Source organism: Acromyrmex echinatior, chromosome 2 (genome assembly GCF_024713525.1).
Source record: "Acromyrmex echinatior isolate Ae372 chromosome 2, ASM2471352v2, whole genome shotgun sequence".
NCBI lineage: Eukaryota > Metazoa > Arthropoda > Insecta > Hymenoptera > Formicidae > Acromyrmex > Acromyrmex echinatior.
In genome coordinates, this window is record NC_141853.1 from 15,414,319 (window position 1) to 15,702,676 (window position 288,358).

The following is a 288,358-nucleotide window of genomic DNA, read 5'->3' on the forward strand; positions in this document are numbered from 1 at the left end:
AAAATGGATTCTTGGGTTCGGTAATTTCTGAACACGCCATTGCGACGGCAAATTTTCGTATATAACATGTAATCAGCACAACAGTTTCGGACCAATTTTTTTTATGTTTACCTCGAGGCAATGTGGCCCTTCGCACCTTCCCATTTTTTCTCATCACTCAAAGGTAATTTTATGACTCGCGTCCACGAAGCGATGGGCAACGCCCTACAGAAAATCTAAAGCACAAGCTAATCTAGATACATAAACTATACGGGGTACACTATTGTTCTCATTGCCATCAAATTATATTATGCACAAATCATTTGTTAGTAATATCACTAATATTCATTGATATGATGCAACTCTACTTACCATCACATTGCAAAAAGATTTAAAGGTTGCGCGCGGACAATTTTTCATGCCGCACCATCATACTACAATAATGCTCCGATAATAAAAGAGATAAGGAAACCGACTTTCCAGGCAAGCCCCAAGCGCGTATCTAATTTATTACAAATTCGATCGATCTTCTTCGATCCGCAATGCACGTTGTCCAGGCGCTAACGAGACAGCTCTGGAGCCATTAAGATCCCGGTCTTATCACGATCGGGATGCAGCACGCGAAAAGACTCCTTTTCCAAATTGAAAACGCCGATATCGCGATGGACAATCGACGAGGCGTGTATCTGCTTGCCCTCTAATCGCCAGTTAGTCCCGAACGCCGCGATCTGCCGATTTATCGATCCTCAGAATTAGCATTCGAGGCGTGCATCTCGATCTTTCGGGGCCGCAGCCACGTAAATTTTAGGGCTGCGCTCTCACAACTCGGGGATAGATCTCACCTGTGATCTATGCGTAAATCATCGACTAGCTGCTCCGATGAATAGATCACGCACAATACGTTTCATGCGGTGAAGCATCTATAGCCAGAACATAATAAATCAAGAAATATTAATATCACGGTATAATGATGGTTTTTACGTCAAAGTTTGGCTCGTCGCGCTTCAATAGACCCCGATTACTTCGGAGCGAAGTAAACCGAATGTAAAACGCAACAGAAACTTACGTGCATCGCGTCGCCTGGAGAGAAAGAAAGTTCTAATCCTACGGCCTCCATGAAAACAGACGAGGCGCGTGGCCATATTTTACGGGCGGGGGCGTGAAACGGATAATTTTCGAAGGAAGCAATATCGGATCGTATATCAGGCTGCAGGAACGGCCGCCGTTTGGCTTCAAATTATCGGAAACGAGGGCCAAAACTAATGGGCCCTCGTTAGACCATTTGGCTCCTGCAGGGCACGCCGATGCTGATTCACACCAATCCGCTCGCTATTTTCGCGCCACTGAAGCTAGTCGCTTCTTCTTATATTATCAGACACATCCGAAAAGCTACACGCTTAGAAAGAAGATTGTACAGATATGGAAGGGAGTACGTTTAAATATTTATGTGATTGTTACCTTTTTACAGTTTACTAAAAATTATATTTTCAAACGCGTAAAGATCCAATGTAGCTGACGATTTTATACTGTAAATCAAGTGTGGAAATCTATACATAGTGAAAGAAATGTGAATACTACCAAATGTGATTCTTAGTAAATCTCCACAGGATGTTGTCGCAGACCGTCCCGGCGATTGCTGTTTGAACCGGCATGGTAAGTATTCTGAAGTTCACATCCGTATAATTCAGGGATGACAGCAAGAAGATCGGCATTCGATCAGACATGATCCAGAGTAAACCGCGTTTTACCTATGACAAGAATAAGCGAGAGTAAATGAAGATGATGGGACTTTATAGTAGATAGTTAGTCTTAATTACAGAGTACTGAGCACCTTGATATCTGCTGGAAATATCAAAGCCTCGTCGTGTCTGGCTACGATAGCCTGATTGATCGGCGCATAAGGTAACATAGAATTCCAACAGCCGATTGCATTCTGATCAATCAAGTTGAAGAACTGAAGTCCGTTCTCATCCATTACGGATGCTGTGCAATGAGAGAGCGGACCTCTCGACGACAACACCTACATCAAACAAAAATAAATAATAAGACACGATAACTATATTTAATTTGTGATCACATTACAGATGACAGATCAAATTCAGAAAAGGAAGTCAAATAAATTATAGGATATTGCTATAAAAATGTGATAAGACTAATAACAGACTAAAAAAGGAAATAGATAAAGAAAAAACAAAAACATAATAAGGAATTTATTAAACAATAGCTTGCAATTATCAAATCTCAAAATATCTAAAATAATTTCTTTTTATTTTGTAAAAGAATGTAATGTCGATATACAATATAATCAAAATCAGACGCAGATTTTATTATGACAATTCTAAGAAGTCTAAATTCCAACTAAAATAAAAAATAAAACTTTTTCAAAATACAATCGTAATAAAGATATAAAAAAGATAAAAAAAAAATACCTGAAACTCGTGATAACTGTTTTGAGACAACTGCTGGTCTCTTAGAATCCTCGTGGATACCGCGAATTCTCGATAGCTGCTAAGGGGATGAAAAAAAAGTGTCCGATAGCCGTCTGCTAATATTGGCGACAGACTCATTCCAAAAATACCTTCAGTTCCCCATTGAAAATTCAAGCCTCCTATATTGTAATCACCCGCCAGAGGATCCGGCATAAAATAACTATGCGTTATTCGCCAGGATGTATTTTGCTGCCACGAATACACGATCAGACCGTAGCCAAGTTCGTCGGACATATAAGCGAAGGCGTCGTTGCAACCGCCTTTTCCCAAATCGATCGCGATGTTGGCGATAAAAGTGTTCTATGTAATAAAAATTGCAAAGTTGAAAATTGAATCAACTGAAAATTTTAAAGATCACGTAAAATACAAGTCCAATGTGAAAGGAACTATACTTGATTAATGTCTTCCGATCTGAGCCTGTATTGTCTCAGCAACTTATCTGTGGTCAAATCAAACACGTTCAAAGTATAAGGACAGACTTGTATAGTTGTTTCATCAATTCCTATTGTTCCAGTATCTAACACCCACAGTCTATCACATATATCTACGTGAATCCTGGAAAAAAATACTTAACAAATTTATAAATTTATTAACATTAAATAGAAAAAAATTAAGAAATTTTAGATACTTTTAGTATATATTTCGATTAAGATTGATTAAATTTTCTTTCTCGTCACCTGTAAACAGTGGTCAACCCATTACCACAATCACCCGCCTTATTTTGGGCCCAATTTGGATAAGGTATAAGCTTCGGCGATCTACCTTGATTAGCATCCAACGGTATATAATTCAACGTAGACGGTATTCCTGTATACAAAACGTTATTCAGAATCTATTGTTATATTATCATCTTATCTACGAATTTAAATTATTAGGTGTTGGAATTAATTCGTAGCGTTTTTTAATGAAAGAATGTTATTTATTTCACATGAGCATTAAAAAATACATTAATGAAAGTACTTCCCATCACTTGTAAAACGCTACGAATTAATTCCAACACCTAATAATTAATTTTGGAATCAATAATTAGTATATAAAGTATTAAAAAAGTGCAAGACAAAACGAACATTGATTCGCAACTAGATGGTGTAAAAAGAAAGCTGCAAGAGAAACTAAGAAATGCGTGAAAGGAAGGAATTGCGAAGAGTCTGTGAGGTTCTCCGAAGGAAGTGAAGGGGAAACGAAAGGGTAGAACATTAAAGATCTTACACAGCGTGCCGCCGTCATTGTCCGGTCTTTGTGCGACACAAAAAACGGTGGCGCGCGCCAACGTATATAATAAACATAGAGCGTGCAAAAAGATGGAGTGAATAAAGGACAGCGAGAGCTTGAATAAACCCGTTCGTCGCCGTGTTTCCCTTCTCCAGTGAAGCAGAGGAGAGGGAGAGAGTGTCGGAGGAACTATGAAGGTGGAGGCGGAGGTCGACAAAGACAGAAACGCTCCCATTGAGCGCACACTCGCGGTTTTCGGCGCTTTTTGTCGCGGGCCGGAAGTCGTTCAGACGGGAATCGAGGCGTGTACCTCCTATGGCGATCTTCCGCGTATTATGCCGGCGTCTGCTTCCGGTTCATGACTTTGAAGCATCGCGCCTCGTTTTTTGGCAAAGGACCCATTTGTCTGTCGCGTCATAAGATGTTAATCGAGACAATAGCGAAACCATAATTAATGACTAATATTTCGGACATTCACCATCGCGCCATCGTGGTATCGTGATAAATAGCTTATTCCTCCAGATTTCGATGCCGACTGGCAGAGAATTCTCCGGCACGTATTCACCGCTTGCTATCGCTAACTGTCGGCTGCGCTCATCGGGATAAGCGAAATCCATTTTCTTCCAGATGAATTTCTCCAAAAGCGGAGCACGTCCAAATTGCATACCCCATATTTGAATTCCATCGACGTTTCCAATTCGTAGTAATAGAAAGCTCGAAACAAGGATGCAATTCCAGATGCAATAATTTCTCATTTTTGTTATTCAATCTCTCCCTTTCTGTATACAGAAATATATTTGTCTATTATCTTAAAAATATCATTACATAATAATTCTTGGGAAAATAACAAATAAATATTACATAGTCATAAATATTATATAAACATTCCGTATAGACACTGTAAACATACATCAAACTAATTGTAAGACTACTAATTAAAATTGTGTCTGTGATACATAAAAACAATAATTTGTCTAAAAACTCTGTCTGCAAACAAAAATGTTTATTATACATATATGTACATATATAATATCCAATATCTTACCTGTACATATATAATATCCAATTTCTTAACAGATACGCACATCATTTAATACATTTTTACACAAAGATTGGACATATATTAGCACTTAACATTTTTAATACGCGTGCATATATATTTGTAAGTTTGGAATCAAGAAAAATTATCAATTTTATATATTCATTATTAAAAAAAAATCCCTCAGTAAAAGGAATAAAGTATTATGACATATATTTACTAATGCCAATTACTTATCATTTCTCTAATCAGTTTTGATATTATATGTATTATAGAAATAGAACATATATCTCATTTCATTTCGAATATAAAATATATTAATATTGTAAAGATAAATTTAATTAAATAGTGATGTCAAAATTTATTTAAAGTTGACAAATCAAATGTATCTTATCCAGTGACGACTAAATTTACATGATAAATATATTGAATGTTAATAAATCGAATTTTATGTATTTACTGCGTTTACTCAACGATTGAATGCGGCATCAGTCTGGATCTTCTATCGCAGGAATGAACTAGATGTCAGTCAATAAAGTTCTGAGAAAAACGTGACGGAACTAACGGAAGATCGAGTTTCAATCTCCTAGAAACTTGCCATCACTCTTTCAATCCTAAACTGCGTGTTCTGCAAAATGCTCGCCATATATATGACCCAACCCTGTGCGAAATGCCATGCCCCATATCATGTGGAAACTTATGCCTCGTACGGAGAGAAATGCATCTTGGTATCAGTGAGTACACCTATGCTCGCATACTTTCCAAACCAACCAGTACGGATATCGTATGTACCTGCACTTATGCGTTTCGACGCGTCAATTTAATCGGTTGTGGAAGAGGGATTTCACACGTGCCTTAACACTTTAATATCAAATCAAATAATGCTTTTAGATAATCATAATTTGTTGTAAAACGTTCATATGTGAAATGTCTCATTTTTATTAAATTATATCTGAGTCACAAATTTGGGGTTGATTATTGAATTGTTTTACTTAGAAATAAGATTATTGCCATCTCAAAATGTTTAATACAAGTTATAAGAATTCACAAAACAATTAAAATGAATATATAAATATAAAATATAAATAAGGACACTCAATCTTAAACAATAAAATATAAATAAGAATTAGATAAGGCTAATAAGAGTCATACGTAGTTGTAAGAGAGATAGGCGAAGCAGATAAATCTCAGGTGTTATCTTCAATTTATTTCGAACGTTTCAGTTTCTTTTGAAGTCATCCTCAGCAAATACAAAATCAAAAAATTTCCATTGAGAGCAAGTCACTTGCAGATTGTCAGAAATGCAGCATACATTCCACTTAATAGAAAACGATAAAAAACGAAGCTCAGAAATAACGATTTCGTTTCCCATTGTTTTTTGATCCAGCACTCCTGAGATTTATCTGTTTCACCTATCTCTTCGTTTTTACAACTACGTATGATTCTCATTAGCTTTATCTAATTCTTATTTATATTGTATAAGAATTCACGTTCTTTTTTGTGTTTTTGTAATTGTCTCACTTGTAAATTTATGGATCCGATACAGTCGTAAATTAAAGAAAGAAATAATTTCTTAGCTATTAAGTAAGAAGTGATATATTTAATCTTTAAAAGGATCTATTCGAGATACTTTCGTATCTAACGTAACTATAATTAGCACACAACACGTTACAGTATGATTAAATAGGCACAACAAAAATGGCTAACAAGCCAACTAGTCGGTCATGATTTCTCTCGTTTTTCTCTACATTATAACTACTTTACAAGTAAGCTGCAAGCTTGTGGACTAATTAACTGTGTGCCAAGTGTGACCATAATTAAATACAGTCCGCTGTCAGACTCGCTGTTCGCAATGGCAGCAAAATGCAAACAAGATTTCTACAAATCATAAATTATATCGATACATTTACGATCGATGGCCGATTATTTCGACATTAGCCACGCAAATGATGAAATTGAATCTGAGCGATTTAATTAAAATTTATAAATCTCCGAAACGTCTATCGAAGAATCGTCGCGGACGCGCGATGAAAGTGGAAATACGGGCGGGCATTGCGGTTTCGGGGAGGCAGGAAAGTCATTCGTTAGCCATAACGAGGTGACGACAAAAAGCCGCCGTCTGTCTCACGGATGATCGGCTCCCGAGAATAAATTCCCGAGGGCACTCCGTTATCTTCTCGCGCGAACTGACGGCTGAAATTGCGTTCAGCCCTCTCCTCCTTACTCGCCCCTTTCACCTCTCTTCTTTCCTATCCCCTTCGTCCGCTTCGCCGTGTTTCATTAATCAGCGCGCCCTTCCTGAAGGGCGCAATCAGAATTTACGAAAATGAATAATTGCCGGCGGGCGAAAAATATTATTCCGGCTTAATTATCGATGACGCGCGACATTAACGGTAAACCGAATTGCAATGTACGGTCAAATTAATGTGGTGCATTGTGGTGGAATATACGAGTCTGTGCAAGTAATTCAGCGTGAATCCAATATCGTGTCTTTGAGAAGTTTTCACTTTAGCTCAATTTGGTTGTAGTTAGGAAGTTATATTCGTTTTTTTTTTTTGCTTTTTTCAAAGTTATTACGATGATTATAAGTTGTTAATGATTGGAGAAAAATCATCGAGAACGAGATACATCGTAATTTAGTATTTCCACTTTCTATTTTCGTGGTAATCAAAAATCCAGGCGGCTTCTGATCTATCATCGTCAGAAGCGTAAATAACTTGCAGCACAAATAAAAATTGTACGTCAATTTTGCGTTCAAGATTACCAATAAGCTTTACATTAATGTTAAAGATATTAAAATTGCGCGCGTGACAGAGTGACACGACATGTACAACATGTAGTCGCGCCAAGCTAATGCTTTTAATTTCTTCTTGCCTACGTTGAACTACGTTCACTTTTTATCGTTGTCAAAACAATCTCTAAAACAGATCATTCGAAATTGAACGAAATTGAACAATACTTTTTTAATGTATAGGAATTTGCCTAGATTTAATATCTTTTTACGACCTAGATCCATGAATTTTGCATAATTTAATTGATTAACAGTCATGCAACGGTGAATAAATGAAAGTTCACGATGTGGTCGGTGCATGGCATGTTCTTATCAATCATCGTTAACTCCATTGGTAGTTCGTATAATCTGCTTACGACTTCCGTTACAGTCGTGAAGTTAATAAGGATTGACTTCGTCAAGTCACTTTCTTGTGATTATAGATCGCCCTATCAAGGCTGCCTAGATTTCCGGATCACCCGGAGATTTTCTAGTTGACATGATAATTTAAAAGCAGCCACGCGCCGCTTGAATCTCAGTGTCTCGCCATTCTCATCATTCTTTCATCAAACGCGTTTTGCGTGCTATTAAAATTTCGAGACTTTCAATATTTTCATCCGTTCAGTTGAGTGCATTCGTAATTTGCGACGGTGAAAGATTAACGAATTTAATATTCGCATCAATATTTACATCAAGACAAATTTTCGGAAAAATGTTATTACTATTGGAAGCTTTTTCGAGGAGAACATATTATGAGATATTTAAGTTAAGTAGAAAATGGAGTGAATGGTAATCAGACGGTAGTATCGCGGGAAAATATTGTGGATACTCCTGGGTATTATATGTACACTGCCATAATGTATCCGCTAATTCAACCACGCGGCTAATTGTACGGTTTGCGTTCCATGGTAATTATTGGGGAACGTATACGAATACATAACACTGATGTATTGTATATGTAATTACTACGTACATCCTACATCAATGTAGCGTAAGCTTTTTTTAAAGTGTAATTGTGATCATCGCTGATGCTTAGCAGGATTTTATGTTTAATTATTTTACCTATCGCGGAGTATAATTAAATTTACTTTCCTTCTCTTCGGATAACATCAACGGTGAATCATAATTAAATTGGTAACAATAATAATATACATAATGTTAGTATCTCAATAAAGGTAAATAAAAATTTAACGTAACCTTCGTAAATATTATTTCATACTTCCATTTAACAATTTTTGTGGTTCATTGCGACACATGAATGAGCCACATTTGCAGTACTCGTTAATTTCATTTGCGCCACGCGCTTGAGAATAAATCTCTGCCCCCGAGCTCGGAATTTTACATACGAATCGACGTATTTGGCGAACGGTACCTCTGAAGGTCTCAGACAAATTGCAATCATTAGTCTCCGGGATCTGATTATAATGAAATAATTGCTATACACAGTCTTCCTATGAGTTTTATATGAGTCGCAGCTGCAAATTGAAGGGAAATAACAGTGAAGTCTGCAAATAAAATCATAATAACACGAACGATGTAAGGAAAGTTCGTCATTTGTGGATCCAATTGTGCAACAAGAAATTAGTGGTTCGGCTTCAGAAGATCGACCTCGTTTTCATTAAATGGACGATTGCGGATATGCAAGTAAAACAAAGTAGTTACTTCGACTTTTAATAAATGTCTTTATAAAAAATGTGAAACGCGTGGATGATATATGTATATATGTGTATGTGTGTGCGTGTATGTGTGTGTATACAAACTGTTTTTTATATTAAAGCCAAGAACCACAATGCAACACTTGAAGCAACTTCATTCCTGCGATACTAAAATTTAAAGGTATTATTTGATTACATATGAGACATTTTTCTCAGGAAGATGAATTAGTGGCAACGCCTGAACTTTCAGCAACCACCTTGACATCAGACAAAACGGGTTGCCAACAAGTCCGTATCAAGCTGATTTAATGGCTAAGTAGATTGGTTTCTCCTTTTACAGAGATCATGTTATAACGGGAGCAAACTGGATGAAGTAATGGAAAGTGGAATTGGAATAGGAAGTGGATTTCGTCACATAGTGCAATGTAAATTTACGGATCGTCAAACAGTGCCAAAAACAATATATATGTACATAACAATGTACATATGTATCTCATAATTATAAAAAAACCTCTTGTGAGTGACAAAAATAAAATAAAATTTTCAAAAAAGAATAAAATTTTCGAAAATTTTATATTTTAATCCTAGTTTTGAAAAAGAAATTATGTCGATTGATAATTTAAACATTCTCTTCTTTAAAAAAAAAAACTTAAAAATATGCATATACGATCATTCAATCAGAAATTCATCAGATCATATCAATCAACTTTTATTAAAGTTTTCGTTGTCAAAAACAATTATTTTCGATTAAACATAATGTAAGATGTCGGCTAAATCAATTTTTTAAATTCCTCATAGGAATTATATAATAAAAGAAAGTAGGAAGAAATGAAAAGTGGTACTGTCTTAAAAGAAAAACAGACATTCATGAAATAAAAAGATAAAGAAGATCTACAACTCGTGGCACGTGTTTTTGTATGGCTCACACTTTCTGGCACGCGCATCAGCTTTCCATCAGTGGGGAGGAAACGCCCACAAGATTGATCGCGAGGGGCCCACAGGGTTGCAAGGCCAGTGGGACTCACCGTTGCCGTTCGGAAGGCATGAGAAGTGTACATACTAATACATCAGCAGGTTCTCGATTATATTTTAGTCGCTTAGAAATAAGATAAGAGGAAGCAGAGAAGTAGAGAAGTAGTCCAATACCTGTTGCACATGACACGTATATTCATTCAAATGATTAATAGCGGTAACGGTAGTTGTAGTAACAGCAATAGCGTCAACATGATGAACAATATATACTCGTTTTAAATTGTCCACTTAAAATCAATTGACAATAAATAAATAAAAAAACATTACTAAAAAATCTTACTCGTCTAAATCCAAATTATAAATAATTTTAACATATTTTAGATCAAATTGTTACAACATGAGTTGCAGCAATTTAATAGAGATCCATTATGTCAGAACTTTTTCATACAAAACTGCATTTACGCCTAATCTCTCGTATTGTTGTAAATTTGCTATGTTGTTTATAATATATTTAATGTAGTTCTCTGGCTTCCACAAATATTATGTTACTACGAACGAGAAAAGAGGCAGAGAACTTGGCAGAACGAGGCAGGTGCACAAGTTTCATTTCGTGTCCAGGCGAACAGCCTCGGTTTCGTCCAAAAGCCACGCCGAGCTTCAAGTTGCCGTTAAACCTGGATCATTTCTCGCACCTTGCATGGAAATCTTTATAAATGACAAAAACAATTTCATATAAGTGAGATGAAAAGAATTGATGATCAGGCATTAATTACAATAACCGATAAAATTTGTTGCGTGCAATCTTTATGTTTCTATTTAAAAACGAGTAAAAAACATTGTATATATATATATATATATATATATATGTATATATATATATATATATGTATATATATATATAAAATAGATGATAATATTTAATTTAATATCTCAATTAATTAACAATAATTAAGAACAATATGATATAGAATTGTAATAATTATTTTCTTATAAAAGATCGATTATATACATAGAACAATAAAGTGGAATGTCCTTTTTGTGATTATGAACAAATCAAGAAGGAAGAATCTGTGTTGGTCGCGAAGTGTACAGGTGCACGACCTAACGAACATAGACTCTTCAGAATAAGAAAGGAGAAGAGACAAACGGGAATAGAAGAAGAGAATGAAGATGGAGAAACAAAGATCAAAGATATAAGTAGCCAGAAAAGTGAAGATAAAGATAAAATGGAGACAGAAAAGAGAAAACAATTACGCGCGTGAAAGAACTCAAAGGGAGATTATTATCAAACATCGAATTTCGCTGATACGAGCAAAAAATGATGAGATACAAAACAAAAATGAGCGTCTATTAAGTCGGGAAGAAGCTATGAGAAGCTGCGAATGTCATAAACATTTATGACATTACAAATATCGAAGGCATTTTCACGATTAAATGTAAGTCTCTCGAAAGAATGTCAATGATGTCATAATAAATAAAACGATTACGGTTTTCTTATAGGAAATCTCGAGATCAACATAAAATCTAAATGCATTTTGGATACTTTGAAAACTCGTCTAGCTAAACATTAATGATAAAATGATCGTCCTAAACCATTAATCATTCTAAATACTTTTTATTCCTTCTAAATGGTTTGTGGCAATCGTTAGGCTATTAGTATCCAAATATTCAAAGGAGATCAATGAATAGTGATTGCTCTGACGGTATAAAAGGTAGACGAAGTGAGCTGCCTGACCGCAGATTCGGCTCTGATGAAATACGGTTTGTCCAATTAAGTCACGATAAGATCGCCGCGGTTCTGGGTGGCGAGTTTAAAACGACTTCATTAGACTTCCCATAAAATTCATCGGTATGTCGTGAAACGGCACCAAAGGGCACCGTTCAGTTTCGGAGCACTTTAAGGGCGTCCAGTACGGAGTAGTTTAAGGGAACAGGTGCCTGCGTGTCATACATCACTCCGGAAGATATACCAAAGTATCATCTCAGGGGAATGTCTCGATTTCTATACAAAAAGAAACGATTAGAGCTTATTAGCGGCGACTCTGAAGAATCTTGATGGAAGCAAAGCGGCGGGATTCTTGCGCGTGTGCCGCGGCACGCGGCCAACTTAGACCTCTTAGCCTCTTATTGTTTTCTTCAAAGATAAAAGAACGCGACATGAAAGAAAAAATTCACAGTAATATCGAGCAATAATGTAAATTAAAAAATACTATATTTAATAATGTAATTTATGCTGAAAATGATGGTACCGTATGTTACTATAATATCGGAAAAATTTCCTCTTCGCTTCCTTTTAGATTCCATCTTCGATTGAAAAGACTAAAATGCTCTTCAATGAGAAGAGTAAGTGTTAAATACATAAAATATTTAAATATATATGTAAACAGTAAATAATGCACATATACATCTTATTTAAATATTTCGAGTACAAAATTATAGTATGGACAAAAGTGGAGGAAAAAAAAGAAGTAACAGGTTATTTCTAAGTCGCGCATATACATCTTATTTAAATATTTCGAGTACAAAATTATAGTATGGACAAAAGTGGAGGAAAAAAAAGAAGTAACAGGTTATTTCTAAGTCGCGCGGCTATTCCTACGCGATTATGCAGTTGCGTGTGTGGGCACGAGATTTTGTTTTTTCTTCGCTTACTTAGGAAATGAGAACGCGTCTGCAAGTATGGATAGAGACGTTTCAGCAAAGAAGTAATGATACAGGCGACTGGACACGCGCGCTCGCGAAGCTTCCGCAATGCTGTTTATATCCAACCGGTCTCTCAGCGGCACCGACGAGTTCTCTCGGCTTCTGTTGCTTTATTTCGTTGAAATGAGATCAAACGGCCGACCATCGGCAACAAAATTCGTTGCCGCCTCGGCAAAAATTCGACGCGCGCGATATACACTGCCTTTATCCAATAAGTTTCCAAAAAGGCCGTTGTTTTATGTATCCGGAAGAGAGACGGCCGTGACAGATCGTAAAAAGTGCATCAATGAATAATAAGGGTAGCCGCGCAAAAGTAATATTGAGGAGAGAGAGAGAGAGAGAGAGAAAGAGAAAGAGAGGGACGGATCTCCGCTCATCGAAAAGCTGCATACGCAAAAGGAAGTCTCTTAAACAGTGGTTTTTAACGATCTCACTGATAATTAATATACCCGTATATGTAATTATGTCCAGGAAGGAAACATGTTATCTCGAAATTCCAAATTTTTAGTGTTTTTCCCCTTCTCTCCAATTTCGTTATATTTCATTTTCACGATCAGCTCTCAATTTATAACATAATTAAACAGATTTACGAGCAAGAAATATGTAGGGCGGAAGATTAAATTCTTATCAATCATGATCTCTATTTTAATAATCTTTATAGAAATTAAGAGCTACATTGTTACAAATATTATTTATGTGCATCAATGAATATGTTCGTTAGAAGAAAAATTGTCAATTATTTTCATGTACTGCAGAAAATTAAAGTGTATTATTACACATGTTTGTGCTTAGCGTTCTTGTTTATACCATGTTACTGTGCTTATCGAATCATGTTTCCAAACAAAAATAAGAAATACAATGATATATGTACGATAGTTAGTGTATTAGAAAGAACGAAAGGGTCGACCGATTATTAGACGACCGAGCAGCAAGTGGTACGATGAACCTCACATTTACCTTCATTATTCCCACGTAACTCGTTGAAAATCTCACGTGAAACTCTAATGAATACTAATTTCGAACCGGATTCATCCAACCAAATTTCAGGCCTTTTACCAGGCAAGGCGATAAAACTTGAGTTGGAAGGCGTTGCGTGGATTCTCCAGACTTCTCCGCGAAGAGAGCCTTGAGGAAGAAATGCCATCTCACTTACGCCCTTCGCATTCCACGAAATTCTTTATGCATTCGTCCAATTTTCGCAGTGTCAAAATTCATCTGTGTAATACTCGTTTTGAATATTTATGATGTTCCAAATTCAAATTTGCAACGTTAAAAAATATTCGAAATATAGAATTCACTGTAATAAAAAGTCAAATGTTATATATATCGCTGTGATCCTAAAGATAATTCAAAAATTTATGACGTAATATGTAATTACCATTCATCGTTTCAAATGGCAGCCCTTAAACTCTTAACTTTACGTTGTCTCTTTAACATCTCAAAAGAAACAGAGTGAAATATAAATGAAATATTCAGCAAAGTCAAAAGAACTGAACTTGATTGCGTGGTATGATTGGTTTGCATCAACATATGTGTTATCCCAATTACTTCCGACTCCAAATCATACTTTCGACTCCTTGGTACGCAACGTTCTACTTTGAGGTGAGACATCAATGCGTTACCTGAAATGGGTGTGGGCAATTACGGAAATTGCAAAGATAACGAAGAAAGAAAATGGACTTCCTTCGGCAAATAATATTATGTCTTGAATATACCTGCACAGTCACACAAATATATCGTAATGATCAGAAATGCGGTGTCGTGTTATAAGAATGTATGCAAATGATGTTAAATTGCGAAACGTCGCAGGACAATGTTTGCGTCCAGCAGAAAAAAATAGCTTTGCGACTGTCGTAAAATTCTTTAACGTGATTGGCTTTGCATTTAGATTCGTTTAAGAACTGTAAAGGTAAGGATTATCATCAATCATATTGAAAGCTCTTACAACAGTTATTTTTTCTGCTAAGCACAATTAACATTCGGAATAAAGAAAACCAGAATGTAGAGATAAATCAAAGTTACAAATTACAAATATTTTTTATCAGTCTTATAAACAATTTTCTCAATAAAACTTCTTTCAAGAAAAAAAGAAAACCTATGTAAATATTAAGATAGTGATACCTCTTTTTCATAAATTACATTAAATAAAAAATTTATAAAAAATCATTATATACATTTTATCTGAGAAAATCTTTCTTTAAATTGTATAAAGTCTTTATTACGCTTACTATCCAAATAAGAATTAAAAAGTCCTCGTTAAAAAGTTTCTCAGCATAGCGCGAGGATTATGCGCTGTTAACAGGATGGTCTAATTAATTCATACAAAGTGGGAAGAGATTTCGCCAAATCATAAGGAATCGCGCCGCGGCAGGTCCTGAGAAAGGAGAAAGAAAGAAGTCCAGCTGTAAAACCTGCCGGCCTCCGCGGTTACCCTGGGCAATGCAGCGCTAATTATGCAAAATAAATAAAGGCACGTGCACCGCACATTCTTACGCCCCCTCTCACGTCTCCTTGTCCAGACTCGATCGTCACTCGCACGCGATTTCAACGACCAGGCAATTACCGATCCCCGTAGAGAGCATGAGAATACCAAAGCTCTCTCGAGATCTTGCCCATCCTCCTTCCTTTCTCCTCCTCCGACAGCCCCAATTTGGTTCATTTCTTTGCGGCTGGCGCGCGTACTGACTTCCACGCTCGATTTTCGTATTTATTTCCCTTCTACCTCCACCTTCATTCTCTGTTTCGCAAATTCAACCAATCGTGAAGCTATCTGACAGCCTAAACTCTCAACATTTTCTTAAACTGCGCTCGAAGTGCAGCGTGCACGTCAGATTCCAAGAATTAAAAGCGAAATATTCCGTAATTGAAGCGTTGATGTGCAAGCAAGTCATACTTGTTGATTGTCGGATCATCTGCATACTGTATCTTGAATTACACTTAATATGCATAAAGATGATAAATCAATATGACAAATACATAAATCGTTAATCGCAAACGAGCTAATATGAAATTCAATTACATCGTTGCAACGTTGTTGTACGTATCACAGTAATTCTGATTTATTCTACCGATAATATTTATGTGATATATAACGTACTCTGATATAAAAAGAGTTATCGTTACTTCACGCCTATATTTTTACATTTTATAAAAATTGGATAATTTATTTATAGCGATAATGATACATTTACTTCACACCGGCAATCACGCGATGTTTTTTTTATATTCGCAACCTTTTCTCTAATTACATAATTCTTTTAAAGAACAGATACTTTTTTCTGATTCCTTTGGTTCCGCTTTCCAGCACATACTTTCCGTTTCTACCTTACGGCGTCTCTTCGTAGTTTTCTTGCATAAGCTGAGAAGAATACAGTGAATCTACAAAAGCTATGTTCGAGATAGATTACATGTTTGTGAATGAGACGCAAGAATTAATAAAATGGTAGGCAGGCAGTTCAAGCGCGTATAATTATGCGAATGATACATGTAGAGAACGTGTTTCCGAAAACGAATAACCTGGCGGTGATGAAAGAGGAACGATGTTTACGTAGAAACGTCGAATCTTTTCGGCGTCGCGATAGATTCCTTGGAAAGAGTTGAAAAACTCCGTGGAGCCAAATTAATTCTCTAATTATAGTACCATCAAACCTATGATTGAGAAGAACACGGCGAAATAATATGTCATTTCGGCAAAAACTTGCGCTAAGGTTTGACTAACACATAGCTGTAACTTAAACCTATCTTCAGTGTTTCGTAACACGAGGTAAACACTAGTCTATATTTCCGGATAGAAGAACATCGTTTAAATGAAACTTTGGAGAACTTCAAACCGAAGAAATCTATAAATATTATAATTCGTCACAAATTTATATAATATTATATTTATATTATATTAAAAAAATTTTAATTTAATACATTTTCTTCAAGTATATATAAAATTCTTACAAAACATTTGAGCAAGTATATTTTTCCTTTGTCAATAGTCGCTTGAAAATTAGATATCTACAAAATATATTAGGTGTTGGAATTAATTCGTAGCGTTTTTTAATGAAAGAATGTTATTTATTTCACATGAGCATTAAAAAATACATTAATGAAAGTACTTCCCATCACTTGTAAAACGCTACGAATTAATTCCAACACCTAATACATTAAACTTCTTAATTCCATGTGTTAAAAAAACTCAACTTTCCTAAAATGCATCCAAACATTTTTATGTACTATTCTATATATGTCAAATAAATATACGACTTTCTAATCGAGAGAAAGTACTTGCATGACGTCGCGTTGCGAAATGATTAAATTATTTCGGGCAGTAACAGACCCAGGCGCTTTGTTTTATTAAGAATAACACGCTTGTCGAAGTATAAGAAATCGATAACCCAGCACGCGAGTCGAATTTACACACCGAGTTAATCCACGACACCTAGAAGCGTAATTTGCATAAGCCCTTATCCGATCGAATGCATGCCGTTACCTTGGCCGGATACGCTTATCCACTGGGTCGTGCGCCGAATAACACGACCCGAGACAATTATTTCTTCGCCTCGTTCCCGCTTTCGTTCTCGCTGCGCTCATGTTCGATGATCCTATCTGTTTCTCTCCAGCCGCCTGTTCCCGTTCACGTACATTCGCACCACATAATTCGCGTGTCGCATTCCGTACGACGCGACGCGTAGAATACCCGTCCGATATCCTTCCAACCGAATTACCTCTGGCGAGTTGCATGCGATGAAGCTAATGAAAACCGATCATAATACCGTATGTAAAGAGTCGATCTCGATAAAAAGAAAAATCGATCTTAATAAGAAGAGCGTGAGTGTCGTGAATCAGATTCTAATGATAATCTCGGATGGATTATTTGCATAAGACGGAAAAAATGTCTTGAATATTGCTACGATTGTAAACCGTGTAATGGAAGCGAATGAATTTAATAATGATTTAATAATCAGCCGTCGGATTATATATATATATATTACGAAGATAAAGTTAAGTATTAAAGAGCAGAATATATTTGCATGGTCCACTACATGAATAATAACATCTTAATCATAACACCCGTTATTACAGGTATTACAAGCATTTAATTTATGTGTGTCCTATTACGTGCAATTTGCGGCACGTTAGAACCAATTATTCTATCATTAGCTTGATAAAGCTTTCCTTAATCGCTAAATCAATTAGCCATGTATTAGAAGATCCTTGTAATAACATTGAAATATCGCTTTACAATCTTTTTAGAATCTATATCTTTTTTCAAGGATGCAAAATTGTCTTTTTAACTCTATTACAATTTCGATGAATTTATTTATTTTTGTAAGTCTATTTATGCAAGATCATAACAAAAAGCTTTGAAAAATTGTCTCTAATCGTAATTAAATTGTCTTATTTATGAGGGGGAAGAAGGAATTCACGAGATCATTAATCCTTCGTTGACATACTGTGTGAATCACCCACAAAATTATTTTAACTCTCTGAAACTCAATTTTTTTTCATTTTGTAGAACAAAAATATAATGTTTATAAAAAAAAAATCTTTATTTTTTTAAATTTCCAAAATAGCCTACATTCAATATGCAAAATAAATATCCTTTATCTAAAACCAACTTATAAACTAATTTTTTTTTCAAAGTATCACATCTGAATGACAATCCTGTAAATTTTTAACTTTTAATGTTGAATTTTTTAAAAGTTACCATTTTTCAAAAATTTTACTCGTTTTTTTCTCTATTCATTGAACTTAAAAATTTTTTTTCATTCTAATGAAATTTCAATTAAAAACTTTTTTGAATGTATTCTACAGACCTCAAAATTGACCATAATTTTTTTCATATTGGATTATTTAAATAAAAATGCCAGTTGTTTAAAGTTTAAACATTGTTCTGGGTGTAAGCCATCCAGCGCGTCAAAAAGCAAACAGAAAAGAGAGGTGTGTCAACGAAGGGTTAAATCTGAATTTTAAATTTAATAAATTCAATAAACAATTTTAAAAAATGTTTGACATCATAATTGCTAAATATTTAACAACATATATATGTAAATTTGTTGAATTTTTCAATAATTAATTAACTTGCTTTGAATACGTTTGATACCATTTTTTCTTTCTTCTTATTTTCATGTATATTCTTTTTTTCGTTTACGCATTTTTTTTCTATTATTTTTTTATTATCTTGTAACATCTTTTCGCATTCTTGAACAACGTATTAATTATATAATATATATTTTCGTAAGAACAAAATAAAATCTTGCTACTATTGCTATTACTTTCGTCTGTGCACCATCGCCCAGCATTGTCGATTGTTCGAATTACGCGGATCTGTGCCACCCACGTGCACTCATATGATCGTCCGAGGTCGACGAACGCAGGGTCCACCTTCCTCGAGAAGGTGAAAGAGCGCAGCGAAGGGACGAAGTGCGGAGTGGAGTGCACCCAATGCACCGCCGTTGCTGCCGCTGCCGCTGGTGCAGGCAGACGGTACAAAGAGCATTATGTACAAAGACGTAAAACGAAATGGGAGCGAGATGCCCGACGGTGTCCGGATGAATGGGGAAGGTGGGGGTGGACTGGCAGGAGGCCGTGGAGAAGAGGAACAATGGGCACGCGGGACGGTGAAGGAAGGACCAGAAAGGAGGTGGAAGGCTGAGGCAGAAACGTACGAGAAGCTACGAGGAAGGGCCGACGCCTCCGGTCGACGGGAGAAATGAACCCTGCGAGAATTGTACCTGCGCCCTACAATGTGCAAAGTAGCCGCGCGGGTTTTAGCCGGCGTGGCGTGCGATGCGATACGATGCGATACGATGTTACAGCACGCCGGTGCATTCCTATCGGCAAATAAATCCGCTTTATTGCGTCGAGTAAGGTTTCCTTGTATATTATACGCGAGGGAAGTAAAATATGTGCCGCCAGAAATATATTAAAGCATTGAATCCTCTCTTTTAAAAAAAATCAAAATTCATTAAAATTTTATAAAAATATTACGTCGAATGTTATAATATGCAATATATATAATATCGATGTGTCTATACATCTATGTTGTGTGATTATGCAACAATATAACAATTTGTGTGCTACGTTTTGTATGTTAGGTATGTGTTTGTAATGGTAGATACATCATAATTTATTAATAATAAAAATAATAATTTTCGATAATTATTAATTATTTTAATTCTGAATATTAAACCCTTATTACAATTTCTAATGCAATTGTGCTCTGTAAAACTTTTAGAGTGAGTTTTTCTCATTCTGAGAAATGAAATCTCACTCTTAAAGATTGAAAATTGAGCGACTCTTTTTCAAGACTGGCTCAATTTTCTTTAGAATAAAATTTCATTCTAAGAATTTAAAGAGTGAGAAAATGATACTGTATTTCATTTTTCATTCAACGTTTCTGGCTATTCGCACTTTAATCACCTTCAATGCCATCACACATTTAAATAGCCTGTGCAAGTAACTTCCAAGGATGTACGAGAAACAAGGAGTAATTTGATTTAGTGCCTCGGAGAAGTCTAGTCGAACTAGAAAAGGTTGAGAGCTCGAGAATCTTCGGTAAGTGCATTTCCGATATATATATTCTCTGTACGGCTCGCTCATTTCGAATAACATCTACCATATATTCGTCTTTCTTCTACCTCCTATCGCTTCTCTATTTCCTGCCACAGTCGCGGAAATGTCATGTATTCGTTATAACAAATCACGATCGCCAAGCGTGATTTTGCTGTCGATCATTTTCTTACGTTACATCTTATTTCGCTGCACTTTTAAGATCAGTCAAAAATTTATTTTACAATTTTCTCCCACTTGTATCGCATTTATTTTTTCAGCTTTTTCTAAGCGTAAGCAAAATTTAAAAAAATGCAAGAATACTTTCCACAAAGTGTTTAGGATTTAAAAAAGTCACAGATTACTTCAAACTTCCTCTTCTTCAAAATAATGGCTCTCACCTCCAAAGCTGATGGCGCAGGTCGCGGCTTGCAGCATCGAATGCAATCATCGCGAGGCAAAGAAATCAAGAAACAAACTGAGGAGTCGTTGTTTTCGGCCGCAAATGGCGAAGTGAGCAGTTCCCTTGTTCCCAGGCTCGGTCCGCGCCGCGTCCGATCGTATCTTCGCGAGGATTTATTGTTTGGTAAATCATTTAGTCGCTGCCAACCTGCTGCAGGGAGAACCGAACTGACGGCGCGCACTCCGCAATTCCTCTTTCCTCTTCCTCTTCCTTCTTCCACCTCCGGCCTCCGCCTTGTACCTCGTTTATTTGCCGTCTCTTACCCTTTTGCTTGCAAACACTCTTCATTCGAGTTCGATTCGGCTGGCCTGCATTCTGCTCTCCGCAACTCAGAGTTACGGAGAAACTTCTCGGAAGATGGCCACTACCATTGTACATAAATTTGTCATAACATTGCGGTTCGATTGTTATAGTTATAGTTTAGACAATGCAAATTGGACAATAGCGCCCGTTACCATTAATTCGAGATGCAACTTCATAGATATACAAAGATATAGATATACAAATAATAGACTATAAACCGTAAAACGTTTCCAGCGATGAACCTGATTTATCATGGAACTTACTGTTAGTAATATTTCATCATTTACAGAATAACCTAGGGGGCTGTATAGTACAATTGCAGAGTATCAGTCGATGTCTAATACTAATAGAGTTCCCCTTGCGATACGGAACTCTTAACTCTGAAGTTACAAGATGTTGCGTTAGCCGCAGTTGATTACATCTCTAAAACAAATGAAAATGTAAATGTAAACTTCCATATATCATAAAGTCAATGGAATTTGTTTCGCTACTGGGCAAATATATCCAATCCTCTTTGTGTTTAGCGGAATTATTATATCCGTTGACATTGGAGTGATTTCTTTTTGACGACAAGATTGTTTTCGAGCAAACCAGTATGTGGACCGTATAAAATAATATATAAAATCATTAATTTACATACTGCATTATCTCAGAAAAACGCGAAAAGATATCAAAATGTCCTTTTACTCTAATAACCAGTTAAAACTTAATCGATACTCCACTGCAGAGAGTCAAAGCCATAAACCGGTCTTGCATCCGACCGTAACACTCTAACAAAGTAACGTCCTTATCACCTATGCGTATCGAAAACCGAGAATGCATTTCTGCCGGATGTACCTGATCTTTTTCGGTTGCGTGGAGCTCTGTCGAGAGTAAAGAAGAGTGGGGAAAAGAAGCGCACGACAGGCACGCGTCTCCTTCGGTAAGAACGTGCTTCTTCTTCTCCTTCTTCTTCTTCTTCTTCTTCATCTTCCTCCTCCTCCTCCTCCTCCTCTTGCTTCTCCTCCTCTTCGGTGTTCGAAGGTCCATGGAGCGATTTCGTGGCGCGGGAGAGAACAGAAGAGACGGGACGGACGAAGAAGAAGAACCTGATATAAGACGGGAGCGCAGAAGAGGACGCGAAAGAGAGAAAGAGGGCCAAGGGGGGGGGGAGAGAACTGACGTGCAACAGAGGCGGGCAATGCAGAACCTAACCGTGCAAGGTACAGGTGCATCGGACGATGGCTCTCGGGAATTCGTGCTCGTTCCACCCTCGAGGAATTTTGTCCCTTACTCCTTTTTTTTCTCTCGCCGCTACGTTCCCGTTCGCTCACTCGCCCGCCTCTAGTTGCGTAAAATAATGAAAGGTATTACGCTGTGTAAATACAGCCTTAACGACAGCAGTCTGCAGTAATTACTGTGAGTAATTATTACGAGTAATTAATTCATCGTTAAAAGAATAAATTATTTATGAGTTACACAATTCATCGATTCTAGATACGTACAACAGTTTTTCGAAATTACTTCTTCTTTAACGCTGATGTTATATTATGTTTCTTTAATAAAATCAATTATGTATTACCATTTATATAAAGTGCTACATCATATTTTTGCGTTAAAAGAACTGAAGAGATAAAAAAAATAAGAAAAAAAAAATATAACTTTTCTTAAGAAGAAATTTAATAATATTGTATATAATCATATGCAAAATTCTAAAAGAAAGATTCAAAATTTACAATTAAACAGCACATAACACTCATTAGACTAAAATGCGAATGTACATACAAAGTTATAATATTTTAATATTAAAATTATATCATTATCAATTTTTTCTTAATAAAAATTAAGTTAAAGCAAATAAATGTATAATAAATAAATAAATGTAATAAATAAATAAATAAATAAATAAATGTTGGGAAATACAATTTAAATATAGAAAGAGTATGATCAAAGTACCACCTGCACATATATTTGCATTGAAAGCTCGAAATTGCTGTGTTAAATCTATCATTTAATCCAATGGACAATCTATACGAAAGCAACACGCGAAAGCAACAATTGGCATGTTATAAATGTAAAACCCCATACAGACGGTGTTAAATTAACTCGAGATTGCTCACACAAAGTGACATCGAAAAGCCGCGAATTGGCGAAAAAGAGTCGCAGCAACGACACCAAGTGGCGAGCAAAGGGCGCATCTTAATTCGAGCTTAGACTTCGTTAGCGCCCGACAAACATTGTAATGCCATTCGTTCCATAAAGCCGGATTAAATCGAGATTAGAGCCGTCCGAAGGCGAGCGGTAATCTAGGTTTAATAGCTAATAATCCCAGGAGATTTTCCAGGAAGCGGTTCGTCGAGTATACAACCTGCCTCGAATTTTTGCCCCCGTCACTGTGAACGTGCTTACGGAGCATTGTCCGGAAGTATCGCTGCGCGAAATAATCAGAAAATATTAATTTCTCGGTCGTGTCAGTCATTCTGTTTGACATTAAATAGACAGCGATTGTATTGTACTTTTGCAGCGATTTCGACGACGCGTGCCTCGACTATTGAACGACTTCTCTGTGATGTTAAGATTTTCGATCGAACGAATCGCCAGGTGCTACTGGAAACATCGAAGTTAGACAAAATAATACATAGTATGCTGAATTTGCAGAATAGCGTGCGCAATGATTTACAACCAGCAAAATATTAGCTTGCTTCGAATGGAAATTATAAGAGAAGAATATCTTTATTTTTATTTTTTAAACTCTGTATTAATATATCTTCTTATTTTCTATGTCATTGTTAAATATTCTAATTTTATAAACACAATAAGAAGAGTATAAATATGAACGCATCCTAGTTTATCTTTGTATTTTAAATGTCCTGATTTTTATTTTTAATTTAATTTTAATCGCATATAAAAAGATCATCATCTGAGAAAATGAGAGCATGGGAAATCTAGAGAAGGAAAGTCATTAAGACCGGTTGCAGTGTTGAAAGAAAAGGGACTGACCATTTTTCAAATCAAAAAATTTTAGTGCAACCTCAGAATATTAGTACCACACCCGTCTTCCGGCACCTGAATACATCGGAGTGCTCTAGATTTTCAGGGATATTTGAAACTCCCAACCGCTTCTTTTCTTCATTCTGTTTTCTTCATCGTCCACCCGAAAGTCCCAATAAGCTTCCTTAACGATTCCTCGCCACACCCTACACAAAATTAGAGCACCTTTCCCATTTTGCAAGATTTCTCGGTTCATCAGCATCAATCTCATGTTTTCAAGATAGAAAAAAGCCAAACCAATCAAACTCTTACCTGTCTTTTCAGAGTTGAAATGAATTTTTGAAAGTCCATAGGTTACTAAGTTATACTTATTGTGTCCTGAAAATTACGGGCTATTATGTGAACAAATATTTGTTTCTATATTGTATCCCTTCTTTCTCGTAAAATATCTTCTCATCGTGAGTTGCGCTATAAATACTTCTAATTTCATTTGAAATATTATCCTATCATTATTTTTTTATGCTATTTTATTTTATACTATTTATTAAAAAATTGTTTTCCAATATTTTTCCAATACTCTATTAATATTATTATAATCTTCAAATATATATGGGGCGTATATAGTTACAATATACGATACCAATGTCTCGCTGCCCCTAGTCCTTAGCAACCAGACTAACGGCGTTGTATAGATGTTACAAGTTGAACGCGGCTATATTGGAATGAATTCCAGATATTGGACTTTATCACCTACATGAATTGTAAATCAGTCATTACCATGGCAGAAATGTACTTCGCGTGCCTTAATGAGGCAATTAACACTCATGTCATTTTATCTCGTGTCAAACCTAAATTATACCAGTATCATTGGCAGCTATCCCAACTAATTAATATATAAATAGCGACACTTCTCACCTTCTATACATAGTAAAGATTTTAACGTAATCGCACAAACTCTGAATATTCAGCAAAATTGGACTTTGGATTAATTTATTAGCCATTATAATTATATACAAACGCATCGTTATAAGCGACAGAATTAGAAATTGTTGCTAAAGAATTACGATAATAATTTTGAAACAATTTTGATACATTTCCTTATCGTAATACTACGTATCGCTTTGCGTCGAAAGGAAGACTTATCTGTTGAAGACAAACAAATAGGGAGAAATCGCTTCGATCATGAAGACTGCCGTATCTCAAGTTACTAATTAAGACGCCGATGGATTCGTGATTGTCTCGGATCTACCAAATCTTTTCCCTCGTCTACTCTCTTTCTCTTTCTTATTCCGTCGTGCTTGAGTGTTCGCGATTAAATCAGTGCATCCGATCGAGCGAATTAAGTTCTCGGCGTGGGTGGACTCGACCTGAAAGGAAGATCGAAGGAATCTCCTGATTATCATCCGACTTCTGCATGTGGCATAAGCGCCGGACACGAAACCGTTATACAATTCTTTCTTACAATGAAAGAAATTTACAATTACTTAAAAAAAGAAATTTTTGACCCACTTTCATTTTATATACGTATGTTTCATGTATAACGTTTGAATCTTTAATTCCTAAATTTCTGATTAGCTCGAATAACTCAGCTTTTAGCTTGTAGCACCTCACTTCTACTATCTAATTTGTAACTAGTAATTTTCTAAAATTATTAATAAAAGAATGACGTTTGTTTGCCATGATTCAGAATAGTGCTGACTGATTTAAAGGAAATCGACGCCTATGAACTCACACGCATCCGTCCACTCTTCCTTCAAGGAGGTTGTCTTTCTTGGAGTCTTCCCGGCAGCGACCGCATGGCGTAGCTTTGTCTTGTAAATGAAGCCTCACTGATTCGTATCCGGACATTGATAAATTCACCCGCGGAGTTGAGCGGCTCTTCGCGGAGATTCACTTCGCTTATCCTACCTATTCAGGACAGAAGGACGAATGGACCTGGCTCTCCCCCGCGACGGTGTATCCACCGACAATTCCTCCCCGTCGAGGACAGAAGAAGAGAGAGGAAGATGCCTTCGTGGGAAAACGATGGCCAAGCCGTCTACGCTACCGATCTTCATTCACAAGCACTGCTTAAAGTTAGCGAGACGAAGTGCAGCAAGATATATCGTAAACATATACAGAAGTATTGCATTTAATTATTAATTGCAGTATTAGCACAAATACTAACATTAGCTTTGACATAAATATATTTTAAAATATTAATATATTTAAAAAAATTTATTGTAAAGTTATTGTATACATTTTATATTTATAGAAATATAAAAGCTAAAAAAGAGAAAGAGAAACTTATAGCTATTATTTCCACTAATAATTTATGAGATAGATTATTATTATTTGTAATAATTATTTTTCTTTGACCACAAATTTCTCAATTATAATTAAAGTGGTCATACGAATAATGTATGAACCAAAAATGTAAAAATGTGAAATTTTTACGTTATCGTACAAAATTTGCTACAAGCAATTAATTACAATATAATAATAATCATATAATAATTAATTACAAACTAATGAATTTGTTTTTGTTTCCAAGTATTCTGCAGAAAAAAATAGAGGTTTAAATTTTTAATTTTAAATTCATCTTGATTTTCTCTTTTTTTTTATAAATTTAACAAGTTGCGTATAAGCTGTTTTTCTAGCGTCCATTTGAATTCATAATAAGCGTAGCTTAAAATCTAGCTTATGAGGGCAGTAATTTTCATAAAATCCTAGTAAAATAGTAAATGTCCTCCGAAAAACAAATAATAGCGAGAAAACATCACTAGAAATCGTGTTTGACGCGAAGTTTGGACCTAAAGTTTGTGGAATTGCGCAGCATGAAGCTGCTTCACTCCATTGTGAGGTATGCAAAACATCTTGGAACATACTCCATGGAATTTGCAGAACTTTGTCTTCTTTGCATAAATTGCGTTATCAACGAAGATCTACTTTGTTAAAGTCGTAGGGCAACGAGTTCGAAAGTGTCGCAGAGATCAGCGAGAGACTGCTTTTGCAAGGTAGATACCTCGTCGATCTTGTCTATAGATACGTGTCTGTTGTCGGGCATTAATCTAAGAAACGTCTACAAGAAATGGCTCTTACTCCGAAAAGCAGGCTCTCTAACTTATTTCGACTTTCCCTGAGGCTCGAGTTTAACAAGGCTTGGAAGATAACGTGAAATGAAAGAAAAAGAAAGAAAGAAGAAAAGGAAGAAAACTTCATTAAAGCTAAGATCAAATCAGGATAAGTCACAAAATGTGTTAAAATTACTGTAGTGTGAAGTAACAGAAGTAACATTACACCGAGTAATTAATTTTTCTAAATCTCAAGTTTTTTTTCTATCACACACATGATAATATGTCATAAGACAAAGATGATAAAGTAATAATATAATAAGGCATAACTTCCATCGAAATCAATGTATAAAACAATATATTCATTATAATGTAATACACATTTAAGAATGAAGTTTTTGTTGAACTCATATTTTCATTATTGATTTTGATGCAATTACATAAATAGCAGGCAAACTTAAATTACATTATGACGTGATATTTGCTTAAAAAAGATTAACTAAAGTACATATCTAAAGTACTAGAAGAAGGTAAACCCAACATTAATGAAAGATCAATGCGATAAAATATATTACAGTCTGTTGCACGTTGTAATTTACTTGTTGGAATTTACATAACGCAGTTTCCAGAAATTGATTTAAATTTAACGAATTATCTCATTCTCTTAATTTTTGTATATTTAACATTTACATGGTTTTAAAAGTTTCCTGAAACTTTTATCATTAAATAATAAATTCTCCGCCCTTATTAATGCCAAGCTTGATAAACATGTGATCGATCATCAATGATTTTTTACTGTATCTCGCTTTTATCAGAAGTATGTGCAAATCGTTTTCGATAATTTATTCGCACCCGTTTCATTTATTTGATTCATTCCGTCGGTATTTGTCGATATTTTCGCCCATATTTTCGCATTAATTAAATTCAAGTAAAACCAATACCAAAGCAGAACGATAGAAATGATATCATGTGATAAAATAACATATGGTTACGGCACGTTTTATGCAACAGCCGGTTGTTTCACAACAACGTACTAACCGTACGTGACTTAAATTTAAAAAGGAGCGGCAACATTTTACGAGAAGTACCACGTATACCACGATTTTTTAACCCTTTTACCGCAAAAGACATGTATTCACGCATCAATAAGCAGATAATTTTAACATCTCGTCAAATAAAAGATAAAACTAATTTTGAATCATTATAAAGATAAATGTTTATATTTTACATAAAAAGATAATAAAATACTTAAAGAGTCTCGATAATCTCTCATTAATCCGAAAAATATTTTAAAGACAATTTTATTCTATTTAACAGGCTATTATATACAATCTTTGACGAAACATAGAAGAAATCGAGAAGAATCTGAAGGTGAAGCAAAGCAAATATCAGAAATTGACATAACTAAAATATACAGCTGCTACATTCGCAATAATATAATCCACCAACATAAATAGTAAAAATAAATAAGATAAAATTGTATGTAATTATTGGTTGTATCGGCTGTACTTGATGATGGGTGAAATATAATCGATCCCGCAATTTCTGCATGTTTCCGAGAATTTTCTCTAGACTATCTTATTTTGTTAGATTCTGACCGCAAAGAGCCTCGCGCGCAAATTCTCCCTCTGTATAACATATATATGATTATCCGGCGGTAGAGGCGGCGCGAACGGAAGTATCGACGGACATTACAATCCATCAAAGCGAGGGGAAGAAAAAAAAGCGGCAGAACAGAGAAATAAAGGGAGAGGTAGAGAGGAGAATCGGCGAAAATATTTCATCAGGGCGTGCGCGGCTGATATCTTCGGCGGTATTCTCTTAACGGGTCGACCAATCAGCTTGCACCGGGCACGCGTCCCATAACCGACTTCTTCCTCACCGAATGTATGTATCCCCACGGCGAGAAGAAATGCCGAAACTATACCAGAAAGACACTCAAGCCGATGGGAGCAGGTGTATATGAAAAACTACAGGTGCCCCCTCACATACACGCACGCACTTCCACGCGCGAGCTCGTCGACGGAGACGATGGACGACGGACGGTGGCATCGGAGGGCAGAGAGGACGAGAGGGGTGGGTAACGCCGATCGGCTAGTACGGGATACCCTCTCTTGGAATTCTCGAACAAAAAGCTGCATGAATAAAAAATCACTTATATAAATACGAACGCGGCAGCGCGAGCCTCCGGCGCGGGCTGCTCGAACTGCGTCGGGGCCCAAAGCTTGGACCCGGGCCGGCCAACTTTGGTCATTGACGCAACCGGAGCGAGCCGGATCCTCGTAATTTTCGGCGGATGGTGGAGAGAGACAGAGAGCAAGGAGGGGAGAAAGAGGCATGGGTGTTATCGATCGACTCTTTCGTTCCTGTGGATCCTTTTTTCGGAGTGGCGTTGATCCGAAGGCATCGCGGATCCTTGGATATTTTATGCAAGATGAGCCATGTCGCATCTTGATTTCGGAATTCACCGTCAAAAACATGTTTTCTTAGTGAGACATATTTTTTTTTATTGGCGATTATTTCATCGATATAGAAAACGGCTAAACGATATTCTTCCTGTATGCCTTACGGCCATTGTAAATAAAGTCGTAATCGTAAGACCTGTGCCAAATCTCAAAGCCGTGATCATAATCGTAAGTTTTCCCATCGAAAGATTACGATTAACGCCTTATCCTTATAACCAATCAACGGGAAGATAGTCATGTGACTTATCGCTTGCCTCGTTGCCAGTCAATTTATCGCTTTTTAGAAAACTTAGGTTACAACTAAAATTTTTACGTGCAATGGCCTTTATAAAACATAATCTCGAATAATACACACAATCTTAGTTCGTCATGTGAATAAAATGCAACAAATGTCTTATATACTTTGTTTCAAAGCAAAATTTCAAAAAATATTCAAAGATATTAGATATTTTGCTTATATTTAATCTAGTAGATTCTTATTTATACGAGTAGATTGTTATTTATATAAAATATATTTATCTCACTTTGTAATTTTACTTCACGCTTTTATTTTAAAGCAGATCCTCTTATGCATTATTATTCGTAGAACTAAATAATTCGATATTCCGTAATGTATAAAAAACTTTTTTTTATTTAGCAACGTTATTTTTCAAATTTTAGGAAAGAAGGCAAAGATTCGCCTTAATGAGATAGTAACCACCAATAAAAAGAAAATTTCATTACGGGGATATTTAAGAAGCCTTTCTACATAATAGTTTCTTTTATCTATTATCATCAACTATCGTCACCTATTTCACCTTTTTTTATAAGACGTAAATACTGACAAGCGAGAGTTCTTATTAATCATTTTCATTTTTTAATATTTTTTTATTATGCATCAGGTATTATGCATAAATATCGAGTGATCTTGAAACATTCAATAGTTTTGAACATATCGATGTGTGTGCATGAAGAAATGTATTATATTAAAATATTTTTTTAAATCACCACAAAGAAAATTATTTGTCCTTCTATTATCCATCTGCAATCTAATTGCTAAACTTAATGTCATAGCATAATGCGCGATATAGGCTTGCGGTGCAGCCGCCTAATAATTTTTGATATCTTTAAGCATCTTCACGGCTATTTGACACACATTAATGACGCGATAATTTTTTAATTGCTTATTATCTATCTTCGTTCTGCGCGAACTACTTTCCTCGAGATCTAAAGGGGTGATTAAATGATAGGATCTTAGGATCTTATGGTCAATTTTAGAGTTCGCTGCTACGAAAGATAAAGTAATGTTTTTAAGAGATATAAATATACACATGTATTATAAATTTTATATGTACATACACATATCAATATATTCTCGCCAACAGAAGCATTCTGTGTTTTAAACAAAGACTTGGATATTTATTAAACTGTTAATTCACACAGCATATCCTACATTTCCGCCGAATATTGCCTCGGATTCTGCGATTTTCCTAGATGATATTAATACGACACGACACGTTAAATTTATCATTTTCTCCAGTGATTCGCTAACCCATTTCGTGTATGTCTCCTCACTCTCGATGACGCGAAAAAGTGGACCAACGAGAAAAGGAATTTTTCTCCTCTTCTCGAAGCCGTGTTTTCTCTCTCGACTTGCGCGAATACTCTTACTTTCGACCGAATACACGTCGAATCAATCGATCAACACGAATATGCGGCTGTGCTTCTGTCAACGAGGATATTACATTCGATATTTATGGCTACCATTATATGTGCGCATCGTGAAAATAACAGGCATTAATTATTTTATATATATATATCAGATGTATACACGTTGCGCTGGATACCATATCGATGTTATCCCAAAACGAATCGCCCAATTTATTCACACTTCAAAAACTCTGATTTATTTTGCATGCAAATAATACGTCTAATTAAATTCACGTTACCCAAAGTAATTATGTATTATATAGGCTTGTAAAAATCGATCTCTAACATAGATATGTCAAATTACCAGATAATTTATCGAGATCATTATAATAAAATAAATCTGTAAAATTAATAGAATAATTAAATCGTACATATGAATTTTAATTTTCTTGTTCATTAATTTTTTTAAAATTAATCGATGAATATACCCGACAGGACAATGTAGCGTGAGAGCTGAGAAGAGAATCGCGTGACGTGCGATTTGCGGAGGCGTGAATTTTCATGTATGTAGATGTGCGAGGACGAAGGATAAAAATCGAAAGATATCGGATACCTGAGCCCTGCAGAAAGAAAGTTTCAATGCCTATATGAAGGCCACAATCGATGGATCGCTGTTTGCCGTTGGAACGTCTCCACCAAGCGATGCTCGAGCCGCATAAAAGTATTTACTTTATTCAATGAAGGAAAAAAAGGGTTGAAGGGTGGGTGGATCGAGTTGCTCCCCGAAAAAGGGCCTCTTTAAAAGAGACTCTTTTTCGACCCTTCCTTCCTACGACTTCCGTTGAACCGCGTATGGATACGTTTATTGAGTAGTCCGTCACTCCAACTGCCAAATTCAATTGTCGGTGTGTTAAGTTGTTCACTAACAATCTAAGTTGTTTGCGAATATTTAATTATGTTATATATACGTAATATATACGTTTTTTAAATTAATAATCCTACCAAAAAAAGAACAATTTGACTGAAGTATCTAAAAATTTAAGTAGATACGCGCGGGAAATCCACAAAAATAATTTTGTTAAACCATCAAAATAATTATGTAAAAAATTCAAGCATGATGAGGAATGCCGCAAACAATTTCAACATTGCAGCAATCAGTTTGAGCATTCTAAATAATCATTTTAATAGCTCAACAAAATTATTTTCAGATCTATATGTATCTACTTAACAAAGGTACTTCAACGAAACTGTATTTCTTAACTTCTTTCCGTATACACAAATAGTGTATCTTAATGCAGATATATAACAATATTATAGTTTCGAGATTAATGTTGTCTGAGTAAATATTAATCGAAATAGGAGACATGTTGATAGTCATTATTATATTCACTGCATTTTTCTCATTAAATATCAGCAAATATATATATATATATATCGCTTATTTTTAGTAACAATATTACAAGCATCAGCAAAGTTGCTTTTAGAATTAAGACTTCAAGTAAAAACGAATTTTTAGTTAAAACAAAAATGTATTTAAAACAAAACCTAATGTTTAAACTATCGGAAACTAACCTTTGTAATCCAGGTAAGACATATGTAATTTTTTTACGAACGTTTCACAAAACGCAGCTGATACTTGCTATTGCGCAAATGCAACTTGGTGGTAGTCGGCGAGGAAAAGTTTCTCACTCATCAGATAACGTAGCTGGCGTGTCCTCTTAGTTCCAGCACAAAAGCATACAAATTGCCATCTCGCACGGGACAATGCGACAAGGCTGGCACCCTTGGTTCCTCCGGGTGCCCCGCTGTCTCCCGCACGAACGCATAATCCGCGATTCAAGAACATCCATGTGGAATGCGTAGTGATTCAACGATACCCGCGCGTACCTGAAAATACAACGAAAACTAATGTTACGTGAAAAGAAACTTGAATTTTGGCGAAATAGGAATTTGGCTTATGTATTTCGTTAGAAATTAGAATTATTTTTCCTTTGCAAAAAAATATTAAAATATAACTAATTATGCAAGTGTCGCAATTAAAAAAAGAATTGTTGCATTTCGGGGATGCAAATAAATCGTATAACATTCTTTTTTGTAATTAAAGCTAAGCTTTTTGTAATTAAGCTTCTACAGTTAATTTATTCATTAAGATGTATCCACAGAACGTTATGTAAGTATATCCTATAATATTTTGCGATAATGATCCAAAGATTTTAATATCGACAGTTGGTTCTTTCTACAAAACCAATGTACAATTTATTCCGTTTTTACCCATATATATTTTTCCTCCTATGAAAATGAACGTTTCATATATCGTAAGACATATGACTCTGCTCGCGCCACGAAAGAACAGCTGGACGGCTTCTCTTTCGTCCTGAAATCCCATTAATGTCCATAAAGATTCGCCGGATGACCAACAGCGACGGTAATACGTGAAAATCGGCTCTCTATCGGCACAGATGTCACCGTGTCGCCGGTCAAGCGAGCAAATCGCAAAACCCGATCGGTCCGTGAATCGATTTCACGGTCCTACGATTCTCCACTTTTTCCTAACTCCTCGCTGCCGTCCATACAGTATCATGGAAGCCGTCCTTGGGAGGTACCATGAATACCGCAGAAGGATTTTGTGGTTACCGAATTCAACGCAACCATTATGAACGCCCTTTAACCAATAATGTGTACTTTGTGATCGAGATAGACGGAAATCTTGTCGAAAATCGTACCGTTCGGATAATCTGTAAATGGACTTTCCGCAAATCTGATCAACGATAGTCGGACTTTGCGCTTAATGAAATATTCTTTCCAATAATATAAAGCTTAAGAGCTCAGAGATAAGATAGTGGATTTCTACAAGTATTTGTAAAAATCTATTTAATTTAAGAATTAATATAATATTAATTTTATATAGATGTATTGAGTTGAAGGAAAAGTTCTGAGATATTTTGTTAGCTCAAAATTATATATACACAATATCTTCGTTAAAAATGATCAAAATTTAAATTTAACGAAAGGGTTTTAAAGTTTGAAATCTTTATTTTCAAATGATTATTATATTTTTTGAATTGGGAGTTTTGTAATTTTTATACATAGAAAACTATGAGCTGAAAAAAAGAGAAATTTTTCTTTTTACTTTGTGGATCTGTCGCGTGCCAAAAAAAAAATTGCGAAAATATATTATATGAAAGTTTGGAGTTTTCCTTACAAAATAGTTTTTTTCAAAATGTTCTTAAAATGATTTTTTGTTTTTGAGTTATTCGCGAGTTAAGTAAAAATTATGACTTTGATTGCTCATAACTCCATTAAAAAGTCATCGTACTGCAATTAAAAAAAAAACAGATTCTTAAAGCTAAAATGTTGCTCTACGAATAATACCATGTTAATTTTTTAAATGTAAAATATATAGAAATTTGAGTTTAAAATGTGATATTACTATTCTTATAATCATTGCGCAATGAAAAAAAAGAGTGGTATCATATTTTAGCTCAAATGTACATATATTCTATTAATACATACATTACATACATTATATACAATAACATATACTTTATAATTTTTTCAAAATTGGCAATTACACCACTTGATAGAGCCACGTACCAACTTTAAGAATCTGTTTTATTAATTACGATACAATAATTTTTAACGGAGTTATGAGCAATCAGAATGCTCCTTTATTTAATCCGCGTGTAACTTGATAACAAAAAGAATCATAGAATTAAAAAACATTTTTTAAAAACGAATTTTTAAGAGAAACTTTAAGTTTTCATGTCAGATAGTCGAAAATTTCGCAACAAATATATTCTATATAATTTTGATCTAATAGAATTCCACAGAACTTTTTCTCGAATCCAATATATTATATGTTTATAAATATTAAATAATATTAATATTACTTAATATTATTAAATTAGAACGCAATTGCTTAATAGTTTCTGAATACAAAAAATAATTTTTATTAGATTCGAATAAAAAGCTTAATAATTTTATTGCATTATTTATCGTAATAATATTTATAAGACAACTACTCCTGAACATTGAATTAACGATTAACTCTAACTATCGATTCTGTTAAGTTTTTCTGCCTTTCGACATTCCGACTTTTTATAGAAAGTATGGTATTCCCAGTAGATCATCCCATATTATGTCGAAGTAATGAATCAACAAATCGCTCGTGACAGCAAGTAACCGGTATCTTTGCGAATGTGTCAATAAATATAAAATCGTTAATGTTATTGTTATAGCTATGAAAACATACCACGAGGGAATTTGCAAACGGAACTTTCACGCCAACGGGATTGCAGGGCTTTTTTGAGCGAACCTCTTATTTGTTCGAGTCTCGTTTACAAAGTTCTCCCTTCAGATTTCTCGAATGAAAGTCGAGAGCCGCACATTGTTGACGCAACCCTTTGCCCGTCCGGTACCGACACTCAGAATGGGCGGAGTATTTTCGATCGTGACCATACGAAAGGGCCATTCGCCGACGATGACTCGCCGATTTTGCTGTAGCCCTTTTTTTCGACGCCGCCACGTAGCTGCGCACGATCCAAATTAGCCTGCATTTTTGATTCCAAAAAGTTGCGAGTAACGAAAATCAATACAATATAGTAATTTCATAGCATATACCCTTCAGCATAACTCTGAATGTTGGCGGGAAACAAATTTAAAATATAATTGTCAGAAAAATTTATCAATTCTCATGAAATTTTAACGTTTAATACATAAAAAATTAAGCCTCAACTTAATAAAATAAAATCACTTCAAGTAGTAACAAATAATTTTTTACTATTTACTTGCGCTTTCAAATATTAATTTTATTTTACTCACTTATAATTTAAGAATTAACGTATCGGTATATATTTGTTAATAAAATTAATTCCAAACTTTACAAAAAATAGGTTCATATATCGTTCATGGCTGCTCAGTTTTTAATAGAGCTTATATAACATCATTAGGAATTTTTTTCAGAAAAAATGAACTCCATATTCGTGAAAGAAATTGATCAGTAAAATTAAGATCGAATTTCTTAATTGTCTTTTACCATTTTTTTTTTTAGACAAATAAATCAATTTTTTAACTTAAAACATTTTTGTTTCTTTTATGTTTTTACATTTTTTGTTATCATGTTTATTTTATATAACAATTTTTGGCTCGTAGCCAAAAATTTTTTTTCTTTGTTTTATAAAATTTATAAGCCTTATTACTAATTAGACACATACAAATAAATCAGTTAGTCTTAATTACTCTTTATTTCTAAAAGATTCAAGGAGCACAGCCTTTCAATACGACTGCGTATCCTCAGAGCCGACTGCATGGGAACAACTCGGCATGATTAAAAAGTTCAACGAGGGCTACCTAATTGGAGTGTATCGTTACACATTATATCCGTTAAACGGATCACGCACGCACATTTTATTTCCTGCTCCGACTGTGATTATTACCGATAGCCAGGAGGGCCAGATGTTCCGCCAACATCGCCGTCGCCGTGATCGACGCTGTCGTCGCCATCGAATCGCTGCTATTGCCCCTCGATGACGGCTCCGAAGGATCCTCAATCAGTTTTTATTATGTTTCCGTTGTGGGTCGCGTGGCACTTTCATGATTCGTTCTTTTTCGCCGTTCACCCGTTCCTAATCTCGCCGCCACCGACGCCTGTCTCTCTCTCTCTTTCTCTCTCTCTCTCTCTCTCCGCCCAGCACTCCGACCCCCCACTTTGGGGGCCCAATCTTTATCCGTCGACGTATCTTCATATTTCTTGCCGTCTTCTTTTCTCTCGCGCGGGAGAGCCTTCGATCCTTATCCCGGTATCTTTTGGGGGGCCCTACGGAGGATGAACGACTGGACGTGGAAACGAAATGGACAATCGTACAGCTGTTCGCTCTCGGGGGCGCATCTGCCTCGCATCCAACGCGTGCAGTTTAAAAAAAAAGAAAGTTACGGAAAGGGGGGCCCGATTTCATGTTTTCGAGTCGCTCCGATTAAACACTCGGGAGGCATGTTTGTTATTCGGCATCGAAGCAGAAGAGAGAGATTAGTTGACCCACGAATACTGAAATCGACTTTTTATTGGAATTAATTCCAAATTAGCCAGATAACAGGGCATACATATTAACGCGGATATAATAGCTTTTTTGAATTTAATTAGGTTAATTGGAACAAGAAATGTAGTAAGTGATATCATTAATTTTTTAATGAATGATACAGTAAAGCCTAAAATTCACTACGTCGCCACTTCTAAAACTTTTTTCAATATAAAACGGATTGTCCCATAAAATTTTATCGAAATAAAGAATTTTGTCGAAAAGATTTTAAGGATAAAATCGCAAACTGTTGCCAAATTCTTTCAGAATGTATTAGGTGTTGGAATTAATTCGTAGCGTTTTTTAATGAAAGAATGTTATTTATTTCACATGAGCATTAAAAAATACATTAATGAAAGTACTTCCCATCACTTGTAAAACGCTACGAATTAATTCCAACACCTAATACGTAACATTGGCTACAATCGTTCATAGAATTATTTCTTATTATGGAAATAAACCAAGATTAATTTACTTGTTTTTATAAAGCTTCTTAATTTCTTTAATTTATAGTTCTGTTTTTATAGTATTTATACAATGAAATGTTATATTCATTAATATATTATTAATGTATATTATTAATGTTTAAAATATAAGGATAAGGCTAACATAGTATATAATTTTATAATAAAAAAGAATCATTTAATTATTATATTTAATTACTAAAATCTCTATTTAAAACACATACGCCTACATATATATAATATAATAAAGAAAAATTCTTTCTGAACATAGCGCCATGTTTTAGGATACAAACAAAGAGGGAAAGAGAGAGAGAAAGAAAGAAAAAAAGATGTGATTGCTGAGTACCGTTGGGACAATGGCTTTAATTGATGCGACAATATTTGTGTCGACCAAGGTTACTAAAAGTCGCTCGATTTATTTAGGATGAAGTGGGTCGTATGTACATACATATCTACTTTGTCCCCCGGTAGTACGTACACGTGAAACGAACATCCGTTTTTCGGGTAGCTCAAAAGTCTTTACTTTTAGGGAGCAAGAATGTCTGCGGGAAATTTTACTTTATTATGCAAACGTAATACACACTTTTACGGTTGAATCAAAATTCTATCAAACAAATCAGAATAACTGTGTTTCTAAAAATATCGAACACGATTTATAAATATATTCATTAGAATATCTTTTATTTATAATAATTTCACATATGTATGTATAATATATAAGAAATTTATCTGAAGAGAAAAATTAAATAGATAAATAGTACTAAAAAATCAATTGCTTATTTTATATCTTTTAACTTGATTGCAAAATATTGCTAAATATGTCACAAGCATTAAAATAATTATTTTATTCAATGCCATCGTGAAATTTTTTATTTCTAATGTTTCCTCGAAATGATGTTTGAAAAATATCATTTAGTTGATTTCTTTCTACGTAATTACGACTAGTAATTTAAAAAGTTACAAGCTACTTCTATACAAGTTATACTTCCCATAAGTCGCATCCTCACATTGAAGGGAATCACTTCTCCTCTCAAAATATTCAACCAAAATAGATACTTGAAGCCCATCAAGTTAAACCTTTGTAGTAGCCGACCATCCGATCATCCATTAATACAATTAACTCCTAATTAACGTCGGCCGTTGGAAGAAAAACGAAAGCCAAACGGCTACCTGTTTTTGAACAAAAGGATCATAATCGGCTTCTTAATTCGTGCTAAACATCGATCATCAATGCGATTCATCAAGGAACTCCAGTGTAAAGCGAATCTTTTATAGCTATAACTATACATCGAAATATAAGAAGTTTGATCAATTAAAATCAGTTAGATTAAAACAAATCATTCGCTACGCCATGCTACGCTTAAAAGCATCATTTGAACTTTTGATGCGACATCAGAGTAGTTTCGTTTAAATTATCTCTAACTTGAATATAAAAGAACGTATTTTATTGGATGATGTTATATCAACTTTCATTTAACTTCTGTTCAAAGTAAATTTTTATTTTCCAGGACAAAAGATTTTTATAAATAAAATTATTTTGTGATATTACAAGATAAAAAATTATATAAATTATTATATTGACACTATATAAATCCATATATTTATTTGATATTAACAATATTAAAAAAAATATTAATGTATTTTTTTATTAATATTATTGATATATTTAACAAATATATAAATTTATTAATATATTTATATATTAATAATTTATTAATATATTATACGATATAAATTAATATATTTCTTGAATGTAAAAAATTGTATGTAAAAAAAGAATGTGAATTATGTGTATTAATTAATGTAGTTTATTTGCATTGTTAATTATTTGTACAAATAATGAAAAATAATAGATATATTTGATAACATATGTAAATAAAATTAGCATTTTGAATAAATAGTAGAAAGAATGTATGTTTTATTTCCATAAACAGCTTATAAAAGAATTACGTAATACGTAGTACGTTTCAGATATTTCCCTAGTTCAAAGAATTTGAAAGAAAAAATTCAACGAATCAGTTGCACAAGCAAAGCGTTTATTTTCGTATCGGCTTTAGAGAAATATCATGTTACGCCTAAACATCGATGCATATAAAATACAAAGCGCGTAATGTTTCTGCTTTCAGTATTTAAAAAATCTGTCAAAAGATAACTGTTTTAATAGGATTAGTTGAAAAATGTATTCATAACATAATTCCAACGTTTCGAAATTCATGTTTATATTTCGCAGAAATGTGAGATTTTCTAACATTCTTTTTTATTGCCTTTTTTTTATTGCGTAAAATACCATTTGTCACTTTTATAAACAGTGCATTCATGACTTTGCACAAGCAAAGGACGTAACTTCATAAAATGTCAACGACATTCTCTTTTTCTCATCAGGGGAAACGTGTCGACAGACTCAATCTTCTGCCGACGACTCTCCTCGAGACGCCTTCAGCATTCGGAAGTGTACTCGAGGCTTTGAAAGTGGCTGCTTAAAAAAAGATTAAAGGAGAGGCACGATCTCAGAGCTCTCTCACGACTCTCCCTCGAGAGAGGAACCATTAAAATCAACGGGAGTGTCCTTTCTGTCGGAAGTCCTGGAAAATGGACACTTCGTGTGCACAGGACGCAGAAAGGAACGACGTGTACCACAACGAAATTTGAACCGCGGACCCGCGGGGACGAAAAACAGATTTCATGCTCTCTCCCAAGAAAGCAGACGTCGTGCTCTCGCGCTTCTTTGCTCATCCACGCGCGAGTACAATACACGCACGGGTGCACAATACGCGTCACGCATGATAGATCGTTATGGATATTAAAGATTGAGATATACCTTCCTTTGCGCGTGCGTGCATCTTGATCAGATGGTTCATTTCTTGGTAGATATATTCTTTCAGTATGAAGCAATCTTTTTTCTTTCTTTCTTTCTCTCTGTGTAATAATTGCAATAATACAAAAATTACACAGTAAAATACATTTTGTATTTATGTTAAAGCAAATTCTTCAAAAAATTAAAATAATTTTTTCAAAAAAAATTGTTTTCCAAAAAAAAAAATTTTTTGTGTTGAATTTTTGACATATTTGAATTTTAACATAATATGATTGTGTTATTTGAATATTTTGTGTTAAATTAAAATTTAACATTTCTCAGTGCTCAAATAACACAATTTATAGATAAGTATAAATAAATAACTTAATGTAGTTTTAAAACGTAAATTCTAAGAATAAATGAATAAAATGTATGTTCATTTAATATATTATAAATATTAATTTTACTAAAGAAATATGTTCTGTACAACTAATTACATATTTTATATGTAAACAGATATTTTTTGTTATTTTCTCTTTGTAAGAGTAAATATCTGTTAAATCTATATGCATATGTTAAATAATTAATGTCACAGAGACTAAACTAAATCGGCTAAACTAAAAATGTAAAAATAGCATCTAATTTCAGTAAAATTTAACATTATAAATATGTCAATTTAATATAAAATTTGTTTTTGTCAAATGGTCAAAGTATTACGCTTCTTGTGTTAATTTAACACAAGTTTTTTCTTGTTTTAATTTTTTACATAATATTTGTATTACTTTCTAACATATTCATCTTATGCTAAATTAAGACAAAAATTTGGCTGGACCGTTTGGAACATGTAAAATGTGTTAAATTTAACACAAAATTTTTTACCATGTACTAAATATTGTATAAAAAAATTATCAAAATGTTGAAACAAAAATGTGATGCCTGATAAACTATTTTAGATAAAAGTATTTTTAAAAAATAAGAGTTTATTAAAGTTTCATAACACAAAAATAAAAGTCAGGTATTTATATAATATGAAGTGTTATTGTATCGAAAATTTCTCACTATTTCTCGCTATTAAAAAAGCTATCGAAAGACATAACGGCAATACCATCTATCAAAGAATTATAGAAATGTCTATTAAACGCGGACGCACGCTTTCGTGCCTTAAATCTTTCGGAAATAGTCAAAAGGTACCGCTCATTTACAAAACTTTAATTTGACCACTTCAAGCGTCGAAGAAAACTGTTTTATTCTCGTTTGGAAATCTTCATTCTAAATTATTGCGTTATTTTTCTCTTTCTAGAGGCGATTAATAAAGAAATAGGTTTCAATACTATATTAGGGTTCAAAGAGCTCCGTGTGCTGGGTGGTAAAGAATCCAACGAGGAGAAGAGTCGCCACGCGACTCCTTCCTCTGAATACTGCTCGTAAATTCAAGGGTCTCGTGGATCAGTACCCTGCTGTATGCTACTTGCCTTCGGGGTTGAATTTAGAGATCACGACTATCTCAAAATCCCTGCGTCTCCCTTTGGGTCCAGACAGAACAAAATATGGGCCGGCCTGGTAGCCCCTGATCTTCGTCGATCTTCGTATCTCACGTCCTTAATTAAGACACTAGAAACGTGTTTAAGTATCATTGATTTTCACATTATCTTGATTTTCAGGCATAAATATATCCCGACTGTTTACAGAGAAACAAGAAAATGTGAGAATACAGGTATATATAAAATGTTCTTTGATGAGCTTTTGCTATACATTTGTTTGCATCGTCGGAAAATATTAGTATATGCTTCATATGTGGAATGTTGCTTTAAAGTTGAAATATCCGAATAATCATATGGTTCTAATAATCTGATATAACGAGATCGAAAGATGCCGATCATAAATCCGAAGGCAGTTTCGTGAACTACTACCCCGCTCGTTACTTGCCCTCAGGCTCGAATTTAGAGATCATGGATACCCCGAGAAGCCATCATTATTGGTTCCCATCGAAAAAGTAGCAGAGGGTCCAAACCTGCGAGATCGTTGTGCGTAGAATTTTATTTTAATGCGTGCGTGTACATGTAAGTAAACCTTTCTTTTCATTTACTAAATGCCAATCATTATTTATAAATACAATTATTCGAACGTCGTCCATAGAGAGGTACATACTTATGATTTACGTGTCTCTCATATATATCGGATTTATTTTGTGTTGCATACATTGATGCAATCTCGATCTGATGTAATAAAACCGCAATACCGATCATAAATTCGAGGGGACGGTATTGGAGACTGCTACTCCACTCCCAACTTGCCTTTGGGTTCAAATTTGAAGATCACCGATATCCCGTGGAAGCCATCATTACCGGTTGTGATCAAAACAATATGGTCCATATCTACTACTGTAACACGACTTCACTGTGCTTCTCTTAACACGCTTTTACTTCGTAGAACTTTGATACAACCCTACTCACGTTTCTCGATCGTGAAAAAAGTTTGTAATTTATAAAATTCTTTGTATTCTGCTCCGAATATATTTTTATCAAAGCTCATGAAGGAAAGACGTGTTTCAAATCTCTCTTCGCTTTTTTTTTGAAAATTTGATCTCTTCGCAAAATTTGATCTCTTTTTCCCTTTTTTTTTTTGACCGAATGATAGACGATACTAGTCAGGATTTATGCTCCAAAAATGTCTCCTAAACCAGCACTAAAACACCGACGGTGAGCTGGTTGCCGCGAAGAATAACGGTTTTACCTGCATAGAGTATTCGTCGTCTCAATTTAGCCCGCTCGTCGATCACGGATATTTAGGGCAGGACTCTTTTTCTACGCGATATCATTCAACGACTTTTCTACCTGCATACGTACCGCTCGTCTCTTATTCTATGATGAGCACATGAAAAGCCCCGATCTAAATATAACGGGTGACTCAAAAGTATCGATTTATACATTACTGAATTTAAGAAAAAATAATTATTTCTAGAGTAAAAATGTTATTAATAAATTATATATATATATATACTGTGTACATACATAATGTATACACTGAGAAAAAAAATATATATAGCCCAAATTTCAATAAATATTTATTTATAGTAAATGTTTAGTTGGCAATATTCAAATAAAATTTATTTAAATTTGGAATACTTTTTTTCAGCATATGTAGTGTTATAAATTTTATAAAAATAATACGTATAACATTAAATACGATAAAGAAAATCAAGATCAGTCAAATTTCGGCTCGCAATTATATTTAGAATAAATTGATTTAATAAAAAGAATATATAATGTGTTATTTGTAATATCTAAAATTTGACCGATCTTGGCTTCCTTTATCGTATTTGATGTGTTCACATATACGGTCGTGCTTAAAATTCTTAATTAAACTCTATATGTTAATACATATAACATCTTAAATATTTCATATTTAATTCACAAAACTTATAAAATATAGATAATTCATTACAAATTAATTTCTAGGCATCAATTTTCTATTATAACTATTTTCTCGTAAAAATATAAGTCGATTTATCTCTTTATTCAGAGTGCGAGCAAAACGATCACCTTGTGTAGAAGATTCCCGACGGGATCACCAGGGTAACTCACATTTCGAAGGTAGTAGGCCTGTCTTTTTGACAACTCAGCGAAGTACCGAGAGCCCAAAAGAGAGAGATAAAAAAATCGAGAAAATGAGTGCGCGACACACGACAGACTCCCTTTTCATTCTGGAATCATACCGGGAGTTAGAATCAAGGTTTAATACCATTTCAGACGCGGCTCTCTCGCGTATGTGAACAATGCACGACGACAATGATCGTTCTCCCTTTCGACCTGGATCCCAATCCCGAATCTTCACCACGAAACGCCTACCTGCAAACTCAATATTTCGTGATCCTTATTTTTAAAGGGAGACGAAAAAAGTAGAAGTAGACGTTGTCTCTCATTGAACGCACGATTCTAATAAATGTTGAACACGACACGTGAACATGTGATTTGTACGATTCATGACTGATCGGCTAAAATTTACACTCAGCTATCATTATAAACTTTATTTTTAACATATCATTTATTTCGACAATACTAAAATGGAAATACATCTAAATCTCGTGCGAGCATCTCATACCTTACGTATTAAAAAATTGATCTGTAATGTTAAAATATAAAAGAAAAATACACATTTAAATAGAATGCACAATGCGATGATACCGAAAGAACTGAAATAAAAAAATATTCAAGACGCGCTCTTTCGCATAGCAATAAGAACGAGAGCAACGGAAAGATTAATAACAATGCACAATTTAGAAATCATGAATGGTAAAGCAACCCCTTTTCGATCTGATTTTCTCCAGGTAACCGTTTCAGAATTCCGCGACCCTTAGATCCTTCAGAAGAAGTTGAAGAAGCGAAAGAGGGGCGCATCCGATCGTGGAATGCATAATTATTCGGCAATCAGTTTTTTCGTCGCTCCTTACTTCTTGGTAAGGGAACGAGCGATGCATTTACATACATCAAGCAACATGGGCGTAGCATAAATAAATATAAAAGTGCACATACATTCTTAGACGACTGCAATTTTATGTTTTATTGTTAGCATATAAAAATTAAAAGGACAAAAAATATATATAAATGTAATTAAATATTATTATTTCGTATACCGCAATGCGTATAAAAAATATTATTATTTTATATACAGAACATACATAAATTTTATCCAATAATAAATACTTGTACTCGTATTCATTACATTGACAAAATACAATTTTATATCTGCATCCCAAAAATTAATTCCTAGCTACGTCCCTGTCTCGCGATACTAAAGAGAATCCTGCAGCGGAATCTTGAAAACTTGTCGCGTAATTTGTCCGCCCCATTAATTCCACCCGATTATCCCTCGTTGCCGCGCGCTGAATAATTTTCTGTCGTGAGAATTTTCGCGCGAGAACATTTTTTCATTCGAACATTACGTAGTCAGGAGGGATGACGCTACGGTTTCCGCTACCGATTTCGAGATGAGGATCACTCAAAAAAGTAAGGTAAAAATATTTAGAAAGAGAGTTAGATGAAAGACGATGTAAACAAGAATAAAAGTGACAGATATAATTCAACCCTTTGTCTGTTTGATTCAACTTCAGGTGGGTCGCTTTGTCTGCTGCCTGATATATGAAACAGCCTTTTGTTCGGTGAGCTACCCCTTTGCACAAGTCCTGCTTATTTGCAGAAGAAATCTCTTGAAAAGTCGGCATGCTTGTGAAGAATCCCGGAAATTGAGAATTTGTAGAATTGTCCTGTCTATTGGTTCTTTAGAAGCGTCTTTCCGGTAATCAAGGGTTCAGCGAAGAAGTTGAGATGGAGGAGAGCTTAATTTTCCTGTCAAGATCTTCAGGATAATTACCACCAATTCCGTGAGAGACACTTGAGCGATGGGTATTACGTGAAAATCCGAAGAAGTTCGGCGTTCTTTGAGTTCACTTCTTGTCGATCCGACCTATTTCCGGTGCACTCGACTTCTATTTAATGAAACATTCAAGTAGTCTCGCCATGCGTCTACCATATTTTATCCACACGTCTTTATTATAAAATTCGCTTAACTTGAATTTTTCGAAAAGATTTTCTTAATTAACATCCCTTTTTGTAAAGAACATAAAAAAGATGATTTTATGTGCAAATTTAGAAATTTAATTTTAGAGGACTCAAGTAAATGTATGTGTTACATAATATTAGCTCGTGATGTATAATCGATACCTCGTTTTCTGTAGTCGTTATGGCTTCTATTATAGGTAGAAGATTGGTATCACATTACTAACATGAATGCATATCGATACTAAGACGGCTATATTCGTGGATTAGGTAAATTAAGGGAGCGGAAGAGAATCTCTTGCTCATTGAATCGTCAAAGCCGAAATGGACGGTTCTTTGCTCACATGAAACAACCTGGCGTAAACCACAAGAATAAATAACATCCAACGATATAATACGAGAAATCGATACCCTGGCAGCGTCGGCCTCTTTTGAAAATTAAAAACCCATTTGGAAAATTCGCTCGGTGAATGCGTTAGAATTTCACCGTATTCGTGCATTATTTCTTCTTTTGAAAGTATCAAATTTAAAGCAAATAATTTTAAATTAATTAATTTAACTTTAACATGATTATGTCAATAATTTCGTTCTGTGTGATAATTAAAAATATAAAATTTAATTATATTGCGTATCTTAGTGTAAAGTAACATGAATGATCAAATTGTAAATGGTAAATTCAGATAGCCATTAAGTCGATCGTTACAAATTTTTTTATCAGCTCTGATTTTCCGAAATTTAATACGGCCTCCGCAGCGAACTACATTTGCATATTTCTGATAATACGATATTTCATACAACAAAAAAAAAGAGAAGAGGGCCAATTTTTTATCAACTATTCGACAAACGGCCAATTCGGTGAAAGCAGGACGAAGTTAAGAATATATATATATATATATATATATATATATATATATATATGTATATATATGCAAAGATCTTTATTGCTTCCAGAAAGTAAAAGCAAAACTTGTTACGATTCGGTTTGCCAATATTACATTTATTATTCGCACATTTATTATATCGATCGGAAAATCATTTCTGACATATATAACAAGATAAGATCTCATTTTTCGTACCGCTTTCTTTTTTAACACGTTGAATGTCATATCGGTGATCAGCTTGAACTTTTAGTGGCGCCGCGCCATTCCAATCACCGATGATACCGCTAATCAAACTCAAAAAATGTCGAACTCGTGAAACATTTTTAATTCTGTAAACATAATTTAAATATAATTAATACTGAATTATTGATATAAAGTAATAAATGTACTACGCAAAATCATTTTACAATAGTTTCAATCATTTTATATTATTTATAATATCTCTAGACGATGGATCTAACAGTAAAAATTTAATTCTAGCATCACCGGAAAGACAAGCAAAGACATTTAACGTATTAACGATAGAGTACCTATATTAAATCGATTTGTTTTCACTTCACGATGACAATCCAATCATCATTTTGCATCGCAGAGAAATCCAGGATTTCGAAACTTTAAGATCGTTTCTAAAAACGGAAATCAATTCTTTTTTCAATTAAATACTAGTACAAAAAAATTAAGAGATAAAGTTTCGCCGATTAAATCGGGAAACCATCGAATCTTTCCGATCTTCCTACAACGATACACGGCGAGTTTACAAGGGAAAATATTCGAGCTGACGCAGTTTAACGCAAAGCCCTCGTCATCGTCTCACTTAACAAACCGACTAACGCAAAGAGGAAGGGGCCAGTTCTTGAATATTTTACGCGTAAGGCAGGCAGCTGCCCCGAGAAGATCGGATCGCTTTCAAATTATCCGGGCGACTTGCTTCGTGTTTCGCATACACGCGTACACGCGCCTTCACGCGAGCGAGCGGCTTGGCGGCTCGAGAGACGCGCAACTCAGCTACTTTTCATTATTTTTAACCGACTGCAAGAAGTATATGTACGTATAAATATGTTACCAGTATCGTAACACAGGTCTTCTTGCCCAACTTCTTTTGTATCTCGGAACTTCAGTCATGAAACTTCCAACGAAATTCCGTCTATATGTTACGGCAAATTCAAGCATCTTACGTTATGTAACGATGCTCGATCATTTTGATTACCTCAGAAAATGAGTGTATGTTTCGCGCCGGGTATCGATGTAGCTGTCCTATGAACTTGAAATTATGGAAGGTGATACTAGGATTCATTAATCTACAATATTAGCATAATTAAGAGGAGAAAAATAAAATGGATTTGGACGCTTAACAATATTTTTGTGTAAATTTTTACAATTTCCAGTTCAAGCAATATTATAAAATAATTTTTTATATTAAATTTATATGTTATTTTGATAATAACAATAAGTACTCTTTGTGATAATTAATTTAAAAGAACTTAGAGTGATAACAAATATTGTAGTTTCGTATTTATATTATTACTCTAATAACAATTTCGCATAACAATGTGCATATTTTACCGTTTCATTAATACTAAATAAAAGTAAAGTAAATTTATTTATTTTTTCTTTTTTTTTTTTTTAATTGATCGCTGTAACCGAAAGTAATTTTCGAAAGGTACCTTTATCGACGGTATTATAGTAAGCACGATGCATCAAAGTTTTTGCGGAACTTAATCTACATCGAGAACCGCAGGGGAGTGGAGATAATTACTCAGATGAAAAACGCGGGATCGAGAAAGTTGTCGTGCAACGGGCCACGTGCCTGGCATGAGATAATGAAAGGTGCTATTTTTTTATTCGTTTTTGTCTTCGAGGAGAACTCTTTGGCCCGCCGGGAGGATAAAAATTTCGCCCGACACCGAAACTGGGAGAGCACGAAACGCGCAATTAATTGCGCGCGACAGTTCATTATTAGTAACCGCTGCATACAAGTTATTTTGTAAATTAAAGGTGAGTTTTCAAAGGAACCAAACGTAGATTACCGATTAAGAAAAAGCTGAGATCGTGTTCCTAATTATGAAGAAGTGAATTTCATCTTAAAGTACATATATGAAACATAAATGTCTCTTATACCAAAAGAAGAAGCAGATTGTGAAAATTTTTTCTCATTTACATTGTAAGTTTCAGAGCATTACTTTAAAAAATGAGTATACGTATATTATGATGAACACGAATGCAATTCATGTTTAATATTCTTTGTAATTAATAAAGGTGTGGGGAAACTTTCACGAATAAAAATTTTCTCTTTGTCTCATTTTTCAATATAATTGAATTATTCTAATTAAATAAATAGATAAATAAAATAAAAACTGAAATAAATTTTATACTGTATCTAGAGCGTTTCGAATAAATAATTACATAAGAGTAATTGTCGGTTGCATCCGCTGGGTAATCATCAATTGATTTCACTACAGTTCTCTCTTCGCCGCCTTAATATTTCTTTTTATCACGGTCGATCACGGAAGGTATGCTTGAACCTCTCATCCTCCGTCTTCGTAATTGTACTCGTGTTTCCACGGTCGAATATTCGGGATCGAGGCCGACTTTCATTCCTGAAATTCGATCGAGAAACGTCCAAAACGGTAACCAGCAAAAAGAACCTTGCCTGATGTCGCCGATTTCTTAGGTCAGCTAACGTGTTTGCAATTTGTTGCTCTTAATTACTGTTAGGCTGCTCAATACCGTGACGATAATATTTAGAATATACGAAATGGTAATAATATGCCTTATCTGCGCTCTGTTAATTAATATTTTGTCTGCTATATAAGATCATATAGCATAAGATTATATATGTAACCATATATATATATATATAAATAATTTGTAACTACATGTAACTATAAGTATCATTTATTAATTCAATATTTTCAAAATTATACATAACTATACCTATATTAAATATAAGTATAAATATACCTATATTAAAAAATGTCATTACTTATTGATAAAAAAATGAAATAAATAAAAAATTAACATTTTTCATTATTCACTTTTCTATGAACGCCAGCAGTATATATATACATACATTGATATTTTATATACCTCAATAATCGTAATAAAATTTCCCAGAAATAATAATCTTCTTTTATCTATCTTTATCGATTAAAATAAATAAAATATTCTTATTCATTACAAAAAAATTGCTGACAGGTACACGTATACTGATGTGGTGATTCAGTGATCAGGGTTAATTTGTTATTCAAAAGTATTTCACATGCTTCCTCGATAAAATAGTTTGTTAACGACACCCATTGATACACGTACAATTCTCACGACTTTGGAAATTCAAACCGAAAAAAGAGCAGTTCGGCCAGCAGTGCATTCACGTTTCCAAATAGACTCGTTTGACAAAAAGATTTTCGATTTCTTCATCGTAGAATGATCGACGATGACTAGGACATTTTTATATGCTTTCGATCATTTTTTCCGCTTCATCTTACTAATACATCGTTCCAATAGTCGATAGACAGCATCAAAATTTTACATAAAAGTATTAATTATAAAAATCGCTCATAATTTAGTAATTGTTATGCAAAGATGTTATAACTGACATAGAATAATTATAAATATTACTATTTCAAAAAAATTTTATTTTCTTAATGATCGTTTTAACGATATTTTCTTTTATACAAACATAAAAATTGTCTGTATTAAATTATCTATATTAAAAAATTAATAATTGTAAAAAATTAATAATTAAATTAAAACGATTTTTTTTCACAACATGAAGAAATCAATTATCAAAACCTATTAATTCTGAGATAGTAACAAAGAATGGGAACGAGGTAACTAGGAAAGAAATAATACAATCTATTGTTGATCATTTAATCGGCTACAATCGACTCGGATACAATCATCGGCTATTTCAAAACAAGGCGTTGCGGCGGACGCAATTAATAATGGGTCGTTATTTAACGGCAGAAAAACTCAAGACGCGCCGTTCCAGCAGCCTATTAAATCATCTAAGAATGGGTCCATCCGCGGACGACCATAAAGATCCCTTCGATCATCTCAGGATCTGGCACGGCCGGGGGTGAACGGGTCTAATTATTCACCCGATGAATCGGTCCCTGCCGAAAAGTGGATTACCACGTCTTCCCTGGTGAGGAGCGAATAAGATGCGACCATTAGTTAGTATCCATTACACCCTCCCCGCCAAGTTTGTATACATATTGCGGCTATCATAAGTTAACGAGGCGCATTAATTATTTTCACTCGCTGACCAAAAGACACCCCGTTGAGAGAGCCCCCTACACGATTGCGGTTCCCTCAGATCGGGGCCTCATGCTCGTTTGCCCTTTGAGTAGCACATGGAGATTACAGTTACCTGAAGAAAACACGACTATATTCGTGGTTATAATTAGTAACTAACATGTGCATATAAGATACTGATAAGATAAATGATAATTTTTTCACGATTATGATTATAATCGCAATAAATCATGATAATGAAAAATAATTATCGTTAACCTTCCTATTTATAAAAATATTAGTCGAAAGATCTAAAGGGAAGAAAACTATAAAGGGAGAAGGTTCTAGACGTCAATAAAATTGGATCGCTAATGGGCAGATTTTCTAAAAGATTACGAATCAATTCTCGTACACTCAACCGCTAACGGAAGCACCTATATCACCCTTCCTGTCTCGATCCCTGAAACTACTGAATCGTTATGTCATGGTCGCATCGAAGTTTCATCTTCGTAGCTGATCTTATGAGATCTTTCGATCGCGCGATGCGTGTGAGGGACTTACAAAACTTTCGAAATTTTTTGCTTTTTTCCACATACACATAGGTACATGCACACACACATGCACGCACACACATATATAGATACATATCTCTTTTTAAAATCATATATCATCTCGATGTATCACAAAGGCAGCTCTGATCTCTCTACCACATCACCCTTTCCGTTCAATTTTCTTTCAAAATTTTTTGTGCATAAAATCTTTTTCACAACAGATTTATCGTAGATACGAAATAAACCGCTAAAATTGAACAGTAATAGAAAATGCTTGATATATCTTGACATAAAAAAATTGTAAATGTAAAAATATCTCATTTTTTGATGTTTTGAAAGTTTAACTATTAAAAACTTTTTCTGGCATTTTACGACATTTATCAATAATTCTTATTTATCATATAATAATTCCGTATGTACAAATAGCAAAAGCACTGGACAAAGCTTTAAAATTTTGACGGAAGGCAGCGTGAAAAGTATTTCGAAACGCATTTCATTCTCACATGACACGCGGACACAGGTCCATTTTCAGATTTTCCCACGCATGTGAAGGCGGTCTTTTCTGCCACAGGGTGAACCACGGCTTCAAAACATTTGCCGTCGAGAAAGGGTATACGACTTCTGGACCACCGTGAATGTACACGGCAGAAGTCCATTTAGTACGAATTTCACACTAACATCAAATACTTATCGCTCAGGTGCACAAGACGGCATTAATAAACAAATATTTAACCGGCTGCATCGCCGCCGACCATCGTAAATGTCAAGCTCACTTTGTGGCTCAAAGTAGCGCGGTATAAAAAAAATGTCGCTTCCCGAAATGGCGTTAATACGTCGCGGCGACAAGATGTTTATTCGCGTCTGGATGAAGAAACATTGACATAGGGAGATAAGAGGAAAAAGTCTGGCGCGTGGCAAGGTGTCTCCAGCTAGACGAGCGAAGGGCGCAAGCGGGAAGATAAGAAAGGAGGAGGGACCGACGACGGCACAGCGCATTTATTATTCTCGTTGCATCCACTAGAAAGGATAGACGCACGGGGTGTCGATGGAGGCGCAGCCTGCGCGAGCTGCGTGGACGATTTACTAATTTCTGGAAGGACGAAAATGGCACACGGGGCCTCTATCGACGGTCTAGTCACGCGAGCACGATGGAATCCCGATAGCTTCTATTTTCCCGCGCACGTGCTACTGCATCAAACGTCTCGGTGCACCGGATTGGTGCCACTCGCACGTCTGAGAATACCAACAATCGTCTGTCGGTTGAACGAAATCTGTAATTCAGTAAGCCGGAATTCAGTTTTCAATAAACTCAGAATTTAGCACACCTTGCTCTCAACCTAAATTAATGTCCATAAAAAGATCAACATGAAGCATGTTTTACTTATTTTAATCTTATCATTCGCCTAATAATAGATTTATTTATTTATGTTATTTGGAGAGCTTACGGAAATCCGGGAGATATATTTTATTAATTATAATCGTGTAACGTTTCAAACATTTAAAGAGCTATACGCAAAATTTCACATATATTGGGATAAGATCATGAAAAGATAAAAGTGAAGTTGCATAGTATTTCCGTATAAAAACAAATCAAACTTATTGATAAGCATAACTTCATATTTGTAATTCTTGTTATCAGTAATATATGCATCAGAAATAAAGTTTGTTCCTCGTATTACTGGAATTTAATTTCGCCGTGCAAGTTACAACGCATGATTTACAAAACGTCGGTATGTCATAGGTCTGTCTCCGGTATCGGTAAGAATGCGCGCTTAAAATGCTGATGCGGCAGTCTGCGCGCGGAGAACTTGGTAATTTCTGGAAGGACAGGAATCGGCACGAGACCTCCATTGAAGATTCAGTCACGAATGTCTGATGGCATCTCGGTAGTGGCGTCTGACGATAGTGCGCACTGAAAGCTGAAAAATGCAAATCCAAGAGAGTAGGAAAAAAGGACGCGAGATATACGTTATAATGTACGTATGAATATTTATGCTCATGAACTTTGTAAACTTCGTAAACGGGCCACAACAGACATTTCCATTGTTCGCGATACCACACGAGGCGTCCATACATGATACACAGCAAAAATCACTGTTATTAACGTCAACTTACGGCATTCAGAAACCGCATTCTTGTGAAATACAATATGATATACCTATTCCCGATTTAACAGTTTGCGACTCGACGAGTTTCTTCTTCGGGCGAATCTCTCTACAATACCATGATTTAGCATGAAACTCCCAGATTGGATTTGCATAAACTGTAAGTAGCCCCCAGCGACGTGAGCACGCGTGCACGATTATGTGTCAATATTTTTGGAACTAAAATTACACATAATTTTAGGAAATTAGCAACACTAATGCCGGAACCCTATAGATAACTACCCTACTGAGACTAGCAACATACACATAGCTAATTCACATTGTGATATTATTCATACAAAATTTATTAAGAAAATAGAGGCTTTTAAACAGTTAAGTCAATTATGTTCAATTACACAAAACTGTACGTAAATACAACAAAATATTTTGATTCATAATAATTCGATGAATTAAAATTATGTCACGACATAATAAAAATTTGGACTTTCTATTATGCTTTGACATATAATTTTAATTCATGGAAATATTATTATGTTACGATATAATTTTAATTCATTATCAAAAATCATAATTTTTTAAAAATAATTATGTTTTAAGAATTTAACATTAGGTTAAAGTTCTTTTATATTATTGAAAAGTAAAACGACTTGCCATACTTTTGTTTGAATTTTTAGCGGCTAGAAATAGTAGAAATTCAGATAAAAGTGTTTAAATGTTCAGATATTAAAATTAGAAATATTCAGACAACTATAGCTAGAAATTCAGAGAAATACAACTATTGCTAAAAATTCAAACAATATTCTGAATATTGAAAATTCAGACAATGTGACTGAAAGAAAATTTCAGCTTTTATCTGAATTTGTACAATGTCTATATCTATATAATATTGTACAATATCTACATATATAAGCAGAGGACCATAATAAAAGTTCATAAATAACGTAGATATTTCTCAGTTCAATTTCTATGTACAAAAAATGTCTACATTATTTTGAAGTACTTATCATATTAAATTATTAAAATGCTGTCTTTATCATTGGTTAGAAGTTTTTTTTTATTATTTATAATATTAAAAAAAATTCTGTTTATAGATTTTTTTTTAAACTATCTTCAACTGGCAAAATTTTTCAATTTTTGAAAAAATGTGTATCTTATATTCACAAGCTTGACAATCATTTATTCCAAATGTTTGCACAATTTTTGTAATATTTTTCTTTTCTAGATTAGTATTAAAATGTTGACATTTCTTATTTTTTATTTGTTGAAATTTCATTATATAGAAGTGTTTTTTTGATATTTGAAAAATTTATCGCTATAATATTTTTACAATTTATTTATAATTAATTTTATTTGAATATGTAATTAAATAATGATTTAACGTAAACTAAATTTTACATGAAAAATATATCAAATAATCAATTTTATTTAAAAAAAAACTCTTGATAAACCCAAAAAAACCCCAATAAAATCCAATAAAACCCAATAAAACTCCCATAAAACCTAGTGAGTTGAGTTTTTTTTTAAATATTTTTCTACGTATAATAATAATATAATAATTTATTTATTAATTTTTCTTGCGCCATGAAATAATCTTAATTTAAAAAAGCTAATTTAAAAAAGCAAACTGCTGACGCGCATTCAACGCACAAAAGAAGTGTGCTTCTAGAAAATTAAGGTGACCAAGATGATTATTGTTTACGTTATTATTATGCCAATCATTTAAAATACAGACCGTATATGGCATGATATGGATACATGTTTGCATTTAAATATACGTGCTAGAGAAAAGGTCGAAGGGGATTCTTGACTCTCTTTCATTCTTGTTCGGGCTCATTTTTCTGGAGTGAAATGCATAGCCACGAGTTATGATTTGCATGAAGCACGGTCACGGTCAAGAGAATTTCACTAAGGCACCAACTATGAGCTGACAGGCCGCGCCTGTAAAAGTATCTTATTAACGTAAAACCTCGAATGAAGAAATTACTTGTGGCGAGTAAAAAGCGGCGAGACCGTGTATACATATAATAGAGTATAAATGGCGGCGTCTTGGTAGTGTAGCTTCGGGGTGAGACTTGTAAAATACGTTAAGCAATAGAAGCGAGGGCAACGGTGAGCTCAACAGGACTTCTGACGCAGAAGCGACGGGCCGTTTACCGATGTAATTAGTACAAGGAAGCAATTTTAAACTGTGCGCGCTGTAATACACGAGATGAGGATCCGATAACAGCAAAATTTTATACCGGCACGTCGGTTAGTTATATGGTACACGCTTCTTTTGATGTGACGTTCAACGGTCTCTTCTTCGCGCCAGTGAAGCTCGCGATTGGTTGAAAAGAAGCATGTAAACGATGTATCTCACATGACAACGCAACGGTCCGTATCATTCGCATTTCGCGATAAAACGTAATCTGACGTTAGGTTCCGTTTAATAAGATAGTGATGTGCGTTATGTATCCGTCTCCCTTTGCCTTCATTGAAGATAAGTTATTTTTTGTAAACTAAACGATAACTAGCAAGTTAGAATCCTTTCGGGCTATGCTCTTCATCACTCTTAAATTTCTTGCAGTGAAATCTCACTCCAAGAAAGTGAAAATGCAACTTCGAAAAAAGTGAAAATATTTCACTTCTTGAAAAAAAAAAACTCCAAAAGATCGTCACTTTTTTTCAAGTGAAATATCACTTTTTTCAAGATGGTTGCATTTTCACTCTCTTGGAGTGAGATTTTACTGTAAGAAATTTAGAATGATGCGACCGCTCCGATTCCTCTCATCACTACTAGACATATTATTTTCCTATTTTTGTTTTATGCGAGTTGTTATTGCGCTGCCCTTCAATTGTTTTAGATTACGCATCGGTATTACATGAAGCTATAGCATGTATTTATTTAACGTGTAAATCAGAACCGATATTCTGTATCTCTTATCAAGCAATGTGTCAGTATCGTTGCATTTATCGTTTACACAGCTTCTTTTTTTATAAAAATACGCAACGATAAATGTAACGTTACTGACACGTCGTTAAGAGGTACAGAATATGGGTCCAGGCGCTTATGTCGTACAAGCAAGCGAAGAAATACTTTTGCTGTTATGTGGCATGCTAATAACATGCATCGCACATTCCGCATACGCATGTTCTACATTCAAACAATCTAAAAAGACACTAATTTTTAAATCGAATGATAGAATTTATTTTGTCGTAAAATTTATCGCTAACAGTTTTCTTAATTGCATCTTACATAGTATGCTATAAAATTCTTGCTTATAACTTATAAATTTAAGCCATCTCTTAACATATACATGGCACATGATATTTACCGATCTATCTTTCAGATTAATAATAAATAAAATAAATAGATTAAATAAAAAACGGAATTTTATATGAACAAAAGCAGAAGTGCTTTTGTAATTTTGATAAAAATATATGCGTACGATTTATTTCGTTCTCCGTCAAATTAAAAATTGTATTTTTTATGATTAAACAATTTATTTCTGAAATTTAATCTTAATGAACGATAGTGCCTCTCGTCTAAAAGGTATATAAAAAAGAGAACGAAAAGGATATCGCGCAGATCCCGGCTTGGCGTCGAACTGAAAATCGCTTTCCGTATGTTTGACGCGCGATGTGTACTCTTCTCTTCACGAGATAACCAGTGAGATAGCCGACGTTTCCTGCGAGGCAAAACGTTTAAACGTTGGAGGAAGAGAGATACGTAACAGGGCTCGATAAAGAAAACAGGGAGAAAGAGAAAGAGAGGGAGAGAGAGAGAGAGAGAGAGAGAAAAATGTATGCATGAACAGATAAAAGTGCGGCAAAAAGGGGCGGTTGAAGGGTGGTAGTGGCCAACAACGAGACGATTCAGCCGACTCTTTTACTACGTCCTTCCACCGTTCCCTCTCGCAGCTCTTCTTTTTTCCTTCTTTCGGCGAACAAATATCGCACCGTATCTACACCCGCACCAACATGGCGACAAGTTGTGCGCACGAAAGCACGTGCCGATACACCGGTGTTACGTTGCACTTAGCTCGAGCTATGCTCGGTTACACTGGGAAGTTATTTAGAAAAAGCAATGCTATAAATAAAGTTTTCGTGCAGTTTAATTTTTCTTCTTATTTTCTTCTTAAGTATACTTATTCATTCCTATTTCCCTCATGAAGAAGAGAGAAAAGAGAAGAATAATTCTAAATAATTATTGCTATCCTATTGAAATAATTGTAATAGTAATTGTTCGTTCTGTATTCTGAAAGTATTCTTTTCTAAAAGAATAAAAGTATAAAAACATTGCAAAAAATATTACATTGAATATTTAATATATAGTAATATATGGAAATGTATGTATACAAGATGTTCTGAAAAATTCAAGGACAATATTACTACAGCGTGAAACTTCGTGAAAAATTAAGACGAAAAGTCTATCATTTTGCAATTCTCTCAATAATTTACGAGATATTAATTATTAAGAATCGTCGAATATTGGTTTCAATAATTTTTTACTGTATTATCAACAACAAGAGACAAAAATTGTTTATTTTCTTCTCATAGAAATCTTCTCCAGAATTTTTTATTAACTTTTCAGTACTGCATTTTCTAATTGAAAAATTGCGAAAATTGCAAAATAATAGAGGACTTTTCAACTTAATTTTTCACAAAATTTCACGTTGTAATAATATTGTCCTCGAATTTCGGAACACCCCGTATACGTAGAGAAAGAAAAAAGAAATTTAGAGAAAAAAAGCAAAGAAACCGCGAGCGTAAAAATAAATAATACTGACGATAATTGGAAAAATATCGGTTCAATCGCATCTGCCAGCACCTTTTGTTGCGCGTAACACGCGCGGTGAAACGATTTGAAAAGTGAAAGAAGGATCTGCGTGGCATTAACTCTCGCGTTCCACGTCGAAACGATCGGTTTCTCGCTTGAACTGATATTTACGGTTCTCCGATGGTGTCGACGCTAAAATGCATTACGCCGTGGCACGGTGCGTGAGTGCAAGCCATAACCCATCCGCGTGCGATGCTGGTACGGTACCTACGTGAGAGTAATTGAAGGGTGTCAGGGTACGCGCCTGTACGCGGGTCAGCCGGTGTTAACGCCTAATATTACAGGCGTCTCTCTCTCTCTCTCTCTCTCTCTCTCTCTCTCTCTCTCTCTCTCTCCCCCCCCCCCACTTCCTTGAGACACGAAATTGCAGATTCTTTTGGCCTTGACACATTAGCGCACTCTGCAACCCCGTATTTTAAAGTCAATTTCTGCAATGGTAATTGTTTACAATAGGGCCTTTCTCTGTTAAATTAAAAATCTCTGCTTTAAAGACACGAATTCTCTGCTTTAAAAACACAAATTATTTTCTTATATAATTTGTGGGGTCTTTAAAGCAGAAAATTTTTATTTTCAAAGCAAAGAATTTGTGTTTTAAAGCAGAGAATTTGTGTAATTAAAGCAGAGAGTAATAAATATATTCAGTACACGCTGTACTTTATATTAGGGTCTGTCTAATCTTTTCAGTTTCCATCATTTTTAGTATATCGTAGATTCATCCATTTAATAAGATAAAGGTTTAATAATTTCGATAGTAAATTAAATCATAATAATGCAGTGAAATAAACATAATAAATTACTAAAGTCATATTTAGAACTGAAATCGACTCTTTTAAAGGCCATAATATCGGAAGATGCGAAAAGTTATACTAGAAATAAATAGTTTTTAAAAAAAGTAGATTACACATTTTTCAATATCCCCGGTTAATTATATTTATCACTGTTACATTATAGCTGGTTAAAAACGACGATTTTGCGTTGTCTGAATCACGAGATTCTTAATTTTTTAAAAATATATCTATATATACACATATATTTTTTATTAATAAATATTTGATAAAAGAATACTAAAGCTTAAATTTCAAATATTTCTATCACATATCTGATATATCAGAAGAAAACAAGTATAAAAAATAAAATAACGTGATAAAAGATGGATGCTTCGTGATGCTCGAACGATCCTCGGTGTCGTTACACACCGATGATTTTCATCGACACATTTTTTTCTCATTCGGCATCTTTTACACAATACATCTCGATACGTTTGAACGATCCCAAGAGCGATCTCGAGATCCGAAGATGTACGTGGGGTAAATTCCGGACCTCCACTGGACGATGATTTTACGGTCGAAGGACGGTACGATACCCGTCTCGCTTGACTCGACCTTTCCCGAGGATAATAATGTGGACAAGGAAAAAAAACGACGAATCTCTCTCTCTCTCTCTCTCTCTCTCTCTCTCTCTCTCTCTCTCTCTCTCTCTCTCTCTCTCTCTCTTTCTTCTGATCGACAGAAGCCACTCGTTGTTAAACATTGACTTTTTGTGATCCTGCCGCTTCATCTCAAATAAATCTTTATCGAAAAATCACTTGCTCTCTTCGACATTTTTTTCACAATTGCTGTTTTTTAAATATACAAGGCTCTAATAATCTATAATGTCCCTGACGAAAATGTGGAACTTGCACAATCTCCAATCGACTATTGGACAAACCGTTCGTCCTGCGCGAGATCGTAAAGAGAAATACAACGTCACTCCAGCATGAAAGTAAATACACTGTAAATATATACGCAAAAATATAAAACTTTATACCCTGCAAGTATAACAAACGTTTGGCACGCGAGGGCGCATGTAACGCATGAAATTTCCATATTATCGTATACCCCCCAGACACATCAATATGTTCCGATCGAGGGTGTAAAGTTGGGTGGAATTACTATTATCCAGAATGTCGGAGTCCCTTTTTTATTCCCTCGACGAGGTCGTGTTCATAACTCGTGCAAGCGCTTAAGTAGCGCTCGAGCGGCACGGTCACCTGCCTTTCATGCTGGAGTGACTTGTAAATCACTCCACCGAAACTGGGGTACGTGCCGCCACGGGAGACAAAAGGGGACCAGTCAAGCCGACGAGGAAAAAGAGCCCGGTCTTAATCGAGGCAAAACAACCACGTCCGCGTCCAGAACGAGATGGTACTCTTTCGCGCATTTCCACCGATCTCGCGCGATTCATTTCTCGGACTTTTTTCGCACGTTAAGAGATCGACTCTTCGGTTTTATGTCTGCGGGAAGCGAAAACGTTGCGCTGCGCTTGTATATGATCATCCTTATATACACATACGCTACGTGTAAGATTTGACGTGTAAATTTGAAAGTTTCATAATTTGATATAAAAGAGAGAAAGATACACATCTTTAACGTGTATTTGTGGGTGTCTTAGAATAGACCCTCTAATGCTCATTTCCACCAATGTAGATTAACTTTAATCTCGGTTCAACTTACTCTTCGTCTTTTTCTAATCTTTAGAACTATAAAAAGACGAAGCGTAAGCTAAACCGAGAATAAAATTAATCTACATTGGAAACGAGCATAAGAACATCAAAAAAGAGAGAGAGAGAGAGAGAGAGAGAGAGAAAGAACGCATGATTAGAAAATTATAATATATGTATATAAATCTTATTACTATGATTAGAATATTACTATGATAGCCGTTATTATTTTATCTAAAATAATTTCTAATTAGTAAAGATAATATTATTTTTTCAGGTAATGCAGTTTCAAGATATAATTCATACAGCGACGCGAGGCGACCGCAGGGGGCAACTGGAGGGTGATCAGGGTGACCGAGTCTAATGAAGGGAAGCACATAAAACCCAAGTCCCTTTTTTTCAGACGGCGCAACGAATACACATCGAAAGTTAAATGAGATTTTTAGGTCATACTCGCGGCTCGCGCGACGTCGCAATTTCAGGCGCCGAACCGGCCGCGGCTGGACGGCGTTGTTTTTCAGGGCGCAACCGGGGCAAAATAAGACGGTTAACGCAATATAAGGCACAATGCCGGCCGAGTCACGTCCGCAATGGGGCACGTGCAGCACGCGTGCTTCGGCTTCGCGCACCGACAAAAGAATCCCGAGGGAATAACCGGCACCGGCTCTCTACGCGATCGGAGCGCACCAACGCGGACGGTATTGCAAAAATATACATTTGTTTAGGTATTTACAATAATTTCAATACACAGGATATTCGGTCATAAGCGTTTCGTATACGTGAGAATATTTCTTCTTTCAAACAGAAATCATTTTCCCATTGAAAGAAATAATATCAAGCGTAAGTTCTTGAATCGCAGGCGAAAAGAAAAACGTTTATTCGAAATGATGTAAATAAATAATAAAATGTCACATTTGTTAATTAATATTAGATAGATTTCATGTTAACAATATTATTTGAGATAAAATTATCTGGATATTTAGATTTAAGTTTCAAGGACTGTAAAAATATCATTTGAAATAAGAATAGTAAAAGACGACAGACTCAAATAATTTATAAAATTAAAAATAAAACAAGGGCTACGAGCCAAGGTAGAATCGAAACGTTTGTTTTAATAAACTTATGTTTTTATTGTTAATCCGGCATTTATTTTATTTTGAATTTAAAATAAGATTGTAATAATAAAAAATAGTTATTTCTGTTTCCAATAGAAAATATGTTGAAATTTTGTCCGTTTTTCTTTTAAATAAATTACAAATGTGATTAAAATAATTCATATAGATTTAAACAGATTTCTTGCTCCTCTTAGATGTGATGGATCATCTTGTACAATCTTGTCTTCCTGTTGTTACTTATCTCTAGAGTCTTAAAACCAAAGTATCAGGTTTTAGTCTTTTTTCGTACGCTCATTCGGATACTTGCCGTATGCTACGATGGATCACCAGATGGTCCACGATCGTCTGGTTCGCCAGCTCTACCATCTGATGCCAAACTTTCGCATTCTTTCTCTTAGGGATCCAAATCCGTCGCAAAAAAACAGCAATAATATACAAATTTATCCCATTATCCCAAATCTCGAGTAAACTACGCATGTCTGCTGCAAATAGTCATAAAAACGACAAAATTGATGAATAACATGAAAGAATTCTAGCAAAAATCTAACGAAACTGAAAAAAAAAATCTTTTTTTCTATGTACGCATGTGTATAAGTCGAGGAATCTTAACCGCAATCAGTATTTTACGAATCAGGTGAATTGAATCAAATGTGGAATATCTCACGAGTGAGATTAATCTAATTATCGTATGAAAAAAAAAAAAAAAAAAAAGATACAGAAATGAGTGTTATAAATTTCGTGACGAAAATTGATGAAAATTTTGGATCGTGATACTTCATTAAACGTGTTAAAAATACTATAACCAAAGTGCACAGCACGGTGCAGCACAGTGGCGTGTGCTAATTCCATTCGTATCCCGCGTAAAAGTGGGCGCGATATGAAGCGCACAGCGCCTTTCAAGATTCCCGGACTCAGGGTATCATTAAGGGCTCGCGCGAGAGGTAGATACCTATTAAAAGGCAGCCAATTTTCATTGCCAAGATAGATAATAATAGCACCGTGGTCCCTCTGTGGGTTACGCCATAAAATCTTGTGAACCGCAACAGTTTTACTTTCGTGTGCTCTCTTCTTCTTGGCCTCTCTCGTCTTCCTCGCGTCGTCCTCGTTGCTCCTCGTCTATTGCTTGCTCCGGCAAGCTCGTAAACGGTATAAATATTACCCGTGAGGTGCTCACCTTCTCCTCCCTTTTCAGTCTTCCTCTTCTCTTAAGTCTCCTTCATCCTCCTCTTTATTCTCTGCTTTCTCTTCATCTCTTTCTTCTCCGTTCGACGCATTTCGTTTCCCCTCGAGCGCTTTCACGCGACTTCTTTGCCAGCAAAGAACACTCGCACTCTCGGTTTCGTCGGCCTTCTATTATTTCTTGGTCTCGCGTAGACACCGCGTATACACTTTGCAATTTCTCACCGAATGAACAGACACGATGACATGTGGTCGGCGACCGTGAAATTATGTCTTTTGTTTCAGTGAGCTTGAGGGAAATTCCATTATCAGTTAGACGTATTTCTTTTAATTCAACTCTAGAGTCAGTTAATAACATAAGTACTACTTTGCTAAATTTCATAATAAAGTATTTTAATTTTTTTTTTGTTAATAAAAAATTTGTTTCTTCTTCATGAGATTCAATTATGTCCTCATAAAATATTTCTTGTAAACACTTTTCTATAAAATTCGCAAAAATATATACAGAAATAAATTTTTGATATAAAAATTATATCAAAGTATATTTAATTACAATGTGTCTGTACAATATGTTAAAAGTTTACAGTCGTCTCTGTCGACTATCAATTTCATGAGGCAATTCACAGTGTTTTATGCGTACGCCCAGTCCGATAACATGTGGTTGATGATCCAGACACCATTTATAGACACGACCCGATTCACTGTAATTCTTCACGCGTCTAGACTGGATTTTCTTGAATGCAGAAATCTCATCATTCTTTTAATTCTACTCAAAATTATTATGGCAGAAAAAATTAAATAAAAATTTGCGAGTTTTAATACTTTGTCAAATACAAATATTTAAAGTACATCCCAAAAACTTTTAGTCTGAAATGAGGACAAATTTTTCTTTTTTATGTTTTGAGATGTTTTCTAAAATGTAGTTTGATATATAAATGTAGATTAATATATAATAACAGCACAAAAATGAGAGTAAACTTTATAATTTTATCAAAACGAACGATTTTCAGTATATACAATAAACCAACTCTACTGAATGCAAAAATTAAACGCAATCACGTCTATATATTATTTTCATAATAAAGTATTTTTCTCATTATTATACAAAATATATCGATTTTAAAACATTTACGATCTCTTCCTGAGAGATTATAAGGGACTTTTACGAGGAAAACGAGATAGTAACTACGTTTGGTTTCGGAAAATGCGAAAGATACATTCGGTAGGCACAACGCAACCAATCGCCAAATAATCTCAACGTAATGTTTTGTTCGTGGGAGCAGTAGGTGTCATAGTAAAACCGTTGGGCCCTTTCAAGAGGAAGCGCCATATGGCATTGGCGGCGAAATCGCTCCATCCACGTAGTTTGCTGTTATTACCCGGTTTCGCTCTTCAGCGTTTCGAACCGACACGACGACGTGGCCCCCACGCAAAGTCCGATCCCTGAGACCCTTTTTCACATCGGGAGGGCGAGCTTGTTGTGGTCAGTGACCGAGGGTGGAATTTCGTGCGTGCCAGGCCGCGCCAACGCAATACAAATTGCGTGGGAATAGGGAGGATTGCACGTTGTATTATCATTACATCATCCAATGTGTGGTTCGTTGAAAAAAGGAGTAATCACGCGCATATATAGATACGTTCGCACGACACGTAGTAACGATAGCGGCTTAATGACAAATTACATTTTTCGTTTCCGCACCACGTGAGAATTTACGTTATCGTCGAACAAGCTGTGCTCTTTACCGTTTGTGTAAGTAATTTCGTATTTTATCGTGATGTACAAATCACGTAATTAAAAGTACCACCCGGTCTTTAAATAAAATATTACATGTTATGAATAATATTATGCCATTACGTAACAGTATATTAAATATTTTAACGCGCCTCATCTCATTACTGTCCTCTACATCAAATTGCTACCACAAAGTTCCTTATTAAAAGATAGAGTTAAAAAAAACTTGATACAACAGATAAGCGTGTCCACGTCGCAAAAATTCGCATGAGAGAGCAACAATGAGAGTAAAAAAAGAATTAACTCTGTTTTGACACGCACGCAGTCGGTGGTACCGCATCCCCAGGCGGCAAAGCCAAAATTCGGCATCTGCCCCTTAGCTCTCCCACGCTTCGCCGGAGGATCTGGATCCTCGTAATTCACAGTGGCCACTTCTCGAAAGGGTTCCCTGCGGGCACTGAAAAGGCCAACAACAGGACCGAGAACAGAAGAAAGCGTATGCATGTGGAAGGTCGCGTGCCCGCATCACCTGCGGTACGCAAAAATCTGGAAAAACTACGGAAGGCCGTAACGCACAGTTCTGACAGCTGCACCCCATCGTCTGGACATCTTATTCAAACAGGAGCCGGGTGTTTCCGCGAGGAGTGACGAACAATCAACGAAAGGGATGATTCCACATTTTGAAGGGATATTTTCCGAGATTGAAGAAGGGTTGAAGTCCTAAATCATTTCACGATTGATCTATCGCAACGACAATAGCCAGTGAAACTTGCACGAGAAGAGATTTGATATTACTATCAAAAATATTATTGCATAATTTTAATTTTAATAATATAAGATGCTAACTATATTTTGTTTTTTATATACCATGTATTAAATTTTGAAATTGTATATGTTTAATATATAAAGACGTGCAAAAAAAATTTCTAAACATATAAATTTAAAAATACTAAGAGTTGACTAAAATTAATGAGAATATATTAGAGTTGATAAAATTCAAAGAAATAATTTTTTAACACAATTTGTATAATATCAATTTCATGCATTTAATCAGTTTTGCTACTTCTGGTATATGACGAGATGAGACATTTTATTTTCAATCATTATGACAAAAAGAAAATCTTCATAGAGCAAGAAATAAGGAAGTAAAACAAAAAATTTTCAATTATTTAATTAAATATTACATTCTCTAATATAAATTTCAAAATATTTATTGCAAAAATCGTGCCGAGAGAGAGAGAGAGAGAGAGAGAGAGAGAGAGATATTAAAAGCAATGACATATGATAGTGCATATAGGGATACTAAAGAGGGATTGAGTATTGAATTCTACAAAAAATCGATCAACCGTCAACCATCTAGCAAAACCCTAAAATTCAAAAAAGGGAGGAATATATCATTCATATAAAATTCACCGCTTCCACAGGATGAGAGGGATGCATTCGCGGTATCATCTGGCTGTTTTTCGCTTTTTCGCGGTAGACCCGGTGAGCAAGGGTTGAATATACACCTTCGCTACATCTATTATTGACGATTATGCGTCGGTCGAAAGAAACGACGGTGTGCGTATGCACGTATGGATGCTCGCCCATCTGCCACGATCGTTACCTCGGATTTTTCTCCTTTGGAAATGGCAATTGTGGTCGCACGGCGTACCAGCATGCATGCAGACGAGTATCAGGGCTTCGGTAGGATGCCCCGTGGTTTGTTTGCCGATGACTTCTGGCCTCGGCTGTCAGTTGCCGGGCTCTCAGCAGCTTCGCTCGACAGCTCCTCGTTTCCTTCGATTTCGCTGCAATTGTCCGCGAAATGATCTGCCGATGGCTCTCGATAGCACCCAGCTATCGTTATTTATTAACTGGCTATTGACGCGTTAATTGGACAAGAAACTGATAATTGGAAGAAAAGATGTGGGCGGATCGCACATACTTACTCACATATAACAATGAATTTCTGTAGCTATTATTTGCGTATCACTTTTATAAAACATATCATAATATATCATATTTTACGCAGTATTAATGCAGTTTATAACAATATACAGTATATTTTACAATACATTAGAAAACATTATATATATATATATATATATATGTATTTTTGTCAAAATAAAATTAGAAAAAATCATGTAAAGATTAAAATACTTCAAATATTTCAACATTATATTATTAAGTGTAAACATTAAAAATGTATTACTGAATATACATTGCCAAATATCTATACCTAAAGAGTTAAACGAAATAAATAAGTTATGTACATCTCTTTAAGCCTTGACCATACAGCTTTAAGGGAGCAACACATTTGTGGAAGGAAAGCATATGCCATGCCGGATTACGTGCACAAGTATGCACACGTGTGCAAGTATGCATAGATCCCGGCAAGGTGGTCAAAAAGGATAAGAACGTGTGCGGGGGTGGCCAGGTGACTACTCCCGCATAAGTGATTGCCGGGAAAGCGAGGGTGAGTAAAGGGGAAAAATGTGTATATCGGCGTGCGGACCGTTGCATCGATATAACCGTGGTCAGTGATAAAAGTAAATCAAACAAACTGAAAAAGATATCTTCCTAGAATTCAAAATATTGACACTGGTGTATACACGTTCCCTTTTTTCGGTCAGCGATATTTCGAAACAATGTTACTATCGTTTGAATATATTATAAACGTGTAAAAAAAAAAATAAATTATTATTTTAGTAAACGATAGAAAATTTCTATAAAATGTAATGTTCTTAATTATTATTTGTCTTTATTCATCGAAATATACTTTTAAAAAATACTGTTAAAAAAGTATATTAAGAAAATTATAAACTGGCTGAATTATTACGAAATTATGTATATTTCACCTACTTTTGATTTATCATAAGGACAAAGTATGATACTCTGAAATTAATTCTATACTTTAACTGTGCAAATGAAAGTAATGAAATTGCTGCCGGTGATTGTGTTTTATGAAGTGTGATTATGGGTTGGACGTACTCAAGTAATACTATCGGAGCATGATTATTGACCAGTTGCTCGCTAGTTGTCTACCGATCACGAACAGGAATATAAATTTCCTCGTATCATGCGACAACCGGCCACCTGCGGGGGGGCAGGTGGTGTCACACGTAATCAGAACAGGCGCCACTACCCTTCTTCAGCACCCTCATCGAATCTCCGATACTCATTTGTCTTCTACCGCGTCGCAATGCAAGACTTATGGAACGTAAAACGCGTGCACATGTTTTTTTTTTTAAGAGTATTAATTCGATTTAATATCTTTAAAAAATTAACTTTTTTTTATTACAAAAATATCTTTAATAAATTAACATTTTTTTATTAAAAAAAGAGCAATTTGAGTAATTAATTAGTTTTTGAACTGAAATTATATGAAATTTAAATTTAAATTTAAATTTTATTAAAATAAGAAATAAAAATTACCTCAGAAAATATATGGTATCTTATTCCAAACGCATTTATTATCATCTTTAATCATGTACAATAAAAATTTAATTAAAAATTAATAAATCCATCATTTAAATGGTGAAAAAATTCAAAATCGAAAGGATACTTCATATCAGATACTTCAATAAAAAAAATACTTCATATCAGATACTTTGTATCTGATACTGTCGTAGTTGCAATTAACGGACTAAGCATTCCTCCACGTACAACACATTTCGTTCGGCGAGAAGAAGGGGAACTCTCCTCGAGACAGCAGACTACAGCTAGATGCCACTAGACCGGTCGTGAAAAAAAATTCTACTAGTCTCCAGCTCATACAGCCGGACATCGCGTTCAGTGGGTTAGTACTGCCTATGTGCAGTCGTGCCTCATCGCCGACTTCACATATCCTCCCTCCCCTTTCTTGTTTTCTATTCAGTTCGATCATGCGGGCATCATCGATTCATACCCACTAACCTACACAGAATTACTGGTCTGGTCTCACTCTCTCCTTCTTTTTCTTTCCTCTCTTTTTATAGACTTGTCTAAACTTGATAATGTTCATGCCCTAGACGTGGTTCTAATAATAAGAGAAATATCGATCTTTCTTAATTTTTTTATTATATGTACAAGACGCAACGGTTCAAAAAATGATAACGACTGAATGCAATTTTCAAGTTACTAACGATGATATATGTGTCAGGTGTATCGGCAGACTCGAAAGATCATAATGTATTTTCCGTCACTTGAAACATGCAATCGTAACATGTTTCATCTCGTCTGGGCAATGAGATTTTATCTATTCTTATTTTTGGGAAATACTTTCACAAAAAAAAGAAGAGATAAAACCACATTGCCCATACGAGATGAAATACGTTACGATCGCATGTTTGTTAGACCAGGTGAAATACATTCACTGGTATCGTTTAGTCATCTATCATATAATGCAAATTAATTAAATAACCTTCGCTTGCTAAGTGAGAATATGTCATCTTCGATGTCGTCTTTGATGGCGCAATTCCTTCGCGACCGTTACCGCTGCCCGAGAAAACACGACGGGATGATGGTGACGGTGATCAGGATAGGTGAGGAGCGGGGCTCTTGAAAGGCAAGGGAGACTAGTTAATGACGCGACTACTTTATGCGACAGGTACATGTGTGTCGCGCTCTTTTCTTTCTCTAGCCGATGATTTTTCGTGGTGGGCAGAGATGTGGGCATAGGGGCCCAACCAGGCAGACGGCCGGGACCGACCAGGCGCTATGAGCGATCGCGGTCCGACACCGTGTGCCCGCGGCAGGTGCTTGCCTCTTATACAGCCTTTCTCGCTGGTGCCGGCGCTCCTCTCTCGTGCCTTCAATGCCGCCTTGGGTAAGAGGCAGACCCGAAAGAAGCACTACGGCATCTGCCTCCCTCTCGTTGTCTCTCTCTCCCTATCACTCTCTCTCTCTCTCTCTCTCTCTCTCTCTCTCTCTCTTTCCCTCTATCTGTCTCTCTATCTATCTCCTTCCGAACAGTCGCGCGAGTCGGCGATCGACGGACGGAGTCAAGGGATCAGGGGGGACGATCGGAGCCACGCGCCAACAATCCCCTCTACTCATACTGGCGCTCTGTTCATGTTGCTGCTCCTTTCGCTCTTCTTCATGTATATCTACGTTCTACTTAAGCCGATCGCATACTTAACCGCGCTTGGGAATCTTACAGTCAAAGTAAGTAACATACACTCAATTGAAATGTATAAATGTACCCTTTACTAATCTAATCTTTACTAATCGGAGTGTAATTCTTTAAAACGCTAACGACATAATGATGACTAATGTAGCAAGTATAGCATACATAAAGCATATTACAATCATTTCGGCAAACACTCATGGCGAGTATATCGAATAAAAAGTCGAATTTATGAAAGTGCTTCTGCGAAATAACAGTTGACATCCGAAGGATATTTAGACATTTTTTTCTCATCTGGCTTAACGAAAGAATATTGTAAAGACGATGTTCTTACGGAAGGTAAAAGATCCTTTGTGAGTAAAAGCCGCGAGATGATTTCATTCCTTTAATTCTTCAATGGTTATTCCCTAATATACGGCGACTTTACCCGCTACAGAAACAATCTTACCAGTGTCTTCGAGCAGATTCGGGCGGATTCCTGGTCTACGGGTTGCCGCTGGAAATATATTGCGCGCGATGTTGTTGACACAAGAACACTTCGGAACAACTTCGCACGCTACTTTGCATAAGCGAGAAAATCGTTACGACGCCCGCGACCAATTCTACATAATAAAATTACTTTCGCCTGCTCTCAGATAAAAATACATGTTAATACAAATCCCACGATCTGCAGACCATATTAGCTCCTGCCGACGTTTTTACAACAAGCGAAAGCGCTACGTTCCTTAATATATGAAGGGCTTGAACGGTGCATGGGTTTCGGCGTAGACGGATCTACCTTTGTAGTCTTGTTGGGAGAAAGAAGCAAGGGAAGGCTTAAACTTGTAAAAAAAATAGTGAGGCGATAAAGTTTTCTTATATGATGAGTAATATTTGTGCAGGAATTTAATTCCTTTAATCTTCTTCTTAGATCCAATTGCAAAATTATATAAAACTATTAAATTATGATTTCTCTGATATCTTTCCCTCCTTTCTTTATGTTTCCAATACAATCTGAATATAAAGAAGAAAAAAAATCTTCAAAATGAAATCTCTAAAATTTACAGAGCATCAATAATTAAATAAATACTCTTTTTTTAACGTGATGTACACTTAATTTCCGTTAGGGTCAGACGATCATCCATTCAAGTGATTCCTTCTCGAGTTTGACCGAGGACTCGGCATAGTGCTCGGTCACGTCAGAAATACGGGGGAGGTTCGCAAAGAAGCATGAACGCTCCGAAGATGCACAATACCCACCCCGCTATTATTTTCAATTCCTCGCCATTGAGCTTCAGCCATTGAGCCAGCGAGACTGGATCGTTATTGCCACGGCTAACGCCGACTTTATTACCAGACACTTGTGTGCACGAACGCGAAACTCCCGTCATCATTATTCGTATTGATAAACGATCGTCGCCGCGTCAGGAGAAATAATGTCGTAAAAAGTGTTCTGCTCACCAATCACAATCAACTGAATGCGAGGCAAAAGGTGACTCGCGGCTGATGAAGTCTACGTCTTGTGAAATCGCAATCGCCCCCGCTCTTGACTTACTTTTCAATCACGCCTTATAAAATAATATATTTATATATATTTACAAGATAAATAGTATTTGGGGCAAAATGTATTTGGTATAGTTATAACTGAATAAAAACATGCAGTGGAGAACGTATAAGGTACGTTATTTGAACGTATATTGTACAAGATATTGCGTCTTTTAATTTTATAAATTATTCTTGAATTGTGTACTATATTTTGTGAAAACTGGCAACATAATGACAATATAATGACAGCAGCTTCTTGCTTATTATAATAATAGATATTATTTAGATTTTTAGATAGACAGATATCGCATTTTAACATATTCCTAATAATAAAACTCGTGCGGCAAGCAATGACGGACCGAAAGCTCTTAATCAATCATAATTAATATCAATCTCACTATTATTCGTGTATTGACAAATACAAAAAATATCTTATCACAGATATTATGATTTCAATAATAAAACGAAAATAATTATCGGGAACTACGTGTATATGCGATCATTATATTATAAAAAAATAGGCTTCTCTCCTTGTCGACCGAGATATGACTCACGGTCAGCATCGATGACTCACGTTAGTTTTATCAATATATCCAACCGGTAGAGACTAGGGTTAAAAGTTCCCCAACAGCATTCTAATTGGCAATGGTAGACTATTCGATATATGCGATTTAGTAGACGGTTCATTCATATTTCCTACGAAATTGAAGATCGAACCAGCCAGGATCAACAAGGATTCGTTTCTGATTCGCCAGGGCTTGCGTCAGCTTGTCGAGAACCTTCGATCTTTCGAAGTATAAGATCTTTTATTTACAACCGTGATCTACACGCGCGAGTGATGCACGTAATGTTCGTGAAAAGCAAAAGACCGCCAAATTCCGGCTGCGGCGAAGCCAAGTTTCTCTACTAATTTAACCAAGGAAAACAGAAGATTACGAGCGCTTTGATAGGATGTTAACATTGCACACCACTAATTTGCCAGTTAACTTCTCGTCCTCTCAGCGTGAGCGGCGGATGAAAGCCGCCAGAAGCTGTCCACTCTTATCTCGAGAAGCACGGCGTGTACCGTCTGTGCTGAAATTAATGCAACAGTCTATAACTTTCATACTATATTACATTTTGATGCGATGTTGTCGTTATACTCTTCGTAGATATCTAGTTAATACTATTCTGTCCTAATATGCATATCTTGCGGTGAGCCGACACGATCGTGAATTTTTTTCGTTACGGAAATGTAAATGCTTCCCTCTTAGACATCTATTTTTGTGTCAACGGTACCATTCAACGAAAAAGTTATAGATCCGGCGGAATACATTTGAAAGAAGTTTTTGCCTCGTACAAATTCGGGAATGCCAGTTCGGCAAAGCTAACACATGTAATGACGACCAAGCATGAGAATGCATGCTATATGTGAATCGGCATGACGCGACGTTACAAATGAAAGCACATAATCGTGTACGCACCATATCGGATCAAATAATTACATGAAAAGATTTAAAACCTCCTTATATAAGGCTCCGCATGATTAAGATTACACGTACAGACATATACATCTCTACTGCTTCGTTTTAATTAAGATGTCTTCATGAAAAGTTTCTTTGTCGGATTCAACACATCAATGTCATGTTTCCATGGGGAAAGTACAATTCCATGCAAGTTTTCGAGTTAATTTACATTCCATAATGTTCAACTTTGTCGATATATCTATAATATCTCTAGAAATAGTGTCTAGTATAGTTTCTAAAAAAGGGAGACGCCGTCTGGAATTGATCAAAATGATATCTCTTTACAATATTTCACTTTTAATTAGTGAGCCAGGTGAGCGTCTTAACATGTTATAATTTTATGAAGTATTGCCGATATCTTGAAAATTACTACATTTCATAATGTAATGCAATCATGGGATTAAGAAAATATCAGTCAAAATCTGTCTTGTGTGAAAATGATTGGTAAAAAAGTAATTAATATCAATTAATTGATGTATTATCAAAAGTTAGGTAATATAATATAATTCTTTAATTAATATTTTAAGATATTATTATTTGTAAACGATGGGGAAAATACAATTCCATGCAAGTTTTCAAGTTAATTTACATTCCGTAAACTAACTGTAACTTCGTCGATATATCTATAATATGATATATCTTAAAAATAGTATAATATCTCTAGAAAAGAGAGACGGAATTGATCAATGATTAGTATTAGAAGATGTAGTATTTTCAAGCCGGGGAAAAGTGAAATATTGTAAAGAGATACCATCAAAATACCGGACTCTTACCTGGCGTAATTATTGCCCAATACTTTCGGATTATTACAAAATTCATCAAGCAACATATCAAGATGGTTTGCCTTAATTAAATAACCGTTATAAAAGATAATTATCGATCATCGAAAAGCAAGAAAATCAGATCAGCTCAGGAATCTTATTATATTCAAATAATCATAAATTTATTTGTCGTTCAAAATGTACTCGACGTTAGTTCCACACCGCGGAATTAACAATTTAATACCGAACGAACACACGAAGCATACGCGTCACATAATTATCGCGATTCATTAATTCCTTTTTTTTTTGTATTTACCGAAACTCATAATTCAGCGATTATATGATCGCTCATTAAGACGTCGTATTAAGTCATCCGATTTTTACCATTTGCAAATTAATACCGTATATTAATTCAAAGTCGATGAAGAATGGGTGAGGTGAGAAGCGAAAGGCGAGCGTCTCCGTCGCGCGATACCCGCGCGAAAGTACGCGCGCCGCGTCGCCGCGCTGTAGCAGTTTCGCGTTAATGAGTGTTGGCGCGCGCCACGGCACCGGCGGCGTACGGACGAGCACGCGCGCGTAAGACCCGGTCGGAAAGGAGAGACTGAGAGAGAGAGAGAGAGAGAGAGAGAGAGAAAGGGATCGAGCAAGAAGGAGAGGGAGAGAAAGAGAACGCCCAACATCAGGCCCCGCGCGCGCACATGCGAAGTGCGGACGACGAAAACGGCAGCTGCAGCTGGGCTGAGCTGGGCGCTGCCACGCGTCCTCCACCTCGGCTCTCTTCATACACCATTTTACAGGTTCGCTTCCACGGCGCTCGTTCCTGTTCGACGTTCCCTGGTCCTTGCCTCCCCCCGTCTCTCCCCCCCGTCTTTCGTGTATCCTTTACCTTTCTCACTCTGTCGCGTATATCCGAATATTACTTCTCTCCTGCCCATCTTGCTCTCTTTCTCCCTCGTATCGACAAGCCAGGTACCCTGTACCATCCTTCTTCATGTACGGTGACACGCATGCACGCACGCACACCGAACCGGGGTCGTGCGCCAAAGAGGACCACCGGACTCGTCACCTGCAGCTTTGCAGACTCCCAACGTTCCTACGGCCACCGTCGACACCTTGCCTAACTTCTCGAGCTCAGTGGCGAAAAGAGGAGGAGAAGAAGGCAAGGGGACAGTGAAATTCACAATTGTTCTTAGAGTAAAATTTTCTAGACAGATTTTTAGCACAACTATCCGTTACATCGATAGTTTATATTAACATGCAAAATGTTGAATACTGTATACATGTTGGAGAACACAGACCAATTACCTTGAAACACTAGAGAACGAAAATTAATTTGACGCAGGTGTATAACGTAATTGAAATCGATCATTTTCATATTTAATTAGTTGATTCTACAATAATTATTTTGTATCTTGGGCTTGCACACTCAAATATTGATATCCTCTTTTAAAAAAGTAATCAACGCTAATTGTACGAAGAAAGAAATTCTATATATAGAAAAATATTTAAAAAAATATTAATTATATAATATTAATTATATGTAAATATTTCTTACAATTAGACACATCATGCGTTTTATCCGGCTTATGTCGCTATTAATATCGACGGGATTAAAGATGGTTTGCGATTTTTAGTTACCAATTGATAAAGAGAGTAAACCATTTACACATGTCGGTCTTTTCTTAAGTGAGGACCCCGCTTAAAGTCTCGCTCTGACGTAACGTGCGACATTAAACGAGCTCCTGGGCCGTAGGCAGGTGCAGGTGCATCGCGCAAAGGTGAATCCTGATGCACGAAGTTTCTTTCGCGTGCGTGCGTGCATGCGTGATCTTGATGAAGCACGCGCTCGCGCGCGCGCGCGCGCGGAATCTTGTGTCGCGAGAGTGCGTGTCGTCAATATATATTCGAATTTTGCGTGTGACAATTTTTATTTGTTCATGTTACATTAAATTGCATTAAAACAGGTGTCGCGGATATAAAAGTTGTACATCGGGTTAAGCGAACGATATTTAACAAAAAGAAATTATAAAATATAAATACCTTTTTCATTTGTAAATATTTGTGCATACTCAAACGTACATATTTGCAGATTAACATTTGAAATCAGGTAGTAACTAGTTTTATTAGCATAAATAATTTTCTTATCCCGTTATGATGTAAGGATTTGTACCTCAATGTGATACTTTGCAATGTAATAAAATGCACATATTTTATAACAATAAAATGAATCTTACACGTTGATAAAAACGAAATTACCTAATTAAAAAAAAATCGAAAAACTGTAAACACTATCCGAATTTAAAACGGTATAAAAATCACTCAGACATAGTTTTCGAAAGTGTTAATAAGTGAATAAACCTTATTGCTTCACATTCTGTTTAATTTGTCTATACTAAAGAGATACCTGTTAACAAAATGGGATACCGACTTATAATTTTATTTATTAATTATCTCACCGTTAAATGCAATTTAACGTTCAAGAATGCAGATATGTATGTGTGTATTTTCGTAGATGTTTCTTCAGTTTTTTTTTAATTAAATGTGTTCAAATATAAAATATTGTTAAGAAATTGGATCGAACCGATTGGATCGTAGTCAAATATCGATATATCTTGCAAACCGAATAGCATTATCGGGATATATTCGAGACGGCAGCTGCCATCGTAATTGGCAGCCTCGGAAGCCCGCATCTTCAATGTGTCGTCTCATATCTCTCATCGTAATCGATGTAAAAGTTCCATGATCGAAAAACGACGAAGAATATGCGGCACGCGTCTTATGGCGTCGTCCATACGCTGCTTAAAGAAGGTAGAATTCTGATCATGACGTCACCGTTAATTTTCTGTATTGCACGCGAGCTTTTTTTCGAAGAGAAACGTATGGTATTTATCTTAATATCTGTATCTGCTTTTATGACTTTGTCGTCCAAACGATCTTGAATATTGGCGGATTAACGTCTTCGTGATTTCAAGAATTATAACGACAAAAGGTGCAATAACGCTACAATCTGTTATTCGCGCGAACGTATAAAACAGGTTTCGAGATATATGTAAATCCATGGTATGCATGCACTTTTTTTGTAAAAAAGCTCCACAAAATACAAACAATGTAAAAAATTACTAGTTGGCGTCCTTGCATGTCGGAGAAGAACTCTCGTCTCTCGCGACGTTGGTTAATATCGGAATTCGCATATAAATATCAATCGAATTGCTGCCAAAGCTATTAAAACTAAAAAATTTTATTATTATACGCAATTCGATTGCTATAAAAAATGTATCTGAATTAGTCACCTTCTTCTTTTCACTGTATCGCACTGTATGCCTTTCATGAAATACGTCGCGCAGCCGATTACGAGTAAATTTCGTGCGAATTCCACCTGTCGTTTCGTTTCCAGTCCGACTTCTTGCTTTCTCGAGTCCCCCTTTCTTACTGTATCTTCTCTCATCTTCTATTCTTACCGAAAATGTCGAAAATACATTGTACATGTACACACTGTCCGTGTATAAAATTATTGTTTCGTCGAAAAGTCATGCTATAATTTTTGCCAAAACAAAGCGCTTTGTAAACTTTCGAAAAATGCTCTAAATGAACAGCGATAGAGATTTCTCTATCACTAAAATCCATTTAGAGCAGTATAGATTAATTTCAATTTCGATTCAACTTACTCTTCATCTTATTCTAGTTCTACAGCTAGAAAAAGATAAAGAGTACGAAAAAGAAATAGAGTAGTTGAATCGAGATTAAAGATAATCAACATTGATAGAAATGGTATTAATCAGTTCTCAAAAATGTACAGAATGAACGTTTCTCTTTTTTTATAATGGCTCGGTAATTATTTTTGATAGTCAAAAATGTATAGATAGAAAATTTCACGGAATAACAATAACGTACTTTGCCTAAAAATTTTATCTGAAAACCAATTGGTTTTTCGTTCAATACCATCTTGATAATCGATTCATTATCTTGCTCGAGATAATTATAATTAAGTGATATATAATTAACAGAGTATTGGCGCTAAGAGAAACGAAAGAAGAAAGAGCCATACTCGTTATCTTCAAAATCTTTCTAGTCTCTTTCTCTTGTCCTTCCCCAAGTTCTCTTCTGTCTTCCCCCTTACGGGACTTGTACTTATCCTTTTTCCCTCTCGAGTTCTGTCCCGCATTTGGTATCTTTTTTGGCACGCCCCCTTTCGGGGATCCTTTTTGAGGTTTGTCCTTCGTTATTACTCGCTGAGATTATCGAGGTTTTTAGCACCTCAGAACAGTGGGCACCCTTTTCGGGTCCACTTTTTTGCGTGTGACTCGTGGATCGATCGTACCTTCTACACGAATGAGCATCGCAACATTTCAGGGTGACGCAGCAAATAAAGTTAATTACATTGGAACACAAACTTTATAAGTAGTCTCTGAATTTTTGCCGTAATCTAAAATATCGTTTTAGGTAATTATCATTTAGGAGAAAAAAAATGCTATGCCAGTTATTTAAGACATTAAAATTACGCTAGCAAGATAAAGAAATTTTCAAAAAAAATCATTTTATACTCAATTCTGTGAGAAATATTATTGATTAAAATTTTATGTTTAATTCAATTTTTTATTTAATTGTGACGATTTAATTGTAAAACAACTACGACGTTGTAAATCTGCTTTTACTGAAAAGAATCCAGAGAATTCATAGTATATTATAATAAATTATTATACAGCTAACAATGAGAGTATTATGACAAATCTTTAAACTCAGAATTTCCGAAAGATGAAATCGCTCCTTCACTTCTAAATATTGATACAACCCAAAAAATGAAATTTCCTAGAAAAGAAATATCTGTTATTTCTCAACATGATAGAAAATGGACTAATTAAATTGAAAAAAAATATAACATGATGAAATGTCATTTTCGTCATAAAGCGATGTCATTACTAATATTACTTGCGCGCAAATAAATTTATAATCGGTGAAGAAAATTGCAATATTATAACACCGTGTGAAAATCAAATTATTTCATCTCCTATACAATTCACGTCACAGCGTTAATAGTTAATTAGCTTAGTTAATTAGCGGTTGTTAAAATTCATCTCGACGACGCGAGATATGATTATCTATCGATCGTGATTATAAGAGAAGCCTCCAGAAAAGCAAGATTCCTGCGTATTTTTCTACGCGCATTTACCAGGTGTTGCCGCCGTGCGGGAGTACGAGAAGCCGGTGCACACATGCATCCGAGCATTTTTATAATTAACCACAATTGCTGATAATTCGCACGGGAAGCGGCGGTGGCGGCGGCGGCGGCGGCGGCGGCAGCAAGAGAGAAAAGAGATTTAAGTGTTTTTATCCCTCCTCCCCCTATCACCTCTCTTCGCTTCACCGATGATGCTCCAAGTCGTGGCAGACCGGCACGACGGGGTCTCGAGGTTCGAGAACTCCGAAGCTCCGGACCTTTGCAGGTCACAGGTACAACGAGCGGGCTCTCGCGTGAGCGCGTCCTTGACCGCGAGACCTTGACATCCAAGCGATTGCATTCGACCTCTCAGGGTAGACCACGTCATTTCGTGAAAGTGGAAACGCGCCGCGCCGCGCCGCGCGCGCGCGACACCGTCACACGCACATATAAACGATACGCATGTATATCTTGTTGCATCCCTCGCACCCGACTGCGAAAATCGCCATGGTCGTCATCAGCTGCCTGATATTTGCATGTCAACGAGGTACGCGTGGAATCGCGTGCCAAGAGCTCACAATAGGCGCCAGACGGAAAATTGTAGGTGGCATGGGCAGCGCGCGTGTTCGCCTTGCTTGTTCCAAGAATTACTATACACTGCAATTTGCTTATGCCATAAATCTTTCCCTTGTACAAATCTCAACATTGCAATTGACAGTTTAAGGCTAAGTATATTTAAGCGGCTATCTCACGAAGAGTGTAATATAATTTTACCGATTTGCGACAATGGAAATAAGAATGATTTTATTCAATTAATTATTGACATTGAAATTTCAATTTTAATTTCCATTTTTATTTCAAATTACATTATTTATCTACGTAGCTATGTAGCTACGTAAAAAATATATTAGTTTTAACCAGATTCTTTACGTTATACCGTTTGTTTAATAGTAGATCAGTGATGAATTTAATATTGAATAAAAAGACGAATATTTAGATAAAAAAGTAAATTCATTCGTTTTCCGATACCACCGGCTACATGGATAGTATAAATGAAGCTTCAATCGGTGAATGCATGATATTTCATTACCGTTACCGGTATCTGACACGGTTCAAGGAGAAAGGTCTACCGTCGTTTCTTATTTCTCGCGCGGCATCTTGTTCTCCGGCTAATGTATTCAAGGCCCTTTAAGATTTAATCGATTAATGTATAAAGACACGATTTGATCCTTGGCCTACCACCATACAGAGAAAAGGTTTTCACGATGAAAGTAAACGTACGATCTCTCTGTTTAATCCCCTGATTAATCGATCCCGTAATTAAGGTGTAATTAAGGTACTATCTCGAAATATCTGATATCCATCGGCGTCCGGTTGTCACACAGTGACAATTTAGATAACATCGTCAAAAAAAATCACCACGTCGGCGGTATATACGGTAGCAGGATAGGTGTATCGCGGAAGAAGAAATTGTTCTCTCGCAGCAAGAGAGCACACCCTTAGACACCTGAAAAATCTGAGAAGTCATAAAGCGACCAAACGAGTTTGGTCATTGTTTGCAAAAGAATCTTTGCGAAGAAATCAACGAAAGAAGAAGAAATATATTGTCTTCGTCGAAAAGCTTGAGGGTTTTGAAAACTGCAAGCGATATGCGAATTTGCGTTTCAAATTTGATGTTCGACCTTAGTTTCCTCTCTCTTCCTAATCTTGTATATATAACAGTGTGCAAACTGAATTTAATATTAGCCGGCGATAAAATGTGACGCGATAGAAAGCTGAATGGAATCATTGTCGAATGGCAACCATGAAGGTACAGGATGTAGTATTATGACGCAACATCGTAGAGCAATTCCCAAAAGAAACACCTACTATCAGTATTTAAGTATCCTTTTCATCCATAAAAAAAGTGCTACTAAGAATCGAAATTAAACGATGTATTCATTATTTAATATTCTTGACATAAGTACTGTCGGTCAATCAAGCTTCCCTTATAAAAGGACCATCGACTCGTAGTAGCATTTGGAAGCCGGTCCTCATATTTTCTCCCACAGATATCGCCATTTCGAATCATCGGTGACGATCAACGGTAGCTCTCGATTGAGCTCGGCCTTTCAGCGACCAGGCCGAGCTCGTGGAGGATCATGATTCCGCCTTTTGTCGGGCACGAAAAATTCCTGCGAGACATCCGTCGGTGTACAGATAGTCTAACCAGATAGTTCTGCAAGCGTGCGTCTTTCTGTCTCCTCCCCCGGATGGCGTTCCCTTTGTGCGTTCACGTGAAAAATGACTCGTCGAATGATCCGCCGCAGAAGGACGCAGGTCCACCTCGGGATTATATCAAGGTACACAGGACCGCTCGCACGATAAATCTTCACTGAGAAGAATCGTCGTGCTGATTGTCGATCCACGATCTTGGATCTTGTAACAATGCCTTTTTTATGCGTAAAATCAACGGTGAGAAACCGCGATTATGTTGGACTGAAGTGTGCCAGCGAATTTGATATGCCAACATTCAATAAGACAACAAATTGCTACTTCTTGCATTATTTTGTATGTATTGATTATGATGTCACGTGTTCAATTAAGTTTACTTTATGTATCTACCAATATACGTAAATAATATAGGCATCATTAATGGATTCAAACTATGAAATTGTAAAATATGTTACAAATGAATTATATTGTATTTATCGATAAATATAATATAGTTTGTAATTTAATAGATCTATTAGTTGTATTAGTAAATTGAAGAATGTTTTAATCATATATTTATAACAGACAAATTAAGATCTAAATTAAGATCTAATTAATATTAGTGCAATTTTAGTGTATTATTTTCTAACTATTATATTGACATTATATTGATACTGCGATGACAAGGCTAACTAATTGTAAGAACATCTTTGATCCGAATAGATTGAATAATTTCATCGTAGATTAAAGATAAATCTTTATTATGAATATAAAAAGATAAAAAAATATTTAAAACCAGTTTAATGGGGATAATCCATAAATGATTATCACCAATTCATAAATGATTATCATTTCAAGAAAAATTAGTAAGACAAAAATAAAGAAAATTCAATATGCGCGTAAAAATACTTGAGTGGGAGAGAGAGAGAGAGAGAGATTCGATATGGTATAAAATCATAAAAAATTGTAATTGTCTATGCGGGTAGTTGATTGCAGCTGTAAACGACATTGTTGATGCAAAGTTTACCATATCAGGTTTTCATATGTATAAGTGTATGATTTTTTACGTCGACTGGTTATCTCACTTTCCATCGAGAAAGGCGGCAAGTTTCAAAAATATCTTATAATTAAAGCAATATCTCGCAAAGGATTGAAATCGCAACCTATCAAAAAGACAACTTGCGTTACGCTTCATCCTTGTACGTCGCGATATATGCCGGTTTCATTGCGAAAAAAAACGTTCTCAGTGGAACCGGCAAGGTTGCTCGCGTGAGGCATGGAAAACCGCAACCGGGCGGTTCGCGTGGAACGTGTCGTGGATCATTAATCAGCATGGCGATGCGCTCGCGGCGGCCGATGGAGCCGTAAAGCCTTTGTCGTTTTATGCTTAAACGAGGGGATTATGCGCCGATCGTCACGGCAATTGCATTCGTTCGCGTGGGTATCCGTCGCGTCGCGCCGGCGTAATTGCAACGTTACATGCATATGCAATTCACCGGGTTCTTATACAAATAACGTATTTACTTCGATGATGACAAAATCCTGAATATCCTGGAGATTTTTTAATCCCACCCTTCGATCGACAAGAGTGATGAGACAACTCTCGGTTGACCTCGGGGACCTCCCGTAGAGCGCGAAAATCCGGAATCAAGGCTGGCAAACGAAGGAACAAAATGAAAAGTAAATCAAAACTGAATTTTTCTCCATCGTATACGTATGTATTATACATGTATGTATGAATATGCAGATGTAATAACTGTGTTCATGCATCAATTATATACCATGTCTTTCCATCTTAAAAATTAATTTCATAACATTAACATGATAATAATATATATCATATCGCTGAAGAAAAAATAATTTTTTTTAATAAACTTATTAAGATATGTTTATTTATTTATTGGTCGTATATCTTGTTAAAAATGTACACATACACTCATGTGCGGGTGGCATTTTATCTTACGAATTAATTCGTCGCAACGAAACTCGCTACAGTCGCCGCGCGTTTTTTTTTTCTTTTCTTCTTCTTCTCTCGAGATAGGATTCAGGAAGGATGAGTTGGAAAGATAAATTCTGATAAGTACCGCCTTGTCGAAAATTTTTATGCATCTTTGTTTAAAGTGCTTGGCCGTCCATTAATGTACGCGCGTGCTTGGATGCAAAGAACAGTTCAATTATGGTATGATAAGTGCATATGCTTTTCTCGATAGTAATTGGCGCCATCTTAATAACGCACACCGTTTATTCAAGCATTTAATATCTCGATATGATTATATAGCTTCTTTATACACTAATCAATTCCTCTTTTCATATATTTCTTATAAATTATTTATTTTTATTACCTACTCATCAAAGTATTTGCCAAATAAATTAATAATTAAACATTACGGTCTTTTTTCACACAACGCTCATTTATAACTGATTAATTGTTAATACCTCATAAAAATAACTCGTTACCGTCACTCAAAATGTAACGAATTACATTCTCGTTACTTTCTCGTTACTTGTTTTCTTGATACTACAGAATTATATAGTATTTTTTATTGGTAGAAACTTGTGCGCACTCAGTACACATTAAAGCCGTTATACACAACTTTTCAATCTAAATGTAAATATGAGATATCTGAGAGACTAAAATACCTAAAATTTGTCTTATCAAATAACATAATAATAAAATGTATTGAGAATTTCGCGGTTTAACTCGTTTCTATATTTTTATTAACCTTACGTCAATTGTACAGCTGCTTTAAAGTACACTGAATGTGCATTCTGCCAATGAAAAACGCTATTATATGCAGTTTCTTACGATAACTATATACAAATACATATTTATTAGTCATATATTTAGTTTTTTAAACAAACGTGTATATGTATATAATTATCGCAAGAATCTGCATATAAGCATTTTTATATGCATATACACACGCACACACGCACGCACACATATATATACGCTCTAGTTATGATTAAAACTTTTACGTAAATAAAAATAAAGTAACGATACAAGTAATTAGTAAAATCGTTATCATTATCCCAAAAATTTAACTGCGTTACCATAAATGTTTTTCAGAAGAAAATGTAACGTCGTTATTCAAACGTTACTAAAAAAAAGTAACTTGTAACGGTAACGACGTTACAAATAACGCGTTATTTGCCAACCCTACGTATAACTGATTCGATGATCAATTTAGTAATTTTCTATACTTATTGCACAATCTTTCGTATAAAATGTTCTAATCTCTATTCTTCTTTGTTAAAGGCTTAAAAAAAATCTTTGAAATATTTAATACGAATGAATTAATCAAGAATGTCGGTATCCGGCCAACCTGCTGCGACATATGTTAGGTACGTTGCTCATGCACCAATACGCACCACCAACATTCGTTTGCGCGCCATATGTGTCGCCGATTATATTCTGTTCAGCAACCCCACATGACCCTTCACGAAATAGACGCATGCATGAGTAAATTCTCTCCCTCGAACTACCCTTCTTGGCTGAAGGCTTCCCTGCCCATTCCAGAACATTGAAGTATTTGTACATTACATATGCGAGCCGGTGTCGACCTGTCGACGTGTAAAAACACGTATTTTCGTGGCAAACCTATGTCGTACGTGTCAAATCTAATTTTGTACAAATTCAATTAGGTACGACGATATTATATTTACTGTTATAACAAAAAATGCGACATTTTCATTAAATAATTAATCTTCCTTATAAAATTATTAAAGTCATAAACTTATTCAAAATTAATTAAGTTATTAATTAATCTATCGTTGCAAAATTAACTGTATGCTTATATTCAGTATATTTGTACATTTATATATAGCACTTGAAATTTGTAAAAAAAAAAAGCACAGGCTGTCATATAACCATGAGATTCGTTATTCGATGTCTTTATTATTATAAATGATCTTTGTGACGATGCGTTTTGCTTGATGAACGTAAGTTTTCGAAGACAATTATTTTCGACCTTGTTGTCGTTATAAAGCGTAGTTAATTAGAGATCTAGAAAAATTCTCTTTGTATATGACGTATTGAATACAGCGTTTTACAAAAGTGATTTAATTTCACAATATCCAAAAGTAAACGGAGCTATATATGTGTATATAATATATGTACCTGTATTTATATATATATATATATATACACCTGACACGCAAAAAGTATTTCACATGAAAGAGTTCCTTGAAAATATAGGAACAAACTACAATTATTATTATCATTTGTATACTTAGATACTTGTTAAACTGTTTATGGTAAGGTGTAATCGACACAAATCAGGACCGGTATATTATTACAACAACGTATTATAGAACTAAACTGCTTTAAACGCCTCCGTCGTGAAAATGATGGAGAACAAAAGGGCTGAGAGAAATTGTAACAACTGCATAGTGCATCCACCATCCATACTTCATCCGACCAATCAGAAAGCCCCCTAATCTCTATGATCGCGCGGGACAATGATCTGAACGATCTAACATCTAAGGCCGTGCCTAAGGCGCCTGCAATGCGCATTTCGGATCGCTGTTGCATTGGAGTCGACGTATACTGCAAGGATTGACTTGGAGAACACAAACGTGGCATCGTTCATCTCGCTACTCGACACGGTAATTAATTCCACAGTAATTAACTAGCGAAGTGTTTGGTAAGAGAGAATCGAGAAAGAGGCTCCAAGGAATATAATTACGGAATAAATTCTAATTCAGAGATTTAAGGCTATCACGAATTTATTTTGGTTCTCTCTTTCTCTCTCTTTTTCATACAAAAAAAAATCATCGCCCCATTCTTTACATATGCTATCACTTAAATTCTTTGACACCGCCATGCTTACAAATTCCTTTCTCTTTTTCATATTAAATGATATTTGTAGTTTCTGTTTTCAATCAATCAAATAATTAAATAATAATGTATAATTGAATACATAGTTAACCTTTTAAGGATGGGAATCTACTTTTTAAATTTTACAGCTTTTCCTTAAGATTTGTTATAATTGATTTTTTCATTATGCAATATTTCTTGCCTCAAAATATATATTATATATATATATATACACTATTTTTAGCGCCATTATAGCGGCTTTTCTATCCTATAAAGATTAAATACATAGCAATTATTTATTATGCCAATTATATGTAACAAATACTTATACAAATATTCATATAATTTAACATAATGCTAATGCCATTCATATCATTAGTATTACGAAAGAAATGAAAGAATATTATACCTTTGATATTAATTAATTCAAATTTAGTAAAGACAGAGTAAAATGTGAAATTTATATTAACAGTAAGTTGTAAAATTTACATTGCATATTAAAACTTGTGAGCTTTTTGTTAACAGTTTACTCATTTCTGAAACATCCGTATTTTCAATGCTTCTCGAGACGTGCTATTTCTTTTGCGTTCCTATACATTTCCTTATCAAAAGTTTCAAAGCGCACATCTATTATCTATCTAAACCGTCGAGCGTCCGCCTAACGTTTATTTATTCACATAGGAATGTCCAGCGAAAACCTTACCGCCCTACAACGCTCCCTCACGCGTCGCCTTTTCGACAAGGAGAAAGACAGACCGACGAAGAGAGAAAAGAACCGCCAGAATCGAAAGGGAGAAAAAAAAGAAGAAACGAGGAGAGCATATACCTGTTCCACGCGCGAGCACGCACACGCAACGCGTATGCGTACAGAAACGCGACTCCTCACGCGTGTACACACGCACGCACGCACGCACGCACGCACGCACGCACGCACGCACGCACGCACGCACGTACGCACGCACGCACGCACGCACGCACGCACGCACGCACGCATGTACGCACGCACGCACGCACATCCCCCACACAAACGCCCTTAAGCACGAGGCCCGAGCAAGAACGCGTGCGCCCTCGTACATGTATGCATGCACGCATGCAGACGCACGCTCCGTTCGGTGAGGATAAAACCGGACGAATGGAGGATTGGAGGAAGGGAGAGCCGGTGGATGGGAGTAGGCGCGCGCCACGAATGTGAGGAAGGGAGGACGGCTCGCGTCTCTTCCCCTTCCCCTTTGTCGTCATACATGTCTTCTTTACTAGTGACGGCAGTGAGCGCGATATCGTTGGTTCCATTTCTTTCAGACTCACTCAGTTATCGGTATATGCCAAAAATGGAAAATTTTCTTAGTACTATTTACATTTCCACCCTATGCGTCATCTGTTATCTCTTTCACAGTTCTTAACGTTTCGTGAAGGAAGTGAACTTTTCTCTATTGGCAAATTATTGAAGTGAAGCTTATTTTTATATATATTTTCAAATCAATAATGAATTAACGATACATTGACTGTTAAAATTGTCAGAGAATTCTAAATTTTTTTCCAATGTTTTGCAATGCATTTTTTAAACTGTGTGCTATATAAGATGAAGACACGTGCCGCAGTCGTGCCCATCGCTATACTCTTCTGCCGCTACTCTCCCCACTGTTGCAGTTGTCTCGGGTACTCGTATGTTCCGTGCCACCGGGCTCCCTTATCCTCCTCTGATACCTCTTCGTCTTCTGCACAGCTTCTATACAGCTACAGCCGCAGACCTCTCCATCTCCTCCCACTCCTTGTTCCTCATCATTCTTCTTCTTCTTCTTCTTCTTCTACGGCTTCTGTCTTCGTCATGTATTCTACACTTCGCTTTCTCGCCATCTCGCTCAGTCGACTTGCCCGGGCCTCCGGACCAGCTTTTCTTTCTCCCGGTAACTGTTCAAATTTCGATTCCCGAGACACCACGAGACCGGTGGGGATGTGGACCCTTCGTATGCATGCGCCAGTGTCTCTCACGCGAAACAGGATTAGATATATGAATATTGGGCCTTATTTACTATTTAGTACTATTTAGTACTATTTATATATTTACTATTTAGTAAAATTACTATTTAGTAAAAAATTAATTTCTTCATAAACAGATTTTGCACAGCCTGCGAATTAATTCTTATTTGTTACTTGCCAAAACGTTCTTTAAAATAATGAACTGCGGTATCAAAATTTTTTTAATGTTCTGTCTCATACTTTTTTCCTAATATTATTTTAATTGTATCAAAATATAAATTATTGTATTTCTTAAGATATATTAACATTTTATTTTCATATAAAGAGGAACTTAGATAAAAGGGATATAAAAGAATATATTACAATTAATATTTACATATATATATATATATATATATATATATATGTATGAGAGTTAATTGCCTAGTCATAAACGCAATAAAAAATGAGTTTATAAGTTATCTTCAATTTATCTTTTTCTAGCATTTGCTTATCAATCTGTCAACTACTTTGACGGCACACGCCGACGATAATTCCTATCATATTGATAACGCGGTATGCTCTGAAAAGCAAATCGGTAAACAGATCGGGATAGTAGCGGTGTACTAGTAAGGACGATCGAAGATGAGAATCTCGGGCAGCGTAGGGCCTTTGGGACCGTAGTAGTGGGGAATCACAGGGGTATGAGGCGCTGCGGGCCGGTAAAACGGGGGAAGGGGAGAAGACGGGGGTTTAGGACCCGAGATCGAGTGCGCGTGGGGATAGGCGCGTGCCCGACCCGGGGTATATAAGGCCCCGAACCCTCATTGGCTAGGCATTTCGGGAGCCAGAATCGTACCGAGAGCATCGAGGGTGCGGTTTAATTTTTCTTCCCACGCTTTTCTTTTCGGTCGAGTAAACCAACACACGCTTTCGTCTGTTTTTCTTAAACTTTTTCTCTATAATCGCGCTTCCTACGAGGTGTTAACGAGTAGTATCGACCTCTCCTCGACGAAGTTTCTCTTCGATACGTCGAGTAGTGTACGTCGCACGAAGGTCGCCTGGCACGCGCTGCTACAATTCCTGCTCCCGGGTAGTGGGGGGATTCGGATCCGTGATATGACCTTAGTGGGGCCCAAGGAGGAGAGCGTTTTGCCCATCATGCTAAGTGTGCAGCAGCAACATCACCATCACGGCCTTCATGCTACTTCGAGCGCGCAGACTCATCGCGGCAACGTGATAGTCTCCACCAACAGTATGCCAACCAACAACAGTACTCTACAACATGGTTGCAAGCGATCCAAGATCTATGGTCAAGCAACTGGACCTTATAGCACGGTACCACATCAACCTGCCTCGGTGGCTAGGCGAAACGCGCGTGAGCGCAACAGGGTAAAACAGGTGAACAACGGGTTCGCCACTTTGAGACAGCATATACCACAGACAGTGGCACAGGCACTAGGAAGTAGTACTGCTGGTACTCATGGAGGATCCAGAGCTGGCAGTAAAAAACTATCTAAAGTGGAGACCTTAAGGATGGCAGTGGAATACATCAGGAGTCTTCAACGTCTTCTGGAAGAGCACGACGGTGGCTCAGAATCCAGTGGATCTTCGCCCACTTCTTCAACATCCTCCAACTCTGAAAATGGAGTGAATTCCGATTCTAATCATTCAGCGGAATTAAGACTACGAGGTAGTATTACTGGGGAGATCCGCCATCACAGTAGTCCACATGGATCTGATCTCCGACATCAACACCTTAGGCAGAATCCAAGTCCAACGACTTTTGTCCCGACAACATGCTCGGAGACGTCGAGTTCACCAACGCCAAGTTTCGTCTCCGAAACTTCATCAGCCGGAAGTCAAGGTTACAGCACACCTGGCACTCTTTACACAACACATTCCGACAGTTACGACAATTACGAGCCGATGAGTCCGGAGGATGAAGAGTTGCTAGATGTCATCTCCTGGTGGCAACAAAGTCAGTGAGGATGTCGATGTCGCTAGGCTCTGCGTCCTTCTGAAGGTTGGTGTCGTGATCTGATGTTTTTCTCTTGTAGTTGTAACTTCAGGTCATTCACGTTGCAAGGTCTTGTGGCCTCAAAGAGTTGCATCGCGTGTCATAATTGTGAATGTCAGTTTTATGTCATCTTACTAAAAAAATCTTTGTGACTCAGTTGATTGTGAATCTTGTGATGTTGCATATCAAACATAATTTTATTACAATTTACTTTCAATTAACATGTTTTATCATCTTCATTTTTAGTTTTCCGAATAAGCTGTTTTTAGATAAAATTTTTCAGATAACGGTTGTCTTCTTTAAAACAATTAATCTAAGAATTGATAATTGATTTTTGTGTGTGTGTGTGACAAATGTCATTGACACAATGATATTCAATCGGAATTTCTCAAAAAATATTTTTTTTGTGTGTTTGCCACCCTCACCAATTGACAAACGTATTCCGTTCACGGGGGAATATCTCGCTACGTTACCGGGAAGCTTAAAGAAATTTCCGAGTAAATTTGTGACCTTGCCCCCTTACAATGGCGCGCACGAACCCTCGCTGAAACCATTCAAATCGCAGACTCCATTCAGAGGGGCACCGCGTATACATTCGAAGAGCGACGCTTTTGTACCATGATTTCTTTCACGGTACGTTAATGCACATACATGTGTGCGTGAGTCGGTCCCTCTTCTACCGTTTTTTCCCCGAATCCACCCCGCCCCTCGTCCTTCAGCGACGTTTTCAAGTCGCTCGATCCGATCATCGGGGAATACCTTTTTTCGGTTGGATACATTGTATAAAGTAACCTCAACATTTAATAAAAATGAAATATCATAAAGATTGTTTCAATTTCTCATATTGAAGATTATAGTATTCTTCAAATAAGAATTATTAAATGTAACAAATTCGAGACCAAAACATATAAGAGTACAATAATAATAATAGTTCAAAGACCTCAACAAATCGCAAATATAGAAGAAATTTGATTGTCTTTCAAAGTTCGAGTTTACCTCTAATCTTGATGGACATAACTTTCGGATCTTTCGTCACATTCTATATGCGTGTGTGTGTGTGTGTGTGTGTGTGTGTGTGTGTGTGTGTGTGTGTGTGTGTGTGTGTGTGTGTGTATCTTCCCTTATCCTCATCTTTCACTTTTCTCCCCCATCTTTCTTTATCCACCGTCCCGTTCCACCTCTCTTTTTCACGAGGACGATTTCGTTTGCCGCGTTTAACTTGAATGCATCTTTCAAGATATTCCCGTCCCTCGTTTGTCGGTTTTTGAACCGGTACGTTCTCTCTCTCTTCTCCACTCCTTTCCACTTTTTCTCTCGCTTTTGCCCACGAAGAGCGTGCAGGACTCCTTTGCAGTAAAACCGCCCTTACCTGAAATCATCCCCTGCTTCTTCCATCTCGTATACCTGCAGGACTTCTTTTTTATCATCCTCTACCAACGAGAAACCCGCGATCTATTCGGACGAATCGATATCATACTGAAAGCGCAAGCATTGAATGTCGTCTTTGAGTCGCATCATTCGCGTGAAATTTTGTGTATAACGTATCCAAAGTATGCAATATATATTAATATATATATATATATATATATATATATATATATATATGTATTTTGTGTGTGTGTGTGTGTATATCTATATATATATATGTACAATTCTATAAATATTTTTTCAATTTCTTTACTCAAATAAAAATCATTGTCTCACGTGTTAATAATACGCATATCTAATAGAAACTCTTCCGTTTTCTGTTACAGCAATGACCAAATGCAAAGGCACGCGTGTAGATCAAAAATCAAAAACAATGCAAACAAGAGAAATAAAGGTAAATGAAGAAAGCGGCTGTTGCATTAACTATAATCTAGTCATATTACTTTGCACTTTGTCGTCTGAACTACGTAAAATGTTATTCTCTTTTATATAAATGAAAAAGATCTTTGGAAATATATCGTCTCTAAAATTACGTGTCGTATATTGATATCGAATTTTGAAACGTACAATTAGAAGTAATATTTCAAAAGTACATGATAAATGCATTGCAATTTCTAATTAGCTTTCTATTTTGTAATTTATTATGACGTTTTCTCGTATTTCACTATCCAAAAGTAAATATAAGATAGGGAGCGTACCTATACAGTTATTTATTCAGGATGGCTCACCCATCTTAACGTCTTCAAATTATATTTAACTATTTATTGCGTAACAAAAATATTAATAAAAGAAACGTGATTTTAAGGAAAATGCAAAAATATCACTGAAGAAATGTCGAAATTTGACATGGAATACTTTTTTACTTAATATTCTTATATATAAAATTGAAAAATCGATTTATATAAAAAGTCACATGATTTCATTTAATGATTGGAAGTAACTTCATGGAACAAATTTATGCTATGAGATGTTACTCTCGAAATCATATGTAATTTTCATTCAAAACATTTCAATGAATAGCTTACTAATAATAATTTGAGGTTGTTTTTAAAAAGAGATCCGTCGACTGGAATTATGATTATTATTGTGTATATGGAAATAATTATATACTAATTTTATATATATTATATTATATATTACATTTACATTTATATATTATATTATATTGTATTATATATTGTATTACATTATATTATTATTATACAATAATAATAATTATATATGTATGTATATATATGTTAAAATGATTAATTCGCAGTAATTCCATAAAATCTGTAGCGATTCTATGGAACGACTGACTATATCAGCGAATGTAAGCGTTAGTGCTGTCAATATTCAGATATTCGAGTATTTCAAACGTTATTCGTGTATACAAATATTTAATTATTTTTTATATAACTACATTGCATACTTATATATTATTATATTTACATTATTATAATTATAATTATGTTGTTATATTATTATGTAATAATTATTTACAATGCTGTTAGTATGAGTCGAGTATACCAATCTCTATACCAAGTACCTATCCATTACTCAAATTCAAAGAAATTACATGTGTATTCAGATACATTATATTAAGTTACATTATTTTTGGACAGAACTTTAATATCTGTGGCTAACCAGTTCCTATTTTTTTGTCTGTATAGATGTTCATCTAATGTGTCCCAATTATAAAAATTGATAATAATGAAAGCGATATATAATATTATAACATTAAGATTATATATGTTTATATGGATTATTTATGCGTTTTAGGGATTGAATAGCATTATCTATTAAAAAAAAAATATTCAGAGAGTAATGCTATACATTTTTTTATATTTGTTAAAATATAGTATTATTCTCTGACTGAACGTGTCTTTTCATGGATTGTCTTTCTTAAAATATAAACGTATATATACGACATAATCGAGACATAATCTCGTCATTATTTAGTGTTCATTTGAAGTAAATTTATTTTGGAATAAATAACGCAAGTAACATTCGAAATACCTATGTATCCGACTATTGACAGCACTAATAATTTGTACAATGCGCCGTAAGTTATGTATGAAAGAAAAATGGATGAATCACACACAATGGAGGAAACTTGTGTACTCGCCCGGAGCGAATCGATCGATGTTTCGCGATCGATAGTGTCTTCTTGTAAATAAAAAAAAACATTGTAATAAGATTTAACAATTTGTTAAATATAACGAATGACGTTACGAATAACTTTACAGAATTGTTATTTATCAAGCTACCCTGACTCCAATTCCATATAGGTATTACATTTAAAATATATTTTTCAAATATATTCATATATATATACTTATTTGATTTCCTCTATCAGGAGACACTTCTCGCATCAAATATATTTTTCAAATATATTTTTCATTAATGTATCTTTTCAGGAAGAAGAGTCGCTACATTCAACTATAGAATACATTTATAATTGTTTGAAATAAAAAATTCTTGAAAAATTTAACTTTAATTCGGAAAATGATAAAAGAGTAGAAAAGAGAAGGACAATTGCGGAAAGTATGATTAAAATCCATCACGAACATGTACAGAGGCACTATATAGTTGCGCATTTTTTATGTTTTCGTAATATTTCCAATTTTAGTAAGTCTCATAAAATATTCGTTAATGCGATAAGAGTATGACGGCTGTTTGAATTCGTGACAAAATTGTGCGTGTATTGTTATCTTAAGTATATCCCGTTCCACTGTAAATTATGTATAATTACTTGTATCCAATTCTGCAGGTGCAAGAAATTTTTTGTTTTAATCATTTGGCTATAAATTGGTAATTTATGAAGAAATTTCAATTCTGCACCTGCACTTAATATAGATTAATTAATGAGAAACAGGTATAAAAGAGACACCTGTCATACATTTTCCAAAACTATAGCATTTTTTCAGAAATTATACATATATTGACCACAGAAGTTGAGGATATCATAGCACAAAAAAGAATTGGTCTCGATTATTTCTGTCAGTATTCCTATGTCTTCCTGAGTAAATAATACGCGAAAATAACAGTAATTTTCCCATCGTATATCCTTTTAGCTACCTCACGATTTTCGAAACCGCAAAACGACTTAAATTAGCATTAAAAATTTGCCACGAATGACTGACCAAATTCAATACGTCAATCTAACACAGTGTCACTATGAATAAAAACAGTATATTAAAAATAAAAATATTTAAATTATTATACAAATATATCTTTAAATATTGATTATAGATTATAGTACGAGTTCTTACGAAACGTATAGATTAATAATAAGTTATATTAGAATTATTATTTCTGATTCTTTTCTGAAACTTTTTCATATATATTATACTTAAATTTTTTAAGACTCATTTTAAATATCTCTTATTAAAGCTGTTGTACATTAATCTGAATGTTAAAAGTGAGATATCTCAATTAATAAAATAAAAATGTATAATTTAAATACCACAAAATTAAGGGTTTCGCGACTTAATTCGTTTCTGTATTTTTATTAAACAAATATCTTTATGTCAATTTGTGTACAATGGCTTTAAAGTGCACCGAATACACACCAGCTCTGCCAGTGAAAAACGCTATAATTCTCTTATTTATCTCAACGAACTAAGAATATGAAGAGGAACAATAATCGAAGTTTAAGAGAACACACGACAACTGATCGTGAGCCTGTCTTATCGGTACAACAAGTTAAAAGGCGAATTGTCTCAATGGCGAATTAAAATTAGATTCGTTTGTCCGGTGAGGATCCTTGCCAAAAACAACTAATAACTAGTCCTTGTTGCCCTGCTAGTTCAGACTCTTTCAAATTGGATTTAAAGTTCAAGGATAGAACTGATATTGTGAATATACATACATACATATATCATTATTTTATAAGAATGACATATAATTCTTTATTATCAAATTTGATTTAATTTGTAAATATATAATATATAATTAATATATTAAATAATTTTTAAATATATAATATATAAGTTTCAAAACACTTAAAATCTCTCATTACAGATTTTGTTTATATGTATTAACTCATTTAAATTTTTTTGTATTTTTATATTCTAATAAAATATAAAAAATAAATAGTCTTATTGTTATTAATCAATTTTCTAAAATCTTAATATTTTGAAAAAACCTGTAATTTCACAATATAATTGCTGCATAAGAATCAATGAATTTTTACTGTAATTCTGTAACATGTACGCATTTCCGAATGTAACTATTTGCTCACCTCAAAGAATATATTTTTACAGTACAAAAATACAATTCGCAACAATTCATAATCTATTTTCGGACGAACCGCGTAAAAAAAAGAAAAAAAGAGATTGATCGTTAAGAGATCAACTACAAGAAGAGGCGACAGCGTGCGTGAGGCATACGCACGCCGCGCTCTCCCACAAAGTCCGTTTCAGGGACACTTAAGTTAACACGAAACCCAGAGCGAGATTTCAGCCCGACGCGGCGCGGCGCAAGTCGAAAGGAACGAGTCTATAATATATTCTGTTGCCGTCGGAGCCGCCCTTCTCCTTGAAGTCCGGTCCTCCTCTCGATCGCGCATCAGTGCAGCGTTACTCGTACGAATGCACGCATGCATGCACGCACGCACGCACGCACGCACGCACGCACGCACGTATGCACGCACTCACTCACGTATACGCAACGCAGCGCACGCGTGCACTCACGCGGCTACTATATGGCCCCAACAGGATAATTAGAGGCAAGTTTCCTTTCCAACTCTTCCACAGGTCAGTCGGGATCCGGCGCGCTCCGACGCGCTGCATCACGTTCTGTTCCGTTAGAAAGAGAGAGTGTGAGAAAGGACGCCGGGGGCTGTGCCATGGAAAGTATTATACCACCCCGGCGTGGTATCGTTTTCTTCGATTTTGCTTCCGGACACACACTTCTCACAGCTCCATATATAATAAGAGATGCGCGAAGGGAGAGCGTAGGCATAGGGTAATGGCCGAAAAGACGATGAGGAGGAACACTCCGTACGAACTATTAACCTTCTCGTAAATTGCTACGAAAAAGACATCCGAATATCTTACGTGGATAGTAAACGTACGCACATAAAGAATCGTTGGTTAATTAAGGCGAAAATTTTTAATGCTCCGTTAATACCACGAAAAGTACTTACTGCATCCATCGACTTCAATGTTTTGTTAAAATATCTAATGCTTTTTTAAAAATTAGATTTGCACATAATTTTTAGAATAAACGCTATTCAAATATATCTACATGCTACAGCACTGATAATATTATTTGTACATGCAGGTAATGCTATTTGTTAACACCTATGTATAATGCTAAATTTTATCAGAAGCTGTTATAGATTCATATCAAATTATGCAAATACATGCATGAATTAATGCAACATGATAATATAATAGCATGCTATATCAGTAATAGAGACAGTTTATCTCGTGCATTCGTCCGATCGCTGCTAAATCATTCAGAGTATTCAGTTCTCTTAGCATAATTATAGCTGCATGACAACCAGAAACGCTTAAGTCACGAAAGTCATCGGCACCGTCGCGTTTCGTCGCCGAGAATCATCGTTTCGGACTGGCTTTTCGGGAGCCAGGAGAAGCGAGACGTGACATACGAATGTGAATGACACACGGGCGGTCGTTCCATTTCACTTCGATTCCATTTAGTCATTCAAGCGCGGCTTCTCGAACCCAAGATGAGGATCCGGGATGAGATGTCGTGTCGAGTGAAGGACGAAAGAAGGGAAAAAAAATGAAACGGGAGAACTCGTGCCCGCTCGCGTCTCACGGATTCGCCACATTCGAGTGTCGTGGGTGGTCGTGGGACCCAGCCGAATAGCGTCCCGGGAAACGCGTTTTGGATGCTGCGTCTCTTCAGGGAAGAATTCACGTGCAACCGCAGAAGATAGGGGAGAGAGATACCGCCCGGGATGAAATCAACGATCGCGCGCCAATCGCTCTCGGCAAACCCGCCCAGCAGTCGTCCTGGCTGCCATTAAGACGTCTACGATCTCACGTTGATGTGTTTACGCGCATCGTTACGACGAATCTAAGATCTGAGTATAAAATATTTTTGCGGTAATATAATTTTCAACGCAATTACTTGGTAGATGAAAGTCAACAATTCAAATATGTAGATGTATACATATAATAATAATATAAGAGCAGTATATATGATGTCTCTAACTCTGTACGCTTAAATACATAATTAGTTTTGTATTCTAGTCGAATTTCTAGAATGGATAGAAAGAGTTATTGTCTAGACTCGACTCTTCGGACATTTCTATCTATCTTATCTACAGCGTGACGCATGAGATACGCGGGGTGTTAACGAGAAACAGGTAACTACTTGAAAACATATGAGGGCTCCTTCAAATGAAAAATAAGTAAACGACAGTCCATTCCTTTCGAGTATCCGGACCAATGTTGTTCGTGCGAGCTCATCGGTTATTTCCCAAACCACGATCAGCCGCTGTGCGCTCTCCACGAAATCTTACTTTTGTTTCGACGAGCAGGAAAGAGTTGTGAAAAATTCGAGATTTGAATCTCGGCATCACAGCGAGTTTACAGCTTCGAAGAGATCGCAACGGGAGATCTTCGGCTACCACTGAGAACAAGAAAATCAATCTTGTAATCCTTCGTTCGGTGTCATAACTGATCTATGGAAAAATCTGTTCGCGACGAAGAAAGTATGATATCTTAGGTCATCTCAACTCTTTCGATTCTCAGCTTCTTTTCATGACTTTTAAAGAGCAATAATAAATGTATCGTTCTGGCGTGCATGTATCTATATATAACCATATATAATCTATATATAACCATGCGTGTTTTACACACACGTGTATTATTAATTCCTCAATTAATTCCTCAATTCGCGTTTACATGATTTCATTGCGTGTTTCGTTGTAATAATGAATAGGATCAATGTTTATGGAAGAACATCATTAGGTACTTAATCGGGATGAATGCCAAATGAATAGACCGTACTTTTCAAATGTAAATCGTTTACAAACCGATTTTGTACGTTTTTTTTTTATTGATTAAAGATTTGTGCAGATTTGAACAACTATATATTGAGATACATATATGTATATGCTTTATTCCAATAAATATTAAAATAATGAAATATTTCTTTATAATCATTACTATATAATTACAAATTAAATTCATTCTCTCATTTCAAATTTAAAAAAAACATGATTAAACAAAGTATCTTTCAAAAAATTAAAGATACGTGGTTTTATTTTTCATAACTATTATAATTTTATATAATGAATGAATCTCTCTTATACATTTTAAAAAACGCAGGCATCTTGAAACTTCTCAAAAGTTGTAATTTTTGTAATTTTCATTTTTCTTGTAAATCACTCACAATAGATTGATTGGTTCCTAATAATGTGATGAAGGTCACTGCCAAACTATTTCTTCCTGCTTCTTCAATCTCGCACGGTGAACGAACTGAGGTCGGGACGGAACTACAGCATGAATCGGCCAAGCGACTTTGTGAACGACGAGAAGAACTTCACGCGGTACCTTCATCGACATGAAAACTACCAGGACGGCCACAATATTACGGCATAACTCCTCGACGCGGTGTAAACTCCAGCGGAGCCATTGTCTGTCGCCTGAGGCGTCCGTTCAACCAAGAGCCAGCTTCATTGTCACGATCCCGTAACCCATGAATGGCCGGCTATCTCGTTTAACTTCAATTACCGTGCCTTCCCTTTCATTTCGCTGGTGGTAGTACCGGAGGAGACGACCACGCATGAATGTCCTCCCTCTTCCCTTTTCCCTTTTTCTCTTCGTACCGTCGCTGTGTAACCTACGTCTTTGTCGCGGAAAAACCATATCCCGGCCTCGTTAGCTTGAACATTAGCCGAGGAGAACATAATGCAATGTATGCTTAGCCAAGTAAATCCATCCGTCTGCGATTCTCACAGACGATTGCATGCGACAGTCTCGAGACGTTCTGGGATTTGTTTGACGGAAAACCTCTGTTTGTATCTCTATACAATGTTGTCTTCGGTCACAAGATCGTTCCACGAGACCGCCCGTGGTTTTGCTAACCGGTATATGCGAACTGATCTGTTTCTCTTATAATATATTTATTTTATATGAAATTATTCAAAACGAGAATGAGAACAAATGAAATTCAGCGACAAACGTTATGCATACCACCTTAAGAAATCTCTTACAGTAATACAATTGTGGGTTAATAGTAACGCTTAGCAACAGTCGGTCGTGAGAAAGTGTTCAATGGAAAACAATAGATCCCTACTCCGAGACATTGAACATCCGGTACGAGATGAGTAGGACTAACTATAACCTAACCGCAGGGGTTCGACCTAAGGATCGGCAATTATCGGGGCGCTAATTACTTTCTAATCGCTCATCGATACAACAACAAAAACGAATGGATACGATGTGACTTTGCCAAAAAACGATTGTTTACGCTTTGTATCCTGCCCGACTTATCACTACTCATTGATCACTCTCCCCGATATAAAGTAAATGCATCATCGAAAGGAGCCCCAAAAAGTTCTGCATCTTCAGACCACCTGGTGAACTTCAGGGGAAAAGGAATTAAAAAGTTAGATAAATCTCTAACCAAAACAATAGCTTTGTCCTTTTTCGATTTTAGTGAATTTTGGATACATAGTAATAAATTAAGATACATTTTTAAATGTTTAATCGCATATTTAAAAATTAAATGTCTTGATAACAAGCCTCGTTAAAATATCTTCAACTGCAAGTGGCTGTTATTGAGCAAATTTAAAAGAATCGTGCGTGCGTGCGTGCGTGCGTGCGTGCGTGCGTGCGTGCGTCGTGCGTGCGTGCGTGCGTGCGTGCGTGCGTGCGTGCGTGCGTGCGTGCGTGCGTGCGTGCGTGCGTGCGTGCGTGCGTGCGTGCGTGCGTGCGTGCGTGCGTGCGTGCGTGCGTGCGTGCGTGCGTGCGTGCGTGCGTGCGTGCGTGCGTGCGTGCGTGCGTGCGTGCGTCGTGTGTAAAAAGTTAATTTAATTTTAATTAAAATATTAAAAAATTTATACTACGTTTTTCTGTCTCCTTTTTGATAATTTTTGTAACTCTATTGGATCTGTCATGTTCGTTATAATCAATTCCCTAGAATAAAATTCAACCAGTCTCTGTGAAAAAGCTACGAAGCCGGAAGTGACTACAAATATTTGTCGAACTAACTTTCGTTTCACGATTATATCTCGATCCGAGCTAACTGGAGACCGATTGTGTTCGAATGACGTAACATGTTCCTCGTTGACGCTAGTACAAATCTCAGGACAAGGCTGCATTCAGTGATAGTAAACTTCGTACTATTAATTTAATCGTGATAGCATTTCAAGGTGATCGTAATAAAGATCGTAATAAATTTAAAAGAAATTTTCATCTTTACGTTTTCTAAAACATGAACTCGAAAAAATTCGTATATAGAGAAATATTTTTTCAAATGGACATACAATATTCATATTTGGCACAAAGTTAGCTAACAGATATACGTGAAAGATGGCGTGATCGAATAGATCCCACGTGACTTAATTGGAAAAATGACGTGAAGTAAAGATGTGTCGTTTGCGCACACATGAATAGAGTATTCAGATAAGTCTGTAAAAAAGATTGCAGGAAAGCAACAATTGCCTACATCCTCTGTTTCGAAAATGTTTTGAAATGATGTTTTGAAATGATTTTCAGAATATTAGACTATTAATCGAAAGTCTGGATTTGGAAGAAAAATCCTGCATGTCCTTAGACAGAGAAACGGATTGTTTAGGAGACATTCCCATTTATTTTTATGTGATATGGCAAAAAAGTAGGTGTAAAGTAAGTGTATAAATACAAAAAAATAAATGTACAAGTTATAATACACCTGTTATTTTTGCTACATCACGCGACGATAATTATGATTTTCTCATATAATAGCTAAACAATTCGTTTCTCTATCTCAGAGTATTCAGAATGGCTTTTTCTTTCAGATTCAGATTTGCGATCAATGGTTTGATGTTCTGAAAATTGTTTCAAGACATCTAAAACAATGACCAATTTTAGCTTTATGGCAATCTATTTTATAGACATATCTGGATACTCCATTTGTTTGTGCGCAAATGACTTACAAACATCTTCTTCACTTCGTGCCATTTTTCTAATGAAGTCACGTGGGCACGTCACTAGGAACCCTTTAATCAGAGACTAGCCATAAGGATTTTGTCAAATTCCTTCAATTCCTCTATTCCTACATGATATATACACACGTATTGGTGGAGAAGTGAGATAGCCTATATTTCTTTCTCGCTTAGAGGAATTTGATGAAATCCTTATGATCCGTCTGTGATTAAAGGGTTCTAGTGGAGTCTATTCGTCCACGCCATTTTTCATCTGTATACCTGTCATCTAACTTTGTGCCAAATATGAATATTATGTGTACATTTTAAAAAATATTGTGAGCATTTCTCTGTGTACCATGATTTTTTTCAAGTTCATGCTTTAATCATCCACATGTTCGCAAAGATACATCATCGTTTCTAATCACGACTGCGAATTAGTCACGACGCGATATTGTAGTATTAGGAATCCCTTGTCGGGCTCAAGAAAAGGCAGTGGGAGGGCAAAAAGGAGGCAAATATAGGGGAGGCGTTGCAGTTGTTGGTCGCATTACGGGAGGCAATATGCCGAAGAAGAGTTAATAAGCAGCCACCTAGAAACCGGGACGGCCTAATGCCAGCCTAAATATACACGTTGCAACCGCCATTGGTAAGCACCACCGGGTGCAGGAACCCCGCAAAAAGTCTACGTAGATTAAAAAAGCACGGAAGCCTGCTCCTCACGCGAATTAAGAAGATCTTTATGTTTCGGCAACAACACGGCGATTCGCGGCGGGCTTCTTTCTTTCTTTCTCCTCCCTCCCTCCTCTCTCTCTCTCTTTCTCTCTCCTCCTTCCCCTCATTTTTATATCCTTCTTTCTCTCTCTCCTTCCCAGACTAACGCGATCATCCTTCGTTTATCGCGCACGGACACGTGTCGAAACCACGAATGGATCATCCCACATGTCGGGATCGTGCGGAAAGCGTAATGACTTGATTAAAGGATTCGGCGATCTGCGGGCGCGCCGCTGACTATTTTCATTAGGATACTAAAATTATTCATTAGCCGAACGTGCGAGATGCTCTCATTTATGATCAGTGTCTGTTGTCTGATCAACCAACGTGGTTCCTGGCACACTTAGCACTCATTGTTGCTTATCCTTTTATCGACTTTATCTCCCGAGGCCTTTGTACGCATCTCATGTATGTTAGGACACAATTAATATGCGTTGTATATATTCTATGGAGATATATATAGGCCCGCGCGCGCGCGCGCGCGCGCGTGTGTGTGTGTGTGTGTGTGTGTGTAGCAAAGCAGATGGAAGATCTGGATTCTCTGTACGACTTGTCTCTGAATGTACCGATCAATGAATTGGAAATTGAAATTACTGCGAAGATATCGGTTCATTAACAAAACAAGCGTTCTCCTATCGCTCGTAAAGCGATATAAGGAAACTGTGTAATGGTGTCTCAAAAAAAAAAAAAAAAAAACTCGTCGCGGTGCGGCGCGCTGCAGTTGAATGAGAAGACAAACAGACAAGCTCGAGGACGTATCTGTTCTCAAATCGGATCCTTTCACGGTTACGATTTGTGCCTTGGTAATCCGACCGCGAGAGAAGAGCAGTGGCCCGTCGAGGGAAGATGAGATCGAAGGATGGATCCTCGGTGGCTGCAAACGCAAGTATCGAGTTTTTCTAAGATCCTAGGAAAATATTATCGCAGTATCCCGAACTGCGATTTTTCTGAGCCGCCAGGAGGGGCGTTTTTATGACGAGAAATCCTCGTCGATCTTCGCTGCCACACCGTTTCCATATCGTCGTCGGTGCAACCGCAGTAGGGTCGACTAACTTCGCCTCGTTTGGCTACCATTCTTTCCCATTCAGTATTTCGCGTTTTCTTCCGAGGACAATCCACGGTGTCCCGGGGTCTCACGCCTCGACATTGACCGTCGCCATACAGTCTGCCATTCTCTTTCTTCGACAGCGACTCTTTGTCACCTCCCTGCGAGAGAGACGTGACGTAGAGAGGAAGGGAGCTAGTGGCTCACCGAAGAAATTGTAATGCGGAACGAGCGCGAAGAGGCGAGATGAGAGATGGCCCGACCCGCGGAATTACCGACCGCTTGTGGTCTGAATTCAATAGAATGCGAGATCGGTATGCTATTTTTCTGGCCACTTTGCCGAAATCACGCCCTCCGCTCGACTGGCATAATGTCACTATGATTTTGCCGAGAGGGCTTGAATAGTTTTCGAACAAACGGGGGGACTCACGTAAGAAATTATTGGAGAATCTGAGATGAACATTGGAGAGTGAGGACATCGTCCGCACGCGTGCTATCGATATACTGAATCAGAAGGGGCACAAAACGAAATAAAAAATCTAGAGGAACGGGTTTTGGAATTTCGATTAACTAAGCCTTAAATATAGTAAATAAAGACAGTTCCTCTATATTTTATAACTTTATGCAAATGTTATCGATAAATTTGTAGATGCAAAATTTGAATAGAGATCATCTTCAATAAAGCATATAATTTTATATACCATATAAAAAACGTTACTAATATATGAGCTTAAAAAATTATTAATTAAAAAATAAGAATATATGTGTGTGTGTGTGTGTGTTCATAAAAATTTGTGATTATCGGAATAATATAAAATCACTACAAAATTCAAAGATACATGATTTTAACTAGTTTTATTGAAATTTTATCTAATAATAAATTTTTTACTATAACACGAATAAGAGCAGATCGTTTCGCGGAAAGAGTTTTGCCTGCGATGTCAATAATCTTTCAAACATGTTGATATATACGATGATCAGACTTACACATTGTAATTCAAAATTCTGCGTTACGAGTGAACATGCATAGCCATAGAAAGCACGTGCTCGATTTTCGGCGGCTACAAGCTGAACCAATTTCGAGTGAGCGAATTTCGGTGGTGAAACCGGCGTGGAGTTGCGGTCGATCTGTGTGGTATCAGAGCTCTCCAGCAGCAGCGGACCCACGACGAACCAAGCGGAGCGGATCTAACGAGGACCCGAAAGAGAGGCTCCGACAATTACCAGTACCTCAGACGAGCGGCAACGAGCGGGTCCGCGTGCTCCTCCCTTTGCACTGCGGCCGAATATAAACCGGACAGGTTTCGACGGTGCAATTATTAATGTGAGAAAGAGAAAGCTGAAGAAGAAGACGGATAAAACAAAATGAAGAGAAAGAGAACGAGAAGGAAGGAACGACGAAAAATGAGAGAAGAGGAAGAGAGGAATAGAGATAGGAAAGAGAGACAGACAGTAAGTGTGCAGGACGAAAGAGGAGAAATAGTAATTATAACAAATAAATTAATACGTTACAATAGCCACGCTAACAAAGGAACGTTCCAAATTGCAAAAGTATTAAGGAACAAATGTTATTAGTCGATCATGTTTAAAATAGATATTCTACTCTCTAAATCTCTAATCAGTGAATAAGTTACTAATTAGTCCAGTGACATACTTGGCACTGATATCAGTAATTATCCACTGATTCAGATTTAGAGAATAGATGATTATAACACGGGATCCAATAAGATTCTTTACCCTTAGGCCTCAAATATATTTGATCATTTTAATTTGGACATAAAATATCTTAAAAACAACGCATTTTTGAAAAATATGTCTCAAATAAAAGATCTAGGATTTGAAGAAAGTCATCACACAGACGAGTTACTTAAGGAACCCAATAAGAAACCCAAATTGATTTTTTTCTTATCAGGCTCAAAAAATGAGCTCTGAAATCTAGGTAAAATAGATCATTTAGAATATCAATTTCAAACGTAATCTTTCGACTGATAACGTTACATAGTTTTTTTTTTGTATCACTTTTGCAATTTAGAATGTAAGTTCTTTTGTAAGTACAGAAATATTTTTTGTAAAATATTTTTGTTTTAAAAAACGTTTATGAATATATCATTTGTGACTCTTCTTCATACTAAAAAATTTTATTGAAAGAAAAAGATGAAAATATTCATTCGATAAAAAGAAATTACACGACGATGAAAGAAATTACTTATTGAAAGCTGATGATATTTTTATACTTCATCTCCGTCCAACGACCCCGATACGCAATTTGGATCAACGCGAATTAAAACCGAAGCGCGGCTCGTGCTCGCGGACCCAGTCGGTTCACGAGCACGCGCGTGTCCGATGGCACGCACACGTATTCACGGCCTCTCGATGTACAGGAGCCTACTGGCCCCGTGGCATACGAACCTACAAACCGAGCCGAGTGCTCCCAATCATTTCGGAGGGGAGGGGGGGGGAGACCCCAAACGAGTGGACCAAACGCCGTGGCCAATGCCTTTTTTCGTCCTTCGAAATTTACGCTTGCGCACGGCCAGTGCGTGCACCGCACGCGTGTGCATGGATAAACAACGAACTCGGCGAGTTAGGTTCTGGTAACGAGACCTCGGCGAACATTCGGCGCACCTTAGGCTGCAACGGATATTAAAAGTCGAAATTATACTCGAGTCGACCTTGAAAACGAGCACAAGCGCTCCCGGAGAGATTTAAAGCGCCATAACGATCTCGCGAAAAAGCGTCTGCTATGTATACGTGTATATATAGATTTTCATGGATTAGATTTAAGATCTACGGATTTAAGATCCTCGTGGGTGCAATAACGAAGATATTGTCGGTAATTACCGCGTCAAGTCACCTCGTGTTACAAGTAACGAAGAAGCCGGATCGTTATCTCTCGCCTGTCTTTTAATTCCGTCTCTTGATAAGTTATTACAAATTAGTAATATTTTTAGTAATATTTTTTCAGTAATTAATATTTTATACTTCACCACCATCGCGCGTAAATTGCATCATAAATTGTATCGTGATCAGGAAGTGACCTTCCAAGCAAAGTTTACGGACATTTACATTTCATGGCATTTTTCATCAAACTTTAAAACACGGAAATACTTCCCAAATATTGTGAATCAGACGGTTTCGATGAATAAATTTTATATAAGATGGATGTCCTGAATTTTCGTGACAACATTTCGTGGTAACTTTGTAAAAAGAAGATGTTAAACGCGGGAAGAAAAACACCCACGATCTAGAAGCCAAAAAGACGTGCATTCTTTCACGACGATGCAAGAAAAGAGAAATCACACATACATATTTTCGTATACTTAAAGTATTATATTTACAATGATATATATATCAAAAATATTACTTTTGATATTACTTCTGAAAACGAGAAGTAATTAAATTGAAGAAGTTCGCTTATATTATATACGCTGCAAAACATTTATCCTTCTGCAAGATGAAGGCTCCTTTATGCATATAATTCCAATTTAAAGAGAAATAAACGTCGTTAAAGAAAAACCATCTCGTAACTTTTATTCATAAAACTCTGGTGATTATATGTACATGCGCAAATGGAAAGACGAAGAGAGGGAGATCGAAGAGTATAATTAGGGTGAAATTGAACCATACATTGAATTAACCGAGAAGTGTCGTGGTACTAATGTGGAGTGCAAGCAACTCTCCTGTTCGTCGAAATGAACTTCGAGTATACCAACTGATAAACAACGGAATAAACATCATGATGAGTCTCTCGTGTACACGCGCGAGCCTCTTTGCTGGCCACGCGACCGCCACGTTCGCTCTATCTCGAGGCTTCATCTTCTCTCTGTCTCTCTTTCCTTCCTTCTCATATCTTCCCGTCATTCCCGCCATCTTCCTGCGCTTTCCTTCCCCAGAATGCCGATGGCTATCTCACATCACTTCCACCCCCTTTCAAAAGAGAATCTCTTCTTCGTCTTCTCCTGATCTCTTCGGGGCTCGCGATTCCCCTTTCTCATCACTTCGAGTTGCTTCTTTTAGAGTCTGTTTATAATAGCCGAGATAATCGTGTGGGATGGGTGCATCCCATCCGATCATCCACTCTTGTTTCAGCAGCGGCGGTAAGATACACGGCAATCGTGATTCGACACTTGAATCTTACGTAATTGACGGAATAATACATTTTTTGCCGACGATACGCAGTCGGAAGATCGTTTCGTCGATGCTGCGCTTGCGGTTGGTAATTGTTACTTAATACATTGTGGTTGTGAAGGAACGATCTTCGGAGCGAGTAAATTTAGGACTACGCTACCACTATTTTTTACCGTTCTCAATAATCAGGTGCGAAGCCTTTAGCCTTTAGGCTTTAACGTAGCAAGTGTGAAAAGTTCGATACTCTATATATACATATATAGACATACATATATTAACAATAAATAGTTAAAAAATGACTTTTATTTTTTACTTCAATTTCGCTTTATATAAATTGGAAGTAACAATTAATGAAACGTTAAATATAACAATATACAATATATAAAAGAAAACGAGAATATTAAGTTAACACTTGAAGAGTTGTTATCTTCGTCTTCTTGCTAAAGCTTCCTATGTGTTTCAACCATTTTGGCAGAGATTTTTAAACACTCTATCCTTTGAGGAAAAACAGAAAAAATTATTAGTTTGTCTCTTGCCTTTTTGGTGAATAAGACAAGAGACAAACAGCAAGAAACAGAAAACAAAAAGCACATTGTAGAATTAGCCTTAATCTTGAATAAATAATACGAATAATCGCAAGTATCTAAATACGGTGGTAATGTCCGGTGGGGTGCGTACCGTTCCAAACTTTCCGTTAAAAAACTAGAAGTCGAGTGGTCGAGCGCGATTGGTTCCCATCGCTAGGAGCCGCAACGGCAGCGGGACCGGCAGCAACTTCTTGGGTTCCCACCGAACCCGGGTTCTTCATCTTTGTCCAACCCGCCGTGTGGTCGATCCCTTTCTCGAGCAGAGCGGCGTATCGTGAAATGTGCTCCCGGGGCGGTGGCGGTGTTTTATTTTCTCGACGTGCGTGCGCGCAGCGCGCGCCTTGCACCGACTGCAACAGTGTTGCCCGTCGAAGAAGGAGGGATCGTGTACGTCGGGATGGACGTCGGGAAAGTGAGAACTCGGTAAATGCCGCACGAGTTATATAATAAATATAACTTATATGTGCGACATATTGTATAATATACAACGCGCGAATTGAAAATTAGATCGCTCGAGTTACGTTCCAAAAATCAATCTATGTGCATAGTAATTATTAATTGAATAGAGCTGTAACATTTAAGAAAATTTTATTGTAACTATAATATTTAAGGAAAGCATCGTATTTTATTTTTAAGATGTCTATTTTTTTAGGGCATAACATGTAAATTTATTTAAACCAAGAATCAAAACGTATTGTTTATTCAGTATAATATTCAGTTGTTATATGCAGTAAAACTTGATTGCAATAACATTCAGCGATAGCTCTCAAAAGTTTTTTATTCTTAATTGATTTAATTCATTCAAAGTCTATAGAATTTCTAATGTAAATTTATTTTGTATTATACTCTCTAAATCTAAATCAGTGGATAGTCACTAATTACTTAGTGGCTATACTTGGTACTGATAATCAGTGAAGTTAAAAAAGGAAGAATATTTCAGCATTATATAACTAAAATACTGATATTTACACGTTAATTTGAATTTTCCACACCAATCAATCAATCCAATCCAATATTGAATTTAAATACTAAAACAAGGTTAGTTAGATCGCATGATAAAGATTAACTAGGTTAGGGATTAACTAGGTTACTCATATTTAACTTCACTGATTACCAGTGGCATACTTGACACTGATATCAGTGATTATCCACTGATTCAGGTTTAGAGAATACATATATCATTGTTCGTACATCATGTTTTCTTAATTTATTAGATTATATAACAATTTGTTGTATCCAATTGAAAAAGAAATTGTACAATTTCGAAATAATTTTTACTAATAAAAAAAGTCTAACTCATTGATTTATATTCTTTCCATTCGCATCCAGAGAAATAAATTTTCCAATACCTTTTTTAGAAAATTGATAATATTTTATTTAAACGAGATTTTTGTTAAAGAGAATAATGCATTTAGCATTATAGAATTAATACAATTTTTAGTAAACATATAAATATATATCAGCATATTTAAAATTCTGAAGTGACTCTTTTTCGAAGCAATAGCTATAAAAGAACAGCATCGCATTTTTGTTTACTCAGCATGAGGTCATTTACGATTATACACCTGTTAAAACATTCAACAGGCATCTAATGTATCTCAATTGAAATTATGCAAGCAGTGAATAATTTTGCGTAAATTTTCTTAAATTTAATTATGACAACGCACAAATCGATGCTAATTACGTTGCACATGTTTCATAATCGATCGTTTATTGTGAATAAAAAAATAATCATGCACTTTTTTGTCACGTACGCCAAAGCATCTTGTACATTACATTTTGTACCGACACTTACTCTTGAACTTTGGGTCGCCAATTGCATTTTTCACGACAAGTAATTTTGCATTACAGTCATGCATACAATTCTCGCGATGGCTAATTTCCAACAGTATCGGAAATCGAAATAACTGAAAGACCGTCAGTTATTTCTTTGTCTCAGCCGATATTCACACTCGTGTTGCTCATTTTATTTTTTTTTCTTTTCGTTCGTCCGCAACACTGTTTCATTCACGAAACTGGTTGTGGACACGTTGGCCCATTAAGAGCGCGACCGCAACCGCACGCACGCGTATCAAAATTGCGGCATTCTTAGAAGCGCGGTAATTGGCAAAGTCGCGCTAAATTACCGCCACGTTTATCTCCCGATAATTTACCGAAGCTGCACCTCTCACGCCCGCGTACCTGCTTCCTCTGTACCTCAGTTATCCGGCGCATTACATGAATTACAGTAACCCCGACCGCTACTCAACTTCGCCTTGATCGCGAAATTTTCAACAAAAATATTTTACTTGTCGTCCGTTGTCGCGAAGGAAAAGATACGGGTGGGCATAAATTGCTACCTGAACGGTCAAATAAATTGCTACCTCTTCCTCGCCTAGCGAGAGAAGATTCGTTCTCTCTGACTCTTGACGCAGAATCCAATTTGTGATAAAGGCAGCGTGCGACCGAAAACACAACAACGTGGAATTTAAGACCTGTAAAAACAGTGCTGCGATGGAAATCGACGCAAGACGTTACGCGCACGGCGTCCGACGTGAAATTACATCTTGTCTCTACCTCTTGCACGCGATAAATACTTTAATATTACGCGGCCGCATTAACCCATCGAACGTTGTCTGCCGACGACGCGTAATTACGTTCGCAGCGTATTTTTTTTTCTGCCTCGTTGAGAGAGCGGAATCTGTAACAAATGGAGAACACGTATGTACGCGTCTCTCCCCTTATCTTGTGTTACCCTTCGTTGCATCTCCTCTCCGCTCTTTTAACGCACAGTTGACGCTTCAACTGAGAAAGAACAGGTCACGTACGTACATACGTATTCCCGTTGAAATGTTGCCGCTCGCAACTTGCATTTGGAAATTGTGGCATTCGCGGAATAATGATAATTGACGACTTCCCCGAGAGCGCCAAATTATCTTCGTTTATCCCCGTCGACAATTTGTATGCCGTACGCAATTCCGGCGCGATACAATGTGCGATTGTATATGCACTCATCCCCTTGAATGGTGCCCCTTTCTCGCGTGATCACCGACGAATAACCGAGAATTTTCTTGAGCCGTTATTTCATCAGAAAATCGTAAATGATCATTGATGATAACCATCATTTTTTACGTAATCTCTCAATGCGAGCAAAGGTGCATTTTCTCAAATTGTATCAGCCTTTTATCAAGCTTTATCAATTATATTCTTTCATATTGTGCATGATACGATATGTTGTGCAGCGTAGTAATAAATGATGCATTTTCTCAAGTTCCATTAGTTTTATCAACCCTTATCGGTTTTATTCTTGCATATTATGCATGATATGTTGTGCAGCGCAACAAAAAACGATTGCAACTGCACGTGATCTAATAAGCGAACGAATCTCGAGTATGCAACGTCATTCTCATGTCTGACTGACTGATACACATTAACCGCATTGAAATCGACGCGGCGAGTGCATCCTCTTATGGATGCAGAAAGTCGAGCGAAAGGATGAAATGAGTCTTGCCGACGGGCGATTTCCCCGTCGCGTCCGAAAAGCTTTCACGTGACTGAATGATCGATCAGAACGCGCGATCGAAGACGCTGAAGCTAAATTGATTGCCGATCCAACGATATTCCAACTCATTCCCTTCAAGAGATCAAATCGCATAGCTTTCGTCGAAGATTTTGCGGCTTCCTGGAGACAATAGATTGATTTTACAATAGGGAATCCATTGAATTCGCGAGATGTTAACTTTTCGAATTTCGTCTTTCGAATCAACAAAGTAATCTACGCTTCAGTGATCAATTCAGTTTCCATTAACGACTACAATCGTTCTGCGAGAACTGTTACTATTATCGAGAAAACACAATGCCGAATAGCGAAGCCATACAGTGCTTCTTTCGGAGCGACTAGAATACTTTTAATTTACCACTGTCGTAAATTGAAAACGTTTCTTCTCCCATCACATCGGTATTCAGAGACACAAAACGCAGTGTCGAATTGATTTTCTTTACAGCCTACAAAATTTTTTTATAGACCTTCCACAGATGACAATAATATTAAATGGTAAGCATTACAACGCAAATTTAAACCTTATGAAAATCTCATACTCATCTTAATATTTTTTTCTGATTATTTTTCATTTTTACTTGATGCTGTTTCTTCATTCCTGTAAACGATTTTAAAAAATTTTGGGTCCGCTTTTTTAGGGCAATTCCCCGATCTGATCAATTCGACACTGGCACTGGCGAGTACGCAATTCTGCACGCGAAATTCCACTCGCTCGCGCCAGAGAATGTCCACTGTCTTTTTCCATCGAGCTGGTCGCGAGCTCTATCCCTCCTTTCCGCGGTGTATCATTACGGACTCGCGTGCGCTGCCCCCGGTCATTCTCGTCTCATCTCGAGCAGGATTCACTATCTTTCTCTCTCCCCCCCCCCCTCTCTCTCTCTCTCTCTTTCGCTCATTTCCGAGATCACGGACTGCACGGGCATGCGTGTAAGTGTGTGCGTGAGTGCGTGCGTGCATGCATGCGTGCGTGCGTGCGTGCGTGCGTGCGTGCGTGCGTCCATCCGGTCCTCTTTTTTTCGACACCCGTGGCGAACGCGGCCGACATTCGCCGACGACGCGGGTATCAAGGCAGGTATCAGACGCACCACGTCTGATCGAACGATCACCCATACTGCCGATCGATCTTCCCGTCGCGCGGCGCTCCTCTTTCGATAGCGCCATGGAAATTGATGCGATACACTTACGTCGAGTTAATCGCATTCTATCATGGGTAATGTACCGCGTGAAGATCAAAGTGTGACGAATACTTGATTTGCAGTACTAAATATTACTTTGGCACAATGCCGACGTTTGGAAACTTTCAAATTGCATGCTAAGAAATTTATCAAAAAAAAAACTGAAAGAAAGAAATCATTTCGAAAAATTTTGTGTACTTCGTGTATAAAACTTTAGTGTATATGATTCTCATATTTCTATATTAACTTATGTATATTAGCAAGTAATCGAAATAATATTGTAATTTTTTTTTAATTACTCTGCTCTTTCCATCTCGTGCACTTTAAATATTATTTATTATACATATTTGATTTTGTTTATATTCCTAAATAAAGATCGAGATATATAATAAAAATAAATACATATATAATATATTTATAGAGGAGAAGGTGGCATCCCAATTATGACATCCCAATTAGATTTTACAATAATTTTGTTAATAATCAAAATTCAAGTTTAAATCTTGACAATTACATTCGCTAAAATGTTGTTAAATCGATTTTAGACTCAAAGTTACAAAATATTTATTATTTAGGATACTATTAATAACAATGTGACGACATTGCATAATGACTCAAAAAAAAATGGGTGGTATTTCATAAAATTAGCCTTAAAATTAAGTTTGTTTGGAAAACAGTATTTAATTACAAAATTAACAAAAGAGTAAAACATTTTAAAATGTATTCAAATGAATGTAAATACAATCACATAACTTCTGCATATAAGTTGCTCAATACTAAAATAGTACACATAATATAAATTATACATTAATGATAGAGCTATTGATTATTAAATATATTATTATGATATAAAATTATATATATTATAATTATATATATTATTTTGATATAAAAATCTCAAAAAAAAAGAGGTCGCGAGTAATCAATACCTAAAGAGGGCTACATTAGCAAAATGCCATGCTATTGTTTAAATTGCATAACTCAAAATATATACAGTCAAATAAAATGTTAAATAACCAATAACATACTCAAAAATACATATATTCATGTGATAATACATCAAGTTTAAGAAAAATGAAGTAAATGTAATTAAATGTTAAAATGTTCTCAGAAAGGTACTGAAATATTTGAAAATAAAAATGCGTTATAAGTGCTGGCTATTGAGCATTGGTATATTAGTGTCATGGTGTAACAGCGAGCTACTAAATAAATAATTCCATAAGTAATCATTAGGATTCGCTATATAATAGCGGAGATATTAAGGCAGGCCACAATATATACACTGGCCACCTTCTCCTCTATTCGAATCTATTATTTGTATCATAATTTCTCAAAAATAATTTGCAAGATATTGATGGCATAAATTTCGCTGGTCTTGGAATTCATAAAGGTCACGGGATGACCTCAGATTTCGACGAAAATTTTCTTCAGAATGCCGTTGTAGATTTAATCTACGATCGCGAATGATGAACGCGCCTGATCCATAGAAAGTCGCGAGCATGAGGGACCAACTCTAGAGGGACTCGTTTGGATAGGAAATTATGGGGGCCCGTTCCGTTTCTTTATGTACCCTATTTGTAAAATGCACCGTTGCGCGCTTAGTCTCGATGTTAGATCGATATACATCTCTCTCTCTCTCTCTCTCTCTCTCTCTCTCTCTCTCTCTCTCGCTCTCTCTTTCTTTCTTTCCGATCCCGTAGATTCTTCGACCCTCAATAAATACATCCGGATCTTATTGGCCGACGCATTTCAATCTACTCTACTATTTCGAAAATCGATCCTTCCGCTATTCCCAACGCTGTTACAACAATAGATAAAGTCAATTGATTCGCTCCCTGCTGCATTGACTTTTTTGTACATATTAAATTAGCATTAACCCTTACAATAAAAGATCCAATTTGGTATCTCATCCGTCCAAACATGAGTCACTAAAATCTGTCCGTTTTTTTCATCTATTCAGAATGATTCAGAAAAAATCTCTAAAAATTCACACCAACATACTTTTAATTTTTTAGAATAAACATTGAAATTTCATTTTTTAAAATAATAAAATGTAATATAATTTATAATTACCGAAAGATTCAAAGAAACTTGCTAATACCAATAAGAATCGCTCGGTCACTATGATGATCCGACCTTGTACGGTAAGGGTTAATTAAGTCAGCTTGGAAAATTTTAAATTAAACGTACTGTATTAGAAATATGTGTGAGATAATATTACGGCTTATTAAAATGAAAACTGCATTTATATGTGCTGATCTGAATAACATCGATTCTTTATACGTTTGTATTTCTTTTATCAAAAAAATTATTACACATGATTCTTTTTCGCTTTTCTTCAAGTTGCAGATATGAATTTGTATAAGTATAGAAAAATGTTTTTACAGTCATTTTACTTCCGTGTTGTTTTATATATTATGCATACTTAAAAATTATGGAATGAAATTTTAATAAAATTATATCGATACATTCGAGTGTGTTTTCTATTCCGTGAAAGCAAAAAGAATTTGAAATAAAGTTTCTTCTAAAATGACTAATTTGTTTACAAGAAAACGTCGCTTTTTTAATTGACAATCGCGCGAATTAGTCTGTAAAGTCCTCGGAATTTCGACTGCTAAGAGTTATCATTTTCGAAACTGACGATGGAATTAATTTTCGTGAATCCTGCATTAGCCATGCGAAAGAGCGATGCCCCTTTGGTCCTCGTTAACAACTTCGAAGTGATGCTAGGCTCGGATAGGAAGCGCAGGAACACGTCCGAGATCGTTTTTAGAGATAAATCGAGTGCGCCCAGGCAGCGTGTGCGCCGAGAAAAGATGATCGCTGCCTCCGACGATACACAGCACACACAACTTGGCTATACCATCTTGATAATAACCGCCATCCCGCTGTTACACAATTTGACAACGAATTCGTCTTCCAACCCCCGCGCAAGATGACTTCTCTTTTTCGAGTCGTTAGCTATTCTAACGAGTTTTACAAACTGCCTGTATGTTAAATTGAAGTTCGATTTAACGCCTTCATGTCAAACTTGCGTCCTACTTTTCTAATAAGATAACTCAATTGGAATGGCGTAGGATACATTATGTAACTCAATAAAATTTTGTTAACAACTAATTAATAAATTATAACAAATATGATACGATAAATACTGAAGTATATTCAAGATGTTTAGTATTAAAAAAAGATATTTTAGTTTAAATCATTAAAAATGATCAAAGATTATTAATTTAGCGAACGATACATACGAAAGGATCAAACAATTTTTTTACGAGTATTCATTTACTGCATTCACTGTCTTTATTATTATTAGATTCAATATTTGATCTGTAAAAGGTGAGCTTTAAGTTATCGAAAAAATTTCAATCGCCCGTAATACCTAGTCAAGAATTAGAATGAATCTATGTAAATTCTCCATTGTTATATAATAAAAAAATAAAAGAGAGCCATGTCGTAAACGATTGATTTAAGACCTAGTTTTAACGACGTCATTAAAATTTTCTTGAAATTGTAAAGTCGTAAAATTCAGCAACTGTATGGTGTATCCTCCTATTTTCTAACGTTCACTGTGCCAAAAGGTTTCAAAAAGGCTGGAAGACCCGCCAAGAAAAAAGAAATATTCGAGGCTCGAACAAATGCAAGACTAGATTTATTGTCATACTAACCGACCTTTACGCTCACATTAACATTCATGATTAAAATATACGCTCATGTGTATAATGTGCATTATGATAAACAGCATAATCGATCGAATCACATTAATTAATCGCATAAATTGCCACGCTATTTTCTGACATTGTTTCCAAGCAAGTTTATACTTAAGCAATCGCGCAGACCGATCGACAGATGCAACACTTTAATTGCGGCGCGATTTATTCAAGGTTATCTCAAAACAAGAACATCGCATAATTAATGTTCCATATTGGCGAATTTTTCTTCATCTTTGCGATTCGATAATGCAACATATTAAATATGTCACGCAAAATTGTAATTGTCTCCAGTCATGTTTACGAAGTTGACTCGATTAGAGAGAGGACCCGGGCCTGAGATTAAAGAAACGGGTCCATCGGAGCTCTCGAGACCGATCACGTCACGCCGCCGGTGCATAAAATGATAAAAATGACGCGGCAGGAGCAAGATCGAACACACGCTAACGTATACGAGTCAGCAGGCAATTTGCGTATACGTGAAGAAAATAATGTCGGTACAATTGTCCTTTTTGTGGCTCGCGCCGGCACGATCGGCACGCACACTAATTATCACGTTTTCAATTAACAAGCGCGTTGTAGTTGTTAAAACCACTCGAAATTTTCAGACGCGTAAACGTTTTCTCGTTAATTTTCTCTAGGTCCGCAAAATCCAGATTGTTCCTTCGATATCATTTTTTAACAGCGAAAAATTATTTCGAAATAATAATTAATAATTCGAATAACTTACATAGTGTCAGTTAATAAGTACACCGTGGCAGACGACATAAAAATGGCTGTGATAAATGGCTCGTATTATAATGAGGCAAATTTAATGAATATCGAGAATGACTGTTGCACTGCCAATATTTTATCTCGATAATTACAACCAATCACAGCAATGTCAAACATATCACATTCTTAGTTAATCATGTTAATTTATTCTGAAATACATCTTAAAAATATGGGTAATGGGATTTAATACCATGTATGTTAACGTAACTCTTATATCTCAATAATTACAATCAGTTACAATATAATTTCAAATTTATCATATTCTTAATTAATTACGTTGTTAAATATGCGAAGAATATGGATGTGAATTTAACCATGGGTATTAAAAGGAATTCTCACCGTTTATATAAACATCATTGTGGTGTGAATTTAACGCCATGAATTTTAAACCTTAGTGTTAAATCAACACCATGTTTCTATCAACGTCAACATCATGTATTCTATTTAACATCCATGATATTAAATCCATATCTATATTTTTTTAGTATATTTAACAATCTAATTAGCTTAGAACGTCAAATTATAAATTGGAAATTACTGTGATTGTAATCATCGAGATGTAAGAATTATATAAATACCGCATGGTATTAAATCCTTTAGAGTATACTCATGTCAATTGCACTAAACCGTCTCTCTATCGCCTGCGTAAGAGAAATATCTTCTCCACAGACGTATCGCGGTACAGCCTAGTATCAGGCGTAAGTATCATCTCTCGTAAGGCCCAGTTTCACAACTCACAGTTAACTCTTAATCGAGATTCAACTTATTATCTCTTTCCAATTTTAGAAACAAATTGAATCTCAGTTAAGAGTTAACCGTGACTTGTGAAACTGGAACGTAAAAGACACAGACCTTTTCATAAAACAACGCATAAGAGAATCAATCAATCTGAATTCTTCCTTTTCTTCCACTTCACGGAAAAGAACTTTGATTAATTGATTATCTTATGCACTATGCGTTATGCATTATGCAAAAGTCTGTGTCCCATAATCTCATTATAACTGTTAAGCAATTCTGTTGTGCTAATAATTATATACCTACGCAATCAGATGCTTTAATTCTTGTGCATTCATTATATTAAATTCATTTGTATTAAATAATAGCATAATGATTAAAATTATCATTACGTCATAGCATATAATGGCAATTTATAAACTACACGTTTTCTTTTTAGCATACTAAACATCATCATTACAAACACATTACTATCTTAATGATTAACGTTCCAATTATTTAAAAATAAGGATTTTGGCGTACGTATAAAAGAGAAGACATCGTGTTTGCTCTATCATCTGAATTATTCATTGTCACATGAGACATACGACATTACTATATTATTCGGCTGTTATCACGTTATGATAAGCGGTCGGGCGTAAGCTGATTTCTCCAACGGGTTCTTTTTCGGGAACGCGTGGGAGTGCTTTCCGCAATTATTTCAATGCCACGTGCCCCGTCCCACCGATTCATTATTGGAGAAGAGCCAACGAAGACGAACGCCAGCCGCCGTACAAAGACGGCGATGCGAGATCGCACCTGTCGCTGTCGCGAGAAAGCAAGGTGCAAGAGCGAAGGTAACACTCGCACCGATATCGGGCTAATGAGCCCCGCCGCGTGTGCAAGCGTTTCTGCGAACGCGTGCGACGCACGTGCACCGTCCGTATACGTACCAACAGGCATACTATATTTTGATATGTCACGAGGAAATGTTGGAAAATTAGTTAGTGATCGAATTATCACTTTAATAAATCGAGTTATCATAGAAATGTCTAATTTTTTTATATAAGTTGAAATATCGAAATTGATGTGCGCAAAATTAGGTAGGTTGACGATGAAATAAGAGAGAAAAAAATGTTACTCTTTAAATCTGAATCAACGGATAGTCACTAATTACCCAGTGGCATACTTGGCACTCAAATCAGTGAAGTTCAACTAAAAAAGAAAAAAATGCTTGAGTATTATATAACTAAAATACTAATATTTACATGACAATTTCTATCTTCTAATATCATATTCATTGAATTTATGCATTAAAACAAGATTAATTAGATCATATAATAAAGATCAATTAGATTAGGGATCTCATATTTCATTGATTACCAATGGCATACTTGGATATCAATGATTATCCATTGATTCAGATTTAGAGAGTAACCTTTCACGTATAACTTACAAAGAGATAAGGCTCGCAGACGCTTCTTTGACTAACTGCAATTCTAGACTTTTTCCAAAAAAAGAGATTATAATAGTTCGATTTTAATGATCACAAAAAAGTAATAGATCAACGGCCATTCTAAAAAGATATTTACGTGCATAAACTTGCATATAAATTTAATCTCGAAAAGTAAACATAATCTCTTGTTTTCGATGAAGATCTTGATTTACAGCTCTTGATTTACTATCATATATTCCATACTTATTTTATTAAGATATACACGTAGTTTTAATATTTTATCCAAATTATGCAGATATTTTTGTAATTTTGAGTGGACCTTGGTGAGACACCTTAAATTTTTAAACTTTACTAAAGAACCACCTTAATGTCAATTTTTGTCAATGTAAATTAACTTTAATCTCTGTTTAACTTAATTTTTATCTTTTACTAGTTCTAAGAATTAGAAAACAGTAGAGTAAATTTTAAATCAAGACTAAAATTAAATCTATGATAGTAAGAATAGACTTAAAAACCTATATCAGACTAGAGATTGAGATTGAAATTCAATTAGAATTTGATCAACCAGAGCAAAGTTCTAAACTTGATATTGATTTTCTTTCTTCTGATTGATTAAATTCCAATTCAACTTCAATCTATATGTATAAGTCTGAAGAGAATTGAGTTCATAGTTATGTGACTAAACACATGCGAATAAATTCTTTTCGTAATAATAAGCAAGTGAAATATTCAAAATAAAGTACTTTAAGACAAAAACATCGATATTTTAATTTGGAATTGAGAGTACATATTCGATTGTGACACCACTAAAATTCGGACGACTGTCTTGTAATTATTAAGAATTTCGCAATTGTTAAGAAATAATTACACTAACCTCGTAATTGCTCCGCCGTTGCCCGATACCTTCCAGGCCTCCTGCTTCTCTCGATCTCGTTATTACACAATAATCACTCGCGAAAAACAGTTACATTTCATTTGGGGATGTGCTCGTTCGATTGTGATGACTCTGAAATATTCAAACAGTTATCTTATTATCATTATTATTATCTTATAACACTCCACAATTGAGGGGAGTAAACTGTATGAGCAATTTTTTTACATTTTTCAAAACTTATTTTTTTCTAAAACAATGCGAAAATTATTTCTTTAATTATTTTTTATATTTTCACTATTATTATGTATTTCTATTACACTAAAAAAAAAATAATTTTGCAAAAGAAATAGGGATGTATGAACATGTGAGAGTCACAAGGAAACCACGTGCCTTACAGAAAATAACAATTTGTCAATCAGTAAGATATAAAAGGTTAAACAAAATTGCTAAACTATTTCTAATAATGTTAAACAAATGCATTTTATTTGTCTCTAGTTAAAGAACATAATGCACTTCGAATGTCTAGACTTTTTTCAATACATAAATTGATAGTGGAAAAAATGTTTACAGAAACATCATAGAGTAACTTACAATATGAGTCTTTCAACACTGAACGCTATACCACCTCTAACTTAAAAAATGAAATTTTGGACAAAATGCATGAAAGTCTGCTTCTCAATTGTTAGAAAATAATACATTTACTTCTCGTGATTGCTCGCTCCTAGACCTTCTCTTCCTCTCAGATTTCCTCCAGTCCCACAATAATTACTCGTGGAAAGACAATTAATTATACGCGACATTTTATCTGAGTCACTGAGAGATTCAAGACGTAACATGAATTCGAATCGAAGATCGAAGCATCGTCGATATGCAAAGAGGTTAACTTTCGCCGTAAATTTCGTGACTATATAATATGTCTAATTATTACCTGTCCCTTCTATCTTGAGTTAAATGAATGATACGCGCGAGGTATCCATTTCGAATAGTAGTCGTGAAAGTTCATTAATGAGACGAAACATTGATTTTTCACAAGGAATAGTCACGGTCGCGTTCCAAACATCACGAAGAGCGTCAACACATAAAAGAAGACGGCAGCGTAGGAAGGGAGAATGGGGGGGGGGAACGGAGGGGGACGACTTTCACGCGCGCGTCACTTCGAATCGACACTTTTCAACTTGCTATGAGTATAGTCAACGCGATGTTGCAAACGCTTTGAAGCAGTTTTTAATGGTTAGTTTAAAATTCTTTTTTCTAATTGGTCCATCAAACACTTCCAAAGCATTTGTAGCGAGACTTTGACCACAGCCTGTGTACTTCAGAAATAAAAGCGTATAAAGATGAAATCACACAAGACTCGATTTCTTGAATGTACACATGTATGCTGCTATGCTTGCTTTGATGCATACAGTCTGACGTTTGATAAATAATGTTTGATAATAACGTTTGATAACTATGAAATTAGCAATTATTTCTTTTTGATTGGTGTATACAAGGAAATAAGCTATGAAGTAATCCATAATAAATATAAAAATCATATATATGCAGCATGCAGAGCTCAATGTATGAACGAATTCTAGCATACATCAGAGCAGATGTATACATGCTAGCATTCAAGAAATCAAGCATTGTGCAATTCCATCTTAACATACAAACACCAAATTCTGAGAGGATAACTTAATGTAATCGTGGGACAGAGTTCTCGAAATCATTATAAAATTCAATCATATGAAATCTCTGTATAATCCGATAATTATATATGCAATCATGAGAAATCATTGTATAATATTAAATAAAATATATTTTACCGTATGTTTTACCAAATGACTTCATATGTAGAAAAACATTATTTGTAATTAGACGAAATCATATGAAATCAAATAAAATCATATAATCAGTGGGATGATCATATAATCAACTAGTGGTTACCAAATTCATGCTATTCTAGAATACATTCTATTTAACGTTAAAAAGTAAAATGTATTATTTCAAGATCTGCTTTTATTTCCATCTTAAGTAATGTCTCAAAGTACTAATATGCTTCTGATTAACATCTTAAAACTATAGAACGTCTTCAAATTTAATATAAGAATCGAATATGGCTTATGTTTGGCTTTTATGACATGGCTTATTTTAATTTACGATAGATATTTCGCGGATTTCTATCAGATTATTCGATCTGGTCATTCGTTTATAACTTTAGACACAAACGTGATGAACAAAATACATTTAAACTATAGAAAAATTAAAACCACGACGCCATATATATATATATATATATATTATATATATATATTATATATATATTATATATATATATACATATTCGAATCTATTCTCATTACAAAAATAATTTTTTTCTAGTCTACGGTCGAAATTTGTACTTTAAATGTAAAATGCGTAAATCACGCAGTGTCTTTGATAGAAAACCATCACTTCGATACGCTTATAAATCGCTTTTCGTTATTGGAAGAATTTTTTTAATTACGAACAGTACTTACTCAAGGGATAATCGCATTTTAAAAGATAATAACACGACGATACACGGAACTGCTCTCGTCACTGCCCGCCTGCTTGAATCTCGTTGTGCGTGTGGCAGTACGACAACTTGTAAACAAAAAAACGCGCGATATGTGCCGCGTCATAAACACCACAACATCAAAACCTGACAATGTTTTTCTCGTGAAATATTTACTACAGCTTTTTCAATTTTCCATTAAATTTTCCATTTCTAGTATTTTACTTTAATTTACGGTGGACATTTGAATGGAATCTAAAAGTTTTCATCCATATTAAGAAATATAATACTTATTTAATATAACTTTTTAAATGGAATTTTTGTTTCTTATATTTTACTTTAACTATAGACACCTTTCGTTGTCCGGTTGTTCGATCCAGCTATTCGTGTATAACGTCATAATTTAGAACCAAGAACAATGAGCAAATTGTATTTCAAGTTAATTTACAATATTCTCTTTGTTTCCTGTTTCGTACTTTTTATTTCTTATCTTATTTTTCTTTGCGATTGTTTTAGCGATAATAGTGTTTCTTGTCACGTATTTCTCTTTCGAATGAAGTTCAACTTTTATCTCGGGCGACAGAAAACGGAGAAACAGGCCAAAAGGTAAAAAGGTAAAAAATAAAAATGATCAAAAAGCAAAAAACGGGAAAAAGCACACTGTAGATTACCTTTAAATTGTAGGAAAGTCAAAGACGCGATATGTATCTAATAGATATTATGGTAATAATTGTATTGCTTGTTAAATATCAAGCAGCAAATTTATAATTCTTACTACCTCGCTTCAATTAATTACAGTGAATACAAAAAGTATTCATACAGAGAAAATATTTTTTAAAAAACTTTATTTTTAAAAGGTAAATATCATCCAGCGAGAATTGAGTCATCGAATTGATGTCGAATCGATATAAATTCGATGATTTTAACACCAATTTGACGTCGATTCGATGTTTAATTGACGATCATTTCTTGTTGGATAATTAACAATTTATTCATAAAGAATAAAATAGACTGTATGTTTCTTAAAATTGTATGTACCAAAATGTGTATTAATTATTACAAAATATATCATCTGAAAAGTAACCAAAGATTAAAAATTCTATTATTTGAATGTTCAAAAAGTATTCATACAGACGAGAAATTTAGCTTCTAAAATCAGGAGAACATGCGAAGTTATACATGTTCGTTTATTTATATTAGAATAGAATATAGTCATTGTATAAAATTGATAATTAATGTTTATTTTCTACAAATAAGGCTTTTTTTATAATAAATTTTCTTGTACGAATACTTTTTGCCGTATACTTTTTTTCTTCCTTTCCTGTATCTTATCGGAACAAAATAATTAAATCCATATTTATAACTCATAACGAATGACGCAAAATAAATGTCTTGAACAAAGGCACTCGCCGCCTCGATTCGCTTTTACGAATCGCTTGTAAATTTATTAATTACGAGCAGTACTTGTCCACAAGAAATAATTGCAAGCGATAATAACACGACACACGGAACGATTGTTGCCGCTACCTGCCTGCTCGAGTCTCGCCATAAAAGTAACACGGCGACCTTGTATATGCGTAACGCTACGCTACATACCTTAGTATAAACACAAGCATGGAATGCAAAGCCATATTTCTCTCTTGTCCGTTAAATCTTCCTTCAAAGTGTCATCAGTGGATCGTTTGTGCGGCGAGATATGAAATTCCGATCGGAATATCTCACTCGATACGCCCTTGAGGCAAGATTCAAGTAACGACTATAAATACGGCCTTTAGTGGCGTGCAAACAGCAGGTGCACGACCTCTTCTTCATGATCGTAGCCGCTTCTCAAAACTCTCTTCTTTCTCCGTCCCTCTTGGAGATTCGTTCTTCACGCGAATCCACGGCTCGTCCGCTCATCTCGTCGGTCTCATCTCGTAGGGCCTCAAGTCCACTTCCGAATCTCGTGATAATTAAAGGCTGCTCGGCCGAGCTGCCAGCGGTGACATACACGCCGAAGATTTAATACTCGGCCATTATTGTCATTAAATCTTACGGCGCAGCGTCATCGCGCGCCGAGATAAACTATGAAAATCGACCACTCGCGAATCCGTCTCTGTCAATTACGCGGGCATCTGGATCGCGTTAAAGCGAATTTACACGGCCGAATCGTCCCTGAGAAAACCATCCTGCGCTCCCCTTCGTTGGACTGACGAAGTTTTTTTTCCAGTATAAATGTACATATGTGTCGCCAGAAATGAATGGCTTGATTCAAGGTAGCCCTGCAATTACCGACTTTTTAGAAACATTTAGTATCTCCCAAAAAAACCAACAGCGACTACGTAACGCCGACTTTTGCGATAAATCATCCAAAATAATAATCGTCGGAGAGACGAATTTTGGATAATTAACATTAACATGATTAATATTAACATTGCCATCATTCGATATAGTATATTCCCGTGTATACCCGTACATCAATTTGTTTCCCCATAATTATGTAAATTCTCTATTAAATTCGCGTAAATCACATGGCGAATGGATTATGCGACGCATCGCCTCGCGTTCTTTTTCTCACTCAAAGTACCACACACCATTACTTTCTTCCTCTCCAATATCCTCTTCCGTCTACTCTCCCCCGCTCTCTCGGGCTCTCAATCTTTCCCCCTTCCTCGTCACTCTCGCTTTCCCCCCTTTTCTCCTTCTCGCACGTGCGTATGTGCGCGCGCCTTCGGACTTTTTTCCTGTTTTTACGCACCGCTCGTTTTTTCCCTTCCGAAATATAATTGGCGGTGCGATGCACCTGTCTCCCTTTCCCTCTCCACCCTCTGGCCCCCCTCCCCCCCTCCCCCTCCTCCCCACGCACGTCCACTTCCCCGCTCGCTCTCACCCCGCGAGTCCGACTTCGGCGAATCCCTGGACGCGTGCCGGCAACTTGCTAACTCGTGGTTGCCGCAGACAGGAAGCGCTAATCGCCCGATATCTCGGAGACTTACTCCTTAACCCTTAAATCAGACCCGAGTCTCAGATTGCAACATAGTAGTTCGAGCAGTCAATTATTATCAAACCATTACATTGCACTTTTCTTGAAACGAAGTAGATTGCTACAAAAATTATATTCTGGATTATTTATTTATGTTGCTCCATAATTTCGGGCAACGTTAAGAACGGGCAACGAACGTAATTAGTTTTTACTTGCAAGTTGTTACTCATGAAGATGTGGTAAACAAAGCATAATTATATAAATTATTAAGTATACTGAATGTTTTAGTCTATATATCTCTTATAAATATGGTTTATGAATGTCTGTATAATAAAAAATATATAAAATTAAATAAGATAAACTATTAAAATTTAATTATATGAAAAGAGATTATTTTCGTTTGATGTATTATATTTAAATATTTTTGAAATATTTATTTTTGGTTAAAAAGAAAGTTTTAGATTAGCAATAAACAGAAAAAAAGAATTATGTATGTATACAAATCTGATTTTCTATCTAGTTTTACAAATTGTTACGTTTGTAGGTAAGTCAACAAATCGATCGTCGGCGGATGAAAGTTGGCACAGCTACGCAAGCAACATCTTTGCGGATTAAAATGGACAAAAGAACCTGATCGGCGACCAAACCTTTGCCTGTACATTGACCTTAGGGTCTCTCTTTTGCTGTCAGCTACCGAGCCTACCATCTTATTATAGAACGAACGCGATTTTTCATAAAGAAAAATAGAAAGAGTAAAATATATAAGAATTAATTGCAATCTATTCTACCTGCTAATAAATTCTTCCATTTTTCAATGTTATTAATTATCTGCTTCTAAAAAATGTTATTTGTGCTAACTTCAGAAATATAATAACAACTTTAGAGAGCAAACATTATTTCAAATTTTCATATTATTTGAGATTTTCATTTTTTAATACAGTAGCAATTTATATGTAATTAATGACATTAATTAAACGGAATTATTCCATTCTTTTCGAAAAAAAAAAAACTGGCGAAGGGAATGAACGGAGAAGAAGAGACTTGCTATATGAGAAAACTTCTTCAAAGAAACGGATTTGAGACGGGTTCCCGTGCCATCGGAGAACGGGCCCATTTCTTCATCCAGTCTTCATCTTCCTTTCATTCTTCTTTTTATCTATCCTTGCCGTCCGTTTATCCCCCGGACCCATCCTCTTAGTAGTCCGCAACTTCTTTCATAGCATAGTAAAAATCATCGGGTTCCTTTTTCAACGCTTCGCCCTACCCTCTCTATCTCCTCCAGTGAGGATATTCATCCATAGCTTTTCATAGAAAAGTGCCAAAGTGTTCCATTTCGTGTCAGATATGGAGATTTATTTTCACGATTGGAACATGTCTTTCTCTTTCTTTCTTTTCCTCTTTCTGCTCTTTTCTTCTTTCTCTCTCTCTCTCTCTCTCTTTCTCTCTATATCGCCCCGAAGAACCATTATTCTAAAGAAGTGATCGTGTTATACCGATACCTATTTCATAGTTGCTTTCATTGACGTTGAACAGTGGACATTTTTCCCTGGCTTCTAGTTTTTTCTTTTTCACGCTATACACTTCTTCTTAACTGGACATTACGCAACAACAAGCTTTTACTTGCTGATACGCTATGTTATATTATACAACGGAAAATGATAAGCATATTTTTACATGCAAATTAATTTCCTTCATCCGCTCAGAAAAATACTCGCGGTGTGCTCTACATGAAAAAAGAAAATTGTTTTTCAATTTTTTTTTGTTTACATCTTGTGGCAAACCATATTCGATTTCAATAAGTGAAATCGTTTCAAGTAATTGTCCCACTAAATCCGATGTTATTCTATTTACAACGCTGAATCATTGTTCAATATATTCGGTTGCATTAATCGTATAAAACAATCGATTTCGATATCAATGAATACATTTCATTTAATTAAAGTAAAAACAATAAAATTATATTAAAGAAATTTTATGTCGAAATATATATATATTCATCATAAATCATACTTACTAAAATAATATAACTTTCTTATATTTCGAATTACATGCACAAATTACAACAAAATTCTTAGAATTGTTTAAATCTTTAACAATTACTTTACATTATTAGATGCATGATGTGTACTGCAAAATTTAATAATTTATTTTAGACACCTTTGAATATGTATAAAATATAAATGTCTAAAAAATATATTGTATAATTCGCAACTAGGCGAACACATGGCAATAAAATACTACAATGGATACGAATAAATAACAATGACAATGCCAGTGCAATCGTTCTTGTGCACCTAGCGGATTACAAATACCCTTCCCGAGATGAATCGGTGCATCCAGTATTAAAAAAATATCGAATTCACGAGTTACGTGTCTATGTACATGTGCGATGCGTCGTAACAATTGTGTCGAAGTGGCCACTGCGTTCTTTAACAATAACAGACGTCAGACGTTGTTCCCCGTATCGATGCGTGGCACGATAAATTATGTATGCATATATATATACGCGACTAATGCAAACGCACGCACGCACGTACACACGCACGCACGTACACACGTATGTAGAGGTGAGCCGGCACGGCGCGGTGCGTCAGCAATGGCTAATCTCTATTTGCATCCCCGAATTTCGACTCGATCCAAAAACCTGACTGCTCCCCCTGATTTTCGGCATTCAGGTGGCATATGTCGTCCCTGCCCAGCACTCGGGTCCGATACGTAGACCGTGATCCGGAATAACTGCACTGATATCGCGTAGAGACATCAGAGGTTCTCAAAACGTTTCTCTCCGATTATCAAGAAATTGAAAATTTTCGGACCTTTTAAAAATAAATAATTAAATGGGCGTATGTGGTACAATGAAATCTCAAATTCAGGATGCAGCTGATATTATAAAATGCGACAAATATTAAAGATCTGAAGAAGAAAGGTATCTTATATGTAAAAAAAAAAAAAAATGTTAATCAGGATACATAAGCTTCGCTAAATTATATTTATTTATCTCGTGTATAAGATTTGCATCTTTTTTGCTGCGTCAAGTGTTCAATACCGCAACAACGACGTTTACGACGAAGAGAGAAAAGTACGGGGTCTCTCGACGATGGCGATAAATCACGGACACTCGTTAGCACGCCGCGAATACATTAAGCGACACGACAGTTTCACTCGCGCGCTTTCCCGACGTGAAATACAATATGAGATCCGTTGTCTTCGCGTGCGAACACGCATGTGCAGGCGCTTGCCCTGATAGACGGAGGGTTGCGGGGCACCCCTCGCGCACGAGCGCGGTCACGGCAGGGCCGAAGGGACGAAGGAAGAAAGGAAGTGTACGGCAATCGAGAAGAGGAGGAGAGAAAGAGAGAAAGAGAAGCATGTCGGCCGCTGGGGTCGAAGGCACAAAAGAATAGCGTCGCATGCCACGGAGTTGAATCCACCCCTAAAATTCACTCTCTTGCGCCGCTCTCTCACGTGTGCAAGGTTGCCCCGAACCTTACAAAACGATCTCTTCTCGACAGAAAACGTGACGTGGCGACGCGTGAATCGATTTTCGAGTCAGGTCTCGACGACAGTCAGAATTTTGCGTCAGAACTTAACTTATCCTATGCTATCGGATGTGTGATGTAATACGATGGATGTTAATTGTTAATACAGATTTTGTTCGAACATTGATTAATGCTAAAATAGAAGTCTGTTCTGGTTCTCTCCATTATCTGTTAAAACAATACAGATAATTTTTTTTAAATATCAAAATATAAAATATGTCTTTTTGTTATCTATTCGGATTAACACCTTGATATTGTCATCAGCTGAAACTCCACAAGTGGTTGTCAAGTCAGGGGGAGAACCACTGCGCACGTTATTGATGAGTGCCACGCAGGGTGGTTGGATGAGTCTCAGGATATTTTTGGGGTGGGCAACAGGCAAGAGCACTCGCGCGCTCGTAGAGGGTGCCCCGAGCTTTTTCGGCTTGGGTCGCCGTTCAGACGTGATGCAGCACGAAGAGGGGAGACCAGAAATCGAATGTACCGGGGAGGGGTGGTACAGAGAGAGGGTAAGTGGGGTACGGAGGGAGGACAGAAACCATCTGCCCGCATATGTTATGCCCCGCGTATGTCGGGGCCGCAAGCCTTAAGAGAGAACCGCTCGTCCGAGACCAGGAACCGACTGTCTGCCCGACGGGAGGAAGTCGGAAACGAACCCCGTCACCTCCCCCGAAATGTCCGAGGAAACGAGTGTTTTCGTAATTAGGAAATGTAGTAGGGAAGAAAATCGAGTCCGAGGGGTTGGCTCGTGTTGGCGTGGACGCGAACCGGCACGTTTTGATTTCGTTGTAGGGTTCCTTACCTCGATAGTTTACAGTTCCGCTCAAGCATTTTAATTTTTATTTATAGAGATAGACTTTTAACAAGTGTGATCTAAGATCTAAGTTAGAGAAAGTTTATCTACTTACAAAAGAACTTTTTAAGGAAGTTCTCGCGCTACTTCCTAGTCAATAGACAGTTTATTCATAATAATACGTAAAACAATTAAAATATGGAATAAAAAGATTACTAACAATATGCCATTATACATAATTATTGTTAATTTTATATATTACTAAATATTTTCAAAATGACAAAATAAAAGTTGTAAGATGCTCATATGATGTACATATACGCATCCATTTGATATATATTTTAGCTTTTTTTATTGAAGAATATAAATTTCTTGTAAACTGTACGGTCAGTTTAAATGAAACTTTACGAGAATAAACTTAAGTGTTTACTTTATAATTATAACAATTTTTTAATTGTTATCTCATACGCAAATGTCTCAATTTAAAAGAGAATAACTACAGAATAAGGTTATATCTTCAACTTGTAATAAAATTCTATAAATTTAGAATTAAATATCTTTAAAATGATACGGTAAAAATCAATGAAATTTTTTCTAAATGTTATTGATATTATTAACATTTGTATTACATGTATATTATAAGCTTGTCATATATTTCATCAAACGCGAGAACCTCCTTAGTTGTATCTTTTCTCATATTTATCTTATAGTATAATATATCATTTTTATCATTTATCTCTTCTTACTTGAATAAATTCTTGTAAAGACTTCACGTGTGTGTCACATTGTAATATTGTGAATGTTATTAAAAGATTTCCGAAAAGGTCATGCCGAATAATGTATAACATCGTGACATGAGAAAGTCATCATGCGCAACGTTCACTTGTTCATTAATTAATTAATTAATCATTCCGATTTGCATACATATTGTTGCAATGAGTGTCGACCTGGCGTCGACGGTACGATCGATATTTCATGTTGCTCAATTTCGCGATGACTCCAGGTGCAAAATCGGTTACTCTCACCTGCGTTGCATCGCGAGATCTGCAAGTCACATCGTAAATGCATTTCATTAACAATGTTGGCTGGTTGTATAAAAAATTTCGGAATCACTGTCAATCAACCGTTTCCATTCTGTTCAATATTAATTTCTTAAACCTTTATCTGTCCGCCGGTATGTGATATTAATATTTTTTTGCTCCTTTGTAATTATCTGACTCCAAAGTATCCTATAATGCCCGATTATGTCGAAACATCAATTTGTACTCTCTGTGAAAGAGAAGAGAAAATACTGCAAATTGATTGAAAGAACCTGTTCCGGCTTCTGAAATGATACTCGATGGTTCTCAAGTCATTCTATACGTCGTTTTTCGTAAACTCGCTGACAGCGAAATTGCGAATCCGCGGGAGACGGGGTTAAAGAACGCGCGTGTCCCGATTGGCCTGAATGACCAGAAAAAGAGAGAAAGAGCGGTCGTCTCCGAAAGATCGTCTCGTTCCCTTTAAAGAACGGAGAGGAAAACACGTCGGCGATCGTTGCATTGTGACGCGGACCGAACGAACGAACGAGATCCCATTCGCGCGCGCGCCAGCACGAAGCGGACGAAGCGGGCACCCCAAAGCGCGCAGCTGGTCCCACGTCACTCGTTCCGGGCACACGAACGAAGTGCGCTTTCATCGGTTCTCCCGCTCACACCGTCACTCGCGCGTATCTCTTGTCCCCTTCCCGTCATTCGGTTCCTTTCAACCGGTAGGATGAACGAAGACGGTAGGTCGCAGCCACGCTTCGGCCACGCGACTTCAAGTCGCACAGAAGCCTTCTTGCACTCTCTGTCTCTCTCTCTCTCTCTCTCTCTCTGTCTCTCTCTCTCTCTCTCTCTCTCTCTCTCTCTCTTTTTCTCTGTGCCTGTAGGTCGGAGGTTGCAAGTTATAACACACACGCACGGGCGTCTCGATAACAATCGAAACGAGTCCACCGTCACACGATGCGTTACATGCATTATTAATTAACTTCATTTTCTTTACTTCAAACATGTTACCATTTGTAATAATATACAATTATAATATACAATAAGCAGATAATGAGTTTCAGCTGTGATGACTGGAGATGATCGTGGAAAAAGTAGTTCAAACGTAACGTTTTAATACACATTTCATGTTACTTCAGATATATTGTTTTAAAAGTACAAATGACATTAGGAAGTTTTGCAATACCGTGTATCCAGATGCACAATATTGCAAAAACTCTATTTTTTATAATTGTTTCCCGTGTATAGAAGCGTAGAACGATGAAATCAAAATAATTTGACTTCGTATACTACATATACTTATTCGACTACTACATATACTTCTAATCATGTACAACAAATGAATTAAAATTTGCTGTCTTCGAACTGTGAAGTAATTCTAAAATATTATTATACAGCAATCTAAAGTAAAATAAAAATTTATGTAGCGGTTTCTTGTGATCGAGGGTCGGTGATGAAATCATTAATGCTTACACCAGGGTTTCTTCGAGCAGTGAAGACATTTGTAATCGACGTGAGACATCAACGCGAGACAAGAGTACGTCGCGAGCGGGATGCATATGGTTGCTTCCGGGAGGAAACCGCTGACCGCCATTTGATTACTATCATCCTTGGAGAATACGACAGTTGGCTTCTTGTCGCGAGCGGTCGCGTCATACGCCTTCGGCGAAGCGACGCGTAAGAACATCGCGGTGGCATTTTCGCCGAGGGTCGGTAAAAAAGAGGAGCGTGAGATCCATTGGCGCTACGGATTAGTCTCCGTGCGAGTTGAACAGACTACTACGTGGAGCAAAAAAAGGGAGAAAAGAGAGAAAAAAAAAAGAGCGATTTCTTCTCGGCTCTTTTCTCTCGGCCCTCTTAGGAACCATCCGAATCCCGATGCAGGAAACGGCTTGGACTTTTTGCGCCTTGGAATCTTTTATCATCGAAACGGTCTCGATTATCTCAACTTTTAATGGCGCGAAAAGAAAACTGTCTATCAAATATTCACGTGTAAGAGAAGGAGAATTACTTTTGTTATTATCTTTGCAAAGATACTATTGAGGGATTACACGGACGACTGCAGATTGTTTGTGTACTCTCAAGATTGAATCGCTTGCATGAAAATGGCAGAATTAATGAATCACAGTTGAATATTTTAATTTCGATGTAATCCGGAAACACTTGCGTGATATAACATCTTGATCATCTTGATTCAAAAATATTTTTATATGTATAAAAATATATATAATAAGTTAATAATCAAAAAAGATATTTTATTTAAAAATAACTGAGTTTTTCCTCTCTTCAATATCTCTGTTATTTGTGGTTAACTTCGTGATTTGTACTTTAGCTTAACTTTGTTTAGATGTATCATAACGTCCGTACAGATGACACATATATTTTATAAGCTTAACGAATATCATGTAAGTTTTTCAAATTAGTAATTGTTCACGACTTTAATGTATTAGATTATTATTTCTGGTCAACACTTTATTATTTTTTAAAATTATGTTAACAATATCGATTATATCTGTACAGTGCGTCGGGAAACTCAATGAATTCGTTCAATTTGCATTGAAAAAAATCCAAAGCTGAATCGAAACGTATGTATAAGATTTAGAACTAATAAAGTTTATTACGCATCGACATCCTATGGTTGGCTCCAAAAGGCAATTTATGAACTAAAGATTCATATGTAATGAGCCTATTTACAACTATAATATTTAATTCATATAAGAAAAGATATGTTAATAGAAATCTCAAAGAAACGTTATGTTTAAATCAACAAATGAAATAATAATTTCTATTCTACTTTCTTGTTGAGATAAAATTAAATAAAAAGTTTGTCATTGTATAATAATATTAGTTTTGTCTCCTCTTTTATAATAATTACATATTTAATAATTAAAATTTTTTTTACAATTTCGATACATTTATTATTACGACATTTTAATGCTACTTTCTAATTAAAACAGACAGAAAAAGATTGTGTGACCACTGCTAAAAATAATGCCAAGAAATTTTGTTTTGTTGTATGAAAACGCATGAGTATCGTTTACAATCGACAAATTCAAGCGAAGTCAGCAAGAAACGTAGGGGAGGGGGACAGTAGATCGAGCAGGCTGATCGTATAATTTTGCACATTGTAAAGCTTAGCCCGTGGCAGGGTGGGCCCGATAGAGAAAAGGGGAGTAGAATTACCTTTTGCAGTTGAATAGAACGCACCTACGTAGGCACGTAGGACGAGTTGTATAGCAGAGCATAAGTGCGCCTAGAAACAGGGTCGGACGATTGAGAGAAACAAGGAATCCATTATTTCGTATATAATACATTTTTACGTATCGTGAAAACAATATCATACACAATAATTTCTTGCTTATTTCTATCAGTGCACCTAATCAAATTTTGTTATCAATTCAAACATCTTTTAATTTAATTCAATTTAGTTTTAGTAAAAAATATTTTTTGAAAAAGTTCTCCTTGATACAATTAAATGTTAATACTTGAAGATAATATTAATAATAAATTGATATATTGTTACGTATAATTCCTTAGGCTTCTGTTATTGAAGATAAAAATTTTTAATTAATTTTCAATTAATTTGACTATTATTAAATTGCAAACGGAATGGAAGTGCAGTTCATTCCTCCGAAGCACTATCCTACGAATTTATAGCTTCAAAATCCGCCCCTGCAACGAAGCATGGTGCGTAACAGAAGTGCGTAGGCATTGGTCGTGCACACGTGCAGGGGCACGCGTCGTGACAAAGGGCCCGCACTGATCCACCCCCTTTCTACCTCGTTTTAGTCCCTACTTCCTCGTCACCATCACCCCTCCTGTTCATTCCATCTCTCTTGCCTCTTGCGTTCTTCTGCGGCTGTCGACCGCTTCGGTCGCTTAACGCGAAGACTCGTGTTATTAGCGCTTTTTAAGCACGTGGACCCCCGCGGTGCATCAGGCTGTACGAATTTTACACGTCGAACTTGCGCTCATGCATTAACTCGACTTGACCGATAATAGCGAATCGAGGGACTTATTACTTCACCCCATCGCACCGGAAGAACGAGTCATGTTCGTGCCAGGCGGTGGCGATCGCCTACAGCGAACAAACCTATGACGAAAGTGTATTTCACGATCAATATTTAAATATAAGTAATAGCACCTTGTGCTATATTTAACGAAATTCTGTGATTAATGAAAAATAAGGTTTCTAGAAGCGACAACAGATTCTAAATATGGGAATTTAAATAAAATGTAAACTTAAGGGGTGCTGTTGCATGCAAGACGAAAAGATCTCATTCCGCCATGGCAACGTGATCAAATAGGCATTGTATTGTCGCAATAATACGATCATCAATAACCCCGACGGTTATCCCTTTAACAATAAATATGGAAAATTAGTTAGGGATGGTACGCTCGTCCATACAGAGCGCGATCGGGATTGTCAATACTAAGCCGTGGTGAACGAGAACTGCGGCCGAATTTATAACGAAATATATAGAGCGGCGAGAGACCCTCGCGCGAGAGAGAGATGCTTTAATCTCCTGATGCCGAGGGGAAACGGGGGAGGGGAAGGGGGAGAGGAGGGTAAACGAGCGCGCACGCCTCGAGTCCCACGAGAGGAGTACTCGTGGGGATTATGCGCGAGAACGGGGGACCGCCGTGAGGCCCCACCGAGGCCCCCATTGTTGAGGATCTTCTCCGACGCATAATGCCCCCCGGATGAGCCTGTAAACTTATCAGTCGGACGGTCGCGAGCAGCATCGATGCGCCGCTCGATAATACCGAAACTCCATGATATACGTGCCATGGCGGGAACGAGGGCGATCGCGATCGGAAGATATTATGATCGCGCCGCCCCATCTGATTACGTAAATCAGGATCAGATCATTCTCTGCTCCTACGTACGTTTTTCCCTTTTTCTCGTTTCTTGGAGCCGCGTACGTTTCTGCGTACGAAAATATTTGAATCCATTTTGCCGCATAACTAGCGGATCAACATATCTGGAGACTTTACAGGATTTGTACCACGATTTCGGAATCCACCCGGCTCGATATCGGACTTAAATGCCAAGTCGTTGATATGTTACTCTCGCAATGATAATCGTTGAATTACACATATTTAACGCACGATAAGACACGATACTTGGACGTTGTTGTCATGTAAAGACGACTCGATACGCACATATAGACCGTTTTATATTTCTCGCGTAACATCTTTACATGTATATTTCTTATATCACGTCGTATAAATTCCGATTGAACGTTACACGAAAAGCAAACCAACATCGAGTTCCTGGAGACTCGTTTCCTTCTCTTTTCTCAAAAAGGAAATATCATCGCGCTCTAACGAGCATCATGTGTGAAGATTGATCTTTTCCCGTTTTCAATGAAAATAATGAGGAAGTGAGAAGAGTATTATCCTTAAGATTTCATAAATCATCGTCTTAACCACTGCTGAGAACTAATCGTCGGTGTCACGTGCAAACCGTACTCATACGAATTGCGTTAATCCCCTGTGGAAGTGAAAGGATCTTTCTTGCATATGGGAAAACCATAGCGACGTGTTATTCCCATAAACAGATTTTTCCCAGCTGTTACGGAACGAAAAGTCACCGTTCATTTTATCCTTCCACTCCATAAAATTGCTAACTATATAATAGACAACTACAGATTATTAATAAAATATTAACTCAAATTTATGAGATATATGATATTCTGAATTCTAGATTATTTATTTATTGCATTTTAATAAATGATATTATTGAGTTTTGCAAATCTAAAATTAAAATTTTGTTCACAAGGTTTTGCAGACACGTAGCCCCAGTTTACATAATGTACATTATAAATTCGGACCTCCGTTTTAATCGCACGGTTGGTTTAGGGACACTCAGGTTTAGGTGCACAAATGCAGACTAGATCTAGGTCGAATCCTACTGAACCCTCCAATCCCTAAGAATAATCAGTACAACCCCCGGCATGAAAAGCTTTTTATCGTGGTTGCTTTCTAAATTACAATTTATTTATGCGCATAAAAATTACAGGTAGGTACGCTCTAATTTAATATTCTATTCAATCTCAATTTTGCATAGCAACTATAGCACAATCCTTGATTATTTAATTAAAAAATAATTTTCTAGATGTTTTAAAGCAATGTCTCTCATTCTTCTCGCCTTTTTATTTCTTTTTTTAAGAAAAGTATCTTCTAAATATCTATATACAATATAAATATATCTTCTAAAATAAATTCTAATAAATCTAAATTTTCAAAAGTAAGACTTTTAAATGAAGCACGAAACTTTAAATAATGATATATTCGACGATAGATACCGATTTTTTATTTTTTCAAACAAAAATTATATTTGGCATTCGGTATGTCACTCTCACGAGTATACCGCCCTGAAACACGAAACTTCCGCGGCGCGACGAGCGAGTGTGGTTCTTCCTGTCTTTTGCTGCAGTAGGAAATATGCCAGGTGGAATTAAATTGTTTTTTGTTATTTCTTTTTGTTCATACAGTTGAAAAATTTAAAGCAGTTTGATATTATTCGCAAGTGTACGAAGCCAACATACATTCTAATCAAAGTCTTATTATTTTGTCTCTCACGCTCTCTATTACATGGACTATAAAATAAAATATTTTATATTATATACACATGTGTTTTCATATTACATTTTATGGCATTTATGATGAAGATAAAGCGCTCTGGTATAGGAAAATACAAATCATGAAATGCATTTATTTGATTTGATATAAATATCTAATACGGGGATCTACGTAATTTTTGATCACCATCATAAAGATCGCAATATCCTGATTCCTGACAAGAATAATTTTTATTAAACAGATAATAGGTATGGTAAGAAAATATATTCTATAGATGTGGTCGACGAAATTTTGAAGATTAAAAGATTCTACTTAATATAATAATTAAAATGCACAAAGGATTTAATATTTCTCGGTGCATGACGATAAAATAGAAATAAAATATATATTGTACGTAAATAGAACATACCGAATAGAAACAGGCGCTAAGTATACTAACAATATAAACATGACTACCTAATAATATTACTCCGCCGTCGGCAGGCATATCATCGTAGAGCAATAAAGGCTAAAGCACATAATAATATAGCTCCCTTTAATCGTATATCGACCGCCGTTCAATTACGCATTAGATTACCAAGATCACTTTGTCTTTCGAACAGTCTTCTACGGCCGACGCCACCGCGTCCACGCCGGTACAAGAAGCGGTAATTGCGGGCAAGGTACGCACGCACGCACGTACGCACGCACGCACGCACGCACGCACGCACGCACATTCGCACGCACCAATGTTCACCACGTATTTATTGCTGGGCCGTAGACCTACGTAGTGGTACAACCGGCACACGCTCTCTCTCCCCCGGCATATGGCGCGCACGGTCCCCCTTTTTCAGTTCCGGGGGAGAAGAAACGAGGGGCTGCGGCGCGTGCTGAAAATCCCCACCATTTCTTTCTCTCTCATTCTCTATTCCCTTCCCCTTCACTATTTCGCTCCCTCTCGCACATGGGCGCCCTTCTCCCTTCTCGCTCCAACCCCGTGATCCAACTCGACGCGGTACGGCAAAATGCTGAAACGTAACCCATCTATCGATGTCCGCGCTCATTCTCGAAGCGAACGCCATGTAGTGCATACCACAGAGGCATGATCGGCGAACAGAGGTGCTGCTGGTGATACGCGATCGTGAGGATCTCCCTTCCAGCGACATTCGGCGAACGCGAACTTCCAGTTAGTCCCAGGGGTCTTTGTACTCTTAAGGGCACCCTCGATATTTCCGTTCCGTTACCATTCCGTTTCGTAAATTAACGTGGACCAGATTGTTCCCCATATGATCCATGTGGATCGTCGCAAGTGACGAGTGAGGAGTGAAGAAGATGAATGTGATGATTGAAGATTTTTCAAGTCGAATGGATTATTTGAGTGTGTGTGATTAAACTTCCACAGGATTTTCTTTCACACAACACATTCGCATATATTGGACATCAAAAATATCTTTTTATAGAAAAGTAATATTGTGTCTCGTGTATGTCAACGATTTAAAATACATAATAGATTGATTCTGACAATTTTACATTGATATTACTTGTGTCAAAAACACGAGTCACGGAGCTATCATTCGTTCGAATATTAGGTCAATATTAATCTCTAATTGTTTGAATGTCCGCGATGTTCTCAACGGTTTACAGTGAATGATATAGTGATTGGTGTCAGCGAGATCGAGCTTACGATCGAAATTTGAATCGTAATTCAATATTTGTGTTCATCGCAAACGCAACATGCTGTACATTAATCAACTTTCTAACAAAGAAGAAAAAAACGCCAATCGATAGCATTGCGCGAGAAGATATTGGATGAGAGACACATAAGTGGATAAAATTATTAAAAGTGCCTTCGACTTTTTTCTCAAAAATTGAAATTTCTCGCTCTCTTATAAAGAGACTCTTGTTAATTGTTTACATTTGAAAATCAAATGTGTGTTACGAGATCGTTAAAACGATTTATCTTCATGGCAATTTGCGTTAAAGAGTATTTTCACCAAGCATCGCCTTGATCTTCAGTAAGTATTCAATTGGAAAACCATAAAAATCTTATATGATGCGCTAAATAGCAATTGGTACAATAACTAAAGTAGGCAAATTATTTTCAATTAAAAGTAATCAATTGTATTTTATAATTAACGGAACAATCATTCTTCACTTAAAAAATTATTTCGAATCATGTCAATCGGCAATTATTCAGAGTGCAAATGATAACGTGCCTAGAAATAAATTACGATGCTTGATATCAGAGAAGGGAGATATTTTTTCAGTTAAAAATATATTGATAATATGCGTAAAGCAGATTTGTTTTGAAATATCTCGATAATAGTTTCCGAGGAGTCGACGACCGTCGTGGAGAAGAATAGACGGTGACCTCATACTTTGCTTAAGCTGTGGCGACCGGCAGCGAGACAATTAGATCTCGGTTTGGGTCATCAGCTTCATGAGTTAGTAAAGGAAGAAGCTATAAGCTCTTATAAAAGCTTACAACAAAATATTCACGCATTTTTATGTCAAACTGTCAGCTTTTGAGAAGATAAAAACCTAAAATAGAAAATTAAATGTATGTTCTATTTTTATAAGAAGAAATATTTAAGAATAATATTAATCATAATTTAAAAGAATAATATTAATCATAATTTATGTCTTTACACAAAAGATTTGTAACGCTTTTTTTGTGAACATATCAGATTTGACCCAGATTTAAAGTGATACCCAATCGTGGCATCATCGAGTCAGTATCGATAATCGTCTTTGTCCTCTTCGACAAGAGAATACGTTTTATTTATAAACTGAGCAATTAGATTCGTCCTCGACAAGCATTAGTGTCGTTTATCGACCGGTTGAGTCTACTGTGTCTCTTAACGCAACTCGTTTAATCAACAGTATTGTGGAAATTACGCGATATAATATTTAAAATACAATACTTTATAGAAGTATAATATATCAAGATACTGCATAATTTTTAATATAAAAACATTATTAATCATATTTCTACTTCCATTATTTTAATTATTTTGGCTTATTAGATTTCTTTATTATTCAACAATTCTTGAAAATAGTCACTTAATCACTTAAAAAATTGCTTACAATGTTAAACTTTACAATAAGTATTAATTTTTTTCAGCTTGGAACAAAATTGTGGACCTTCGATGATTATTCATATATTTTAAGAACTCACGCTGATTCGTGTCACCGAAAAGTACTCGTTAAAACGAGCACAATGGCGACCATGGGGGTAACGGTGTTTTGCAATAGAGTACAGATAAGCGGCAATGATCAAGAGCAATTGATGTTGCTGCGAACGTTACAAGATAACGAAAACAATATAATTGGTAATCAATCAACGTTGGCAGTTCCAAAAAACAACACCAGCAGTAACGCGACGAACTCTACGACGGTGTTACCCCCATACGATCCTACCAGACTGAAAAAACACGGCAAAAATGGACAACCACCTCCTGTGGCTGTTGCTCGAAGAAACGCCAGGGAAAGGAATCGCGTGAAACAAGTAAACAATGGATTTGCTACCTTGCGACAACACATTCCGAGCCACATTGCTGCAGGTTATGGCGACAGGGGTAAAAAGTTGTCGAAGGTAGAGACTCTTAGGATGGCCGTCGAGTACATCAGAGGCCTTCAGAGGCTCTTGGCAGAAGCTGACGGCGTTGAATATGACTCCAAGACTGTCGGTATACAGTGCGCTTCTTCTCCAACTAGCAGCGTCATCTCTTCGACTCATAACGGCTCTGGCGAGAGACTTGTTCTCGAGGATGATGTATTAGGCGCAGAAGATGACGAGAGGGAACAACTGGACGAAGAAGAGGATGAGATTGCTGCCAAATCAAAAATTACATTATCCAGGTAAATTCTGAATGGTGATTAAAAGAATATAGTTGGAAGAAGAGAAAAAGAGAAAGAGAGAGAGATTGAATAGAAATTTAATTTAGAACAAAACACGTGGTTCTATTTTACTTCATAAAATTATTATAGATAAAATTACATCCCAGCAAATTACATAAATATAATTGCTATGTAACATAGATGTAAAATATATACATTTATGTACCTATATATTATATAGCCATTATATATTTTCGTTTGCTGGAATTAATTATAACTTAACAATACAATTAAGTGTAAAATTGAGTATGAAAGTAAGTATCTTTATGTCTTTCTTTAATCATATTGATTTTACTCCTTTTTTTCCTCATAGACTATCTCCCAACCGGACTGCTATTCCATCCCCACGTGACTACTATGCATCTTCAGCAGGAGACGAAGAAAACTTAGAACCACGAACTATAACCAATGGACAAAATTTCTCTAGATTATCGCCAAATTCGGTGGCCTCGCCACCCTCGGAGTATTATGCTCAGAACGAAGAGAACTTAGAACCGCAGATTTTATCACCCTACAGCGGTGCCGGAGACAGTGAAGAGGGTACGACGACTATCTACGCGACTAGTCCGGAGACCTTCTCCGGAGCCCTCTACTACAAACAAGAGATCACTGAGACGGGAGAATTCATGGATGTAGTCAGCTGGTGGGAACAGGAACAGGGAAGACTCGTCCATCAACAGCACACGCAACGGCTGACGCACGTGTAACCATAGGTAAGTTCCCGACGAGTTTAACTCAAGTTGCGTGTTCAAAAGTTGAGAGAGAGAGTCTGAAGTCCAATGACAATTACAGACAAACTCGCTATTACGTAATATATTATTTTATCATAAAAATTATTTAATGAAAAATCCTTTATTTTTATATTATCGCGATATATCTTTTATTTATTTTTGTCAATCTTGAGTGAACGAAGGAGTAATTATTGAATAATAGAGATTGCTCGGTTTCGTCAGACAATATAAGTTTTTTTTGCACAAAAACGAACATGATAAGGAGGTGTTCGTTCGAGCGTCGCGAGTTGCATGTTCGATGCATTCAGGATGCACACGTGATACCCGCGTCGCGGAAATGCCGCCAAGTGGAAACTCGTGTTCGACGCTTCGTTCTGAACACGTGCTACGTCGGTGTCGAGCCCGAAAATAAACTTTACGCATCGAACCACTTTGCGAAGTACGTGCCGACATGACACTTGGATGTCACGGTCTCTCCTACGTTTTTTGTCTCATCGAGAACCCTCTCCTTTAAAGAAACTTTATACCGACAAGGATCATATTATTGTCTAGCCGAGATTAGAAAATTATTAGAATACTTCAATGATTTATAAAAATGTTACAGCTTCTATTTGACATTTATCATTTATAATTTTTATTTATTATCTTTATTTAATCCTCGATATAATGATAACGAAGAACTTTCTTGAAAGATATTACTTCCAGAATTATTTATAAAAAGATTACTTTATATATTTGAGTAGCGATCAAGATTTTTCCTGAAAAAATTCGAATTAATTCAATTTTGCAATTCTCAATCAGTTTCGTTTCTCTATCGTATTTGTGCTCAAAACTTCGTGCATCGAAGGTCAAAACAACTTTAATAGTCTACAGTATGCAATTTGGAGGACACATGGCTGGTGGTGGATCATGGTGTGTCATCTTAAAAGCGTGCAACCACGAACGGAAGTGGCGGAACGTCTAGCCATATGTTGGATATTCTTCTTGAAATATCTCGCAACCAGACCTTCCTCAATCTTCTTGGTTTCCAATTGCTGGTCATCAATTCCCATAGATATCTGACACATGTTCGCTTCACGATCGAGCTACTTCTTTCAAATCCACTTAGGAGAATTTTAAATCGATATCCGTATAAGTAAAATATCTTATATACAGATATTCTTCAATTTTGTAAAATATCTACACGAGAGTTTAAAGATCAAAATGAACGTTACAAAGAGATTAATTCTCAAATTCAAATTTACATTTTTGCAATTTGTTTGATATATCATGCCTAAAATACAACGTAGACAAATATCAATAAGAATTAAAGGAAATTTAATTTCCTTGAAGATTCATTGCTAAAGAATGAAAGTGTCATTACATTTCATTTATCATTTAAAGACTTTTTATACAAGACCTCGTACATTTTCAATTTCTGTATGAGTATGGCAAATTTCAAATGAATATATTTCTTAAAGGGAAGAAACGTAACCATTGCGATAACCAATGCATTCGATTTTGAACGAGCAGCGGCGGGAAAAAAATCAGCTGGCGGGCGGTGCCAGTCGCTGTGCCACAAATAGAAGTCGCGGTTTCCTTAGAAACGTGCGTAGCGCCCACGTGCCGTGCATGCAGACCGACATGTATAGTGCTGGATGCACATACGTTGATCGACTAAAGGGCGACGGAAGCTGACTTACCGCTACCACTGACATATGCGCGGCATGATGATTTAAAAAAGTCGAGTCATAGGCTGTGAAACGCCACGCACAGAATTTTTGCTCTCAAAATCATTAACTCCGTCGTTAGTGAGGGAGAAAATTTTTTTTTGAAATATTTTGTTAATATAAACAATTATATATTTCTTATATTTTTAGTTCATTAAGGATAACGTAATTTATAATATAAATATTTACCTTGAGTTATTTTTTCAAATTATTCTGGAATTATTTCTTAGATTTCATCACAAAATATTTATCTGCCTTTCTTTTAACCAAAATACCGTGCTTTTTTCGTATATGCATATTTTCTCTCGGCAGAAATATATTTATCACAATATCACAGCACTACAAGAAGCTCAGGGAGCAAAGGAGCTTTTAGGTTTAGACGCGCGAGGGTTTGGAATGAGTGGCCAGCAAGTAATTCTCGACAATTATAAAGTGAGGTCATCTACGAAGTTTACGAGATGCGTCGTCGCGTCAAATTAATTTAATAAATTCCTTACTCGACTCCCGGTCACGTATATCGGTGTATGCGACCGCTGTGCCGGTTTTCTTCCTCGCATTTAGTTTGCCTTCGCGCGGGGACATTACCGTGAGAGGCACATGAATCCCAGATCTTAACATAGCGTTAATCCGCGAAATGAGAGAGAGCACGAATCCCTCTGTCCTTCTTTCATCTGAACCAGCCAGTCCAATTAAATCTTCTTTTTTTTAAATAACGTATTATACCAATAACGGAAATGCGTTACGCGCAAATTAAGCGCGAGATAATCCACGGTAATCGAGATAATTAATCGAAGTGGCGTAACGTCGCGTCGGACATGGGAGTCTCTCGGTAAGAGCGTGTGCAGGGGTGGCCGGAAAGCCGTAGGCTAAAAGTTGCAGTAAATAATAGCCGCGTCTCGCTTTAGTAATTGAAACGTATTATAGAGATTAAATACGGTATGAGATACGGCCGTGCTGCGACCATGTAATCGTGAGAATTTTTCTTAAGGGCCCTTCGACGGTAGAAGAGGTCCATAAATTCGCTTCAAAAAAAGAAGAAAATGGAAGAATAGCTTTTCCTGTAGTTATATGAATTCTTTACAATAAACAAAAAGAAATTTTAAACATCGCCAATTTTTATATACGACAATTTTAATAATTTGCAGTAAAAAGAAATGACTCTTTTTTTTTGTACATATAATAATTATATCTTGACTTTTAAAGGATAATATTTGTATTTAGCAGAAATTAATTAGCTTTATTAGAAATGTCGAGAAGAAAAATGTTTTAAAAATAACATGAAACAAGCGGAGACTTTAACAAATTAGCACAAATTGTGTTGGGAAATAAGCATGGGACGAAGTTTATGGCAATCGTCACGGTCGTTTTCCGCCTTTGACTTATTTCACAGACATTTAGTACATGGAACAAAGAATCCAACGAACAATATGCTGGTGGAACCCGCATGTTGGTTATCTTATCAATAAACATTACCAGCATAGTAGCGCAACAGCTTTAAAACGACAGTGACGGTTTGCAGCCAATTTCAGCACTGCTAAATTTCTCGATTTTTAAAATTAATTTTTCTGACATAATTGCGAAAATACATTACAGACATTCCATTTTTATTTAATTATGTAATTTCGTATTATATTTTTATTATATTTATATAATATTTATATATAAGTTATAATTATAATTAGATGAAATTTTATCTTCTACTAAAATAATTTTTTACTTTTATACATAACGATAAATCTTAATTGAATTTTAGATTTAAATTCTTTTGATATTAAAAAATATTGCATATATTTCAATATTGCATATATTTTAGAATAAATAATTCTATACACTTTTTTTCTTTAACAACAGAAATTTAGTTGCAGTCTAAGATACGCATGTTCTCCTTTCGTTCATCGAGATGCGATATTGACTGATAAAAAAGAATATAAAGTCTGAGAACTTCCAGATTCGAAAGACAACGAATACTTCGAAAAAGAACACTTCACATCTTAGTTCTTAGGTTCTTAGGATCTTAAGAGTACAGGCGTGGCAGATTCTCTAATTTATCTCTCGCCACTTATGTATACCACACACGCTTTCCTCAAACATTTTTTTATCGGCATTTTTGCGGTTACGGACAGAAAGACATTTCTTCCGAACTTTTTACGAAACACTATCGGCTTTAAAATGGATAATGTACAGTTCCCCGAAATTAAATTAAATTTTTATTTTTGTTATTATTTTTTAAAATAAAACTTATGTTGCTTGATAGTTTAATTAACATAATATACATTTCTATAACATTTTTTATAAAAAATATTAATTGAAATCAATAATTAAATATTTTTGTAATTCACATTGTTTATACACAATTTTATATTATAATTTACACGAGCGCGTTATAAATTGATTTAGAATATATTATATTTATATATTAATCTTTATGTTTAAAGCTACAATCCGGATAAGTTGGCGTTGTATTATTAATTACATGTTTCCTCTATAGACTACTTCTTTTGCAGAGCTTTTTAATTCAATATACACCATGAAAAACAGGAGTCCCTGACATCTTTTTTCTCATACTGAAACTATCCCATTCCTTCTTTATCCCCCACTGCTTTTTTTTCAAAGAAAAATGAGGATTTGCCACATTATTTGTACATGCGTTTTTTCCCACGATATATCCGGAATCTACGGGATGTCCGCGACGATTCGTCCGTCCGTTTCCGAATTTAATTCTTTCCCAATGCAGCTAAACGAGAATCCGCGCGATTCAGTGACAGAACACAATAGCGAGACGGGACAAAGGATCTCTCGAGGATAGACGGGATCTTTCTTCTTTCCCTTACTCCCCAGATCACGAAATTGTGATGGAAACTGTTTTCTTTCGATATAAATCTTCAAGGGTTTATAGATATTTCAGATAGTAACGGTTGTTGCGATAGGAAGACAATTTTCGTACTTGCAGAATTTCAATAACAAGAGAGTGACGCTTATGGTAGCTTTCTATTATAAAAATACAGAATAATTCACATGAAGTATTATAAAATGTAAAAATCAATTCTCAAAAATAATGAAAACATGAATTATTCTGCATATAAAAAATTTGTTCAACTTATGTCTGTGCATTTAATATTTATTATACACAAAATATTAATATTCTTTTATGATTTTTTTCAGTTACAGGTGCCAATTAGGGAAGATTAATATTTGCAACAAAATTCAAGGTCCACTATATAATACGCTTCAATCAAATTTCGCATGATCTCACTAGACTCGGATGAAAATTATCTCGACAATAATATATGACAAGATATCGTAGATACGAGTACGTGTATTGTGATCAATAGCAAAAATTAGAAAATCGTACTTACGAGTATTTATCCGTTAAGCAGATCTGCTTATTATTATAATAATTTCCTTTGAATTATCGATAGCAAATTTGTGAAGCTAATATGTTTGCCACATCTTTATTCAATACATCAAAAATTTCACTTTGTATTCATGAAAGATTGTTTATTTGCATTGCAGAGTATCTTAAAAAGCTTTAAAAGTTATTCTCTACACATATATGTGTTAATTGTGTTAATTTTTTTTCCATGAATTGATGTATCATATACTTTCAAACTAATTAATTATTTTCTTTCAAAGACAATGGAGAAAAATATTTTAATTCATTTTAGCAATGACGTTTTGCGCTTCCAGAAAGTAAATACTTTTATTATTTATATCACAAGTACAATTAGTTGTATTATGAATATGGTTATATTTATGCAAAAACTATTTGCTGCTGTAAAGAAACTGTAAAGTATATAAACATATATGATATGCTATATGGATGAAAACAATGATTATTATCATACTAATATCATCAATGTTGATACACTATTTTATTAAACTTTTACAGTACTCATATTTAAAATTTAAAAGATAAAATTATGATATTCTTATTTATAAAAACAATGTTTATAGAATATTTATTACGCTGTGTGTTTATTATCGCACAATTTGCAACATGTTATACATATTTAAAAAAATAAAGGACATCATTAGGTAGGGTATATTTAAAGAAATAGATCAACTAACGAGAAAATGATTTAGAGAATTATGTAATTATATAACTATACATTATGTAATTACATTTACTGCATATATATTTTACATTCATATTGGCTGTATTTTTAATCTCTTCTACAATAGTCGCACAGGTTGTGTCGCATGTTGTGTGAGAATGTCGCAGGAATGTTGCTTCTAGTCGCATGACTGTTGTAATCGCAAAAGCTTTTATAGTACGAAGTTGAGCCAATTTCAACTTTCTGCGAGATTGGGACAAGTGTGTCGCATAAGCTCAGCCAATTACAGCACAGCAAGTTTGGCGGTAGAATTTGTTGTCGAATTGCGTGCAAACAATTTTTGTAATTGTTGTAAATGCTCATTTAGCGACGTGCGAAAAATTTTCCTGTGACGCTACTCCTCGCGACACAGCCTGTGCGACTATTGTAGATGGCTTTACTATTCATTGAAAATTCTAATTATCTACATAAAATATTAGAATATACAAAAATATATAAGTATATAAATATTATAATATATAGTAATATTATATATATATATATCATGCATACATATATGTATATATATATTTACTATACATATATATGTATAATATATGTATATATGTTTATATGTATAATTATATAAAAATCAATCTACAACCAATATAGAAGAAATTTATATGCATTATTTATTCTGCATATATGCGTATACATATACACACACACACACATATATATATATATATATATATATATATATATATATGAATATATATATATATATATGTATATATGTATAAATATCTTTTATCATTTTCTCGTTTTTGCTTTGTCACTTGTTTGATGTATCCTGCATAGAAAAGATCTGTGAATCGACTTTAATACTGCGAGACACAATCAAAAAATTTGTACATAAAAGTGCCTTAACTAATCGTAGGTAGTAAGTTATATTAATATTTATATCTTTTTTCTATTCGAAATTTTTAACAGAATATTTAAGATACTAATATATAAGAGTTATTATTACATTTTTCTAAGCACTAAGTCGTGCTATCTGTTTTGCGATATTATGATCTATTCAAGAACGAAAGTAGTCATTATATTGTATATGACGTTGCAGCCATCAAATATTTTTTAATGTATTCCTTAAGAGAATATTTAACGGCGTGCTAAAAAATGTATACGTTTACGTGCCTTAACTATGCGAAATAAAACAATGCGATCAGATCTTTAATTCCCTTGTCATAATTTATTAGTTATCAAACGATTCTCTCCTCCTTTCCCAAGTACAGTATTATCCAATATTATTTACAAAAAATATGATTTGCTTAACAGAAACGATGAAATTGTTGCAAATATATATTAATTTATGCGATTATATTTATTATAAGATTTATATGCTTCGTAATATATACATATAATACGTGCTTATTAATTATATACATTTTTTCAAGAGCGATATCGATTATAATGAATATATATTTTTGTTGTAAATTTTATATTACTTACGAATGCGTTACAATACTCGACCGTTCTTTCGTTTCGAGTTAAATCAAAGTATTATGAAAAAGTCGAAAGTGTCATTTTAGGATTAAGATTTAATGTAAATTATACACGAAAATAGATGATATTTTCATCGTTACTAGCGCTATTGACATTCTTGTAAATATCAGTGCCTTAATTAAGCTTAAAATAAGTATTGTACGATCTTGTACTTGATATATCTTTTTATAATATTTAAAATACATTTTAAATAATTATGTATATCGTAGATTTAATTTAACAATCTATACATTTTATAATAATTATAATTATTTATAAAGATAATCGAACTATTGAAAAAATTTTAAAAAGGAGAACGAAAAAACCAAATTAAAACGTATTAAATATTTATACTTATTTCATTGTTGTTTAAACGCATGATTGTCCAGTTTTAGATTTTTTGTATCTTCATCTTTTTTCGAATTTGAAGTTTGTATGAAGAAAATGAGAGTAACTTACATTAAAATTTTAAATTATAAACAAGATTAACTGTAATTAAAACGCATCAATAATTTCGTTTTTTTGTCATGTGTCACGACTATGAAATTTTTTGTATTTCTTGTATTTTTAACGTTTACTTTATGATTAATAAGCTGATTTCCGATAAAAAGGTTGCATTTATCGCTGTGTCACGTTTAGGACAATAGTTTCACATTGACAAATATTAATGAGTTTGAAATTAAAAGCTCATCCGGTCTACGATTATTTTCCGTGATGTAAATGAACAAACAATGTGATATTGACGAGGTCACTGTATAATTAAAAAGTGAGTCCGAATATATTCTTGCGGACTATTAGCTATAAAATATCGATCATTACTGTGTGCATAAGTAGAAACGCGTTTGGTGAAAAAGTGAAATTGTAGTTAACGTTCCGTAACATTATGTTTAACGTTTAATAGCTTAATAGCAAATGAAATATTTTTATTAAGGTACAGTTACAAACTCTGGTTTTTTGAATTTTATTTCTTCTAATATCAACACCATAATTAGTGAGTAAAAAAAGTATTAAAAAAGTGAAGAATAACTGAATAAGTGAGGAATAACTGAGTAAATTATACATTGCTAGACAAATACTTTTTTAAATCGCAATGGATGCGGATCCAGTAACAACATCTTATTTATCGATCATAATTTATTCTTTACTGGGAACAATTATTACAGCATTAATTGCATTATATTATTACGTCGAAACTTTTCGAGCAGTTCGTCTTATAAAAAAATTACCAGGTATGTACATATTAACAATAAAAAATGTTTAATTTCTGGTTCGACTGTATGTTCGCATTTGTAATCTCTGTCAGAATTGATTTTTCTATATTGTCCTACAATAATTTTCTTTCTTTTAGGTCCATCATCCATACCTATTATGGGTCATTCATTACTAATTGTCAAAGAGTCTCCCGAATTTCTGTTCCAACTAGCTGTTAAATATTATAACTTGTATGGGAATGTAATCGGTGCATATTTAGGCACAAAAACAGTAGTTTTTTTGTCAGATCCACAAGATATTGAAATAATCCTTAGTAGTTCTGAACATATCGAGAAAGCTGAGGATTATAAGTAAGAAATCAAATTAACTAATAAAAATTTACTTATAAAAAATTTATGGATATACAGAGTGCATCAAAATTCGGACAAATCGAACAATTTCTTTAAACAAAATGTTTTTAACGAAAAATTAAATATTACAAAAAATTCTTTTACATGACACTTGGAGGATACATCCCTGTAGAGCACAATTATTCGATATATCCCCCATTAGCTTGAATGACGGCCTCTATTCTCGGTCTAAAGCATTCGCACGCACGTTGTAATGTAGCGCTGTCCATGCCGACAAATGTTGCCTCAATAGCGGTCCTTAATGATGTCACATTGGGATTTGTTTGGCTCTTTTAACTATGCTCCATACGTAGTAGTCCAAAGGATTTAAATCTGGGCTGTTGGGAGGCCAGAATGAGAGCCGAGACGAGCAACTCGGTGTCCTGGCAGCCTCAGAGAATATCTGTCGTATCTTTAATGTGTATGATTTGTACATGATGTATCAAAGGTCTTCCTCGACGATTCGATGCATTGTTGGCTCGCTTACATCAACAATCGATGCTAATTTTCGCAAAGATTGCCCTGAATTATCCGAAATCAGCGCTTGAGCCCTTTCAACGACTGCGGGGGTCTTCGCGGTGCGTTCTTTCGAGTGACTCTTTCTCGCTGGCACATTGGAACCTTCGTTGGACTGTCCTAAAGCCGTATATTTTGCCACAACGTCATAAACATTGATCTCGGATATCTAAAGAACCGAATTATTTCCGTCGTTGAGCGCCCAGCGCGAAGGCCTTCGATGATACCGCGATGATATCGCGGCTCTTCGATTATACTCCGCACTTGGTTTCAACATCGCGGCCATTTTGAAAATATGACTGTTTATTAGAAGCATCAGGCTTTCTCGGCAACAACAATCTCTGGCGGAAATAATATAGCGGAAAATTGAAATTTGTGGATTTTGACGTACCCTATATATATTTACACTGAGAAAAAAAACTGTTGATTCAATTAAAGTCTATATTACAGGCTGCACTAACATAACTGAATAATTCATATATATTTTTATTGACATAAAGGCATAAATTATTATTTCAATAATCAAGCCCTTTATGTCAATTAAAATATATATGAATTAATCACTTATGTTAATGACAGCCCGTAATATAGACTTTAATTGAATCAATAGCATTTTTTTTCTCAGTATATAATGTGTTTTATTCCTATATGTATGTTACAATTAAAGATACAAATTCTATTTTAAATGGTCTGTCATTTATTATAAGATACTGCTTATTACTATTACTATAATTAAATAATCCTTTATTTATCTTCATCTGTAGACTGTTTAAACCATGGCTTGGAGATGGTTTGCTGATCACATCGGGCGATAAATGGCGCAGACATAGAAAGGTGATTGCGCCTACATTTCATATGAATATCTTAAAGACATTTGTGCCTTTATTTTATGAAAACAGCGTAGATCTCGTGAATCGACTTCGCGATAAAATTGGAAAGGAATTCGATTGCCACGATTATCTATCAGCCGTAACGGTTGACATTTTAACAGAAACAGCAATGGGAGTTAAGAAAGAAAGAAGATCAAAAACCGGATATGAATATGCCATGGCCGTGATGAAGTATTTATTGTTGCTTCCTTAAAATTACACGTAATATTTTATTAAATATTTATCATATAGAAAATGCACTCATTATAATTTGAATATTGTAGAATGAGCGATATTTTACATCGAAGACATTTTGATGTATCATTACGGTTCGATATATTTTTCAAATTTTCGAAGTTTGCAAATCTCCAAAAGAAATTCCTTAAAACTATTCATACATTGACAGAACATGTAATCAAAGAAAAATCAAAAGATTTCGAAGAAAAATATGAAAAATGTCAACAATTAAAAGACGCACAAAACGATAAATCAATAGAAGATACGAAGGTAACCGAAAATGTAGAAAACGCTAAAATCAATGCCGCTAATTATATGCATTATGTAAGAGATGATCTTGATGACATCGATGAGAATGACGTAGGTGAGAAAAAGCGACTTGCTTTCCTAGAAATGATGTTAGAGTTAAAAAAGAATGGACAAATGACTGATGAAGAAATCTGGGAAGAAGTAAATACCATCATGTTTGAGGTATCACGATACTTTCAATTTTCTTTCGAGAGTAAATTTAGTTTTGTTATAAATCTTTGAACGTGAATTTTTATAATTTAAATTTTTCTTAGCTTCTACAAAATATCTTGTATATTGCATTGCTATAATAAATTGTAAGTTATCAATTTACTAAAAAAAAGTAATTATCGATGTGTTACAGGGTCATGATACTACGGCGGCTGGCTCGAGTTTTGCACTTTGTGTCTTAGGAAATCATCCAGATATTCAGGTACCTTCATTATTACTATTTTTAATTATTAACTGATAGTTTCTCATCGTTTGCATATTATATTTGTACTGAAAAATTGTTGTACACTGTTTTATTAAAATACGATTATTTCAAAGTATTTAAGAAAGCTATCAAATCTTTTCGATCTTCGGTCCTCTTGACACCATAGAATGCCATACTTGTTCCTGGGATAAATTTCTTGGGATCTTCAAGGTAGTCATTTAAGGTCTCCTCATTCCACACAATAGCTTTCTGCTTTATAGCGTCCGTGGATTTAAATCCCGAAATAGCTAGAAGAAAAATAAAACAGTTACATAATAAATTAAATTTCTATAATATATTATTATTTAACAGTGTTATATATTTACGCATGAATATTATTAAGTAATTATTAAAATATTTTTTTTTTAATTCTTTTTTATTAAAGTATTTTTTCAATCGAGATATTGTCTATAAAACATAAAATATTTATAATAAAACACATACTTCCACTAGTCTTGCCCACGATGCCATATAGGTTAGGACCTATTTTATGTTTTTCACCCTTTCCCGTGGTATGACATGAAATACACAACTTCATAAATAATTTCTTACCATTGACTGCATTGCCCATTTTAACAGATTATTTATTTGTCGATAACTAAATTTATATTTAAATTAAATTAAAATATATTAAATAATTCAAAAATTTTATTTTTCGCGATCTTCATTCCTTTCTGAGAACTAAACTAAAGATCGATATGTTGCTTGGTTTCGATAACAGTCATATAATAATTCATTCCATGCGAGCAGTTTACTCCCAAAAATTCGCTTAGAAAATGCATTAACCGACTAACACAACGTTTTAATTGCTGGAAATGATTTAATTCGACACCTCTATTCTAAGAAAAAATATTTCTATACACTTAATTTTTTTATGTGATCGTTGAATAGTTAATCATTTTTTGTTTTAAAAAAATAAACTAAACTTCGAATAAAAATTCCCAAAAAAATTCTGTAAGCTTGATTGAATCATAATAAACATTTTTTGTTTCTAGACTTTTTTGATAAAATCAATAATTTTTGAAATAAAAAATGTCTAAAAAATGTCTTGAAAAATAACTATCTTTATAATTTTTTTCTCACGAACTAATCACTCAATCAGTATAAATCAAAAACAAAAATATTTGGCCAATCTTAAACTATAACGAGAATTTTATTTTATTTTGATCTGTACCATTACTAACAATGTACCATTAACTAAACTTTATTAATAAAACTGCGTCTGCGACTCGTGTGCGGTCTTAACATCGAATCGTGAACTGATATTGCAGCTAGCCACAGCTTGTTTGAAAGTTGAAATATTTATTATATATCTACAATAGGATATAAACATTAATAAAACACCAATATTTTAAATATTTTTATTGCATTTTTATTCATTGAGATCATCTTTATTATTATTATCATCATCTTTATTTATGTATTTATTAGAACATCTACAAACTAAAGAACATTTCAAATCCGAAGCCAAACAAGAGCATGTTATAGCTGAATAATGAGATTTTCCGACACAGGAAGGCGCGCCGCGGACGTGCTTTCAGAACTATATTATAATAAAATTTTCACTATCAATAACAGTATAGAAAATAAAATAAAATCCTCTTTACAGTTTAAGATTGGCCGAATATTTTTTATTTTTTGTTCATACTGATTAGATGATTAGTTCGTAAGAAAAAAATTATAAAGATATATATCATTTTTCAAGCTTAGATATTTTTTATTTCAAAAACTACTGATTTTATCAAAAAAGTCTAAGAGATAAAAAATGTTCATTTTGATCCAATTAAGCTTCGAGAATTTTTATTAGATTTTTTTATAAATTATTCAACGAACACATAAAAAAATGAAGTGTATATTGATGTTTTTTATAGAATAATATGAGAAATCGAATTAAATCATTTCCAAGCAATAGAACGTTAGTTGGTTTATTGGTTAGTGAATTAAAAATGAGAGTAAACTGCTCGCTTATTCTCTATTTTGTTTTAATTCTATGATTTTCACTGTGCAGGCTCGCGTACACGAAGAATTAGACACAATTTTTGGTGACAGCAACAGACAATGCACTTTCCAAGATACCATAGAAATGAAATATCTCGAGAGAGTTATTATGGAAACTTTGAGACTTTTCCCACCGGTACCTATGATTGCCAGACGCCTTAATCAGGATGTAAAAATAGGTAAGCTATTTAGATTTAAATACATTATTAAAACAATAACAATTATTATAATATTAGAGGTGAGCGTGAGTTATAAGTTGCAGCGGAAAAAAAATTTTATAAAAAAGTATAGAAAAACTACATAGTAGATTGAGATAAGATCTTAGAAATTCTTAATTTTTAGTAGATATTCGTAATGGAACGTACTACGTAGACTGACGTTGTTTGGGCATAGAGGATTTATTAATTTTTCAAACAAACAACGTCCCACTACGAATATCTATGAAAAATTAAGAATTTCTTAGTCTCTCTATATAGAATATTTTGTCTCAATCTATGTAGCTTTTCGCAAAAATTTTTCCGCTAGAGGCATTTACTTTAAGAACTCATTTATAAATTGAAGAGAGATATACATTATAATTAATTTATTTTATAGTTACAGGAGATTATATTCTTCCAAAGTCTACTACAGTAGTGATTCTACAATATCAGATACATCGCTTAGAGAAATATTATTCAAATCCAACAGTTTTTAATCCAGACAACTTTTTACCGGAAAATATACAAAAAAGACACTATTATGCTTATATTCCTTTTAGTGCTGGGCCAAGGTGTTTAATATTTATTAATATTTTATAGTAATAATTTGTTTCTTTTTTTAGTAATCTTTTTTCTACATATAAATAATAAAATGAATAACTTGAATAACTTAACCGGACTCTCACTACTTAAAACAACAATAATGTCAATTTAAGGCTAATAAAAGTCAACGCAAGATGAGGTGCGTAATCTTAATGTGGAATGACTTAACTCCAATATCTCTGTGATGTTTTCTTTATTCACAATGAACGTTTCGACTCTCTTTTAAATCTTCCTCAGCATATAATCGCTTTCTTCATCAAATATCACGCAAATATAACTCGGTAGTCCGTCAAGGCAAGAGAGACCTAGAGAGTGTCTTGACGGACTACTGAGTTATATTTGAGTAATATTTGATGAAGAAAGCGATTATATACTGAGGAAGACTCAAAAAAGAGTCGAAACGTTCGTTGTGAATAAAGAAGAGATCACAGAGATAAATTGGAGCTAAGTCATCATTCCATATTAAAATTACGCATCTCATTCTTTTTCGATTCTTATTAGCTCTATTATTCTTTTTTCTGAAGCTTTTTTGAACTCATAGTTAGAAAATTACATTTAAGTTTAAATGTTTATTTTTGAAATATTGATATGTAAAAATATTTTGTCATATTCCTTAACAACAATATGTTTTTCAAAGGTCTTGTGTGGGACGGAAATTCGCTATGCTGAAATTAAAGGTTATGCTATCAACAATACTGAGAAATTACCGTATTATTTCTGAAATACCGGAGAAAGATTTCCTTCTACGAGGTGATATTATTTTAAAAAGGCATGATGGATTCAAGATTAAAATTGAGCCGCGCACACCAACATCTTGTAAAAAATAATCAGAAATTAACAACCCCATATCTGCATAAAGCTTAAGTCAAATATAAATAGATTGACGTTTGCCCTAGTAAGACAATTTATTATCTACTTATTAATCTCACTTGAGTAAGTATATTTCTCTAATAATTTGCTATTTATTTTTCTAATCAAATGTAAGACATTGATGGAAAAATCGATATTATATATATTATATTTAAAACTACAAATATTGTCAAGACATACTGTATTCTACAACTTATTTAAAAATAGATTTGCATTACCAATATTATAGAATTTATAATATTTTGTTAATTTTAAGAATTATAATTTAAGCTATAACTATTCATAAAATTAATAATTATTTTATTATACTTAATATAATTTTGAGCAAATAAAGCGCTATAAAAAAAAATCATGCAGTTCAATCTTACAATTCCAATAATATATATCTTGTACACATCTCATATATCTTGTTTCTTTCTAAAAATACTGTAAATTACCCTTACATTTTCCGCATAAAAATTTAAATCTAATTCGTTTAAAAAAATTTATTGTAAAAAAGAATTGAATTACAAAATATAAAAGTTTCTCTATATACAAATGACAAAAAGCTACATGTATAAGAATTAACATGCACCATGTACATCAAGATTAATTAAAAATACTAAATGTTTTAATGATGAAAAAGCGAAAATACTTGAGAAAAATGGATGAGTACAGGTAATTAATTCTTGAGATGTCCCACATCTCTTCATTCCCACTGATGATCCATAATGTTAACTTTCTGCGCTCGTTGCTTTCGCCATTTTCTAAAGTCTACGAAAATGAATTGCAAAATCCAAGGTAAAATAAATACACTATTCATTACTAGTAGGGAAATTTGATACATTTTGTAGCTACCAGTCCAATCCTTAATAATTCCTGCAATAAAACATACGTATAATATTATATTACAGATTAGATATTATATAACAGTCTTTCTCTTACCTACGATGGCACCAAAAATTATCGTAACTAAACTGCTGATAATGGAGTTGATACCGTAAGCCGAGGCAAATTTTTCTATGTTGAGATCTTCTATGATAACTAAAGGCTGCGGAACTAGTAGCCACGATCGCACGGCGCCAATTAATGCTATCGTAATTAACGCGCCTTTAAATGTATGTTCACATAGCAGAAAACCTATATATTGTGAGTTTTATATGTTATTTTAGAAACTAAAAATTGATCATAATTTATTTATTATAGGATTAAATAATTACCCATTCTTGCGAATCCCATTAAGATTGTAGCGGCAAAAAATATATACTTCGATTTTATATTTATTATCAGTGTAAAAACTGACAATAAAATTTTCGACGCCAGCTCAGCTATTCCACTAACTGTGACACTCAGTGCGGCATAAGTTTTTGAGTATCCCGCATCAGTCATCATAAGAGGAAGAAGAAAAGAAAAACCAAAGTCGGAAGAGCATACAAAATTGACGCCAAAGCATAAATTTATGAAACAGAAGTTCTTCACCAAGGACATGTCCACAAGTTCTCTCAAAATGGTTATATACCTTTCATATTGGCAAGATAAATCAAAGTGTACATTATAAAGATGGAATTATACATTATAATATCATGAAAAATAAATTACATTATGTACATATTATATATTCAATTATGCAAATAGTTGTTAGTAGTTGTATGTTTACCCTATCATTTTTTGTTCTTTCTCAATATTTTGCGCTTCTTCTTTCTCCTGGATTTCCTTATCTTGTTTCTCTTCCTCCTCCTGGATTTCCTTATCTTGTTTCTCTTCCTCCTCCTGGACTTCTTTATTTTGTTTCTCTTTCTTTTCTATGATTTCCTTATTTTGTTTCTTTTCCTTCCCCCGATTTTTTTTATCTGCCTGTCTTTCGCTGTACTTCTTTTCCAGATGAAATAATTGTATATCGCTCAATAAACAAGTTGTGCGATTCGCTAAATTAACTAAGTTAGGAGCCGAGATAGCTGATGTACGCCTCGATAAATTTTCCCATATAGATCCTGATTTTGCTCTTCCATGATTCTCAATTGCTGAGACTGACGCGACTCTTTGCGTAGAAGTCTTGTAAACAAAATTATATGGAATAATAATAAATAATAATAAAAAGGCAATAGGAGTCGTCGCTAGATATAATTGCGCAATGTGAAAAATTAAAATTATCTTACATACTATGTTACAATAATTTAAAAGGTTTGAACGTTTCTGCTCATGTTTGGGCCATTTTCAGCAGAAATGAAATATAATTCTATGATTACCTCTGTAAGCTGATTGTAGTAATCAAAAGCCTCAATCCATAATATTTTTATTGAACCGTATTAATGAGAATCAAAGGATAATCTGACTAACTCACCTCAATCGATGAAACCACGAACATATATAATTATAAATAATATTTGATTAACATCGTTTTTTTTATTTAGATATAAAACGACGTATATTACTTTTAATTACGGTTAACAACCAGTCTATGAACTGTAATGGTTAACAAATTTATCAAGGAAGATTCACTTCTTCACAGACGTAATCATGGAATTATATGATTTCTGTTAAAGATGCCCAAACATAGATAAAAACGTCCAAGTTTTTTAAATTATTGTAATATAGTATGTACATGAATTATTATATAAATATAAAAACGTCCAAGTTTTTTAAATTATTGTAATATAGTATGTACATGAATTATTATAACATAGAAAGGTAATTTTTGAGACTGCGCAATTATATCTAGCGATGACTCCTATTGCCTTTTTATTACTATTTATTATTATTCTAAATATAAGGGGCTCATTAATTTATTATTTTTTTATTGTAATTTATTAAAATTATATGGTTTTTTTTGTCATTTATGTTGAACATTTTTATTTAATATTTTTATTTAATTTTTATTTAATATTATTCAAATATTATTATATAAAAAAATTAAAATTTAACTGACAAAGTAAAATCGAGATTTTTAAAGTTTCATGTATTTTTGTCACCTTAACAGTTTCAATTAGCAACGGCATTTCTGAGCTTCTTCCTTCCTTGAGACTACAAAGACTGTTCCATTTAGTTTTAAGAGATAAGTGGACCGTGTCAATAGTTGAACGACGATTCGACAGTGCCAATTCCTGAGAAATATTTTGTCTCTTCTCGCGTGCTTTTTCCGCACGAACATCTTCCAGCTTCTTGGCATGCCATTCCACAGGATGCATCATTATCATTCCAACGACGCTATGAAGGCTTAGAGCGCCTATTATTGCCGCAGTACCTAACACAAATACCAAACAAAAATGAATTATAATAAATCTCGAGAACTTTCTCTTTGTGACACTTACCGCGAAAACCATAGATTGGCAGCATTTTTTCACATAATGTAGGAAAAATAATTCCGCCCAACCCAATGATGACTTGCGACGCGTACATTACCTAAAGAAAAGAACAAATTTTTTGATAAGTTAAAAGAATTCAATGTTTTTAAACACATTTAGTAATTAGCCATTAATTGATTTACTTTTGCTCTCTTCTTTACAAAGTACGAGTTGAAAACTGTGTTGGTAATTGTAAAAATTAGGCCCAATCCAAAGCCTTGAATAAGACAGATAAAAGCCATCTCGTATATGTTTCTGACGAAGGCTATTACGATATTAGGTAACGCAAAGAAGAGTGCACCTACGATTCCAACCGGCCTTGTAGAATATCTCTTCAACAATGTATTGGTAAGCAAGCCTGCAAAAATCATTTTTAATATTTAAGTAGAAAAAAAAATATAAAAAGCATAAATAAAAAAAATATTTAATCGATATGAATAAACTACTATCTAAAAAATATAACTTTTTACACACTAAAAATATTAAATAATGTTTATGATAAAAATGTTTGAATAATTTTTATGATAAGATTTATTATTTATTATCTATATCATATTTTACTAACTAGTAATTATACATTATGTTTAAGTTGCAAACATCTGCATTTTATAGAATATATTACTTTAGATATTATATTATCAAGATCTTCTTCTGCTTCTTACGTTAGATTTCTGACCTGTGTTTATGGCCTCTTTCATATGCTTGTGATGTGCACGCTAATTATTCAATTGCCACAAGCATATGGGATCTATAGTTTTAATGCCGGTTCCAAACAATAGATTTTTCAAGAAGTGTTTCTGTGAGCAAGAATACTCTCGGGATGTTGCCGACCTTTTCCGAGAGGAGACATAAGCGTAAATTTTTTTGTGCTCTTTATTATCAAGATATTTTATATTAATGATATAAATAAATTTTTAAATAAGGATTTTATTTAACTTATAATAAAATTTAGTATCTTGGGTCTCTATTCAATGTTAAGACCTCCATTGACAGTAAAAGTACATTTCTTCACTAAAAATAATGCTCTAAGTTGATAATTATGATATATTTAAAAAAATGCATGACAATAAAATAGAGCGTTTTTTCATAAACAAAAATTCGACTATATTTAAATACAAATGCTCCTCGTGATTTTCATATGTCGGAAATATACGCATTATATAATCGCTTACATGCCTTATTTCGATCAATGCACATGTCATTCGATTTAATTCTTCGTACGAAAGTGTTAGTTATAAAACTTGCAAGAAGCTGATGACTTAACAGACTTAACTGATTTAACTGATACCGATAAGAGCAGAAAAATTATGTTTATTTCAAAAGCCACTTAATTTTCTTATCGTAGAATTTCTTCTTCCGAGAAAAGTTTATCAAAGAAATGAATAATAAAAAGTATACATTTTTTTTGCAAATTCACTATTTACAAATCGTTTCTATTAAATTTATATAGAAGTTAATTAATAACTATGCAAATATAATTTACATTAATCTTTCCTTTAATTTTAATGATTAAACATGATACATGGACTTACTGGCAATAGAATAAGTAACCATAAAAACGGAATTAGAAAGGCTCGTTGCGAACCCCGCCTGTCCGGAATCTTCAAAAAAATCACCAAAGATTATAGTAAATGATGACATTGGAGCTATTGTAGTGAACTGGAACAGCGAAAAAATGAATGTTAATTTTTCATTACGTATCTATATGCAAAGTTCTTCAAATTCTTGTTGGGAAAAATTCTGAAATGATTTTTAAACAAATGTTATTTGAAGAGTGATGTATCTATTTCAATAGCTTAGTATGTATTGAACACATTACTACATGTCTACTATATATATTATTATTAAACTGACCATAATTAATATCATTGCTAGTGCAATCATCCATCCCCAACCACCGTCTGGTGCTAAATCTTCTAGAGTAATTTCGTCCTCTTCATTTATCAGATCTTCTACCTCTCCAGTTATGCTATTCTTTTTTTGGACAGCGTTATTGGTAGTGGATGTATCGATCATTGTACCGTTCACTTCTGTTATCATGCAATAATTAGTGTGTCCGATGAATACACCTAATATTCGAATAATTGAATAAAAAATGAATGAAAATACTCATTCGAATACATTTCTTTTTTATTTAAAACGAACAAATATTAAAAAACGAACAAATATTTTTTCATTCCATTTAAATGAATATTTTTTTAATATGATTACGAATATTTTCATTTCATATTCACTTTGACTCTGCACATAGCTTGAAAGCCTACAGAGAAAACAGAAATCTATAAAAACAATGATTACGATTACATCGTGCGCTTAGTCCGCGACTTATACGATTTAATCTACACTGAGAGAAAAATGTTTGGCATTTGTAACTATAATCACATATTATTATTAGGTGTTGGAATTAATTCGTAGCGTTTTACAAGTGATGGGAAGTATTTTCATTAATGTATTTTTTAATGCTCATGTGAAATAAATAACATTCTTTCATTAAAAAACGCTACGAATTAATTCCAACACCTAATATAATTATGATTACGACTGCTATAATAATAATAACAATAAACTATGTATATAGTTCTAGCACCATATGTATATAGTTGACAACCTAAAATGACTATAATTATAGTTATTATAACCATAAAATAGTTGAAATTACCATAAAAATAATTCAAGTTACTATAATTTTATAGTTATATTTTGGGACAATCATAAAAAATATGATATAACTATAATTATAGTCATTTTAGATTGCCAACTATATACATTTGTTGCTAGAACTATACATAATAATAATAACAGTAACTATATACATAGTTACTGTTATTATTATTATAGCAGTAATAATCATAATTATAGTAATAATTATAATTACAAATACCAAACATTTTTCTCTCAGTGTATAGATTAAAGACATTTTTATTGAAAATAAATAATATATCTCAAAATTTAATATCCACAGACCATAATAAACGCGCTCAAAATATCCTATAAAATATTTATAATATTACTGTCACATAACCGGAATTATATTGAAATATGTATGCTCTGTCAAATAGATAGATTTATAAATAAAAAATGTATATCTTTCTAAAATATTTTTCAAAATTTCTAAGTTTCTTTTATGAAATCTGAATATTACAATGATAAAAATAAATAAAATTCATTTTTTTACTTATCAAAATACCGGTTATAGTTAAGAGATAACGATTGCTTATTGGAGCTTTCTTTTTCAATTTATATGTTTTTTGTTTGAATGAATATGAATACTGGTTAAATATTCGTAATATCGTTAATAGTTTTTTTGTGAATAAATATTTTTTTAAAACTCAAAATTTTGAATATATGATTACATTTTTTTTACGTGAAAATTTTGAATAAATACAATTTAGAGCTCAATTACAATTTTTATATTCATCGGGCATACTAGCTTTCCTAATTTATTTGAGCATATTAAAAAGCGTCACAATCTTCGCAAAATAAGATAATATAATAAAAAAATTATTTAGCCGAAGAAACTAAATCATAAATACGAAAATAAAATTTAAATATTGTACTTATAACTAATATTAAAAATAAGGAAATAGAAAAATAATAAAAATGTAATATTTTATATATTCAAGTGCCATAATATCTGATTAATTAATAAATGATTTATAGAGAACAATTTTATAAATAATTTAATAAATACAATAAATTGTTTTAAAAAAATATCTAATTAATATGTAAATAAAAATATCTTTTGTAATAAAATAATTTACAAGTTTTAAAATGTTTAGCAGTATCGAATTATTGAGATCTTTCTAGGATGCCTTATGAATATTAATATTATTAAATTACTTGTCAATTTAATTTGTGATATTAGTACTCTAGTTATGTAATGCGTTTCAAGACTGAAAATTAAATTCGCCGCGCAGTTTATAGAATATGTAATAATAAATTTACGAGTTGTTGAACTATTTAAGCACTAAAGAGCTTGATATTTAAGACATTTACTTCTTTTTGTGTATTCACATTACAATCATAAACGTACTTGTTTAATATTGTTAAAAATATTAATTTATTTTATTGAATTTGGTATATCTTCTTTTAGTCGTATAAAAAATAAAAGTTTTCCAAACAGAATAAAGATTTTATGCATTGATTAGAATTAATATATTGATATAAAATATATTTGAGTAATAATTTTTTTAACAGATATATTATAACATGAGATTAATTATAGTAATTACAATTATATATTAGCATTATTTAATTGTAATTTGTTTATGATAGTAGATCCTTCATTTAATAGATTAATCAAATCGAACTATATTTTTCATATTTTTATTGCACTGGATTTGTAAATAAGGTTTAAGTATTTACCTAGCAAAATAACGATAATAATAGATAAAGCAATAATTTCAATACACTTCCACGATAATCGAAGGTAGACTGTTTCCGACTAAGCGGAGCATGCCAGAAATGATTTCGAAGTCGTCTTATCTACGTAGTAGAAGTGTCATCGTATTAAACATCCATTCTTAAGCCAGAGTGAAATATTATCATTGCAGCATTCGTAAATACGGAATCTCGTGGAAAAATGTAGAGGTAAACATAATGTTTTATGTACATTTTCTGATCTTCGTAAATGCTCCAATTAAGTCAACTGTCATTGAATTTAATAATAAAGGACTTCATTCTTTATATAATTATTAATCAACAATAAATACGAGTAACTTAATATTATAAATTTACTTTAAATGTAGCAATAAAACAAATTATTAAGAAAATAAGCAATTTTTTTATAATTAAGATAATAATTTAGAAAATAAGCAATTTTTGTAATTATAAATACTCTTTAATTTTTCATTTCTTAAAAAATATAATAGTACATATATATAGATAAAAGAAGCTTTTATTATATTAATTTTGTAGAAAAGTTTGTAAAAATTATGTACAAAAGTCTTGACAAAATAAAAGATTGAAATAAAAAGTTTTAAATAATTATTAAGTAATAATATTTTTTTAAGAAATATAACTCTTAAAAAAATGCATTCAAAACTGATAAAAAAAAACTGATCATCAATGAAAGTTAATTATTGATAAACAACTGATGAAGAACTATTCATAGCAACTAATGACAGTACAATCCGTATAACTTCTAAAATAACTTTTAATTCGACGACAGAAGTGGGAAAAATATATGTAATACATATTAATTTTTACAGCCGAGAACTTATTAACTGCGGTATCACTATTTGATACCTGTTGACATTTTTTTCACTATCTATATATAACATTTCTCACTATACATAGTTCATTATAGCGATATGAAGTCAAATTGACCTTACATCACTATTAGAGTTCATTTGTCATACATTATCAGTTGAAGGTTAATAAAAGTTAATTAACTAACTGATAAATAACTGATGAATAATTATTCATTGCAATGACAGTACAATCAGTATATTAAAATAGTTTTGCTAGTTACTAAGAAAAAAACTCATCAATATTTGTCTAATTTTGTCAAGCTTTATAACTAATAAAATTCTTATGCGCTGTCCAGTTATCAGTTAGATGATCAGTTATCCTCAGTTATTGCCCAGGTGTTACCTGTTCATTATTTTTATAAACTTGCATATAAGAAATCTGACAGATAAGAAATCTGCGGCTACTATGTGTGATTTACAATGTACATAACATTGTTCAAAGATGTACGTCAGATAAACGCTGTTTTAAGGTGAAAGATTTTATAATACTACGCTTTTCATTCTCCTGTATAATTCTTACTCACAAAAAATTAAACTCTTCTGCATCCACCTGTCGGCGATGACACTTGTACAATAACATATGATGTTCTGTAATGACTGATTATAAGAAGTAGGTTACTGATAATGATCATCAGTTAACATTTAGTTTTAATGATCAGTTCTTATATCATTCTAAAAAATTGATTAGACACTGAGTGCTTTCGTTACTAATGACTAATTTTCACTTTTTCGCTAGTTTGTCAGTTTATAATTAAAATATTGTGAAAAAAAAACATATATAAATTTATGATAGTAAATTAATACCTAGATGAATGGAAGTTACTGGAGAATTTTTATTTTAAAGTTTGTTTAAAAAATTAGAAAAATGAATATTTGAAGAGTTATTAGTGAATTCGAGAAAAATCTTATTATCAACTGATAATAATAATAATAGCGCTTTTGACTGCAGTTGATTTGAGTCAACCGGGTTGAATTAATGACGTCACATTCTTTACTATTAGTTAACGTTACAATTAAATACGCTTGTTACTTATGACATTATTTTAAATTAAACATCAAATTAAACAATTAAAATATGCTATCTATTTACTCCTCTCCACTTATTTCCACTCCCACTCTTGTAAAAAAATACATAATTGTGAAAATATACTAAGTAGAGCAAGTATGCAATGTCATTAACCCAAATCAGTTCAAATCTGCAAAAACAACAAATTTCCGAATAATTTCCATTTATTGTAATCATGGGACAGAGACCTCAAAATTATTTTAAACTTTCAAAATTATTTTATATGAAATCTCTATGTATAATCCGATAATTACATATGCAACCATGAAAAATTATTGTATAATATTAAATAAAATTGTATATTTTATCAAATAATTTTATATGTGGTGAAAAAAATTATTTGTAATCAGATGAAATCTGTATAACAATATTTCAACTAATGATTATAAAATGATATTTAATTTGATGATACATATAACAATAATTTTATTTTAAAATAAGAAATGAATAATATTCTCACACAATATACTACAGAAAAACTAAAGTAAAGGCACCTGTGCAACGTTTACTCATCTTACATCGTATACTTCGCAGTTGCATAACTTAAGGCATAATTTGTTTTATATCAGCGAATGCAATCGCGTGTTTTATATCACAATGCAATTGTAAGCGTACTTACTATTCTATTTATAGTATAGATTAATGCATGTTAGCACAGAGGTGTATATATAATATTAATAATTAAGATTCATATAATATTTACACTTTTTCTTTTATTGAAAGGCACGCATTTATTCTAAAATTCTGTAATATATATAACATAAACTATGTATATGAGTACATTTATCGGCAAAAGTGAGCCGTAAATATTGACCTTAACTTATTATTATTGTAATATCTTCCAACTTTATAATAATTAATTTTATTGTTGAACAAGTTTACAATGTAAAAACATATTTATTGCATTGCATATTTCATCATATGATATTATAAAAACATTGTTGCAATTATTGGCATAATTTTATTGATAAAAGCAGGTAACGTTTTATATATAAACCCAATACCTATCGCCTCTTGAATGCTATCTATCATGTATATGCAATATGGACACAGATAAAACGTATAACCAACGAAGGTCGACCAGTACTGCAAACGATTCGCTTGTGACCACAGTGGACACTGACGTTAACAATTATTTGCCAATTATATCAACCGTTTCAGATTACTTAGTCTGGCGAGTCGTAGAAACGTTTGTGCTGCTGACTAAGAAGAAAATAAGTAAAGCGTGAGTAATGTACGAAACAGTACAAGAAACAGTTGAAAAAGTTTATAGAAAAATCAATTTTTTATGATTAATGGTAAGTTTTATTGTATTTATTATTTATATATATATATATATCTTGCACCAAGTAATAATTTAGTACAGTTTCTGTAGAGACATTGACATTATAGCCTAAGTAATAATATAAAATAATGTTAATTCATATACATACATTTAAATAGCAAAATGACGTTTTAATGACGTCTTATTGAAATAAAAGGCATCATTTGATATCATCTTGCTACTTAAGTGGTTGTTATATTATTATTTATTTGATAAAACTTATTTATTGCACAATTTATAATCTTACACATGTTATCTTGCACTCTAGATAACGTAAAATATAATATCACAAATGATAATGTATTTGTAAAGATATTGATATTAAAGAAAATTTACTTCGCAAATTATGTGTACTTTTTTGGATATATGACACAATACAATAGATATTTTTTTGTTCAGCATATTTGCCTTAATCTGATTATGCCTTGTGTGTCATACAACTACTTCAATTTACTGAATGCCAAAATAATTTGTCCCTTATGTTACATAACATACTTGTTATATATATTATTCATCACTTTATATAGTTTCAAATATACGATTTGATTGACTACGCACGCAACGATTATTCGTTCTAAATCCCCCGTTTGACCAGTATATTTTTCCACAAGAGTGGGAGACAAGTGGAGAGAAGTAAATAGACAGCGTATTTGATTAGTTTGAAACAGAAAGTCACACAGTAGTGACAAACATATTTGATTGGCGGTTAGTGAGTGGTAACGGTATCGATTAGAAAGTGTTTGTTTGTGACAATGTGATTTAAAGACGATTGTTGGCAATTTAGCTCTCGATAGTATTTTTTAACATTACTAATTTATAGTAAACCGTGTGAGAAATCATTTCCGTGATGACTGAAAACAAAAAAAATGGTATTAAACAACAAGCTCCAGATGGTGGCTGGGGTTGGTTTGTTTGTCTTGGAAGCAGTCTAATTACGGTAAATGTTAACAGAGTTATTATTATATTACACTGTTGTACAAAATTTACATTATTAATTCACGTCTAATAATATCTGAAGAAAAATACTTATGTTACAAAGAAAATGACGCAGCAAAATTTATTATTAAAAAAAAAGTATTATGTACAATGGAAAATGGTAGAGAGAATTACTATTTTTTCCAAGAATTCTCAATTTCATAAATACATTTCACAATACATCATAGTTATGTCATTTTTTTTTTATTTTTATTATGTTATATTAGATTATTAAATCTTTAGTTCTATGTATATTTATTAATAAATAAATTGAAACATTAAGTGTAAGACACACAGTGAAAACAATATAGAATTAAATTAGAGTTAGAAAAAGTATTAACATAATATAGAGTTTTATAGAAAATCACACAACTTTTACTCATTTGCAATAATAATAATTGTATATACGAATATACATATATATATATATGTATATATACATGTGTATATAGAAAAATCTTATTTGTTATATTCTATCAATAACAACGTAAATTACAGCTCTCTTTGCGATCCTTGGATCCATCATTCGGATTACTATTTAAAGATCTGTTGGAGAATCTTAATGTCGATTCCACATGGACATCAATTATAATGAGCGTCTTAGATGCCATTGTCAATTTTTCAGGTAAAACATGATTTCTGTAACATTCAATTTACAAAAATTGTAATTATTGTGTCATTTTTAAAAAGGAGATTATTTATTCTTATTAAAATAATCATAAATTTACAGGTTTTTTAATTGGTCCATTATTAAAAAAATATTCTTACCGACAAGTTGCATTTTTTGGATCTTTGCTAAGCTGCAGTGGTTTAATAATTACATCGCAAGCTAATAGTATACCATATATCATTTGCTCTTATAGTGTATTAGGAGGTATATAAATACATAAATATATGTAGAAACTCTCTAACAATTATATAACTTTGTCGTCTAAAAGATGCAAATTTTTATAAATAAAATTCATTTTATAACTATAATTTATCTTATGGTAGGTCTAGGTACTGGCCTTGCCATGGCTTCCTCCTTCGTCGCATTAAATACGTTTTTCGACAAAAAACGTGGACAAGCAGTAGGCTTTTCCATGGCAGGGAACGCGTTGGCAATGATGTTTATACCATTGGTAAGTGATGTACATAGATACTTGCGAAAAGAAAAAATTTTTAAATTATTTGTACAATTTATTTGTACAGTTAGTACATATACTACTGGATATATACGGATTTCGCGGCACAATACTTATCGCTGGAGGATGGGCATTACATTCTTTAGTGGGATCATGTTTGTTACGTCCACTTGAAGCACAATCGCCGGCACCACCAGTCGAGGTAATTATTTTAATCCATAAAACATTGAATTAAGTAGTTCCACATATTTTACATCCCAAATTTTTATATTAAATTACTAAGAAAAGGGTATGTGTATTAACTTATTTATATAATAATATTATTAAAATCTAATAATACATATTTCTTCTTAGAAAAAGTCTAATGAAGAACAAGAGAACGAAGCCTTATTAATGAAACCGAATCCTGAAGCACGAAGGATGTCAAATGGATCAATGTGGACCAAAGATCAAATCGCAGACATTGAAACACTCTCACCTCAAAAGAAATCGTTCATGAAGAAGCTACAAACATATTTTGACTTGGATCTTCTCAAAAATTCGATTTACTTAAATGTCGCTTTAGGTTGCAGCTTTTTTTACGTGGCTGAGTCAAACTTTAAATTAATGACTCCTTTCTTTCTCTCGGATCTCGGTGAGAGTTGTAAATGTATAACTTAAATGTAATCAGTACCGTAGCAAAGGATGTATATTATCTTGTTAAAAGAGCTTCCCTGTGTTCTAAACATGGAAATATTGAAAGTTATTCGCGTTATATATAAACAAATCTGTTTAGAGCAATATTATAGGGACCTTGAAAGGCATCGATCTCAGCAAACATCCTCGCTACGGCACTGCTCGTGAGTTATATAAACTACTCGTAGGAACATGACGAATGACAGGACTGAAACAAGCGGAGGTAGCCTTTTGTCTGTCCCTGACTGCATTCACCGATATCCTCGCTAGACTGCTTTTGCCGACATTATTCGACAAATTCGGTTGGAAAAAACGCATAATTTTCTGGATCTCCAGCTTCCTCGTTGGAATCACACGCTCCAGTAATTCTGTGCCATTAAAATTAAAAGAGCTTATTATTAAATTTCATTGCTATATATAATAAGCATTTATTTATATTTTATTTAACTATATTCATTCAAAATTATATTTAATTATCAAAGTAATTTTTTTTATTAAAAAAATGTGATATTTATTCATTATCAAAACAGTTGGTCAATAATAAAGGCTTTAATGTAATTTTACAAAAACTTATGAGCAAGTAGAGAAATGTAATATTTCTTTTTTTTTTTATACAGTATTAGCGGAACAATCAGAAAAAACACCGTTGATTGTCACATTAGTAATAGCTGGATTTTTACGTGGCGCTACATTAGTGAATTTAAATCTTTGCATATCTGAATGTTGTACTTTGAAGAAGCTACCAAGTGCATTTGGTATGTTTATGGTGTTTAAAGGTTTATGTGTAATCACTATGAGTCCTTTAATTGGTACGTTTTTATACAATAATATAAGAGGTAATAATGTTTCTTATGTATTAAAATAATAACGCGTAGATTAATTCCTTATTTTTTTGTTAAAAAAGGATACATCAGAGACGTCAGCGGTAGCTACAAAATCTGTCTTCACGTGATGACTGCCATGATACTTGTCACATCTATCGTGTGGAGTATTGAATTTTTATATCGTGTCTTTTGTAGACAACTTGCTATTGTTAAGAAATTACAACAGAATGCAGCAGAATAACATTTTAAATTTAATATAGTAGTCTTATAAAATTATCTAATGTACTTTTATCAATTATGTCAAATTCTTTCAATTTAGTACGGTATAAAAACTATTCAAATAAATCATTCTTTATCAAAGTAACTTTTTCTTAGATTAATAATTTACTTTTACAACACAATTAGTTTTCTATTAAAAAAAAAATAATTTTTGTGCATTAAAGTGGATCAAAGTACGTAAAAAATGCTCAATGACTTCATAATTTGTAATCTTTCCGATGAACTATATCTTATCTACTATAGATGCTACATTATGTGTATTTCTACAACAGACATTTTTCTTCTGTTTATTCGCAAAATTTCCTTTATCAGTTATTATTCTTTACATAAATAAATGACTTAATCATCATATTCTTACATAAAATTGTCCGAAAAAATTATCAATTTGAATACGTTTGAAAAATATTCCATTAATAATCAATATTTATTTTCATATCTGTTAATGCTCTTTTCTGAAAAAAAAAAATGCATTTTTATACATCAAATTACAGCAAAGTGCTTCAATAAAACGAGAATTATGACTGATATGAGAAGTGACATAGCGTAAGCAGTGTAATAAGCAAGCTTGTGTCATTGTTTACACTACATAATGAGACACATTTATTAATTGAGTTCATAAAAGTGACTATAAATAATAAGTATTCCCAACGTAGCACTGCTCGTGTGCGTTTAAACGAGTCAAAACATTACGAACGATCGTGCTCGGTCTTGAATAGAGTAGTGGAGCCGGTTTTCATCGCGCTTCTTTCTCTTCGGCCAGTCTCGGATCGTCCTCAGTTCGTGCCAGAACATATCTTTCTTGGCTCTATGCGCCAAATATCCATATCAAAGCATGTTAAAAAAATCTTATTTAATATTTATATAAATTTTTAAAATTGACATACACGTGAGTGTTAACATTGTGATAGTACATTGCGCCATTGAAAAATTTTCCAGTTAAGAATACACTCCGATATAATTGCTTGCTAATACAAAGGCTTAACAACTTGATTAAACGTTTTTGCTTGATTACAAAGTAAGCAATTCGCATGAGAAAAAGGGAGAACGACTGATTGTGAGTCATTAAGAAGCCAAGGCGTTATAATAAAGAACAAACAGAATAACAAGTTAAACATATTGATTTAGTACTTCTGTACCGTTTAATAACTAGTTGATTAAACAAATTTGTTTTTATTTGCACTTTTTTTTAATTACTAAAAAATTTTTAAGAGACATAAATAATTCGAAACAATGTCAATTTTATTGTCAACTTACAAATAAAGTAAATTTGTAAAAAATTGTTAAGCAAAAAAATGTTATCGATAAAATTTTATTAAAACTAAAAAACTATTTATTATAATTTAAATAACTTTAACGTCGTTATTCTATTTTTTGTTATAGATATAATAGAGCTCGGTAGAGTCAATTGAATTGAATTACGACGAGTAATTGTGAACTCGTTCTTGCTATTAAATATCATTTTATTAATCAATTGAAGAAGTATTTGATAGATTACACAGTTACGACAAAAGGCATAAATATATGAATATGTAATAAAAAATATAACTATTTTTAATAAGAAAAAACAATTTATATGTATACATAATATCATATTATATTATAATTACAATTTATACGTGTATATAAATTATATTACATTGCAACTGAATCGAAATGAGAGGGGCTTTATCCGCAGTGCATATCTTATCACCTGTCCAATTAAATTTGTGATTGTGTGTTCGTTGTCTAGCAGTTGTTTGCAGTTTGTCGATGATACGAACACGAGCTACAATGGAAAATCTCTAGAAATTTATGCTCTCTTGATATACTCGCAGAATAGTGACTGATACGATTAATAGAAACGATTAATAGAATGGCAAGTGATATAACAGATCAGGGCTGGGCATGGGTGATTGTCGTTGGCGTGACTATTATCAATGTAAGTTTTTTTTAATAAATGAAATGAGATTATTTCCTATTGCTACATATATATATATATATAATTTTATTCTATATTTTATTCTCCAATTTTAATTTTAATCTCAAAATTAGTTTTAATAATTTAAAGCTTCTTCTAAAACAACAAATAATAAATAAATTTATGAAAATCATTCAAAAATTTATATATACGAGATATTTCCTTTAACTCTCTCTTAATTTTTGATTATACGAGAAAATACTACAGGAGATCTTGTTCAATTCGAAGGAGCACATATTATGATGAGCAACAATTTTTCTGAAAATCATTTTTTTTTTAGATTTTAAAGTCACCTTCAATTTTTAAATGGAATTGTATGATTGTATTTTTTTTAACAATATGATTTCTCTAATTATTCTGCGAGTTATATAACATTTTATGTCAATATGAAAATAAAATATAAAATATCTCGTAAACAATTGGTTTTTTGTATCACTGCCTGAATATTTTTATATGCAGAATAATTAAAGAAACACATTGTGTAAAAAAATCATACAATTCCATTTATAAAAGTGGAGGTGACCTTGACGTCTAAAAAAATATGAGAACAATTTTTTGCTCATCGTCGATCTATGTAATATAAGATTCTCTGTGATATTTTCTCGTATCATCAAAAACAACGGAGACATTTTAAATGATACAGAAAACATGTATATATCCTGTTGATATTTGTAACATTTTAGTAATAAATTTGATAATATTTTATTTTTTATAGGACATAAAAGTCCTGTGTAAATAAAAATGTAAATTTAGACATTTTATTATTATTCTAAAATTCATATTTTTATTTTCTCAAAAGATTATATAATTTTTTTATCCAAAAATTTCCTAATAGATAATATTCTAGAGGATGCGATATTACGAAATTTAAACGATACAGTTTCATGAGAATAATTGCAATTTCCTTTGTTAGCTAGCCGTACTCCCAGTCCAGCAATGTTTCGGCCTTATCTTCGCAGAACGTTTCGCAAGTCTCGGCATCACTGCGACGCAAACGAGTCTAATTCTTCATCTTAATGGAACAATAACATGCAGTCTCGGTCTTATAAGTGGTCCAATGATGAAGAGATTCGCTTTTCGCCAGGTCGCATATTTCGGCAGCCTGACAGTCGTTCTTGGAATCTGCGCCGCTGCTTTCGCCGTGTCTCTCCCGACTCTTATTATCACTTACTGCGTTATCATTGGTAAATAATTCACGCTATAAAATATCAAGGCGTGAATGAGAACTGTAATATGACGAGTCATTTAATCGTTTATATTGAGCACCACTGTATTCTATTGAATAAAAAGGACTTGCGCAAAGTAAGGCAATAATATTATGCAAAGTAAAGGAATCTTTAAAGCATAATTGTTGCAACGTATTTTTTGTTCAATATTTAATGACGCTTAATGTTACAGCTTTTAGTATTTTAATAATTTCAATTACCAGAACAGATAGTAATGTAATTGAATTATTGTTGGTCTCTAAAATCGCTTTATAATTAAAAGATTTGAATTCTTATATATTAATTACACAATTATCGTTTTCAAAAGTTGACAGTTAATTACAAAACACATATATTTAACAGGAATCGGCCAAGGAATTCTTTTTCCAGCAACAACATTAGCTCTGAACACATATTTCCGCAAGAAACGCAATGTAGCCATGGGTTTTTCAGTTACATTAACTGGTCTGGGTCCAATTTTAATGCCCCTCTTAATAGACGTACTTCTCGAAAATTTTGCCACGACCGGCACTCTCCTGATCCTTGCTGGAATCGCCTCACATTCTCTGATGGGTGCATCATTATTAAAACCATTTAGAAAGCAGACAGAGGTGAGTTAAAGGTACGTGAGCAATGGCGTAATTTTACACCAATCTTATTCATTTTTCATTTTTTTCATATTTCGGTCTATTATCATATCAACAATATGTAAAATGTAAATTATATTTAGATGGCTCTCTTTCGTTTTTCATTTTTAGCAAAGTGTTCTGATAGACAAAATTACTAATATATCGAAAGAGGAAAATTCATGTATTGATAAGACAAATGTGGAAAATAATGCTATTCAATGCCGATTATTGAATAAACGGAATGCTGAAGAGGAAAAACAACCGAACTATTGTCCGGAGAATAGCGAAACAGAAGTGAAAAGAAATAAACAAACTTCGTTCCTTAAAAAAATTGTTACAAATATGGATCTCGATCTTCTTCGTGATAATCGTTATATAGCGATAGTATTAGGTACGAACAATTGATTTCACAAGTCTTGTCGAAGTAAAATTAAAATCTTGAGAGATGTATGTAATGCTTCAAAAACAGGTATGAGCGTTTCGTTGGTGGCCGAAACGAATTTCAATGCAACAATACCTTTCGTCCTAGCCGAATTGGCGAATCTCGACAGAACGTCGATAGCTACAATAATGTCGATTCAAGCTGCCGCGGATATTACGGGACGCCTTTGTGTACCGTTGTTGGCACAAAAAACCGGCTGGACCTGCAGGAATCTTTATGTATTATCTCTGCTGGGATCGACCTTTGGAAGGACTAGTACGTACCGCCACGATAAAATATACGAATCCGAGGAATCTCTTCACGAGGTGATCTTTGGGGTGGGTTGATTAGATAACTAAGTGCATATCGTATGACAATCGATAATATTTACAAATTATCGATCATAATTATCAAACCATTGAATTCACAATATTAATTATATTGTAACATATCTGAATACTATATTTTAGTACATTATAATACATTTTAATATTATTTGATTATTTGATTAATATTATATTATATCTATATGGATTTATTTATATGCACTCTTATTGATCTTTACATTTCCTATATTTTATGTAAATTTCTGTATAAAATCATTTCTCATAATAGTTTTTTGACAGTTCTATCGACGTGGGGTGATACTTACGTCATTGTAATCGGAGTAGCCCTGATCATCGGATTAGCGAAGGGAACCAAAGCTGTCTTCCAAGCTCTAATCATTCCTGATTACGTACCATTGGAGAGGTTGCCGGCTGCATCCGGTATTCAGATGGTTTGTAATGGCATCCTGTCTATCAGTATGGGACCAATTATCGGTAAAGAGAAATTCTAAATATACAATAAAAGCAGCCTACAATTTTTTTTAATGTTAATACAATTATAATTAAAATATTTTACAGGGCAATATTATTATTATCTTATTTCATTATTATTATATATCTTATCTATTTTTAATAAAATTAAATATTTTTTCAGGTTTAATACATGATTCAACAAATAGTTATGTGGGTGCGCTTTATTTCACATCCTTTCTCAGCCTGTCTTGTGTCTTCTTGTGGTTGATAGGTGGACTATGGACTTTTCGTAGAAATAAGTTGAATGAGCAAAATCCATCAGAGGAACAATAAAATTTTCACAAAAATACGTAATTGATTAATTTAGCAACAGTTTAATATTTTCAATTTATGAATATACATATATATGTATATATATATATATATATATATATCTATATATATAGATAAAATATAGAGAATTTTCATATATATATTAGGTGTTGGAATTAATTCGTAGCGTTTTTAATGAAAGAATGTTATTTATTTCACATGAGCATTAAAAAATACATTAATGAAAGTACTTCCCATCACTTGTAAAACGCTACGAATTAATTCCAACACCTAATATATATATATATTGTAATATATATGTACATATTTTTGTACTGAGAATTTAAGTGATATATATAAGAGTATAATTCCTATACATTAAGCGTACTTGAAGTTCGTATTTATTATATTTTTTTGTGTATATTTTAGAACAACAAAAATAAGAATAATTTTTCTAATTTTTAGTTGTAATATTTTTAATTATAATAATAAAAAAGATGCATATAGTAATAAAACTGAAGTAATTGATATACAATAAATTTGTAATACTCCGGGTGCCACTTATTATTATTAATTATTATTAATTATTAGAACACAAAAAAATTAAAATTTGAATATTGATTGCCGAATATAAAATACGCACATAAGACTATCGTAATATAACTTTTTTGTAATATCATTATAAAAGCTTTATTATAAGATTTTGATAATTAATTATTGATAATTAATAAAGCAATTAAGTAATATAATAAATATGAATGTATATTATCTTTCCATGGATGTATATTATAATTATTATTACAATATATTATTAGCTATGTTGAATAAAGTTCAATAGAAAAGCATCAGAGCTATTATAGTCCAACTGGTTGATATTTGGATATTTTGATAATTTATTAATATGATACAATCATAAAATGGATTTAAACGTTTTAACCACAAATGTGGTCCCTTTCAAATAAAATAATTGATAACCTAAATGTCAACGATATAATCTTACGCAAAGAGATCTTCTGTCTATTATATTGTCAGTCTATGTCTATGTGATCTTCATAATGTGATCTTCATAATGTGATTTATTGGTGTCCTATCTCATGGTATGTCAAATTTGATATATACAATTTATAGATATAGATAAACAGAGAAATCACAGTTTTCAATTTTATATAATACAATTTATATATGTGTAAGTGTTAAAATTTATTAAACTAAAATCCTTTCCTTTTTGATAGAACATTGACTAATTCTACGTGATTCTATTTGTTTGTGTAATAAGTATATAATCATGCAGGGGATCTGTTGTACTCAACATGATTACCACAACAAATAAAATCACACGATATAACATCAGTCGTCAATGTTCTATCAAAAAGGAATGTCAAAAAGGAATATTACATATTATCATTTTTAAAATCATCAAAATTTCTGTTTAGAATCACAGGTATTTATATTATAATTGAAAATTTTAGTTTAATAAACTTTAATATTTACACATATATAAATTGTATTATATAGAATTGGAAACTGTGATTTCTTTGTCTATCTGTCTATAAATTATATATATCAAATTTGACACTATTGACACTATGAGGTAGGACGCCAATAAATCACAGGAAACACATTATGAAGATCACATAGACATAGACTGAAAATATAATAGACAGAAGATCTCTGCGTAAGATTATACCATTGACATGCTAATTAGGTTATCGATTATTTTATTCATTGAAAAGAACCACATTTATGCTTGAAACATTTGAATCCATTTCATGATTGTAGCTACATTTATACTGTGCGCTTAGTCTGTGACCTATACGATAAATGTTTTTGTTTAACCTACAAGATAAACGATCTATTTTATAGATCGCGGCCTAAATGTACAATAAATGTATCATATTAATAAATTATCATATTAATAAACATCAACCAGCTGGGCTATAATTTTGCTCTGATTTTGTATACTATTCAATGTATATTATCTTCCTATGGATTATACATAGAAAAAACAATTTTTCTGAAGTATTTAAAAATTTAATCAAATACAAATCTAAAAATAACTTTGTTGGACTGTCATAATAATATAGAAATCTTAACCACAATTAGCAATACTATTTTGATGTTCTAGCAACTAATTTAATCGTCTTGCATAATTATTTTGATAATACAATAAAATTATTTTTAGATCTATATTTAGCAAAATTTTTAGATACTTCAACGACACAGTGTTTTTTTCCATGTATTGTTTACAATTATTTACATTAAGTATAATGTGTGTAATAATATTTATCTTATAGCATATTTGCAAAGATATTTTCTTCTCAATTTTAATCTAACAACGTTCTCCCATCATATATGCTCTAATTGTATTTGTATTGTACGTTTGTATTAATCTGTATTAACGTCTACAAATAAAAATAAGATTAGATTATTTTCAATTGAAACTAAGCTGAAATGCTTTCTTATCTTTGATGAAAGTATTCTACGTTAGTGTAGCCTTTATCATTCTGCGGGACGCAACATGATCAAACTAGAACAATATGTTAAATTTTGTGCTATTTATCTGTGTGTGCTACAATCGGTTTATTAGACCAGTTAAATTTGTAAATTAACTTTTAAAAAATGTAAATTGACAATTTATACGTTGTGTATTTGTTTATATTTTGTGTAATATTTTATAATATAATAGAATAAGAAATACAGAGAAAAAAAAAAGAGGAAAAGAAGAATAATAATCTTTTTCTTCTTAGTTCTATATATGTTTTATATATATATATATATATATATATATATATATATATATATATAAAGTATGTTACTATTATATTATATATAACATAATATTATATATATACATATATATAAAATTTAATTTTAATAAATAAAATAAGATCAATTATGATTTAAAATTACAGATAGTAAGTTCTCGAATGGAATTGTTAACATATTCAAAGAATCGCAGTATCGATCGATTATAGATAAGATTAATCGCATGCTGAAATCATCGGAAATTACAAGTCACGATTATTACATAAAATCAGTAATATTATGAAATGATTTATCTAAGAGATGATGCAAGTCTCATAACATTTTAGTGAATAAAATGGATTGTTTGCAAGCAATTGTTAAATAAAATACAGTATTCCAAAAGCAGTGAACGTGAATAAATATAAAAACAAGACTCCGTGCAAATATTTATTTGACAACGTGAATTTTTTACACGTGACATTTATTTTCAATTAATATTGAATTTTATTTATATTAAATATTATTTCATAACTTAATTTTATATTAACTTATAAAATGTTTACGAAAGTGCCGCCAAATGGGGGATATGGATGGATTATTGTTATAGGTGGAGCATTAAATGCCGTAAGTTATCATAAACATGATACAAAATCTCTCAAAATAGCAAAATTTGTGCCACGAGTAGAAAACCGAGATTAATTTGAACAAAATTTTTATAGCTATCTACCATCCCGATTGTACAAGGATTCGGATTGATATTTAAAGAATCTTTTGCAACACTTAATCTAACTGCAACAGATACGTCAGTTATAATTAATGTAAATTTGGCATTTGGTATGATACTCGGCTTAATTAATGGGCCCCTCTTGAAGATCTACGGATATAGAAAAGTGGCGATGGTTGGAAGTATTTTATATGCAGTTGGTATAACATTGACGGCATTCGCCAACACCTTTACTCTTATTATGATTTGTTATGGAATGTTAACCTGTAAGTAAAACAGAATTATTTGTCAAATATTATACATATATATATATATATATATATATATATATATATATATAATATTTATTATATATTATAATAATATTTTATAGCAATTATTGGTAGACAATACTATATTTTTTATATAATTCTAAGTATTATAAAATATTATTTTAGTTACTACAATTATAAACAAATAGTCATTATTATGTAAATAAATTAAACAAGAAATGGTCATTATTAAAATATGATTTTATCCATTTTGCGCATCACATTTTGCAAGTTTCTTAAATATGAGCGTATACTTATTATAAATTAATTGTCAAATTTGCCTATATAGCTATTGGTATGGGTATGTCGTTGTCTGGATTCTCTTTGGCGATCAATACTTATTTTACTACAAAACGAGGACGAGCTATAGGCATGGGTATGACTATCATGGGGCTGGGTCCAATCATTATGCCTCAAATATTATCCTTTTTACTTTCATTTTACGGTGTCCAGGTATCGTAAAAGTTTTGATAAAAAGATAAAAAAATTTAGCAAATTAAAGAATTTAACTGATTAAAGAAATTTATTATTATAGCTCTTTAATATTCCTGATGCGTAGGAAATGATTATATAAAATGAAAATATTGAAATGTAAAGAGTTAACTCTGCTAAATAGAAAATATAATTTGTATAGAGCCATCTCGTCCGATGAGATTTTATGACGAATGTTACTGATCGTAAAGACCAATAGTGACTGCTTATCTATGTAGGTCGGATAATAGATGTTTGTTTATTTTCTATTATTGATTGCGATCTATAACTAACTTATATGATCTTCTCTCTATGCATTGCCGATCTGTGACATCATTTATGAATGCCTTATAAGTCAAGGATTAAAGAAATAAAAAGTATTTCACTTTTCACTATAGCAAAACTTCTTTAATTCTCAACTTATCAAAAATTACAACTGCTTACAAATTGCTAATTATAAGATAAAAATTACTATAAATTTTATTAAACAAAAAACATATATAATATTAAATAGGGAACCGTTTTGATACTTGGCGCTTACAGTTTTCACTCGATGATAGGCGCAATACTATTACAACCAGTTAAATGGCATATGATAAATGTGCCCATCTGCTTAGAGACAGTCATTGAAAATCCTAAGATTTTGACTGATAATAACGATAATAATGATAAAAAGATTTTGACTGATAATAATGATAAAAAAGGTATTTATTAATTAAAAATATATGCCTGATATACTTCTTAACGATTTTACCATTCACAGAAGACATTACACCGAATCATTATGAAGAAGATGAAACGAGTATATACTCTTCGATGTTAAACAATAATCAGAGGAAAAGGAAAACAACAATATCTAGCATCAATCATGATCTCGAAGTTGGAAGCATTTATGGATTCGATACGCCCTTACCCCGACAGCTTTCTACAGACGGAACACGTAAATATATAAACTGACTTAATTGTCTTATTAATTAATAATAAGTAAAATTAATAAGTAGTTGATAAGTAATTAGAATAAAAGCGACGCTAAAAACACAACTTATACATTTCAGTATCTTATGATTCAAGTTACGACATCGAAATGTCAGTTATTAATAGAACATCAAGAACGGATTTACACGATAATCGCAGGGATTCAAAATATCTATGGAATTCATGTAATTATGTAGTAATAAAGATTGTATTGTAATTAATTTTTAAATTAATTTTCAAATTACGCAAGAGATATCAGAAACAAATTCAAATTTGTAATTAAATAATATGGAAATAATGTATCTATTTTTACAGCAAAAAGTATAGATAGTATTCATCTCGGTAGCAGCATGAAAATTTTTGATGAGCCTATTCTATTAACGAAAAAATTGACCTTTATCGATAATAATGTCGATAATAATGTAACCAAAAATAATGATATAAGTCAGAACGAGGATAAGGATTCACTATTGGAAAAACAGACGAATAAATATTCAAACAAAAAAAATAGTGACGACTAGTAAGTATAAAAAAGTATATATCTACAATACTAACAGTAAGACAAGTTAAATTAAATAATATCATATATTTCTTTTTTTTTTGTTAATAATATTAATATTGATGTAAAATTATCTTCTGCATCATAGAAATACGCGATTATATGGTAGAAGAAGACAGGCGAGACAACGCGCATAGCGGATTCAGAGCAATCAGCTAGCCAATTAAATTTAGGTCCTAAATTCGGTTCTACTGCGCATCAAGTTGTTTCACCTATCTTCTTCCACTATGATTACAATATGATTATAATTATATAGTGAAAACTAATAAAATATATAAGATACTATTTTTGGATATAACAAGTGATATAACAATCACGTTACAGTGGTAAAAACAGTTCGTTCGTTCATCGAATTCTACGACGAGTAGCTAATCTTTACGACTTCGATCTTCTACGCGATCCGATTTATGTGAACATCATGTTGGGGATGTCAATAGCAGTTTTCGCGGAAATAAACTTCTCTATGTTAACACCGTTTATCCTCGCTGATATGGGTTTAACGACAGCAAAAATTGCCAATATCATGAGCATTCTCGCGATAGCAGATCTCATAAGCAGAGGCGCGGCACCTTATCTGGGCGAATGGTTACGTCTGTCAGCCAGGATGATGTACATGCTCAGCCTGTTTCTTCTAATAATTAGCAGATATTGTAATGTATACCGATTATCTTCGATTATTGAGTTTTGACAAAAGAAGAAAAGATAAGAAAAGCAAGAATTTTAATATAATGATAGATCGATCTTTGATTACTGTTTACCGCAGCATTACTATTTGCGTATAATTCCGCTTCAATGATGGCCGTCGCAATCGGTTTGGGAGCAGCAAAAGGAATTCGGTCGGTATACATGGCTTTAGTTATACCCAGTTATGTTCCCATTCAAAAGTTACCCAATGCCTCAGGAATTCAAATGCTGACCAACGGAATGATACTCATAAGCGCTGGTCCCATGCTTGGTACGTAAATAATATGAAATGATTAAATACAGCCATTTGGATATAATTTGTCAAAAGTTGGAAAATTTAAATAATAAAGAGTCTACTTGCTATAGGTATAATACGAGATAATACTGGAAGTTACACGATTTGTATTATCTTACTTAATTGCGTGACCAGTATTACATTGTTTATGTGGACAGCGGAGTTACTTATACGAAGAAAATCCAATTGGCAAAAATTATCAGGAACATCTTAACACTAAACTGAATATAATTATATTATTGTAAATAAATCATTTCTAACGGGACACAAATTCCTGATAAAAACACGATTATAGAAAATAATGTATTCTAAATATATATTGTACTTTGTACATGAGAGAAAAATTATATATGTTGTAATTTTCAATTTCACAAATCGTGAAAGGGAATTAAAAATTCTTCCGCGTTTCCTCTAAGCGGCATGTTAGATTGTCAACATGATCACAATTAAGGTCGTGTCCTTGTTCGATACCATTTACATAGAAATGGATTTAATTAAAGTGTTAGTCTTCTACAGACAAGATTTGCGTCTTTAAGACAAACAACGGCGGTAGACCTTGTAAACAATGATCTTTTCCCACTATCTTCCGGCGGGAGTTCTCACGTTTCGCTGCGACAAGCAACGTGTGATCCTCCTGAAGAGACCTGAAAAGGAAGTTCGAAGGTCAATGAATTGTAGATATTGTTGCATCAAGCAAGTTAATTTATTCGACTCTGTTAGTTTCATTTTTTCTCTCGCATCAAGTTCTTGCTCATTAAGTATAACACCATTTTCGTGGCATCGAATGGTTATAATATATGCACGATATCACCTAATTTTCCTGTATGACTTGAAGTGCGGAAGTAATTTTATTCCTTTTTTATTAAAAAAAAATCTAAATATACAGATAAACTAAGAGACCTACTAAATATTTTTGTCAAATATATTTTTAATACTATTGTAAAAAAAAAAAAAAATAAGAAACAAAATCACTTCCTATTTCAAACCATTGCATAAAAAATAGGTAATATTATTTTTAATACAACAATGATTTAACAATATAAAATATTGTTAAATATTTACAAATGTATGAAATACTTTTTACAATGTATTGAATTACTTTTCCATATGATTTTGCTTGTGAATGAAAGGACAAACTCGGAATTCGTGACACAAAGTCCCATTTCACCTTACAATTGAATTGAAAAGAACTCACTTACGCGATATGCATATAAGCATATCACGTACGAGTATATATTTAAATGCAGCAATACTCATTAGATAGTCGTGTCACTTCTTGGCAAAAGTTCAGCTTTACGAAATCGGCGAAAGTAATCGAATGTGGTTGGCAAATGCATAAAAGGTGAACTCAAATAACATAAACGCGACAGGATTCCAAAACAACCACACCCAGTTTTCTAAAATCGAAATAATAAAACGCTAAATCGAAATATATCGCGTTAAAATTAATTCCTGGCTTAGATTTGGTTCAGATTCTGGCTTACAGAATTGACAAAAATGTCCCGATCTTTTAAAATTAAGTTCATAGCTCGGATTGACCTGCTCAATCAATACACATATATCATGAACAACCATCTTCTTTCCGTTAAAAGACGTTAATTTTTTTATAACAAAAAGCCTTTTCATTAAAATCAAATGTCAATTTTTTAAAACTTAAAAAAATTGTATGCAAATCTTTTAAAACTAAGAAGTTTCATGCAAATTATTTTTATTTCAAAATATTTAAAAAGTAAATTAATTAACACAAAAATTTAATATAAAAAAATGTAATATATTTATATGTGCTTCATATGTATAAATATATATAACACATATACATATAATTACAAAAATAAGTCATTTCACTATTCAAATATTAATTTAAAAATTTAATTTAATTAATTAACAATTAAAGTGCAAAATAATTGCATAATTCTTTCAGATAAATGAAATTATTACAATTAAACTTATCTATGCATATAAAATTCATATTTTATATTTAAAAATGTTTATTAATAATAATTTCAATGATGAACAATTTTGTAAGTTGCAAGTCACAACATAATGCAAATATATATGTCGTCTTTCTTATAGTTTCTTATAGTTTTCCATCTTATTATTAAACGTATAAAAAAGATTTATAATAAAACTTACAAAAATACATACGTCCGGACTATAAAATATATTTATCCGATGCACTGGCCACAATAATCACTTACGTATGTACGTAGAATTAAAACATTCACCCGTTTGTATTAAATATCATTAAATTAAAAAGTTCATCTGAGAGAATGAGGTCAAGGACTATTATTTTAACGTAACTATTTACAATCGCTCACATCGTTCACGAAAACACACTATTAAAATAGTCTGCACATGCACAAATAATCGTCTTGAGCATTTTCTACACTTGATACATCATCGTCTGGCACGCGACTCCTACAAAAATAATTTAAAAAAAATAACATTAAACATTATTTTAAAGTTTTACAAATTTTTTGCAACAAATAAAATTATATTTGTGTAATATTCTAATTAAAAATAAAGAAATTATTTTAAAAATATACTTTTAGAATGCTTTTTAATAATGAAAAGTACAACATTAAATTGAATTCTTCTCTATTAATAGAAATTTTTATATTACATGCTTAATTATTAAATATTAAAGAAATTAAATATATCAATACTTTTTAAAAATGTACATAACATATGCGAATTATATTTCGTTTTTAAAAGCATATTAGAAATTTTCTTGCTAAAGCTTGTAAAACGTTACATTAAAGTTATAATTTTATAAAATAAAAAGTAAATTAAAACAGAAATTTATTCAAAAATTTTAGTTATAAACGTTAACTCAATAATCATACGTGCCTTCGAAAGTCTAGAATGCGGCGTGGGAGATTCAGTATCATTGTTATCGTATTCACTATAGACAGGCGACGCAAACTCCTCGTGTTCCATGATGCCCCACAAAGGAACGCTCTCTGGACCTGTGGAAGCCACAGCCAAATTGTTCACAGCCTGAGGCAGCACTTGATAGGTTTTTTCGATTGACTCGAATGTATCGGTCTCTTGCGTTATCTTTGTATCTGTTTGCAAAGTTTTTTTCAATTCCTTCCTGTTTCTTTCTGCTTCCTTCAATGCCTTCTCTTGTCTGTATTCGGGATTTAATCTAGGAGTAGTTACAGTTGGCTGAGGCGTTACTATATAAACACGTTCTCTGTTCACTGAAGAAATTCCTACGGGAAAATCTTGCCACAAATTTTTGGATGCGGTGGAAGCATCAATAGAACTTCCAGTCGATTTTTCAAATTGTATAACCTTAAATGCAAAATATATGAAAAAGAGATAAGACATTATTTCTTATAATATTAATATGTTTTTGAAACTCTTATTAATTATTCGTACTCGCGATTTTTCCACAGGATTGCTGCCCGATCTTTTATTGTCTTCACTGAAGCTGAATCCACTCAAAGTAAAAATATTACTATTATCGTTATGAGAATCAGCTACATAATTAACAGGCTTAGTGGTCATGAAATACTCGGTAGGGATCTTTTTTGAAGGGAAAAGGTATGGTTTGCTCGATTTAGGCGATACTGTACTAACGGTTTGCGATGAATTAGGCGATATTGTTCTAACGGTTGTGGCCTTTGAATATTCCTAAATTAAATACAAGTAATAATTATTATTATTATTATTATTGTTGTTATTGTTATCATGTCTACTATAAATATACTAAAATCAGTACATACACACACACACACCCACACACACACACATATTGACATTTTTGGCATTGATGATAATCAACTCTATCATTTCTTCAAAGTTCTGTCCATAACTTTTCTAATTTATTTATAAATACATATTTATTAAAAACACATACCTGTATCGTCCAATTGTCAATATTCTTTTGCAGTTTATGTACATCTATGGAATTGTTCGTTTTAGTATCAACTGATTTTTTAGCATTGTCAAATATCTTCAGTACAGAATCTAAAGATTGAAAAATGTGTGACGAATTCGGGGGATTAATCACTTCAATTCTGTTTCTTGATTCTTCGCCGACATAACTGTCATGATTAGATTCACTGTTGTCAGTGTTTCTTTCATGCGATGGATGGAATGGAAGTGGTGTGTATTGCGACGTATAGGGAATGATAAGTTGTATCTAAAAATTTTTTTAACAGAATTACAGTTTACGCTAAGTTAGGATGGTTTCTCTCTGAAGATGTATTTTCCTGCTCAAGAAACACAACCTTAAAACACCACTTTATCACCTGTCTATTCCTTGTCGCACCTTGCTGCCCAGTTTCATCCAAATTATCACTAATGTTATCATTCAATGTTTCTTTCGCTACATCATCATTTAACGAATTTCGAAATGGTTTTTCGTTTGTACCTATTAAAGTGAAAAAATAGTTAATTTTCTTCTTTATTAAATTGCAAAACATCTTATTCTCGAATATTTTTCATACCTTGAGTTGTGCTATTATTGATTTTAGATTCTTTTGCCACGGTATCAATTATTTCGATATAATCCGTAGAAGGGTAAGGTTCCGTTGAAGCGATGCCTTGACGCGTTCCGAAAATCTCATCGCCAACTGCTATAGTTGTCCCGGTATTCTTAGTACTCTGAAAGTCTGCGAATGCGTTAGAGTTCGTCGGTATCGAGGACGAGTGCGTCCGACTTTCATCCTTCTGCGTGAAATCTAGCAACGGTGACTCCTCAAAATTTATTGAATCTCCAACGTTTCCGGAAGATTTGTCTATATGTAAAGGTGTGCTAGAGCCCTCAGCCACGTTAGCACTAGAGGACAGGTCGTAGTTGTTTGGGAACCGATCAAAACTGGAAATTCCGTAGCTGCTGGGAAAATTTTGATTAATTGGATTCACGTCAGATCCACTCAATCCCGTTACTTCATAAAGTTCTTCGTTATTAGATACTCCCGAGGTATGATCGTGAGACACTTGAGTACCGCTGGAAGACAAATCATGTGCCGCATTATTTTGACTTTGAACATTTTGAACATTTTCGAATTCTCCGTTGCTTATACTAGGATTAGTATATCCTAGTTCTTGTGAAACAACTCCTTCATCTGAATGAGTCAAAGGACTTGGGTGTACATATTGTTCGTTATGTCCATTAAAAGTAGGTCCTGCTATCGTCGATGCACTATTGGAAATTGATAACGGTGGTGAGTTATGATGTCCTGAGTTTTCATGGGGAATGACTTGTACAGGTTGTTTAAAATTGACTGCTTTAAAGAGCGGTGGCATTGCTCCAGGAAACAGATGCGGGTTTGACAACGTGTTAACGAAAGGAACGTTCTGTTCAATATTGGGTAATGGTGGCGCGAAAGAGAAGTCCGGAGCTCGGACTTCTTGCGAGGCAGCATGATAAGCGTCATGAGGTATTTCGTGATTTGTAGGCAGGTATCTGCCACCTGACGATTCAAGTGGCGGTGATGCATACGAAGCGCTTCCTACATGTCCTTGTTGCGTGTCTTGTATCGGCACCCAAGGGACTCTGTTGCAAGAACTGCAATTCTTGATTTGAATCGGAGCAGGATATCCCGAATAATCGTTGGGAAGATGATTGAGAGAGGTCGGAGGAAGAGGTGGTTTCTCATAATCCACTGGGGGAGGAGCATTGTAGGATTGACCGAATTTTGCGACTTCAGGCTGCGGAGACAGTACTGGCGGCGGCGGCGGTAGTGGTGGCGATTGTGGTTGTACTGAAGAACTGAAGGGATTCAAAAAATTCATCAGCTGTTGGAAGTATCCTGGCTGTGGAGTTGGTTGATAATTCGCCAATCTTGGAATTCTGCCCGGATAAGATTTTGGTGGAGGCGGTGGAACGAGATATTCGTTGATTCTGCGAATGCGTCGAACGTTGTACTGTCTACTCCAAGCATTCTGATTAGCAAAAGCCCCGTTGATTATGTAGATTATCAATAATAAAAATGGCAAGACCTGCAACACGAAATCATTGCTAGTAAGAAAATGTTATTAATGTCTTTTCGATATAACATACTTAACTTTTCCAATATTTTTTTGTTACTTATGACATGGTACCATTATGTTCTTTAATGTCTGGCATTTTGATTAAACAAATTTTTTACAATATATTCGCTTTTATAAAAGTTAAAAATAATCGAATTGAATTGGGTATGCCATACATCAATGTGTTGTTTTCATAGTGAAAGACGTTTAAGATAAAAATGTTACTAACTGAAAATAATTTTGTTGTATCAAATTATTTTATTAGAATCAAGAAATAATAATACTAGAAGTGAAATCTTCGCTTTAAAATAATTTAACAAAGTATTCGTCAAATCCAAATTTTCACTACATAATCTTAAGTAAAAATGAGAAACACAAATGTTTATTAAAGTAGATGAATGCATACTAGCAATTATTTTTCTCTTTCTCAATATGCTAGGTATCATTTGTCCAACGAAATCTCATTCGCATTATATTATTATGTACACTTTCCGCAACAATCAATGACGTGATGGAGAACAACGTGCGGAGAAGCGAACTGGGTCGCACCATGAGAATCATTCTACGCCACCGCGGATTATGTATGCCGTGCGTGAAACTAGACGCCTTCTCCCTTGTTATTCCAGAATGGAGTCCTCGTTGAACTCGGTTTTCCTCTCCTTAGTTCTAAATTTAGCTGATTACTCCGCTTTAATACACCGCATGCAATTTACGCACGTCCAAGGAACGAACAATATTAGCGCGCCGCAAAAATCATTCAGTCGCAAAGCGGCTAACAATTGGTTTGTGTTTCAAGTGCCACAAATCATATGCTGCCATCACGTTCGTAATCTTCAGGTTTCATATTCGCTTTAACAAATTGTTAAACTAACTATTATTAGATTTTATACGACGCTCTTTATATATTCCTATAATTCCAAAATTGGCTTTCAAACCGAGTGAAAACTCGCGCTCATTCGAGATTCTAAGACTCTTCGACCTCTTTAACCGACATAGAACTTCACAATCATCATCTTTCTCAAGAAATTCTAAGTTAACCAATCATTATCGACAGCAAAAGGTCGTAAGGTATCCGAATGCAATATTACTATAAGATCAAGATTGTGTCATGAGAAAGGATCACGAATTCAATTCCAGTAGAATTACTTCACATTCGATTACTCAATTATTCAATTTATTACTCAATTGTATTTGTATAGAATGATTATCTACTAATTATATTTATTTAAAGACAAAAATTTAAAACTTTGACGTATTTTGTATTTCTATATTATTTTTTAATCAATTTCTTATTTAATTATTATTTATTCTGCGATGTTATAATTTCTACGATATAATATTCGAGTCATTGTAATGAACATTTTCCATGAATACATTCAAATGTGTAATGATAGTTATATATAATTATTATATAATAAAACAAAGAATATATCAATAAACACAATAAAGATTTATGATACATATACAGTATTTGCTGCGATTTTTATTTATTTCTTGCAATTTTTGCAGCTAGATTTTCGTGTTATTAATATAATTCAATAAAATTCCACGTACACTCAAGTTTTACGTACATTCTAGGACGCAAGAAATCGCACGCTCATCGTTAAATTTTCACAAAATCCGCGAAGCGGATATTCTCTCGAAAGCAGGATACTTTTTGGTACTACGAAGATGGCGAGGAAAACGTCGAAGGAAATGTCAAAGAAAGGCCGGGAATTGTCGCGATTCGCAGCACCCGCGGTTGAGATTCTCCCACGTCGATTGAATGCAAGGGAGAAAGAGTTCTCCACGTGCTAGTTCTTGCTGCGTACGTGCAGCTACGTCGCCGCTCTCGTGAGAGAGAACGAGAGTAAGACGGCAGGATGACCGTGTTTGTCCCACGAACCGGAAGCCGTGTAGGAAAGTGAAGAAACGGAAGAAAAGAGGCGGCGCGCTCGCGCACATTATGCGCGAGAAACGCGCCTCTAATAACGCGTTATGACGATTTTACGCGCGCATGGGAGCACGTTATGCAAATTGCTTCCGACCAGGTCGCACTCTACCTTGCACTCTACGTGCACAACACGCGCAATTCGTGATGCGTCGCGTCGCGTACGTGGTTTCGTTTACGGCTCGCAGGTGTTCGACACAAGGTAGTTTCTCGCCTGATGACTGACTATAACGCGCGAATTGAAATTGTCACGCTTATCCCACGGAGATACTTCACGCGGTAGTTAGAAAATGTTCCTCTATATTTATGTATACTTCGAAAATTTACTAGACAGCGAATTCCGATCGCAAAATTTTACATCACATATTATTTTACATTTACATTTATATATACATATTATTATACGTATATGTATACATAATATTATATTATATATATGTGTGTGTGTGTGTGTGTGTGTGTGTGTGTGTGTGTGTGTGTGTGTGTGTGTGTGTGTGTGAGTAGATATTTCAACAAAATTTAACACGTAAATAAACCTACTTGTTCCTGCGTATATTCTTTCGGTACGACGTTATATCTTCATCTGTGAAACGATGTAGCACGACGCTGTTTCTTAAGACGTTAATGAGAAGTCAGTAGGCTACGAATACTCAACGAGTATTAATCAAGCATGGATTGAGAAGAATAGACTCCGTGCACTTAAATTAAGGATGGAATTAAGGATAGAAGAACAGGTCGAAATCAGTTAAGAAGCGAATAGGTTCGATTTCTCGGCTAGAGATCGTCCAGAACATCTGGAGAGCATCGCGATTTGGCACACACGGGTCGACGGTCTACGACTGACGATCATATCGAGCATACTGATCGATTCTCTTCCTCAAACCGTTTAAACCGTCACGTTTGGACTGGAAATTATGGTTCTATTTGACTGCACGTAAATATACCAGCTTCAACCACAATCCAGCTGAGGTCTCGACCCCAGAAGGTGAGAGGACGCGAATATACGAATACATCAGCGTAACTACGATATTGAAAACTGACGATGTGCAATTCTATTATAAATTCTCTCTTCAATCAGCAAACTGTTCGAGCAAACGTAACCAAAATCGACAAAACTTATTAATCAAAATTTAAAAAGGTGCAATATAACATAAATGTAAGTCTAATATATATAAATGCAATATAATATAAATATAATAGAAACGCAATAAACGTACACATAAAGCTAAGATAATTATATAATACATAAATGTATCCTATACATCTGTATTTTGTAAGTGTTTTAATTTAAATTTGTCGAGAGACAATTTGTCCCTAATAAATATAATCGTTTGTTTCGATGAACGAGCGTTCGCTAAAAGCTATACAAATTATTGACGCGTAACAACAGTGTATTTGCTAATAACGTAAGGCAAAAATACCGCAAATTCTAATAATCGTTTGCCCGAAAACGGCGATACAGCCGCACGGAAGTCATCCGCGTGCTTTCTCATTAAGAACATCCCACGCTGCCGCAGAAATTAATTATTAAAACGTTATTCGTCAATTATTAAAATTGATTACGCCACTGCGCCCATACACATGATGCACGTATACAAACTCGTCGGTAAAGATATGAAGATCCACGCACACATAAAGCGAGTAATGTAGGTAAGTGGGCTGTGGGTATTACGACGAGCTGAAATGTACAGCGAGAGAAGATGTAATGTGCGAGGTCGTGCACGTGTAATCTCGACAGTGTGTACATACGTGAGTGTGTGAGTGTCTCATACGTGTGTCAGAAAATAAATGTCAGCGCTAATCGAGACGAACCGCTGCCGATAATGAGGCTGCGCTCTCATTATGGGATAACATCGCCCGAAATGAAACGATCATCACGTACGAGAAATTCTAGTAGATATCTTTGTGAAATCGAGACCCATCAACGAGATCGATATTTACTGGCGAAACTTTCGATGTTATTCAGTAAAGGCTGCTGCTCTCTTTGGTTACACAAAATAAAAACTCATAATTATATCATTTTGCAAAAATGTGTGTAATAATTTTTTCCGATCTTTTCTTCAATGTATACGAAATGCATTTAAAAAATGTCAATTTTAATAAAAATTTTAAAAAGTACAAATAAGTACAAATTAATATTTATTTTTAATTAACAATCAAAAATAATTTTTAAAAAATAGGCTGTCAAAAGATAAGCGCACAGAAAATGACGCGCTAATTAATCAATTAACAAAATTATATATTTAATAATTATAAAAGAACAAAAAAAGGTACGTATAGGCTGCGCAAAATTATGAAAAGAGCATGGTATTATCCTATCACTTTCTAAGGCAGATCTAAATTCCCGTGGGAATAGTAGAGTGAAAATCGGGAGATGACGATCTTCTCAAGAAAAGACGAGCCCTAACGGTGCTTCAGCGGTGCAGGAGACAATTACAGGAGCGTCAAGACAGAGAGAGTTGTAACTGTCGTATTTACATCGCGAGCTGCTCCAGTTCGACGTAAGGAAAAATACGACATAAAGCATTTGTCGTGCCTCCTCATATGGACTTCTTAAAGTAAGAAATTATAATGCTTGACGTTTTATTGCGCTTAATTTGATACCCATGATTTGAAACGCAAAAGGAACTTATACCGCAAATTATCATCTCATTTAGAAAATAACAGAGGAAGTGCTGTCAATTCTTTTTTCCGTGATTAAAAAATTTTAAAATCTAAATATAAAGTCATTCACTAATATATAATATTAGTAATAATTAGGTAATATATATTAAGCGGAAGGAAACATATGCAAAAGTCCTCTACAAAATGCAATTGTTATATATTTAGAAATATCTCGCAAAAAAAGGAAACATAATCATATCAGCTATGCCATATATATTATTGACAACTTATCAATGAACTTTTAACAAATGAAAAGAGTTCTATTTTTGTTTTGTTAATATAAACAAATCTATTAATTAATGCTTTTATAATAACTTTACTTGCACTTCTAACTTTCACTGTTCTAATTATCTATAAATGTTGCAACATATTAGGTATTGGAATTAATTCGTAGCGTTTTACAAAGTATTTATAAGTTTTAAAAGTACTTTCATTAATGTATTTTTTAATGCTCATGTGAAATAAATAACATTCTTTCATTAAAAAACGCTACGAATTAATTCCAACACCTAATATATAAATTACGTTGGTATTCGATATTTTTATTTTTTATTCGAATATGACAACTATGGAAGCATCTTGCATATTCGTCCAAACAAAATACTAAAATATCAGAACATCAAACACAAAATATCAGACACGCACTTTGAGTAGAAAAGCTTCATATTTGTATGGATAATGGATATCGCACGCTCGTTAAGAAGTATTGACACTTTTCTAAAGCTGAACTGATAAAGCGTGTAAATGGAAAGTAACTTTTCTTTTTGTTTTTTCTAAGAATTTCTCATACTTTATCCGTTATCAGCTATGCATATTTGGACAGATAAAATTTGAACAGATTTTATCTGAAATTGAAATGTTGGAAGAATATCATTACGTCAATACTATAGAATATTGATATATTCAGATTTTAAATCACACAATGATTATAGAAAATATTCTAATGAGAAAATGAATATAAAGATAGCTTTTTCTTTAATAAAATCGTTAGACGGGAAAAACCTATTACTTTTGACAGCAACTTTATTCAATTTTAATTTATTCCTCATATGTCTTTTTTTTAAACAAATTAAAGTAATAGCTATTTTATTTAAATTAATTATTTCACTATCCATTTTTGTGCTTTGCAGTTCAATAATAAAAGTAACAACTCAAAAATTATTAGCATTTCTAAATTAATAGAAGCCGACACTAAATTTCACTAGTTAAATGACATAGCTGATGCAGAACATCTTCCTTTTATAATTCCAAGATACTTGATATAATAATCTTAGTAATTGTAACAAAAGAGCCTTAATTAAGAAATCTGTGCTTCTGTATGATTCTTTTTGGAAATCGGGACTACGTAAAACACGTACAAACGGAAAGCGATAAATTTAGGTCGGTCGAAAGAGTTTCCCTCTTTGACTGGCGATGTTCCGAACGGCCTGATCGTCCTCCTCGAAAGTGGCTTACGTCCTCGTCATTTATTCGTCGTCCTGACTATCGTCGATTCACGATGTGCATAAATCAACCATGATTCTTGAGATACAACGCGAGTAGTGCATTATTAACATACAGCTCCAACCTGCTCTCCTAGCTAATTAAAGAACGTGACTGTGAGACGATTTATATAAACTACAACAATTTTTCAAAGAAATTATGATTTTGGAGATAAAATTTATTAATTTTGACTAATGATAATTAGGGAAAGGTTTCCTTCTATTTTCAATAAATTAACTTTGAGGATATAAATGTACAAAATACATAATTGCCAAAAATAGACTGATAAAATGATAAGAATATTAATATATATACATGCTCACAGCACAACTTTCTAACGATAAAATATTTGTATAAGAGAAATGCAATTAAATTTGAAAGAATATGTAATCCTTTTTTTTTTGAAAAAATTTGTAATCTGTTATTTCTCATATTTTGTTACAAAGATACAAATTATAAAGTCTCTTAATTAGCAAAACAATGTTTGATATTAATGCGAATAGCTCTCACGCATTTATTATTATCTATGTAATATAGATTAGACTCGAAAGCGGTATTTTCTATGTAGTCAAGGCTCTCACACATTTCTCAGTACATCATAATCACCCATACAATTCGTTTTTCGTTATCGATATCACGAGTAAAAAGAATTATAGCGCATTAAAATGATCCATTAAATTCACTGGAACGATTAAACGCAACAGCAGCGATTTACATTTTTTTTCCAGCCAGAAACTATTACACGCGATGAAGATAATGAAGAATTGTTTTTTGATAAGAATTGTTTTCTGAGTTGATACCTTATTAGTATAATAAAATTAGTACAATAAAATTGTGTTGTAAAGATATCCAGATATATAGCACAAACAGTTCAAAAAGATAGGGATTCAAAAAGATAGTTCAGTGATATGTCATCAATTCTGAATTCATTTTCAGATGCAAAAAAAATTCTTTTTCTGAAAAGTTTTGAAAATAATTCTTGTTGCATCTGAAAATGATCTCAGAATGATAACATACTGAATTTTTTTTTAATTTCCTGTGCTATTTGGGTATGTATACAAAAATATACATCATCGAAAAGTTTCTATGACTATTTTTATATAATTACTTTATAATTAATATCTGTATATTTATAAAGAAAAATTGCTATCTTTTTGTTAAATACTTTTTATATATCAAACATATAACGTTTTATTTATCAAACATATAATGTTTTAGCATTAAAATCTAGCTTGTTTTGTCATCTATTATTATTTTCGGTTGATTTTTAATTCAATTAAATTTTTTTATTTATTATTTATTATTTTAAACAAATAATTGATAATAATAATTTGATAATAATTTGATAACTGATTATGATACCATTTGATACCATGCAACATCAATCAATCAAATTCCACAATCTCCAATTTCAAAAGATCTAAAATTTCTTCTACGGCAATAATAGTTCCACAATTAGGTACTCGATGACTTTATTTCGATCTTTTCTTATCAATGTTACTCACTCTTCGAGCATCCATCTCTCCTGCAATCAAGATCTCTCCGCCAGGAACATGTCACATGCACGCGAAACCAATATCACACTCGTCTTAAATTTTTTTCTAGAGCAAATTAAATTCCTGCTAGCTGTCAGCCTTGTGTCATCGTCACAGCGCGTAATACGAATAAACGGGCGCGAGAACACTGTTCTCTTCCTCGCCGCGTGAAGGTGAAGGTTAAAATGGAAGGACGCAGGATCGACACAACACGACCATGCATGGGAAGGGGGATGGGAAAAAAGAAAGAGATGGGAGAAAAGATGCGCACTTGACCAGGGTCAAAGAGAGAGTCCATTGGAGCGTCTTCAACCCAGGTCACTTATATACATTTACGCTTCTCCTTCTTTCCTGACACCTCTCTCTCCTTTCTATAGCACCTTTCCCTCGCTCTAAAACAAGGATTCCTCCGTGTATATTCAGCCGATCTCTCTCTTTGAGCCTGCAGTTGAATGCGTGGATTAGACGGAGGGGTTTCGTTCTATTCAAGAAAATCTTGTTCGAAAAAATTTCTTACTTCTGATCCTGCTACGTATAATGGATATCGGGAAAAGTTACCTGAACTCAAGGATCGCAGGCTGGAATTTCAAAAGAAAATTTGTGGAATATCTTTAATGCAATTCTAATTTTGTGTGATGTAGCTGATGTCTTCGTTTCACATAATATTTTTTATTCTATTTAATGTAATGTCATATATCTAACTTACAAATTATTAAATTATTATTATTATTATAACAATATTGTACATCAAAATTTATTAAAATCTACGTATAAAATCTAATGTATAAAAAGCTTAAATAAACATTTTATCATAATTTTATCATAATAAGAAATAAATTTTTAATCTAATATGGCGAGATAGAAAATAAATCTTGTCTTCAATATCAGTAAAACATGCAAAATCTATTTCAATATATAGATACAAGATGTGCATGCATAATTGATGCATAATGCCAGCACGAACAAGCAGAATATTACGTGCGGACATTAAATCCAGTTGCAACTTTCTCGTCGCTTTCTGGCGATTTTGTATTCCGTAGACTTCACCCTCGATTTCCTCGTCGTAAGATTGTCGCGTTAAAAAAACACGCATTCTGAATCGCGTCCGACATTTCACCTGAAAGGAATCGTCGGGGATGCACAGATGCCGTCTTGACTTCAAACGTCGTCGAAAGAAATACGCATATATTATTTTAATTAAATTTGCATCGCGTTAACTTTCGATAATTACGTAATATATCTAATAGCGTCAATAAATTAACTCCTTGAATCCAAAAATTGACAAATATTCGAAAATAGGAATTGAAAAATTAAATTTGCGCAACAATATTATCATCGATAAAATTAAGATCAGGGATTAGAAATCCCGAGGCAGGAAATGTGCAAATTCATGGCAAAGTCAAAGAGAATTATTTTCATTTTATCTTGCTTTACATTCTAAATCCCTGATAAATGAACGTATGATTGACACAAATCATAAATTTCTTTGCTATAAATAAATATGCAACATTCACACGTCGGCCAAATCTTTGCTCGCACGCAACAATGAATCGTTTCTCGATCATCGTTCTTTTGTGCCTTTACACTACTTTCAAAATCGCTGAAAATCAAACCACACCTACTTGCACGGAGATAGGTTCTTTCGAGATCAACGATGGAACTTGCGAAAATTACTATATTTGTGTGAATGACGGCGTGAATCTCAATCCAATAATATTGTCATGCGCCAATACTTTCATATTCGATCCTGTTCAGGGTAGATGCGCGTCTGAAAGTACAACTACGTGCCAACAAACAACGACACCATCGACAACCACCTCAGCACCACTCTGTGTTAGATACGGCAGATTCCCGATACAGGACGTGAACTGTAAGAGTTATTATTTGTGCTACTGGAACGGCACCAGTTATACCATAATGGATAATCTTTCGTGCCCGAATACTCTGGTATTTAATCCAACATCAGAAAAATGTGTATCGCCACTGACGTTCACATGTCCAGGGACATAAGAATAATAGAACTTACAATCATACTGCATATGTTTGCAGTCTCTAAGATGCTAATGTACTTCTACAAAATCATCGTGTATCTTAATGTAAAAATATTATTTGTGTAAAAATATTATTAATGTATAAATATTTTTTTTTATTTTGATAAAGAATTATTAAATTATTTATCAAAATAAAAATATATATTTGCTAAAAGTAATATTCTTTCTGATTATAATAAATACATGTCCGTTGATAAATAAATAATTCAGTATGATAAACGAAAATGTGTCAAATATGTAAAAATTACTGTATCAACTAATAACATTTAATAAAAGGAGAGATTAAGAAAGAAAAAGGCGCAAATGTAATTATCTATCATTATAAATCAAAATAAATGAATTTTCGACATGTATTATAGAATAATAGAAAAATAATAAAGCGATCTGCTAATACCGCGCATTTAACAACCATTTTATTATCCAACACATTATTTTCAACTTAATGGAAATAATAAAAGTACGTAACAATTTCTCGATCCATTACAGACGCGATTCAGTCAACACAATTACGATTGCCAACGCAAACCTCTATTCACGATTAATTATTTTCGAACGTTATGAATGCGCTATAATCATTCACACTATAATCACGCGTTTACTATTTTAAAAAAGATTAAACGTCATAAATACCAGCTTTTTCCTACCCATGAAAACCAAACATATTAATTTATCAAACATATTAATTCAGCGTTGCAAAAATAATATGTAAAAATTATCATATACTAACTAATATACGGATTAATTTTTATTTCACGAAATAATTATATTCCTTTTATAATTTTATTCCTTTTTTAAATGTATTATATTTGTCTGGAAATTTGTATACATTTATATAAATAAAAAGCACTAATAATCTGTCATCTACAATATTTTAAAAGACAATTTAATATGTATTGTAAAGTTTTTTGTAACATACATTTACACATTTGATTAAATTATAATGTACAATAAGGCTTATACATACAACGTAATTCCTTATTTCAGCTTCATTGAAATCTTTTGACATTACAAAATAACAAAATAAAATTTCATCTTGTACATCTCAAAAAAGAATTTTGTACAATGTGAATTCAGTGAAACTTTTAAGATTGCCACCCATTGGCGCCTCTTTGATCCTTTCATTTGATCAGTATCCAATTTCTTCCGTGGCTCTTTTTCTTCTTAATTGACCCCCTGGGCTTCATTAAGATACCCAACAAATTTGTTTTGATGGCTTCTTTAACGTTATTGATTGAAGTCAAATTATTTTGCGTTAATTGCGATACCATATGCTGTAATCCGACCACAACATCTTCCTGTATTCCTGATAATGTCTCTCGCACAACTTCCATTTTTGTTTCGTTAATCATGTTGTTTTTTGTCGAAGGTACTGTGCTTTCATTTCCTTCATTAATCATATTTGTGTCATTAGTTGTATTTGTTTCTATATACATAGTGTTATTTGTTTCTTCTTCAGGTTTATATGTTGTCATGTTTAACTGTACATCTTTTGTCATATTAATATCACGAGATTCCGAAGCGTTTGATAGATCAACATTGCTAAGATTTATTATTATTATCGAAGGCATTGTACTTTGATTTTCTTCTTTAGTCACGTTTCTTTCACTTTCTGTATAATCGTTAGTAGTTGTTTCCTCTTCGGAGTAATTTGTCGTTGTGAAAAGTTGTAAGTTGTAAGTTGTGTTTGTTAACTCAGTATTCTGAGTTTGTGAAATATTAAAAGCATCAACCGTAGAATCAGTGGAATCATAAAGATTTTGTCGAAATTTATTTAGATCTTCCATTTCATTATCAAGACTTCTTCGTCTTCGTCTGCGAGATGTTACGTGTTCTTCATATTCAGAGTAATCAATTTTAGCATCGTCGGAATCTGAAATAAACTGTTCTGAGTTAAAATTCTCAAAATCAGTATTCGTAAATTCCAATTCTGTATCACTGTCAACATTATCTGGTTCTTCGTTGACAAAATTTAAATTTTTTGTCAAATTGTCCAAGCTAATACAATTCAACAATGCGCTTATGATCTTCATATTGACGGAATCATACAAGGATTTCAATTGCTCGAGTAAATCAGAATTAAGATGATGTTCTGGATTCTCGTCCAGCGATAAGTGTTCCACCTCGACCAAGTTGTGTTTCTCCTTGTTCTCATTAATGTGCTCCAGAAGGATCTTGATCTTCAACTTATGCTGCGGCGTACTTGTAATCGTATTTCTTCGGGTGTTCATCGCAATATGTTTAATCGACTTACTGTCATCTTCTGGAGGGATCAACGTAGTCGTTGCTACATTTGTGACAGTCGAGTGCTCAGTTATTTTTGATGACTCCATAGTTACAGTTTTTGATACATTTTTTGTCGAAATTGGCTTCTCAGATAACTTATCGAAAATCCGATCAGGTTTCATAGGTTCTTTAGTGAATTCGATCAATTCTGGTGATTTCGCGCTAATATCTGACTCAATATCAACTTCACTTGAAGCCACTATGCTCTCGGTTGAAGATGAAATATAGTCTACTTTTCCTAATTCTTCGCTTGTCAGTATAGTAGAACTTTTATCTCTGTCTTCTTCGGGTTTCGAGTATTCTTCCATTTCTTTCGCACTAGAGCTTTCAGTAATCTTTGTTTCCAATGAACTAGTATCAACAGATGCTGTTGATTGAGACGCATATACTTCCAAAGACTTTGTGAAAATATCTTTCGCGAATGCAAACGGAGTTGACTCTTCAGTTACTACTTCAGAAATTATTTCTTCTTCTTCTTTTGATGTAGATAAAGATTTCGTGATATCTTCTGATCTCTTCTCAATAAAAGGATGAAATATCTCCTCTTTCGAAGTTATTTTTTTATCACTAATCGTTTCCGTTTCTCTTATGGAACGAGAATTCAAGATAGAGTCATTCAAATCACTCTCAGAATCTATTTGTTTCTCTTTGAATGCATCCTGCATCTGAAGATTTAAAAAAACAGATGACAAAGAAAAGTTAATGAAAAGATTAAAAAGATTTGAAAAAAAATAGTTCAGATATAAAAACAAATTTTTATACTTAGGATTACAAATTTTTATTATCGCATAAAATTATTAGTATCAACACCCCAGAATAATAGATAATTAGAATTTATCTAAAAAAATCCACTTACGTTAAATAAAGTCAATAATCCGAATCAAAGCGATGCAATTGCATGAAACGTGATTGATGAAGAAATATCCCAAGCATCGTTTTATGACAGTAATTATGTGATAAACGTAATAAACGATACAATATCTCAAAACTGCTGTGTTTATCTATAAAATTAAAAAAAATGGAAAAGCATAAATAAATTATAAAAATATAAAGATATATTTCTTGAAAACATTCTTCAAAATTACTCTGAAAAGAAAAGTTTAGCAAAAATTTTATTGCATAAGATATTCCAAACAATCCAGTAAGGTTTTAAAAACATATAAAAGTATAAAAACTATGTAAAAAAATTTAACAAAAATATAACAACAATATAAATTAATAAAAAAAAACATTTCCATAAAATAAACATAACAGATTTATTATACAGGATGTTCCACAATTATTGACAAAGCGCTCTTGTGTAGATAGAACTTGTGTAGATTGACTAAACTGAGTCAAAAAGTTATCTATTATTTTGCAATTTTTACAATAATTAACAAGATATTAATTACCAAAAATCGCTAAATATTAATCTTCAATAATTTTTTGCTCAATTTTTCACTATCAACTTTACAGAAAAATAGCAAGAGACAAAAATTGTTTATTTTCTTCTCATAGAACTCTAAGAATTTTTTAATAATTTTTTATCAACTTTTTAGTACTGCATTTTTTATTTTTACGAACATAAGAAAATGCGATAAAAAATTCTGAAAAAACTCTCTCAGAACTCCAAGAAAAAAATAAACAACTTTTATCACTTGCTATTTTTCTGTAAAATTGTAGTACTTAAGTAAAAAATTATTTAAAACTCTACCATTATTGATAATTTTTAATAATTAATATCTTGTTAATTATTGGGAAAATTACAAAATGGTAGAGGACTTTTCAGTTTAGTCCGCTCTACGCAAGAGCGTTTCATCAATAATTACGGGACATCCTGTATATTAAATTTACACTAAATAAAAATACTTATATAATATATACAATAAATTATAAATATATATATAAAATTATAAATTTAAATGAACATAAACATAAAAATATGTATTGTATTATATATCTACATACTTGATTTAATGAATAAGAAGCAAGTGGAACCGCAGCATTATGTCTAAACCAACAGCAAACCTGTTTTAATCAGATAAATATTCGTAATATTATACAGAATATTATCACATTACTGAAGTAAATAACCTTTAATATTAATAATCGCATAAATAAAAATAATAAATAAATAAATTGAAATTAAAAATAACATCTGTACAGATTTGTACGAGCCAATAAGTAGTTTTTCAGAGATATACGGGAAAGTTTATGAAGACGTCGATATCGCCTGGCAGCAATCATGTATCAAATTTAATTTAGAAAATGTCGGTTTCACAATTGATCCTCGATCAAATCATGCGAGCTCGACGATATCTCGGCACGCGAGATTAACCAGTGAAATGACTACACAGTGCGTCGACACGAAAGTGAGAATACTGAAGGAATAAAATATATGTTACGAAGAATGGCAATGTTTCACTAAAACTTACAAAGAATTTAGTCCTGACATTGATGTGTGTGTATGTGTATATATATATATATATAAATAATGTTAAAATGAGAGAAGTATAACTAGCTACAATTAATTAATTCGACAAAATAAATAAAACGATCCGTTAAACATAAAATATAATATTCTTAATTAAAAATACTTTTACTTTTTGCTCTGATAATATTCTGTTTTCTCTTTAGTTTAATAACACCTTTTCTTTTTATATATAAGAGGAATTCTACGCAATTTTTTAAATATTGAGCTAAAATTATTAATTTTTATTTAGTCTGCTAATTTTTTAAAATCAATTATTATATTGTGAAGTATGTATTCTCGATAATAATTTATTACAAAACAATATTCTGCTCTAAATTAAATTTTACATTTACATTACTAAATTAAATTTTACATTTACTTTTAAATAACTCGATTATATATAAATAGAGCGCAAGAAAGTAACCTACCGCAAGAATGAAAAGAAAAGTGTAAGACGCGCGAACCAACATCGCCGCCAGAGTGTCACTTCTTCCTTTTCAAATCTTCTTCTTTGTTTCACGGCAAATATGACCTAAATTTAACACCAAGTTAGAATTCCTAGTTTTATCAACAAAATTCCTAATTTTTTATTGTTTATATACTAATCTACCTGGCAATGTCAATAAATCTAGTTGAATATTTAACTCCTAATTAAGAAGCGATCACTCAACAATTAAATCATGTTTCCCGAAAAGGCACTGTTTGTCATTGGTGGTTGATCACGACGAGTAATCGAATCCCGATGATGGCACGCTGACAGTAGGCACCTGTCTGATGTTGAATCAAAGCCTGTTCTTATCAAATCCTAACTCAGCTAGCACCTTCGGTAAATGCGAATCACTGCTCCCACCTGCCATCAAATTTCTCTCTAACCCCGCTCTTTTTTAAACTCCCCCTATCCGGCATCTCGATATTCTGGACTTGTTATCGGCAACAGCGACGTCTCGTCTCCTTGTTCTGCATCTTAATTTCCTTCGGTATTTTCTACATCATTCCAATGGATTGATCAATCGATTAAAAACATATCACATGTCTCAAATCATTTTCCACCGTCGAAATAATTACCTCATGAAAAATCTTACATTGACTGAGCAACGATCGTATGTTCAAATTAATCTAACACACTTTGTACAATCAATTAACAATTGTCGTTAGTATTAAGATAATAAAATAAAGCTTGTCATTCTCGTACTACCTACACAATGGTACCTTAAGTACGCAAATATCCGAATTTTTTATAATAAAGTTCTTTATATTTAAATGCAATTATTATTAAAATTTGGATTTAAAAGTTTTTGAAGTTTAGGAAAACCAATGCATGAATTTTCTTGGACTTATTAAGAGATTCTACAATAGCCTATGTTCATTTCAATTTAATAAGCAATAATAGTGAAACATTTAATTTGAATGTCTTCGTTCGTTATGCACGATAAAGTTTTGTCGCCTTTATTCTCTATGTCAAAAAGAACAATTCGTTCGCCGCATTTAAAAGTTTAATGAATTGCAGTTGTTCGACATCTTTGAATTATGATAATGTAAATGCTCAAAAAGGCTTATGCTTTATTGTATCTCATAATTTCATTTATGATAATTTATTTAAATATGTATTACTTTTATGATAAAGATACCAAAATCTTCTTATAATTAGTGAAATTTATTTATACTCATATTGTTTCAAAATTTAATTACAATCAAAACGTAGAAATATTTGCAGAATCTCTTATGATCGCATAACAGATTATCTCATTTAAACAGACAAAAAAGTTTATATATTTTTTTTATATAGAGCATTCTCAAATTTCTAATAAGGAGTAGATTAGCAACTCTCGTCTAATACAATAGAAATATATTTTTGGCGAATAAGCACACATAGGAAAATTAATAAAACTGCTTTTGCAATAATAATTAACGTTATTCTTTCCCTCCTATTCTTTTCTCTCTTTATGTTGCTATCATCAATTGGCGGTGACGCGATCGCTTGTTACCTATATGTTATGCAGCTTCATTTATTGTGTACTGAGAGAAATAAGGCTCGCTTTATATGTCCTTTGTCTCTCGCTGATTTCGCTGATTTATTGCTACTGACACCGAGATGCAATAATTTACGGACCATCACTCATGAATGTTGTGATCTCTAACAATGAGCCCCAGAATCGCTGATGCCAATCGTTTCCAACTTTACAATGTCATTTCACTTTATAGAGGAAGTTCTTCTGTGAAGAAAGCATCAAAAGTCAAGTATACTTCACAAAGAACTAGGTAAAGTGGATTAAAATCTTTTTTAACTTCTTTACTTGTATTATTGTTGAAAAATGTTTTTAAATCTATATTTAGACATTCTACTTATGAGATAAAGAAATACATAAGAAATAATCTCAATTCCTAATTTTGAAATATATATGTGTATGTATGCAAGTTCAAAATTTTTAGTTTTTAAATTTTTCCTTTGCATCATCATGAATAAAAGAAATCAAAACATTGTTTAAATTCTTACACATTTATATTTTACATTTAATTATTTCCACTTCGTAAATGCCAGTCAACATCTCACAATGATATACAAGAATATAATTTATTAACAACAGTTATAAGTGTCAATAACCTACGTAACATGAACGACTCAATAATTTAACCGAATAATCGCGATCGAATTAACTCGATAATTTTAAGTGGTTTGCGGCGATCGTTATTCGTCGAGCGTCCTGCTCGATCATTTTTGTTTTGATTTGACGTTACGTGCTAGACGGAAAAGGACAGAGGAAGACGGTTATCAGCGTGTACCCGGGAAATAGAAAAGGTAAACGTATGTAAGATTGCGTGCAAGTGCAAAATCGTAAAACTATTGCGCAAGGTGTTAGCCGGATCACAAATGTCGAAATGGAGAACGGGGATAGCGTGTACTTTGATGTGCGCGAGATTGATTAGAATTGCGAATTTACGATTCCCACATCTGCCACTTATAACTTCTGTGATTATCTCGCACTGCTATAATCATTGATATTAGCAATGTTCTTCGCTACATTCTTGTTCCTCTCTAAGAAACTCCATTGTTTCAGCTCCTCAGCTGTTTCTATAGAACGTCTTAAATCATTTGGTCATATCTGTTATCGTCTTCCTATCAGAAGAATTAACACATGAAAATTAATATATTCTCTTTTCTTCTCTTTTTCTTTGAATTACATGTATAATAAATACAAATCAATAATATAAATTTTGTATCACTTATAATAAATTCTAATTATTTTCATTTTGTCGAAATTGGATAAAAATATTAGTTAATGAAATATCGATGCATTCATTCTAAGGATGTTACACAACGTACTATTGGAAACGTTTCAATGTATTATATCATAGTTGTCGCAAAGCATTTTGTAAACTTTATGTAAGGTCCAGAGAACAGGAGGTAGATTGTCGCGTGCATACAGTAACTGATACAGATATATTCGTACTTAATTGGAACCTTGAGCCAAAATTCTCTTGCCTAATATCTCAGTGAAAGGAGTATTTCACTCATATAATAGAATTTCCACAGGAACAGTGCAGTTTCGAACAGTATCGCTTACTACGAATAACAATTTTGTAAGAGATGGTGGATTAGTAATTTATACATAGAAAATTCAAAATAAAATATCGTAATTAATTATTACATGTAAGATTTACTAATTTTGCGGTAATTTCAATCTGTTTGAAGAAGATATAAAAAATTTCTTTAAATTATAAAAGGATATTCGGTAATAAAGTAAATTTCTTACGTATTTTTACATTATTTCTACATTTATATTGCCATTAATATTAACAAATAAATAATGTGGTTTATAATTGTTTGTTTGGTGATACTCGTAAAAATTTTGTACGACTGGCGTCGCCCATCAACATTTCCTCCAGGTAAACTATATTTCATCGCAATCATATTCAATAAAAAGTTAGATTTATTTAAAAATTATATTTATATGGTAATTATAAAAATATTTGTGTTATTTTTATATAGTTTTTATTTATAATTCTTAATAATTTTTTACATATGTGTCACCTTTTATAAAAATAATAATTAATCATATAAATTAAACAAAATTTTATCTTCTTTTAATAAAAAAAATTATTTAGATATTTATGTATTTTTTAAAAAAATACAAAATGCTTTTATTTTACGCTTTTATTTCAAATAGACATTTTTGCTTCTTTTTATGAACATTTGCTTTGATACGATTCAATATTCTATATTGTCTCGCAATTTATGAATATATAAAATATTCTATTCGAGGACCCCGCGGTCTGCCGATCGTGGGAAATATACTCGACGTAAAACGTCTAGTCGACGAGACGAAATTTTATTCTCATGCCTGGTGTCGGTTAGCCGATATTTACGGACCTATCGTCGGTTTGAAACTCGGCATAGCCGAACCGCTGATCATTGTTTCCGGTAAGGATGCGGTAATCGAAATGATGAGTCGACCTCAGTTTGACGGTAGACCTAATGGATTTGTACATAAACTTCGCACGGGGGGTAAACGGAGGGGTGTATTATTTACTGATGGCGATATTTGGCGAGATCAAAGAAGGTATTTTCGCATACAATTATTTTATTATATTTAAAACTTTTAAAAAATCGTGTGTGATAATCTAATGCACAGAATATGCCTTTAATACATATATAAATTAATGAGAAAATATTATATTGAATAATTTTTTTCAATAAATATTACATTTCTGTATGAATTGTATCAATAACTGTTGTTTAACAATTTCATATTGTTAGCAAAATTTTTTAAGAGATTAAATTTTTAAAATATTATTGTTATATTATTTTCTTCAAGTTATAACTTGTTACAAATTATTCAGATTTGTTCTGAAAACATTGAAAGAGTTTGGATTTGGAAATGTTACGATGGAGGATATAATATTAAACGATGCGGTTTCCTTAACAAGTACGATAGAATCGCTGGCTAAATTGGGACCTATTACCAACTTGCACAATATTACCTCCATAGCTGTTCTCAATAGTTTATGGACATTAGTCGCTGGAACACAGTATGCTGCAAAATTATTGTAAATTAGATTCAAAACTATGTAATTAAAAATAACATGAAGACATGTCGTTATAGATTTGACTTGGATAATCCAAAATTAACAGAGATTTTATCAGTGGTAAACGAGATTATAAGAAATACTAACGTCACCGGCGGCATATTAACCCACTTACCATTTTTAAGATATATTACTCCAGGATTAACTGGATTTACCGCACTAAATCAAAGATTGACACGAATGTGGCAATTTATTAGGGTAATGCAATACTTTCCTCCATTAGCGATATAAATTTCTATATATTTCTAGATATAAATATAAGATATCCTTATAAATAAAATAAAATCGTCTTTCAGACTGAAATAACGAACCATAAACAAACTAGAACACATGGCGAGTTCAGAGATTTTATTGATGTTTATCTAGAGGAAATGGACACCAAGCAATCAAGTTCTTCTATATCGTCTTTTGATGGTACACAATGTGTCATAATTATATAAATGAAAAATTTTTTTACGAATAATGAAAGTGCATATTTTTTTAAATATACATTACATTTTCCATCAATCGTTATAAGATTTTTAAATTACAGAGATTATTAAATTTTCGTACATCATAATTTCTAAAAACGGAATAGTATTAAACGAAAAAAAAACAGAAAAATATTATTTTTTAATATTTTACTTTAATAATACTGTAATAAATCCGTATATTATATTGTGTATTTTTCTCATGATAAAAATAATTGCACAAAATAATTTTTGACGCATAATAGATAATATAAATTATTATTGTTTCCAGAAGAACAATTAATTAGCGTTGTAAAAGACCTTTTTACCGCTGGAGTAGAAACGACAAAAAACACAATTGGTTTCATAATTACGTATCTTGTGGTGAAGCAAGACGTGCAAAGAAAAGTACATGAAGAAATCGATAGAGTGCTTGGAACGGAAATTTTACCTCGCATAGTATACAAAAATCGGTACAACGAATAAAACATTGCTTAACATATTATATTATTGTAATATTAAAATTATTTCATTCGCAGACAAATCTATTGCATAAGATATACTACTGAAAATTTTCAGATTGCCGTACTTGAACGCAACAATAGCGGAAGTAACGAGACTGGCGAACGTCGGTCCTACTTCAATTCCTCATCGAGCTATGACTGATTCCACTCTATTAGGCTACGAGATAAAAAAAAATTATACTTTACTGGCTAATCTGCGAAGCGTACATATGGACGAGCAGCATTGGGGCGATCCAAAAGAATTCAGGCCTGAAAGATTTATTAATGACAAAGGAGAATATGTCGAGGATCCCTGGTTAATACCGTTTGGCTTAGGTAAAGAAAAATATAATACTTTATAGCAATACTGAAAATTGTAACATTAACGATTTGACAGGTCATAGAAAATGCTTGGGCGAGATTTTGGCGAAAAACAACATATTTCTGTTTACTGCGTGTCTATTACAGAAATTTCAATTCGTGTTACCTTCAGAACATCCCAATCCTATTTTAGAAGGCGTCGATGGTTTCACAATCGCACCACCTCACCTAAATGTTATTGTTATAAAAAGAAAATAACTACTTACTTATAATAATGCGCGCATATGCAATGTATGATCACGATAAAATCTATACAACATGATGATATTTTATATAGCAAAAAAATAATTGTAATTTACATCATTTTATAACAGTTCATAAAAGCATGAAATAAAATGATTTTATGCTATTTTTCAGAAGGATTGCAATGATTATAATTATCATTCTTTTTTATAATAGCGATTATCTTTATTTTATTTTTAAATACAAGTTTCTATCTCAAATAATGTTAGAAGATTCTATTTACAATTAATATACAAGTAACATGTTTTTCTATTCACAAGAGAAATGCTTACAAGAAGTCTTTTTATTACGTTCCATAATATTGTTAGAAACGTTATTCGTTTTCGTCATTGGCCACCTATTATACATTTGGCATAATTCGAAATGTCGAACCAATCACATAATCGTTTTCTTTCGCTTCATATCGAATGCTATGAATGATGGAAGACAACAGAATTCAAATAAAAATCTTATTAAACTTTCACTACATATAATATGTTTCAGTTTCGATGTTTCGAGTCATAAGGCGAATTAACCAGAAAATGATCGCAAAAATTATTTATCTCAAAAAAATTAATTAATACATATATTATAATGCGAAATTTAAAATTGAGAATAGTTTTTCGCAGTAAACAAAATATATATTTGTATATACAATCAGAAGATACATGACTGACACAAATGTCAGTTCTAATTAATGTAATTTCTATAAAAGAATGTACACTTGCAATACGTCAATAATTATAGAATAGAAATATGTTCCGTATAATCGGACGTATAGTATAGTATAGATGTATAGAGAGAAATCGTTATATGTCATGAGAGAGAGAAATTCCAAGAAGTTCTATTTACACTAAGAATTTGGAGATTCGTATGGTCCACAAAGATGCAACTTTTCTTTATGATAATGTCAAAAGTATACATAATTATCATGATTCAATAATGATCAATCGGAACTTTAGATGACAACATTCTCGGTGGTACGGTACAAACACTTCAAAATTTTAATAAATTTATAATACCACTGGCTGATATATTTAAAGAAAATCATTAGTCAGATTAACAATTAACATATATATAATATCGATAATTAACACAAATAACAAAATCACTACGACCTGCGACGGCAAATATAAAAAAATTGATCTATAACAAAAACAAATAATTACCTAAATATAATTTTTTTTTTCGGTGTTAATACCAAACCACGATACAAATAATCTCATATATATATATATATATATATATATATATATATATATATATATAGATTGTTAACCATCAACTACATATCTCATAGAATCAACGGTTCCAGAACCATCACAATTCATATGAGTCTAACAATAAATCCGACGATATCTAGTTAAACTTCAAAAACATGACACAATATCTGAAAAATTTGTCCTATTATTTACATTCCTCATTTAGGAAAGCCATCGACAATGTCTGATCCGCATGTCAAGATCATTCACAGCCTTGTAATCAGCTTCATTGTCGTCTTACAATTTGTTCACGAATAAGTTAAATCTAAAACCTGCCATAGGCTGCATTATCTCGACAATGTTTCGAAAAAATTTACGAGTAGAAAAATTAATATTTTTTTAACTGCAAAATTAATATAAAATTAAATTTTTTAGTAGTTTAATTTTTAAAAAGCAAAATTAAATTGATGTATATAAATTAATCTCAGTAGCAATTTATTATCGATATATTGATATGGCTAAATGTTGGAGCATTAAACCAATATTGTGTCAATAAATTGTATTACTAAAGAATTGTATTAATCACGATAAAAAAATCAAATCTTTATCAAATGGAACATCCATCAATAAATTAAACCTGTTTCTTATAATACAGTTTTCTAAACGGCACGTAAATTTTTTAGAAACAACATTTATATTATTCAGAATTACTTTATAGAATTAGAGAGATTTCAAATATATATATACATATATATATATATATCTCTCAAAGATGTGTGTGTGTGTGTGTGTGTGTGTGTGTGCGCGCGCGCGCGCGCGCGTGTGCATTACACATTGCACTCTCCCCTTCACTGCACAAAAGGCCGATAATCGACGAGAGCATCACTAAATTATTCTGCACAATTCACAGACTGTTTCTATTTCCAAGCAATAAATTCTCGAATTGATTCGAAACTAGATGACATCCCGCCTACGCGAACCTCAAGACGACAATGCCAGACCCAACCGTGCGAAAACCATTTCTTTTCTTAGCCGCGTGATCTCCCAGTAAACGTCATGGACTGCAGATTAAAAAATTCCATTATTAGCAGAAAAAGTAAAAATTAGTTTTAATTCTTAATATTTTTTTATCATTTCCAATATGTAAATAATTATGTACACGACAAGCTATATTTGTCCGAAAGTCTATAACTCCTATAAAGAGTGCATGATAAATATAAACAATGTATTTAAAAAATATATAAAATTTTCTAATAAATTATTAAACATACAGTTTGTTATATGCGTTAATAAGATTTATCTTTATTATTATGCTTAAGATATTCCACTTAAGCTTGAAAGACATACCTGAGCTCTTGACGAGACCACGCTCGATGTATCTCAAATAATTAAGAAAGTCACACACTGCTATAATCTACAAAAAAAAACACATAATTTCTTACAAAAATAACTTTTAAAAATAACTTTTAAAAATAATTTTAAAGTAAATTTAAATAATAGTTATATGTATAGAACTTACTCGATTGCGACAAATCTGCGAAATACATTGCCACTGATTTTCTTGATCACCAAGTCGCATACGATAGTGACATTGCCGTGGTGCTTCCAAAAGCGCACATTTCCTGTAATCGAAATATTGTCATTGTTTCATATACAAAATTTTTTTAAAGAAACACCTTAAATAATAGTATAATAAATAATATGTAATTTTCCAACTATCGTTGCAACTTTGCAATTTTACAAATTACAATGCAGTGTTACTGTGGATACATTACAGAAATGTAGAATTGCGAAGATCTAAGAATAGTACAGCAATATATTAATGAACGCATCAAAAAGATTATGAATATATTATAATGTAATAATTAACTGTACCTCTCAAAAAACGAAAAATGAATTAAAATGGATTGAAATTTTTTTCTATCTGAATGCGTATTTTAAATATAATATATAGCGAATACTTTTTTTTTATTTAATTGGATTCAATTAGATTTAATTGAATGCAATTGGATTGAAAAACTGCATTTCCTATTCAAAATTTTGAATTGAACAGTATTCACACTGTGTTTGCACGGAAAAAGCTAATATTACTTTTAGATTGAAAGACATAGAGATATGCTCCATGCAATTCCTATAAATGAATAAAAATGCATTCAGAATTGAAAAGCAGTCATTTTAACATTCGTGAATCAATACTTCTGAAAATCTGAATCCATTTCAATTCATTTAAATCCATTCTCGTTTGCTGGGCTATGAATATATTACAATGTAATAATAAAATGTAATATTTGATTATCCTCTAAATGCCACATGAAATCTCACAGTCTTTTTCTTTTATAATATGAAAACATGGAGTTTTTTCAAGATAGTGAGAAATAAGGACGTACTTGGGAAAAGCGAGTTTCGTTTTGTCGCTGACGGCCTCGATAAATATGATGCCATCCAGAACGGCTTGCCTGACCTTGGCTCCCAATTCTTTATTTGGAAAATCCAAGCAAAGATCAATATCCTCCTTGAATACCCTCGCAACAAAGGGATCGCTCTTATCGACGCAAGGGTTTGCCTTCCACCTAAGAAATTCTGTATGCACTCTCGGATCGACTTCCAGACCAAAATCTTTGCATTCCCTTTCCTTCTCCTTCTCACGATCACGCTTCCAATCCCTCTCAAGAATCTCTTTGTCAGTCGGTAAAGGCGGCCTTTGTTCTTTTACAGGCGAATCAGGGGGCGAATTCTCTCGACCATATTTTAAATTAAAATGCGACGGCGACCTGTGCAACAGAATTATGTGTAAATTAATTTTAAACGTATTTTTGATTTTACTTTAACTTGCAAAAATAAACGCAATAACTTTTTATATTAGGTGTTGGAATTAATTCGTAGCGTTTTTTAATGAAAGAATGTTATTTATTTCACATGAGCATTAAAAAATACATTAATGAAAGTACTTCCCATCACTTGTAAAACGCTACGAATTAATTCCAACACCTAATATCTTTTTAAACAATTATTTATTTTATTCGCATTTTAAATCATATTTTAATTTTAATTTTAAAATAAATTTTAAAATACATTGTGAATTACAATTCTGTCTAATATGTCAATCATAACACGTAAAAATATATTTTCGAAATTTTCGACAAGCGACATAGAAATGCATAAAATCATAAATAATTATAAAGTATCGCTTGAATTTCTCATTTTCATATTCAAGATACCTAGCAACTTTGAAAAATTATAAATTTAAAAGAAAATTGTTTATTACCTCCGGTGTTTCTTCATAAAGAGCCCTTGTTGATTCTCTTCCCCATTGCTAATGCGTGCTTTTGTGTCGATTTGAGGATGCAGATGAGGATTGGGCCGTGACGGTGTAGACGTGAGTACCAAAGTTTTCAAAGCCGCTACTTCAGCTGCGAGAACTTCTGATTTCATGCGGCTTTCTTCCAGAAGACGCTCCGCCGTCGCCTGACGTACATTTGCTTCTCGAACCATATTATGTGCCTCCTGAACATACATTTTAAATAATTTAACGAAATTTAATTTCTTAATCATCTAATATCATTTTATAAAGAGAATTATTAAATGTATTAATTTAAACCCGAAATATCGAGGATAATTACGTTTTTTTTTCTGTTAAATTTTTGAAAACAACTTCCAACATTCTACATAGGCAACTTTAATTTTGTTTAATTATAATTTCGTTTCTTACATTTTAGTGTTGTATTTTGTTCTTTTTATTTAATTTCTTTACTTTTGTAATATATGACTAACTTGAAAGAGACTGGCAGTGAGTTCTTCGAGCTCAGCTTCTACATCCTGTCTGATTCGAGAAAGTCTAGCCACTTCCTCATCCTTCAATTTCAATTCTTCATGAGCTCTTTTAAGTTCTTCTTGCAGTTTCGCTACCGCGTGCTCCTTTACCTCGGCAACTGCTCTTCCCCATTGCAGGGTGGTAGGCGATGGCGGGCCGTTGATCTTTTTAGGAACACACAGTAACTCTTGCTTCGGTAATTCTTCCGGCTAGAATAATTTTTACAAACATTACGTTAATATTCGTAAATTTATTTCTTAATATGTATTTAATATATATTCGTCATTTTTATTTCTTTATTTTAATTTTCCATTTCTATGAAATGAGATATTAAAATTAAATAAGATAAACATTGGAATTACCAGCGTATTTTTAGGAAGACAAAGTTTCTTGGATGATTCAACGGAATTGTCCTTTTTTAAATCCGTATTGGGTTTCTCGTCGCTAGCTTTTCCCACGGATTCAGTTTTGTTCAGTCGAAAATCCAAAGGTTTCGTACGTTGAGCTTCAGATTCTGAGACTTCCAGTTCGTGAGATTTTAGCTTTTCACAGAGCTTCACGGGCGTCTTCTCTTCCAATGGATTTCGATGTCGTGACAGGACACCTTGTAGTTTTTCGTTGTACGTGAATAGTGGAGTGGTTTTGGTTGAGTTGGAACTAAAATATGTAAATATCTTTATAATTAATATAATTATTAATAGTATACAAATACATACAATAATAACATAATTATCATATATAGCAATTTCGAATATCGATCAAGTAATTTGAATATAATATTTCGTGCGCAGTTTTGGTGCAGCAAAAAAGAGGAATTTTGCAGAGAATAAAAAGTTACTTTTTAAAAGTAACTTTTACAGTTACTTTTAAAGTAACAAATTACAGTTATTCGTTATCGAGTAAAAAAAGTAACAAGTTAGCGTTACCAGTTACCCCGATTTTTAAAAGTAACTTCTTACTTTTATTACTTGAGAAACTAACTTTTCGTTATTTTCTGTTACTTTTTTAAAATCGACGACCACCAAACACAGTGGACGAGCCTAAGGACTTTCTAGTCTACGAGTGGCTTGTGTCCAATCATATCGTGCCCAATCATGTGCAAAGTAACGATAAAAGTAATTGTAAAATTCATTACCATCATCAAAAAAAATGTAACTTTGTTACCGTTACAATTACCAAAGAAAAAAGTAACGCAGTTATCAGTAAAGTTACAAATTATATTACTTCCATTCCTTAGAATTTTATAATTGCATTACTGATACTGCACATTCGATAAAAGAACGAAAAAAGAAGACTAAATTAATTGTAAGTTGAGACAATTAATTATTGAATATTATTATAGCAAAATCTATATAATTTTTAAGTAGAAAATTTTGCAGAGTAAATCTCTCAAAGAAACAAATTTTATGAATGTATCCCCAAAAAAAATTAATTAAATATCCTTTATACTTTGTAAGAGAATGATTTCGATAGAACAATTGAACAATCGCACCTATCATCTAGGAACTTGCTGTCATCTTCGTCGAATAGACTAGTGGGCTCTTCGTCCTCATCCTCATGCTTTGTAGCATATCCGAAAAGATCCGTAGCTGCCCGCGCAAGATCTGATTTAAGAATAGGATGAGGTGGATGCAGCGTAGCACAATCAGTTTCGTCTGTATAAAGCTCATCCTCGTCCGTAGTGTATTCCTCGTCGCCGGTTGTTCCGGTACTCCCAGCCCTTCTGTGCTTCGTCGTGAGCGGTCGATAGGCGTATTCATTCGAGCCGGAAACCGACTCGTTGGATTCCATTGACTCAGGCTGTTGCTGCTCTTGAACTTCCTTCATGACGCCTCACTGTGACCGGATATAGTCTTCAAGCTTGCTACAACATTTGATACCTCGGTTATCTCAAAAGTGATATGTAAAAATTTTCTTTTCTTTTATTTCAGTATGCTCTATCTTTTATATTTCAGAAAACGCTTCAATAAAAGTCTACGAATGTTATTAGGTGTTGGAATTAATTCGTAGCGTTTTACAAGTGATGGGAAGTACTTTCATTAATGTATTTTTTAATGCTCATGTGAAATAAATAACATTCTTTCATTAAAAAACGCTACGAATTAATTCCAACACCTAATAATATTATAAATCAATCTTAAACGGTAAATAATCGACTTTGTAATTTATTAAGAAATTAATAAAATTAAGACAATCAATTATAAAAAATAATTGTTTAAATTAATAAGCTTACATTTTATATTTTAAGAGTTAAATATATAAATAATACTTTGAGTAATTAATTATATTCTTACTTAATTTATTCTTATAATTTATTATATTCATAAAGTGAAATTCATTCAATTTTATTTTTAACGGTATATGATTAATTATACGCATGATTATACGATATTGGTATTTGACGAAAACTAATGGAAATTTTTTTCGTGCACTAGAAACTGTACAAAAAATATTTGTTTTATAAATAACTCGTGAATTCCAAGCATTCCTTGCATGTGGGCATCAACATGGACATGCGTATTGCACGCATATTTCTCTGTATTGTGTAAACATGCCTCAGGAAATTTAAGCTTATTTAACACTCCAACCACGTCAAATAAGTCTATTTATTCTCTAGGTCATTTAAGCAATCGTCGTAAAACTTACGTGCGAAAATTTAATTGATAACAGCTGAATTTAGCTGCTCTTTAATAAAGATTGCAGTGCTGTTAATTGCTTTAATTATACATTTATTAAATCAAGTAAAATAAATATGAAACATTGTGTATTTGGACACGAGACTAGTATAAAATCTTATTTTATCTTAGATTTATCTTTTCTGACACTGTTTCGTTTGACTATTCTAATACCTTCTAACCACTCCAATGCTTGCAGTTACAATACAATTTGAAATAATGAAAAGGAACGAAATGCGCTATCGTGCGGCACGCATATCCTTACGTCATCCTTCCACATCGTGACTACTTAAATAGGAAATACATATATCCACTTATACATCCTTTTATAAATCAAAAATAATTAGTAACTTGGCGAATTTCTATTCCTTTTGCAGATCGTTAATACAACATAACTCAAATGACAGTAAAAAATCATGATAATAAATTCATGTTAATTAAACGCAAGTATTAATTTTATATTTAAAATCTCCGATAAATACAATACTAATTAAAAAATTGATTGTTATTAATACATTCAGTTTTAAAAGATATAACCGTATTTTTCTCTTGCTAATTCACAGAATACGAGTGAACTTCCGGCTCAATTCCGCGGAATAGCGTTAATTGGCGTGTAAAGTACGTGGAAAAACACAATTCCATTTACATACACTCATCCAATTGCTTCTATCGATGCTGATAATTCTATTAATTTCGGAGTCTTGAATTTTGAAATATTATTCAATATATCTCACTTGATTCTTCACACACATTTTCTGAACGCGATCACTGTGATAGGTGCTGATAGATGGACCATAATTTCTGCGATCAGAGGTCACAGGACGGCACTAATGACTCGTTCGATATTCGAGGATTATTCCCTTGTATTCTCGCGGGGCAGACTGTTAACAATGTAATAGGCGGGATCCACCAAGATGATTTCCTTGGGGGCTATATAAAGGACGCGCGGGGATTGCGTCACGGTTTAAATCGTGATCGCGCGAGAAGGCGGCGAGTGGTACAGCCGGGCACACGCAGACACGCTACGCTTCTCTCTCCCTCCCCCTCCCCCCCCCTCCTCTCTCTCCCTCTCTCTCCTTCTTTCATCGCGGGTCACAGAAAATCAAGCGATAACCACAAATCGGAGACGTATTTTTTTATTTTTAACTGAGAGAAGACTCAAGTCATTTGACATTTTTAGAATTGAAAGAGCAATACGTATTATTGATATATTGGGTCATTTAAAAAGTATCCGCGGTTTTTTGTTCAATTTTTGAATGAAAAAACCGCGGATACTTTTTAAATGACCCAATATTTCAAATATAAATATCTAAACTACGTTCTGCTCTTAATAACTTAATTTTATCGAAATCTTAATTTCTATACGTATTGTATAAATTAACGGAAATTGCAAAAACACACACGCACAGGAAATGGAGATCGACAATGTGTATTTATATACTATTTGTAATTTAATAACGGAGAAAGAGAAGACAAGAAGACAGAAGGGTATTTGATTTGTGTGTTATTTCGCGTTAACGAAGGTAATCTCGTAGTTAATTATCAGTCAACATAAAGAGGATTAGATGAGGGGACGATTAACATTTTAGAGAGGAAACATCGCGTTTCCTGCGCGAGTTTCTGGCACGATACTGAGTATATACAGTCCTGGCCTTGCGCTCTCTCTCTCACGGCTTGCGTGTGCTAGTTAACGTAACATACACGCGGGTTTTGAATTGACAGCATCTCGATGGTGTGGGTGCGTATGCGTCTACCGTTCGCACGTGTGTAAGCCGCGTGCGACTGCGTACCAGTCGCAGATACGCTGAGATACGCTCTATGAACAGCGTATTTATCACACAGACAACAGCGAGAAAATAGGATTGGGTCTACCACGTTTTCATTCTGCCGAATGAATATTCTGAACTCAAGACCTATTTCGATATGAAATCAGCGGTACTTTTTGAAAAATGTTTCAAAAACGGCACTGTAAGAGCACTAAGCAGGAATTGGAACTTCGATGTAACTTCGCCGAATTCAGATTTCTACTCGCAATAAGATTCGCGACGATTCGAAATCCTTTCTCACTTGTAAAATTTTCTTGGGATTTTTAATTTTTTAAATTGAACTTGGTTTGAATTAACGAAGTGAGATCCGAAATTGCGAGTTAGAAATTTCGAATAAACTTCGCGTGGATATCAACCAAATGTCAATTAAATCGAGATTCTCATTACGCCGTAGTCTGTTCTCGTCTGATTTCTAATAGCATGAATAAATTGAGACTTCTATCTGTTCTTCTCATCAACAAATAATATTTTATTCATAAGATGCTATTCGTTGAATAAACGTTGCTCTTATTTTCTCTTCATAATCAACAAAATTAGAAAAGAAAACAGTACAAGTTTACATGAATGAGTTAATTAATTCTTGAAACTAGTCAGATCACCACACTGTGATTTACATACATGATGATGGCATGTATCTAAAAACAAGATGCAGTGATATTGTATTATAGATTATATTGTAGATTCAATTCTACGATATAACAAAATACAAAACAAATAGCAATAACCCGAAAAGTTGGCTAAATAATTAATCGTGCAAGTTCAATCAATGAATCAAGGTTTTGAATATAATGATAATACTAAAGATACTTCTGCCTTGAGAATTATAGCGAATAGACCTCAATTCATATGACCTAGATACATGTAAGAGGGGCGTAATTTAATTTCTCGCTCAATATAGACACGCCTGCAATTATATAGTCTATTAATGAATTCACAGTACGAATTTGCAATTTTTTCAATTATCATTTATTACCTTTTTTACTCACATTTACTATTGTACTAAAACAAGTGTAATATAAAAATGTAAAACATATTTATATAACAAATTTGTGGAATTTAGCACAAGATATTATTTTAATGATTCTAATCTAATTAAATTTGTTATTTCGAGAGAAAAAGATAATTAAAATTTATTCGTAAAAAATGCGTAGAAACTCGCTGAGCATAATATATTTTGCTTTTGTGATGACACTCTCTGATATAATACAACGTCATCAAGGCCGTGAAGCGCGTGCAAAAGCGCAAAAAGATTCAAAGGCGAAATCGAAGCGTGTCGTTTCACACTTCGTCGATTTGACAGCTCGAACAGGTGCATTTTAATCTCGCCATACGTCTTCTTTTATACTGAACAATTATCATACATTGATTGCGAGAAACATGTATTTTCCGCGCTGATATATATGTAACCTTCAGTACGCGGAGTATAGCTGCACCTTTCTTTGTCGATAACGTATGATATTCCAGTCCGATCTGCACGATTCATGCAACATTTACCGCATACCGCACATAATGCTATTATTTTGTTTTTTTTTTGTACGTCACAGCTGACAAATGCACTTTCACGCGTGCATACAGTGCTGTGTATCTCCTTTATTCTGAATCATAGACTGTCGCGGGACGGAAGCTACAATATAGAACTATTGTGTAGCTTCCTATTGTAAAATTGACACATCGCTTCGTGAATGATAGAGACAATGACACGGGTTAATCCAATGTTTCATCTCGCACTCTACCTATGCGGTTGAATAACAGTATATAGTTTTCACCAAGTAATTCATATGACATTCATACCTCCGAGATGAGTTACGCTTGCGAAAACAATAATGCATAATTTAACGAAAGCAACAAAGATAACGGGAATAATAGTGCGCATACAATTTTCAGATCTTTGATGATACAAATATCTACAGGGTTGCAACAGAAAATTGTATTTTAAAATTCTTTGACTTTTCCAAGTTTTCCAGATAAAAATGAAAAATTTCCATGACCAATATAAAATATGTAAAAAATGTTAACACTTATAATCAAGGATTATAAGAAAACTACATATAATTAAAAACGCAAAAGAAATTTATAAAAGTAGCATAATAAAATTTTAAGGGCCAAATTCAAGAGCCAACAGAAAATAAATTAGCATTGGAAAAAAATGTAGTTATGATGAAAAAAGGCAATCAAATAAAATTACTGAATAAAATGTAAATTTTAATTATTTTTTAAAAATCGTTTAAAATGCACAAATTTTGAATATATTTGACTATAAACGTTAAATATAATATTTTAAAAAATTATAAAAATTATTCAGAATAGGGATAGTTTAAGAGAATTGTGAGCAAAGTTCAAAATTCTTTTATACTTTCCATTGACTTTTCCAGGTGTGTCTGTAGCATTATAAAAATTTATTCTATCCTCATAAATATTACACAATATGAAGTGTATCCAAGATAAAAGAATATATACATATATATAAAATTTAAAATATAAATACAAAAAATATATATTGCATTATTTACTGCACATATTTCTGATGAAACTCGTGAGAGAAATAATAACTAAAGAAAAGAAAGGGTTTCATATCAACAGAGAAATCTTGCTCTTCTAACATTTGACCTTTAAGAAAGAGGTTGTCAAAGATAGAATAAAAGAGAGAAACTTATTTATGAAAGGTAAATATCTAATATAAAGACAACGCGATGATACAGCTAACAACGTAACTATAACAGTAGAATTACGAGAAAACAGAAATAAAAATAAATGTGGTTATTTCTGACATAGATACAACGCACCCACTATTAAAATAACATTAATGATGAAAGAGAATAGAATCTGCAAAACATAGCGAAGGTCGTAATGTTGTATGTGGAGATCTGCGAATGCATTAGTTCTTATCAAATGAACTAATCGAATTTATGATATATGATAATTAAATTTCTTACAAATTAAAATTATATAGCACTAAAGCTATAAAGACGGTGAAAAAAATATCATTCTGTTTTTTTAAATTTTTAATATTCATTTTAAATATTCTCTTCATTTTACATATCACCAGATTTGATTTTATATATAATAATTACATTAAGTTATATCCAATTTAATTTAATTTAAATGCAAATAACAGCTTGTTAAACAAAAAAACAATTAAAAATTGTTATATTAAAAATTTATTAATTTTTTATAATTAAAATTACTTTTTTAAACTGACAGAATAAAAATTTATTCGATATATTCGATATATCCGGAAGCATATACCGTACCTGTCAAACGTGTACTCCGATCGAGAAATTATTTACAGTAAAACGCTCACATTTTACCTCGCCGCAACAACGATGTTCGTTGCAATCGGTTATTCAACGATTACAAGGTTTATACATACAAAACGTTTATACATAATAAATCGGAAGTGCGTTATCGCGCGACCAATCTCTGGTTTCCATTTGATAACAAAGCACCTGTTCAACACAATACGATTCTGAACAGATATATTATAAAATATATCGAGTGTAAGCAGAGGAACCAGCTAAACGGAAATGAATAAATCACGTATATCTAGCGATTAAAATATCCGGCAGCAATGCGTATATTTAAAAAACGTGTCGTGGCGACTCGTTCACTGCCTCTTTCTCTCTCTTTTTTTAGAAATAGATACTTTCCAAATACTCTAAATCATCTTCTGACAAGAACAGAACGCTGCGTTGCGTATTTCACTTGCTCGGCAATTTCAATCTATGGCGACACAAATGGAAAAAAATATTCCGAGAAAGTGCTACACGCTCCGTCAATCAAATCGCCCGGCCAATCTCGGAGCGAATTACTATCGAGAACGAAGGTCGGGTTTCGCTAGAATTGACGTTTGACGTAAACTATGAGTGACTAAGTAAAAATAGGCGTGCAATATTATGACTCTCTTTCTCTCTCTCTCTCTCTCTTTCTCTCTCTCTTCCCTCCCCCCCCCTCTCTACAAATATATGCCTGTATCAAGATTTCTTCCCTCATTCATCATAATAAATAAAATTACAATCGACATAACGTAGATTAAATGTCAAACTGGTTGTCATTGCTCCCATTGATATGTCACTGTGCTTATCCAATATACTTTGCAAATCCAATTTACGCGTCTATGACGCATGATCAACGCAAAGGTCAGACAATCGTGATTCAGTGACAGATCTATCCTAGCGTACTCGCTCGCATGGATTTCATTTATCACGCAAACTAGAATTGGCAAGACTCGTATTACAAAGATGCGACAGGTGCAAAATGAGGATCGTCCCCGAGTGATTACGCTAAAAAGAAAACGCGAGAGAAATGTCAGGCGCGCGAAATCTCGGAAATGTCAAGTCAATGCTGCCAGAAGCAGAAGCGAAGTGACAGTCGAGTTTCCGACAGCGAGACCTACCTGTCGGGTGAAATCTCAGCACACTTCGAAATCGGCGATATTCATCACGACAGTTCGAGTGGTAAAATATGGACAACAATCGATTACAATGTCGCGACTGCAAAGTCAATGATAGACAAAGGCAGAACTGGTAAGAATCGTGAGTCACTGAATCCGCACTTCACGGCAGTTCAGCACGGACTGAACCTGCTATACTCTCCCACTTACTGTCTCTCTCTCTCTCCCCCTTCCCCCTTCTCTCTCTCTCTTTCTCTCTCTCTCTCTCTCTCGGAGTCTGCCAATGATCTCTCCCCTCTTTGAGAGACCTGGCATCGCCTCGATCATCATCCTCCTCGCCGTACATCATCAACCTGCTGTGGCGATCCAAGAGAAGTTACGTTGTGCAACTACAATGCACAAGTGGTGGTGTTGTAGGTATATAATAGAGTTTCAAATAGAATCGTAGAGCGAAATGAAGAGTTGAACACAAGAATGAGGAAGTTCGCAATTTACAATTTTAAACATGGCATCATGTTCGAGTCAAGCCCTAAAAATCATGTATTTATTCCATTGAGCTCTTCGATTCATTGATAAAAATATATAATCAACTTTCTTATCAATCAAATTATATTATAAATTTATATTATATATTTTAGTTTGTGAAAGTCGGAAGAAATGAAAAATATAATATATAAAATTATAGAACATTATACAGGCTGACAATTAATGAAAAACCTCTCGCATCGAGGCAGAATGGACTAAACTGAATAGAAAAGTCCTCTATCATTTTGCAATTTTCGCAATGATTGACGAGATATTAATTTCTAAAGATCGCCGAATAAAGATACATAAAGACATATCCGCCTGCTCAACCATTAACCACTGCGAAAATTGGTAGAGAACTTTTCGACTTAGTTTAGTCTGTTATACTGGCACGAGCGATAATTAATGAAATATTAATTAATAAAGATTTCCGAATGAGCGCATGTCCGCCTATTTACAAGTACAAAAATTACAAAATAGAAAACTTTTCTGCTCAGTTTAGTCGATTCTGCCTCTGTACGAAAGTATTTTCATCAATTGTTCAAACACCCTGTATATACTTATACAAAATTATCAGGAAATAAGTTGTTTGTGTTGCAGACTATTTTTTGTTAATTTTTTTCTCACCAAAAAAAATGTCATTATTTTAATTATATATAATTCTTCAAACTTCAATAATTCAGAAATTAAGTTTTAAAACAAAATTTTATTAAAAGTTCAAATTATGTAAACTAGAAATAATATATTACTATTCATCTACATATTTTAAGCGTAATTCGAAACATACTGTTAATTTTTAACTCTTTGACTTGATAATTATATGAAAAAAAAACATAATAAAAATAATTTTTTAGGAATAATTTATCGCGACGGAGAAATATCTATCTTTCTCTATTTGCGCAGATAATTATTACTGATTATTTGCATTTTTTTTAAAAGAATTATTGATCGTTTGTAGAAAAAATAGAGAGCTATTTCGTTTCCACTTGCATCATGGATCTTCAGCTCTTTCTATTTGCTCAAGTGAGACTCGCCAACCGTCTGTTTCTACTAGCGAAGTGACAAGCGCGCCATTGAGTTGCATCTTTGTCTAGAGCAGAGGGTCTGTCAGTTGATCGCATATTTTCAATTGCTTATATATTTGTATTTAATACTTCATTTTCCTTGCATAAATTCCCTTCCACTTATCCGCTCGATAGCTCTCCCTCCCACGCGCAGTTTTCGATAATAACATCATCCCTCTCTTATGCGGCTCATGCCTATCAGTGCTCGAGTAGGCCAGCTAGCTAGAACGTTAATTATAGCGTCCGTAATTGAGTTTGATAGGGCTCAATGAGATAAGTGTGACCCTTGATACGCGGCGGCCTCTATATACTGTATGTACTACGCAGTTGGGAACATTAACACTAATCATCTACTGGATTTCTTCCTACGCGCATGTCGGCTATTAAAGTCATCCGACGTAATTTCTTTTTCCCGGGAAGCACAAAAAATAGTTCATTCTTCTCTATAAATCTATGTCGTAATCAATCATCCCCCAGCACCAGAATTAGCTTAGTTGACACCGAATAATAGAAGGATTTTGTTAGATTTTTTATTTGCGTATTTTTAAACGGGCACATTACCTGTTCCTTTACTTTGCAGCTCAATTAAGGCTGGAAGGAACATTTGAAAAGCTTCCATCATACAATTCCGGACAATTCAGCCCGCTCGCAACTTGAATGCAGCTGAAAACTTTTCTTGCATTACAACCATGATGCATTGTTCGCCGCGTGCTGCAATTCCGCTGCTGAACAAACTTTAGCTTCGTGAAAACTCAGCTGCATCGTGTTGATAATAAAACTTCATCCGCCAAATTAAAATTCGATGTAACGTTTTTTTTAATCTGTTGTTTACAAATGGAATGTACAAAAATACCTGTTTTTGTTTTGAAACAACTGATGTAAAAATATATAGAATAATCTTTAAAAAAAGTTACCTGTTAGGAAAAAAAAATTCATTTTTCTTCATAAAGATTTTTTTTTAAAGAAAAATTTTGCTTTTGTTAAATTAATATTTGATGATTGAATACAATACGTTAAATACAATATATGGAGAGGTTTGAAGAATAATGATTTTAGATATACAAAGGATAAAGCAAAGAAAATTTAGCGCCAGATCTTAACGAATTATTTTTGCGCGAAGATAGCTTTTAAGGAATTAAACGAAACGGTTTATAAAGGAAACAAAGGCGAAGAATCTTGCCAGAAAACTCTTTTCACAATTTCTTGCAAAATAATTCGAGGTTTTAAGTACCTTTTAAATGTCAGTTATCGCAAACAAGAGACGCCGAGAAATTCTTTGAGATGTTCGAGAAGTTCGAAGGAACCGTAGAAATCGCTATTCTTAGCAATATATACAGTGAGTACAAAAGTGTTTGTATAGAGAAAATATTTTTTAAAAAAACTTTATTTTTAAAAATTAAATATTATCCAGCGAGAAATGAGTCATCGAATCGATATCAATACGATGATTTCAACACCAATTTGACGTCGATTCGACGTTTAATTGATGATCGTTTCTTGCTGGGTAATTAACAATTTATTCAGTAAAGTATAAAATAGACTGTATGCATCTTAAAATTATATATAAAAAAGATGTGTATTAATTATAGAAAATATATCATCTGAAAAATAAGCGAAAATTAAAAGTTCCATTGTTTGAATGCTCAAAAAGTATTCGTTCGGTCGAGAAATTTAGCTTATAATATCATACGAAGTTCATTTGTATATGTTAGAACAGAATATATTCATTGGATAAAATTTCTAATTAATGCTAAATTAAATTGCTAATTATTGCTAAATTATTTTCTACAAATAAGATTTTTTTTATAAAAAATTTCGTTGTACGAATACTTTTTGAGCTCTCACTGTATGTGTATATATATATATATATATATATATATATATATATATATATATACACACTCACACATATATATGTATACGTCATATCAAATGCGTAAAACGCTATTTCCGACTATTTGCGTGCGATTTCGTCACTTTTTTTTTTGCCGATTTCACCAAGTCAAACAAATATACAAAAACATATTCATGTGCGAAAAATAGATAGATTATGAAATGCTCGATGGAATTTGCAAATAAAATTTTTATCAACAAGACAATTTTAATCCAATATTTAAATGAGCCAACGCTGGTATTTATTGCGAATATTTAATATATATTGTTTATTCATAACATAATACTAGATAATTTTAAATTTCACAGGATTCTAGGGAGTATTCTCCCCGTGCGATAGGCAACCGCAAGAAACTTAAAAAATTTATACTTTGAGGCAAACTACGCGGCGTCTGACTTAAAATTTCAACAGCGGCTGCTGCCTATTAAATTACACCTTTCAATATTCACTGTGTTGTACATCGTCGGAATTCCAGATGAAAGAGAACACAATTTTAACAAAGTTTTGTTCTTTACATTATTTTTTATTCAGTTTAAAAAACTACTTTTAAGAATAATACACTTTATATCTTCCATTTGTCAAAGGAAATCATTTTATATTTCAAATCCTAAAAACATTGTACAAAATATTTCAAACAATAAAAATTCATTTTTAAACATTTACAAATATATAGATAAAAGTGTATTAATCCATATCAGCAGATTAAGCAATTATTAATCTCGTGGACTAAGATTTTCAACTCTAATTCTTCTTACCTTCCACCTTGCTAAATGAACCGGCGTAATCGTGTATAAAGAGGGGCCTGATGAAAGGGAAGACAGAGTACAGTACAATCCTTCACACAGTCGTGCCAGTCTATCCCAAGCTTATTTTTAACGTGCAGTCGATGCACTTAGGCTTACCAGCCTCGCTACAGGAATTCCATACGCATACACGATATTACGTACGTTGCATATAGGTATATGCCTATACTGCTGCGACAGTATCACGCAGATCATGTGTAGATACATGCTCTCACGTTCCCCTCGGGCCGTGACCCGACTGCGCACGAGCCGTGGTGAATTCCATCGTGCAAAAGGGCCCCACGTAGAAGCCGATGCACGTGTGATGCAGGGTCGTGTTGTTAGATGGGTCACAAAGAGCAACTGCCCAGACAATGGGCCGGCGTTATAATGAGTTCGTTATTTTATTAGCAGCGACGCGTCTACGATGTCTACGACGTCAACGAACTCACACACCTCGTATATACAATGAGCTACCAAAGTATTCCTATTGTACGATTCAATTTACAATTTCACGCACGTCACATATTTTTAGAAGAGGACATGTGAAACTTTCATTAATAGAAATATGTAATCGACTTTTTTTATCAAATTACGAATTTGTTATGTACTGTTCAGTACGTGAACGCTGGAAGAAATGAAAAATCAAAATTGTTTCTAATCTTGTTGTCAAAATAAAAAAATAATAAACAAAAAAAAATTACGAAACATTGCACATATGTACTTATGTAGAATATTACAAAGTGGTCAGGAAAAAAAAGTAGTTTATTGCAGATTACTCTTTGTTAAATTTTTCTCAGTAAAAATATCGCGAAAAGTTATTATTTTCATTATAATCCTTAAAATTTTAATATTTTAGAATCTAAGCTTCAAAGAAGCTTTTTTTATTGAAAGTTTAAAATATGTAAACCAGAAATAATATCATTGTGCATCCACATATATTTTAAATTATAATTCGCGAAATATTAATTTTTAATAACTTAAAAACTCGACTAGTTTCTAAAAAAAATTAACACTATATCCGGTTCCGACATCCTGTAGAAGGTAACATTATGAAAAATAGCAAAAAATCTCGCCGAGATATACCAACTTATGTACGGTGCATTACATTGCACATATGATACACTGGTTTAAAGATCGCATAGATCGGTCGGAATAAATTCCTCTGAGAAAGTGCACTCAAGCGAATCTATTCCGCTTCAAAGAGCATAAACGCCATACGGTGCACGAGATTCCACACGCGCAACCGTGGGATCGTAACGCGTCCTCGCAGGATAGTTCTTGAAATCGCGTAATTGCCTTTGATTTATGCAGCATTAACCGGAACTATCTGTAAGACTCCGGTCTGATTCAAACATAACTATCAGAAAAAAAACATTACATAGGAATATAACACTTTTAATTATACAGTTTATCACATTTATGAATATATAACATTTGCAAAAAATTTTAATTAATTGATCATAATATTTTCTTGCACTGACGAGTAGGTATTCAAGAATTTCTGGATCGCATAACCTTCACTAATTTGATAATAGTATTAAATATACTATTATTGATACCAATACAAAATTATCGTCTAAGTAGAAGAATTAAACATCTAATTAGAAAAATAATCGCGGTTATATCATTTTATTGTCTTTCATTTTTCATTTCGTGAGAAATGAAATGTAGTGTAAAATAAGAAAATATTTTTCTTATGTCAAATAATATTTTTCTTCGATCAACGAAAATATCGATCGAGAAATAATGTCAAAAATTGTCAAGAAATTATTAACTCGCAATACATAGAGTTTTATTTCAATAATATATAGAATTTTATTTCAGTAATACAAAATTTTCGATCTGTGGTAGTAACTAGACTAATATCTAAAAGGTTCAGAGATATATTACAAACAATATTCCAACTATATACGATAAAACGTATGAGATTTATATAGCATCTCTGCATCCTCCAACGTTATAGTCACAGTTTTTAGTTATCTCCATCGGTTTCATAACGTAAATGCAATGACGTTGCACATGTATGTATAGCATTCATTTTATCTCAGACAGGACTGGGATGCTGCTATCATGCACCTTGCAAAGGAATGTCACAGAGTCATACTGAAATTGAAATGGAATCTACCACTGTAGCAATAAAACGATAAAAACTATAAATTTATATCAAATGGAATAAATAATAAAAATGAGATATTTAGTACTTCGGAACAAAAAACATCAGATACATTAATCGTAAAGCTCATTTTCTTTCAAGAGAAATTTTTTTATTACATTTATATTATTTAATATTTCGGATCTTAATATATTTTAATATTCTAAAATGCTAGCGATGAAATTTATCGATTAATTTGAAAACTTTTCTTCACAATTTCTATGATATGTATCTACTATAATAAATTAATTATTACATAAAATAAAAAAATTTATATAAAAAATGATGTTGGAAATATATAAAGAAATATATAAAGTAGTCTAGTAGAAAATAAATAAAGTAAGATTGGATGGTATCGAACAAAGGTTAGTATCGGATAAAAATTGTTTGAAATTTTAGACAGTATCTGTTAAGCCCTGCATTTGTGCACATGAAAACCGGAATTCTCCCCATATTGAGATCAAAGAGAATATTTTTTACAAATTATTGTACATTTTGTAATTGTTGTTTATGTAATGGAATTAATTTAATCAATCAGTCACATCATTAAATATAGAATTTCGTTTTTTCAATTCATCAAAATAAAAACAGCATCTGTTATACTTGAAATTATGGATTTAAAATCTTTCTTGTTTTAAAACTATTCGTTTCCTCGATTGTTTTCTCGTTGCGCATTCGGGTCATTCGGATATCGGACAATGAGGTGGCAGGCGATATCGAAGTCTAAGTAGTCAACTTGGCTTCTGACTGGTTTTTGTTGTAAGTGAATGTAGAGAGACAGGTAAATGGAAAAAAGAAAGTATGATAGAAAATTAGGAGATAGGGAAGTAAGAAATAACGAAATGACGAAAAAAGGAACGATATTCCGTTTCGAAATGTACAATACATAAGATAGAGTAAAAGCTATGAAAGCAGGGCAAGAAATACCATTGAAATCATGCACAATCAAAATAGTGGAGTCTATATTAAAAAAAAATTGTTTTTGTATATTTCTGTTCGATATCATCTTCCAATTTACAAAAATAAGAAAATATAATTTAAAAATATAAAACTCTTGACTATCTCCATTTTTATAAAAATATTATAGGATGTTTTGCTATAAGAATAATGTTTCATATCATGTATATCACTTAATTTTTGCCGTTCAAGAAAATGAAATCTTGAAAAAATCTAAGATATCCAATACCACCCAACCTAATATCCAATAATATTACATCTAATCAAATTTTATTTGAAAGAAAGGAATTTCAAGTCAATCAAAAACCTCTTTCAGAGCTTCTTTCTCTTTTCTTTTTAATTTCGCGTTATATAACTGAAAGGGAATGAATGCGCGCTCGACGATTTCCAGCTTTCCAAATTTCATGTCAATAGAAAATGTTCAGGTCCAAGAGTAAAATTATCTAAATTTATACGTACGCGACCTGGTTAAACAAATGACGGTGCATCAATGTGAAATCGTGGTCGGATGTTTCAGGGCTGCCTTGAAGGTAGGGATCGCCCTGTTCAGTAGGATTCACCACACCGCGTCTTCCCGGTGCCGTCGAACCGGCGCGGAATCTGACGGAAACCGGTACGACGGGTTCCACGGTCAACGGGTACCTCGGCCGATGTGCATGGTGCACGACTTCCCGTACTTCTAACTCATAAACGAGACAGCTCTCGTGTACTCGCTCGTAAAAAATTCTTACGACGATCGTGGGCGCTTTTCATCGAGCGTACTAACGCGAATACACGTGCGTGAGTACACGTGCGTGAGTACACGTGCACGTGAGCCTTCACTCAGCCCGAGTACTCCATCTTAAACGATCTCGTTTATTAATCCATTGGGTTCAATGATATTGAACCATAAACGGATTATAACTTTCCTACTTAAATGTAGGAAGTAATAATTTTTTTTTTTTAAGTTAGTGTCATAACTCTGTGAAAGTGTGTCGTAACATAAAAATATGTGTAAATGCGATTGGAAGAAGATTAGTAGAGTGCGTGCAAAATAGAATTGTGAAAGCGTTATCGAAATACGAATAATTGATGTCGATCAAAAGTTTGATATTATGATTCAGACATTAATAGTTTATAAAATAAAGCGATGGAAAAATTTTATATATTTATAGATATATTGGGTCGGAAAAAAGTTCTGCGGTATTTTTTAGCTCAAAATTGTAAATACATTTTCATTTATTAATATAGTTTTAATAAACTATAACTTCGTTTTAACTTCGTTAAAAATGATCAAAATTTAAATTTAAAAAAGGGTTTTAAAGCCTGAAATCTCTATTTTCGAATGGTTACTATATTTTTCGAATTTATGTGAATTTTATTAGGTGTTGGAATTAATTCGTAGCGTTTTACAAGTGATGGGAAGTACTTTCATTAATGTATTTTTTAATGCTCATGTGAAATAAATAACATTCTTTCATTAAAAAACGCTACGAATTAATTCCAACACCTAATATAATTTTTACACGTAAAAAAAACTACGAGTTGAAAAAAATGAAAAATTTTCTTTGCTTCTGGTATATACGTAGCGTGCCCAAAAAAAGTTTGTGAACATCAACTATCTATAACATAAAAGTTTGAAGTTTTTCTTACAAAATCGTTTTTTAAAAATGTTTCTATGATTTTTTGTTCTCACGTTATTCGCGAATAAAAAAAAATTAAATAAAAAAGAGCATTCTGACTTCGATTGCTCATAATTCCAATTAAAAATTATCGTACTGTGATAAAAAAAAACGATTCTTAAAGCTAAAACGTTGCTCTATCAACTGATATAATTGCCAATTTAAAAAAATAGAATGTATATAAATTTGAACTAAAAATATGACATTACTTTTCTTTTAACCATTACGCAATGGTTATAAAGATAGTAATATCACATTTTTTACTCAAATTTGTATATATTTTACATTTAACAAATTATCATGATATCATTCGATAGAGCAAAGTTTCAGCTGTAAGAATCTGTTTTATTATGTATGATGATTTTTAACGGAGTTATAAGTAAATCAAAATCAGAATACTCTTTTATTTAATCCGCATATAACAAAAAATAGAAACATTTAAAAAAATAAACTTTAAGCTTTCACATCAGATAGTCGAAAATTTCACAACAAATATATTCTGTATATAATTTTGAGCAAACGAAATACCGCAGAACTTTTCTTTCGACCCAATATATAACCTTCTTTCTTTAACTTAAATTAAAACATGTTAAGAAAAACATTTTAACATTAATCATAAGCAAAAATTAATTATTATATTTTAATTAATTAATACAAGAAACTGATTTGAGCTAAATCACACAATGTTATACGTTTGTTATTGTGCCGATAAAACAATCGCGGTTTCTCTTCTTATAAAGGAAGGAAAAGAAAAAAGATGCATCAATATGGAGTGTAGCAAAAAGTCAAGGAAAAACTCGTAACGGGGCTAGGTATGCATGATGAGGAAGTAAAATAAATATCTGCAACGCAATGAAAGAAGCGATTAGTTCCGCTTATTTAACTAATGACAGTTCGCGCTCGAATGATACATTCGGATATTTCCACTAATTAAGGCGCATTGCGCATATTGCACATACCACGCGTATATTAAAAGTTATGCACGTATTTAATTACTCTGGTAAAGGAATGCACGCGCATTGCAGAAATTCCCATCACAAACCCCGTTGCTTCAAAAAAATGGGAACACCGCGTATATCGTAATCGCAACATTGTAATCGTCGTCAATAACTAACAGATACGTCTCAGCAGACTGCTTTATAAGCGCAAACACGTTGATGTTATTAATAAAAAGATCATGATTGCAAAGACAGTCTTCATTAAGTGCAATGTATGGTAATTGCATGTACTTTATCCTCGAGTTCGTCGTTGGTGCGATTCCGTTATCGTCAACAATCCATGACAGGAGAACTTCACGTAAGACCGGTTCTTTCACACAACCGGTTTTCGAAAATCGCAATGTGAATGTAAAACCGGTTGACGGAACAAAACACAATCGTAAATCGTAATCACTTTTTTGCCCCCCCCCCCCCCCCGATGAAAAGTGAATGAACATCCTGAGGAAGTTCAAAACAAGTCCGCCATTGGCTCGCTGGACCCGCGTTCGTTTAGAAAGAAACTTTGGGATTCGGATTGATAACTGTAATTGCTTAATTACTGCAAAGCGTCGGCACGAGATGCAATTAACCTTCTCTCTCTCTCTCTCTCTTTTTTTTCTTTCCGGAACAAAGCAAATTAATTGGATACCACCGTGCACACTCGTGTGCACGCGCCTCTCCATTGTGTGTTCTCATCCCGCTTTTTATCCATTATGCAGCCGGTACGTGCCGCGTCGCGAGTTTTCGTGATTACAACAGTCGCCTGACTCTTTTCTATTCTCCTACTGCCACTCCTGCATCGCGGATACAAAAGATCCGTGACATTTTAGAAGAATTGAAAATGGCATCCGCATGCTATTTTCCACGGCTTAAGATTTCTCTTGTTGTGCACCGAGTAGACAAAGTTGACGTTATTAAGTTTCGTTTTTATTTCAAAAATTAATTTTAGAAGTTATTATTTTTGTTATTTGTTTTTTCAGTTTTTTTTTCATAATTATAATTAAAGAGTTAGAGAGATTAAAGGGTCTTAGCGCGCAAAAGTAACTGAAAGTCGGAAATAATCCATATATTGCGACGCGCGGCAGGTTGTAGCAGTTTAAGAAATTAATTCTTCAATATATTTTCAAATCAACTGGCAATTAAAAAGTTAAAAAAATTTATAATAATAATTGATAATAATAAATTGAATGTATTGTCAAATTTAGAAAACTGAGTTCGAATTTTTACATTGAATATAATTTATAACGCACGTTTATTCCAGAGTCAACGCTTTTAAGGAAGATTGAGAGACGAAGATATTTTGTAGCCCGTTGCCTTTAGAGGCAAACTTTATCGTATACTGCCAAGATGATTTGCGGATGCTTCGAGAATATTTCACCAGACCCGGGACTCTCAAGTGATGCTTTAGAAAGGCTGACAAAGTTTCGCTCGACACGAGAGCAAGTAGAACGGCCTGCTCGAATAACGGCATCCGGGAATTCAGGGCCGTACATTGATAAGAAAAAAAAAATGATCCGCCGGTTCAAAACACCTGCCTTATCTCTTTCACCGGACGCATCGTGATGTACACAATAGAGATGGCTGCCTTTCCGCAAATGAGATTATCGCATCCGACAGCGAAAAAGAAGAAGCGTGCGTGTTTCGTAATTTTCTGTTCCCGTAGATTACGTATTCTTTGCGACTGTCTTACCGTTTCAACGCTCATTCGCAATTTATTTTATAGCGACATTGAATTAAGTCCACGTTAATTAAAAAAAAATTATATAATTTTCTGATGTGAAATTCGCGCATGTGAAAGAGATGAACTTGCGACATTTTCTGCGACTACAAATGTCGCATATGTCACATAATTTTCTAGACGGATACATGTGGAAATAAAAACTTAGTTCTGCTTTATAATAAAACAGCTTTGCAGCTTCTATACATTGCATATATAATTGCAATCCAACTCATAATCAGATTTCGCCTCGCTACGATGATCACTTATTGCAAATATAACGGAGATATATTTCAAATTAACAAACAAATAATCTCATCATTTTTTTTTCGAATTTTTTTTTAAACTTATTCATCAGCTATTATATTTTTATTGTGCGTCACGCGTACGATAATGGTTGCCTCCAAGATATTAATTTGTAGTGACCATTACGCACAAAATAACAGCAATTACGTCGCCTATTAAAGACAAATGAGTGCAATGACTTCTACGAACTGACTTATATTTCTTCGATGATATTATACGGACATTAATTATTTCTTATATGCAGATTTATCTATGCGGTATTAAAATAACAATTAAGTGAGTAATAACAGACTAATGAAAGATTCTACGTTTTAACATTTAAAATTACTTTAATTAAATTTTAAAAATATTCCAATAATATAGCGTCGTAAAGCAAATTAGTTTACAATGTAAACACTATTATTTTAATTTAAAAGTCGCTACTTTATCTTGCCAAATTTTCATTACCTTCGTAAAGAATAAAAAATAACATATATAAAACTTACATAAATAATATAATTCGAGAATAATTTTATATTGAATAGGCAACATCATAAATATATCTTGTTCTCAAGAATTAAAAGATGCCTGCTTTATTACTATTTTTAAACAGCATTCCGGCTGCTATTTTTTCAATATTGCAATATTTTCAATATATTTTTATTATATAAAAAATACTAATTATTGGAACTGTCATTGTTTTTTTAGTATACAAAATAAGGAACTCTTTTTTATTTTTACAAGAAACTATAAAATTATAAAAAACGAACTTTCATTATTTTTTTTATATTTATAAAATATCATCTTTATTAATAGAATGTCGTGCTAACTTCAAGAATACCCAAAAGTGGAATCTATGAGGTTAGATGATATTTTATAAATATAAAAAAAAATAATGACAGTTCCTTTTTTTATAATTTTATAGTTTCTTGTAAAAATAAAAAAGAATTCGTTAATTTTTGTACTAAAAAATCTAAATTGAAAATATGATGTACTAACTTCGCAAATCGAGCACGATGTTTCCCGTCTAAAGTACAAAAAAAAGATAAATATTTCTACAGATCCCGTTAATATTACTCGGGTTCTACCAATATATTTAATTTGAAAACAAAATTTTAACAATTACTAATTTCAATACACTTTAAATACAATATAAGGCAGCATAACACTAAAAGAAAAAGTGTCATGCCGATAATTTATCGCAATTCCAGAGATATTTCTTATTATGCTTCTAGCAGATATATTATTGAGATATACTCGTATATCAAATTACTAAGAGTCAGCGGAATGTAACTAAACTTGCCAAGATTGTATTAGTTTCATATTCGTTATTCGTTAATCTATTTGTTTCCAGCTTGATGCTCCGGTAGACATTCCATATCGCGTATCAAGATAGAAATTCAAAGAATATATTGCATTCCAATAATGCTTTGAATCAACGTTAACATAAGTTCTTATCGCAATATTATGTTTCTTCGAATCTTGATTTTCACATCAAATCATTTCTTATTAAACATTCGTTCTAGTTTCTCCTGAAAACATGATTAATGACATACTTGATAGAACACAAATTTTCGACGAGGATATACGGTAAATAAGTATCTCTCAATCGAGATACTTTGTGTACGCTCCCTACATAATAAGTCAACTTTCACCTTGAGTAGAGCGAGTGCTTTCGCGTTAAGAGAGAAATCTATACAGGTATAATGATACCGTGTTTTAGACCGAACTTCATCTCACCTTTGTTTCACTGCATAAATTTTCAAGCGAGACGCTCATCTTCGCGCAGCTTAAAATATTCATAAACCGAATGTCCGATCGCGTAGGTGTCACGAGTTTCATACATACAGAACGTTGCATAGTTCGCGAAATTAGACAACAAAGATCTCGTTGTTTTCGTCGTGTTTTCTTTAATTTTGTTATTATATATATAACAATAATTATATATATAACAATAAGGCAATTTATTGCTGATCATAGTAATGAAAAGATTTTGCATTAAGAAATTCATGTTTTATATATTTAAATAAAGGTTTACTTATTCTTTAATTAATTTTCCCTTGTTTTTATACAATTTATAGAAAAATTCTGTAAAAATCTATACGTAGAAAGATTTTATTTCACATTTTCTACTTATTTTCTCACGTAAAATCATCAGTTTCCTGTTAGCACCATCAATAATGGACCACTTTATATGTCACACGCCAGGCAACGCTTCGTTTCATAAAAAGCGAATTTCCAAGTTCTTTTGCAGATACCATCGATCAAATAGTATTCTCACAATTCAACATTCACTTGATATAATTAAAATGTCATCGAAGATGTTAAATTACTGCCAAGAACTTCCCTGCAAGATTTCTTATAACTGGTTTTGTTAGTTTGCTAAATTTCATTTTTCATGCGTCAAACATCGCACTTTCTCTCTTATTTCTTAGCTAAATAAAAAAACCGGAATTTCCTCACGAGAAGATAAAAAGATAACAAATCAGCGTAAATATTCATTCATTTATCTTAAAGAATTCATTTTGCTTTGTAAGTTATCGTTTATATTGTGAAATATTTCTAATTTTATTTATTTTAAATGTATGCAAATATTTAAAATTTAATAATAAAAAGTAAAAAGAGCTGAAAACCAACGCTAGTTCTTATTATTTAAGAGTTAAGAACTAGCGTTAGTTCTTAGCTCTTTTTACCTTTTATTATTGAGAATTTATTCAATTGAGAATAATAATTCAACTCTCATTATTTAAAATTTAATTAACAAAGAATGCAGTTTCTAAATATGAAAAATGTAAGAAATATTCGCAAAATGTATGCTATTAATTCATATGTTCACGCGGTTCTCGTGTCGCACGCGTATAAAATTCATGTCGTCGCACATTGATGCCGAAGCATTGGGAGCCACGGACGCGTGTACTTCATCAGATTACATTTAAAGTTCGATGAACCACATACGCTATTCATGCTCGATGCAAAGAACTTCGATATAGTTCACAAGATAGACATCGGAGAAATCGAACGCGCATAAGAATCCACTCAGATTATTTTCCAGTGAAGAACTTTTATTTGACTTCTAACCGTTTGATATTTCCATATTAAAATCTCGAATATATTCAAATATTTAGAAAATATTCCATTACATAAACATTTGTGTATTTTTATGAAAGACTTTCTATATGCACCGCTAAACAATGGCAAAATGTCACATGTACGATGTCGTGACAGGAATATTTTACATAAATGTATCAACAATTTTGTATACTAATACATGCGGCATAAATACAATGCTCACAAAATTATCGCACGAATATATTGAACAGACGATATTGAAAGTCATTATATGAAAATTTCGTTATCGGCCGTTTCGTCGTAATACTTCGTAAAAAGATAATGTTTAATTATTCAAAACTCGATTACTTTTTTTCTGTGTAATTAGAAAACGCGGGGAAACTTACGAATGGTGTTACATTTAATGATTTCGCCGACGAAATATTCAGAAAAATCGTAAACAGAACATTACATATCGAGTGCAAGGACCTTGCCTTATTACTGTAACAGGTTTCGCTGCGTATCCATTTTTCCACGGTCTATACGCTTCGTTACGGCTACGCACAAAAAAAAAATCACAATTTTATACCGCACTTTTAGAGATATCGTAAAAACTTTGATAAAAGACGCGGAAGGATTTTATAATTAGCTATTACTCGAATCATACTAACGTGATTATTGCTTGGATTCTTCGAGCAGTCCGTACGCGGGTATTCGATGCTTTCCGTTCGCAGGTTTCCGCTTCTTTCCTATCATTTAGAAAGTAGAATACTCCAGTGACACGTGAGAAATTTACGGTAAACGTTAAGTTGCATGTGCGACCAGAGATGCGTAAAATTTCCAAATTACATGAAACCGTATAGCAATGAGAGCTTATCCTTGTTTTTTTTTCTTTTCTCCTCTTTTATCTTTTTTTATCTCTTTTCGATCAATTAATGAAAAACATTTCATCAATTTCAACACTTTCTCAATTAATTTTAATTTATTCGCTTATCCAAGATACTTATATTTGTTTTGAATCGTGCTCTTGAAATTCTATTTGTCTGGTGAATAAATCTAAATTAAGGAGATTGTAAAGGCATAAAACACATATATTAATATTTACACTTTAAACAAACTGCATGTTATAAATATATGTGAAAGTTGTATTTATAACATTCTGTTTTTATTGAACAACACATTTTTATAGATTATTTATTTTATTTGATATTAGTTTTATTGTTATAAACAAAAATTTAAAAAAAAATCTAAATTTTTTAATATAAATATTTGAAATATTAAAAATAACTTTTGCAAAATTTCATTGAGATTAACGAATTAATTTTAATATAACACAAATAAATATTTTGTTTATTTACTGAACAATTAATGTCTGCATCTCAATGTAACTTTACATAAATATTTTTAAATTCATATAGTACTTATATAAAAAAATTGAGATTTTTATCATTATTTTATAATACATTTTCACATATTTCTATTAGAGTACAAATTTAAAAAGATATTACTGTTTATTGAAATAATTTATTATCCAGATGATCAACTATCTCTAATTTTTTGTATTACTTTTAAATGCAATTTAAAATAATCTGTTTTTCAAATAATTCTTAACATATTACATTTGCCTTACAACCTCCTCAAGTCAAAATCGTATAATCAATCTTAAAATGATTTTATTTGTGTTAAAAAATTAAGAACTAAAAAAGGAGAAAATAATATTTTGAATATATACAACTTCTTTTAATAATTAAATGAAATCATAGCAGTTGTATGCTAACTCAAATCGATGAGCCTGCAAGCAAATGCTCTTATCGGTTAGTAATAAACTTCTTTATACCGAAACCCACCAATCGCAGGCGATTTCGCAATTACCAATAACCGATAGCCCGCGTGTATTAGCATAATTTTGCACGCGTCGCACCACAATGGCCGCGGGACCGGATGTCACGGGAAAAACAGCATATTGCGTAAGGTATTGAAGAAGCGAAAAAAACGCTGAATCCTCATTGAAATTCTCGGGGCAGTGCATTGCTCAAGGCGGTACAGCATAGCATACTATCATGTGGCGAAGACCTACTTTTTAAATGGCTACACGTGATATTTTCTCTCCCACATATTATCTTTACGTTTTGCTCCGCAAAACTCGAAATTCAACTTCGCGCATAACGCGACGCGGAACCGGATGGCTAAATTACTGGTTTCACACGTGAATTTACGGGCCGCCACAGACAGGAAGAGGATATTACATCTCTGGACTTTCCAAATAAATAATCCCTGTCCGCTTATTCGCAACACCTATATACACAAATTTAATGTATCAGGTATCATATATTCTGTGCTTTGTGTCTTTCATCTTGTCAAAAATATAAATAATAATAAAATAAATAATTTGTTGAACAACTTAAGGATATCAAACAATGCAAAATAAAAAAAAGGAGTTCAATGTGTTTTTCGTATCCTTTTTTTAACTTTTTGTCTTACAATGCAATTCTAATATTACAAATTATATTTTTAAGATATAAAATATCTTAAAATATTTTTTATTTTATATGTACATATATATATATATAATTACTATTTAAAAAATAAGAAATTAATTTTAAAAGAGGAGATTTTTATGATGGCCAATAATAAGTTCAGATTTAAATTACAAATCATGCTAACTTCAAGAAGATCAATATTAGTTTATTTCTACTTATAATCTCTTATAATCTCTTTGAATCAAGAAATGTACAAAAGCACAATATTATGTAACACTATTTTTTCGACAGGAATAATCTACAAGTGATAAATAACAAGTTCCATTTTATTCCTCCGCTTCATCTAAATTTGTACTCTTATCAAAAGAGTCTCCGAAATTTAATCTGCTGAGAATACAAGTCGACGCGTCTCGATTGCAACGGGGATGTAAAATTTTTCCACGACCTCCTTCCGTACGTAGAAAATCTCTCGCCGCAGCATCCGTTGCGCGAGGTATCCGTCGCCAAGAGACGACAGAGAATCAGTATCGATCCGGAGCACAGTTCGATTCTAATAATGGGAACGACCAGACAATAGTACTTACCCGCGTATAAACCGCTCGCACCTCCTTGCCATTCGCGCGAAAAGAAAAAAAGAAGATGAAAATTCCGAAGGCCCTCGCGAAGCGACGCGAGGCGACTGCGGGTGCGCTTCCGGTTCTCGTCCTCGGTGCACTCGCGACTGTCACACCGACGGTATACAGGAATACAGGGCGACGCGAATCTACCCGACCCAAACATTCGCACGTCGCGGTATAGAACGCTACTGAACTGAAGCCTCTCGGGACGCAGGGTCGCGTTGTAGCTTAGTGATCCACCTGTTGGAAACGTCCTCAACTAAAGAAACTCGGGTGCGGTTGCAGAATCCGATGATGCATTCTTCCAATTCTTCCAATTACAAGTTTTCCAACTTTTGTTCAATTCAGTGAGTCACGATTATATATATATATATATAATATGTCACGATACATTTGTAACATATTGGAAATATTCTTGTTTTCTCTTTGTGATCAAAACTGTTATTTGTGTCCAAACGATGATGTTTATAGAAAGCTATTTGTTTCATATATCGAAAGATATTTATAAATATCCACAAAATATTTGGACCGTCTGTAGGCTTCTTCTTTTTGTTTATTTTTTCACGTTACTTTATCGACACTTGTTTTGTTTAAAATTAAAATGTTTTTCAATTGGTACAGTGTTCGAAATAGGTTTAAATTTTCTTTATACAAAGATATAAAAGAGTAATAGATCAGTAAAAAGACTATTACCTTGTCCACAATCTTGCTTTAGAAGGCCATAAGCTGTAAGAAATTGACCAATCATAGTCGATTATTTTTCTCATATTCAACTGTGATTAGTCAATTTCTTAGGACTTTACGGTTTATGACCTCTTCAAGCAAGGTTGCGTGGACAAGATAAAACTCTTGACGTAAAGGCTTAAAAAGAAAAATCTTGTAAATGATATATCATTAAAATTTCTTAACGTTGAATTCAAAATTATCGAAACACATCAAAATTATAAAATAGATGTATTTCTAATAATAATTTTTAAATAAAACAAACTTTTATCTTGCTTATATTATAATTATAGTATAATTATAATATAAGCAAAGACTTAATATAAGCAAGATAAAAGTTTGCCTTATTTTAAAATTATTATTAGAAATACATCTATTTGATAATTTTGATATGTGTTATACTATATATCTATATATACTATAAAAATGTTTTATATATATATTTCATTTATATTACAGTTACTGATAAGCGGGTAATTATTTCGAGCATATTATCTTATACACTTTTTTATCTTTTATTTAAAACTCAAGCTATGCAAAAACTCTTAAAAATATATATACATTTCGGATATCTTTAAGATTGTATTTTGTAATTGAAGCTAATAAAACTATTGAATTTCAAATGTTATTCTCTAGTTTGGATAAAATACAAATTTCAGTAAATTTTTAAATTTGTAAAAATTAATTTGAAATTTTGTTTAACACACTTGAAAATGTTTATTTTCGCATGCTATGTTTATTGCAAAATTTTTCAAAGTTGCACAACTCTGGTAAAACTAGAGATCTTTATATCACCCGTCGATACTTATATCGATCCTTCAAAGACCTGAAATGCTTATCGAAATATTGAATGAGCTTGATGATAATTGGAAATCGCTATGTTACCAATAATTCAATGTTTAAATAATTGTATGATTAATTTTGATATTTCATAACCATTCATACACATTTTTTAACAATATATTATACACTTTTACGCAATTTTTTATATTTTTTAGTTGTTATCATTCATGCTCGCGCGGTTGGCTTATAGCTTCTCACTCGTCTCACAGTTTATCAAGAGGACGTCACAGTACGAGAAGAGTCGTTGCTCATCGACGATCAGATGTTATAAATATTAATAAAGTTTCAGAGATAATTTATTAAAGATTTTATCAACTATCGATATAAAATTTTCAACTATCTACAAATAATAAATTTTAAGCAATCATAAAAATTTTCATAAAATTGTCGGTAATATCTTATTGAATCTCTCAATTCTTGTTTGATTTTATCAACAGTGCTACGAGGTTATAAAGAACAGAAACCAACGTAGGTGACGCTTCACACAAGCTAATACATCTCGCCTTAGAATCTCAAACTTTTACAAATACATCTTCAAAATTTTTCAAATAAAAGAAAAGCGCAATAAGACGAGTAATAAAAAAACATTGTATTTTTTTAAAGAATATGTATTTCAAAGAAAGAGGAAGAAAAAAGAAGCTAGTGAGAATAATAACGATAATAATAATGAAGATATATAATAATGAAGATAATGATAATTAAAAAGAAGATATTTTTTCTGCAACATTGTTGAGATGTTAACGTGTATCATAAAACTCGGAAACGCAACTTCTCACAGAGTGTACCACAAGTATATATATATATATATATATATATAAAGCTTACTCTCCTCTCCATGTGTACAGAGACTCACGGGAGAGCGACGATATCGATTTGCCCTCCTTCCTAGTTGCGTATTTCTCTTCCGCTGTGTCGATACAGATTAACGTAGCAAAGCTCATCGCGGTATCTCGTAGAGGCAGCTGTTCTCGAAACGAGGAAAAAAACTATAGCGGTATTACTTAATCAAACGAGTATAAACAATTTATTATTTATTAAATAAATAGTACATCCAGCTCAAATACAATTTATTTGAATAATAAAATATAATCTATTTATCCTATCTATTTATTATTTTTAAAAAATCTCTTTAAAAAATATTTCAAAAAATAATCATTTATTCCGTCAGTCATATCTCTTCTTTCTCTTCTGCGCTGAGATAATTACATCCGAAAGTTGTACAAAAGAGACACATTAAATTCTATTCGAGCAAAATAATTTGGCGATAGTAGACGAAGATTACAAAGAGAGGCGTAGGTGGGTCTATGGTAAACGGCGCGGAATGGTGCTGGTAGGTCAAAGTTTAAATTGACACACAGACTCACAGCATCCCGACAGACAGCCGTTGTCGGGCAAAACCGATTGGGAACAACGGCCAGGCTCTCGTTATCTAACGCAGCCATACTTGCAGACGTTAAGTAGTAACAACGTAGGTAGGATAATGGCATTCAAAGGGCTGTTTGCAGTTCAGTGGAGGGATGTGCGTTCTATGCAGTTACGTGGACGGGTGGAGTGGTATTTATATGCGTCCCTCGACGCGAATGAAAGAATAGATTTATACAGAAACTGGTATACAGCGAATACGATCCTGATGAGTCCTGATGGACGGCTGGTAAAAGATATCTCTGGACGTTTTTGAATGTTCAAACTTTATTCACATATAAAAGAGAGACAAACATATCGAATATATACCAAATGATTAATAGTTCGCACGCATTCACTCGCACTAGACGAATAGTTTTTTATTCAAAAGTTTCAAGTACAATGCGAAAAAAATTTTATCTCTATTTATTCAGTTCACGTTTATCAATTATTTAGTTAAATTTTTACAGACATTGTTTAAACTTCCTGCTCCTAAAGATTAGAGAAAAGGAGATCAAAAGAGGAAAACTTAGTTTAGATATCTTACATGTGATATTTTAAACGTGTGTCAATTTTAACTAAGTTAATCATCACGCTTTTTAGATATAGTTTACATGATATATGTATAAACAAAAATCAAACTAAAAGCAGCTGTCAGATAAACGATTGAAATTACGGAGAAGCCTTCGAAGCGAGAAGCAAATGTTTCGCTCCAGTTCCCAATCATCCGACGCGACGAGCTGGGCCTCGCGTATTTTATATGGAAAATACAAAGTTTGTCTCGTACAACTTATGAAAACAGTATACGCAAAATTGAACACAGTCGATAGAAACAAAAAAGCGGGAGCAAACTGAAAGAAAAACGCGAATTATTCAAATCAATAACGATCAAGTTAACGAAACAAGTTTATTTCTAGGTTTTTGCAAAATGTTTTTATTTACATACAAAATTTCTAGTTTAAACAAACAAGAAAAAAGGCAAAAAGAAAATCTAAATTTCTGTAAAACGCCATTTCATATTACCTAACATTTTACCTAAATTTTATCTATGTTACAGATATCTTCCGTTAAATAACCTTTAAATCAGCTACATATGTAGTTAAAGAAGATTTTGTTAGTTACGCATAAAAATCAATTAACTGTATTTCTAAATATTAATTTTGCTTTGATGAGTCAGAAATAAATGTACATATTGAGAGACATTACCTTCTACTAGGAAACATACAGCGGAATAATTGGAGATAAAGTAATAATCACTTTGTTATCTGCAGTTTGACAATTAACAACATACTGCTGTAACATAGTAACATTATCCGATTAATCTGCAAACGGCTAATTTCCCTAACGAATCACGTTAGGGAAATTAGACAAATGAAATCAATAAATTACTTCAAATTCGAACAGGACTACAAACCTGTGTTACATAGAAAAATATATTTCATATTTAGACTGTAAGAACACCATAAAAAATGTAATTAAAAATAATAAAAATACAAATAATAAAATTTGTTTCAAAATATTTCAACTACAAAAAATACAAATTATGAAATAATTATGAAAAAGTACAAATATATATATATATATAGTCAATCTCTATACATATATTTTATTTTCTACAAAAAGGAATCGAAATACATACTATATACGTATTAACTTTAAAAGTAATTTACCTAAATAACTGTTTAATAATTATTTGTTGTAAATATTAATTTTTGACATGCCATAATTAGCAGAATGTTATCTGTTATCGCGAAACATTATTATAAAACGTTAAAAATTATTAAAGTACGAAGAATATTTCATAATTAAACATATTTATTGAATTTTTTATTGGTACGAGTAATACATCGCCGCATCGACCAGCGCGAGACGAATATACAACATATGTATTTGGTTACGCATTTAACTGCATATAGACATTTACACACAATCTATAATTTCATCCATACTGCCATGCACGCAAAAAACTTGACTGGTGAGAATGATCGAAAATCCTGTTTACCAATTAGTAAGTTGCTCAAGATACCTGATTGACTAAGCTATTTCGTGTATATTTTAATAGTAATAATCATATTTCTTTAAATAATCATTTTTAACAAACTCGGACTTGTCATTTAACAATTTGTACTTTAACTTTTATACCTGTGCTGTAATTATTAAATAATTAGTCAACTGACATGTAAATAAAATTACATTACAAGTGCTAATCTTTCATCGTTAATTTTTAATCAGTAACATTCTTGAACATTTATGTATAATCGCAATTAAATATCTTTGTATTTTATCAGTTTGCTTTCATCAATTCGTCGACACATAAAAAGAAAGTTTTCGCCATTATTATTAATATACAACTACAATTTGTATCTCATGCTTTTATAATTAATTGTTCAAAGCATTTGGCGTCTACGATCATTATAGTCGTAGACATTGAAGTAGAAAACAGTTATTGATTTCTTTACGCAAATGTTAGATAACATAATTAACGTTGCATAATCAGTTTCAAAATAGCTACTAATAAACGGTACTAACAATCTGCTATTTACAAATATGAAAGCAAACAAATTTTTCAACAACTTAATATATAATATGCTTTGAATTTTTATCTAAAACTTTGTTAGAAAAATATCAAAAGCTTAAAAAGCAGCGTTCAATTTTTGTTTAATTTAACTGAAAATTTTCAATTTTAAATCATGCTAATTCGAAAATCTTTTTTAAATTCTTTAAAAAATTATAATAAACTATTATATAACACATAATATAAGAATTTAGAATATAGATGTTTCTTTCACTATTTTTTCAGTATTTACTAAATCTATTTTATATAATAGAACGGAAGAGTTCGGTTTTTTTAAATTAATATAAAATTCTGTTATATATTTAGATAAAATTTTACACAATTGTAATTAATTATCTGTGCTGAAAATTGGAAAATGATTTAGATAAATCACTTCAGATCTTCAATTGATCATAGAATCCTGAAGAAAAATAAGTTTTTCCACTTATTTTGCTTTTAAGGGAACGCGCAAGTTCCCATCTTATCCAATGACGATATCGTAGATGCGCGTGTAGTAACGTAAAAGGAATATATCGGATTCTTCGATCGTGAGCATCGTACTGATAGGCGTTTGAACAGACTTCGACCTTTCCCTCAGGCGCTTGCGACAGGTCAATCGTAAACGACAAATAGGTATGTATGATATAGTATATGTCATATAAACAACGTTTCACGAGCCAAAATCCACGGGCCCGGCTAGAAAAATATAGATATAGATACAGGGTGGTCCAATAGACTTTCAACAGCAGCGAGCATTATAGATCGGCTATAGATGGTCGACCTCATTCTCATCTTTATTAGAAAATGAAAAACTTTTTAAGAGTGCATGAAAACTTCTGCAATCTTCTTGTCCAACTTTTCTCACAAAATAATATTGTTAAAAGAATGCTAAAATTAAAACGATTTCTTTGTTCATTTTGATCAATGTTATTTTAATTTAGTTCTAACATGTTCACAATTAATCTTGTTCGCTTAACTTAAGAGAATAATAACCAAATCAAGTTTTTATTTATTATTTTCCATGCACACGTATGCGCAAAATTGCGCTAATATTTTCCAACAAATAATAATATATTTTCTATTTTTTTCTAACATAAAAAAAATTGTCAGAAGTAAAATATTTGACTTCTACATTTTTTTCATTCTACATTCCTTATTTATCTTTATATCTTCTCAATTTAATTGCTATGTTCTTCGCTAAAGAAATTGAACTAAACTGGAGGAATTTTATGAACGCCTGATACCGTTGCTCGATGCCGTTTTACTTAATCTAAACTTGGTCGTCGCTTTCGCGACGAGATTAAAACTTTTTGTGACTTGATCGTCCAATTTTTGTCCAATTTTTATCCTTTTATCCGAATAAAGCTTCAATCTCAACTTCACGAAAGAATCTCCTGACAAATATCGTCCAAAAATTATGAAAGATTAGAGATATTAAAAATCCATTTTAAGTTTCTGTTACAACATCAGCCATTATGGCAAATTACCGATAGAATATTTCAATTTATATATTTTATATAAACAGCATACAAGTATTTAAAAAATTGGATCAAAACTGTAATACACAGTTTTTTTATAAAGTTTCATTTTCGGAACAGTCAAATTTGTAAAAATTCGAGAAATTGGTAACACCCTTTCATTATTTAAGATAGATAAATTCGGATAAATTCGATAGATTCAACAAAGTGTCGGTTTGTAGCGTAATCAAACGCGATTCACTTGTCGCAGATATGTCATTAAATTTAACTGTGCATCCGTCGTCTCGTAAGAGATGTGTAGAGAAGGATCGATCGCGTGGCAAATCCTATATGAAGCGCTAGCAGACGCTTATATATGTTCGACTAATTCGATTGACCGCGCACTAACGTCAGGCTTGCACAGAGCTGATAGGGAAACAAGTCGAGCAGCAAGATATTTTCTTAGGTCTCTCAACAAAGAATCTAAGAAAAATAAAAAGAGAATGGAAGCGATAGCAAAAGAAAGCGGAAGGTTTTCGAGTCCACGATATTTCGAAAAATATCTATGTAAGTTACAATTTCACATATTTACTATTATTCTTCTCCATAGTTTCTTAGTTTTTTTCCTTATTCATTTTTTCATTGTTGTACTCCACTTTCTATTTCTCGATTCTAAAAATATCCTTTTCGGAAACGTTTAATTAGAATAGAAATTCGATACTCGACAAGGTAAACAAGTAACTTGACCTATTTCCTTATTCTGGCTCTGCGTATTTGTAACATTAAAAATTAGTTACAGTCAGCAATGAATCCTTTCACGGATCTAACATTTAGAATCAAATTAGGAAAATTTAAATCCTTGAGAAAGATACGAATAATGTTTTTTCGATAATTTGATTTCATAATTCAGACATCACTGTGTGTGTTTATCTAAGAAGAACTTACAGAAAAAAGTAATTATATCACCGAAGCGATGTATAGGTATATACTTTCCATCGGAAGAATTTATACCTAAAAAACAAGAATTAACTTGGTAGCCTAAAATTAAAGTAGAAAAATGTCATTGGATTCGTTGCTGATATTGATTTTGCCTTCCTACACTGACATTTACTAGTCGTTTGTTAGCCATTTCTACTGAGCTTGTGTAGATGTAAGATTTATTCAACGATTTTGGAAAGATGAAATGGACCTGTGATATGTTTTGGACTTTTACGAAGGATGTGAAAACTCACATTATTTTTTTTTGAAGTGGAAAATTGATCGAGTCAGGCAAGATGTACATTAACGTCATTAACGTCTTGCAGTTCCATTCATTCAAATATTTCCAGATCGAACACATTATATCTGAACATTCTCATTAAATTGTATTTTCATCGATTACTTATTTGTTTTACTGTATTCATCTTTTACGCATGTCAAAAATTTAATAGTGTCGAACTGTTAAATATAGTAGCTCGGATTTATAATGCATGGATATCTAAATACAACGCGCTCGACTAGGAAATACCTAAAGCGAAACTGAAAGGCATTATTAACTCTGTTATTAATTTAAATGAGCTCCCTTGAGAAAACGTTTATCGTATTATTCTAAGATTATACACATCGACACATCCAGGATTAACTGTATTAAGTTATTATATTCATTATCCATTATAAATAGGCATTCTCAATTATATGTCAAACGCAATTCACCAACGAACTCGACTGCTACATCGAACGTAGAGAAGACGCAAATGCGTCGGAATGTAAAAATACTATGTGTAATTTTCGTGAAGATCCACCGAGAATGTTATCGTTTTTCTCAGAAGTTCAAACCGAAATAATTTCAAGCAAGTTCACATTTCGACACTGTGAACGCACAAAATAATTTTCTTTTGCTTTTGTATCATTATAATGTCGAAAAATAAATCGGCAAAACCTCACCAGTTTTAACTCTCAATTTTAAAGAGATAAAACGCTGCTAATTCGCACGCCTGTATGGTCATTTAACGGAATGGAAAAAAGCCGTCGCAATTAATTAGAGGAAAATGATGTATCTTGCGTTTGACATTGGACACAGGTACAAGTGCGCCATCGTCGATCTGTTCCATTATGGAAAGAAATACTTATGCTTATTCTACGAAACGTTAATCTAATGTTTCGTGGAATTAGGTAAATCCCTGAATTAATACCGTAGCGATATTAATAAATATTCGGAGAGAAACGTTGGAAACGTCAATACCTAAGATAGTTTCACAGAATCGATAGCAACACTTACAAAATATATACTAATATATAGACATTTCACTTTAGATAACAGTTTAGATATAACAGTTTAATATAAACTATTCTACTTTTATATATTATATATTTTTATCTTACCTATTTTGATAGAGTTATATATTTAGTTACATCTTTCCATTAAAACATCATATCTAATAAATTCGACGTTTGCAATGTTTGTGGTCCGGGATTTCAATCATTTTGCAATTCCATCGTCCCATTCTTGTAACCGCATTTTGGATATGTGACATTTAAAGTCGGTATTTTTAGCCAATAAAGACGCGCATAAGTTACATCGAAAGATGGCTATTTGATGGAAACCAATTATATATTAATTAATATTTAAATTACGTTGATAATCGTAACAATGAAATTCTGTTATTGTTAATGATCGATTCACAAATAGTGTTTTTTTTCTTTAACAGACGCCTAAGTATTTCCTTCCAATGTGTTTACGATTGAAACGACCAGTTAACCACTAGCGGAAAATTCATTCGCGGGATCACAGATAAAACTATATACTGCCCTTGACACTACATCATTTAACTCTTATCGCTAAACATCTCGTAAGATCAAGAGACACACATAGAATGCGCGATCGAGAGAAGTTCGATTTATAATATTTAATCGGACGTTTAATCGGGAAACTTCAGAAAGGGAATTTAAATGATACCAAACGTCCTCCACCCGCATTCCTCGATCCTTTCCTCTCATCGTGCTTAGTATAGTATAACAAAATATAAATCTGAAGGCGACACATACGTACGCACAATCGCGAGCACGTACATACACGTGTACCAAGGTGGTTGTTGCATCGAGTTGGCATGCATCCTTGAACGATGAAAAAACAATCCGCGAAACGTCTGACCCAAATTGAAAAAATAGAAAATTGTACAATAAAAAGATTTATTGCTTCCACGATCTTCTCGAAAAAAATATCTTCGTTCATTTTGTCGACGTTACATCGATGATAGACCATCACGTTCGCAGTTTAATAGGAGTGACGCAACAACAATAAAAGTCTCTTGATTGAAAGATCGCATGTAAACGGGGTAGAAAGAAACGTGACAAATTGCTCGATGACGAGCGATGAAGAGAGATGCGTCTATCTCAACTCGCCATTTTATAAGGAATATAGATGTATGCACACGCCAACGCGATCCGACCAACGCCTCGTACACTCATATACAGGTAGATATTTGTCTAATGCAACATGTTCCTGTTGTCACACATAAGGGCATCCGGTATAATGGAATCGGTTCTGAGAATTACGTTGGAGACCTTTTAAATCTCGTAATTGCGAAACTTACTGACAACCTCGTTGGACTCCTGATAGAACGGGACGCCATGGCCCGAACGATAGTAGAGATTCATGGCACCACCCTCTGAAGCCCTCCTGTGCGCATTTGTAGGGTGACCTTTGAGGTGAGCTGGTGAACCACCTGCCTCTTCGGTCGCATCCGGCAGCATTCTGTCCTTTGTCTTCGGTGTGCTCCAATGCATAGTCTACAAACAGAAGAAAATCCGGTTAACTTCACAAAACATAGTATAGAACGTGAAATTAAAGGCCTTTGGTCCTTTATTGCTGTTACAGATTGCTCCTTCATTTTCGATGAGAGAAATTAGTCGAAATATTGATGGAACAATCTACAATTTGAAGAAGAAAGCTTTGAAAAAGACTGGAAATTCATATAAAATCACTTCTTTGATATACGAAACAGTCAGAGATAAATTACTATACTTTCGATATAAAAATTATTGAAATATATCTAAAAATTCTCTTTTTAACATACCTTTTAAATAGCTATTTAATATCTGTAATTTATTACTTTTCTACATCTTGAATAAGAATTTTGTAACAGCTGTTTAAAATTATAAATTTGCAAAAAAGAATTGACACGTTTCACAAGCTCGCGCCATTGAGCGAGAGACTGATTGATAAAAAAAAATTATTTTTTTCCAACATATATAAAAAACAAACAAATTATATTGTGATAAACTACACTAATTTACCGTCCAAAATAAATAATAGGTGCATTAATTATTGCGCCTCACCTGCTGCACATGTTCCTTCATGCCGACCCATTGTTTGTAACTGATTTTGATACCACTATTCCGCCATTTGTCATAATTGCTTCTCTTTTCAGGATCGCATAGAACTTCTTTTGCATACTACGATATAAAATGGAAAATATCAAAGTTCTCTCTCTGCTTACGCGCTTAAAGAAATCGATTGTACAAACCGATTAAAATTAATTAACTTTTTCCTGTGTAAAAGGCGTACCTTTAGTTGTTGAAATTTCTTTTCGGCCTCCTTGTCACCATCGTTCTTGTCCGGATGATACTGAAGAGCTAATACTTTGTATTCCGCTGTAATCTGCTCGACCTAATTTTTTAAATCGAATAAAAACTGTCTACATTTATCCAATTGCAAGAATGAACATTAATGTATTTTTATTTCGAGATTATATATTTTCCTGTTGTTCTCTGTTTTTCTTTTTTTTTTTTTCATTTAATACACGTTAAATGAAAATAATACAGAACGTATCAAATTTATTAAAGAGTATATAATTATTTGATCTTATAACGAGATTTTACAGAATAAACTTTGAACTTTAATTACAAATATAAAGCTCTTATAGAAGAAAATATCGACATTTTTACTTTAAACATTTTCGTTAAAATATATCATGAGATATTGAATTGATTTGTAAACACATAGATTGGATATCTCTCAATCGTCTGCAGTAGTGTCACGTTCGTAGTGTCTCGTTGATGAAAACAAAATGTCATGAACACGCTTACGTGATATATCGATTGAGAATGAAATTCTTATCGAAAATTCACGACCAAGATAATAAAATGTAAACTGGAGAGTTGAAAAGCAAACAACCTTTTCATCGTATATCTCTATTAAATCTTTCAATATCTACTACTATTGCTATAAAATGCACAATCAAATAAATATTGTAAGTAAAATATTAAAATTTACAGTCTGTTTTAAATACGATCGAATTACATTACCTAATATTGTAACAAATATGATTTTCTTGTGCATCAGCAAAATTTTTTTGTTGGATAAAACGGCGTATAAAATAACGAAAGCGTTTAAATCTATCAAGATAATTTCACACTCAATATGACACAAGATTGATTTGATTTCAGCACGAATATTGTTGTGCACAACTGCAACATGCCGTAAACTAGGAGCAGATGCAACTACACATAATTGTGTTGATCGAGAATTCAATTAATGACGAGTTTAAATTGCAATTTCCTTCTGGGATCTAATTATTACAGAAGCAGCTCGACATTTAATTTAATCATTTCAGTACAGATGTAGAAAATTAATTTTGTATACGTATCGTTAAATGCCTCAGTACAAATGCGTTATAATAAACAAAATTTTCAGATTATTGTGTGTCTATGAATTTTATACTTTCATAATGAAACTTTCATGAATTAAATTATAATGGAATTTGTAATATAATAGATAAATAAAATATAACAATTATAATTCGAAATTAAATTTATATTAATAAATAAGCATTCTTTGAGAAATTGTTGCACAACGCAGAATTCAAGAATCAAATTTTAATTAATTAGTTCAAATTAAAATTAATATTAATTGATTTTGTAATCGTTTGAATTAATTAAGATAATAATTAGATAAATAATTGAATAAATAATAATTAAATAAGTAATTGAATAGCATTTTTCTAAACATATAAGCTTTACATCCTCTTTTACTTTATATTTTATTTCACATTAACTGTAAAAGATGATATCTTTCTAACTTAATTAATACAATTTCCATAATGAACTCGTTTCTTAACACAAATATTTCAAACACGAAAACTTCATTAGGTGACGCCTACATTACGAATAATTTGAGTCAGAAATAATAACTGCGTTCATTTCATAATGAATTAAGAAATGAAAATTATCTACGATTCTCCGAAAGGCAGACATAATTCACCTAAAATAATAGTTCAAATAGCAATAGCCTGAATGCATTAACATTGACGGACACTAATTAACTTAAAGGAAATTTCCTGTTAAACGTAAGGATGAAAACAGAAAATAATTAACTTGACTTAATTATCCAAAACCCACGCGACGTAGCCTGAATAATTCGAAAGCAAACATTTCTCAACAAGCCGCTTTAGAAAATACGCTGATTTAATTTATAATTCATTTAATCTAACAGGTTCAACAAGACCAACAGAAAGAAAAAAAGAGCTTTAATTTTTTAGAAATTTAATTTCGCCTTTATATATATTATAAGTAACTCTTAATTTTTCAAGATTTTTTTTTTATTTATGAATATGCATCGGTCAACATGGCATAAAATTCAAAGTGTGCTGCACTATAGCGATTAGTCCATAACAGAGACACAGATTTCATAAGACGTAATAAAAATTCCTTTCAACGTGCTAGGTCTCACCGTGGAAGACTCGTCGCAAGATAACAGAGCGTAATAGTCCTCCTCCTCGCTGGGAGAGTAATTGATGGCGTCCTCGACACTCATTTCGCGACTCCTTCTGAAATCCCCTGACGCTCTCTTACCACCCTACTCCCTTAGAGATTCCACGAGGGCGTTTGCACGCGAAAAAAGATCGTAGCCGCTACCCGGACTTCTCGTTGAAGATCTCTTGTCGCTTTTTAAACCCAACCAGTCGAGATTCCGTCACCTGTTGCGAGAGCGAACAAGTTAGTCCGTGAACGTCGCCGTCGCGTCGTCGACTACCTCGGACGCCAAAGTGAACCGAGTCAAGGGAAAACCGTGTCGCAGACCCGGAAAGACCCGATTCCCGGGGAATCCCGCGCGACTGCGTACTCGTCATCCCGAGCCGGCACCCTCGTTACAAAACGCGCAATTCGCATCATTGCGCAGTTGCGGCTTGTTATTCACCCTTGCGTCCCCTATTCGCCTTGTCTCGAAAAGAGAGACTAAACACACATAATTATCCCCTTTAAAATCTTCATTTAATTCATTATTTTTCAAATTCATATCCCATTCTTTGAACTAAAAATATCGAACTAAATTTAAAGCGATATTCTTCGAGCAAGTTTCCCAGTCGCAATTATTATATACAATTATAACGTTAGAGAAGCAATAAAATTACCGCGAGAAATTGTGGAATCTCTTGCTCAATGTACGTTGAAATAAGGCTTCTTGCTACCTGTTTCTTCGAACCAGAACTTCGAAGGATATAAAGCAAAACTCATTTTCCTCTTGATATTGATGTGTGTGTGAGCTAAGAGTGCGATTTAATTCTACGCCTTCTCTTGCGCCACGCACTTAGCCATCCGCAGAGCGAAGGTCATTTCGTAGAGCGAGTAAATGCATAAATTTAAAAAAAAAGGAATTATAAACTCTACTCGAACGTACAATCGCAGTTATCCATTGCGTCAAAAGTTTTTAAAATTTCCAAAGTTTTTAAAGTGTTTTCCAATACATGAATTATCTCTGAAAGATTAAGCTTTATAAACCGCAATATATTACGTGAAAGTGATCATTGTGATATTAATATTGCAGGTAGAGAGGGACTTCCAGGAATTTCTATTTAATATAGCAGTAAAAAAATGTGTAGTATGAGAAATTTAATTAATACTTTTTACCTCCATTTTCATGAGAAAAAGAGAGAAAAAGAGAAAGTAAGACGGAGAGAATCCCAGGAAATTACGTTAATGCATATTTGTTCAAGCACATTTTTAAATACCAAATCGACAATAAAACACTCGGAATAAAACACGTTTATCAATGCTTGTCAATAAATGATGTCGACATAACGATCATGCATTTGCTCTTACGTAAGCATCGTTATCGCTGAGAGTCTTGAGATGACTTTTGAGGCTAATGGCCATCGTTCTACAAAATCGCTTCTTCTTTTGAGAAGCCATGCGTGAAGATTGTGAAGAAGCACTTACGGGCACGAAGACCAGTCCCGATTCTCCGCAAGCAAACGAGACAGCAGGTAGCGTTTCGCTTCGAAGTACACGCGGTCGTACGTCTTGCAAGGAGCACCATGAAACATTGAGCTCCGCAAGACTCTGGAGACTCGTGACTTTCACTCACGGTTAAATAACTTTGAACCTCTATATGTATATTGCTACTTTACCGACCGTGGAAGCGAGATTAAGTGCGACTTATTCATTCTCTGGTATTTCTATAATCGAGAACCAATTGTTGTTCATTGAATTTTATTTAGCGCCATCGAGCCTGGAAGTAGCGAGATAGAAGATATCTCATCAACGTTGCACTGAATCGCATGACTTTAATTTGTCATAGAGAAATATAAGAATATTAAATATGTTACTACTCTGATAGATTGTCATATATGATATATTCTTCTATTATTTATATATTTGTCACCCAAAGAAATTCGATTTACATGCAAGACACGCTAAGCACGAATGTTTGTCGTTGAGACGCGAAAACTTGATTGGAAATTCAAATTCTTTGAAGAATCGCAAGAAGTGGCAAACGGGAGAGACACGTCGAAACGTGAATGAATGTATGGATCAATTATGCATTCTTGCTTCTGCACGAAGACGACAAAACAGTCGCCGGCACTTTCATTTACAACTACTAATGTTACTTTTTCAAACTCTCCGGCGCATTCTCTGCAGCTAACGATAAATAATAAAGTTCAGAAATTTTACATAAGCAAAAATAAGAAGTAATTTTAAATAACGTTTATTTTAATATTTATTTACAAATAAATCTTCTTGTATTTAATCAATATTTTTTCGCGAGATGGTTGCATTGTGTTAAAAAATATATTTAAAATTATATATAATATATATATTAATATTACAAAAGATATACATATACATATGTATATCTCAAGTTACGCCATATCTACAAAAGATATACATATACTCGTACATATGTACATCTCAAGTCAGGTCATATCGTCAAAATTCAATACACAATGAATATAATGCGAAAAAGAAAAACAGCATTCAATAGTTTGAAGGAATGTATAACCATTTGGCCAACACGTGTCACCTTATATATCATGAAGCTAATTATATTATACCTAAAGTTACTCAAAAGTAAAGTGGTCAAATTTAGGAAAAATTTTTTGTCACAATTTTTTCTCGATTCACAATTTCTCCATGACGGTCTCCATGAAAATATTTCTTAATAAAGTAGCTAATATTGCCAAAAAAAAAAAAAAAAAATACATGTCAATTAAAAAAAAATTTTTTTCCTGTTTGAAGGGTAAGATTTTTTTCAACGAACACGAGCTTATAAATCGACGGTATAAAGTTTGACTCTTGCTAGCAGAAGATCGCGGCAATTACGGAATTAATTTCCGGCTTTATGAATATCATTAATTTAATTAGATCCGATGAAAATGCTGCAGCACGTATTCCTTGCGTCGCAGTTAAATCGAGCAATCACTGACTCTGTCGGCGAGTTACGGTATGGTAATCACTCAAAGGATTACGAGACACGGCTGCGAGAAATGTGTCGAAAGGGTCGAACCCTTTCGCTGCTCAGATGTGTACGCTTTCCGAGGGCAGGAAATACATGCTCCGCTCGGCTTCCGCACGCATATGCGTGACAGACACGCAAGCGTGCACGCGTGGCGCTATTCTTACCTCAATAGAAATTAAGCACCGAGAGCACCGAGAAAGACACGCATGTACGTACGTTTTGTAAATATCACAAAAACATTCATGTTCTTTTTCAAGTGTTGACCATTGAACGATGATATCTTTTAAGGAAAAATGTTATTGAACTCTTATCGGAAGAAGAAATGAAGCCTTCCTTATATCAATTTCAGAAGAAACGCGCGCTAATCTGTTTTCCAGAAAGATTGTCTCGGCTATTATTTTTCTTTTTTCAAATATTCCAAGAAAATAAGAAATTAATTTTAAAAAATTGTATTAATTTTCTATACGTTGGATGATAGCTCTACATTTCAAATCTCTGTAGTTCATACCTCGATACAACTATAGTAGATTTTGCTTTCGAATATCATGGAAAAGTTCATGCGAGGAGGGTCAAGACACACGTGAATTCGTTTTTCTTTACTGTTGACGAACCGTCCTTCGGCGTCTCAGTTTTGCCGTCCTTGTCTATCCCGAAATAACGTTTCGTACGAAGTATGGGCGTTCCTTCGCACTACTGCCAGATGCGTGGGTGGTGGCAGTGAAGAAGAGAAGGAGAACGTGAAGCGAGCGAACGAGCGAGCGAGGGAGCGAGCAATCATATGGTAGCACCGACGATGGAGCTCCCTCCTGGTCTGGCTTGTCAGTGCTTCATGAAGTGTTGTGCAGTACCCGTGCACGATTTCTGACCGAGCATGACCCTGACAGAGTCGAAACCTTCGAATCCCTAAGTGATAACTGAAAAGTCCCGAAAAAGACCACGAGATCTTTTCCAGCGATCTCCTCTTCGCGACATGGCTACGACAGAGGTGATACAACAGTGCCCGAAACGTGAAGAAGAAGAGAAAGAGCTGCTATCATAATGTTTCTATATTAATTGCCGCATGATCGAATAGACCAGCATCGAGATCTTGATGATCGGTCGTCGTGATCAGTGATCTCGTGAATCATAACTGACTATGTTAATTAAGTGTCAAACGGACGTGGATACGTTCTCATGCAATAAAAAACACTTTAAGCCTACAATTACCGATCATCCCAGCAAATGAAATAATTTGTGTATAATTTGTAATCAGGCTGACTTACCCTGATCAATGAATAAGACGCTTAACTCTGCGATCTTCGTAAAGAAATATTTTTTTAATACATGACGAGACATTTTTTGTGTTGAGAATATTAAAGTTCTGAAAAAGTATAAAGATGCGTGAAATAATTACAGATTATAAAACACAGATAAGTTATGCAAAGAAGATATTATGGGTTATGTGCAATTCAGAAGAAAAGAAAACAAGGAGAAATAAATAAGAATTGGCAATGTCTTATGAAAGATACATCGTTTATTCGATAGTGTCTAACATGGCTTGAAGTTCATTATAAAATATCTTCTCTTTTAAATATCGTTTCTCAAGAGTCACCTTAATTATAGAACGAACGAAAATTGAATAACGAAAGGCTGTATTAACGATGAAGCATTGAAGGTGAGTTGTAAGCCGTGATAAATCAATTAGACTTATATTTGCATACTCGTACTCTCCGGCGTACTAACCAGCGTAACTAACTGCAAAATTGACTTACGTCGAAGGAGTAAATCTGTCTCACGAAAATTCTACTTTTATACCAACTATTTTCACTTCACATTTCTACAATGAATATTTTCAGGGCCTGTAGATAACGGCTTTTATATAAACGGATATTCTATTAGTGATATATAAATCAATCTATACATATAATATATTTGGTAAATTATACATATAGATATAATACATATAGATATAGCGTATATTAAAACGTATCTCTCTCTCTTCTATCTTTTTACTATTTCATTTTATTATTAACATTTAACGATATGTTATGAGTAACAAGCTATTTTTTAGATCAATTTGTTTAATAACTACATCGATTGATACAGTTTATAAAACTAGAAACATCAAAGATTGTTTTAATGAAATGAAAAAGAATAACGTAAACTTGAATTATTTTAAATAAAAATCGTCTTAGATCCCAACAATAATTTTCATAAATTCCTTCCATTCATCTACATACAATTTTCTTATATACTTTTCCTCTATTATCCTTTATTATCTTATTTTATTATCAGAAAGAATCTCGTATAACAATTAAATAAATTTGTCTTTTCTTTAAAAGACAAAAAATTGAAGAAATAACAATAACAACGGGATGAATTAGAAGTGAAAAGTAAGCAAAGGGGGAATCGAGTCGTTTTTCCAAGCAAGAGCCCCTCGATTGTGCTCGCGTTAAAAGCTGCATCTTTATAGTCTCGAACAACGCGCTACATTCTGGATATAGCGTGTGCCGCACATGTGCGCGTTTACAGGGGCACGTGCACATCGCCGGATACAGGCTTCTTTTTATCGTCGACTATGCGTCGCTGCAGGTGCAGATCCAAGACGCGACGCAGCGCGGCGTGCATCGCGACGGTCGCAGGAACAGGGCTCTATTAATAGCAACGAATGTGCGTGATTTGTTCGGGAAAACGCGTTTAACTTTGGAAGCGGTACTGTTCGACTTTACTGCAAAATATGACAAGCATTCGGTACTTTCGAGAATTTTCTAAGCCAAGTGAATGCGATGCAAAATGCGTATTTACGAATATACGGAATATCTGCGTGTTAATTGGGTGAAACGATCGACGGGAGGAATAATCGAAATAAAAGACATTGTCACCCTTAATAGATTTCTTACTTGCGAGGTACGTCACTACCCACACACGTAGCAACCATTAATGTAATATATTATTTCCATTTAAAATTATCTCTTTCAGAACAAACAGGCTGTAAAATGCGATTAACTGTATCTTCTGATGGCAATCTATGAATGTGTAATTTTTATTAACTTTTTTATTATCACTTTCATGACATGTAGTAAGCAAATTTTTAATATAATTAATAATTCTTATCTCGAATCTTTTTTATTCCATTATATTAATTTTAAAAAATTTACATTTTTATAATAATTAATTAATGGTTCCTTACGTTATTTTACTATTACAAATTAATGTCTGATTCTGTTAAAAACGAATATTATAAAATTTCCGTTTTTAAAAATTTTATAGATACATAACAAAAAACTTATTGCCTTTATATCTTTAAAAAATTATATCTTAATGATCTACATTGTGTATATTAATGTACTTATACTGATCATGATATATATATATATCGCATATTTAATTCCTTCAGACGCAATTCGGCAAAAAATGTTCATATCAAAACATTCGACTTTTCATGGGTACAATCACCCCATTTCCCTCTCTTACTATCCTTCTCTCTCTCTCTCTCTCTCCTTCTCTCTCCCTCTCCCTCTTTCTATTTATCTGTACCTCTACCAGGCACACGTTCTGCCTCTCCTGGTCGTACGAAAATAGTAACCGTTGCGGCAACTATGAGAGCAGAAAATTGTCGCTGCATCGCATATTTGCTGAACTAAATTCGAGGAAAGACACAGATTCTCAGCTAATATCATTAATCACAATCACGTAAATTGACAAATATAATTGTAATATATGTCTAATAAAACGTGGGGAAAAAGTAGACTATAATTTTACATGAAAATAAGCTTCGTATGTACATACGTTAAAGATATCGAAATTATAAATTTTACAAAGTTCATAAACTTTAAGAGAAGAAATAATTCAAGTGAAAAAATAAATTGTGGCAATTAATAGATACTAGAATTTTAATTATTACGACGTGCTTGCGCATGGGAAGAAATCTTTGCATAAAGGAAAGGTTCCCTTGTGAAGCAACTTGATAGGTAGATGCTATTATGCGGATAATAACGGCGGATGCGAGATACGCGGAGGACAATGTGATAATGTCGCGTGTATATAACATGAATGAATCGTATTTGCACTCGACCCCCATTTCTTCGTTCTCTACCCCTTTCTGCAGACAAGTGTAAACGAGTCATGTCCCCCGTGAGCGCAATGCGCGCCTCTCGCCATGCTAAATATAATATTCGCGTGTATTTTCAGCGATGAATGAAAGTGTCCGACGGACACTTGCACTTTCCCGCGTGCGATTTTCTGAATTAGGAGAGAGATAATTCGCGATCGTGGTAACGAGCTCTTTCATCGAAACTTCAGCATGAATTTTCGGTAGCAAACGCCACGGGATCAAAGCGCGCAGGGAACGTACGAATAAAATCTGTATCTGAAAAATATAAGGTTCCAAAAAATATTTTTAAGAGAAATCTGCGAAGGAGTGTTATACAGAATATCTCTTTTTAATTAAATTAAATAATTTTTAATTAAAACAATAAAAAATAGATATCTTCGTGAACTAGTTATAAATTATTTGTCAAATAATTTTGAAAATATCTTATATCTAAATTTTTTTCGCGTAAATTTTTCTTCTTGTCAGATACAAAAATATTTGTGTAATAATAATATAAAAATAAATGATAATGTAACATATTTTATATTGCAGATATCCTCGGCATTCAACTGAGCCCTTTTATAAAAAAAAAAGTCATCATGGCAATCGGTGAGTCTTATTCTTTCTTGGTACAATCGCAACGGAGATCGCAGAGATCGCATACAGATTTTAGAATTGTGTTCGGCACGCGGGACACGTCGTTCACGCACAATCGTGCATCCCTCACATCTCTCATTTTCACTCGCAGACAAACAGTAGCCTGCTCGTAACATTTGTTGGTCGAAATCGCAAATGTAATTCGTAATGTGATTTCGGCATATTTTTACCAGATTTACCATTTAAATTTATGCAAAGCATAAACAATAATATAATTCGAAATATTTCTTTACTCTCCATACTACTCTCTATACTAATAATAAAATTTTTCAGTTAAAATTAAAAATAAACGTATATGTTTTTAAACACTTTACTTAAAATTTTTAGGCTTACATCGTTTATGTGTGAACGAAAAAAAAAAAAAAGAAATATGCTAGTAGCGAGAGATAATAAATGTGATTAACGAATAAAATTTTATCCGAATAGCGAGCTAGATAGAATTTATCCGGATAATGCCCACCGACCTTAGCGAAACCGACCTTAGTTCACACATCAAGGTGCATTTCCGGCGTAGCTATCGTGTATTTCTGCCAGTTTATCGAGTGGGGGAACAATGCAACGTCCGGTCCGATGTATCCCCCCACTATGTCCAAACCCAATGGTCGTTGCAAGACTCGTTCATGGTGTCCCATGGACATAACACGAGTCCTACAGTCACAGGTGGACTCGCTATTAGCCTAGTCGTGGCTGTAGCATTACAACTCGGGCCGCAATAAGAGCGAATATCATTTCAAATGACTTTTTAATCTCAAATTAAACGAACGTTTCCTTTGCAAATCACATGTGCGATACCGATATTGCAACCGGTGGGCTTGTTAAAAAGATAAAAAAGAATAAAAAAATCTTCATTTAGGTTCTAATTCGCGGTGTGAGTGAATCAAAGATCAGATTCTGTGATTTAATGAGACATTAAAGAATGCTACATTAGACTAATTAAATAATTACTTAGACTAATAATTATCTCTTGCTGTTGATGATAACGCGATTGAAGTGATTGCGCACGTACGTGAGAGATTTGTTAATTAATATAACGATATTAATTATACAGAACACATGGAATCCTTGTGTTAATTATAAGCTAATGGTGGACAAAAGGATTTATAAAAGGATTTATTCTCCATGTTTTTTCCGACGCCGATTTGCCTTAGCATAGCGTTCGCTGTAGCAACATACGAAAATCACATCACAACAATGATCTAATAATTCCTCGTAAACGGCCGAAAAAGAAAATATCCAGTGCGTGAGTTAAGGTCGTGACCTAGATCCGTTCGATACATATGTTTACAGATAATCCGTCGTACTTTTCACTATCTGGCGAGGCATCGTCGTCGAAAGCGACAACGACGACAACATCGGCATCCCCGACGTCGCCCAGGAGCTTCTCCGCCTTATTTCGTCGAAGGACCTGCAAGATGGGTGCGGCGACTTCATCTCAGAGTGGCGTCCTGATCTCAGAACTCACGTCTAACGTGCGTCATGAGGGTCGCGGCAGCGCAACAGGCACGTCAACACCGTCGACACCAACGGAGGAGCGCGTTCCGATGTTGTCGCAGAATGGCGCGATCTATCCCGGATGCGGCAAAAGGAGGAGCTTCCGCAATCTCTTCCGGTCCGTGAGCGCAAATGCGGAACATGAACGTACGCAAAAGTTCCTCAAAGGCGACCCTAGGCCATCCGATGTTGCGCCACCGTCACCGTATTTACCTCACAGGTAAAAATCTTTTTTTTTTTCTCATGAATAACGAGACACACAATCTAAATTGATTTAATTTAAATTAATTTTGTTAATTTAATTAAAAATTTAATTAATTAAATTAAAATTAATTTAATTTAATTTCTTCAGCTATTTGTGTTTTAATTTAGTTATACACATTTTGTTATTAGGAGTACGAATTTTGAATTGTCTTCTCGACGTAGGTCACATTCGCACTCCGAGAAGGATCGCCGTCATCCAGGCCGGACCAGAAGAGTCTTGAAATCTGCCAGCGAACTTCTGTCTAATGATATGATTTATTGCGGCGTAGCGAATAATTCCAAAGATCAAAATGATGGCGATGATAATAGCAACGACGATGATGATACCGCAGAAGTTTTCTTTGGTGTGGATGATGCCAGGTTAATAAGACAATTATCACTTTATTTTTTTTAAGGAAGTCGTCTTTTAATTTAACGATTTAAGCAATTTTAATATAATTAATTTATATATCTTTTTAATTAAGCTCCAAGTTTTATTCATTACATCTTCAGTTTTATCACCAAATAATTTGCCGTTAAAAATAATTTATAAAAATTAAAACATCCTGTATATCCTAAATATAGAATAGATGTTTAAAAAAAGAAAAGTTATAGAATAATGAAAAATATTTTGCAGATATTATAATGTTTCCTCTACTCTTCCTACAACGGCCAGTCGAAGAAGGCACTCGATCGGCACTTTTCTCGGAAAAGAAACAGGGACATCCGGTAATATTGTGACTCCTGAACGACAAACGGGAGGATCCGGAAATCTATTGGAAGCAGATACAGCGGCAGCTCCAGTATCACTCGACGATATTGACGGTATACATTGTAACAAGGACAAACAGCTGTCTTGCAACAGGACCAAGCGAAGAAAACATAAAAGCTTCAATAAGGGTGAGTACCAATCGAATGTAGATCTCAATTCTTCGTGAAACTGTCGTTAAACCTCGCTATTCAACATATATTGATATTGTTTTTATAGATTGTCAGAATTATAATTACTAAAACAGAACAAGGTTTAACATAATTACAGAATTATAATTATTAGAACAGAACAAAGTTTAATATCCGAATAAATTTCAATTTCAATTCAGGTTTCATTTGAAAGTATTTCATTTCTTATAAAAAATTCATAGCTGTCTTTAGACATGGAATCTTTTCGACATAGAAATGTTATCGCTTTTTGACATTATCGTTAAAAGTCAAATCTCTCTGTGAGATTCAATTCTATTTTTAGCGATCTCCTACACAATAATCAGATAAGTTTCTCTTCCTAGTAGTTTTCTTCAATCGAAGACGCCCTTTGATATTCAAATGGCATAGAATCGCTGAGAAAATCATCAAGTTGTGCGAGTCACACGAATTCTTTTTCTATCATGAACATTGATTGCTATTTCTATAAAACTAGCGCACTCGCTTGAAGTGTTCTCGCATTCCCACGTTCTATTTGTCGCACGCCCGCATAAAGGCGCGATTCACGCCTGCTGTGTTATAAAAGTCGGAGCACTGCGATACAATTTCGATCGTTTCATCGATTGTTCTCCAATTTCTATTCATATGACACTTTTGGATCACTCTGGCTTTAATTACGGCGCTGTGAAGTGACAATTGTAGACAGTGCTGAATTTATTGAAAAACTTTTATAAAAGAGCCAAGTACCTTTATATGAAAAGAATAAAATTATCTTTATTATATTTAAATTGATTTCACTAATCAATCTTCACTTTCTATTAACATCAAGCACATCAAATCTTTTATTCAATGAAAAAAATTAATATTACAGAAAATATTATTTCAATAAGTAGGTAACTTTTAGACAAAATATAAAATTTCATAAAAAAGATTTTCCTATTATACAAATTCACAGTCTAATATACTACAAATCTATTTATATTTATACTATAACTTTCAAATTGTATTCAGAAAATCTAAAAAGAAACGCGTATTATTGACGATTAATAATTTAATCGTATATATTTTATTTAAAATATTGCGACGTTAGTATAAATTACTTTATTAGTTAATTCAATTTTAAAATTCAAAGTGAAGTTAACATAAATAGCCTATAAAGGATATCCGGCGATCTTGCGATCACGTAACGGATAAAATCCGGGATCGGTTCGCAGATGAACGCGCACATAAGTATAAGATGAAGTCCGCCCCGGAAGTTTAAAATCTTTAGTATTCGGCGAACAACTTCGTTGTTTTCCAATGGTCGATCGTGCCGGTCGACACACACACAATAATGAAACTCCAAAATTTACGTGTTACGTGAGCAAAGAATTTTCCAATGCATATAAAACTTTCTTTTAACAAACAAGTCGAGACCTTAACTTTGTAATAAATGACATTATATATTTTGTAATAAATAAACAATTATAACTTGAATAAATTTACAAACCAAGCTTTTAAACAGCAATAAAACAAAAAATCTCGTTATTCACTTAAATCCTAATAAACTTAACTTTCTCAAAGTTTAATAAGTAACTTAACTTTCTCAAAATATAATAGAATAAAAAAAACCTAAATGTATTAAATATTAAATATTAATATATTAAAGAAAACTTAAGGAAAGTGTAATGCGATTTACATTATTCCACCGTAAATATATTAATTTTAACGAATCAATGTTGTGCAATATAAAAAATTTATAAAACTTTATAATAATTATTAAGGATTAATATTTCGATTAGGAGAGAAGAACATCGTATAAAAAATAAAAGTATGAGCTACTGAGCCGTCTCTTAATTAAGAAAGTCAAGCGGGCGAGGTTGTAGCACATGTGCATTTAACAGCGAAAATATGATCTCAGCCAGCATCCGGCCGCGGTTTAATTACAACCGGAAATGAATTGTAAATATTCACGCAACAGTCAAAATTAACAATTCCATCTGCGATACCGGCAATAAAATATGTATAAATAAGTAAGACAAAGCTCTGTGATCAACAATCATCATCTTTATCTCCTATTAATTGACTTTACAACTAGGCGATATCAGTACATCCGGTCAAGAATTTTTTTATGTATCTACTTGTTATGTTTGTGTATCTACTTGTAACATTTTACAAATTAAATATAATATTCAAACTATTCTTATATATATATAAGATATAAAGATATAAAGATAAAAAGTTCTGACTTAATATAAAGAAACTTTTTTAGCGCAAGAGGAATAATTAAAATTCATCTCTGTAAAATTGTTTTCTACGACTCTCGAAAGTTGTATCAGCAAGCGTTGTATACTTTCGAGAAATAACATTTTGCGCAAATATCCCACGACAGCAATTCATCCATAAACGATTGAACGTTAATTTGTTCTTTCAATAAATCTGTCGTTTACGATGTGTCGTGGAAGGTGCGGAGGATAGATAACCGAATGTGTTTGTAAAGTTTAGATTCGTTTCGGAATGTGTTTTCACGTGTCTTCCGTTACAAGCGTCGCGCAGTGTGTCGTTGCCAACACGAAACGGAAATATCCGTCCATATGTTGACACGAGGTTGCAGACGGTTGTATTGGCGCACATCCTACGGTTTCATCGAAAGAATACGTTCCCCTATGCCATAAATTCTTTCCTCTCGCCTGAAGAAAAGACCATTCCAGAAGGAAAATCACATCTTGCCTTGCAGTTACAAACGGACATTGACAAACGTTAGTCAATATTATTAGTAAAAAAAATCCTTATGAATTATTTGACTTCCTTTAGACAAAGCCCCGCACAAAATGACTTTATTTTTTATTTTTGTCTTATTTTTTATATACAATTATCTGTTGACTTGCCATCAATAACACGAATCACTTTATATTATATAAGAAAACGAGAAGGTTATGCAACGTATTTTATTTTATTTCTATTTGCGTAAATCTACGGAAATGAATGTGTTAAAAAAATCAACTTGCAGCATAATATCAACAAACTGGATACATCGAGCGATAAACTGAGCTCACATAAATCTGCTGAAAGACGGAGGTCAGTAACCGCGGAATTAAGCATTCTGTCTGCATGTTCGATTCTATCCTCATATTATTTACCGGTCGTACTTCCTGGTGTTACACCAGCACAGATCTAATGCTTCCGGCGCTGACAGTTAGTTTCCATGAGGCATCTCGATCTCCGTAATAATAAATCAAGAAACGCCAGAAAGAATTAAGGGCAGCTAGTTTTAACTACTCAAATTGTATAACTGTCAAATTGTTCTTTATTTAATTTATTATATATTTGTCGAAAAGGATAAAAAAATCTTTCTCGTTAAAAAAAATTATATAGCACATTTTAATAAGCAATAATCGTGGTCTTGAAAAGGATTTACCACAATTTTGTTGATTTCAATTTTTAATAAATACGTAGAAATAATAATGTACTTTTGTGCTAAGCGTTATTAATTATTCTTTCTCTCGAACTACGAGTTCTAAAGTTGTGTTGAGGTTGCGTTTGAATCGTAACAGAGTAATTAATTAGTAGCCGAGTCTACGAATATTGAATCGCGTTCCACTTGCATCCATGCTTCTACTTTGTTCGGATTTACTACAGATTATCATGCAAGCAGTCATGCACATCACCGTAAAAGAAATGACAAAAACATCCGGAAGAAAGAAAGGGATCCTTCCGCTTCGATATTTACTCATGCTATAAATGTTTACGCTCTGAGATTTTATCCAGAAACCGGAGTAAAACGAAGCTTATGTAAACTAATGAAAAGCTCGCAACTGCTAGTTGCTTACATCTTTCAGTCCCGATATATGATAAATATTTTAAGATTTTCTTCAAATATTCATGTTATGATAAAAAAAAAATTAGTGGAATTAATCGTTAAAAAATTAAAATTTATATAAATGACTTTTTGAAATAGTCATCAAAATATAGTCAAAATATAAAATTATATATGTCGTTTATTAATAATTTGTTATATGATAAATCATTTATTAAAATTATTTAATTTTACCATTAACAACCAGTAAATATCTTCAAATATTAAGTTCAAATAAATGAGGTTGTTAATATCACGTCATAATTAAATTAGATTATGACACCAAGTTATAGGCCAATAAGAAACTATTTTTATTTTTTAAAAACATCAAAATTATTAAAATAATGCCTAAAATCGAAAAGGTTCAAAAACTATTAGTGTAACTTGTTTTAATTTGAAAGATCAACGAAAATTTTTCTCACGAAAATACGTATTGATTTTGCTTAATTCGAATCGTCAATTTAGATTCGAGTTCGAAAAGGGATTCGAGAGCCGCGATCGGAGTTGGAACAACCATCAAGTACATAAACGAGCTTTGATTGGTCAATACGCGATGTCCGGTATAACTACGATTTATCCAGCGAACCAAAAGTCGCGTGTTCGCTTCTCTCCGATAATTCTCTCTCGCTTATCGATCCCATGGATCGTCCACAAATAGACTGCATTTATCGTTGAACTAGATATATATATATATCTCGGCATTGCCGTGAATAAAAATGAATTTTCTCTTAAACTCCATTGTACATATTTTATAAATTTTTACTTTTTTTATTGAAATAATTGAAATAAGAATCAGACTATACAGATATCATTATTATGTGATAGATCCATTATTGATATTCTTCACAAAAAAAGAAGTAGTACGATTTTTATATCTTTGCAAGATAAAAAGATATACAATCTAGTTTATACTTTTTAAAAAATCGAATTCCTTAATCGTTTCTAACTTAACCAATCTAATTTAATCAATTTTTAATTTTCAAGAAATTTTTCTTCTAGAACACCGCATAAAATAAAAATTCATGAAAAATTTTTTTCACCCGATATTTCGCATGTAACAGGATCTATAAATCTGAGTTACTGTTTCATAAGTAACGTTGTTTACAAGATGTATCGGTAATATAATGTATGTATACATGTGCACTTATGATAATGCAATAACAGTAAATAGCTTCACAATCTTTCTTCCCATATATTCATAATCCTTTAAAAATAAATAAAAATTGAAGCAACCTGAAAAAATTCTTTCATCTTATTGAATATTAAATATATAGAAGATTGAAGAAGGCACATTATCATCGTATTTTATTGTAAGATTCTAAACATTTCTCTGTCGGCTTTCGTAATATCCGATGATAATATATTATGTGTTTGTTTCTTTTTTATTATTTAATTCTTTAAACAGTAATAATTAAAATCTAATTTTAAATTTTTACTATATTTTTCTATTTTTTATTTTAGTAAATACGACATTTAAATACAGTAAGATAAATTAAAAATGTTTCATTTTAACTTTTCGAGACTAACTATCTGAGACAATTTTCTGTTATGTTGTCGAAAATACGACAGAGACTAAGAGGCAATATGGATGAAACATATTTATCTTGTGTAGCTTAAAATGAAATACGCGTTCCGTTAGATAGCGAGACACTATTTGCTTTAAGAAAAAATATCATAGCATGTCGTGGTATGACAGTTATATCTACGAATCATACTCTTATGAGAGACTTCTCGCATTCAAGTAAAAAAGGAAAGAAATCTTAACATTACTTTCAAATGAATTTCTTCCTTAAAGACACACTTTATTCACGCGAATTTTTTAGCATAAATTTTTCTTTAATAGAAATATCAAAAGATATGAATAATTTATAAATTACAAGAAATTATTTTTAAAAAATATATATTTTCCAAATTCTTCAAGGGTACAATATTTATGTCTTACAACAATGGCATTAAAATAATTTTCTTTCTTTACAGGGATAAATTTGAAAAGATTATCTATAGAAATAAGAAATGTCTGAATCATTCTGGCGCCGGATATATCTAGCTTATAGGATATTTGAAAGAGGATTTCTAAGAAGTTCTAATGAGCTTACTGAGATTTAATCTTTTAATAGACTTGGTATGGTCCAAAACAATGATACAGCAGAATCCGAGAAGAATAGCTTATTATCCCTGACCACAAATTGAAATTGTATTCTTGTCGTTTCGGCTTTCTCTATTAATGTATTTATTAATATCTGATGCGTGTAAGTATCTTCCGTAAAAACTAAGGTTTTTATTTAATTTTCACTTTTAACTTAGAAATTATCCGTCTCTCAATATTTTTGATAAAGAAAAATTTCAGTACAAACCCATAAATAAAAGATAACTCGGCGAATTTGGAACGTCCTATATAAATCGCAAATTGTATTCCAACAAAAAAATTTTATCGGTCATTATTCTCCGTAATGGCTAATGATTCTCTTGTCAGTCAAGATTTCCGAGAAAGCGGAGAACCTATAAACGCCGCCGACTTATCATCTTCTGTCTCTCCAAGAAATTTATAAACAGCACATATATGCCGAATGCAACCGTTATGTGCGTTGGCGTATATAAGCGATTTCTTACCCGTTTTGCATTCCCGCAATATCCGTCGTATTTCCCGCGACAGAAATATCCTCAACATTCGTTCTTTCACATTGTTATTTCTAGGGTCGGTGGAATAAATGCACTCATAAATAGTCAGTTAAATATTATTAGATAACTCGATCTTTTGGTTCAATAGAAACATCATTTTTTGTCCTTTTGACTTGTATCGCGTAATGTGTTATCGTAACTATTATAGCTAATACTAATTAATCTGAATTTTTTCTTCTTTATAACATCAACGTTACAAAACGTTCTATAGATAACTACAAAAGATTATAGCTAAAGAAAATTTTAATTCCCTAGTTTCGTCATGAGATTGCCCGTCCTAGTCTTAACGTATCAATGGATCGTGTCCAACGTGATATGTAAGTGCGATAAAGATAGTTGCCTCGAGTAAGATATGGGGAACTGTTCTCGTGAACCTCAAGAGACAGTCAAGACGATTATTATTCCCTTGTCCAAGGGGTCGAGTGACTCAGTCTCCTCTTCTAATCTGATTAATTGAAGCAGCCTAATTTCTGTATCAAATGTGCGGTTAAATATGCGGTTAAATGCGGCATGTACTAGAAATAAACAAATTAATATAAAATATTGTGATTTTATATATAATATTTTTTTTCAATATATTAAAAAATATATTTATATAGAATATCTTAAAAATATTTTCCATATGTAATTTATAATTAAAAATCAATATGTACTTACAAGAGAGCTCAGTTGCAAAGAAAGAACGAAAGTAATAGATTAATGATAAGATAAAGATTAAAAATATTTGTTTAATTTTATTAAAAAATCATCAATACATACAGTAAAAGATGATTAAATCATTGACTAGAATGATAGCGATTTAGGGATTAAAGGGTAGTGAAAATAAAAGATTTGATAAATGACCGGCACTTTCTTTAAAAGCTGCGTTATGCCAGCGGAATTTCAATTTATCACTGAATGGACCCCTTGTTTTACATCTCCACTTTTAGAAAATTATGAGATCCAGGATAAACGGACAATAAAAATGTTGAAAATCTTTCACAGACGAACTTTACAGACACAAAAATTCTTCCTATTTCAATTAATCATTATTTTAAATTTAATAATTATTAATAAAAAATTTTTATTTTAAACTATTCTGATAATTATTCTGTTAAGCAATATAAATCTTTATATAATTTAATTTAAAAAATGGACAAACACACAGGACATAAGAGATGTCAAAAATGTGATTTACGTTTAGCTATGGGACACGCTTTGGTGCGCGAAATTCTAAAAATTCTAATTCTAAAAATTATGTTCTTATAATTATAAAAAACTTTTGGTTGATTTCATCGGTATAATAATGATCAATGAATCGCCACGTGGATGAATCGCCAGAAAGTCTCTTGCTACGAGCGATGCTATCTTAGCGACGCGCCTGCGCCAGGCATGAACGTCGCGACGCGATGGTCGGGTATCCTCGAGAAATATTCGAATGTCAGCTCAGTTCCATCGCGCCTTACGCTACAGATCGGTTTTACCCTTGTCAACTCCCGTGTACTCTTATCTTTTTAATTTTTCAACTAAATATCGCCATAAAATTGATGAATTTAATCTCGCAAATGCAAAAGAAATAATCTCTCTCTCTCTCTCTCTCTCTCTCTCTCTCTCTCTCTTGTGTTTTTATTAAAATATATTTTTTATATTTTTTATATTAAAAAGTGTTATTTATATAAAGTTTAAAATTCTTATACTCAATTTAATTTGTTTTTAATATGAGCGTCTCAACGAATCAATCATTAAGTGGTCATTAACTTCAACTGTAGATAATAAATACTTCTTTTTAGTGATTCAAGATGAATGGATGGAATCGACAAGTGCATAGATTTTAATAGTGAAGTGAAAATGAGAATAAAAGCGGAAGATTATTACGCCAAACGGAGCGCCGAATATTTCGGTAATTATCTTCCGATATTATCTCATTTTTTCAGTCATCATGATAACTTTAAATGTTTAATTTAAGAGAAAGAAATAACAAATTAATAAGTTAACAAATAATTAATTTTGAGACTAAAATAATTAATTTAAGAGAAAGAATATAACAAATCAATTTCTAATAAAAAGTTAATTCGGAAATTACTGTTGCAAATAAATAAAAATAAAATTGATAAAATATTATTGTGCATAAATTTTGAAAAACATTTTACATATTGCATAATTATATAATAATATTTATCATAATATAAATAGAGAATGTTTCTTCGATGCACACGTGTTTGCATCTTTCACAAATTCTTTATGAAGACCTCAGCTATCGCATCCCGATGCATCCAATGTAGGTACGTGATATGTTAATGAAATGCAAACCTAACTGCGTGAGTCGAATACAGATGAGACTGAAATAGCATCAGATTTACGCAGACTATTTGTCAATTCTTTGTTCCAAAATTGTTGTATTCTTGTATTTTAGTCTCTTAAAATTAATTATTTATTAACTTACTTCCTTCCTAATATAAAATTTTATAAATTAAATAAAAAATTAAGTTTTTATTGGAATTAAAATTTTCATAATCCATAAATTTGGTACCGACTTTTTATTCAAAAAACATTATCATAAGTTATACAATCAATAATAATAAATATATATATATATATATATATATATATATATTAATTTTTTTATACCTGTAATTTTTATTTTAATTTTTTCTTTATTAAAAGGCTTTTTATTTATAGAATTTTCATATTTAATATAAATTAAATAAAATTAAGACTAGAAAAAAATATCCTTAGAATCTGTTTACAAAAAAAATAGGTTATTTATAAAATTGTGATTAAAAATCTTATTTCAAAATGATTCAAAATATTTTCTGATTATGATATAAAAAAAATCAAGACCAATAAATTATATTTTGAACAAATCCAAACAATGCGAACGGATTATATTTCAGTCTATCGCTACATATTTGGCCTATGGTTGTATAATACCGTCATTGTTTGATATAGTCAGCATAGAAACGGACGATTCAAATGGAGAACTCAGAAACTTAACATGCACCATACGTACAGAAAAAATTATAGGCATCGCCTAATTCGTCTTGTCGAAGCTGAGCGTGAAAACAATGTGCGCGGGGTGGGGCCTCGAAATAAACGGTACGATTTCCTCTCGAGAGTGACTTTGAGCAGTCGTACTTCGACATCCGCGGGACATCGTCTTTGTTAGAAGTTATCCTTGATTAGAAGAGGCAAAGATTTTTTCCAAAAAAAAAAAAAAGAAAATGTTATCAAAATGCGCGAGAATTACACAACTGCCGGTGACATTCAATCGTAATCACGAATAAAAGATTGAAATTTAGATTCAGTTAAAACGGAGGGTGTGACAAGAAACGGGGTAGTGAATTTTTCAACGATTTGTCTTCTGAATCGAGAGCGTTCACAAGAAACGATGGTCGATATCTGCGCTAGTCCTCGACTGCAAAGACGAAACCGGCCAAACTTTTTAGATCTTTCCGCAATAACACGTAAGTCGAAGTGAGAGAACGTGAACTCTCGAAAAATGCGAATTAAAATGTAAATGCATTGCGTACATCAAGCTGCGAAAGAGCGAATCATTGCGTCTTGGTGTAATCTGACGTGCGCTTCTTCGAGTACGTTGATCTTTTTGCAGCAATTATCATTCAGGAGCGACCCGCGACCCACGTGCGTTACAAATCGACTGTATCTCCCGCGATATTATCATTATGGTTACTGACAAGCATTACTGACAGTAAAAGTTAAAATAAAATTCACAAAACACGAAATTATAATAAAAAAAAAAATTATACAAAAAATAATTATAATCATACAAAATAATAAATAGTAACGTAATAATTAGGTATATATGTATTTAATATAAAATATTTCAATAATATAAAAAAAAAACAACTTGAAGAATAAGTTTAAGAGGAGAGTAAGATCTTAAGATTATTTTTTGCTATGATCAAAAAAAATGCTAGAACTTTTATTTAAAATACATCATAAAAACGAACGTGGTTATAATTTAAAACGTATAAAAAGAAGAGCATAAGAAACCACCGCACAAATTATAGTTTATGATATTTAATTATCATTACATTAATTACTTACTTTAATTACTTTTTAAAAAAAAAACATACAAATAGTTATAAATATAGTTTCTGGTAAATATAAGTAAATAAGACAAAAAGAACGCGCATTGCGTGCAAAAAATGTTAAAGAAAGTAACATTAACGCCGTCAATTAAGTAATTAAAATTCTATGTAGGGACTATGTGACATACATGAAATTTACTTTGAGTCTAAAATGAGTTTAACTTGGCCTCGCGAGTAATAAATCCAATTTAAAACCGGAAACACCGAAAACGGTAGCCACGCACCTCCCATAGCGGGAGTAAAAGTTGTTACCACACAGTTCGTTAGTAGAATAAAGATTATAGAATTTTCTTTCTTTTTTTCCTCCATCACTGTTATGGAATATTATATATTTATGTACTATATAAATATAGACTATACCTGTTATTAATTATTTTATAAAATATTCTATAAAAATGTGCGGGATATCAAAAAAACTGTACATTTTTAATATTTTTTTAATCCAGAAATAATTTTTTTTTAATCCTTCCTTAAAATTTCTTGAAATATTTTTTTAAATGTATATGTCAGAATATTTTTTTAACATAAATATTGTAATTAAATAGAAAAATGACATGTAAATATTAATATAAATGATTATCTGCTTCTACTAACATTCAATAGGAGCGAAATTGTCACGCGTATTCTGTACCCAAGTTATGTATCAACAGTATCACGTTAAATTCATTCAATTGATTCAAGTTACTAACTGCACGATGTGCTAATTCTGCGTTAGAATTTTATGAAACTGTTTCACCATTTTATAATCATTATTTTCACGTGTAGCACGAGGTAGTCGCGTTATTCATTTTATTATTTCATCCACATTATATTACAACCATATTGCGTGTTCTGTAATGTGCATCACAGAAAATTAAATGCATTCCCATGCGTCATGACAAAGCTGAATCAAGGTTGCTTGTGACACATTTTGAAAATTAAAGAACTGTCAAATAGAGCAGCAAATTAACATATAAAGAAAAATTCAGATAAAATAATAAATTGATCTGTTGCAAATTAATGTTAAATAAACTTAGACAAATAAATTATATAATTAAACCTCAATATTATTTTAATACTATTGTTTATCGATAAAATTATCCAATCATTTCTACTTCCAGAAAAATATTTTACTACTGTGTTTTTTGGATATTTAAAGTTATTTGTGAATTTTTTTTTGTATGTCCCCATATCAGAAGCAATCTTACAGATACTTGAGCCAATTAATTTGATGTTTCAATTGCTTGTTTCAGGGTCGCATTCAGCTACAGTCTTATCAAGAGACGAACACGCAGAGGACGATGTCGTCTTCGTTTCTAGCAAGGAAAGCGAGGCTTCTAATCTATGGGTTAACTACCTCACCGCATGTTTCGAGCAAATCAGCCGTCAGCAAGGACGGCCGCCGTTCAAGTAAGTATAAAGCGAAATGTTTTATTTTCGTGCCACAATTTCGAATAAAATTTCAACCAAAAACATTTCTCAGAGTACGTCACATCGCTATTGAGGAACCGATAGCACCGAAAACAGAACAGAAGATCCGATCTTCTCGCCTTCAGATCGTCGTCGTGTGTCCGGTATTGCTGGAACGCGTCCGGACCAACCCGGAGCACGCCGTCCATCTGACCAACCACCTGGTCCCCGAAAAAGTACTAGCGATGATGTTGGGTGTTCATGACAGTCACATCAATGACACTTATAGATCCAGCCTAGTTTCCTGTGATCAATGGAGAAAGTTTTTCGTGAAGGACCAGGATGAGACATTCGTCGGGGAATTGTTGGGTGCAGCGGTTGCCATTCTAGGCACTATGCCGCCGCCAGCCCTCAGAAACGACAAAACTTCATTTTCCGTGCATCCAAAGAAGGTTAAATTGGTAGGTTTAATTTACTATATATTTATAGAAGAGAATTCTAAAATGTTTTAGGATTGTAGGAGATACATATAAGAAGAACATAGCAAATTACAAAAAATGTATCATTGTGATTAAAGGACATTCAGCCCTTTTGAGATATATTGACTTTATAAAAAAATAGTTAAAAGACTTGTTAAAAAATAATAATGCTCGAATAATAGGGAAAATATCAATTTTACATACGCGTGAATATTTTTATCATTTGCTCATAGAATATATAATAATTTAATAAAACTTCAAAATAAAAAATACTGAAACATTATAAAATAAAAGAATATGTGCACTGTGTTCGCAGGGACAGAATAGGATAATCGTTTTATTAAACGATCCGTTGAGTCCCAGAGATAATGTCTCTGTGATTGTTGATCGTTGCGGCGACGCGATTGATATTAGCAACGTGAAAAGAAGAAATCCTTACGCCCTACAATTTTCAATACCCGAAAGATGTCTCGAAGTCTCTATGTTGGTCGGCGTGAGAATAATTAAGAATGGATGTTCGCTCGGCGTTAGACAAGTCAAATGCGAAAGTAGACTCAGAGAATTAGATCAGATTCTCAGGGCGCATGACAATCCCCTTGAATTTATGTGTCAGGTAATTTAATTCGAAGATTTCTACAAAAATTAGTTTAATTTAATATATTTAAAGATTTTAACGATAATCTATAGATTCAGTTATTTTATAAGAGAAATAACAAATAATTCGCTTTTAGTTCCATCACTTTATCATTATTGTTGTAAATAAACGATCAGCAAAATTTTCAAATATTTAATTCACTATTGCCTCTTTTCTATCTATTATAGACTTTCGGCTTCAGTTCTACTGACCGGGAAAAGTTTGACAATTGGATGGTCCATGCATTTCAAAAAAATATGCCTCCTCATTTCAATCTTTTATCCACCCCGAGCGGTATAGTGCCCACCCATAAAAGTTGTACGAGTAAGTAGTCTCTTATATAATTGAATAAAAGTCATATATTTGGTAGACTTTTATTTCACTGATATACATTTTTTTATTATTTTTTATTATTTTATGATAATAGAAAGAATAAAAATATAAAATAATGTGCAAACTTTTTGAGATAACAATCTTTAAGCGATCACGATTTGGAAAAAAGAGAGATTTTCGGGTTCGTTTTAGGCCCAGAAGAGAATCCGACATTGCTTCATTTCGCCGCACGTTTTGGCCTGGAAAAACTAGCGTGGCAATTATTGGAATGTCCTGGTGGCGATCTGGCATGCGATTTGAAAAACGTTTCCGAGCTAACACCGGCTGATCTTGCTGAGCAAGCTGGACACGCGAGACTGGCTCATCAACTACGGGGTTACATGGTACAAAAACCTCACCTTTAGACCGACGTCGCAAATAATCGAACACAATCGGTACTACCGCGATGTTTTATTCTTTTCTCAAGGCATCCGCTTTATGAATTTCCAAAAGCAAGATGCACACTTTGAAAAAGAAAATACAAATTTTATTTAATTAATACGTATATTAAAATAAAAGTTATTTCTCATATATTTTTTTATTTAATCTCGAAAGATTCAAGTATTTTATTGTGATAATAAGATTTTGAATTTTTGAATCTCTATTTAGAAATTAAATGAAAAAAGATGTAAGAAATAAATTTTATTTTGATATATTAAATAGAAATTATCTTTTCCTTTTTGAAGTCTATCTTACTTTTCTGGGAACTTCTTTTGCTTATTTCAAAGCAGAAATATTTCGGAGAAAAAATTCGCGCGAATTTGCATATCACTTAATTCAATAATCTTCGAACCATAAATAGTTGATGAGTTAAATTAATTAATTAATTCTACATTGCATGTTTCAATCGTAACTTTGGATTCCCCTGGGCAAAACTTCAGCAAATGAACGAGTTCACCAACATGTACAGCTACCTCAAAGTTATAAGTCAAATGAATCGATCAGCAGGTATTAAGAAACATATCGCTACAACAATATTACGAAAATATAATGATTCTGCTATTCCTTAAGAATTTCGAAGTTTTCTTTAGCTAGGATATTTAAAATTTGTATTACGTATAGTTTTATGTATAATACATAATAATATGTACACAAGTTATTTGACGCAAACAAAAAGATATAATTTTACTTTGAAAAAGAAATTTAAATTATATTTCATGAAATATAATTTTTGTATACAAAGATCCATTTTCAAAACTGTAAATTGAAAAATTAATAAGACATATTTGCTTCAAATTCGTATAACTTTCAATAATATTATAATAAATGTATAAATATCTTATAAATTTAAAAAAAAATCAATATCTTTTTATGTGAGTTCTATACTTTTTATATAACTTTTTGCACAAAATATCTCTTGTAAAAAATACTGATTCGCTCTATATTTAAAGATATTCAGTAAACAATTTAAAAAGAAGTTGGTCTCAATAGTCTTGAGAGGAACTTGAGAGTAATACAAATGTATATTTAGAAACGAATTCAACCACTGATATCTTCTCAACGACGGTCACAAACGAAATCAGCAACGAAAAAGAAGATTATTGTCGACCAAGGCCTTTAAGCGAAGCATATTCAGTACCACCGATTGCAAGACCGGTAACAATTCTACTCCCGAATCTGCAAACAACGAGTACCTCTAATACGATCACAAATCCCTTAGCCGCAAATTATTCGGTTGTACCGACGCCCACACTAGTAATTAATAACCAGCTGCCGTCCACACCCACAACTTCAGTCACGTCAAACGGATTGAATATGCCTTTCCAGGACTACATGAAAATGCATGCTGCTGGTAAATGTCCTGAACTGTTGTATACACAATTCACTACAAACAATTATTATATAATAATTATATACATATATATATATATATAATTTATAGATGGCTCTTTTACCACGAATTCTCTTCATCATAATGTAATTGGCAAGTATTTAAATATTATAATATATTAAAATATTAATATATATTTTATTTATCGGTGTTACATTCTTAAATGTATTAGGTGTTGGAATTAATTCGTAGCGTTTTACAAGTGATGGGAAGTACTTTCATTAATGTATTTTTTAATGCTCATGTGAAATAAATAACATTCTTTCATTAAAAAACGCTACGAATTAATTCCAACACCTAATATAATTAATAAAAATGCAATAATTTAAAAAATTAGAACAATTATTTTATTTCAATTTTTATCTAATTTTTATCTACTTTCAAAAGTAAATATACAAAATTCTAATCAAAGGTCCAAAACCAATTACAACAAATACAACGAATCATCCGCCGTCCCGAACAGACACACCTACTCGCCAGGAATGTCCTCAGGAAAATTCCTCGGGAACACGAGAGGATAATTGCAGTCAGAAAATATGTCAGAATCTTTCCTATGGCAGAACATCTTCCAACAGCAGTACCAAATCCAGAGAACCGTCAGGCCCCCAAGACGAGCTTCTAGAGATCATAAACGATTTCAAAAACAACGTGTTTACGATATCCGAAGTGGAGAGGCTCGTCGAAAATTGGCAGAAGCGAAACGATGTTCAGCAAAGTTTTAAGGACAAACAAAGACAGCTTATGGCAATGCGAGAGGAATACGACAAAATACAAAAACGAATGAAAGAAGAGATGAAGACCCCAACACCCTTCGACAAGATACGAAAGTTCTTTTCCAAAGGAAAGAAAGGTCACTTTTAAAATACCCCTAGAATTTATAAATGATTTCCGAGACAGAATAACTGAAAAATTTTCCGTCTAATTTTTATTATAGAAACAAAAGAGTCTGCTGGAGTTGCTACCGATTCTTCTACGAACAAATCCGAAAGTATTAACGGCGGATTAGCTGATCGCCGACCTGTCAGCAGTTTAAGTCTTCGTAGCGTCTCCAGTAAGTAAATATAATAAATTACATTGTCTAATTATTCAATAGATTATATCAAGTAATAATTCAGAATGTTCTTAAAAGAATTTTTGTAAAATAAGCTCAAAAGTTCTAAGAGAGTTTTACAAAATATTTAGAAAAATGATTCAGAATTGAATGTATACTTAAAAATCTTTTAAATATCTTTTACAACTTATAATATTGTTGTAAATAATTAGACATTTTATGCTTTTTATAATTCTACAAAATTCCTTAGGTTCATCATCATCTGGTAGAATGAGCACTGTCAGCGGTTGCAGCGGCGCAAGCTTGGGTGACAGTGGAACTCATTCCGATTCCGAAGACAGAAGAGTACGTGAAATATTACAAATCAGACAAACAATTTAACTAAATAATTATCGATCAACATATAAAAAAAAAATGATAATCACTAAGTTATTACTGGAATTTTAATTTTCGATTCAAAATTTTTATTTTCTCCGTACTTAATAATTAAATCGTGTTAATTATAAATTAAAAATAATATTCTCTCTCTCTGTCTCTCATCCAAAATCGGATATTAATTTTATATTTGAGCAAAATATAATCTTTAGAAGATATTACGTATTGAAAAAAATATAAAATAACAGTAAGTTCATGTTTTTATTTTAGATCTAACATTTATTTTTAATTATTTTTATTTATTTTTTGCTCCAGAATGTCAGGGATGAGAAAACTGGCATGACATCCTACGAAATACCACCTGCACCGAAACCTTTCACAGACAGATACTCACCGGCATCTGGGTATTCCCCATCACCGAGTCTTTCTATCGCGTGTGACCTTGATCTCCGACAAACACAGTCACCATCCAGAGTCAGCGATAATGAATATTACATTGCATTTCCACCGTCGGGATTACCTGTTCACGGTAAATTAATAAAATCTAATATTCTCATTCCTATTTATTTCAAGCATCATTTGCTAATTATTCTGAGCAGTATAGCAATTGAAAAAGAAATCCAAAACTCGGACATTATTCAGATATCTCAACAGTATCTTTTAAACATCCTTTAGTTATTAAAAATGCACCTAGTCACTTAGACAACTATATTTACAGAAATAATTAAGATCTCAAAAATAAATAATTTTCAATTCAATTTTCATAGCGTTTAAAATAGACGGTTCTTTGAGAGAACCAGGTACACCAAGTTCACTATGTGAACATCCAATGAATAATAATCACGACTTCGTCCAAAACGTCACTGCTTCATCGGATAAACATCAGGAAGAAATCGAAGCAACGAAACTTGCTAGCAACAATAGCTACACGAACATCGGTCCGGCGGCATTGATTTTCACTCCAATCGCACCGACAGGAATGTGCATTCCAGACTACACTAGTAACGAATCGACGTCCAATGATTCTGTTCACGTGGATCGGGAAGCCATGGAAGAACACGTTAATGATACCGTCGAGGCGTGTTCCAACATCACGAAAGTGAAACCACCATTCGCTCAATCTGCCGTTGACGAGGTCGACTCTGCGCTTCGAGGTCAAGAGACCACAGAGACAATACGCGATGAAGGACACGTACCGACGGATTCGGCGAAAAACATAAATGAGGTCACCGAGACTAAAATGCCAGAATATATGAACCTTGCTGTTAATATGAGTCACGATGCTGCCAAGGTTCTCGGCGCCATACCAAAGAAGTTGCCTGCACCACCCGTGCCACCGCGAGGTACAACATTTCATACCGTATAATTTCACGCGATTTTTTGCGAAAACAAAACTAATTGATCAAGTCAATAAAAATATATTAAAATATTAAAATGTAAGATTATACAATAACATTCTTCTATTTTTGTTCTTTTTTCCAAATTTCTCTTGTTTCATTTTTGCAACAAAAGAAATTTTAAATAAAATTTAATAAATTTATCACAGTTATTATGAATAAATGAAATTAATTAAGCTGTTTTTTTTTCTAAACTGGTATTTGTATTCAATTTAAGATTAGTATAATATATTTAGATAAGCTTTAAATCTCTTGAAATGTGTAAAATAAATCACTGAACCGTTGCAACAAATTTCAATGAAATTCTTTAAAAATTATTTCTTGCAAAGATCAAGAAAAAAGATTACGGGAATTTCTGATGAGTTGTAATTGAAAAAAATATGACTCATACGAATGTAATTGCGAGAGAAAAGTCCTTATTTAGACTTTATCCTCAAAGCATTTGGAAAACTGCAGAGTTATTTATATCACACATTGACGTATAGACTAATCAAATTTATTAGCATATGAATTCTAACAATTTTTTTAATGCTACAATATACAATGCACACTTTTGTGATTTTGAAAAATAATAAAAAAAAATTATACATTTCAATTACGATGTATAAACATACACATAATAATTTCGATAATAATAAATTTCGATAATAATAAATTCACGTAAAAATATTATAATTAAAATAGAGAGAATATATATAAAAAATAAGTATAATTACATATGTACTCAAGTTTTTTCATAATTAGATTATTTTATATTAAATCCGTTTTCAATGAATTTTTACTATTGTAATTGCAACTGAAATGTAAAAATCAGAAATTGAAATGTATGTATATAAATATTTGTTGATAAGTTTTTATGAACATTTATATCATATCTTTTATTAAAAACTCGTGCTTAAAAAAACACGACAATATATATATAATATTTTATTATTACTTTTTTAGGTTTAAAAACCATGATGTATAATGTTCTGTAATAAAAAACTTATCAACAAATATTTACGTACGTTTCAATTATTAATTTTTATTTCTCAGTTGCAATTACAATAAATAATAAAATTCATCGAAAACGGATTTGATATAAAATAATCTATAATTATAAAAAAACTTGAGTATTTATTTAACCTACAAAATTTATAAGTGTCTTATAATGTTCGCAATAATTGTATGCGGCATAATATATGTATGTATCTACATGGAAAGAACATTTAAATCTAAAAATTTAATTAAATACAGAAAATAATTTTATTGGATCATCAAAATAATTATATAGAACACTTAAGAGTTGATGATGCTGCAAAAAAGTTCAACATTCTGAGCAATCAGTTTGAATCCTATATAATTTTGCTGGTTTAAACAAAATTATTTAGAAGCGTTAGTTTGTATTTAGCTAAATTTTTAGATACTTCAGCGCAAAATTGTTCTTTTTGTGTATAAAAGTATAATCATGTTAAGAGCGAGACAATGATTATCGCCATTACCGTCAATCAATTTTATTTTTATTATATATCCAATGAGAATTTAGATTCTCAAAAACATACCCGTCCGATATTGATCATGCAAGCTAATAATGTTAATTCGATTATTCCCTTTGCAAAGATTAAAATATATCAGAGTTAATTATATAATATGTCCATTAATTTCGGGATACGTGATTCAAACTGAGATCGTAAACTGTATAATAAAACGAGCATTCTTGAACCCTATGTATAAGGAAATGTGATAGATATAAGGCAAAGATGAGATAATCAGGGACGAAATTTAATACAAAGGAATAAATCATTAATATAAAAAAGAGAGAGCAGAGAATACAGACGAGCATAAAAATTTATGATATGCTTCTTTATTTATTATTACGCATTGCATATATGGTGTGATATATACGATGTGTACATATAAATCGACAACGTGTCACGCTTGTCTTACTATTCGTTTGCATAACAATAGTAGAATGCTAAGTTGCAAACGTTTGTAGATTACCGATACATCTTTATACTCCTTGGTTTACTTCCCTCTGATTGTGTCCGTACAAACATGGAATATAAATTTCAAAAATATCATACTATTTGTGTGTAGCACAAGAACAATATTATAGATAGATAATTAATTAATAGTAATTAGAATTAAATCGATTACATACTCTTTATTGTCTCGACTTCTCAAGTACAGAGAAACTTGAGTATCAAGAATGCATTTATCGTTAATTTTTAAGACTAGTGCGTAACCATAAATATATTTGATACTGTATGTATTTTTTATTACACCCGCCGAATATTTTATTTTATATTTATGTATGTGTACTAGTAAAAAATATAAGAACATTCTGAAATCCAATTTTTATTAATTCACACATGCATCTCTATTGCTTTTTAAAAGACGCAACAATAATAAGTACGAAGCTAGAATGATGACACTTGTTAATACAAGTTTCTCTCTTTATGCGTGATATATATTTGGTCAATAGATATTGCTAAAAAGTTCATGTTAAAAAATATCATTATAGTTAAAATACGCTATAATGATCATTACGGATAATCTGATTAGAAAATCAATAATCACTTCGTCAGAAACTATTGGGGAGTGATCATTGTCAGCAGCAATCCGATTATTAGA

The 288,358-nt window shown here is 33.4% G+C and overlaps 16 protein-coding genes and 4 long non-coding RNA genes across 46 annotated transcripts; 11 read left to right on the top strand and 9 right to left on the bottom strand.

The window, feature by feature from the left end:
- Nucleotides 1-1,438: 1,438 nt before the first annotated feature.
- On the bottom strand, nt 1,439-22,798 carry Y-y (yellow-y). Of its 5 annotated transcripts, none has more exons than XM_087402598.1 (8): nt 20,760-22,796; nt 14,198-14,441; nt 13,777-14,116; nt 3,146-3,275; nt 2,861-3,023; nt 2,409-2,768; nt 1,811-1,999; nt 1,439-1,727 (listed from the first exon to the last, which is right to left on the bottom strand). In XM_087402598.1, the coding sequence occupies exons 3-8, from the start codon at nt 13,961-13,963 to the stop codon at nt 1,554-1,556; spliced, it is 1,203 nt and encodes a 400-aa protein (XP_087258724.1). In that variant the 5' UTR covers nt 13,964-14,116; nt 14,198-14,441; nt 20,760-22,796; the 3' UTR covers nt 1,439-1,553. The 5 variants fall into 5 exon arrangements, with proteins under 5 accessions (XP_087258724.1, XP_087258725.1, XP_087258726.1 ...); XM_087402599.1 differs by lacking the exon at nt 20,760-22,796 and adding an exon at nt 17,297-17,522; XM_087402600.1 differs by lacking the exon at nt 20,760-22,796 and adding an exon at nt 15,048-15,471.
- An 8,100-nt stretch (nt 22,799-30,898) lies between these two features.
- On the bottom strand, nt 30,899-121,627 carry LOC105147173 (uncharacterized). The gene is made up of 4 exons (XR_846280.2): nt 121,472-121,627; nt 120,544-120,675; nt 32,814-33,128; nt 30,899-32,127 (listed from the first exon to the last, which is right to left on the bottom strand). It is a non-coding gene; the product is annotated as an uncharacterized LOC105147173 (long non-coding RNA).
- LOC105147172 (achaete-scute complex protein T3) lies at nt 89,071-93,898 on the top strand. Its single transcript, XM_011058014.2, has 2 exons — nt 89,071-90,256; nt 92,005-93,898. The coding sequence occupies exon 1, from the start codon at nt 89,350-89,352 to the stop codon at nt 90,217-90,219; it is 870 nt and encodes a 289-aa protein (XP_011056316.1). The 5' UTR covers nt 89,071-89,349; the 3' UTR covers nt 90,220-90,256; nt 92,005-93,898.
- On the bottom strand, nt 108,006-108,778 carry LOC147910538 (uncharacterized). Its single transcript, XR_015544125.1, has 2 exons — nt 108,397-108,778; nt 108,006-108,213 (listed from the first exon to the last, which is right to left on the bottom strand). It is a non-coding gene; the product is annotated as an uncharacterized LOC147910538 (long non-coding RNA).
- Nucleotides 121,628-138,955: 17,328 nt separating the features above from the next.
- LOC105147171 (uncharacterized) lies at nt 138,956-147,758 on the top strand. Of its 2 annotated transcripts, XM_011058013.2 has the most exons (4): nt 138,956-139,962; nt 141,072-141,808; nt 142,161-142,560; nt 147,450-147,758. In XM_011058013.2, exons 2-3 carry the CDS (start codon nt 141,168-141,170, stop codon nt 142,552-142,554), a joined length of 1,035 nt encoding a protein of 344 aa, XP_011056315.2. In that variant the 5' UTR covers nt 138,956-139,962; nt 141,072-141,167; the 3' UTR covers nt 142,555-142,560; nt 147,450-147,758. The 2 variants fall into 2 exon arrangements, with proteins under 2 accessions (XP_011056315.2, XP_087259427.1); XM_087403301.1 differs by lacking the exon at nt 138,956-139,962 and having other exon boundaries at nt 140,034-141,808.
- Nucleotides 147,759-150,675: 2,917 nt separating this feature from the next.
- Nucleotides 150,676-157,743, top strand: LOC105147170 (cytochrome P450 4g15). Of its 2 annotated transcripts, none has more exons than XM_011058012.2 (9): nt 150,676-150,797; nt 150,935-151,095; nt 151,215-151,428; nt 152,748-153,044; nt 153,137-153,560; nt 153,742-153,810; nt 155,861-156,029; nt 156,445-156,619; nt 157,288-157,743. In XM_011058012.2, exons 2-9 carry the CDS (start codon nt 150,957-150,959, stop codon nt 157,475-157,477), a joined length of 1,677 nt encoding a protein of 558 aa, XP_011056314.1. In that variant the 5' UTR covers nt 150,676-150,797; nt 150,935-150,956; the 3' UTR covers nt 157,478-157,743. The 2 variants fall into 2 exon arrangements, with proteins under 2 accessions (XP_011056314.1, XP_087258842.1); XM_087402716.1 differs by having other exon boundaries at nt 150,678-150,857.
- Nucleotides 153,819-155,854, bottom strand: LOC105147169 (cytochrome c). The gene is made up of 2 exons (XM_087402717.1): nt 154,297-155,854; nt 153,819-154,100 (listed from the first exon to the last, which is right to left on the bottom strand). The coding sequence occupies exons 1-2, from the start codon at nt 154,421-154,423 to the stop codon at nt 153,916-153,918; spliced, it is 312 nt and encodes a 103-aa protein (XP_087258843.1). The 5' UTR covers nt 154,424-155,854; the 3' UTR covers nt 153,819-153,915.
- A 247-nt stretch (nt 157,744-157,990) lies between the features above and the next one.
- Nucleotides 157,991-165,313, bottom strand: LOC105147168 (uncharacterized). Of its 3 annotated transcripts, none has more exons than XM_087402713.1 (10): nt 165,206-165,313; nt 162,695-162,909; nt 162,373-162,499; nt 160,984-161,198; nt 160,808-160,898; nt 160,469-160,740; nt 159,157-159,551; nt 158,720-159,018; nt 158,445-158,639; nt 157,991-158,378 (listed from the first exon to the last, which is right to left on the bottom strand). In XM_087402713.1, the coding sequence occupies exons 2-10, from the start codon at nt 162,878-162,880 to the stop codon at nt 158,209-158,211; spliced, it is 1,950 nt and encodes a 649-aa protein (XP_087258839.1). In that variant the 5' UTR covers nt 162,881-162,909; nt 165,206-165,313; the 3' UTR covers nt 157,991-158,208. The 3 variants fall into 3 exon arrangements, with proteins under 3 accessions (XP_087258839.1, XP_087258840.1, XP_087258841.1); XM_087402714.1 differs by having other exon boundaries at nt 162,695-162,870; nt 165,206-165,301; XM_087402715.1 differs by lacking the exon at nt 165,206-165,313 and having other exon boundaries at nt 162,373-162,441; nt 162,695-162,846.
- A 2,933-nt stretch (nt 165,314-168,246) lies between these two features.
- Nucleotides 168,247-172,444, top strand: LOC105147167 (monocarboxylate transporter 1). Of its 2 annotated transcripts, XM_011058008.2 has the most exons (10): nt 168,247-168,456; nt 169,010-169,419; nt 169,956-170,082; nt 170,188-170,331; nt 170,451-170,578; nt 170,649-170,783; nt 170,936-171,215; nt 171,463-171,618; nt 171,874-172,065; nt 172,161-172,444. In XM_011058008.2, the coding sequence occupies exons 2-10, from the start codon at nt 169,330-169,332 to the stop codon at nt 172,319-172,321; spliced, it is 1,413 nt and encodes a 470-aa protein (XP_011056310.1). In that variant the 5' UTR covers nt 168,247-168,456; nt 169,010-169,329; the 3' UTR covers nt 172,322-172,444. The 2 variants fall into 2 exon arrangements, with proteins under 2 accessions (XP_011056310.1, XP_087272971.1); XM_087416845.1 differs by lacking the exon at nt 168,247-168,456 and having other exon boundaries at nt 168,496-169,419.
- Nucleotides 172,445-173,802: 1,358 nt separating this feature from the next.
- On the top strand, nt 173,803-180,124 carry LOC105147197 (monocarboxylate transporter 9). Of its 5 annotated transcripts, none has more exons than XM_011058050.2 (7): nt 173,803-174,277; nt 175,230-175,500; nt 175,885-176,132; nt 176,280-176,541; nt 176,620-176,847; nt 177,198-177,392; nt 177,553-180,124. In XM_011058050.2, exons 1-7 carry the CDS (start codon nt 174,212-174,214, stop codon nt 177,702-177,704), a joined length of 1,422 nt encoding a protein of 473 aa, XP_011056352.2. In that variant the 5' UTR covers nt 173,803-174,211; the 3' UTR covers nt 177,705-180,124. The 5 variants fall into 5 exon arrangements, with proteins under 5 accessions (XP_011056352.2, XP_087272967.1, XP_087272968.1 ...); XM_087416841.1 differs by having other exon boundaries at nt 177,198-177,349; nt 177,553-177,718; XM_087416842.1 differs by lacking the exon at nt 177,553-180,124 and having other exon boundaries at nt 176,620-176,909; nt 177,198-177,369.
- A 39-nt stretch (nt 180,125-180,163) lies between these two features.
- Nucleotides 180,164-184,794, top strand: LOC105147166 (Monocarboxylate transporter 13). 4 transcript variants are annotated; one of them, XM_087416838.1, is made up of 11 exons: nt 180,164-180,304; nt 180,596-181,052; nt 181,148-181,418; nt 181,753-181,916; nt 182,449-182,638; nt 182,698-182,874; nt 182,990-183,094; nt 183,225-183,429; nt 183,793-184,118; nt 184,232-184,423; nt 184,519-184,794. In XM_087416838.1, the coding sequence occupies exons 2-11, from the start codon at nt 180,984-180,986 to the stop codon at nt 184,659-184,661; spliced, it is 1,842 nt and encodes a 613-aa protein (XP_087272964.1). In that variant the 5' UTR covers nt 180,164-180,304; nt 180,596-180,983; the 3' UTR covers nt 184,662-184,794. The 4 variants fall into 4 exon arrangements, with proteins under 4 accessions (XP_087272964.1, XP_087272963.1, XP_011056308.2 ...); XM_087416837.1 differs by having other exon boundaries at nt 180,169-180,347; XM_011058006.2 differs by having other exon boundaries at nt 180,221-180,304; nt 180,997-181,052.
- Nucleotides 184,795-186,411: 1,617 nt separating this feature from the next.
- On the bottom strand, nt 186,412-199,381 carry LOC105147165 (uncharacterized). Of its 2 annotated transcripts, none has more exons than XM_011058005.2 (7): nt 198,017-199,381; nt 188,908-190,405; nt 188,710-188,831; nt 188,316-188,600; nt 187,835-188,089; nt 187,298-187,747; nt 186,412-186,865 (listed from the first exon to the last, which is right to left on the bottom strand). In XM_011058005.2, exons 1-7 carry the CDS (start codon nt 198,029-198,031, stop codon nt 186,845-186,847), a joined length of 2,646 nt encoding a protein of 881 aa, XP_011056307.1. In that variant the 5' UTR covers nt 198,032-199,381; the 3' UTR covers nt 186,412-186,844. The 2 variants fall into 2 exon arrangements, with proteins under 2 accessions (XP_011056307.1, XP_011056306.1); XM_011058004.2 differs by having other exon boundaries at nt 188,689-188,831.
- Nucleotides 199,382-199,526: 145 nt separating this feature from the next.
- On the top strand, nt 199,527-200,393 carry LOC105147196 (uncharacterized). The gene has a single exon (XM_011058049.2). The coding sequence runs from the start codon at nt 199,592-199,594 to the stop codon at nt 200,054-200,056; it is 465 nt and encodes a 154-aa protein (XP_011056351.1). The 5' UTR covers nt 199,527-199,591; the 3' UTR covers nt 200,057-200,393.
- A 142-nt stretch (nt 200,394-200,535) lies between these two features.
- LOC105147164 (uncharacterized) lies at nt 200,536-205,982 on the bottom strand. The gene is made up of 5 exons (XM_087416840.1): nt 205,443-205,982; nt 205,261-205,364; nt 204,328-204,387; nt 203,237-203,381; nt 200,536-203,045 (listed from the first exon to the last, which is right to left on the bottom strand). Exon 5 carries the CDS (start codon nt 203,043-203,045, stop codon nt 201,216-201,218), a length of 1,830 nt encoding a protein of 609 aa, XP_087272966.1. The 5' UTR covers nt 203,237-203,381; nt 204,328-204,387; nt 205,261-205,364; nt 205,443-205,982; the 3' UTR covers nt 200,536-201,215.
- A 1,470-nt stretch (nt 205,983-207,452) lies between these two features.
- On the top strand, nt 207,453-211,838 carry LOC105147163 (methyl farnesoate epoxidase). Its single transcript, XM_011058001.2, has 8 exons — nt 207,453-208,717; nt 209,094-209,391; nt 209,672-209,860; nt 209,935-210,115; nt 210,214-210,331; nt 210,659-210,839; nt 210,946-211,205; nt 211,267-211,838. Exons 1-8 carry the CDS (start codon nt 208,639-208,641, stop codon nt 211,446-211,448), a joined length of 1,488 nt encoding a protein of 495 aa, XP_011056303.1. The 5' UTR covers nt 207,453-208,638; the 3' UTR covers nt 211,449-211,838.
- On the bottom strand, nt 211,634-243,688 carry LOC105147162 (guanine nucleotide exchange factor for Rab-3A). 6 transcript variants are annotated; one of them, XM_011057999.2, is made up of 9 exons: nt 243,506-243,688; nt 217,978-218,345; nt 216,848-217,142; nt 216,446-216,694; nt 215,940-216,178; nt 215,062-215,445; nt 214,194-214,296; nt 214,022-214,088; nt 211,634-213,735 (listed from the first exon to the last, which is right to left on the bottom strand). In XM_011057999.2, exons 2-9 carry the CDS (start codon nt 218,310-218,312, stop codon nt 213,656-213,658), a joined length of 1,752 nt encoding a protein of 583 aa, XP_011056301.1. In that variant the 5' UTR covers nt 218,313-218,345; nt 243,506-243,688; the 3' UTR covers nt 211,634-213,655. The 6 variants fall into 6 exon arrangements, with proteins under 6 accessions (XP_011056301.1, XP_011056297.1, XP_011056296.1 ...); XM_011057995.2 differs by having other exon boundaries at nt 217,978-218,349; nt 243,506-243,687; XM_011057994.2 differs by lacking the exon at nt 243,506-243,688 and adding an exon at nt 225,380-225,518 and having other exon boundaries at nt 217,978-218,349.
- On the top strand, nt 224,842-230,341 carry LOC147910539 (uncharacterized). The gene is made up of 3 exons (XR_015548471.1): nt 224,842-225,509; nt 227,546-228,301; nt 229,168-230,341. It is a non-coding gene; the product is annotated as an uncharacterized LOC147910539 (long non-coding RNA).
- Nucleotides 243,689-243,794: 106 nt separating the features above from the next.
- On the top strand, nt 243,795-245,742 carry LOC147910540 (uncharacterized). Its single transcript, XR_015548472.1, has 2 exons — nt 243,795-243,885; nt 245,260-245,742. It is a non-coding gene; the product is annotated as an uncharacterized LOC147910540 (long non-coding RNA).
- A 2,560-nt stretch (nt 245,743-248,302) lies between these two features.
- jdp (DnaJ domain-containing protein) lies at nt 248,303-258,888 on the bottom strand. Of its 2 annotated transcripts, XM_011057993.2 has the most exons (5): nt 258,713-258,888; nt 257,226-257,472; nt 255,063-255,164; nt 254,834-254,950; nt 248,303-254,284 (listed from the first exon to the last, which is right to left on the bottom strand). In XM_011057993.2, exons 2-5 carry the CDS (start codon nt 257,307-257,309, stop codon nt 254,063-254,065), a joined length of 525 nt encoding a protein of 174 aa, XP_011056295.1. In that variant the 5' UTR covers nt 257,310-257,472; nt 258,713-258,888; the 3' UTR covers nt 248,303-254,062. The 2 variants fall into 2 exon arrangements, with proteins under 2 accessions (XP_011056295.1, XP_011056294.1); XM_011057992.2 differs by lacking the exon at nt 258,713-258,888 and having other exon boundaries at nt 257,226-258,650.
- Nucleotides 250,902-288,074, top strand: stumps (DBB domain-containing protein stumps). 4 transcript variants are annotated; one of them, XM_087416240.1, is made up of 18 exons: nt 250,902-251,083; nt 264,856-264,912; nt 266,248-266,671; nt 266,845-267,075; nt 267,332-267,594; nt 279,450-279,606; nt 279,680-280,067; nt 280,402-280,698; nt 280,908-281,043; nt 281,245-281,435; nt 281,973-282,039; nt 282,563-282,883; nt 282,974-283,015; nt 283,335-283,772; nt 283,857-283,973; nt 284,224-284,318; nt 284,664-284,877; nt 285,116-288,074. In XM_087416240.1, the coding sequence occupies exons 1-18, from the start codon at nt 251,020-251,022 to the stop codon at nt 285,712-285,714; spliced, it is 4,101 nt and encodes a 1,366-aa protein (XP_087272366.1). In that variant the 5' UTR covers nt 250,902-251,019; the 3' UTR covers nt 285,715-288,074. The 4 variants fall into 4 exon arrangements, with proteins under 4 accessions (XP_087272366.1, XP_011056293.2, XP_011056291.2 ...); XM_011057991.2 differs by having other exon boundaries at nt 266,878-267,075; XM_011057989.2 differs by lacking the exon at nt 250,902-251,083 and adding an exon at nt 260,894-261,885.
- Nucleotides 288,075-288,358: the final 284 nt, after the last annotated feature.

Bases quoted from the DNA above. Each gene is read 5' to 3' on its own strand.
- Y-y (XM_087402596.1), bottom strand. From the start codon at position 4,435: ATGAGAAATTATTGCATCTGGAATTGCATCCTTGTTTCGAGCTTTCTA. The intron at 3,276-4,158 runs GTGAATGTCCGA...TTTTGTATACAG, and splicing joins GATACCACGATGGCGCGATG to GAATACCGTCTACGTTGAAT. The intron at 3,024-3,145 runs GTGACGAGAAAG...ATTTTTTTCCAG, and splicing joins GGGTTGACCACTGTTTACAG to GATTCACGTAGATATATGTG.
- LOC105147172 (XM_011058014.2), top strand. From the start codon at position 89,350: ATGACCTTAGTGGGGCCCAAGGAGGAGAGCGTTTTGCCCATCATGCTA.
- LOC105147171 (XM_087403301.1), top strand. From the start codon at position 141,036: ATGTTAAACTTTACAATAAGTATTAATTTTTTTCAGCTTGGAACAAAA. The intron at 141,809-142,160 runs GTAAATTCTGAA...TTTTCCTCATAG, and splicing joins TCAAAAATTACATTATCCAG to ACTATCTCCCAACCGGACTG.
- LOC105147170 (XM_011058012.2), top strand. From the start codon at position 150,957: ATGGATGCGGATCCAGTAACAACATCTTATTTATCGATCATAATTTAT. The intron at 151,429-152,747 runs GTAAGAAATCAA...CTTCATCTGTAG, and splicing joins GAGAAAGCTGAGGATTATAA to ACTGTTTAAACCATGGCTTG. The intron at 153,561-153,741 runs GTATCACGATAC...GATGTGTTACAG, and splicing joins TAAATACCATCATGTTTGAG to GGTCATGATACTACGGCGGC.
- LOC105147169 (XM_087402717.1), bottom strand. From the start codon at position 154,423: ATGGGCAATGCAGTCAATGGTAAGAAATTATTTATGAAGTTGTGTATT. The intron at 154,101-154,296 runs GTATGTGTTTTA...TTTTTCTTCTAG, and splicing joins CGTGGGCAAGACTAGTGGAA to CTATTTCGGGATTTAAATCC.
- LOC105147168 (XM_087402713.1), bottom strand. From the start codon at position 162,880: ATGATAACAGAAGTGAACGGTACAATGATCGATACATCCACTACCAAT. The intron at 162,500-162,694 runs GTCAGTTTAATA...TCGCTGTTCCAG, and splicing joins TAGCAATGATATTAATTATG to TTCACTACAATAGCTCCAAT. The intron at 158,640-158,719 runs GTAATTATTTAA...CACAATATATAG, and splicing joins AATGGGATTCGCAAGAATGG to GTTTTCTGCTATGTGAACAT.
- LOC105147167 (XM_011058008.2), top strand. From the start codon at position 169,330: ATGACTGAAAACAAAAAAAATGGTATTAAACAACAAGCTCCAGATGGT. The intron at 170,579-170,648 runs GTAAGTGATGTA...TTATTTGTACAG, and splicing joins CAATGATGTTTATACCATTG to TTAGTACATATACTACTGGA. The intron at 172,066-172,160 runs GTACGTTTTTAT...TTGTTAAAAAAG, and splicing joins CACTATGAGTCCTTTAATTG to GATACATCAGAGACGTCAGC.
- LOC105147197 (XM_011058050.2), top strand. From the start codon at position 174,212: ATGGCAAGTGATATAACAGATCAGGGCTGGGCATGGGTGATTGTCGTT. The intron at 174,278-175,229 runs GTAAGTTTTTTT...TTCCTTTGTTAG, and splicing joins TTGGCGTGACTATTATCAAT to CTAGCCGTACTCCCAGTCCA. The intron at 175,501-175,884 runs GTAAATAATTCA...TATATTTAACAG, and splicing joins CACTTACTGCGTTATCATTG to GAATCGGCCAAGGAATTCTT.
- LOC105147166 (XM_087416838.1), top strand. From the start codon at position 180,984: ATGTTTACGAAAGTGCCGCCAAATGGGGGATATGGATGGATTATTGTT. The intron at 181,917-182,448 runs GTATCGTAAAAG...AATATTAAATAG, and splicing joins TTTCATTTTACGGTGTCCAG to GGAACCGTTTTGATACTTGG. The intron at 183,095-183,224 runs GTAATTATGTAG...CTATTTTTACAG, and splicing joins AAAATATCTATGGAATTCAT to CAAAAAGTATAGATAGTATT.
- LOC105147165 (XM_011058004.2), bottom strand. The intron at 187,748-187,834 runs GTACGAATAATT...TTTGCATTTAAG, and splicing joins ATCCTGTGGAAAAATCGCGA to GTTATACAATTTGAAAAATC. The intron at 186,866-187,297 runs GCACGTATGATT...TTATTTTTGTAG, and splicing joins CGCATTCTAGACTTTCGAAG to GAGTCGCGTGCCAGACGATG.
- LOC105147196 (XM_011058049.2), top strand. From the start codon at position 199,592: ATGAATCGTTTCTCGATCATCGTTCTTTTGTGCCTTTACACTACTTTC.
- LOC105147164 (XM_087416840.1), bottom strand. From the start codon at position 203,045: ATGCAGGATGCATTCAAAGAGAAACAAATAGATTCTGAGAGTGATTTG.
- LOC105147163 (XM_011058001.2), top strand. From the start codon at position 208,639: ATGTGGTTTATAATTGTTTGTTTGGTGATACTCGTAAAAATTTTGTAC. The intron at 208,718-209,093 runs GTAAACTATATT...ATTCTATTCGAG, and splicing joins CCCATCAACATTTCCTCCAG to GACCCCGCGGTCTGCCGATC. The intron at 209,861-209,934 runs GTATGCTGCAAA...ATGTCGTTATAG, and splicing joins ACATTAGTCGCTGGAACACA to ATTTGACTTGGATAATCCAA.
- LOC105147162 (XM_011057999.2), bottom strand. From the start codon at position 218,312: ATGAAGGAAGTTCAAGAGCAGCAACAGCCTGAGTCAATGGAATCCAAC. The intron at 216,695-216,847 runs GTAATTCCAATG...AAATTATTCTAG, and splicing joins GTCTTCCTAAAAATACGCTG to CCGGAAGAATTACCGAAGCA. The intron at 215,446-215,939 runs GTAATAAACAAT...TCTGTTGCACAG, and splicing joins TTTATGAAGAAACACCGGAG to GTCGCCGTCGCATTTTAATT.
- stumps (XM_087416240.1), top strand. From the start codon at position 251,020: ATGGAAGCGATAGCAAAAGAAAGCGGAAGGTTTTCGAGTCCACGATAT. The intron at 281,044-281,244 runs GTAAGTAGTCTC...GGTTCGTTTTAG, and splicing joins CACCCATAAAAGTTGTACGA to GCCCAGAAGAGAATCCGACA. The intron at 283,773-283,856 runs GTCACTTTTAAA...TTTTTATTATAG, and splicing joins CTTTTCCAAAGGAAAGAAAG to AAACAAAAGAGTCTGCTGGA.
- jdp (XM_011057993.2), bottom strand. From the start codon at position 257,309: ATGAGTGTCGAGGACGCCATCAATTACTCTCCCAGCGAGGAGGAGGAC. The intron at 255,165-257,225 runs GTGAGACCTAGC...TTAAAAAATTAG, and splicing joins CTTGCGACGAGTCTTCCACG to GTCGAGCAGATTACAGCGGA. The intron at 254,285-254,833 runs GTGAGGCGCAAT...TTCTGTTTGTAG, and splicing joins TGAAGGAACATGTGCAGCAG to ACTATGCATTGGAGCACACC.